The sequence below is a fragment of the Crinia signifera genome, chromosome 3 (assembly GCF_055691185.1).
Source record: "Crinia signifera chromosome 3, ASM5569118v1, whole genome shotgun sequence".
In the NCBI taxonomy this organism is placed as follows: domain Eukaryota; kingdom Metazoa; phylum Chordata; class Amphibia; order Anura; family Myobatrachidae; genus Crinia; species Crinia signifera.
Window position 1 is genome coordinate 261697252 of NC_139219.1, and position 288358 is coordinate 261985609.

Below are 288358 nucleotides of genomic sequence, written 5' to 3' on the forward strand. Positions count from 1 at the left end.
TTTGAAGAGGTGTACATCCCTGAAAAATTTATTTGTATCGACGAGTCCCTTATACATTTTAAAGGAAGGGTTAAATTCCGCCAGTACCTTCCCAATAAGAGGGCAAGGTATGGCATAAAAATGTATAAGCTGTGTGAAAGCACCTCAGGGTACACTCACAGGTTTAGGGTATATGAAGGGAAGGATTCAAGAATTGAACCGCCAGAATGCCCCCCCTCCCTCGTAGGTGTTAGTGGGAAAATTGTCTGGGATTTAGTGCACCCCTTCCTGGATAAAGGTTATCACCTCTATGTGGATAACTTTTACACTAGCATCCCCCTGTTTAAGGCCCTTGGTTCAAGAGGTACAGCAGCTTGCGGTACTGTGCGCAAGAACCAAAGAGGCCTCCCAAAAACGCACATTGCCCAAGTAATGAGAAGGGGTGAAAGCAGGGGAATATGCAACGAAAATATGTTGTTGGTCAAATATAAGGACAAGAGGGATGTCCTTATACTGACAACAATTCACGGAGACAGTACCACCTCCGTCCCTGTACGAGGTACCAGTACCCACACCTCCAAACCTAATTGTATCCTGGATTACAATAGGTACATGGGCGGAGTGGATCTTTCAGATCAGGTACTGAAGCCGTACAGTGCCCTGCGGAAAACAAAAATCTGGTACAAGAAGGTGGCCGTGTATATCATCCAGATGGCACTGTATAACGCTTACGTGCTATTCCGTTCTACCGGCCAGAGGGGGACATTTATGCACTTTCAAGAGGAAGTCATAAAGGGCCTAATATTTGGGAACCAGCAGGCAGAGGGCCCCAGTACTTCTAGTACTGGCCCCCGTATTGTACCAGGGCAGCATTTTCCTGATGAAATCCCCTCCACTGGAAAAAAGGGCAGGACACAAAAAAGGTGCAAAGTTTGCTATAAAAAGGGAATAAGAAAGCAAACTATTTTCCAGTGTGACACTTGCCCCGACAAACCCGGCCTATGTATAAAGGAGTGTTTTAAATTATACCACACATCTATGGAATATTAGGTTCATAATTTCACCGTGCTTCGGGGGTCTTGCTAATGCCACATAGCACCCACCATTCATTCCACCAGAATCTGAGCCGCAAAATCCAAAAATCACTCCTTCCCTTCTGAGTCCTGCCATGCACCCAACTGGTATTTTTTGGTCACATGTGAGGCATTGCCGTACTTGGGAGAAATTGGGGCACAGATTTTGGGGTGCTTTTTCTCCTTCATTCCTTGTGAAATTGAAAAATTTTGAGCCAGAACTGCATTTTTGTGTAAAAAAATGTAATTTTTCATGTTCACTGCCCACTTGTATCAAAATTGGTGAAACCCCTGGGGGTTTGAAATGTACACTATACCCCTAGATGAATTCCCTGAGGGGTGTAGTTTGCAAAATGGGGTCACTTGTGGGGGGGTTCCACTGTATTGGTGCTTTGGGGGTCTTGCTAATGCGACATAGCACCCACCATTATTCCACCAGAATTTGTGCTGCAAAATCCAAATATCACTCCTTCCCTTCTGAGTCCTGCCACTTTTTGGTCACACATGAGGCATTGCCGTACTCGGGAGAAATTGGGGCACAGATTTTGGGGTGCTTTGTCTCCTTCATTCCTTCTGAAAATGAAAAATTTTGAGCCAGAACTGCATTTTTGTGTAAAAAAATGTAATTTTTCATTTTCACTGCCCACTTGTATCAAAATTGGTGAAACCCCTGGGGGTTTGAAATGTACACTCTACCCCTAGATGAATTCCCTGAGGGGTGTACTTCGCAAAATGGGGTGACTTGTGGGGGGGTTCCACTGTATTGGTGCAACATAGCACCCACCATTCATTCCACCAGAATCTGAGCTGCAAAATCCAAAAAATCACTCCTTCCGTTCTGAGTCCTGCCATGCACCCAACTGCTATTTTTTGGTCACATGTCAGGCATTGCCGTACTCGGGAGAAATTGGGGCACAGATTTTGGGGTGCTTTTTCTCCTTCATACCTTCTGAAAATGAAAAATTTTGAGCCAGAACTGCATTTTTGTGTAAAAAAATGTTATTTTTCATGTTCACTGCCCACTTGTATCAAAATTGGTGAAACCCCTGGGGGTTTGAAATGTACACTATACCCCTAGATGAATTCCCTGAGGGGTGTAGTTTGCAAAATGGGGTGACTTGTGGGGGGGTTCCACTGTATTGGTGCTTGGGGGGTCTTGCTAATGCCACATAGCACCCACCAAAATTCCACCAGAATCTGAGCTGCAAAATCCAAAAATCACTCCTTCCCTTCTGAGTCCTGCCATGCACCCAACTGGTATTTTTTGGTCACATGTCAGGCATTGCCGTACTCGGGAGAAATTGGGGCACAGATTTTGGGGTGCTTTTTCTCCTTCATACCTTCTGAAAATGAAAAATTTTGAGCCAGAACTGCATTTTTGTGTAAAAAAATGTTATTTTTCATGTTCACTGCCCACTTGTATCAAAATTGGTGAAACCCCTGGGGGTTTGAAATGTACACTATACCCCTAGATGAATTCCCTGAGGGGTGTAGTTTGCAAAATGGGGTGACTTGTGGGGGGGTTCCACTGTATTGGTGCAACATAGCACCCACCATTCATTCCACCAGAATCTGAGCTGCAAAATCCAAAAAATCACTCCTTCCGTTCTGAGTCCTGCCATGCACCCAACTGGTATTTTTTGGTCACATGTCAGGCATTGCCGTACTCGGGAGAAATTGGGGCACAGATTTTGGGGTGCTTTTTCTCCTTCATACCTTCTGAAAATGAAAAATTTTGAGCCAGAACTGCATTTTTGTGTAAAAAAATGTTATTTTTCATGTTCACTGCCCACTTGTATCAAAATTGGTGAAACCCCTGGGGGTTTGAAATGTACACTATACCCCTAGATGAATTCCCTGAGGGGTGTAGTTTGCAAAATGGGGTGACTTGTGGGGGGGTTCCACTGTATTGGTGCTTGGGGGGTCTTGCTAATGCCACATAGCACCCACCAAAATTCCACCAGAATCTGAGCTGCAAAATCCAAAAATCACTCCTTCCCTTCTGAGTCCTGCCATGCACCCAACTGGTATTTTTTGGTCACATGTCAGGCATTGCCGTACTCGGGAGAAATTGGGGCACAGATTTTGGGGTGCTTTTTCTCCTTCATACCTTCTGAAAATGAAAAATTTTGAGCCAGAACTGCATTTTTGTGTAAAAAAATGTTATTTTTCATGTTCACTGCCCACTTGTATCAAAATTGGTGAAACCCCTGGGGGTTTGAAATGTACACTATACCCCTAGATGAATTCCCTGAGGGGTGTAGTTTGCAAAATGGGGTGACTTGTGGGGGGGTTCCACTGTATTGGTGCTTGGGGGGTCTTGCTAATGCCACATAGCACCCACCAAAATTCCACCAGAATCTGAGCTGCAAAATCCAAAAATCACTCCTTCCCTTCTGAGTCCTGCCATGCACCCAACTGGTATTTTTTGGTCACATGTCAGGCATTGCCGTACTCGGGAGAAATTGGGGCACAGATTTTGGGGTGCTTTTTCTCCTTCATACCTTCTGAAAATGAAAAATTTTGAGCCAGAACTGCATTTTTGTGTAAAAAAATGTAATTTTTCATGTTCACTGCCCACTTGTATCAAAATTGGTGAAACCCCTGGGGGTTTGAAATGTACACTATACCCCTAGATGAATTCCCTGAGGGGTGTAGTTTGCAAAATGGGGTGACTTGTGGGGGGGTTCCACTGTATTGGTGCTTGGGGGGTCTTGCTAATGCGACATAGCACCCACCAAAATTCCACCAGAATCTGAGCTGCAAAATCCACAAAATCACTCCTTCCGTTCTGAGTCCTGCCATGCACCCAACTGGTATTTTATGGTCACATGTCAGGCATTGCCGTACTCGGGAGAAATTGGGGCACAGATTTTGGGGTGCTTTTTCTCCTTCATACCTTCTGAAAATTAAAAATTTTGAGGCAGAACTGCATTTTTGTGTAAAAAAATGTAATTTTTCATTTTCACTGCCCACTTGTATCAAAATTGGTGAAACCCCTGGGGGTTTGAAATGTACACTCTACCCCTAGATGAATTCCCTGAGGGGTGTACTTTGCAAAATGGGGTGACTTGTGGGGGGGTTCCACTGTATTGATGCAACATAGCACCCACCATTCATTCCACCAAAATCTGTGCTGCAAAATCCAAAAATCACTCCTTCCCTTCTGAGTCCTGCCATGCACCCAACTGGTATTTTTTGGTCACATGTGAGGCATTGCCGTACTCGGGAGAAATTGGGGCACAGATTTTGGGGTGCTTTTTCTCCTTCATACCTTCTGAAAATTAAAAATTTTGAGCCAGAACTGCATTTTTGTGTAAAAAAATTTAATTTTTCATTTTCACTGCCCACTTGTATCAAAATTGGTGAAACCCCTGGGGGTTTGAAATGTACACTATACCCCTAGATGAATTCCCTGAGGGGTGTAGTTTGCAAAATGGGGTGACTTGTGGGGGGGTTCCACTGTATTGGTGCTTGGGGGGTCTTGCTAATGCGACATAGCAACCACCAAAATTCCACCAGAATCTGAGCTGCAAAATCCAAAAATCACTCCTTCCCTTCGGAGTCCTGCCATGCACCCAACTGGTATTTTTTGGTCAGATGTGAGGCATTGCCGTACTCGGGAGAAATTGGGGCACATATTTTGGGGTGCTTTTTCTCCTTCATTCCTTGTGAAAATTAAAAATTTTGAGCCAGAACTGCATTTTTGTGTAAAAAATTTAATTTTTCATTTTCAATGCCCAGTTGTACCACAATTGGTGAAACCCCTGGGGGTTTGAAATGTACACTATACCCCTAGATGAATTCCCTGAGGGGTGTAGTTTGCAAAATGGGGTCACTTGTGGGGGGGTTCCTAAATTTTAGCATCTTATGGTGCCTAGAAACCTACATGGTGCCTAAAAAATAATCTCAGAAAAAGGAGTCTCCAAAATCAAGTAGGTGCTCCTTCTATTATGAAGCCTGTGGTTTGGTCAACGTGCACACTAGGGCCACATATAGGATATTTATGAAAACAAAAGAATTGGGGGAATCAATTTTTAGTCACATTTCTCTAGTAAAATGTACTGTGTTCCTTAGAAAAATGTATTAAAATTGCAAATCTGCAAAAAAAAAGAAATTTTGAAATTTCACCTACACTTTGTTTTAATTCCTGTGAAACACCTAAAGGGTTAACAAACTTCCAAAATGCTGTTTTGAATACTGTGAGGGGTGCAGTTTTTGAAATGGCATCATTTATGGGGGTGTCTCACATACAAGTCCCTCAAAGTCACATCAGAACTGAACTGGTCCCTAAAAAAATCAGTGTTTGAAATTTTCTTGAAAATTTGAGAATTTGCTATTCATATTGTAAGCCTCCTAGTGTCCAAAAAAATTAAAAGGAAGTTGAAATAATGATGGAAATATAAAGTAGACATATGGTCTATGTTAGTTATTAACTATTTTGAGTGGTATGATTATTTGTCTCACAAGCAGAAAATTTAACATTTTGCAAATCGCTAAATTTTCCATTTTTTCACGACATTTTGGTATTTTTCACAAAAATACACAGACTGTATCGACCCAAATTTACCACTAATTTGAAGTACAATGTGTCACGAAAAAACAATCTCAAAATCACTGGGATAAGTAAAAGCAAAAAAAAGTTATCCCCACTTAAGTGAGACATGTCAGATTTGAAAAAAATGGCTCTGTCAGGAACGCCAAAACTAGCTCTGTCAGGAAGGGGTTAATCTAAAAAAATCTTCCCAGCAATATCGTGGGTACTTCCGGTATTTGGAGCACACGTCGAGTGTCATTTACGGTTCGTGGAACAGACCCGGTCACGTGACCACCAGTGTCTGGATTGCGAGTAGAAAATAGCGATATTAGTGGATAATGAAGCTTCACTGGAGGAATATACAATACTAGAGTCCTTTAGCATATCTAGGAGTTCCCCCGGGCTAGTTTAATATACAGTATATACAGTATATACAATATATATATGTATATATATATATAATCCCAATATTCCAACACGCGCTATGCTCAGATATATGACACAAAGTAGAAATGTTAGTAATGACTTGACTTATGGCAGCCTTTCCACTGAATTCCCTGAGGGAAGGGAATAAAACAACCAAGATACTACACAATAGTGGAGTGGCGCCTTTCACACAAATGTAAGATAGTCCTGATATAATATCCAATTTTCAGATCCAAAGAAGCAAGAAGGGAATTCTTCCAATATTCATTTATTATTCTTTAGTGGATAAGAGTATAAAACAACGAGTAGATAACATCCCAACGCGTTTCGTCTCACAGATACTTCATCAGGGGAATATGTTGTATCAATCTTCTATAGGTGAATTCTACTGCTTAACTGCGTAACTCCTATTAAAGTATATGATAACGATGGTTTTAAGAGATAATCTCCTTGATCCTGTTTAATTTAAGGATTTCCCATATATATATTGTGGATAATTTTTAGTTAGAAATGCCTAAGTGTCCATTGAAAAAAGGAAATTCTGATGGCCTCCCAGGTTGATCAGAAAATAGTGACCGGATTGTGATAAAATATCTTCCAGAAGAATAGAAATAGAATATGCCCTCCAGAGAGCTTCCTTTTCCTTCTGAAGAGACCAGCAGAAATGGTGGTCTCTTCAGAAGGAAAAGGAAGCTCTCTGGAGGGCATATTCTATTTCTATTCTTCTGGAAGATATTTTATCACAATCCGGTCACTATTTTCTGATCAACCTGGGAGGCCATCAGAATTTCCTTTTTTCAATGGACACTTAGGCATTTCTAACTAAAAATTATCCACAATATATATATGGGAAATCCTTAAATTAAACAGGATCAAGGAGATTATCTCTTAAAACCATCGTTATCATATACTTTAATAGGAGTTACGCAGTTAAGCAGTAGAATTCACCTATAGAAGATTGATACAACATATTCCCCTGATGAAGTATCTGTGAGACGAAACGCGTTGGGATGTTATCTACTCGTTATTTTATACTCTTATCCACTGAAGAATAATAAATGAATATTGGAAGAATTCCCTTCTTGCTTCTTTGGATCTGAAAATTGGATATTATATCAGGACTATCTTACATTTGTGTGAAAGGCGCCACTCCACTATTGTGTAGTATATATATATATATATATATATATATATATATATATATATATATATATATATATATATATATATAGTGAAAATCATCACATATATGGGGATCCAAATGATGTTTCTGATCTTTAATTTGTAAAGCAGGTTACAGCATACCAGATCAATTCCACAGGCAAGCACAGTTACATACAGCAGCATACAGGAAATTGCAGCATGGAACAGACTCTTACAAATGCTCCAGTGGTCCCTGCCATAGCCCACATCTTGGCCTATTGCTTGGGCAGCTAATCCAACATCAAGAGCATTTGCACTCTGCCCTGAAAACACTTATATCAGGAGATCACGGATGCTGCTGATCACACAACCTTGCTTTTGCTACTTATCCAAAACCTGGTCTGGATCCTCCACATTACTCTCATGCAGAGAGATGCTGTCTCTGCCACACTCCTCCCTCCTTAGCTTCAACTACACTGGTGAAGATACAAAATTTTCAGCTGAGCTCCATGCCTCTCCTACCTCTACTTGTGTTATCCTCCCAGGTACACAGCCCTCCACCCCTTTCCAGAGATCCCCCACCTCGTCTTCTTCCTCCTCTAGCTTCACCATAGGGTTGCTTGCAGTATCAGGACCTACAAACCTCCTGAAAAGGGCATCAACATTGAGATGCTATTTCCCCAGATGATGCCTCACCTCAAACTTAAATGGCTGTAAGGCCAAAAACCAATGGGTCACACAAGCAATCTCCTCTTTGTTTGTATGTATCCATTGTAAGGGTGCATGTTCTGTGACCAACAAAAACTCTCGACCAAACAAATGATGTCATAAGGATTCCACTGCCCACTGAATTGCTAAGCACTCTTGCTCTACAGTTGAGTACTTGCACTCTCTGGGACATAATTTACGTCTAAGGTAGAGGATGGGCTTCTCCTCTCCAGGAGCTTGCAAGACAGGCTCTGTACACAAAACCCATCTTACTGTAAATCCTGCCAAGTTGTTTCTACTGGTCTAGACCACATTATCTTGTCTGGGAATTGTTTTTTAAGACAATCGGTTAGTGGCTCTAGGTTGAATGAACCTGCAATAATATCCTACCAGACTGAGAAATGTTCTAAATTGTGACTTACATTTAGGTTTAGAGCCAGTGAGGACTGCTTCTTCTTTACTAGGCTAAGGTATAACCTGTCCTCTTCCCACAATGTACTTCAAATACACCATACCAATGGCACATTTCTCAGGGTTGGTGGTAAACCAGTGGCGCATGCAGGGGGGTTTCTGAGTACCCAGAAACCCCCTCAGGAGTCTAAGGGCCCTAGGCTGAAAGCTGGGGGTCCCCTATTTCCATGGGTACAAGAATTTAAAAATCGGCCCTTGGGAACCGAAGATATCTGACTTCAAAGCAGTGGTCCCAAGCCTGTAAATTGCTCTTCCCAGTCAGATATTTTAGGTTCTGTCTGACTGAGAGTTTTAAACATCCTCTACCACCCTGGAAGTTATGTATCAGGGCCCCTCCATTCAGCCCAATGCCCCCTTCTTTCACCCTATCTCCCACCATCTGTGCAGTAAAGGGGTAATTAGTGGAAATTACTGATCCAGGCCATACATGCTGAGCGGTTGATATAATACCCCCTACCACGTGCGGGACATCAAAACTTCCGCTCATAGCACCCCCCACCCCTACTGTTGGAGGATCGGTAGGGGGCCAAATACATTGCTATGCCCAGGGGTCTACACTGCTGTTGATGCCCCTGTATGTATATATGTGTATGTATATATATATATATATATATATATATATATCTTGGTATTAGCAGTCCGCACACTTCTGAACTCTTTTTCAAAAAGGCAGGTGCACAGTCCATAGAATAAATGGTATATTGAATAATTAGAGGCTGGCACACCATTGCACACCATTGCAATTTCGGCGTGGGGGTGTTGCCGTCGTCAGGAGCATGCTCCTGACGACGGCAACACCCCCACGCCGAAACAGCTGTTGAGCATGGCTGGCTTACAGTGGATTCGATATCTTTGATGTCCCTTCTTTGATGCTTTTGTGATGGCTGATAAGTATTACCTGTATTTTTTTAAAAACTCCACTGCAAGCTAATGGATACCCTTGTTTTCACTACATAAACTATTTTTCTATTTTTGCAATGGTGTGCCAGCCTCTAATTATTCAATATATATATATATATATGTGTGTGCGTGTATGTATACATATATATATATATATATATAATTATTATTATTATTATTTATATACATTTGGTCTACCTATAATACTTTAACTGACCCGGCATATACCGGGTCACCTAAGTGTCCATCTCCGTGCTTTGCTCTGCTCCTCTGGAAACCCCCTTCTGAAAATCCTACGTTTGCCCCTGTAAACCCACGTGCCTGTACAAACTTTAAAATGGCCTCTATCTTTAGTACATTAGGTGTGACTCCCTGTCAGAGCTGAAGATAACAATGTCACAGCTGCATATTCCCTGTGGGACCGCAACAACTTATTCATAGCTCTCTGGAAGGTTCCTGGGGACCATATAAACTAAATGGCAGCACGTTGTACTGAAGTAAGCCCTCTAGGGTAGAGAAGCTGTTTTTGCCTTAGCAGTTTCTTTTAACAGAATCTGCCAATAACTTTTTGTCAAATCAAGTGTAGTAAGATACTGACTATAGGCCAAATTTTCTACCAACTCATCAACCCGGGGTATATGGTAAATAATCAAACTGGGTTTGGGTACTAAGACAATTGGACTATTCCACTCACTAGTTGATATCTCTATAACCCCTAGGTGTAACATCTCTTCCACCTCCTGCTTTACCGTTGCCCGATTGGCTTCGGGTATGCGATATGGCCTTTATTTATTGACCACCCCAGGTGGAGTCAGAGCATCATGTTGGATGATCTGTGTCTTTCCCGGAGTGGCATAAAACACATCTTAGTAGCGCTTCACCATGTTCACCATTTCTTGTTTCTGTCCAGCAGTAAGCATGACTTCAATGGGTACCTGGAATTTTGGAACCCTTTTATCTATCAGAGAGGGCTGACTGGCACTTTCCTTCCAAGGTTTTAACAGGTTTACATGGTAGATTTTTACCTCCCTGCTTCTACCCTTCTGTCGGACCTTGTAATTGACCGATCTCACCACCTCTATGATCTCATTAGGGCCCCACCATTGTGCACACATCTTGCTTTCTGTGGTAGGTACAAGCACTAGCACTTAGTCTCCTGGGTTAAAGGACCGGTTGACTGAGGTTACATCATACCTTAGTTTCTGACATTGTTGGGCCCTTTCCATGTGTTCATTCAAGAGTGGCGTAGTCTTTCTTAGATGGTGGTATAATTGGGACTCAAACTGAAGGACGTTCTTCCCATCCTTCTTTAAAGACATCCAGAATCCCTCTGGGCTGTCTCCCATAGAGGATCTCAAGGGACTAAGCCCTGTATAGAACTGGGGAACCTCTCTTACTTCAAACATCAAATAAGGTAGGAGCAGATCCCAATCTTGTTTTTTTTGTGACACTGCCCTCTTTATCATTTGCTTAAGGGTTTGCTTAAACCTTTCTACCAGGCCATCTGTTTGTTGGTGGTACACTGAGGTGGTAATCCTGTCTACTTTTAAGAACCAGTGTAAATCCTTCATAAGTTTAGAAACAAAAAGGTACCATGATCCATTAAGACCTCTTTCAGTATTCCTAAGCGGGTATACATGGTTATTAGCTCTCTAGCAATGGTGCCAGATTTCACATTATACAGGGTTATAGCCTCCGGGTACCTGGTGGCATAATCAACTACCACCAATATGTATTGGTGCCCTAAAACAGACTTTTCCACTGACCCTATCAGATCCATAGCAATCAGCTCAAAAGTCACAGAAATGATAGGGAGGGACACCTGTGGAGCCCTAAACTCTGGCTGTGGGGCTTTCTTTTGGCTCACTGGGCATTCCTGGCAATACCTCTTACAGAGGCATAGATGCCGGGCCAAAAGAACCTTTACTGTATGCATTGGAGTATTTTCTCCTCCCCCAGATGGATACCTCTTTCGCACAGAAAACAAATTACTGGGTCAAATATTTGTAAAGTACCTGCCAATTTACGGTTCAACGCAGATCCTTTTGGTGTGTGAAAAGGTCAACACGGGTCAAACTACTCAGGTCTTCGACCTTGGTTTTTACATGGGATTTTGACCCAGGTAGATCCTTTCACACAGAAGAAATACATGTGTTGAAAAGAAAATTAGAAAGGGGGGTGGAGCGGTCAGCCAAATGATCAGGCATTCAATTGCCAGGTAAAATCCAGGATCTACAGACATTTTTTATACATTAAAGATATCTCTATATTATATATATATATATATATATATACAGTATATATATATATATACAGATAGAGCCATCCTCATGTAGCCCTTTAAAAGGATTAAGTGAGCCAGACCTGTAACACTTAATCCTATGCTAATCCCCTACTGAATTTTTCTATGTATTGTATTACAGCTGAGAACAATGTATTTCAACCCCCACTGTGGTACCAAGCACTTTTCTCCTTGATAAAGACCCTAGCGAGGGACTGAAACGCATGACCTTTTGCACATCCAGAAAGTGAGGACTTTCCAGAACCGGCCAGCACTTTTATGGGATTACCAGTATCCAGAACTGCTAGTTCCACTCCAAAGCGCTGTTTGAGAACTGTTTGCCATCTCAGTTCTCCACCTGCTCTGGTAATTAGCCCCTCTATTCTGGGCTAATTATTTTATCTGCAATTTATCATACTTGCCTGTATGTCTTTTTTTTTCGTTTGATCTGTGTTCTTATGAAATAGTGTTACACTATGTTTGGTTCATCTCCTTTGTTTTATGAAACCACCATTGTCTATTGAGACCTGAACGTCTTAGGAGAATCACAGACCAACTGGGCACAAGAAAAATCGCCCATTCCCTGTCAGGGATGTATGGTACCTCTTCCATTTAAGCGCTGGTGTATCTTGATACACTTTCTTCACTGAATCAACGGACTATTCTGTATTTTGGAATATTTTTTTATATTTGAATGATGTATCTTGAGGCATCTTGCATTTATTTGTGCATGAAACAAGGTTTTAAAACATGAATCAAAGTTTGTGTACAATCTCAGACACTGAATTTGAATGTCAAGCAATCATCGTCTTGCACATATTTAGTTACATATCATGTCCCCAGAAGTGCCAGTTACAGGCTCTTCTTTGCTGGCGAATCGCCAGAACGTCACCGCTGGCGATCCGCCAGCAGCCCGGCTCGCCGTCTGACTGAGACGCACATGCGTCTCATGCGCACGCGCGTCTCAGTTTCCGTCAGCGGGGCGACGGGAACCCTGTCCGTCTCCGCTTCAGGGAGACGGACAGGGTTAGGGGGGGTGCGGGGAGGCGGTGGGGACCCCAGGTGACCGCCGACAAGCCGGCGGTGACCCGGTGGAAGCGCCGTCGGAAGGGGACGCAAGCGCATCTCGTGCGCGCGTGTCCCCTTTCGCTGTACAGATGGCGGGTGGCAGGGGATGGCGAGACCTGCCCATCTGTATCATGTCCCCAGTTGTGCCAGTTACATATCATGTCCCAAGTAATACCAGTTACAGATATACCCAGTAGGTTTTTAGTAAAAAAAAAAACAATGGTTTTCAGAATAGTTTGGAAAAACTCAATTGGTACTTGTTTAGATATATTAGAAGTTAGTGCTTTCAGATTGAATTAAAACTTGCAGTATTGCAAGAGCTTTATTTGGAGAAAAAAATCTTATTAAATGTATCACCCTGTAGAAAATTTGTTATATGTTTGCATTTTGAAGCATTTAACATTTACTAAATGTTTTTGCAATCGTTAGAGATTCTGTCTTTTTTTTAACACGTTAACACTATTCTCTCACTGTTTTAATATACATTTGATTAACACCTATTACAAAAATAGTAACCTGAAATCACAAAAAAAGTTTATGTCAGGCTTAAAACTGGAAGAACAAAAGTTTAAATAAAATGTTCTTGCTTATGATAAGTTTTCCATCAAAATCTTACTACTACATATATACAAAACAAATACGCAGGTAGGGTAAGTTCAAATCCAAACTATTCTATGACCCCATTGTGGCCCTCCCAGGAGCCAAGCACCATAAACAAATAACCGACTCATGGCTGAAAGATAATATTTTATTAACAGATTTAAGTTTGATATTCTCACATCACCAGCAAACGCTGAAGATACTGAAGTCATCCGTGCTTCAGGAGGTCCATATAAAATTTATACATAGAGCATATGTGTCTCAACACCAACGGAGCTTTTACGTAGAGGACGAAGATGGTTCATGCTTGAAATGCCGCTCCCCAAAAGCCTCGCTTATTCACAACTTTTGGTCCTGCAGGCACATAACGAGATTTTGGAATAAGGTGGTAACGTATATAAGATGTAACTTTCACTTTGAGGCAACCCTTGACCCCCTATCTCTACTGTTTGCCAATTTTAAAGCATGGCCGATACCCTCCCCCACAAGTAGACTTATATCTATTCTCACCCTCTTGGTCACAGTGGCCAAAAAGGCCATTCTTAATTCATGGATAACTTCTCACATACCGACAATGACGGAGGTAGAAACCTTACTCCTTAAATACCTATACTATGACAAATATGATCTCCTGAGAAACTCCTCCCCTACTTCCCATGTAAAGTTCTGTTTGACCTGGGCCCCCTTTATCAACAGTCGCCCTCTAGCTCAGAAAAGAGAAATCTGCAAACTTCTAGAACTACCTGAAGCCGCACTATAACCTCCTCTGTGAGGATAACCCCATGAAGAGTTGGATAAGAGACTAACTAACTACACTCCCCCCTCCCCCCCCCTTTTTCTCCCCTCTGTCTTTCCTACCCTCCCCTCACCCTTATAGAGATTGTTCCAATGTTATGTTCATGTTCCACCAGTTCGAAAAATAAGATGGAAAAAAGTTAGGACAAGGGCATGATATGATATACCTCATTGCCACTCTGGAGTAGCATATTACATATGTAACGCCTAGGCCATGGAGAGAGATATGTGAATACCCCCAACATTGTATGTTCAGCTTTCTTAGACAATTGTGGCCCATTGCGTTAATTTAATGTTAAACTCAGACCTGGTGATAGGCTCATCTGTGATGGCCCCACCATGTTCATATGTGAATCTCTAGATGTTTACTTTGTTGTACTACTCATACCTTGTTCTAAATAAACATAATTAAAAAAAAAAAAAAAAAAATACGCAGGTTTCATGACATGTAATGCACAGCAGTAGGTCTTATATTGCTTACATACAACTTTGGCAGGGCTGTAACTAGGGGGGGGGGCTGGGGGGTCATGCGCCCCAAGCCCTGCATGGGGGGGTGCTGTCAGGTCTGGGCAGCGGGGGTCCGGGGATGGGCAGCAGGAGTCCGGGGACAGGCAGCGGGGGTCCAGGGACAGGCGTAGCGGCAGCTGGAAGCAAGCTACACTATTTGCAGAGCGGGAAGCAGATTTTGAAAAGACTTACCGGACGCTGATTCCCTGAATTCTCTCAGCCAATCAGTGTCCGGCAAGTCTTTTCAAAATCAGCAGCGCTTCCCGCCACCAGGCAAATAGCGCAGCTTACAACAAGTGAAAGCCGCCGCGGCGCTGCCCGTCCCCTGACCCCGCTGCCTGGACTGGAAGCCCCGCTGCCTGGACCAGAACCCCTGCTGCCCGTCCCCAGACCCCGCTGCACATAGATATGTGGGCGCGGGGGGTCACGCAACCTCCAGCGCCAGGGGCAAGGCAGTCATTTTGGGGCGACCAAATGACTGCCTTGCCATGGGCGCCGGAAACCCTAGTTTCGGTCCTGACTTTGGAATGGAGTAACTGCATGTAGTAACATTTACAATGCTTGAAGCTTACAGTATGGAATGTCAGCATATTCCGTCAGAATGTATAAGTGTGTATGTTACAATAAACATGTCGGGGTTAATTTACTAAGATCGAATGGGTACCCATTCGATGTGATATACGGCCGGTACCCAGTGCCCGCAAATTTACAAACAGCCGAATTTGTTTCATTTGCTGTTTTGGGAGTGGGAGCTTCAGCCGAATTTGGCTGTACAAATGAATACGCCATCAAAAGAACTGCTGAATTCAGCTACAAATAGACCTCATTTTCCAGGTGTACTTGGCTGAAGCCTTCACGGATCAGTCAGATCCATGCAGTGCTTCTCTGTGTAAAAATAAGAAAGAAAAAAAAATATTTAACAAAAAAAAACGGCGCAGGGTCCCCCTCCCGGCTATAACCAGCCTCAGGCTCTTAGAGCCGGTCCTGGTTAGAGAAATACAGGAGAACAAAATGGGAGGTCCCCCTGTATTTCTTAAACCAGCACTCAGCCCTGGTTCCCAAAATACGGGGGACAAAAAAGATGTGCCCCCCCCATATTTCTGCAACTAGCACCAGGCTCAAACAGCCAGCAGGCTAATACCTTTTATAAAAGGTCCCCTAGGGTACCCGTAAAAGTAAATCATAAATCACCTCATCACCCCTCCGGCATAGATCATGTCCTCTTTGATCCATGTAGGCAATCCACACGTTAAAAATAAAAAATAAATGGAAAGATTCCAAAATCCAGCAGACAATGAGGGGCTACTTGTTTATACAAGCAGCCTCTCCCTGAGACTGAGGGAATTCGTTGTGACATTAGTCATAGGAAATTTTCTCCGCCAATCAGGAGCAGGTTCACGGTGGGTACACACCTGACTGGCGGCTGCATGGCTCCATAGTTGTGCATTTTATGAATTTTTAACATGGGCGTTTATGGTGGGAACCGGCAAGTGAGGCTGACCACAACTCAATTGGGGTCAATCACAAACTTGACCCCAATTGACTTTGCGGTCAGCCTCCTTTGATGGTTATACTTTATTATGGTGTGTGTTTTATTTAGGTATTGGTTCTGTTGTGGAACTACAAGAACCAACGGGCTCATTAATGCCCTGCATGCTGGGACATGTGCTTTTACAAGTCCCTGCATGTGGTGGAGGCTTGCTAGGACTTGTTGTTCCCCAAAAGAACCCAATACTTAATTATTTTTTTACACTTTACTGGCATCAACCTGGCCCCAACAGCTCAGGGGGGATGGAGACAGCCTCTGGCTTCAGCCCGGGTTGAGGGTGCAGTGAAGGGGGATACCCCTTTATTTTTGGGGTCCACACTCCCCTAGGGTCCCAGCCAGGGCTGACCAGCCAAAGCTTGATGCTTTGGCCGGGCAACCTTGTATAAAATGTGTCCCCCAGCTGTGGCATTAGTCTGCGGGCTGATTGAGCCTGGTGCTGGTTGCTAAAATATGGGAGACCCCTAATCATTTTATCCCTGTATTTTGGGAATCAGGGCTGCGCCAAGAGCCCAGTGCTGGTTTAAGAAATACAGGGGGACCATACACATGTGTTCCCCTGTATTCTGTAACCAGGTCCGGCTCTAAGAGCCCAAGGCTAGTAATAGCCTGGAGGAGGGACAGCACAGCATTTTTAAATATTATTTATTTCTTCTATCTTTTACACGGAAGCATACAGTAGTACGGAGCTGAATAATATGTGCAACGCTTTATGCTAGTCCATATTTGGCTGCCGTTAAACGCGGCAGCCAAATACAAATGACTTCACCATCGAAAAATATGAATTCGGAGAATACGGATGGTTAGTAATTTATCCATATTGTCAGGTCATATTTTGGGGCCGGTCCCGGACGTACGCGATCATACAGGGATTGGCCGTAATCAGGCAATCATAGTCAACTTCCCCCATTTTGTCTGATTGCTGTTATAATTAACAGTTAGTAGTCATAAATTAAACATTCAGATATTGTCCGATGCTGCTATTCTTGACAGCTGCAATCCCTAATAATTGCAAGTATATTAAAGTGGATGGGAATGGGGTGGAACTGAGTTTCACCATCTCTAATAGTGAGGTGGAACTAGTTTAACCTCCGCCTTGGGTAATTCTAGCATAAAAGCATTACAGTTTACAGTGTGTGTGGGGGGGGGGGGGGGGGAGACGACTACCACTAATTCTGACTCTAATGGAGGGAGGGGGTAATTAGGGGACAGAGGGAAATTAGTACCCATACCTCTCCAGGACCACTTTAAGCCCCGACAGCACCTGGTACAAAGACTGTTTGCCAGTATAGCCAAAAAAACTGTTACTGTACCGGCTAAAACGGTACAGTTGGAGTAAGTGAGACTGGTGAAAACACATAGATTGCACTGCTGGAAATGCACACCACAGGGAAAAGAATCATTCTGCCATAAAACTCATCTCTATCAATTACTGTAATGATAACCTTTAGTCCATAGTAATAAAGTTAGCTGTAAACAGCCTAATTCCACTTATATACTTAACATTCTTCACATAGCTTATATGACAAGGTACTCATTCACACATTTGTGGGGGGTATTGGTAAGTACGTTAATATTCTCAGCAACAGCACAGAATAACAATTTACCTCCAGGCTTTTGTCTTAGCGCTTAGAAATTCCCAGGTTTTTGTTTTCGCACTAGGCAGCTTCCATTTGCACTCACTAACTCAGATAAGACTATGCTTTATATAGGAGCAATGTTTATCCTTTCTGTAGTCATGCCAAGACTTGTGGTTTTAATAGAATTGACAATGTTTAAGTGCATAATGCATCCTACGTTGTCCTTACATGTCCTCTTTTGCCTGATTAAGGTAAACCTTCCTAAGTACCGCAGAGCCATCTGTATACATTCCAGACATATTACAGCAAATATTTGAGCATTATTCCATGTGGAAGGGGCTACATTTTTTACATTTAAGTTCATTGTATTTATAATATAAAACTATTGCTCTACATCCAGTGTTTGTTGTGGTCCAGTCTTTTGGTGGCCATTCAATGTGATTCTATTGCACACCTTTTTATACAAATTATAGTATAACAATAATATAAAAATATAAACTCACTATTAAAAGCCTAACTCACTGTTCATCTTATTCTTATAATAGCATTTACTATATGACATATGTGTGAACCCCAAGTACTGTATATTGCAATTGTAGTCATGTTCTTGGCACTGCAGCCAATGCTATTCTTAATTATCTGCATTCATATAAATATTGACATACTGTAGCATAAAACTTTTCCAGGCAATTACAGCTTCCCTCAGGCCTGGGACGCACTGTTCCCTGATGAAAAAGGGTGTGACATGATACTTAAACCTTTCATGGCAGTTATAAATACAGTACAATAGATTTTGAAAACATTACTGTAGAGAGGATCTATGCTACCCCAGGTTTCCCACAACTTGGATTTATCAAGCAGACATTTGGTCAAATAAATTTGTCCTCAAGTTATGAATCTCAAGGCTTTGTACCTCCGAACTTTCAGAAGCTGCCAATCGGGACTTTAACACATCCAAAAGGGGTGTGGCTGCATAAAAGAAGGGATGGCTTGATGGCAGGGGGCATGGCTTCACAGGAAATACTGTCTCACAAACCCCCCATTTTTATCACTCTGGACATGCCCCCAGTACTTCTTTACTATGAATAGACAAAACCGTATGAAATCAGCAGAAAATCACAGTGTCGGGATTATTTGGTGGACAAGGGGTAGACACAGGAGTGGTACTCGGAAGTCTGGGCCAAAAACTAGGAGGCTCATATAACTCATTCAGAATAAGAAAGGTAATTAAATAGTTAAATAGGATTTCTGGGTTGCAAAGCAGAACCAGCTACTACAGGATCACTGGGATGCAAAGCAGTAATAGCTACACAGGATTGCTGGGAAGCAGAGCAGTAGCAGCTACACGGGATTGCACAAACACTTGGCCCTGGCTTTTTTATCTGTAAACTGCGATAGAAAAGTGAGTATAACAAAAATATCATATAAATGGTTTCTGTAATGTGGGTGTGCTTTAAATAGCCATTCCAATGTATAGCATAAAAAAATGCTTTGTCAAAAAGCTACATTAAACACCAATACAAAACCTACCAGCCACATCTAACAAAGCAGGAGCTATTCTAATGCCCTCTGTTCAATTCAGGGTGTGACCATAATACAATAATCAGATTTAAACGGAGACCCCCAAATCTGACCACCTTACTTCAATCATTAAGATCGAAAGGCCAGATATAACCCCCTTTGTTTAAAATAAGACCCCAGATTTAACTGACCTCCATTTCCCTTAACAAAAATTATGCCTTAGACCTGATACACAAACACACACGCACACACACACGCACACACACACACACACTTTGTCTTAGCATCGCTTCCTGCATCCTTCCATACTGATTGAAGGATAGATTCCGCCATTCACCCTTAAGTGTGTGGAGACATCCTACCACTATGATTAGTGGATGGTTGGATCCATCAGCATTTAGTGACAGACATGGGGCTGGCGGCCTGAAGACAGAAAAAAGTAATCTCTATTCATAAAGCAGTGAAATGATCTGTCCCCTGTGATAATAGGGCATTTCATTTCTACATTTGAATCTGAGAAGGACCCTTATTAGTGCACAGATTGCTCTTCCTAATACAGCGCTATGGGGAAGGCAACCTACTGCAATTCACAGAAGAACAGAAAGCTTGGTATAATAAGTCCATTAAGCAAGGATTGCAGGGAAGTGTAGTTAATCTTGAGTTGTTGACAGTCAACTGGATAATAAAAGAGTGGTGCCATTAGTTAATGGGTGCTAAACATACCATTCGATTATGCTGAATTGTCTATTGAATCAGCAAAACCAAAATTGAATAGTAGACAAATTGTTCTTCACAATGTTCAGCATTGCAATTACTGTACATACAGTACTGTTTTCTTCATTACAGCATAAAAGATAATACATAATATACAAAATTCTTCCTTCTTCCATGATATTAGCAACCCTGACTCCTCAGTTGCTTCTGATTTTCCCAGAAATGTACTGCTTATAACTAACACTTTTTGGTAACAAGTATTAGTCAAACTTTATAATCACAGGCATACCAGACATTCAGAGACTAACAATGAACCATACACAGAGGTGCACCCAGATAGAGATGACTCTTATTTGACTCTTCTAGTCCTACAAGCTTTTCAAATATGTTTTGAATAGATTTCTCCAGATAGCACCTACTCCCATACCTGAAACAAATGTCACAATGGATATAGATGGGGACCGGCCTTAAAGGGGTATTTGGAGATTTGGGGACTCTGCTCCGTGAACTGGTAAATATTGTGTGTGTGGGAGACTGAAGAGAACGTGACTACTACTCTGATCAGGGTCAGATCTTAAAAATTAGTGACTGGTTGATAAGTGGCCTCACAGGTGCGTCGGCCTACCGGGAATCTTTCCTGTAAGGTTTATTGCCAATTTTCCCTTGTTGTGCACAGATACAGGGGGATCGAAACTGAGTGCTACAGTAGGTGCCATTGTACGGAGTATGGTATAGGAGAGTCTAAGTAAGAGAAGGAAAGCACAGGAGGGAAGAGGACCCTGTTCATAAGAGCTCACATTCTAAAGGTAAGGGGCAGACAAATAAGGTTCACACAAGTGGGGTAGCTATTGAGCAAGGAACAGAAGCTTATGATAGAGACAGCTGAGTTTGGTTAAGAAGTTGGTCTTGAGAGCCAGTTTGTAGTTTTGTAGAGAGGTGAAAAGCTTGATTCGGAGAGGTAGAGAATTCCAGAGATAGGGAGCAGCACATGCAATATCTTCAGATAAGTAATCAGTTGGTAGGAGAGGTGGCACGCATTTGTGGAGCAAAGAGGATGGGCAGGAATGTAAAGGGAGATAAATGTAAATAAGAGGAATGGTAAAGGGCATTTTATGCTAGTGTGAGGAGCTTGAATTGAATTCTGAAGTGGAAGGGCAGCCAGTGTGGGAATTGTAAGAGTGATTAGCTGCCATATTGGAAGGGTATTTAAACCCAAAAAGGACTGCACCTAAACATCTTTGAAAAGTCTGCACTTTATGCAGTGAATCGCATCAGTGTGACACCCATTTGTATCAGCTAAATACACGACACCCACTCACTGTGACCGGACCAGCCCTGGACCTACCTCATTCGGCTTATGGGAACGACACCCTTCCCAGGAACATTTTTCTCGCCATAATTCTTGATCAGCCTATCTCAGATCAGAATAAAGGATATTGTTTGAAAAGTTTGGAGCGTGCCATCCCACCACAGCTGCAGCATCTATTTTTGAGGTACAGTACAGTACCTTGGACACTAACAGCAAAGCCGTTAATTATGTGAGGGATGTTATACCACCAGGGTATAATGGGAATGGACTCAGGGTGTTAACCACATTATACCACTGATCCAATGTGTGACTATTAAGATAATGTAATATTTTCATTTGAGTACATAATGTTAAGATGGATGGTAGGTTTTTAAGAATAGTGAAGACAGGGGGATAGTGCCTGTTTAGAGGGAGAAAATGAGGAGGTGGACAAGATGAGAACAGGCAGAAGGAAAGAGTTAGCAGAGTAGGCGGGAAAAGATGGAAGTGGGGAGGTGGTGGGGCGGAGGACCAGATGTGGGCCATGACTACCTCTCCAGATACAGGGTAGAAGGAGGTCAGGGTTGGTAAAAAGGAAGGGGAGGAATGGTCAGGGAATGGATGGGGTGGGTTGTTGAGGTTATGCTGTGATGTGTTGTAAATTTTGAATTTAATGTAGGTAGCAAAGTCAATGGCAGAGAGTGAGGAGGGTAGGTGAGATGAGGGTGGGCAGAGGAGGGAGTTGACAGTGGCAAAAGGATGCCAGGGCTTTGAAGACTGGATGGAGATAAGGTACTTGAAATACAATTATTTGGACTACTGGTTTTGGCTTTGGTTAGGTCATTTCTTTCACCAATATGAATTTATTATTTATTTTAAGCTTCTTATATAGAGCAGCAAATTCTGTAACACTTTATAATGGGAAACAGTGATGACACAACAGTAGTTACAGTCAAAGTAGGAAGGCCCTGTTTGCAAGTTCTTGGTGGGGTGTATTAAAGATGTTCGAGCAATGTTGGCCAGGGATCAGGAGGATGAGAAAGTGAGAAAGAGAAAACAAGTGAGGATATTTTTGGACTGTGCAGTGGTGATGTAATTTAATAGGAAAGGTTTATGATGGTTATGTGGGAGGTTCTGGATTTGTGACACCATTAGTGTGAGCCATTAACCAAGTTTATCAAAAGAGTTACTCTAAGGCCAAGCTTGACCAATTATCATCCTTTCTACTTAAACCAGCTATTAGGAAATCCTGAAAAAAAATCTAAGATACAGCGCTACGTTTTTTTTCTGAAAATAATTTATTACAATAAATCTGAATATATATTTAATGAATAAAAATATCACACATTGTACATATGAGAATTCTCATGGAATAAACTTGTATATAAAAAATTAAAAAAGATCATTGATAAAACAAGATGATGGATATGAATATTCCAGCTAGGATTCAATATTGTGGAGGATTAGTTTTGTGTCCAAATGAACACCGGTGGGTATATATTTACCATATAATATTAATATCCTTGTTTGGAGAAGAATTTACAGAGTTCCGGAGATTACCCAGTGTTGGATTCCCAGAATGTCACGCAATGGTTGAATAATGCAGTTCTTAAGGTATGGCAATAACTGGCTTGGTGGCTGCAGAGTATAACTTAATGTAGGGATCCAAAAGTGGCGATGTAAACTGGTCCAGATGGAGTCTGGTAAGAAGTTCCAAGGATTTTTGGCTGGAAGAGGTGTGAGATGGAATACTCTCCAATATCAAGCTGGAACAGGAGCTGGAGTGGATATTGGAGAGTCAGGACTGCTGTTCGTGTTAACCTTATCATGAATTGATTATTACACTACCTTTCCTTTCACTACTACTGAGTTCTGGTTTGTTACTTTGACCACTGTATGGGGAGGTGGGTGCTGTTATATGCTAGACATTACGAACCTTGCACCGCATGCCCCTAAGTGAGTATATTTTTTAGTGTCTGAAACAATGTATCCTCGCCACACTTCGGGCTCGGTGGCTCGCTACGATCGCCACACTATATAAAGTCAACTCCATGCACGCGTGGATAGAAGGGGTATGAAAAGGTCGGAGGACGCGTACCGACGCCCCTCGTAGGCTCGCTGCGCTCGCCACGCTTCGGGTTGACGTTGATTGTGGCGTTAACAATGGGGGGGCATACAATGAAAATTGGGGTCTGGGGGGCATTTAACATTGGGGCCAATGTAAAATCGGGTCTCAAGGACCATTTAACATTGGTTCCAATGTAAAAATTGGGTCGTTCGGGTTTATCGCATCGCATGCGATTTGGTTGCATGCGATGCGATCGACCCGATTTTTGCGACCCGATTGCATACAATTAAAATCGGTGGTGCCATGCTAGAAAACAAGTACCAAAAAATAAGTGAACTGGTGGGTTTAGCTGCCAGCTATGCTAGAATCATAAATAAATATAAATGTGCCCTAAACATCTTATTTCTTGCAAAGCAGAACCACTGATACGGTTCTACTTGGCATAATGTGCACCCAGTTTTATAGGTGGATAAATTGCTGTGATTATGAAACTTTTTTTTTTTAATTATTAGTATATTTACTGACTGTGTTTGTGCATGGGCCACCAATTTAAATGACCTATCAGCTTTATCAGTGATGTGAATGCCACCTATGCTTAATAGCATGGAACTACTTTCTATCATGTGAAAGACTACTAAAATAGTGACAGATAGCAATACTAAATGTGTATCAGTGTTCATAAGTGGAAATGGTGAAACTTCTCACCAAATATTGCTTTCATCTATGAAACTGGACCTAGAACAATAGAGCAATTTTCTCAATTAGACTTGCATTCACAATATAACGTAGAAGCGGAGATATGGCAAGCTAGTATAAACATATTATTTAGCAGAAAAATATCAGGGGGGAGTATAAGAGTTGAAACAAGAGATGGTAGATTTTAAAGGAAGGCTACTACATCTATTCCTTCATTAAGGCCTTTGGGTGTCAACGTATCGAGGGTGTAGATCCAAAAACTCTCTCTCTTGATCAGATCTTGTCCTCGATTACCACCTCTAGGATATGGACCGCAGAGTAGATATGCATGTCCTGGTTACATAGTCAGCATCGGCAAGCAGCAGCGGGTGAGGGGGTTACCTTTTCTTGAGGGGGGGGGCGCCAAAAATTCCCAGCAGGGGGGAGCAATTTTCGTAGCTACGCCACTGATATATATATATATATATATATATACTGTATATATATATATATACTGTATATATATATATATATATACTGTATATATATATATATATATATCCAAACAGATAAGGAGCGCACTCACCAGACTTGAGATAAAACTTCAAACTTTTATTGATCCATTTAAAATTTCCAAGGCACGGTCGACGTTTCGGGTCACCGCATGACCCTTTTTCAAGACTGCATAAGCCTGGATCCCTGAAGCAGTATGACAAACACTGACCCCCCTACCAGCTATTATACCATGATACTCCACCTCCATAGCCCTAGTTAACCAATCACAGCCTACGGGGCAATATACACTCACCTGTTCAAGTTTACATTCAGGTGTTCTCGTGTTATACCTCCTGGCTCCGTTCAGCGTGCGTTTCAAATACACGGAAGTAGCTGTTTAAGCTGTCCTTAAATGACCTTCTGGGCACTCTTGACGTGTGCTCATTATACACGATCATCCCCCATACTGAAGGTACCCAGGTGATCAGTGAAGCGCTTCAAACACGCACGGAAAGAGGTCCACCTACGGAGTTCCTGATCTCACTATTGCAATTAGTACTAGGAGACAACCACTTTATGTATGAGGGGGAACATTATGTACAGGTGGCTGGCACGGCTATGGGGTCCAATGTGGCCCCTAGCTATGCCAACCTGTACATGGACCATTATGAGCGAAACTATATCTTTCCTAAGTACGGTGATTGTTTGATTTATTTTAAGCATTACATTGACGATATTATTATTATTTGGCGTGGAGGTTTAGCCTTATTTAAGGAAATGGTTTTGTGTCTCAATGCCTTACCTTTGCCAGTGAGGTTTACAGCAACAGTTGACTCCAAACAAATTGACTTTCTAGATGTCACAATCTATCGCACAGGGGGACGTCTACAATATACTCTCTTTAGGAAAACAACAGATAGAAACACGTTGCTATGGGCGAGCAGCCATCACCCGTGTCATTTGAAATCCAACTTGCCTGTATCACAATTTTTACGTGTTTTGAAAAACAACTCGGACCCAATCCAAGCCAACAAGCAATTAGAGGAGTGTGCTGAACGTTTTCTATCCAGAGGATATAAGCCACAAGACATCTCAAAATGCCTAGTTAAGGCGAGGGCCACTCACCAGACCATTCCACCATGTACAAAAAGCAAGGTTGAAAATCGTATGGTACTCACCACCCACTGTGACACACAACTTACAGCAACTCAAAAGTCGCTAAAGAAAAATTGGCATCTAATTACGACAGATCCGGCTTTCAGACGACTTAAAAAAAAAACACCGCTGATTAGTGTCACACGGGGAAGAAATCTGAAGGATGAGTTATACCGTACATCAGTAAAGCATGTAGAACAGACAGAAACACAGTGGATACCAAAGAAAAAGGGCTGCATTCGCTGTATTGGATGTACAACCTGTCGTGGGCTTATCATCGGCCCATATTTCTGTCATCCACATAGTGGAAAGAAGATCTTCCTACGCTACAAATTGCACTGCCAACTTGACCACATTGTCTATTTTTTGACCTGCCCATGTGGCTTAATGTATGTCGGAAAGACAATTTGCACTTTGCGTATTAGAATGGGCCAACATAGGTCCTCAATTAAATTGGTTCTGGAGACGGGCCAAACTGACAAGCCAGTGGCAGCCCACTTTCTGGCAGCCAAGCATCAAGTGTCCTGCCTGCGCTATATGATTATAGACTGGATAATGCCATCACCCAGAGGCGGTGACAGAGGGCTGGCTTTATTATGCAAGGAGGCCTTTTGGATCAACCATCTGGACACTGTGGCTCCCAGGGGCCTTAATGAGAAGAATTCCCTGGCCATGTTTCTCTAATATTTTACAACACAAGAGAAGTTCTGTGCATTGGACTCTGAATCCAAGTTGGACACTGGAACCTTACTCCCAGAGTCCACCATGTAGAAGTTCTTCCTATATATCTTCTTGTGACCAGCACACTCATAAAAAGGTTATAGTCTATTCATTTGGACTTTTTTCTTCCTTTTCAAGAATTTTTGAAAGAATCTTTTTCAAAAAAAAAATTTTCAGTTTAATTTTTTCCTTCAAAAAACTAGAGACCTTGTACCTGTATTTTTCTGTAAACTACTGTTCGGTCCATGGGATCGCTGGAGTGTTTAGGCAATTACAGTGGACTACAGTAGGTATAGGATATTATACTGATGTGCGTCTGAGGTGAGATAGTGTCCGCTGATCTTCTAGTTGACATATAGCGCCTATTGTGCTGTCGGCTGGTGGTCAGACGGACTCTGACTCTCCTTTTTATTTTTATTTCTATTTTTATTCTTAATATGTATGAAAATGGTGTGGTAAAAAAATTATGCTGACACTGATCCCCAGACCTGTCTATGCCCCACGGTAATCTAGTACACCGTTTAGCCATAATTTATGGATGCCCAATAGTAACTACTAAACTGTGTAATCTACATAAAAATAGCATCATTCGTATGTTTAATAAAAAGCGCTGCGGTATGCATTTTATTTGCTATAAGTTCATAACTGCTATCAGCGCTGACTAACCAATATCGCTGATACAGGATGGCGCTCACGTGATCACATTAGGACCAATGAGGACTAGCGGGACAGCCGTTGCCTAGCGATGTGGGATACACAAGCAGGCCGGCTTGTGTACGCGTGATCTAGCATTGCCGGATGTGAGTCATTCAGTTGTGGCTAATTATGTTATGGAGCGCACACGCAAGCCGGGTGATGCGCTCCACTGACGTCATCGGAAGACAGCTTAAACAGCTACTTCCGTGTATTTGAAACGCACGCTGAACGGAGCCAGGAGGTATAACACGAGAACACCTGAATGTAAACTTGAACAGGTGAGTGTATATTGCCCTTGGGCTGTGATTGGTTAACTAGGGCTATGGAGGTGGAGTATCATGGGATAATAGCTGGTAGGGGGGTCAGTGTTTGTCATACTGCTTCAGGGATCCAGGCTTATGCAGTCTTGAAAAAGGGTCATGCGGTGACCCGAAACGTCGACCTTGCCTTGGAAATTTTAAATGGATCAATAAAAGTTTGAAGTTTTATCTCAAGTCTGGTGAGTGCGCTCCTTATCTGTTTGGATATATTTGGCCTCTATGGATTGTGGTCTGAGCTATATGGACACCCCAGCTGCTGCTTAGGAAATTTGAGAGTGCTGTTTTCTTCTATCAATATATATATATATATATAAATACTGAAAAGAAAAATATTTCCAGGGATAAATCTACAATATCATTGCCTTTTCCTAAGAATTAGCAGGACCTACCATGCACTTTCCTGCAGTAGGTTATTATTCCAGCATGCATCATTTCACTGTGTGTTCATTGAGACACATAAACGTTACATCACTTTAGAATACAGAGTCACATTTCAACCACCTACTGTATGCAATTTATGTAACAAGCATCACTGTCAAGCTATAGCTATAATAATTCTATCTTTGGTGTTCATTCAGCATCTTGTCTCTACTTGTAAACGTATTAGTGAATTGGAAAACCCCCAGGTTGTTTTGTTGATGGGTTGGAAAAAGACCACTGGGTTCAATAGTTACAAAAACTGTTAAGATCCAGGAAATCCTTGTGTTATAAAGACATTCCGCAATCATGAGCAGGCAGTGTTACATGTAGACAGAGTGTCATTATTCATGTAGCATTCCTTTTCAAAGCCATAGCATGGGAGAAGTAATTTGGGAAAGTCCTAATCAGTCTGCATTAGACTTGTTTATGTATTTCAGAACTGAAGTACTTTTGTTGATTGGACATGGCTCTGAACCATAATGGAATGATGGATGGACCACACGTGGAATTAGATCAAGTAAAGTGGAACAAATCAGTTTAATGAAACAAGACTCAGACACATAATTCTTTCAAATCCTGTTTTCTTGTTGCTAAATTCAATTACTAATCACAGAGAGAGGCCAGTTTTTTATACTGTAGAAAGTCCATTTATATCCAACACATGATGCTTCATCCTATGTGCTTGAAAATCCAGGATTATACTCTAATTAACTAAATAGATCTAAAGATGCCATGGTTTTAGTTAAAAATCTTTATAGAGTAGAATGATTACTATAGTCGCAAAGAAAAAAGGGCAATAAATGCAGTGGGTGGTCCTTGCGTATTCATAGTGTCCTATGATTCTGTGGCTGGGAAACTAGGTCCTGACCTCTGGACATCTGCCATTCCAGAAGACATGTTGGACCTCTACTGATTTTGTAAACAGTAAATGCTTGAGAACCGGCCTTGCTTTTGTGGTGTACAGATTTTGTTCAATAGGTCGACACGCACAAGGTTAATATGGGAAAATGTTGACACACGCAAAGGGTTTTCATGAAAATTGTCAACACGTGAAATTGTCACCATATTTTTTTTTAGGTTTTTGGTTTTTGGAGTGTAAATTTTTATTTTGAAGCACATGAGCCCCCAATTAATGCACTGCGTCCCCTCGCATTACTCGCTTCGCTCATGACAAACGTCAGCATTCCCATTCCTGGGACACATGGTTGGTAAAGTATTAAAAATATGAAAATAAATTGTGAAAAACGTATTATGTTGGCCTTTTTACGACCGAATGCATGTCAACCATTAGTGGTCAACTTATTTACAATAAATACGTATTTACTTGTTTTATATTTCCAATTTATTTTATTCACTTATAATCAAGCACAGAAATATTTAGGGTACTTATATGTGAGTTGGGCGCCCACTATAGTTAGTACACTCATACCCCCACTATCCATGTCAGCGTGGAGTTGATTTTATATAGTGTGGCGAGCGCAGCGCGCCACCGAGCCCAAAGCGCGGCGAGCGTAGCGAGCCCCGGTAGGGGACGCGGAAAACTAAGCAAATAGCTTAGTGGGCGCCCAACTAACATATAAGTACCATATTTAGTATATGTTCACAGTAACTATATCAACATTCATAATCTCAACACTAAAATGTTGAACGGTCATTATGTGAAAAGTCACATGTCTATGGATGCAGGCAGTTAGGGTTAGATGCCAACAGAAGGGTTAGAATTAGGCTGCAGTGGAGGGGATCAAGGGTTAGGCAATAGGGGGAGTGTTAGCGTGAAAGATAGGTATTAGTACTATGTATAGTAAAGAAAATACTGAGACATTGCCAGAAGAACTAATCCTCACCTTTAAGTAGATGCTGAAGCCGCTGCAGAAACTAGGGACCAAAGATGTCAGCAATTCATCATGTTGACATATCCATGCAGGAAGCAATTTATTAAGATCGAATGGGTGCTTATTATGAGATCAAATGGGGGTTATTCAGAGCTGATCGCATGGCTGTGAGTTGGCAGCGCGAGCGAGTATCGAATGACTGCACATGAGTGAGAATCCTGCAACTTTTTTAATTGTTGGCCATACACAAAGATATTGACAGGAAGCCGGCATTTATTTATGTCAACCGGCCATTTTATGGGAGTGGCTTGCCCAGGCATTTGAAGGGAGGGTATGTGACATCAGCTCCAGCCTCATTTCTCATGTTTCTATTGCACTGGCTGAGTAAGTCCTGGGCTAGGCACAGGGGTAATTGAGACCTAATCACACGGCCGTAAATTTGCATAGCGGATGATTATCGTACAGTTCATAGTGCACACGCGCAAGGCCATCTGCGATGATGGTCATGCTACTTTTTTTGATTGGTGGCTTTACGCAAGGTGATTGACAGAAAGTAGATGTCTGTGGGTGGTAACCTGTCATTTTAAGGGAGTGCCAAGAAAAATGCTACAATTTAATTCATTTACAAGGTAATAAGTACTAAAAACAAAGAGAGAGGGGAAGAGGGAGATGGAGAAAGTGAGAGGGAGAGAGCAGTGGCAGTTTTTACCCCCCCCCCCCCCAGGTAAAATCAGCCACTGTTCCCTGCCTAAGTGAAGCCAGATACAGCCTGTGAGACTGCTCTGGCTTCACTGTGACTGGCAGTGACTTCCTAGTGGAAGTCTGACCTGCCAGTCATCCAAGACAGTCCCACTGGGAGGTGTTCCCTCCCTCCAGGATGCCACTACATGGGCTGCTGAGCTGCAGCCCATAAAAACCTTGTTCCGTGCACGAGGATGATACTGCGCATACGTCGGACCCAGGACAGTGAATATGCTTCTGGGGGCTGCTACAAAAGCCCATAGAGGCTGGGGGACAGCGCATGCACAGTACCAAAGAATCTACAGCTACGGGGACCGGGACCGATGGCTGGGACCGGGATTGTCGGCAACAGAGTCGGGGACCATGAGCACAGCGGTGGCAGCAACGGAGGGGAGGCCCTCATCGCAGCAGCCCCCCTCCTCCGCAGAGGTAAGAGCCGCCACTGATCTATAGTATACAGTATATATATATCTAGAGAGAGAGAGAGAGAGATCTCTCTCTCTCTATCTCTGTATATATATATATTCTGCTTATACAGCTTATACAGTTAAAAGAATGAACTTGCTCTGGTCACAAGAGTACAACGTACTGGCGGTCATGACGACTTTCTAGTATTTGGTCTGAAATAATAGGAAGCGGCTGGCACGTGTTATACATTTAAAGAAAATTCACTGTAATAGAGTCTTTCAATTTCACCTGTAAGTGTGGATGAATTATTTATACATTTTATTTTAGATATAATGCTTTGACAGATACATCTATCTTATTGTTCAAGATAACATTTCCCAGAGGCATTAAATACCTCTGAGAAAAATATAAAATTGCATGTCATAAAAATCTGATACTGTTTTTTCAATGACTTAATGCCAAAATGACAAGATTGCAGTAACCAGTCTGCTTGGATAACTCTTGTTCATGTCAGTCTGACCTAACTTCGAAACTTTTACAGCTTCGGAAAATTCCTCCCAGCTTCCACAGAACTCATTTCATGTGCTCAATTTCTGTTCTAGCAGGCTACATTTCCAGAAGCACTGTCTTAAGTAATCTAAAGTTATTATCACTATAGATGGTGCAGGGGATGCAGCTGCTATGGGGCCCGGTGGCTTGGGGTGGGGGCAAAGGCAAACCCCTGTAATCTCTAATATATATATATATATATTTTATATGTATATACTGTATATATATATATATATATATAGCACAGGATGCCAAGCACTGCCTCTGTAAATGTTGCTGTGTGGGTGCCCGCACTGCTGGGTATCGTATAGAGAGTCGTGGTGTGCAGCACTCCAGCCAGAGTCTTCTGAGTATTAAAATAGCTTTATTAGAAACAACAATGTTTAACACCTGATAACAATATCGATTGGATATTGAAACGTTGTTGCTTCTAATAAAGCTATTTTAATACTCAGAAGAGTATATATTATATATATGTGTGTGTATATATATATATATATATAAATGATGAAGAAGGCGGCACTCAGAGACGGTGTCAAAGGTGAAACCTAAATAGGTTTATTTGCAGTGTGGCAACGTTTCGTGGCTGACCCCCTTTCTCAAGCCAAAAGACAGGGGGTCAGCCCCGAAACGTTGCCGTGCTGCAAATAAACCTATTTAGGTTTCACCTTTGACACCGTCTTTGAGTGCCGCCTTCTTCGTCATTTATGTGTATGCTCCCATGCAACTGGGAAGGCACCAGGGCCTTATTGTTTCTATCCAGCAACGGGGAGTGCCGGTCCCGACGGATCCCCTATATATATATATATATATATTTTTTCATTTTTAATTACAGTTGCCAATGCTGGTGCTACCCGCTTAATAATGTCCGGATTGGAGAGGCACACTCCTGCACTGTGTAAGCTGCTGCTGTTTGATCTGCAGCTGCCTGTGCCTGTAGATCAAACTGTCAACCTGGGGGTAGATGTATGAACAGTAAGGGAATAAGGGAGGAGAAGTGAGCTAGAGGAAGTGGCCCATGGCAACCAATCAGCTGCTCTGTATAGTTTTATATTATGCAAATTGTAGATGTTATTTCAGTGTTGATTGGTTGCCATGGGCCACTTCTCCTCTAGTTCATTTCTCCTCCCTTATCACTGCTTCATACAGCTGCCATACTATGACAAAAAAAAGGAAAAAACAGGGGCAGACCTAAATCACACTGCGTGATTTTAGGTCAGGTGCGCCGTGATTCTGAGCTGCTGCTCAGTGACAGGATAGTTAGTCCTGTACTGGATGTGCAAAGGAAAAAAGAAAGAGGTTTGAGCAGCGCTAAATTAAATATGTAGTTAATACGTGTAAATTTATAAAAAATAAAAAAGTCAGATTGGTTAGATCTATCACAAATGTTAATTATTTATTCTAAAAAAAGAGAAACATACAGCCAGAATGTATGGATGTTTTAAAAACACTATTTAAAAAGGAATCAATATTTCTCACCAAACCAAACCATGGGGGTGGATTTGACCAGGAGAGTCCCAAACGTCCAAACGGAGCAACAGTGGTGTCCCCAAACTAGCAATGTGGAGGGAGGACAAGATGTAACTTCCAGGAGTGGCCCAAGATGGCCCAAATCACCAACTCCTACTGCTGGATGGATGGTGTCCTCAACCTCTTCTTTAATTGCAGGAAAATTGTAATCCAAATATGAGGGGGTCCGGATGGTGTTTATTGGGTCTGCAATCCCAGAGTCCTTTTCTGTGGATAATGGTTTGGGAGTGGTGGGAATTTTGGAGTCCTGACCGGTTTCGCTACTCCAGGTAGCTTTATCAAAGGATATCTGGCATGAATGGTGTTCTGGCTTATATACCCTATCACATGGGTCATGTGACCAATTCAATTCAATAGATCAACCAATCATGCAAGCAGCTGTCAGGTAACTAGCCCAAGTGTCAGTGTCCGTGTCAGTGCGTTGTGTGAGGCGAAGACAGGCCGGACCAGACACTACTACCTGAGCACACCCACTGTACAGCCTCACTCACACACATAGCCATGCTGCATATCATTTTAATCAGAAGAAGCTGCTGGTGCCCCTAGGCATTTGCCTAGTTTGCCTATGCCTAGGGCCGGCTCTGGGTCCCATGATACGAAAGCCCCAGGCTGCACCACACTCCCCAGTGGCAGTTAATAGGAGCCACCACCTCTTCATGCTGTGCCCACCCAGCTACCGTACCTTCATCCCGCGGCTGTCTGCGTCAACCACCCCTCGGCTCCCTTACAACAGTGGGGTGATCAGTGCGCTACTAACTGCAGCTGGTACTGAGACTTGTCAGGTCTCGTGGTGAATGAAGAGGAAAAAGAAAAATGTACCAGCGCTGGCTGAAAACTATATAAAAACGATAATAGATAGAGCGGTATCCTTTACAAAATGTATTTGTCAATAAAATATGCTAAAATAGCTGTACCATTGATATATTAGGTATGCTTTTGAGTAAAACAGGGGGTTACAATAAAAGTAACACAATATGACATTCCATAAGCATCACAATTAAAACGGGCATAAGATATATATTACCACACGGATGTCGCAGATGGTAGTCCCATATAGCAGCAGGTAGCCAGGTGGCCAAAAGCAGTCCCAAAACACAGAGTCCAATGGTGGAATTAGGTTCCTCTGGTGGGAAAGATGGTAAACCTGGAGGATGATTGAATTTTCCTGGTCGCTGCCTCGGCTTTTGGCCACCTGGCTACCTGCTGCTATATGGGACTACCATCTGCGACATCCGTGTGGTAATATATATCTTATGCCCGTTTTAATTGTGATGCTTATGGAATGTCATATTGTGTTACTTTTATTGTAACCCCCTGTTTTACTCAAAAGCATACCTAATATATCAATGGTACAGCTATTTTAGCATATTTTATTGACAAATAAATTTTGTAAAGGATACCGCTCTATGGCCCTTATTCTGACCGGTGCGGATATTCCCGAATTCTTACGGTGCGGGCCGCACGCCACGCTGTGCGGCAGCGTGCGGGCATCGTCCGTAGAAACGCCCACGTGTCCTCCGCATTCGGACGGACTCACTCTTTAAGAACAGGGCGTGTGTACGGACGACATACAAACCGTGCGTGTGCGGTGGAAACGTACAGATTCTTGCACGGTCTTCCCGCACAAGCACGGTCTTACCGCGTCAGAACGTACGGGAAGCTGTCCGTACGCCCCGATGCGGAGTATTTACGCACAATCCAACACTTTTGTACTGAGTACACACATCGATCACATGACCCACTTAGGCTATTAGGCAACCTCCTGGAAAAGGGATTGTTAGCAATTTCAATCAATTAAATGCTCATCTATACTAACCCACATTCCTACTTCATTCATGACACACATTAACCCTTACAGCATGTGACCCTAACATACATCTAGATACACTATGTACATTTAGCTTATTTTAAACATTTTAAACAACTTACACATATACTTTAGCATGTTAGGAAAAAACACTGACAACTTTGAACTTTAAATAAAGATTTATTAACAAAAACTAATACCAACAAAGAAAATTAATTTTCTGCATCTATTATGCTATCCATGAGGCACAACATCTGCCGCATCAGGCCTCTTACACGAAGGAGGGCCCCACGGCGACCCTCCTCTGCTTGGGCTGGCTCATCTGTGGAGGAAATTCAAATGTAAAAATGACTAATGATATTCATGCATACATTTAACATAGTCAAACCTACATTTTAAACATGCATTCTGCCAGGTGTGTGTGTGTATATATATATATATATATATATATTTTTTTTATATATATATAGATATATATACGTATATATATATATATATATATATATATATATATATATATATATATATATCTCTATATATAAAAATATATATATATATATATATATATACACACATATCTAACTATATATCTGAGACATACACCTATACATACATGCATACATACTACATGGAAAGCCTGATTTTGGCCCTCTACCCTTTACTCTGTAGAACACCTCACAGTCATACTGCTCCTTCTCAATCCAAACCCACCCATGACTAAGCTCTGAGAAGCATGCCACGCGCTGCACCAATCACAATTCTGCAAACAAAGTTCAGTGTCGGTTATATGATGGAGCCTGGCAGGGTAGTTACACAACTCTCCGGAATGCTCAGTACATTTGTGCAATCAAGCATGGCTTGCCTGCTGATGGTCTGCTCCAGAAATCATTGTCAGAATGCCAGTTAGGGGAAGCTGCAGCACTAACCCACTCCCATGCTCAAAAGCATTACTAAGACCAAATCCACACACAATTATGGTGCAAAACATACATGCAGACCGCAGGGGGTGGTTAGCTAGAGGAGGGCCCAGGGGCACTCACCACTTGTTACTCCAGTCTAAGCCACGCCTGGCCATACTCCATTTATGCCATACTGAATCTAGTTTACACAGATCAATCACCAGTAAACTCTACTCACCTATATGAGGCTACAGATTGTATGCAAGCAGCAGGGACATGTAACCCTTACATGAGCAAGTCATCACTATCTTCCAGGATACAGATTAACTACACAGGTTCAGTGGCACTTAAAATCGACCTGACAGCCATCCGCGCAACCTGTGTCATTAATATGTGTCCAGGATGAAAGGGATGGTTTGGCCACCCTATCTAACCCCAAAGTGTGTCTGTTGCTATCCAGTTTGTTTTATCACTTTATAGTATTGGAAAACACTATTGAATCACCAGTGCTACAAAGCAAATAGAAGATGACTAAAGGAATAATGAATCTTTATGTATACATACCACTTTCCTCCGCCTGCGCCACCTCACAGGCCTCCTCATCCTCCTCTTCAGCTGGTACCAGCTCTGCCTCCACCAGCTCCTCCTCCTGTGCCACCACCTCCTCCTCAACAATCTCCTCCTCCTCTGGCACCACCATCTCCTCCTCCTCTGGCACCACCTCCTCTGGCTCCACAATCTCCTCCTCCTCTGGCACCACCTCCTCGGCCATCTCGCCAGTGCCCTCCTCCTGGGCCTGGGACGCCTCTGCCTGCTCCCGTGCCTGTCTTGCTCTATCACGGGCTGTGTTTGGACAAAGTAAAAAAAGTGGCAATTAGTGGTAATTTGTATTAAGCCTTATCAACCTATAAATGCAAAGGTTATAAGTACAGATAATTGTACAGCCAAACAGCTCCTCAGTGGCCTTTACAAAACACAGCCTGTAACATGGCAGGTATGCTGTGACATTTGGGCCATTTTAAGCATCACAAGCATTAATCCTCCCCAATAACATATTTTATGACCATTACAGGGAGTCAAACTCATATATTGTATGCCATGTTTAACTCATGATCAGGCTGCTGACCTTAGTGGATTAAATAATGTCAAGTAAGCAATCATGTACAAATCCACATTTACTGTTGAAATACTCACATCTAGCAATGCTGGCCCTTATGGATTGAAGCCTCTCTGGCTCCCTGCGCCGGAGGTCGGACCACCGCCGCTCCAGCTGAGCGATGGTCCGCCGCACACGGGTGCGGGCCTATATCCGCCGGCGGGCCACCGCATAGGCAGAGCGTTTCTGCCTATTCGTTATGAAGGGGCCCGCACGCCCCAGCCTGGTCTCCATAACGGAGACCAGTGTCCTCAGCTCGGCTGCAGAAAAGGGTGCTGCTCTGCCATAAGCCGCCATCTTAGCAATGGCACAAATCAAACAATCATGTGCTGTCATTGGTTGATCAGAGTGATATTTGGTATTAACTTTATTGTTCATTTTTACACTAACAGCGTGTATGCGCCCGAACAGACGGCTAACCCATTGCATCGCACACCCATCCTAAACAGTGTAAAATAAGATGGAAACACATTATATCTAATCTATAACATTCACCAAACATGGGTCTAAGCAACAGGTGAAATAGTGTGCATCACTAGACACTTACACCTAACTCCACAAGGTACTAAACAGCTAATTTATAATGAAGGCAGACCTTTTCCCAAAATTAGGCCATGCTGCCATGTGTACACTTACCTTCTACTGGCCCCTACTACAGAGGTGGAATAAAAAGTAGCTAGCATCTAACCTGAATGTGGAGTGCTTTCACATGTGATTTGGATGCTAGCACTGATTACTTGTGGCTAAGTGGTGGACTGGATTGACATATGGAATGGGTAGTGTCAGTTGTACTACATAGCAAACAAGTGCACAGTACAGAAGTACATTCAAATATACATTGCATGTCTGACCTCAGTTGTATTTGGTCATTGGTGTTGGAATCTGCATTTAGCAAATAAATCAGACTTACTGAGTTTGCCAGGTTTTTTGGAAATATTTTTCAACACCAAGGGGCGGGACGTATGCGCCGCACGGTTGACGCTGGCGTACGGGACGCGGCCGTACGGAACGCAGGTTGCAGCTGATTAACGCCAATTACAGAAATAGTATTTAAAGTTGTCCTAGAAAGGCAAACACTTGTTGCAAACATGCCAGGCTCAGAGTCAGAGGAAGACCAGGTGGTGCAGAATCTCTTGGCACGCATGGAGGCCAACACCACCTATGTGCCCCTCAACCCAGAGCACCCAGATGGCCCATCAACATCAGGCCAATCAGCAGCAGGGCCATCCTCAGCATCAGCAGAATCATTGGGAACACAGCAGGTGGCTTCCCAACAGAGTAGCCAGCCCAGCACTGCAGGTACAGCAACCGGTGGCCGTGGCAGTGGCAGTGCCCGTGCCAGTGGCCGTGCCCGTGGCCGCAGTGGTGCAACAGAGGAACCAACCACAAGAAACATGGCATATGAACCGCGGGAGCTTGACATCCTGGTGACCCGGGCACGTGATTTAATTGAGTGCCCAGCGGTGAAGTTGACACACACAAGGAGATGGAAGATCTGGGAGGAGATAACGGCGGAGATTAATGCAGTGGCTCCACAAGTTCGTCAGACTGAGCATGTTAAGAAGAGGCAAGTACATGTGTGTTACATTTGAGTAGGACAAGTCCAGTAATGTTAACATTCAATATTAGATGGAGTTGGTCAATGGGTGTTCACGTTGCTTGGAGGCACAGACATGTTGGCCATGACATAGAATTGATAGTTATTGGAGGGTGACTGTTTTTGTATCTTCTAAGGGTTGGTTTGAAAAATGAATATAATGTAAGTTTGGTGTCAGTAGTCACATGTTGTATTATGTTTCAGATTGCAATGGGTGCTACAGCAAACATGAGTAGTAACATGTATTAATATGTACACTTTGATTGCAGGTGGCACGACTTCAAAGGCAACCTCAAGAAAAAATTGACCCAGCGGTGGGAACACAGCCACACCTCTGGGGCTGGCCCCATGCCATCCAAGCTGGAGCTCACCCCCCTGGAAGAGATGGCCCAGTGCTGTATAGCAGTGGAGGAGATCCGGGGGGTGAGCACTATAGACAGCGAGTCCCCAGCGGAAGTGATTGCTTCTACGCTTGAAGGTAATTATTTGCCAGGCCATAAGTAGATGTTTAACATTTGGTATGGAATGTGTGGTAATTGGTAATTTCTCGCTCAACAGCATCCCCACCGCTTGGTCCAGATTCTCTTGAGGAGGCTGTGGAGTCTGTGCCACCTGGCCCCAGTAGCAGGCCCGTGCAGCAGCCGCCGGGATTGTCCGCGGCTGAATTGTCCATGTGGGGCCGTGTGCTGGATAGTATTGTGCAGCAGGGAGAGTCGGCATTTGAGCGGGTGCGTAGGGCCGAGGAGGTGCTGCAGGGTTTGACCACCAGCCAGCAGAGTATTGGTGAGAGCTTGCAGGCTATGAGTGCCAGCCAGCAAGCTATGAGTACCAGCCATCAATCTATTGCTGCTAGCCTGCAGGTGCTGGCTGATCAAGCCCTGCGGCAAAATGACCTCCTCCTCCGCCATAATGAACTTATGGTGGAGCTAGTTACCAGCAATAGGGCCCTAATGTCACCCGCTTCGGGTGCATTACCAACAGCATCACTCCCTGCTGCCAGAGGGGGAAGAAGATCCACCCCCTCACCAGCATGTGCTCCACATGAGGCACCATCTGACTCTGGCCGTGGACGAGGCCGAAGAGCTGCTGCACGTGGCAAGGAGCCTGCCAGGGGCAAACGTGCCCGCAAATGAACTTGTGTCCCCATTAATCTCCACCGTTATGTCTTCCCAAATCTTCCATTGAGCTGTGTGTGTCAGCATCCTCTGTCCAAATCCGTGCCCAGGGTCAACACTTTTGCCCGCGGTTCAAATGTCATGTTTGGTTCACCTGTTGCCCTGTTTCGGCTACCATTACTGTGTGCTGTACTTGAAGTGTTGGTGCTGTACTTTTGTTGTAAAGCCACCTGATGTGTTCCCAATGATTCTGCTGTGGCTATTTATTCTATATTATGTCTTTTTTGTCCTGGTATGGTACCATTTGTTTTGTGATGTTTTTGAAAAATTTGCCAAAGTTTCTTTAATAAATGTTATTTTGGCCCCACAAATGTCTGTATTAATTGATACATGCAGAAGTGCCATGTGTATTAGTATTATTAATATTAAGTTGTGTTGATTATTTGCAGTGTAAAAGTGTGTGACAAGTGCAGCATGTAATGTTCCCTTTAAGCTGCAATGCTTCCAATTGTAGCAGTGAGAAGCGTGTAATTAACAAGTAATGGGTAAAGTAGGTGATTGTATTGGGTTCAGGTGACATTGGTTAAAGTGCGTCCGTCCTGATTAGGCGTTCCGATTGCCTAGCGCATGACCCAGTGGTGTCCGCAAAGCAAGAGTAACCTTTTGGACACCGCACATTTCTTCCCTTTTTGTTCGCGTGCATTCGGCGTGCTGTCCGAATGCACGCCTACCAAAATATGTGTACTCCCCCGTGTCCGCCCATGTTTCCGCCCAGTTTAGCCCACTTTGAAACTACGCCCATGTGTCATTCCGCATGACGCCCATAACACACCCATATTGCCCGAATGATTGCGGTGCACATTTATGTACGGGATTAGTGAGAACAAGTACGGAGACCATGCGTGGCACATGCCCGTCGCGTTCTCCACGCATGCGCAGACGGCTAAAAAACGCCATCCGAAAGAATTCGGAAAAGTCCGCACCGATCAGAATAAGGGCCAATCTATTATCGTTTTTATATAGTTTTCAGCCAGCGCTGGTACATTTTTCTTTTTCCTCGGCTCCCTTAGCTTGGTGCCGTGGCTGCCTGCCCCGACCACCCCTTGGCTCCACTACCTTGGTGCCACGGCTGCCCGCCCTCTGCAGTATGTTCAAACTACAGGAAACATCTAGCCAATGTGCACAGCTTCATTGCCGACCGTGCAGCACTTTCCTCCTGATATCTGCAGGCACAGACTGCAGGTAAGTTGGCACTTGCCTGAACTGTTATCTTCCTTCACAGGTTATTGAGGACAGACAGGAGCCATTTCCCCCCCTCCCAGATCGTTGCATATTCCTATCACTCCCCCTCAGTAGTGTGCACCCCCATAGCCCCATACTGCCTCCTTATAGTGTGATCCCCTGTCCCTAATACCCCCCCTCTCTTAGTGTACACCCCTATAGCCAGCTCCGAACCTCCCTCCCCATAGTGTGCTCCCTTATTGCCAGCCCTAAACCCCCTCCTCATAGTGTGCGCACCTGTGGCCAGCACCTCTCCTCTCCGTAGTGTGTACACTTACAGCAAGCCCCATAGCCTCCTCCCCATAGAGTGCTGCCCTGTAGCCAGCCACCAACCACCCTCTGCAATATGCAACTCTGTAGTCAAACTAACACATACCTCCCCCCCAACTGCCCACCTTACCCTAAGTCCCCCAGTATGGTGTCTGAACCTAATCCCTCACACTCCTGGCATAAGTTTAACCTGCCCGAATACATGCCAACAGTGATGCCTCTCGCATCCCATCCATCCGTCTATGCCTCTACTCCACCCTGTGGTGTAGTTAAGCTGGCAGATGGGGCGAATAGATGCTGGTCAGAGGGGGGGGGGGGGGTGCTGATCAGAGGGGGCAGATCCTGGGCAGAAAGAGGGGGGACAGATCCTGGGCAGATGTTGGGTAGAGAGATAACGGCAGATGCTGAGCAGAGAGAGAGGGGGCAGAAACTGGACACAGAATATAGAGAAGAACTATAAAACATGCAGGGGAGAGAGAGACAGAAGAGGCAAGGTGCTGGATGCATACTCACAGATAGGGCTATTCTGTTTGTTGGCTGAAAATCCTCAGTACTTATACTCACTCATACTGCTGACACACTCTGCCAACACCCCCCGCACACTCACATACAGTATACATATTTAATATTTACACATTTTATTCTGCCACCTTCACTAAATCCACCCACGGACATGCATGCAAGGCAGTCCTAATGTGCACATTTCACACCACCTATTCCCAGTTTGCAGTTACGTTTAATCTTTGGCCTTCCAATGAATCTCTGTCCTCCATACCGGGATCAGATAGCAAGGGATGTTGTGTAATAACCGCTATTACTGCACTGATCACAAATGAGCTTCTATACAGGTGGTGCCCAACAAGAAAGGGTCATCAGACCACTAGACACTTATCTATTGCAACCCATTGCACTACTACACAGACCTCTAAAACAAAACATCAAAATAGATACCTTTAGTTATTTAATAATAATAATAATAATAATAATAATAATAATAAAAAGCTGAGCACATGGTTTCAGTGAAGAGGTTAACATCCTTTACATTCTCATTTTATGTATTAAAATGCAATCGCTTTGGAGGGGCGTGGCCTGGAAGCTAATGGGAGCAGACGCAACTTTGGTAGCTCCTGAAAGCCACAGCATCAAAAGCCAGCTTTGGCCTCATCTGAAGCCTGGGGAGTCCCTGTCCGGCCGCCTTGTGCCCTCCGGAGGTGAGTGCTCCGTCCTGGGGATCCAGGGATAGGCGCAGCGGCCGTTTGCGAGGCGCGGCCTTCCCTGCAACTGAAGCCGGGGCCTGGAGTAGTTGCCGCGGCCGGCGCCTGAGCTCCGGACACCGGCGCGCGGCGTTTCGCGGCCTGTGGAGCCGCCCTGAGGCCTGAAATAGCGTGCAGCAGCAGACGGTCCCCCGCCCTGACCCCAGGGGAAGCATAGCACCCATCCCCCCTGTGTTACCTGGGCTCCCTGGGACACTCAGGGTCAGTCTCTGGTCCCCCTGCAGTACAAGCGGCGGCCATCTTGCTTTTGTCACACAGCACTCCCTACCTATATCGAGAGTCTGCCCTGCAGCAGCTCTCACAAGTGCCTTACCTGTCAGATATCAGAAAGGCTGCTGTGTCCCTATACTCTCTGGGACTATATTGTATTGTGCACTACAATCATCCACCTCCTCCAGAAGTCTCCTGAATCTTCACTATAAATATTAACTGCATTATTGCCAGAGCCACTTCTATGCATAAGGCGCCCCCTGCTGGCTCCAGGATACACTACAACTCCACATCTATGCCTTGACATGGAGAGGATATGAACTGACCTGGCCTGTGTTCACCTAGATATGTAATTAACAAGGCCTAGCACCTGTCCATCTCACTAGTACCTCCATCGTCTGACAACTCCCGTCTGTTCTGTTTCTCTTTGCCATTTGGCATATCCTGTCTCAAGTATGCCTACTAAACATAGCAAATTACCCAAACCGGTCCCTCAGGTCGAGTTTTTTAGACCCTCCCCAGTAAGATCCAAGAAAGTTGATGAGAAGGGTGAACAAGTATCTAAGAGTAATATTCCTGGCCCCTCACAGCCCTCTGCGTCACCGTTGGTAGTGTCGGCTACAGATACTAATGTTTTGGATGAAATTCAAGCGCTAACTGTGGGAACAATGAAGCTTCTCTTGCTACAATTTAAAAAAGATGTGACCGAGGAGATTAAAGCTACGCTACAGGAGTGTCAGAAATCAATAGATGACCTGGGGGGGCGTACCGACCATATTGAAACCAAAATGGGAGAATTTGTGTCCTCTCACAACAACTTAATCTCCTCCCATGACATACTACAGGCTGAAGTAGATGCCCTGCGAGATAAGGTCTCGGACCTTGAGGACAGATCGAGACGGAACAACATCAAACTGCGGGGAGTTCCGGAGACGATCTCCAATAGTAGTTTGAATGACTTCGCAGTTAACTTATTCCAGAAACTCCTTCCTAACAGAACACCCATGGACCTGCTGATAGACAGGATACATAGAGTTCCCAAAGCCAGAGGGGCCCCAGAAGGTGCTCCACGAGATGTGCTTATGCGGATACACTTTTTCCATGTAAAGGAAGCGATACTTAAAGCTGCCAGACCGTCCGAAGAATCCTCCAGAATATTGGGGGCGCTCCAAGTCTATGGTGACCTTTCTCAGGCTACCCTAGCTAAGAGACGCGCCTTTTACCCCATTACCACTGTCTTACGGAGGGAGAATATCCAATATAGGTGGGGGTTCCCCACAAAGCTATTAATCAATCGAGGAGGTTCCACAGTTGTGCTGTCTTCGCTGGATGAAGGGAATCGCTTTCTCACCAATTTAGACTCTGCAAGTCCTCCAATTGAGTCATCCCCCGGGCGTGGACTCCAGCAGGTCTGGTCTACGTCAGGAACTGATCATTAAGTTTGCGATACTTGCAATGCTACTAATGCTCTCTGTACAGATTGTGTGCAAGTTAGCTGTCAGTTTATAGGAAAAAGGTATATTGTTTAATTATATTGAGGTCTGGAGAGATACCTTTTCACTCAATATTATATTGAAAGTGCCTTATTATAAGACAGGTTGCTAATTTTTTTTTGTTGTTTCTCTTGTTCTGCCTGTTCTATGTCCTGAGAATTTAGACTATCTTTTGATATGTTGGCTGCGGGTTTCGTCTCCTCTGGCATCCTTGGAGGATCAGCCGGATGAGATGACCCCTCTCGCTTAAAGAACGTTGATACAGTCTACCTTGCACTATGTTTATGTCTCAGGCTGGACACAGGTCCAGGTGTTACTGTGTTCTCCACTACCCCCCCTTGCTTCGTGTGTCGCCATGATACGGCGTCCAACTCTGCCCCCGGATGGGGGTCTCCACCCCTCCCACGTTCTTTTCTCCCACCACTCTCTCCCCTTTCACTATTCTGTTGTCTCTCCACTTCATAGTCAGCATTATATATATTGTCTCTCTTGTACATTCCTCTGTCTGGGTCTGATGCTCCGAGCAATTTTCTCAACAGGTGACCATGGTTAATGTTATCTCCATAAAAGCCAAAGGCCTTAACTCCCCTAATAAAAGGAGGCTAGCTCTCAATTATTTCCATAAACATAAAGTTCATATTGCAGCGGTTCAGGAAACCCACTTCATAGACACAGCCCCCCCTTTATTTCATGATAGAAATTACCCGCATTGCTACACTGCTAACGGTCCAGCTAAAAGAGCCGGGGTTGCAATCTTAATCTCACAGCATTGTACATTTTCCCTTTCATCCCAATATTCTGACCCTGAGGGTAGATTCCTGATTTTAACTGGGTCTCTCGAAAATAGAGAGGTGACTATTGTGTCCTGTTACGCCCCAAATACTAGGCAACTTCCGTTTTGCAGGAAGCTATGCTCCAAAATTCAGCAAATGTCCAAAGGTGCCTTGCTGCTCCTGGGAGACTTTAATTTGGTCCCGGACCCCTCCGTAGACAGTACACGTGTCCAGCCCATGTCCTCCAGTAGACCCCACAACCAATCAAAGGGTCTCCGCCAACTTCTGGCGGAATACGACCTCTATGATATATGGCGGGTCAAAAACCCTTCAGGGAGGGACTATACATTCTATTCGCATGTACATGGCACCTACTCTAGAATCGATCTTGCCATATCAGACAAATGGTCTCTAGACTCCTTTAATAAGATAAAGATCCTTCCCAGATCCTGGTCAGACCACTCCCCGGTGTTTATTGATTGGGAAATAACGAGCAGGAAGACTACTCTCGGACCGTGGCGTCTGGGCTCTCGGAGTCTTGTCAAACTAGAGGCGCAGCAGGCTATTCGCATGTCAATAGATTATTATCTACAGGAGAATTCCTCTGAAACCACATCCACATTTAATCACTGGTGTGCTCTTAAGGCGGTCGCCCGAGGCTCAGCAATCCAAATAGCCGCCAAACTTAAAAAAGATTATAAGAAAACCTTAGAGCAGGCGGAACATGAGCTTGCTACCCTTGAAGCTACCCATAAAACCAATCCAGCCGACAAAGCCCTTACTAGTCTGTTAAAGGAGGCTAGAGATAAAGTCACTAGCTTCTATCTAGTGGAGGTCCAACGTAATGTTAGTAAGTTAAACCAAAAGTTTTATCAATTTGGGAACCGAGCAGGTAGATTGTTAGCCAGAAAGCTGAGGGGAAAGAGAGCAAAAGAAAAAATTCACATGATCTATTCGGAGCATGGTTCAAAGATACACGACCCAAAAGAGATAGCGAATGTCTTCTCAGAGTATTACTCTAAACTCTATAACCTAAAAAATGACCCTTCTACTTGCCAACCCCTCCTTGAAAAGATCAAAGGCTTTCTGGGAAAAATTAACCTCCCTACTTTGTCCCCGGAGTCCTGTCTGTCTCTTAACGCACCTTGGTCACTAGAAGAGGTCCAAAAAGCTATTGACGCCCTACCTTCTGACAAAGCCCCTGGGCCAGACGGGTTCCCATCCAACTTTTACAAGACCTTCAAAACCCAACTGTCACCAGTGTTACTCAGAGTATTTAATGAGGCCTCTTTGGTAAAACATTTTCCCCCCGAGATGTTAGAATCCCGTATTATCACTATTCCTAAACCAGGGAAGCCCCAAACAGCAGTCCAAAACTTTAGGCCTATCGCGCTCCTAAACTCCGATTTAAAATTATATGCTAAACTGGTTGCTAACCATTTAAGCCCCTTACTCCCTTCCCTTATTAAGAATTATCAAGTTGGTTTTGTTCTGAACAGACAGGCCCCGGACAATACACGCAGGGCTCTGGGCGTTATAGAGTTTTGTTCAACAAGGAGGGTCCCCCTTTTGGTACTTTCCTTGGACGCCGAGAAGGCCTTCGATAGGCTCCACTGGGGCTTTATGCAAGCTGCCTTAGAAAAATTTGGCTTCAATGGTCGGATACTTGATTCTATCTTAGCTCTGTATTCCTACCCCTCAGCTAGGGTATATGCGAACGGATGTATCTCTTCTGGTTTCCAAATCTCTAATGGTACCCGACCGGGGTTCCCGCTCTCTCCTCTAATCTTTGCTTTGGCGATTGAGCCCCTGGCCGAAAGTATCAGATGTAATGACTCAATTAAAGGTCCAGTAATTGGAAACTCATCCCATAAAGTTAGCCTTTTTGCCGATGATGTTCTACTATGTATTCTAGATCCCGAAACTTCTCTTCCTGCTCTCCACGGGACTCTGCGAGACTATTCTGAAGTCTCATTTTATAAACTTAACACTAGTAAAACAGAAGCCCTGCCCCTGGGTCTCCCCCCTGATATGGTCACTAGACTAAAAGAAATGTACAATTACGCGTGGCAAACCCGCTCATTGAGATATTTGGGAATTAATCTGGCATCGGAAAAACACCTTATTGAATGCAATTATATCCCTCTGCTGAGAGCCTTTGCAGTGCTAACAGGCGACTGGATGATGCACGATGTCTCTTGGCTTGGGAGAGTGGCAGCAGCTAAAATGGTCCTCCTACCGAAGCTGATGTACCTATTTCGCGCTATCCCAAGACCCCCTACCAAAACCCTGTTTAACAAATTTAACCATCTTTTGTCTAAGTATATCTGGAAGGGGGCTAGACCTAGAATCGCAAAGAAAATATTAATACGGTCCAAAGCGGAGGGAGGAGTCGCCTATCCAGACATAGAATCTTACTATACTGCATGTATGCTGAATCAGGCCAGAGATTGGTTTGACCTTCAAGACCCAAAACCGTGGGTGATTATGGAAAATATGTACTCCCACCCTACCCCCATTGCAGACCTGCTATGGCTCCCAATAGCTGAAGCAAGGAAAACCTCATCCCTATGTAAATCCATCAAAGCAACCCTGGATGCCTGGCATAAAATGATGGCATCCTTAGAAAATGTAGCTCTGCCGGCACCATTCTTATCACTGAAGGCTTTGAAATCTTTAATCCCCAATTTGCCATTAGAGGGGTGGGTTAAAAAGGGAATTAGTACAGTGGGGGATCTCTATCTTGAAGATAATATTGTGTCCTTTACTTATCTTCAAAGTAATTTTAACATCCCCAAGCAAGATTTCTTCATATATCTACAGATAAGAAGCTGGCTACAATCACATCTATCCAAATCAACCACAAAAAAACCAGCTTTCCCTGCCTTCCTTAAAATTAGGGCGAGTACATCTTCGCATAGGGGGGGCATATCGTGGTGGTACTTACACTTACTTTCTGTCGATAGTAGACCTAAACTGAACTCCCAATCCATGTGGGAGAGAGACCTGGATAGACCTCTTAGCGAGGAAGACTGGGAGAATATTTTTAGATCCTGCTTCAAGGTCTATCGGTGTATAAATCATTCTGAGATGTTTTTTAAGCTGGTTCACAGGGCATACTTCACCCCGGAGAGGTTGCATAGAATTTGGCCATCATTTCTGTTGGAGAAAATGTGGCAACATAGGGGACATTTTCCACATATTTTGGGAATGCCCACGCCTGCGGCCTCTCTGGGGGGAAGTGTTCCAGATGCTAAGTTTGATTTTAAATCAACCCGTTCTCCCGGACCCAGCTCTCGCGCTGCTCCATGTTTTCCCAATACAACTTTCAGCAGCAGACAGATACGTTGTGGGGCATGTCCTTATAGCCACAAAGGCCGCTATTGCTAAAGTGTGGAAATCTGATATTCTACCGTCCATAGAGTCTATCCGAAGTAAGGTACACAGCCACTTTGTATTCGAGACTACTGATGCTAAATATTCCTCTTCTCCAAACTCGATAGTTATGAAATGGTTTGGCTGGTCTATGTATAATGAAAAGATGGGCCACTCGGCTTACCACAGCAACCCTCCTGACCTGGCTGTACTATGCTCTCAGTAGTGGAGTGTAACTTTGGTATATAACAATTTAGTGTTTTGTGAGGATGCAGACTGTCATATTAATGCAATTTTTTTTTTCCTAGTGCGATGTAACTTGTTGAGACAACTTTTGCTCTATTATTGTTGTATTATTTATGATTCTCTCTTGTCCCCCCTCCCCTCCTTCCCTTCTGTACCCCCATGTTACTTCTATAAAAAAAAATCACAATAAAAACTGAATGTTTAAAAAAAAAAAAAATGCAATCGCTTTGAGGTTTATATTATAGCACAGTTTTACAGTATAGTTTTGCTGGAAGACTTGCACAGGATATTCCCGTTAAGATAAGTTTTTGTGTCCCCACATAACCTAATGATTTTTCTCAAAGAAACTACACAATCAAGTTCAAGGTTATTTCAAGTTGTGAATTCTCACTGCACATAATCCACATTTCCTGGTTGATCTTTTAATCCAAAATGCCAAGTTGAATTCTTTATTCTTCTATTACCCATCTTTTATCTTTTTCCTGAAGACTGTGTTTAATCTCATGGGTCCCTCCTGGCTTTTGTTATGACTCTAGCAGTGCTTAACCTTTGTACCTCCTGAAAAAATGTTAACAATCCTTATATTAAGTCAAGCTAAAAGTATTGCAAAGGGCAAGTTTAGTTTTTAGGCCATCAACTTTGAATATCAACTTATTAGTGCTACAACTAACTACTGAGTTGCTATACGTTCTTAAAAGTTTCTGATAAGTTAACTCGTTTCGTTTGACCACGGACTTATTGGTAATGTTTTCATTTTTAGTAATTAATCTGGAAAGGCTTCTGAATAAATGTCTTATTAATGATTAAGAACTAATGCAGAGAGAGAGCCTTAACCTTTGGACCATTCTGCTGTCTAACAGAGAGTGGGTTAGTCTGAAAAAGAACAAATACATTTTTTTGTATATTGACTGTGACCCAATGAATTAACCTTGTATGTTGCCCTTTATGACATTTGTGCAAGCCTCTACCGCAAAATGTAAAAGACCTGGGGCCAAATGTAATAGGGTGAGAGAATCAGAAAGTCAGAGATTTTGGGAGAGGTTTCCAATTTTTTTCAAGTAAATGGCAAAATCAACCTTTTTTTTAGTGCAAATTAAATTCTTACATTTGGCCAGTGGTGGCATTCTAAGTACCGGTGTGTGTGTTGTACACTACAGGGATGGGCGAATGTTGTATGCAAAAAATCCTCACAGTGGCACCAGGGGTCTTCCGCATGTGTGCTGCAGTTTCCTAACATGAATTCAAAACAGGCATATAGTGTACAGTTACTGGGCTGTGAGGTCCTTATTTAAATGCCGGCCAATAGTACTTGTCCTCCAAGCCTTATTGCAAGCTCACTGTAGTTTTCCTAATGCTAATACATACATATACACAATGGGGGAGACTCTCTAAGCTAAAAATGCGGTAAAAATCCCATTATTGGGTTTTTACCGCATTTTGGGATGCACTAAGCATCCCCCGCCGGGTTACCGCGGCGGGGGACATCGCCAGAAAAATCTGGCGATGCTCCATAGAAGCCTATGGGCTTCTAACGCGACCCCTCGCCACCCTGCACCGACTCACTACCACCCTGCACGGACCCCCGCCTCCCCGCATCACCCCCCTCGCCTGTGTCCGGGCAGCACAGAGCTGTGCTGCCCGGACCTGTGACCTCCTCCTCCCTGCACTGATACTCTTCCGGGTGCAGGGAGGAGGAGAGCCAGCTCCCCCCCCCCCCCCGCAGCAGCAGCTGGGTAAGGGAGAAAGGGGGGAGCCGGCGGGTCCCGATGGGACCCACTGACTCACCGCAAAGGACAGCACTTAATGCAAGAGCTGTCCTTTGCCATAATTATCGCATATGTTAGTGCATATGCGATAATTATGAATGTGATGGGCGACAATAGGGGGCGGAGCTGGGGTGCGGATGTTAGAACATCCCCCCCAATGTGTGGTAATTAAGGAAATATCTAGCTGTTAGAAGCCGCACTGCGGCAAGTCCCGACGTCTGTGCCCCGGAAGTGTCCGGGAGGCCGGGACGTCACAGAGCCTCCGGTTCCAGACTTCCGGGTGTCGTTGCTAGGCAACCTGGATGCTGCCCTCCGCCTCCTCCCCTGCCACAGCAGTTGCCTAGGCGATGGAGGGAAGCCAGGCAGCTGTGGGCAGGTGAGGCACTGAGTCACAGCTGCCGGGCTAATTGTGCTGGGGGTTGGCCGGAGGCCTGATTGGCTGCAGGCTGCTTTTTAGTCTTTCTAGTGAGCCTGGACAAACGCTTGTTATAGAGAGTCCTGTGCAGTTGCTACCCTGCAACTCGGTGTCTGTGTCTGGTCCTGTCAGCGGGAGGTTTCTCCTTGGTTACGAGCTCCCTGCCTGGTGCATTATTGCACACAAGTACAGTACCATTGCTTTCCTTTTCATTCGTTATTGTATTCATACAGTAGTTATGTGTATTTTGTGTTATTCCTACCTTCTTCTGTAGGTTACGCTTTCTTGAGATAGGGGGGTGCTTTCTAGGCCTCAAGCAGAGGCTACCGCCGGTGTGCGGCCTGTACCTTAGTTGTTTACCCTGCATGTGTGCATTGCAGTGTACCCTTGTCTCACTTTACCTATCTTCTAGTTTACCCTGTGTCGGTACTCCTGTGTCGTCTCAGCCCACTTTCCCTTACTACAGTCCTGCCTATTGTCTCACCCTGTCTTAGTACCCTGGTTAGGTGTTAGTGTAGTGTAGTTCCACCTCACCGGTAGGTCCCTCGGTTCATTCGGGGTTAAGCTTACACTGCCGCCTACCAACGTAAGTCCTGGCAGCATACCAGTACTGGTAGACATTTATAGTCTTAAGGGAACAGGGCTGCTATAGGCTAGAAGACTCGCTGGAGTGCTCTGTGGGCTTAGCTCAGGGGGTTCCTGAGTAACTACCCAGAAGACTTCTGGAAGATCTCTACCAGCATCCAGAACCTACTTAGGTCTCCTACAAAGTACCAGGAGTACTCCTAGTTCCTGGCAGCTCTTCCATTCCATCCTCGGTGGGCCCTTCTGGATTCCCGTCTCTTCCACGGTGAGCGTAACATTATAACAGTGCACAAAAAGGAGGATTGTGCCAATATGGATCCTGTTCAGCAGTCTGCAGCCCAAGCCCTGGCCGGAGAGATACACAATTTAGCTCAAAAACATCAAGAGCTTACATTGCGGGTGAATTCTCAGGATGAACGGGTTTTGAGCTCCTTAGCTGCGTCCAGAAATTCAGAGCCCAAATTGAATCTCCCAGACAGATTTTCTGGAGATCGGTCCCAATTCTTTCATTTTCGTGAGGCTTGTAAACTATACTTCAAATTACGGCCTTCCTCTTCTGGCTCTGAGACCCAGCGGGTAGGGATTATTATCTCCCTTCTCCAAAGGGATCCCCAAACCTGGGCATTCGGTCTATCGCCTGGTTCTGAGGCCCTAGCTTCAGTTAATGCATTCTTTACAGCCATGGGTCTCCTATATGATGACCCGGAGCGTACGGCTTCTGCAGAAGCTAATCTTCATTCCCTGAAACAAGGACGAGGTCCGGCCGAAGGTTACTGCACGGAGTTCAGGCGATGGGCAGTGGATTCTGGATGGAATGATCCAGCCCTTCACAGCCAATTTTGTATCAGGCTGTTCGAACAAATTAAGGACAGTTTGGTACAGTACCAAGCTCCCTCTTTCCTTGACGAGCTCATGACACTCACTATTAGGGTGGGCCGTCAGTTCCGGGAACGTCGCAGAGAGAAGGAGTCGGGGGTATGGTCATCCAACCCTTCTGGCGAGACAACTGTGGAGGAAGATGACGAGCCAATGCAACTTGGGACCACTCGCCTCTCAATTTCCGAGAAGAACCAAAGAAGGGCAAAAGGCCTATAACTGTACTGTGGGGCCCAGGGGCATCGTGTTCTCGCATGTCCACACAAGCCAGTAAAGGACAGGGCCTAAGTGATTACAGAGAGGTTCACTTTGGCCTGCCTCAGTTTTCTCCCTTAGATTCCAGCTTGATTCCCGCTAGGGTCGCCTTTGCGGATAAAGATGTCAATGTCACTGCATTTTTAGATTGTGAAGTCGCAGGTAACTTCATGGATTTAGAGATTGCTGATTCTCTAGGAATCAGTCCGGTCCCTTTGGAGAATCCCATTTCGGTTTGCGGACTGGATGGCCATCCATTATCCCAGGGTCTTATCTTAAAGTGTACCCCTTCTCTCCGATTGTCGGTGGGGGCTCTCCACTCGGAAGAGATCTCATTCTTGTTATTACACTGTCCCATGGCTCCTTTTTGGAGTTTGTCCTCTGGCTACCACCCGCAGTCCAATGGCCAGATGGAAAGAATTCATCAAATTTTGGAGCAGTATCTACGGTGCTTTGTTTCCAAGTTTCAGAGTGACTGGGCTGAGCTATTACCATTGGCCGAATTCTCTTATAACAATTTGTGCCATTCGTCCTCTAAGAGGTCTCCATTTCTGTGCAATTTTGGTTTCCATCCCAAGTGCAATGCTTTCAATATGGCTATTGGGAATTCGTCTTCTTTTTCCCTTTTTAGTTCTCAGCTAAGGAAGTCTTGGAGGAAAGTTCAGCAAGCACTTAAACAAGCATAGTTTCGAGCAAGAGGGTCTTTTGACAAACATAGAAGGCCTTGTCACTTTTGGTTTGGACAAAGAGTGTGGTTGTCCACCCTACATAGCTCCGTCAGAGAAGTCTGAAGCTTGGACCTAAATTCATAGGCCCTTTTACAATCCTTGAGCAAGTCAACCCTGTGGCCTTTAGGTTATTATTACCAAGGTCTTTAAGAAATAATAATGTGATTCATTGCTCGCTCTTGAAACCTGTGTTTAGCTCCTCCAAAGTTTGGAAGAACTCAGTCGTCAGGTCTAAACCTGTTTGGGTACAGGGTTGCAAGGAATTTCTAGTGGAAAATATCTTGGACTCAAAGGTCGTTCGGGGGGGAACTCAAATTTCTTGTACATTGGAAGGGTTATGGCGATGAAGAAAGGTCCTGGGTTTCAGAAAAGTCCCTGCATGCTCCTAGGATGAAGACAGTTTTCTTTCAACAATTCCCATGGAAACCTGGTGCTAAGGGTACGGTGTCCCCTCCTCAAGGGGGGGGGGGGGGTACTGTTAAAAGCCGCACTGCGGCAAGTCCTGACGTCTGTGCCCCGGAAGTGTCCGTGTAGCTGGGGGTTGGCCAGAGGCATGATTGGCTGCAGGCTGCTTTTTAGTCTTTCTAGTGAGCCTGGACAAACGCCGGTTATAGAGAGTCCTGTGCAGGGAAGCTACCCTGCAACTCGGTGTCTGTGTCTGGTCCTGTCAGCGGGAGGTTTCTCCTTGGTTACGAACTCCCTGCCTGGTGCATTATTGCACACAAGTACCATTGCTTTCCTTTTCATTAGTTCTGTGTATTTTGTGTTATTCCTACCATATTCTGTAGGTTACGCTTTCATGAGTTAGGGAGGCAGCCTGTACCTTAGTTGTTCAGCAAGCAGGAGGAGGAGTTTGCAGGTTCACACTAAATATAAATGCTAGACCTTTTAATATCATTGCTATATTGCATTTCTGAGGTTCTTAGCATAATGATGGCCATTATTATGGGCTTGTCCACCGCGTCCAGGTAACCTCAATAGGACAAGTCCCTAACACTCTGAGACAGGCCCCCAGGCCAGCCCAGCAGAACCACCCCATGGCATCACATTGGTGTGAAATTAAAGTGATAGTAAAAGGGATAAGGGAAATTATATGTGATAAGACTTACCTAAGTAAGAGGTAATAATAAATGTGAAGGGTGCTACATATATACTAAAAAAACTAAAGGGGGTGATGGAAAGTGTACAATATGATGCCATGGAGCAGCCCAGCAACAGCAGCCCAAAGAGTCCCGTGCCCCAAACACAGTCCCACAGACTAACACTCAATATATATGTATAGTAGGACTTACCCTCATAGTGCCTAGCTGAGTGTGCAGTCTGCAGACTGCACACTCAGCTTGGCACTATGGGCCTTATTCTAGTTCACTCTTAGAAGTAAATTCCTTCTCAAATGGACAAAACCATGTGCACTGCAGATGGGGCAGCTATAACAGGTGGAGATAGAATTAGATTTGGGTGGGGTTTTTCTTCAAAGTGAGATCTATATTGCAGTGTAGAAATAAAGCAGTCAGTTAGTATCCCTGCACCAAAACAAAATAACTCAATAACCCAAATCTAATTCTATCTGCACCTGTTACATCTGCCCCCTGCAGTGCACATGGTTTTGTCCATTTGAGAAGGAATTTGCCTCTAAGAGTGAACTAGAATAAGGCTCTATGAGGGAACCCCCTAAGAGCTTCTTTGGCTTATGCATCTCCATGGAGACGTATTGGCCAATCAAGCTCTCAGCCTCTGCTGCTCTGGGACAGTGCTACAAAGGCTGTTAGCTGTGCCGAAAAAAGCCGTCTCATCTCACTGTCCATGCGGGGTGAGCTGGCTGTGGAGCAGGGAGCCAGCGCTGGATCCTTGATCGGTAAGTATATTGATGTAAAAGTGAGGTGTATGTGTGTAAAATAAAGTTTTACTTTACTCTGTGTGTGTGTGTTTTCTTTTAACATTCTTTTTACAGGTGGACTACAAGTCCCAGCGGGCCCATTAATGCCCCGCATGCTGGGACTTGTGGTTCTCCAAGTCACACAGTGACATGAGGGGGGAGGGGGGGCAGGCGCCCAGCATTCACTAGGTGGGAGTTTGGTGGACTCGCAAGGATGCAAATTTGCAGCCTTGCAAATAATCCAGAATATTTATATGCTGTACTTATTTATTTTGCATCTTCTAGAAGATAATATAGTGTCCGGTTGCCCATAGCAATATTGGTTTTCAGCGGGGCGGGCACTCTGGGACTCGGTATGCTGTGATCTTCAAACAGAATCAGGCCCATAGAGGGAACCAAGTTGAGAGGCTAAATACTAAGAGAAGCACTTGTGCCTCAGAGCAGAGGAGGATTTAGCACTCACGGGGCCCTCCTTTCTCAAACAATCCATAGCACCACTATATTTTTGCTGCTGATTGTGATCTACCAATAAATGCTCAGCTTAGTAAACATTGGCATTGTGTACAAATCTGAATCCGGCTCTTAAAACAGCAATACTGTATCTGTTGTGAGATTAATCTCCTGAAAATCACATTCGGAGACTAGAACTTCAGGACATAAATTAAACAGTTAATTTGTATCAAAATTTTTTTAAGTTTCCCACTAGGTGTCACTAGAGCTTTATTTTTCCCTTTACAGTTTATGAAAACAGAAAATATAATAAACTGAAATGTCATCTTTATTATGTTTTTCATAAAATATAGATATGTCCTCATACACTGTGGCTCCAATGGCGCCATACTGCCCATCTTGATGTTTTGACCACGTCAAGTGTCTTTTTTGCTTAAAATGTACTTCTAAGCCCCATACCTACATAGAGGATATTGGGGCATAAATGCAAGGATGATAAAGAGATAAATGCAAGAGTGATAAAGAGAGATAAACGTCCAGCCAATCAGCTCCTTACTGACTTTTTTTTCAAACACAGCCTGTAACATGGCAGTTAGGAGCTTATTTGCTGGACGTTTATCTCTCTTTATCACCCTTGCATTTATCTCTTGTTAAGACTTAATACATCTGCCCCATTGTCAAAGAGGTCGCTCAGAAAGAGCTTTCTGAGCAATATCTTTCAGAACATTGTGTGGTGCGTACTCTCATTATTGTTAATGATGCATGCTCCCATGCATCATTAATGTTGCCCGTTGTCTGCTGAACATGCAGGTCAATTTGGCTATATACTGTACCCAAAATACCTGCATGCTCAGCAGGTCCCAGTAATGTCACTGAACGATATTATTTATCAATATTTTTCAGTGTGTACTGTACATTCAATATCGGCCACCCACACCCGATATTGTTAACTATATCAGCCAGGGTCACCTAGTGTGTATGGGGCTTTGTTAGCATAAATAGAACAACTGGAAGCAATAAAATGTTTGTGAGCAAATTAGTCTAATTGGCTATACCAAGTGCTATGGTCGCCATCTCTCTCTCTGTTGCTTTCATTGATGCCCACCTCTCTCCCCATTCATCTCTATCTACCACTCTCTCCTTCCCTCCTCCCTGTTTCTCTCTTCCCCCCTCTCTCTCCCTCCTTTCCATCACCCCCTCCTTCCCCCTCTCGCCCTCCTCTCTCCCCTTCTCTCCCTCCTCTCTGTCTCTCCCTCCCTCCTCTCCATCTCTCTCTCCCTCATCTCCATCTCTCTCATCCTATCCATTTCCCTCTCTCCCAATCTATCTCTCACTCTCTCCCCCTCTTTTTCTCTCTTCATCCTTTCTCTCCTCCTTCCCTCTCATCTGTCTCTCCCTACACCTGTCCAACCCCTATCTCTATCTATCCTCCCTCCCTATCTTCCCTCCTTTCCTTCTTCGGTCCCTCCCTACCCTTCCTTCCTTTCTTCCTTCCTTCCTCCCTCCCTATCCTTCCTCGCTCCCTCCCTATCCTTTCTCCTTCCCTCCCTTCCTTCCCATCTTCCTCACTATCTTTACTTCCTCCCTATCTTTCCTCCCTATATTTCCTTACTCCCCCTCTATCCTTTCTCCTGTCAGGTTCTGCGGGCACTGTTTTCCCAACTGTGCCTGAGGTGGCTCAATGGACTGTGGCTGCTAGTGTAGGTTTAATGTAGGGGTGCATACAGTGGATACAGAGACACAGAGGCACAGGCGGGTAGGGAAATTATGAATACCTTGATGAGGGCACCTAATCCAACCCATTGGTGGTATTCACCAGGAAGACCCTCACGGGACTATGGACGTAGCTGCAACCAACGGGCAGGTCGTGGCCCCTCGACAGTGTTTCATGACATCTTTCTTCCTATCCTTTCTCCTGCCCTATCCTTTCTCCCTCCCTCCCTCCACCCCTATACTTCTTTCGTCCCTCCCAACCCCCCTCTGTCGCTGCCTTCCCTGTATCTCTCTCCTACACTTCACTCCCTTCTCTCTGTCTGTTTCCCTCTCTCTCCCCCTCCCTCACTTCCTCTCCCCCTCCATTGTCCCCTGCTTTCACTTTCCTCTTTCCCTCCCTCACTCTCTCCCTCACTCCCTCCCTTCGCTCTCTCCCTCCCCACCCCTTTGTTTTGTATGCCTGTTTCTCACATTTAACCATTTTTACCCAATTTACCCCTTTACCACCTTGACTTCTATCATCATTTCCTTTGATGCCATACCCTTGTTGTGAGACCACACTCACTGTTTTCCACGAGCTCGCACAAACAACTCCTTCCCTTGTTATTGTGCCCCCTGTAATTTTGTTCTGAATACGCCCCTGCCTTTTGCAATGATGATGCCAGTAATTTGATATCGAACTCTTTATAGTGTTCCAGAGGAATGTTGACTATACTGCTTGTGCATAAATGGATGCCAAGCTGCACATGACTACATTGCCAGTAAAGGAGTTTGTATTTTAGAATCTGATAAATTGGAGAGCACCAAATGAGGCTGCAGAGAGCCATGTTACTTAAATAAGTGATAGTTCTTGGTCAATTAGGGTTAAATAATCAATATAGAAACTTCTGGGCTGTTGATGCAGCTAATGAATTGGGCCCAACATACTGTATGTACTTTTTGTTTTTGCCTAGGTGATACTTACTGTAACTCAAGGTAATACTTGGTAATCTCAGGTCTTATAATAGATGGAACTACTGTGACCACATCCTGTACAAATGTATTTCAGCTACAGGACCGCAGCACTTATTGGGCTCAACTATCATTTTAAGACAAAAATAATAATAATAAAAAAAAAATATGCTGTTACCACTTAACACAAAAGCAATAAGGAGAGATGGCAGAGACGCCTCTGTCTAGCCAGACATGCAGACCCTTTCTAATAATTTGCTAATTGCTAATAAAAATACCATACTAATTAATCAAACTTGAAGAAGTTAGCTGAATCTGCAAAGAGAAGAGAAATTTGCAGCCATATTCCAAACACCTCATCTCATGTGTAGTGTTTCATGGGAAACACCACACACAGTAGAGCAAGGGAAAGTGATACACCCACATAAGTAGTAAGGTACAGAGCAAATGAATGCCTTATATAGACATGGAATTGTTGTTTTTGTGCTACATGTTACACAGAATGTTGAAATTCAAGTTTTAAAATGGGAAAGGCGGACAGAATGTGAGACCCAGTGTAAATTTAGCCATATAAAAAAAGACACCCTATGATGTTGGACTGTATACCTGCCAGTGATTGCATGATTCCTTGTCTTTTGCATTGCAACATACACAGTTGTAAGGAGCCAGAACGAAAGGACAAGATCTTCAAGCGTGTTATACTTCTTCCACAATTTGAAAAAGCCACAGCCAGTGGTGAAACGCGTCAGCTGTTTGCCTCACCACTCCAGGATTGGACCAAAAGCCATTGGAAACTGCTCCTTATCCCTTCAATACCACTGCCATTTTGGGGAAATAGCAATTGGATTTTTGCCACTTTGGGGAACCATCCATTGGAATCCACCATCTCCTGCTGGGACACCCACCAGACAGATTTCTCCAGGTGAGCTACAAACATCTACAGCCACCTGTTTGAGTTTCTGTCTCCCTGGGCTAATCCATACAAGATCCATTGTGGCCTTCTAACAAACCATCCAACTTGATATCTCCAGGTGAACTCTATTGCTTACAAGCCACCTGTAAGAGGACAATTACAACTGTATCCTTGAAAAAGCCTGCCTACTATGGGTCTTGATGTGGGCCCAACATCAACAGTGAGGACCTGGGTGAGAATTTGGGTTCCATCTACAAACTTCTATATACCAACTTTACAGATTCCTCCAGCGGCACCATATTGGGACACCGTACAAATAGAGAGGATCTGTGAATCCCTTTCCCCTACACCATCCAAAACACTGATAATAGCAACAATAGCTTTGGTAAACTTACCTGTTGAAATTGGATAAATCCATACAGAGCCATATGATATCTCAGGATCCATCTTCCACCCTGCGAGTGAGATTTTTCGACCTAGTAACTTTCGACCTAGACATTGTCTACCATCTACAGTATATCGTAACCTTTCTTCCTACATAGCTGTCTGCAGATCGGATTAAGATACTCATTTGCACATTAAACATAAAAACATAGAATGTGACAGCGGATAAGAACCACTTGGCCCATTCAGTCTGCCCATTTTTTATTCTTTAGGTATTATCATTGTTAATAAGGATGAGATGAAAACTGAACAAATGTTATGGTGTCCATTGTAACCATACAAGCCTTTTTGAATTTCTGATGTCAGCTTTTCAAAAAATTTTATGATTACAGGTGGAGCGCCTGTCAGCCAGCATGAAGAATCGCCAAATCTCCTAAGCTGGCGCAGGCTGGAGGACAGGAGCTCCACACGCTCACACACATCCCAGTTAGCATGGTGCCACTTCAGGGAGACGGGCAGGGCGAGTGGGGGGGGGGACTACGGGGGAGCAGCGGGGAGCCGGCGGAGGACAGCAGCAGGCTCCGACAGAACGGGGCACATGAGAGTCTTGTGCGCACGCGCCCACTTCTGTCGGATGGCTCACAGTGGCGATTGGAGATTCTATGTCCAGGACCAGCTCTAATGAGAGCTGCTCCACCTGTTGTTTGCAGAATTGGTTACACAAAAAAGCCCACAATGCAGCATTACTTTAAACTATTGCTTTTATTTCCACTGTAACACAAATAAATAAGCACAGAATTATTATAAAATATTTTCAATGCACAAAAGAAAGCAAGATTAGATCTTTAAACAACTTTGTCATTTTACTACTATAGTATCAAAGTACACTTAAATACATAGTACGTAAAAAATTCATGTACAAAAAAGAAAAGGATAAACCCATTGGTGCATTTATGACATATGTAAAAATGGCTCATGGTTGTTTAAGTAGTATTCTCCATTTTTTTCACTAAAATGGTTAATGGACTGTGAAAAAACTCAATGACATTCAGATTTAGGATCAGTAAACAAATTACACTGAACATATATATATATTATAATGTTTATATTTTTCTTAAAAACCCTGTTACAGTATTTAAAAATGCTGTGCCATATTACGCTAAAAACATACTGTATTATATTAGTTTACATTTTTTTTAATTGTAAATAGGCAATAAAGAAAACATACATAGCTAAAATACACAGGTATAAATATCGCTACTTGTATACTTATTTATACAAACAACATTTTTAGTGCAAGGATAACAAGACCAGATGTAACTCGACTGTGCTTTATTAAATTAGTACACAGTACTCTTCACACAGAATGCTACTCTAGAGTTCCATCTATTAGCAGTCAAGAACTGCATACCAAATGTAATGTAAACATAGGTGGGCACATGGATGAGTCCTCTGATGTTCCTAAATGTCTGTGTGTATGTATGTATGTATGTATATATAAAGAGAGCTCATTCTAGCACCCGCCATCTTTGAAAACCCATGCAGTTCCTCTTTCCTGCCTGGGGTGTCGCTGTCTGCTGTGGTGTTTCTTTCTAGCACAGGTCTGGTTTGCATACCAGTGCTGATATTCAGACCACACTGTGCTAGAAGCACTACAGCAGACAGCGACACCCCAGGCAGGGAAGAAGAACTGCATGGGTTTTCAAAAATGGCAAGTGCTAGAATGAACTCTCTCTCTCTCTATATATATACAGTATATTGAATAACTATTTGTACCTTGGTAATACATTTCATAGTACAGTACACTTTATTTTGCTTTTTGTAGGGGGAACCTGTTTTTTTTTTGTTTTTTTTAGTAACTGTTTGATATTACAATTCCAAACTTTGTTTAAATTAATACACATATAGTACACAAGTGACATTAATATATGTATACAGTACACACAGTTAACATACCTAATTAAATCAGGGTTTAATGATGTGATCCCGTATAATTGGTGTTTATTGATGTCATCTCTTCATTAGGAATAATTATGTTTTAAATTAAAAGGATATTAGATGTCCCTTCTGCACTGTCATCTCTCATACTGTAGGAATACTGTCTTAGAACTTGGTTTGGGTTTACACCATGTGACTCGTACAGTAGTACTGTGTGTGGTGTAAAATGTAGACAGAAATGCCACATTGTTTTAGAACCTTAACCAATATAAGTATATTTAAAGACTTTAAGGCAGACATGTTCAAAGTATGACCTTCCAGCTGTTGTGAAACTTCACATCCCAGCATGCCTTGCCATAGTTTTAGTATTCCCTAATAGCAAAACTGTGGCAAGGCATAATGGGACTTGTAGTTTCACAACAGCTGGAGGGCCATAGTTTGGACATGCCTGCTTTAAGGGCTCACTTGAGAAAATGGAAAGTGTATTGCCATAACCACACTATGTTTAGGGACAAGTACCAAAACATTGCTTCTTGCTCATATAATCTGAACTGAGTACGATCAGAATACAGAGCGCTACTTCTAAGGTGACCTCTAATATCCTATTCATTTATACTACATTGATATTATGCCTTTATTATTCCTATTATATTCTCTTATATCTCTGTTGAAATAGTATGGTTAATATACAAATAATAAATTTATTCCACCAGTAGCTGATTAAAAAATCTCATACCATTACTCATAGACATTGTAATACAGTATTGCTTCTTTTTCATGAACTGCATCTTTGTTAAGTGTAAAATCTAATCTACATATTAGCATATTGTCGTTCTAGCTATACATTAAAGTGCTCTTGTTCTATATTTTGGGTTTGTTGATCCGGGTCTTTCCTTTCTAGCATAGACACAAAACAACAGATACAACTATAACCCTTCCCATCATTCTCATTTTACTGTGACACGAGTTTGTATTACTGAAACTAAACACACTCAGCATTATACCAATAACAGTGGTGACCACCCGTCCCCCCATATCATATATCATTACTTACTGTATATCTAAGTGGCTAAGTGCAAGCATTTGGGTCTAATAAGGTGAGAAAAGTGGTTTACATCACAGCAATGTAATCAATACAGAACTTTTGGGTGAATCTATGTTACATAATAAAATAAAAAAATATTTTCACCATGGAAAAAAACATCAATAACCTGTTTAATTACTTTGGTGTATTTATACAAGAACAAGAGAACCAATTATGAGATGTACAGTATAAGAGGGTTACAATATGTTACTACCAGGCAGCAGCAGCAGCAGCGTACTGCACCTCCCCAATAGTCCAATGTCTGCCTACAACATTTGAAATTTAGAAGCAAAACTGTCCCAGTCTCTCATTGGAGAAAGCAGGGAGGGTCTTGGAATTGTTATCCAACCCTGACTTGCAATTACTGTAGCTTACAACATTGACCTATCTCTTATAGGTTTTACATCTCTTTAAGTGCCAGATGTACTAAGCTTGAAAATTGATAAAATGGAGAGTGATAAACCACCAACCAATCAGCTCCTATCTGTCATTTTTTAAACACAGCCTGTGACATGCCAGTTACGAGCTGATTGGGTAGGGGTTTATCACTCTCCATTTCATCACTTTTCAAGCTTAGTACATCTGGCTCTTAGAACTCTTTAAGAACGTGTAAACTGAAATATAATTGAACACTGCAATCTATTTAAATGGAAAAACCATTGCGTTCTATTCATTTTATGGTTATTTTTGCAGCTCTTAAGTTCTGCTCTTTAGTTTATTGCTGTTTGTGGAAAGCTTCAAATGAATGAAAGATGCAGGTTATTAAATATAAATAACAGCCAAACAGTAACATATATCAGGCTGCGGTTCAATTATATCAAGTTTTACGCAACATTTTCAAACTCAAGAACAAATACATTATATACATATAAATATTTATGACCTTTGCTACTAAACAAATCTAGACCATTTATTGTAAAAATAAACACTCTTTACCTTGATAGCCTCTACCCTGCATGTCTCATGCTTATTAAAGTGTAATGTCATATTGGGCATAAGAGATTATTATGAATCAGTATTAATTGGGTCAGTAAATCAAATGATTGAATATGCACAACCCTTCATTTATTTAACATGTAAGCATCATTCAGTGTATGAGGAAAACATGTTTATTTGAAAGTGGCCAGGTAGTAGTTTAAGCTAGCTAATACATCAACTGTCATTGCTGAAACCTTTGAAAAATGAGCTGGGACTTACAGTATAGTGATTTGTGGTTACAGTAGATGTCTTTTAGGACGAGACCAGAGTAACAGCAGATGCACTGCAATTCATGGCAAGGCTCTGGTAACCATAGTACCGCACATACAGTTCATGTCCCCATTGTGCACAAACCATTGTTAAACCCACATTGGTCTAAAATGTGAGGCTAGATAGTGTATGTATTGTACAAGTGATGAAATTGCAATTAGTCATCACACTTGGTTCACCCCTATTGAGTCATTTTTGTATTCTTGATTTTCTTAACATTTAATTTTGTTAAATAAATTGGTTTATGTCTGCATTATCAACATGTTTTGTGTTCATTTTTATGCGTAAAGGGGATTTCATGACAGATACTGATTCTACATCCTGATATGTTTCTGGCCGCCATATAAAACCAAGAGACTGAATGCATGCAATATTCCCAACCCTGCAAGGTCATTTGCATATTTATTTCCAATCATGTTTCGATGGGTTTTGCTTAAAGTTACAGCACAACCACGAATTCCTGTGATCTGCTCAGATCAGACAGTCATACGGTGCAAAAGAAATTTGCCATGCACAATCTAGCTCAACAGAAACACATTACGCCACAAAACATCATCATAATGCTTGGGGGCCACATAATTGGGCATCCAATGATAGTATCATGTTTTCATGTGTTTCTGTTGCCGAGGAATTTATTATGCAATTTGTATATTATAAGTTGCAATGGAGAAAAAGTAGTCTGAATGAAACCCTGTGTGGTAATGTATTTGGTCCTAAATGTTGTTCCATAAACTGATGGTTAGACATCATTACCAATTGTGTACCATTATTGTGTTAGTGATTGTGTTAATGATTTATGAATACAAAACCATACAAAAGATGACTAACTTAATAATTCTACATTTTAATGAGGACTTACTGAAATAAAAGGCCCTTAATCACCCGTTTTCTTGCATAGCCTTAAGTGAGGCACCATCAAGACCTTTGTAGTTCTCAACAATCCTAATAATGCCCTAGTCTCTTTTGTACAGTAGGTATATATACAAATGCAAAAATACACAAAAACAAAATGGCTGCCGGTACTAATTTGACATGTAATGAATAGAAAATGCAGCAACCTTTTTTACATGTTCCTTATGCCTTCATTGGATAAATCCAATAGCTAAACTGTGTGCACTTTTAATTTTGAAGCATAGGAAAAAATTGTCCATTTAGTGTTGTTATGGTAACAAAGGGGTTTACTATATTTCATCCCTGCCTTGAGTACATATTTCCAAGGTGCAGCCCTATTGTCTCAGCTTAGAGAGGCGTGGCCCTTATTATAAGGATTGGTTTTAATGTATCAGGACATGGTTTGAGTGGATCAGGGTAAGTACATCTTGTATGCCCTAACATTTTACATATCTACATTGGAACATGACCAAGCCTCCTCCAAAATACATCAAGGGGTGATTATAGAGGTGTCCATATCTAGCCTCGGATCATGCCAAATATCCCCATTTGGCATACCACAGGCTTTGCATTTGTTTAAAAATGCATCACTAATATGACAAAAGCACAATAGAATTGTAACCTGACCACTGACATTAGCATTTCATCTATCAGTTGCTAATCTGGTGAAAAAGGCAATAGACAGAATTCTGATATGATCAACACGCGCCATGGCATTATGCTTAATCTGTGAATATCTACCAATTTCATTATGACAAAAATACTGATGTAGTGTGCCTGGTACTCTGTGTGCAACATTGTATGTGGCCAGGATGCAATTAAAAGGCAAAATGCAGGAAAACGTATAAAATGCTGCCGATGGTGCAGCATCTATGTCTGGAAATTCGTCTAGCCTCAAATGGTACAACAATGCTAGGTGAATGAAAACACATCTGAAGGCGAATGGTTGACCCTCTCTGAGAGCATTTCTAGAGCTTCGGAAATGCTAGGCCAACCTCATCTCCATAATAATTGTCCATCAGCTACTGCAGGCCATAGAGACACCACCTGCCGTGTAATATGACATCTTTCAGTAGTCTTGCAATGCTCCTCTGGGAATGTTTTGGATGGCCAGGATATCTTTATGGGGCCCCTTGGAAACTGCTGGGCCCTAGTCAGGCGTCTAGTTTGCCTTGTGGAAAATCCGCCTCGGGTACTGACTCAATCTGTGAGACTCTTGGACATTCTGGTAAATTAAACAAGTATGCAAATGTGATGTACAGGTACTGATCTGCCCCAATTCCACATGCTCAGGTATAAGTATGCAGATAAATTTGATTACCTGCAATTCATCCTGGCAGCATATGTACAGATGGAGCGCCTCTCTTCCTTGGCCGGGGATCGCCAGAATGTCCTTGCTGCCGATCGCCGGCGCAGAGGCGCTCCATCTGACTGGGACGCGCTTGCTCACACGCACATGCATCCCAGTTTCAGGAAGGCGCCGCTGCGGGTCCCTGCCCGTCTCCACTTCAGGGAGACGGGCAGGGATAAGGGGACTGCGGGGTGGCGAGGGGCACCGGGGGAGGCAGCTGGGACCCGTAGACAGCTCCGTAGCCACGGGGCGCGCGAGCGTCTCATGCGTGCTTGCCCCTGCACTAGGGCCAGCCCCTGCAAGAATGAGACTGGCTCCATCTGTATTTACTAAGTGTCTAGTTTTAGTAGAAAATTCAGGAACATTAAATATGCAAAAGTAATACAATATAGTTCAGCTTTTCTGTAGGTTAAATACTGGGAGAAATGTTATCTTTCAAGTTCAAACTTGTTGCTACCAGCAGGGTCTACATGTTAACCATTTAAGTACATAAAATGATCTTGCAACATGGTGACATTAAACGTCAATCAGACATTGCATAGTATCAGCCTCAAGGAGCCCACACACGCACCGATCCCGGCGTGCGTTGTGGGCTTAACTAGCACACATAGCATCGCATCGTATGCCTTGTGCATACGATGTGCATGCGATGCAATGCTATGCTAGAAAAGGCTAGTACAAAAAGTATGTGCTGCACATACTTTTTGTACTGTACGATGAGGTGCCGCGGGAGCGCGCACCCCATCATACAGCATCGCACCGCCGGCAACGGTGCGTGTGTGGGCTCCTTCAGACATACTGTACAGCTTGAGTATACACAAAATGCAATATTCCCATGTCCAGACACAAAGGGCTCATTTAGAATTGGACACATTTGCATACCAAACATGAAATGAAAACAAATTATTCATCGATATAAAATCGTATTTTGTAAGAGTGAGTTCATTTGTACAGAAAGCCTGTGCTATGTGCGGCAAGAGATATATATCCACTTACTACAGTTAGCAATGGATTGCAGGGCTGACTGTGCCCTCCGTACACAAAGTTAAAACATTTACTGTAGGTTAACCAAATATGGTCTCTGTCTCACATGCTCTAGTCTTCTGCAAAACATCCCAATTGGCTCCCCAGACACCACAGCATGACCCCATCCAGCCAGTATAAGTGCTCTGAAATTCTGTTCAGGTACTGAACTGTAGCTGTTATAGTTTAATAGCTAAATAGTTCTTAGCAGAGGTTTTTCAACTGGGGCTTCATAGAAAGTCTAGCTGTAGTTACCTGGGCTGAGTTAATTTTTAACAAATAATAATATTGATATTTATATGCCAGTTTTCTCTGAAATGCATCAAAGGGCTTTACATTACGGTTTTAAAAATCAGATACAAGAAAAACTGTGCTGACCTATCATCTGTGTTTCACAGCAGGGTAGACACTTGGGGAGGGTGCAGGTAGGCAGAGGGAGCGGGAGGTCCCTTTGTGATTGGCAGCTGCTAGAAGTATATCTTCCAACAGCCGACCACTCTGTGTTTCTGATTGGTTGCATTGTTTGCAACCAGGTCTGATAATGTACAGCCTGGTGTGGACCACGCCAGGCTAGTGGTTAAAAAAAAAGGGGCATTAATGAAATGTTTTAGTTAACAGTTACGTTTTGGAGATTTATTTTCAAATCATTGTGTTGCAAATCCCAGTGCTTCTGATTGTGATTATGCCTGATATATATTTCTGCTATTAAAAATATTGTCCTTTAAATATAAGAATAAATTTGATCAGAAGTGCTGGGTTTTACAACCTGATGGTTAGTAAATAAACCAGAGTTCAACAATGGCTCCAGTGGCGAAACTTGTGGGTGTTGAGCCCAGGTATAAAAGTATAAATTGGGCCCCCTGCTCCACCGCTTACCAAGTTCGCAATGTGCAACATGGTAGTGGGTGACAGGGAGAGGCAGAGGGTGACATGGAGAGGCAGGAGAAAGCAGAGTGTCACAGGGAAAAACAGTGGGTGACAGGAATAGGGTGACAGGGGCAGCAGTGGGACATTAGTCCTCACGGGCCCTGGTACACCATACCTGCTGCACCATTGGTAGTTGCGTCTCTAAATGGCTTCTACCTATGTTGAGTATGGGGGCTGCCGCTGCCATGCTGCCTGTTCCACCAGAGGAGAGCCCTGCTGCAGTCTCCACTGACTGAGTCCCAGCACCTGCATAATGCGGCTGACAGGTGCAGAGACCGGCGCATGTCCACAAGCTTGACTATGCATGTGTAAGCCCTGGCTTCTATGGGCTGCATCGGCTGCAGCCCATAGAAGCCAGCTTGGGCTGATGATAAGGCAAGGAGTGGTTTCCTATAGGAAGCCAGCTCTCTGCCAAAAGCAGTCCGGACTGGCAGTCCCAGAGGGAGGAAACACCTCTCAATGGGGCTGCCTGTAGAATCTGTGTCTGACAGGTAGGACTTCCAATAGGAAGTCACTGCCATTCACAGTGAAGCCAGAGCAGTCATTGACTTCACAGGCTCACCCCTGCGGTGGCAGATTTTACTGGGAGGCTGCAATCCTGCAGTCCATGGGTAAAATCCACCACTCCCTGGGTCTGTTTTTGAAGGTTGTTAGGGAGAAGGTCTCTCATACTGTCCAGAAAGTCAAACCCACAAAGCTTAACTGCTTCCCATAAATTAATTCAGCCCAGGTAACATAAACTGGAAAATGGATCTAAAACCAGCAGATGAGTGGTATATTCATAGCACAAGAAGTAATAAGGAGACATTACATACGTATATTACTACAGTCAGTGAAGACCAAAATGTACAGCATTTCAGGGACACATGTAGTGTTGTCCTGGCTCTCAGAATATCATGTAATACAAAAGAGCAGGATTTTGTGACATAACCTTTTATGCATCTCATATAACATTGTACAGCTGTGTAGATGTAGAGATTTGTCTAGGATAAGTTTTGGGGTAATACGCATACAAGTTGAATGAGATTTTATTGTAGAACATCAGACTTTATTCTTTTTAATTGGTGACCAGCCAATGCTCCCTGCACAGGTGTTTTGGCCACAAAACCTGTTAAGATTGCTGTAATTCAGTGGTGAGGGATGTGCCTGGGGGGGGGGCAGGACAGCATGCTCACTGGCCAGCTACTTTCTTTGTTTTGCAATTGGTGTGGGGGGAGGCGGCAATGTTCAATAAATTGTGGTGGTGGTGGTGGTGGTGGGGGGGGGGGTAAATAAACCCGAGTTCAGCAATGGCCACAGTGGCCATCTTACAGTATATAATGTATATATGAGTCCTAGTAGCTTACTAAATAGAACTCATACTTGTGGTCCCAAGGGAGAGCCTACCAGTACAGTCCTATTATTGGGAGAGTGGCTATTTACCATACGGATATTCAAAGTGAAAAAATTAAAATGTTATGTAACTGTTACTATAATATACTATTGGCATGTATTGGCAAGTATAGTGTTTATCTTACATATAAAGACACAACATCACATTGGAATAGAAGCGTAAATATAATGTATAACATACTGTACTAGAGAAACCAGATTTCCCCAATGCCATGCGCCCCTATGAAAGAATAATAATACAAATATGTACATTGTCTAGTGCATGAGAACATTATTTGTTTGGACCATAAGTAACTAGTATACTTAAAGCTTCTGTATTTGCGTTATTGTGTCTTTATAATACATTGACTTGTAACCAGAGATTGGCAGAAATATCCACCAGCAAGCACCTGGGCCTTCTGCCTGTATTATTGGACACATCAGGGAAATTTGTTGGGTAATGCCTGCGTTAGTCACAGTGAACTATGGTCTCCTAGTTACCTGTACATTAATGGTGCAGTAGTAATGTATGTGCATGTTTTCTATATGCCTACATCTATTTTATAATATTGGCAAAAAAATTAAATGACAGGGACCAGGACTGCCATCAGAAATTGTGGGGCCCAGGACCGATAGGGCCCCCTTCCCTTTCTCAAACACCTGGAATGCCTGGGGAGACCAGTGTCTGCTGCACTGGCCTCACTACTACATTGCATCAAGGGTAATGTGAACTTTGTTTATGACAAATTATTATTTTTAAACTCTAGTCCTGGTCCCTGCAGTCCCACAATGGTGGCTGTCCTGACATGGACATCATATTGCCTGGATGAACCACGCTACACTGCATAACTTGTTTATAAAGTGTTCTTTTTTGCATTTCTAATACTCCACTTCAACAATATTAACAAATAAAGCATAAAAACAGAAAGGGAGAATTGCATACAATATGCAGAATTATAGGAACTATACGTTACAATAATAAAAACAAAACTCTAAAACTTGGGACTGTTCTTAAAAATTAGGAACAGCTGACAACTACAGTATGCAACAAGGGTTATGCCGAAAAATAAGCATTACACTATATACTGTAGGTGCTTCGTTCGCCCTTTAAGATTACTCACTAACAATCAATGACATTTAAAATATGACGCGCACAGGCAAATAAATATCTCAATCTGTAATCGTCCTGCGTCCCCTTCAGTAAACAATTTTTGAGTAACTCTGGTAGTTAATATAACTGACTTATGGAAAGAAAAATGCATGCCTCAATAAAGGTTCCAAAGAAACAAACGATAAAATATTACAGAAAATAGATATTAAACCAACATTACATTTAGTACATTACAGAAAATATCAAAATTAATTGTAAATTGCAATTTGTTTCTTTTTTTCTATCAATGTATTTGCTTTTTTTAGTCAAACTGAATTATTATTTACATTAAATATTATTGTATACATCCTTTAAAAAAATCTTGATAAATATCTGTGACATGGAGTAGGTAGGTCAGTCTTCTTTGATTTGCAATAGATGAACAGTGGCTGTGAGTACTTGGATGTGCCCTGGGCATGAAACGCAGCCACTCTTGCTACCTGTGCAATTCAAACCTCATGGTCATGGGAATAAATCTTTAGACTATGCCTTGTGTCATATAGCCGTATCCCAGAAGACAGTTTGCTGTTTGGAATAGGGAGGCGGGCTGTACTTCTTCGTGCCATTACTCTTCTTCCAGCTTGGCAGGATAGGCATACTTTCTTGCTTACAAAGTCCCTTTTCCGTTTTCTGACGGGATTTAATCTCTTTGCACAGAGTACGCTTTTTCTCAATCATTTCCATCATTGTGTGGTCACCATAAAGCCACGGCATTGGCGGCATCTGTCAAATAGAGTTACATGAAATATTGTTTAGTGATGACACTCTGTAGCTAAAGTAATAATCATGGGAACAAGATATACAAAATGGTACGTGTTCTTTTTTTTTTTTATTCTATATGTCCTATTATCAGCTGGTATTTTGACACGGAGCAGCTCCCTGGGTAGGTAGGTTAGCAGGTTCCTTAAATCTAGTAGATGTTAGAGCAATTGTGCTGTTTCCATCAGATCAGAAAGAACTGCAGCATAGTCTCTCTTTGATTTGTCTTTCTGTTCTACAGTACTTGTACTTGTTTATGGTTCTTGGCTGCAGTTTAAACTATTGCCACTAGGAGGCACTCAAGTCATGGCAAAAAGCCTAGACAGATAAGGCTCGTGAAAGTAGGCTTCTTGATCTCTAATTGCCCATAGACAAATGCTGACTGGAGAAATACAGAATCAAATGTACATGTAGAGAACTTTAATCTTTTTGGAAGTATAACCATGGGCGTTTATTCATGCATTTGTGTCCTATCTCATCTTTTCAATTTCTATTCATTCTGTCTCTCTGTAAAAGCAAAAAAATAAATCAGGGGTTTGGTGTTGGCAAACCGAATCGGATTCTGAGTTGTGCGCAAAAAAGCCGCAATTGTTCAGCATCAGCTAAATCTGTGCCACTACACTGCCCCACTATCAGCACCACATGCAGCAGCCCGATCCAAACTGCAAGAGATCAGACACAATCTCAGGCACATTTTTCCTGTGTAAAGACGCCTCACTGCCACCCCACTGCCACTCATGATTGATAGAGTTGCATGTAAATCTGAATAAGGCCCTTTTATTGCTTAATAATGAGTCAATAAAGCTTTAAGGCAGGGATGGGGAACCTTCGGCCCTCCAGCTATTGTTGAACTACACATACCAGGATGCCCTGCTACAGTTTTGCTATTTGGCCATAGTAAAACTGTTGCAGGACATGCTGGGATATGTAGTTCAACAACAGCTGGAGGGCCGAAGGTTCCCCATCCCTGCTGTAAGGGAACATATCATGCATATTTTGTTTTGTGTTTTTATGTCTTTACTGTCAACCAAATTCAAAAGTTCTTCTTAAAGGGGCAGTTATGTACACAGAATGGTTTTGTCTTGTAAACTGATGCCGCTTTAAAGAAAAAAAAAACCTCAGAGTTCAGGAAGCATCACGCACGACTGCCAGATTACATCTGCATTACATCCAGCCCATGGGATTGAAGTGCAGAATAGTAGGACCGACACTGATAAAGTACATACCAGTACTTTTTTATTCAGACCCAAGAGTATCAGGATTCCTGGTCCCAGCTAATGGTAACACTGCGTGACACCCACTAGAAACAGTTGTCGCAGGATGAGGTTATTTGTATAATGACCAGCAGAGCTTTTTCCCAACAAGGGTGTATCTGAGAGATTGTTGATTATCCCTGGAGTGGGGAATAATTTTTGTATGAAATGACATTTGTACCGGAGGTGGAGTTATTAATGGTAATCTTTCATTAAGTATATTATAAATTCTGAACGATTATCCTATCTTGCAATGCTCCTCCTACTACTGTTATATTTATATGAAAGCTTGAGACTACAGTACAATTCAAAACACTTGCTAAATGTAAAATATATATAAAAAAACCTCAAACATTCAGATCTAGCAGTATCCTAATGTTTGCATTCTCTGTGTATTGCAGACAAGAAAAAACAATAACTTAATCTGCAAATGATAATGCCTGGTATGCAGTGGTGTATTTATAATGGGTGCAATGTGAGTGGAGCACACGGGCCCTGGGACCAAGGGTGGCCCACACTATGCACACTGCACCCTTTTTGTAATACTTACCCTTCTGGAGTCTTGTGATAAAAACAGGGCTCGCTGAAAAAATTGGCTGCGGCACCACATGTGCAGTAGAGTCTGATCCCTATAGTGCTCAGACTCTACTGCGCTGTGCACTAGTGCGGCACTATGGAGGCAGCTAGGAGGGGGCCTGAACGGAGGAGGCTGCACACGAGCCTCCTCTCTTAAAGCACCTCTGCTAGAATGTATTATCACACCAAGCCTAAAGGTGTGATAATACAGTGTAACCACTCTCAATTGAGTATTTGTTTATCTTAAGGCAACCCGTTCCATACCCCCTTAGTACGCATTTCTCCAATCCTGACACCTGTGCTGCTTTGTCTGCTTTCCTATTCAGTACAAAACAAGTGATGCAGTCACTTACAATAAAGAGTATAAATGCTTCACTGACCACTAGAGCGCTTCTGATATACTCTTCAACAGTCCAGAGGGCTAAAATACATTATTGAGAATGCATTTTAACTGTATAATCCCCAGGAAAATGAGTGAAATATCTTTATTAGGCACAGTTGGCAGCTATCAAGCATGTTTTTTTACTAAAGGTGCCCACACACTAGAAAGATCTGCGATATCTTTTGTCCGCCCTGGACAAAAGATTTCAGGCAAGCGCACATCTTTACCAAAGATTTTTCTTAAGATCCCGTGTGCATTCCTATGGATCTTTTGTTAAATCTTCTGATCTTTTGTGCAGCACGTAAGATCAGAAGATGCAGCTAAAGATCCACGGGAGCGCGCATCGGACCGAAATCGGCCGATTTTCGTCCGATTATCGGTAAACATCGGACGATATATCGGCCGATTTATCGGAAATCGGCCAATCGGCCCAAAAATCGTTCTAGTGTGTGGGCACCTTAAGGGATAATTCCCAGTATACCCTGCTAATCTGCAGAAAAGCATGCTGGGATTTATAGTTTTATATGAATTGAGCCTGGGAGCCAGAGCAGACATCAGCTTCCTGGTTGTGTTCTGCAGCGGAACACAAATCCTGGATGTGCAGAAACCGGTCGCACATTTCAGGAATTGTCCCTGCCAGATGTGCCACAGTGCCATGGATCGGGAATTAGCGACAGATCATATCTTGTTTAAAAACAGATAGTAAAACTGGGATATTTATGCCATTGATTTATTGAAAAATCAGTCTACTACTAGCTGAACTACTTAGTTGTTTATAGTACCATCAGTGACAGCTATACTAATGATTTTGGATACATTGTTTTGGTAAGCTCCAGACCCCCCCAAAAAACCTTACATTGATCTCTATGATGATCTCAGTTTTCTTTCATCTAGTGGAAAGCTTCAGTCATCTCCACTTAAGTTACATTGTTTTAAATAAATTAAAAAAACAATATTTTGGGGCTATTAGCAATTTAGCTTATTCTTAAATACTTGTGTGTTATTTGTGAGTTACAAAATACCATTATTTGGCCCATTGTCCTGTAAATTATGTGTTTTGTGTTTTGACGAATACCTAGCTTCCTGAATGGGAAGTTCACTTGGATCCATGGAGAAAAACATTTATATTCTGCAAAAACCTCTGGAAATATACTGTCTCAGCCTCCTGTGAGCATCTGGGTTTACACTTCCGTCTTCCATCCATACGCACTGCTCTATAAGCTTGCCTGCAATCACCGATAGACTATGCTGCTAAATCAAGTTCTCATCTTCCTCATTAAAATGTCTCCATTATGAAATAAATCCTTATGGTGCATCAAGTTTAAAAAAAAAAAAAACAATGTACCATGGGTAGGCCATATATATGTCTGGCATGGGGATGTACAATGTGTGAGTTTTTGTTAAATGTTAAAACACAACACACAAGTATAGAATGCATCTTGTATTTTAGCAAAAGAGTTCAAGATAATTCCTTAAAGTGGTCCTAGATAGGTGGTGGAACTCATTTCTCTTTGCCACCAAATTCCTCCCACCTCTCCCCCCATTAGGCAGAGACAGTGCCAGTGGCACCCCCTGCAAACTATGATGCTTTTTTGTTAGAATTCCTCACCATTACAGGTGTTGGAACTCAGTTAACCCCTGCTTTTGAGATAAAGTGGAGTATATTGTACATTATTTAGGCTAATCCTTTTTGGATTTTGTACAAGCTCTAATTTTGTACAAGCTCTAAGCCAGCAGAGATCAGGTCTCTTCCTTTACGTTTGAGATGACATATTGTAGGTCCTAACTGCAACCCAATATTTTATCAGAGCTATATGTCTGCTACCCCTCATTGGGAATGCAGAAACCTCAGTGTGGACTTTTTATCTCTATCAATCCTGAAAATTAGAAATTCTCCAATATGTACTAAGTAAGCCAAACTAAAACCAGATAAGGGTCCTTCGGCTATGCCGTTGCTTATTTCACCATTATATTCTCAAGTACTATTTATAAATTGCCTTTCATAACCAAGAGAACTTAAAAAAGGTTCAGCAATGGGAAATATTATATTTTAGAAACATTGACAGTGGAAGACAAAACAACACATTTAATGATTACATTTTACCAACTACTAACTTCCGTAGTTAGTTTGGTAAAGCAACACAACAGTGATACACAAAATCATGCTCTGAAAGGAAAAGATATCAGCACAACACGTGTGATAAAGTATTTTGATGCTGCCTTTATTTGTATTTTTGTTCAAGATGATAATATAGGTATGGATTTCATGCACAAACAGTTACGTATATGTCATCTTTATTGATTTTGGCAATAGAATGGGCTCAGAACAAGCCTCTAGTTGCCAGGAGTTCTGCAATTCCCGGGCAATTGACAGATCTCTGGCAAATAAAAGAGGTAATGGCTACTGTACATTATACATAATACACAATATTTTATTTTTATTTATTTATTAAATGCCATAGGGCAGAATATTGTGTAGCTGCCAGATGTCTATGACAACAATGGCTGTGCAAGTATTTTGTATAGACAGTGACATTGTATTACAAACATGCACCAAGACCAAACTACTGTAATGCAAAAACTGTCACACATATTACAATACAGAAGGGAGAATGTTAAAATGTATGTACAAATCATTGACAATTGCGGTAGACAAGACATTCATCTCTACATAGAAACAAGGTTGCGATATTTATCAAACTCTGGCCAATCGTTTTGACAGTAAAAAATGTGCACAAAGTGTAAAAAAGTAAAGCAAAGTACAAATAGTAAAATGTTACAATAAAATCACAGAATGAGTAAAATCTGGGTAAACATAGAAGATTAAGAACGAGAAACACAAAGCTCCTCCGTGAATAAAGCTTTGGATGACTTTGTAGACTAATGGCAGACACAGAGTGGACCAGACGAGAGGACAAACACAGAGCTGACGGCAACAGATGACAGACAGAGAAGTGGAAAGTATTTGGCATGTTGAACCACATGACGTCATTCACTACTGGGTAACGGTGGTACCTGGCTCTGTTGGTGCTCATTGGCTTGCCTGAGGGGAGTAACTGAAGGAGGAGGCACACCTGAAGTGGAAGCTGATCGACCTAATTTGCAGCTTATTTTCATTTCTGCAAAATAAACCGTCATACAGAAATCAGAATGATGGCTACAAATGCATAAGGCTGTCTCAACAAAAAGCACTTACCATCTACACACAGCTGAATACATTCCTACATGCGATATGTTGTATAAAATATTTTCAACTGCATACAATTTGTAATTCTGGCCTCATATTACAGAATATTGCCTGTATTAACATTTCGGCATATAGAATCAGACATATAGTACAATTTCCATTAGCATACAACTTAGGTTCTATCATTTTCATACTGTTAAAATTGTGGTCTACAATAGAGATTGTGGTTTGTGTATTACTATTTAGTCATTATTTATGTTTTATTTTAAATCAAGTTGAAGCACAGGAGTACCAGTAGTCCAAGCCCAAGCACTTTTATCGCTAGAGCTGCAAGCAGAATGAATATACATGAAGAGCATCTAAGAATATATTTTTGTTTGCCGTCTTCAATATACCTGCATGTACTTTACAGTTAGGGAAAAAAATGTCTTTCCTGTTTTTGTCACATAATTGCACAATATATCTCAAGATCTTTGATGGCTGATTTTTCTTTTAGATTTGCTGATCAATCTCCGGACAGAACCATAGGGGTTATTCAGACCTGGTTTCTGCTCTGCTAAATTGCAGATCCCTGTGATCAGATACAGTATATGCTGCCCAGCCAGAGTGAATCCCGCCCCCGTGCAAGCCTGCAAATTGCTTGTAAAAATTAGCTGGATCGGCGATTAGTTGCAAATCCATTTGCAAGCCGCTCAACCATCGGATGATTTTTTAAAATGTGTGTGCAGTCTTACTTGGTAGCTGTGATAGAAGAGGTCGGATCGGGGCCTTAGCTGACATCACACGACTTCCTCTCAAATGCCTGGGCATTCCTGCATTTTCTCTGACACTCCCAGAAAATAACCGGTTACCACCCCCAAAAATCAGCTGTCATTTAGCTTGCGTATGGCCAGCGATTAAAAATTGTGCAGGATTTTACTGAAGGACGGCCGCACTATGATCTTTTCACATGCCCAGTTTATCAATAAGGGCTGCAAATTCACAGCCATGCGATCAGGTCTGAATAACCCCTTATGTACACTTAATATTGCTACCATAAAATGCATAATGAGATTTATATTTTAAAAGTGGGCAAGGGCAAGTATTTTCCCGATTGCAAACAGGTTGATTTTTGAAGGATACCAAGAAACGGAATAAAAACAACAATAGCTATTAAACGAGGGCGTGTAGTAAATGTGGCATTACACAGATGGCTGACGAACCCATCCAATCATGTTCTGCTTAGGAGCAAACTCATCTGACAAGTTAGCTGACTGTTCAATACAAATTTGAGAAGGAATTTGCCTCTAAGAGTGAACTAGAATAAGGCCCTTAGTGTGTGAAAGTGCTACTGCAGTCACTGCTGGGTATACTGTAATGTGTGAGGCTTATACGGAGATTTATCAATCATTCAAGAGGGATAAAATGGAGAGCAATCAAGCAGCTTTGGTCATTATATAGAGCAGGATAAATTGCAGCTTAAAGCTTATTGGTTGCTAGGGACAACTTCTCCTCTTTATCTCTCTTGAAGGTTTAATACATCTCATCTATAGTGACAGACTAGTGGAGTGTAGGAAGCTACAGTGTGGGCTGTACTGTAAGTACAGACATTGAGTACATACAGTATAGTATAGACATTGTTGGGTGTTCAGTATTTTGGGGCATATTTCCTTATCATCGCATAAAGGGGCAGACTAGATGGGCCAAGTGGTTCTTATCTGCAGTAAAATTCTATGTTTCTATATCACGGCAGTAAGGATTATATTTTGCTGGGATGTTCCAATTTAAATCACCGTGACAGGGGCTCTGATAAAGGCCCATTTCATTGATCAGAAAGGAGTGATCACATATGTTACCACATTACTTCTACCTACTGCATGAGCCCTCTTCTACATGACTTCCTATAGCCCACTGTAGATCCCTCTCTGGCAGGGCAGCTTCATTGCAAGCTCCTTGGAGCAGGGCCCTCTTCCCTCCTGTTCTCACAGCCCTCTTTTTTTACAATTCTTATTCAGTGACCATCTATACTGGCATCCCTTCTCACTTGTTTTCATTCATCTTTACAAACGGCAACCTGCCCCTGGTAGCATGCCAATTGGCATCAGCAGACCAACAGCAGGAGCTACCTTCATGGTTAGCAGTATTGTCAATGTGTGAATATTAGTTGCAGATTATAGTAGGAGTACTGTGGTTGGTACCTTGCAGCCCATTGTGAAGATGAAGCAGTCAATAATTATTCAAACTCAGTGATGCAACTATGACCTTCACATGCTGGAGAAAGGTACGCTGCTGTTTAAAATGAAGTCGGGGAGATATTCTTGCTTTTTATGACAAAATACTTGAATACAAACTTTCTTGTGCATACTAATAAACGTAGGATGAGCAGCTTTCTGCTTGTATAATGAAAATGTAATCAGTTAGAATATTACTATACAGGTGGAGCCCAGATCAAATGTCCAGCTATTACTGTAATAGAAAGAAGTCTCTGAAGTAAATGATTGAGTTCAATGAATGTGGAAAATGCCTTTAATGTGGAGGGTGGTAGTGGAAGAGTTGATGTAATAAGCAAAACCTTTATATAAACAGACAATACCACATATTGATCTTGGTGCAATGTGAAGCTTCAGTGGTCTGCTCTGTGGTCTGTGTTAGTGCCTTAATGTAAATAGCATTGACTATAGTGTAATGTAGAGGATTTACTGTTACAAATATACTGTATTTCTAATGACAATGATGATAGTGTAAGTGTAATGCAGGGATTTAGCTGGGCATGTTGGCAGGCTAGCATAGCGAGTACATGGAACAATATTATCTGTGTGCCGGTACAGATGGTGTAATGGTTAGCATTACAGCCTCACAGCACTGAGGTCATGGGTTCTATTCCCACCATGGCCCTAACTGTGTGGAGTTTGTATATTATCCCTGTACTTGCGTGGGTTTCCTCCGGGTACTCTGGTTTCCTCCCACAATCCAAGAATATACTGGTAGGTTAATTGGCTCCCAACAAATTAACCATAGAATGTCTGTGTGTGCATGTACATGTGGTAGGGAATATAGATTGTGAGCTCCACTGGGGAAGGGACTGATGTGAATGGACAAATATTCTCTGTAAATCCCTGCAGAATATGTATGCGCTATATAAGAAACTGGTAATAAATAATAAATATATATCGGTGTTATTGGAACCATTCTTGTCCAATCTCTGCACCTTTTCAGCAAACATATTACATGTAGTACACCTTTTAAATGAAAATATACATATATTTGAATTTTCATTAAAGGGTTAATTGGGATTATTTGATTCATCTCCCCCTACTGCATGCTAAAGATGCAGATCAATAATTTGGAATTAGCTCTCATTTCTCACAAGGTTCCTCTCATGTGAACAATGTTACAGTGAATGATGAAAGTGCATTTAATGGTTCACTTCACCTTATTAAATCCTTTAACTGATCCATAAAATAGACCAACAAGGCCTAAAATATGAATACATTTACCCACAGACTGTAGTAAGAAAGAGTTTCAAATATAAAGTCAATGATATATATATAAAGAGAATTAAATGTCTGTCCGCCTTGAGAAATAATCCTGCAGATGAACGTGTATTGTGAATTTCTTACCTGAGCTATTGTTTCCTGCCAGCATGGTTGGGCTCACAGAAGATCTTCCAAGTCTACAGGAAACGTGTGTTGTGCCCGATGTTCCATCCCATTCCTGAGACTTGATCGACTCTCTGGAGGATGGTGAAGAATGGTGACCAGGTCTCTCTTTGTTTTCCAACTTTGGTAAAGGTTCCGTACTGTGGCTTCTGACCTTCATTTCATCTGATGGTTCTAAAAACATTAGAACCATTAATGGAACATTTATAAATGGACAAAGTCACATTAATAGCATGGTAATGTGTTAAAGTGGTACAGGAACATGACCTTCACAGATATTATGTTCTAATACAGGGGTATAATAAATCTGTATTTAGAAATCAGGCCTCTAAAGAAGCAAGCCAGATTTAGCTTCTTGTAGCCATGGAGATCTTGTGTTAAATTTATGCTTTGCAATCCTTGAATGGAAAGACACATCCAGACACCTAATCTATTGGTCTGTGCATGTCCTCCTCCAACGCTAATTAATGTTTAATTAATTTACTGTATATTTTTGTTTTTCATTTATTTTAATTATACAGTATATAAATCTCATTCCAAATACAGCGGAGCCTATCCTAGTCTACACTCACAACTACTGTTGTGGTGTATTGCTTCAGATCATTTATACTTACAGGGAGTGGTGGAACAAGAGAAAAAACACAGTTGGGTTGAAAGTTTTTAACACTGTGGCTGTTCACAATGTCCGCATTACACGAGATTGTGTCATTGTGTCATTGTGAAAAAAATGTGTCATATAAAAAATGTCTTTAAATGTACATGATCTGAAGCAATGCATCATACAGTAGCAGCTGTTGCTGTGGGACAAAAGGCTCACACATAGAACACTTGTAACTTACGGTGCCCAAGCACTGTGAGATTTTGGCCTGTTTTCATCTTATATATAGGATGAAAACTGGCCAATTCGGAGGTGTTTGACATCTGAATTGATCCTATGCGCGTTCCTGTGTGGATTGGATTAGATCCAGAGATCATACGTGCAGCGGATAGGATACATTGGAATCGGACTAATCAGCGCCACATCACGGATGCTTTTTTGCACCTGCGATGTAGCGCATCCGATTTCCCATGGACTTCCCCAGCAGCTCCCCGGGAGTCCTGTTACATGCGATAAAATGCAAAGACGGATGTAGCCCTCCCAGGGAGCTGCTGGGGGAGTTCAGGGAAAAACTGGTCCGACATGTGGCTCCAACAAAACAGACTAGTGTGGCGGCCTTTAATCTTAGAAACTTGCACTCATATACTACATAGCCATGTAAGTATTTTGACTATATCAATAACAGCTTGATTTATATAAACATTGAAAGTGTCTGCGCGTATATATATATATATATATATATATATATATATGTGTAGTGGATAGACCGGCACTCTACGTAGTAGGTATTAGGGCGGGTGGGTGCCTTCAGCAACAATTTGAATGTAGGCAAGAAGGAAGAAGCGGCACTCCACAATTATTTGAAAATTTAATAATTGTATTCAAGTCCATACATGTACACAATGAAGGTCAACGTTTCAGGACCCAGTGGTCCTTTTATTCAAGATGGTCATAGGCGTGCGCACGGGGGGTGCCAGGGGTGCACAGGCACCTCCTAATGATTGCAGCACCTCCTAGCAGTCCACAATGAGAGCAGCTTACGCCTGCCCGCAGCCTGGCTCACCCACCCGCAGCCCTGTCAGCAAGCCAATTTCCAATTGACACTGACACTCCCCCCCCCCCCCCCCCCGCACTGTTGGTGACTCACACATAACCGCGGCCTGCGCTGGGAGGAGGAGGGACAGTGTGACCCAGCCCTCCTGCTCCAGCGGCGCTGCGGGGTGTGACGCCCGCAGGTGTGCCACCGAGTGTGACAGGTCATTGGTGGTGCAGGGAGGGGTGCACACACCTATTGACACACTCTCTTCAGTTCTCCTGCTGCCCGCACCGCACTTAGGTGGTGTCAGGGCCCCAGCCGACTCGCCCAGCCCCAGGCTGCAGGGAGCAAGCCAGCCAGCAGCAGTTTAGCGAAAAATTTAAAAGGGACAATCAGACAGTCAAAAGGAGACTGTCATTTATTATTTGGTGTTCGACTGGGTCTGATGTCACTTTGCCCAGCTGGGGGGCCAGCTCCAGCAGGCCTGCCCAGCTCAGGCCATCTTTGCCCCAGCCTGCCACCTGCACAGAACACCGTGCAGCACAACTACAACAGACTGAGAAAGTGCATGGAACCCCTGGCATCTAGCATGAAATCCGTAGCAACGAGCATGTAGGTAAGCAGCACTTATGTGGCATAATATGTAATGGGCAGTATAGTGTGTGGTGTAATGGGCATTATGGCATTTGGCATAACGTGAAATGGGCATTATGGCATGTGGTTTACTATGTAATGGTTGTGTGATGTGTAATGGGCATTATGGTGTGAATTTTCAGCGGGCACAGTCCCTGCTTACCCTAATTTTTTTAAATTGTCAATCTCTGGCATAACGTGTAATGGGCATTATGGCATGTGGTATAATATGTAATGGGTGTGTGACGTGTAATAGGCCTTCTGCGCGCACTGTCCCTATTTTACAAAAAATTGTCAAGACCTAGCATGATGTGGAATGGGCATTATGGTGTGTGGCATTATGCGTAATGAGCATAACTGTGTGCGCTATTATATGTGATGGGCATGTGTGGGGAGTAATGTTTAATTCTGAAGTGCAAATACATTAAATAAGTCACCTTCTATTTAGTTTGCAGTGATGCCCAATAGGCATTAATAGACATGCCCAGTAGGCGGTGATGGACATGCCCCTCCAATGGTGCACCCCTAAGGAAATGGGCTGCGCACACCTATGAAGATGGTACATGGAGAGTAATGGTACAAAAAAGGTTTGACCCTCGAAGATGTATACAAGATTATTTATTGATGGTACAGGGTTTCCGTACGGTTAAATAAGATGTTTCCTAAAGTTTCCAATAAATGCTGGAGATGTAACTCTGCCTTGGGCACCTTTCTACACATATGGAGGGAATGTCGCTCATTACTCCTTCTGGTCTGCTACTTTACATTTTCTAAAGACCTTTTAAAGGGTGATATAACAAAAGATCCTGGTTTCTGGATACATAACATCCAATCGGTTGACACTAAAACCTATAAGAATTCCCTTCTAAGACATCTTAACAACGCCGCAACTGCTGTGACACCAGTCCATTGGAGAGCGACCACACTCCACTCTATTAAAGATAGATTGATCTAGGTACATTTTTATACATATTCAATCGATCCAAATCGACCTTTAATAATTTTCCCCAAAAGGTTTTGGATGTTCTGTTTTGTTTTCTAAATAATACTTTGGTTTAGTATATTTTGAGCATACAGACTTGAATTTAAGTATTTCAAGCACTTTATTAGTTAAATATTACAAGTGTAGAAATAAAAATGAAAATAAAAAGAGATGGCATAGGGAATACTAAATATAGTTGAAGCAGAGGTTTTCTAAAAATACATCAGCCTATCTTTAGCCATCTTAATCAAATTAACAAGTAGGAATACAAACAAGTAAATAGTTTTAAAGAAAACTATCTGACACTGCACAATAACATCAATTTGGGATAATTGGTCCTTAATCTTTATATGAATATAAGCACAACAATGGTCTAGAAAATAAATATTTTAAATTTTGCACTAATATTATTTCATACCTCCCAACTTTGATGGAGGAGCAGTCGGCACAACGCTGATGCTCGCCGGAATTTTCAGGGAGTGGCCTAATTTCGGGGGCATGGCCTATACTCGCGGCTCTCCCGCGAGGCCACGCCCCCATTTTGCCGCTATGGGGGCATGACCCAGAGGCTCTGTAAGCCTCTAGCCATGCCCCCAGCCCCCTGGCTGCGGGAATATACGCTGTGCGCATGCCGATGCTAGGGTGTCCGGCAAACCATAAATTTTGCGCGCTTTCACATTGCCATTGCAATAAGCTGCAGCCCGATTGTGGAAGCGTATGCAACATGCGATCCTATGGAGGATTTCAGGTGCATGTACATGTATGCATATACCCAGGGGCGGATTGGGAATTAAATCCAGCCCAGGGTGTTGGCCTATCAATATGGGGGTGAGGCCTATTTCAACGAGGCCACGCCCAATTTTGCCGATGAGTTAAAAAAAAGCTAAATTCACATTATGCAACGGAATGAGAAGACACAGGGTGAGAGGGGGTAGGTGCAGGGTGAAAAGGGTTGGTAATGAAGGGTGAGAAGGGGGTGACGAGGGGTGAGAGTAGAGTGGCAGGGTGGAAGAGGATGCAGGGAGGGAGGGGGGAGGGAGTGTGAGGGGGGCATGGTGGCACAGGGTAGGAGGGGGAATGCAGAGTGGCAGAGGATGCAGGGAGGGGAGTCAATAAGTGGTGGAGGATAAAGGGAGGGGAGACAGTGATGCCCATTATACTTATGCCACACAATGTGATGCCCATTATACATATGCCACACACCATGATGCTCCATTATACATATGTCGCACACCGTGATGCCCATTATACATTTGCCACACACCATGATGCCATTATACATATGCTGCATACTGTGATGCCCAATATACATCTGCCACACACCGTGATGCTCCATTATACATCTGCCACACACCATGATGACCATTATACATATGCCACACACCGTGATGCTCCATTATACATATGCCACACACCGTGATGCCCATTATACATATGCCGCATACTGCATGCCCAATATACATATGCCGCACACTGTATGCCCTTATACATATGCCGCACACCCTGATGCCATTATATATACCGCACACCGCGATGCCCCTTATACGTATGCCGCACACCGTGATGCCCATTATACATATGCCGCACACCGTGATGCTCCATTATACATATGCCGCACACTGTGATGCCCATTATATGCCACACACCGTGATGCCCATTATACATATGCCACACACCGTGATGCCCATTACAGATATACCGCACACTGAGATGCCCATTACATATTATGGCACATAAGCGCCGCTTACCGACATGCTCATTGCAAGGTTTAATGCTTGTTGCCCAGGAGGTTTACATGCTCCTAGCAATGGGGAAGCAGTCTGACAGCCGGGCAGCCCACCACTTCTGCCCGGCTGTCAGACTGCTTCCCCATGGCTAGAAGCATGTAAACCTCCTTGGCAACAAGCATTAAACCTTGGAATGAGCATGTCGATAAGCGGCGCTCCACTAGACAATGTGTTTACCCAGCGATATTGTGGGACCGAGCAAGGAGTTGGCATCGGCAAAATGCATACACAATTGCTGTTGCCAGCAACGAATCACATTAATCAGCATGGCTCTCACTATCAATGTCGCGAGTATGTGCCCGATGTCTTGGTCCAGATTGGATGACATATCGCCTAGTATGTACCCATTATAAGACCACTATATACTTTTCTCCTGAGAATCCCACTTGTCAGTATTCAAGTTTTAGGTTCCCCATTGCTAAGGGTTAAAGGGCAGGTAGTACAGAGTTATGTGCAGATTGCAGCTAAGTGTCACAGCTGGGGTCAGAAAACATGGAGGCACCAATCTGTAGGTGCATCAGTGAGAAGAGTGTGGGCTGATGTCTGGATTGTACATAAAGAAGGTGTCGTGCTTGTTTGTAAGCAGCTGCAGGTGTCTGGGACGCATCACAGAGCACTGTACATCAGTGTGTTGTGGAACTCACTCAGCAGGACAGATGTTTACAACTCCAGTATTCTGAATGGGGGGGCGGCAGCATGTACGCCTAAGGGGGTGTGGAGATGGCAATGGCATGTATGCTCGGGGGGGGGGGCGTGGTGGCGGCGGCGGCGATGGCATGTACGCTGGGGGGGGGGGCTCGTTTTCCTGTGTTACCAGCGAATCGGACGCTCGGTAACACAGGTGTCAATCACCGCCGGGCGTCAGGGGGCATGAGGGGGTCATCGGTGACGATGACACCTCACCCCACCCTCACCCCACCTGCCCCCAAGGCTGTGATTGGTCCGTGGGACCCACGGACCAATCACAGCCAAGGCGCGACATTTAAACTGACGGTGACTGCGCTGCAGACGCCATTCCGGTCTGGAATAGCGTGCAGAACGGTCACCGTGCCTGCCTGCCGTGAATACCGACCTGATCCTTGCTAATACTTACCTGATCCTTGCAAATACCTTACCTGATCACCTTATCACTGCTTGTAGCGTGCTGGACGCTTCCTGGATCTGACTTCCTGAGACTTCCTGCTGCTGCTGCAGTGTGATAGAGAGATAGAGAGATAGAGAGAGAGATAGAGAGAGAGATAGAGAGAGATAGAGAGATAGTGACAGAGAGAGCTATATTTTGTGTCTGCTACCCCCCCTTTTTGGGGGTGCAGGGGTTTTCTATATATATATAACTGTCAGTGCTGCTGCTGCAGTGTCATACAGTGATAGATAGTGATAGATAGTGATAGATAGTGAGAGGTAGAGAGATAGAGAGATTTGTGTCTGCTACCCCCCCTTTTTGGGGGTGCAGGGGTTTTATTTTATATATATAACTGTCAGTGCTGCTGCTGCAGTGTCATAGAGTGATAGATAGTGATAGATAGTGAGAGATAGAGAGATAGAGAGAGATAGTGACAGAGAGTGATAGAGAGTGTATATTTTGTGTCTGCTACCCCCCCTTTTTGGGGGTGCAGTTTTTTTTTTATACATATAACTGTCAGTGCTGCTGCTGCAGTGTCCTAGAGTGATAGATAGTGAGAGATAGTGAGAGATAGAGAGATAGAGAGAGATAGTGACAGAGAGTGATAGAGAGTGTATATTTTGTGTCTGCTACCCCCCCTTTTGTGCTGATCAGTATATCTGTGCTGATCAGCAACTTTTTGGGGGCGCAGAGGTTTTTTTTTTATATATATACCTGTCAGTTGCTGCCAGTTGCACTGTCAGTTGCACCAAAGGTTGTGCACCTGCTGTCCCTCACTGGTAATCAGTGTCGCATCACTGATCACCTTTTTTTTTTTTTGTGAGTGCTGTGGGGTCTTTTTTTAATTTTTTTTTTACACACACTGATTTTGTGGGTGTCCTGTGGCCACTGTGCGCCGATCAGTGACATACATCACTGATCAGCTTTTTCGGCACAGGGTTGATCAATTTTTTTTTTTTTTTTGATCAGATTCCTGTTGCCTTTGAGCGCTGTTCAGTGACAGACGTTACTGACCAACATCTGTGCTCAATTTTTGGCGCAGGACCTTTTTTTTTTTTTTTTAACCCCTTCAATTTTTTATTTTTAACCCCTTCATATTTTTTTTTTTTATTGGTATAAAGTATTTTTTTTTTTCTGCACCACATACACACTACATACCCCCCGGATTGAAATAAAGTTTGTACCCCCCCCTACACTATACACGTGTTGAAACATTTCACTACCAGTAACACAAAAATAAAAATGGCATCCCAAATGTCCTCCCAAATGTCCTCCCAAATGTCCTCCCAGTCATCCAGGAGAATGTATTCAGTGGAGGAGGCATATGCCATGCTTGCCTCTGACTCTGACACAGGCAGTGATGCAAGCGGGGAATTTGAAGGATTCGTCTTAAGCTCCTCTTCCTCCTCTGGTGATGAGGGACCCCCTCAAAGACGCCCCCGTAGATCAGCTGAGATTCCCCCCCCAATAATTGATCTAGTATGGACCCCACCACCAGACAATTTTGAGCCCCAGGTTCCTGAGTTTTTGGCCATGCCAGGAATCCAATTTGATTCCACAGGTCTCAGAGAAATTGACTTTTTCAAATTATTTTTCTCTGATGATTTTATAAATTTAATGGTGGACCAAACTAATTTATATGCCCAGCAGTTTATTGCTCAAAACCCCACGTCATCATTTGCTAGGTGGACCCCTGTAGATGCAGTAGAGATGATGACGTTTTGGGGTCTGGTGTTTCATATGGGCATAGTAAAAAAGCCAGAAATTAGGCAATATTGGAGTACAGATGTTCTGTACAGTACTCCATTTTACCGTATGGCCATGCCCCGGACTCGATTTGAGACAATTCTTAAATTTATACATTACACCGATAATGCACAGTGCCCACCCAGAGATGATCCCACCTTTGACCGGCTATTCAAAGTCAGGCCGGTCATTGATCATTTCAGTGCCAAATTTGAAGAGGTGTACATCCCTGAAAAATTTATTTGTATCGACGAGTCCCTTATACATTTTAAAGGAAGGGTTAAATTCCGCCAGTACCTTCCCAGTAAGAGGGCAAGGTATGGCATAAAAATGTATAAACTGTGTGAAAGCACCTCAGGGTACACCCACAGGTTTAGGGTTTATGAAGGGAAGGATTCAAGAATTCAACCGCCAGAATGCCCCCCCTCCCTCGTAGGTGTTAGTGGGAAAATTGTCTGGGATTTAGTGCACCCCTTCCTGGATAAAGGTTATCACCTCTATGTGGATAACTTTTACACTAGCATCCCCCTGTTTAAGGCCCTTGGTTCAAGAGGTACAGCAGCTTGCGGTACTGTGCGCAAGAACCAAAGAGGCCTCCCAAAAACGCACATTGCCCAAGTAATGAGAAGGGGTGAAAGCAGGGGAATATGCACCGAAAATATGTTGTTGGTCAAATATAAGGACAAGAGGGATGTCCTTATACTGACAACAATTCACGGAGACAGTACCACCTCCGTCCCTGTACGAGGTACCAGTACCCACACCTCCAAACCTAATTGTATCCTGGATTACAATAGGTACATGGGCGGAGTGGATCTTTCAGATCAGGTACTGAAGCCGTACAGTGCCCTGCGGAAAACAAAAATCTGGTACAAGAAGGTGGCCGTGTATATCATCCAGATGGCACTGTATAACGCTTACGTGCTATTCCGTTCTACCGGCCAGAGGGGGACATTTATGCACTTTCAAGAGGAAGTCATAAAGGGCCTAATATTTGGGAACCAGCAGGCAGAGGGCCCCAGTACTTCTAGTACTGGCCCCCGTATTGTACCAGGGCAGCATTTTCCTGATGAAATCCCCTCCACTGGAAAAAAGGGCAGGACACAAAAAAGGTGCAAAGTTTGCTATAAAAAGGGAATAAGAAAGCAAACTATTTTCCAGTGTGACACTTGCCCCGACAAACCCGGCCTATGTATAAAGGAGTGTTTTAAAATATACCACACATCTATGGAATATTAGGTTCATAATTTCACCGTGCTTCGGGGGTCTTGCTAATGCCACATAGCACCCACCATTCATTCCACCAGAATCTGAGCCGCAAAATCCAAAAATCACTCCTTCCCTTCTGAGTCCTGCCATGCACCCAACTGGTATTTTTTGGTCACATGTGAGGCATTGCCGTACTCGGGAGAAATTGGGGCACAGATTTTGGGGTGCTTTGTCTCCTTCATTCCTTGTGAAAATGAAAAATTTTGAGCCAGAACTGCATTTTTGTGTAAAAAAATGTAATTTTTCATGTTCACTGCCCAGTTTTATCAAAATTGGTGAAACCCCTGGGGGTTTGAAATGTACACTATACCCCTAGATGAATTCCCTGAGGGGTGTAGTTTGCAAAATGGGGTCACTTGTGGGGGGGGTTCCACTGTATTGGTGCTTTGGGGGTCTTGCTAATGCGACATAGCACCCACCATCATTCCACCAGAATTTGTGCTGCAAAATCCAAATATCACTCCTTCCCTTCTGAGTCCTGCCACTTTTTGGTCACACATGAGGCATTGCCGTACTCGGGAGAAATTGGGGCACAGATTTTGGGGTGCTTTGTCTCCTTCATTCCTTCTGAAAATGAAAAATTTTGAGCCAGAACTGCATTTTTGTGTAAAAAAATGTAATTTTTCATTTTCACTGCCCACTTGTATCAAAATTGGTGAAACCCCTGGGGGTTTGAAATGTACACTATACCCCTAGATGAATTCCCTGAGGGGTGTAGTTTGCAAAATGGGGTGACTTGTGGGGGGGTTCCACTGTATTGGTGCAACATAGCACCCACCATTCATTCCACCAGAATCTGTGCTGCAAAATCCAAAAATCACTCCTTCCCTTCTGAGTCCTGCCATGCACCCAACTGGTATTTTTTGGTCACATGTGAGGCATTGCCGTACTCGGGAGAAATTGGGGCACAGATTTTGGGGTGCTTTTTCTCCTTCATACCTTCTGAAAATGAAAAATTTTGAGCCAGAACTGCATTTTTGTGTAAAAAATGTAATTTTTCATGTTCACTGCCCACTTGTATCAAAATTGGTGAAACCCCTGGGGGTTTGAAATGTACACTATACCCCTAGATGAATTCCCTGAGGGGTGTAGTTTGCAAAATGGGGTCACTTGTGGGGGGGTTCCACTGTATTGGTGCTTGGGGGGTCTTGCTAATGCGACATAGCACCCACCAAAATTCCACCAGAATCTGAGCTGCAAAATCCAAAAATCACTCCTTCCCTTTTGAGTCCTGCCATGCACCCAACTGGTATTTTTTGGTCACATGTGAGGCATTGCCGTACTCGGGAGAAATTGGGGCACAGATTTTGGGGTGCTTTTTCTCCTTCATACCTTCTGAAAATGAAAAATTTTGAGCCAGAACTGCATTTTTGTGTAAAAAATTTAATTTTTCATGTTCACTGCCCACTTGTATCAAAATTGGTGAAACCCCTGGGGGTTTGAAATGTACACTATACCCCTAGATGAATTCCCTGAGGGGTGTAGTTTGCAAAATGGGGTGACTTGTGGGGGGGTTCCACTGTATTGGTGCTTGGGGGGTCTTGCTAATGCGACATAGCACCCACCAAAATTCCACCAGAATCTGAGCTGCAAAATCCAAAAATCACTCCTTCCCTTCTGAGTCCTGCCATGCACCCAAATGGTATTTTTTGGTCACATGTGAGGCATTGCCGTACTCGGGAGAAATTGGGGCACAGATTTTGGGGTGCTTTGTCTCCTTCATACCTTCTGAAAATGAAAAATTTTGAGCCAGAACTGCATTTTTGTGTAAAAAAATGTAATTTTTCATTTTCACTGCCCACTTGTATCAAAATTGGTGAAACCCCTGGGGGTTTGAAATGTACACTATACCCCTAGATGAATTCCCTGAGGGGTGTACTTTGCAAAATGGGGTGACTTGTGGGGGGGTTCCACTGTATTGGTGCAACATAGCACCCACCATTCATTCCACCAAAATCTGTGCTGCAAAATCCAAAAATCACTCCTTCCGTTCTGAGTCCTGCCATGCACCCAACTGGTATTTTTTGGTCACATGTGAGGCATTTCCGTACTCGGGAGAAATTGGGGCACAGATTTTGGGGTGCTTTTTCTCCTTCATACCTTCTGAAAATGAAAAATTTTGAGCCAGAACTGCATTTTTGTGTAAAAAAATGTAATTTTTCATTTTCACTGCCCACTTGTATCAAAATTGGTGAAACCCCTGGGGGTTTGAAATGTACACTATACCCCTAGATGAATTCCCTGAGGGGTGTAGTTTTCAAAATGGGGTGACTTGTGGGGGGGTTCCACTGTATTGGTGCTTGGGGGGTCTTGCTAATGCGACATAGCACCCACCAAAATTCCACCAGAATCTGAGCTGCAAAATCCAAAAATCACTCCTTCCGTTCTGAGTCCTGCCATGCACCCAACTGGTATTTTTTGGTCACATGTGAGGCATTGCCGTACTCGGGAGAAATTGGGGCACAGATTTTGGGGTGCTTTTTCTCCTTCATACCTTCTGAAAATGAAAAATTTTGAGCCAGAACTGCATTTTTGTGTAAAAAAATGTAATTTTTCATTTTCACTGCCCACTTGTATCAAAATTGGTGAAACCCCTGGGGGTTTGAAATGTACACTATACCCCTAGATGAATTCCCTGAGGGGTGTAGTTTTCAAAATGGGGTGACTTGTGGGGGGGGTTCCACTGTATTGGTGCTTTGGGGGTCTTGCTAATGCGACATAGCACCCACCAAAATTCCACCAGAATCTGAGCTGCAAAATCCAAAAATCACTCCTTCCCTTCTGAGTCCTGCCATGCACCCAACTGGTATTTTTTGGTCACATGTGAGGCATTGCCGTACTCGGGAGAAATTGGGGCACAGATTTTGGGGTGCTTTGTCTCCTTCATACCTTCTGAAAATGACAAATTTGGAGCCAGAACTGTATTTTTGTGTAAAAAAAATAATTTTTCATTTTCACTGCCCAGTTGTACCACAATTGGTGAAACCCCTGGGGGTTTGAAATGTACACTATACCCCTAGATGAATTCCCTGAGGGGTGTAGTTTGCAAAATGGGGTCACTTGTGGGGGGGTTCCTAACTTTTAGCATCTTATGGTGCCTAGAAACCTACATGGTGCCTAAAAAATAATCTCATAAAAAGGAGGCTCCAAAATCAAGTAGGTGCTCCTTCTATTATGAAGCCTGTGGTTTGGTCACCGTGCACACTAGGGCCACATATAGGATATTTATGAAAACAAAAGAATTGGGGGAATCAATTTTCAGTCACATTTCTCTAGTAAAATGTACTGTGTTCCTTAGAAAAATGTATTAAAATTGCAAATCTGCAAAAAAAAAGAAATTTTGAAATTTCACCTACACTTTGTTTTAATTCCTGTGAAACACCTAAAGGGTTAACAAACTTCCAAAATGCTGTTTTGAATACTGTGAGGGGTGCAGTTTTTGAAATGGCATCATTTATGGGGGTGTCTCACATACAAGTCCCTCAAAGTCACATCAGAACTGAACTGGTCCCTAAAAAAATCAGTGTTTGAAATTTTCTTGAAAATTTGAGAATTTGCTATTCATATTGTAAGCCTCCTAGTGTCCCAAAAAATTAAAAGGAAGTTGAAATAATGATGTCAACATAAAGTAGACATATGGTCTATGTTAGTTATTCACTATTTTGAGTGGTAAGATTATTTGTCTCACAAGCAGAAAATTTAACATTTTGCAAATCGCTAAATTTTCCATTTTTTCACGATATTTTGGTATTTTTCACAAAAAAACACAGACTGTATCGACCCAAATTTACCACTAATTTGAAGTACAATGTGTCACGAAAAAACAATCTCAAAATCACTGGGATAAGTAAAAGCAAAAAAAAGTTATCCCCACTTAAGTGAGACATGTCAGATTTGAAAAAAAGGGCTCTGTCAGGAACGCAAAAACTGGCTCTGTCAGGAAGGGGTTAACTCTTGTGCAGTCCCTCCTCTTCTATCTGCGTAGGCAGGACGCTGAGGACGCCATTACACCCCTCTCGTGACTGAGGGGGAAAGGAGGGGAGAGAAGGAGGAGATGGACGAAGAGAGGAGGAGATAGAGGGGGCGGAGTGTTGAGGGCTGGCAGTGGCACTGGCACAGCACGCTGAGAAGAGAGAAGGAAGGGGAGGCGGCACTGCTGCTTGTTCGTCATTTGATTGACAGCTGACAGGCGCAGGGAGCAATGGGTAGGGGGCGGATCCAGACATGACATGTCATCCAGGCATTCACAACCAGCACTACATGCCTCAGCGCAAGTGTCCATGAGTGTGAGGAAGAGGGGGCAGGTCACAGGAGGAGGACAGCGTGTGCGCAGTGCAGGGAGCTGCTCAGCCTCTCCATACTGCCGCGCGCTGTCAGACAGGCACTGCGGGCGTCGTGCAGGCTGTGTGCACTCGCAGTGCAGGAAACTCCTGTTTATACTGCCGCACGCCCGCTGTCAGACAGGCGCTGCGGGCGGCATGCAGTAGGTAGTGACAGTGAGGGCTGAGGCAGCTTTAGAAAAGATGGGAGGGAGACAGCACCTTTTCAGCATGGCGCCTCCCTGCTTTGCAGGAGCTACTGAGTGCGTAGTGCCGGCCCTGGCCATGTTACAGGCTGTGTTGGAAAAATGTCAGTAAGGAGCTTAAAGCTTAATGCATCTGCCCCATAGGTCCTTATTCAGATATGATCTCAGTGCAAATTTGTTCTGAAAATGGGCAAAACCATGTGCATTGCAGGTGGGGCAGATGCAGTGCCGGATCCACCAAGGGGCGACTAGGGGCAATCACCCCGGGGCCCCCACACTTCAGGTGGGTGGGTGGCAGGCAGCGGGGTCTGAGCAGCGTGTCCCTGGGGTCCGGGCAGCGTGGGGTGGGCAGGCGGTCCATGCGGCAGGACAGTCAGCAGCGGGGTCCCTGCGCCGGATGGGAACTAGTTCCCATCCACCGCAGGGACCCTGCCACTTCCCATCTGCCGCAGCGTCGGAAGCATTGCAGCAGTGCTGGGGGATAGATGTGTGTTCTCCTACTCACCTGCCAGCCCCGCATGTTCTCGCTTCCCTGCTCTTGTCACACTGTCTCCTGGGGACTTACCCTGCTTTCCCCGACTGATCACCCCGTGTCCCAGGTGCCATGAAGAGGCAGCAGCTCTGACTCGGATGGGCAGCGAAAATAACTACTCTGGTGAGGGCTGGAGGGGGGGGGGGCACAATTTTTTGTTGTTGTCCAGGACCTCCACAGACCTTAATCCGACCCTGGGCAGATGTAACATGTGCAGAGAGAGTCAGATTTGTTTGAGTTATTTTGTTTCTGTGCAGGGTAAATACTGGCTACATTATTTTTACACTGTAATTTAGATTTCAGATTCAACACATCCCACCCAAATGTAACTCTCTCTGCACATGTTACATCTGCCCCACCTGCAGTGCACATGGTTTTGCCCATTTTAAGAACAAATTTGTACTGCGATCAGATCTGAATAAGGGCCTTTACCTTCATGTATCTTATAGAAGCAGCATCATTTCTGCATTGAGCTCTTTTTATGCTTGTGCACAAAGGAAACAGAGAAACACATTACAGATATTACAGTCTATAACATGGGCCATGTAGGGAAGCTTTAGTCTGCTCATTTCTAAAGGGATCAAATGAGGTTGCAAAGCGCCAGCATTCAGCTTCTCTCTGTTATTATCAGGATTGTTTGGTTCTAGATGTAATGCCCTCACAGCAGACTGGAGGCACATGTAGGCATGTGGGAACATAGATCCAAACTGAAGACAAACAACTCTAAAACTCGTGTGACCCTGAATTTCTGTCTGAAATGTAAAAATAAGCAGGATGTGATGCAAAGCACCACAGCGGTCCATAAGGGCATCAATCCACGCATTCTGTCAAATCTATTTTTTCCAATCAATTTCTTCGGGGACATTTATGGACCACCCATAATAATCTTTCTTGTTTCTATATTTGTAAGAACTGTAATCTTAGACACTTTCGTTCATACTTGCCTATTTTTGAAAACTTGTTTCAGGGAGATTATAGTTGGTAATAGAATATTACACAGCGCCCATTGAGGAGGTGTGTCATGCTCCACCCAAAGGGTGTGTCTAGTTCCATATATGGAGAGATTGTGAAAAGAGATTGTGAATGTGGTACCTAGAAGCGTGGGTGTGTACTGCTACATCTGAGCGGAATCATGTAAAATGACTTATATACAAATGTAGATGATCCCCAAAGCAGTAAGTAAGAGATACTATACTTGGTAAAGTGATGGGAAACGGTGCTGATGATTCAATGTAAATGTATCTGTCTCTCATTCCTTTTTTTTTTTTTCAAAAAAATGTAACAATGTAATGTGAGCTAGGTGAAATGAGGGAGATTGCTAGACTAATGAGGGAGAGAGGGAGATTGCTGCTATTTCAGGGAGTCTCCTGCAGAATGCAGGAGGGTAGGCAGCTATGGTTTTGTTACACAAACAAATTAGCTTCCCATGTACTATAGGTGGAATTGCAATAGTATGCAAATGTAATCTGAACTCTGGGGTTTATTCAGCAGAGAGGCTGCAGCAACAACTTCCCATATTTCTGCCACATGCTGAGAGCCATCTGAGTGCATCTACAGCCAGAAGCTGCTGCTCTCCTAAGTATCATTCATAATGGATAGTGTGTCCATGACAGGCGCAGCCTGGACAGAGCTGCGCAGTCCTCAACAGCCATTGCCATCTCTCATGTTACAGATGCTGGAGTCTTCTCCAAGCTACAGAACCCCCATCACATCTTCCTCACAACTGCATTTATATGCATATCTAGGGAAAATTTCAAACCAATATACAGCATCAGAAACTGATGTATGAACGCATGTTTCCATGTGGTACCCGGTTTCCACCGCTGCAGAAGCAAAAACTCTGCCACTGTGAGTCTTTGGGGTAGATGGATGAAGCAATGATAAGGGAGGAGAAGTGAGCCGGAGGAGACGAGGACCAATCAGCACTGTAGTGACATCTATAATATGCAGAATATAAAATTATACAGAGAAGCTTATTGGTTGCCATGTGCCACTTCTCTTCTGGCTCACTTCTCCTCTGGTTCACTTCTTCTCACTTATCACTGCTTCATACATCTACCCCTATGCTCTCTGGTAGCCAGCTTACTCGTCCAAAATATCACTGGTAAGATGATGGTGCTGGCTGCGGAGTTGGGTCCCACTTCCTTATAAGGAAAGGTAGAAAGCCGTAGCCATCCCCTGTGCTAACCCTGCCCCCATGTTTAAATGGAACGCGGGATGCAATGACTTTATCTTTCAAATATTTGAGTAAATATGGGTGTCCTCACGCCCACTCTTTAAGCCACACCCCCACCGCCTTCCTGGGGCCAGGTGTAGATATCTGGGCCCTTCCCAGTGAGCACATAAATTCATTTGGCACTTATATATTACTAGCAAGCCGACTTGAAGCAAAAGCTTCCAAAGCTAGTCTGCAACCTTCTGTGTTTGTGCATGTGTGAGAAGGAGATGTAGTTTCACTCAGCAGATGGCAGTGTTTTGGAGACTCCCGAAAACTAGATTTATATATATATATATATAGATAATAATACATAGCAGCATTTTGCAGTGTACAGCAAGCTGTGCTTTATGACAATTGGTAACTGAAATATTGCCTACAGTATGTGTCTGTATGGGATTACAGAAATAAATTACTTTTATAATAAATGTTAATTGTCCCTCTTTGGCCATTTCAATAGCCAGACGCCAGTAAGGTACAGCATAGGTTATTGTATTCGCAGAAAAAACAAATGATGTAAGAGAGCAAAGTGAGAGCAGCCTGCTTTTCATAGTGTGCAATCAGTTGCCGAAGCCGTTGCTAAGTAATATTCTACAGAGCAATCTACAGTTTAAGAGTGTGTTAGAGCAAAACCGTATCAGCACCAGGTTATTTCCTCCCAAAAGCACAGCCACTACGCTTATTAGGAGAACGGACTCCATGAAATTGGAACTTAATTAGTCGAATTTAATTATCTTTTATTGGAATACACATTTAAATACTGTGGATTACTTAGAATATATCCCATTATTCCCACTAATTGTAAATAACACTTCAGCATGAATAAGAACGTATTTCATCTGCCTTTTTTCCCATCACCCTTAGCTTGCAATTTTCCATAGTGCCCGCAATTCGTAGTGACAAAGGATTTTCAGTGACCTTCAACACTGAATATTATTAGTAAAATCTATTTACAGCATGCATCAGTTCATCCAGTTATACGAAGAACACAAACTGCAGTCACATCCGCACTGTCTGATAGTAAAACCATGCAGACAAACTGTAACATCCCATTGCTGTCAAATACTGAAGACTGCCTCTAATTGCAGGTGAATTTATTTCATCCACATTCATATGTGAATAATTTAGATGGAGTACTGTATGTTAGAGGACAATCTGGGCATGTGAGTTCCTGTTACAGCTCTGCACTGCTGTAGAAAACCATCAGCCTTCAGGTAGTTTGCAGGTGTTATTTTTTTCTTTTCTTTAAATCTTAACTGATCTTGGAATAAGGAAATGATTTAATCATTTTGAATTAGCCTATGAAATATGGATGTGTAGATAAGACCTCATGCCCCAATTACCGTTCCTACAAAGCTTAGACACAACCAAAGAACAATCTTTGAAGTACAGTAGTGTTCTAATTCACACAAAGGGTGACATTCTATGGGATGAGATTTTTAGACTTTTGCGAATTTTCTCGCAAAAACGGCCGAAGTCGCATTTTTTGAAATTTTCGCATATTTAATGAGCTCCGAAAAATGTGAAAAAATGCGATTTTTGCCAACAAGTTGGAACACTGGAAATGCGATGGCTGCTTTTCGCAGCACATCGCATCCAGATGTTTTCACATGGAAAAGTATACAAATCGCATATTTAATGGTATGCGATTTGTATAAAGTGTGACTATAATTCGCCCAAAAATCAGACCAGGTTCTGATGGGCGAATTAGCCAGAAACCTGCACAGATCGCAATGTTCTGTGCAGGTTTCTGGCAAAAAAAAAAATAAACAGTTAAAAAAAAAAAAAACGAGCGCAGGGTCCCCCGCCCGAGCATAACCAGCCCCGGGCTCATTGAGCCGGTGCTGGTGACATAAATCAGGGTCCCCGACAAATAGGGGTCCCCTTGATTTCATGAAACCAGCACCAGGCTCAAGGTCCGGCGCTGGTTCCCAAAATACGGGGGACAAAATGACTAGGGGTCCCCCGTATTTTAAGAACCAGCACCGGACCCAACCAGCCAGCGGGGTAATGCCACAGCCGAGGGACACTTATTATATAAGGTCCTGCGGCCAAAGCATTATCCCCGTGGCTGGTCAGCATGGGTAGGGGTCCTGGGGAAGTGGGGACCCCCCCAATGAAGGTTTCCCCCCCCTCCAGGACTTACCAGCCCATGCTGAAAGTCCGGGGCTGTCCCCGATGCCCCTGGGCGGTGGGCATCGGGCTGATGGATTGTGTAAAAAAAAGAAGATAAACTATTGTTTTCTACTGGCGAACTATGAGTCCCAGCAAGCCTCCCCCGCATGCTGGGACTTGGAGAACCACAAGTCCCAGCATGCGGGGCATTAAAGGGCCCGCTGGCACTTGTAGTTCTACAGTACAAAAAATAGTGAAATAAAACACACTGACACCCTGAAAAATAAAAGTTTAATACACACATAACACACACATACTGATACTTACCTACCTTGAGCCCGTAGGTCGGTCCCTGGATCCTGGGTCCGGGCTCCGGGGCTCCAGGGCAGAAGAGTCCGGTTCCGGGGCCTTGGTCCTGGTTCCGGGGCTGGTCCTGGGGTTCCGGGGCTCCAGGGCTGAAGAGTCCGATTCCGGGGCCTTGGTCCTGGTTCCGGGGCTGGTCCTAGGGTTCTGGGGCTGGTCCGGGGTCCAGGATCCGATGAAGTCCACAGGGGTACCTGCGGAATGAAATCCTACTCACCTGGTCCCCGGCGACGACATCGGCATCCTCTCCAGCAGACGCGCTGCTCCCGGCTGCTGTGGTACCCGCTCTCGGACTGAAGAGGCGAAGAGATTTTCATCTTCCGCGCCTCTTCTCAGAATGATTCTACACGAGATAAAACTCAACATCAGACAGACAGACAGACAGACAGACCATTATCTGACACTGGACTAGAGGCACTAAGCTTCAAAAAGTGGAGGGTAATGAACAACCAGCCAATCAGCCTCTGGAATTTTTCAAACTCAACCTGTAACAAGATAGGTAGGAGCTGATTGGCTGATTGTTTATCACTCTCCACTCTATCACTTGCTGCATCTGGGCCACTGTCAGATAACTGGCCTGTCTGTCTGTCTGTGTGATGTGAGTGTATTTACTGTCAGGGCAGCAAATATCACATCTGTCGTTCATGCTAGAGGATTTCTCAGAGCAATTTGATTGCTGCCATACACTACACATCTATCTGCCCTATTAACTGATCATTGGCTGATTGGGCCATGGGCATGACTGCATTTACTGCATTGCCTACTGTATTTCACTTAAAAGTAGGTGAAATGCAAGAAGTCCATGGGACTCTCCAAATACTTGGGAGTTCTATAGATGTTTTAGGATTGTAAGTAAGGAGCAAATTGTATGGGACTAACAGAGTAATTCAATTGCCCCAATAGCTGTCACCGGGCAATTTGTTTCCCCTGCCAGAGAAAGGAAAAACGAAATCCACAATAACTGCTGTTTTTCACACAGCGATTGCAATAAACACATGGATCCAGGATAACTTCCTGGTTCCCTTTGTTTTTATGCAAATACCTCAGCAAAAAAGCAGGGTTTAATTGAGTTACTACCCCCCCCCCTCCCCCTCCCCCCAAAAAATGCTAAACCAGGTATTTACCACAATTTTTTAGAACAATAATGGAATCACAAGTAGCAACAGGTGAATTATCAACCATTCAGCTCCTAACTACTATCTTACAAGCTGGAATTGAAAAATAGACCTAGTTGGTTGGTATATTACAGTATCTCTCCCAACTTCGATACATATACCGCTAAATAACCAAGAAACAGGACACACTGTAACCTATCTGGGAAGGGTTCTGACTTTCCCATTTAAATTTTATCACTTGAATTATTGCAGACTCAAACATTTTAGTAAACTATGAAAGTTGAGCAGCTGTTGTACCTACAGTAGAGTGACATGGGCAAGTTTGGTCAAAATGACACCTTTATAGTTCCATAGCTGCACAAATAATGTGATTGGCAGGACTAGATGGGATTCATGGTACAGTGATCAGCCCCTTCCCCGCGCAATAAATAAGAGTTCCTCAAAGTTGCCAACTGTGAATTAAATACTTATACTACAGGCATTTAAACAAAGACTAGAACGAAAATACTTAATGCACTTTTTTTCTTTATTTCTGAAATGGGATTTAGGCTAATGTCAAACTACCACTTTTTAATGGTGCATACACTATGCCTGTATAGATAAATACTCTAACACACTCTTTGAAAAGCCCTCTGTTAGGGCGAAACGCGTTAGTGGAAGCCCAGCAAGTGTCTCCCTGACTTCCAGCACACCTGACCTGTACCTCTCAGCGCTCACCAAAGCTACACAGGAGAGAGCATCCCAAACTGAGCAGACGCCTACCAGCCGAAGGGAGTAACAGCAAGCGCCAGCGGAGAACTCCAGGGTGAGAGCCGGCAGTCGGCTGCGCCGGTGAGAGAGACGCCAGCCACTGCTTATTTAAACAACAGGCTCGGGCAAGGTGGGTTGAGCAGTGACCAGCCGTAACATCTAGGGTCCAGCTCCCCACTCACCCACACCAACCGGAGGGACACTCCAGCTGTGACTCACTCCAAGTCCATCGAGCGCACAAAAGCGCAGTTGAGAGAAGAGCTAAATTTGCGCATACAGAATCTATCACTCCATCTAATACCCTAAACAGGGTTACCTTGTTTTTGGATTGCTGCTATATATCCTGCTGCTATATATTCAACTAATTGAAAAATATTATCCAGAGACACTAACTGTAATACCCACAGCTACAATACCTGAGGTTATATTTGCATTTGACCATATAAGTTAGCAGGTCGTGGTTGCTGGACTGGGAGCACTTTAAGTCTTAAAGAAATATACACGCATTTAATCCCAATATTTTATCAATTCATTTTTTTTTATTATATATGTATTCAAAGAGTCAATATTTGTTTTATGTATGTTTTTTTCCTAGGTGGCCACCTGGAATATATTGTATATTTTATATATATATATAAAAAATATCTTTATAATAAATGTGATATACCATTGAGCAATTCTAATTTATTTGTGTGAGTGTATTCATCATGGTGCAATAATTAATTGGATAATAGCGCAGTAACTCTAATCTTTTTTGGCTCTGTATAGTTAAATAGTAATGTATCATTAAAATAGGTGAGTAACTAAACACCTCTGGATAATGGTAGCAGTACAATATATCTATCTGGAAGCTGTTTCACTTCTCATTTATTCAATATTTGGGTTGACTTCAAGGTAGATTTAACATGCAGCCACTGTGTGTATCTGCCTCTGCATTGCATTGCCAGAGTGAACACAGCTTGATTGGATGGAAAAAGAGTGTTCTCACCACTGTTAAATAGACTTGCCACTTACCCGGGTGTGGTATAACTGCCCGAGAGTCGGGATTCCGACAGTCAGTATCCCGACTGCCGGTGTCCCAACAGGTGGACGAGTGCAAAGAAGCCCCTTGCAGACTCGGTGGTTCGCTTCGCCTGCCGAAGGTTCTGTTCTCACTCTATGGGGTCGTGGACCCCCAGGAGGGAGAATAACCCCTGTAAATTGGGATCCAAACTGTCGGGCAGTTAAACAGTTGGGATTTTGATGTCGGAGTAATGACCTTCGGAATCCCGACTGTCGGCACCCACTTACCCATAGGGATTGATGATCATTATGGTTATAAAACCACTTGCTGTAGTAATCCTCAAAACAAAATAGTTAAACACCCAGAGTCAACAACATTTAAAATTGCCTAATATATTCTGCATTTAATAAACTTGGGGAATGGAAGCAATAATGCAATATTTGAACATAACACTAATAATTAAATGAGCAAGAAACCACAGAAGTGATTACTTATTAATAAAAGTTACCCATCTCTAGATTTCATTATCCTCAACACTTTCAGTGATGTATTTTGTTTGATGGTTTCTGCCCTGCCATCAGAAAAAGCAATAATGCCAAAAATGAGCACGAGATTGCATCAGACAGTAATATCCTGGAGAACAATGCTACGATCACAAAGCAGGTCACCGTTCATGGCTGATAAAGATCAGTAGCAGCAGGACATGGAAGGAGAACTAATATGAATATACCTGTGTGTATTAACCCTAAATATTTACTTTGTGTATGGTGTTACTAAGTCACTGCAAAGCACTATGTAGATGGGGTGGTGTGCAGCTACGTGACCTATGATGTCACAGTGCTGTTGCTGCATAAGGTCATGGCCCGGGCTGCATCTAAGCTGCCCAGATGTGACCAGTGCTACCTGGTGGTACTGCTGGCAGCTAGCACTGTTGTTGCCACCAGGCCCACCAGTCTTGATTGATCCAGGCCCAGTTGGCACAGAACTGTGCACCATACAGTGCAGTACCCGCATTTGTGGCTGCTTCACTGGGTTGGCCCTCAAGTTGGCACTGGTCACCTAATATATTTTAACTTATATTCAATACAGGCTTTACAATATTGGCTGGTCATAGTGGTGTTGATCATCATTTTTACTCTATGTGATTTACTTCCCTATGTTCACCCTAGTCCCTACTTTATATTTTGCCTTTATTTACTTGGGCAAACTCTCGACTGATCCATTTTTTCCCTCCATATTCTATATCGTTGGACCTTTCCATGTTTTAACATTAAGCACTGTTCTAAGTGTTCTGTAGGGTTTGTGTAGATATCATAAGTTTTTGTCAGCTTTTATGCACATTGCAAAAAGTTGCACTGTAGATACAAGAGTCAGTAACCCTTTATAAAGAGTTCTCTTCTACTCCAGTATTACTCTGTTAATTACTCTGTGGCAGCACCTCTACCTTTATTATTTGCTGATAACAGAACTTACCACTCCAGTAGCTTGCATTTTGTTTTGACAATGAGTATTTACCATTGACCATTCTAATTTTACCTTCTAGTGATTCTATTGGCAGTTCTACTATCTGTCGATCACATTTAGCTTTGACTGATAGATTGCCAAGGGCAATAGCAAATAATGCAAAATAAGTCTGATTTAGCATGAATTACTATTGCCTTTTAGAGTCCATCAGTCAAAGTCGATGATAATCAGCAACTTTGAAAAACTAACAGATAGCAAATCTACCCCATAGTGATTGGTAACTTAGTTTTCTCTCCCAAAACCCCTTCCACCAGTGTGTACATTTTCATTCTCTACAACGACTATACTGAATTATGTGGTCATTCACTTCATCACTGCTACTTTAAATTTAAAGGACACAAAAACAAATTATATTCAAATTTATCTATCTCCTATGTGATCTCTCATCCCTTGTTAGCATGTGTTACTGAATATCTTTTTGGCATTTCAGCTTTTTTTTTTTATTCAGTAATTTTTATTGAAGATTTTATGATTTCACACTAATAACAAATAAACACACATTAAATATATACAATACAACAAAGCAATGCTGTGTCATGAACATTTAAGGAATATGTTTCCCAAAACATATTAAGAAAAAGAACATATTGTCAAGAAACTCAATGTTGGTCTCTTAAAGCATGTACAGTATACAGCTCACAAGCCGCCACACCATAATGAGACGACAGAGTGCAATATGAACAAGTCCAGATGCCATGCACCAATGGCAATGGTAGCATTAAATGACAATACTAGAAACAGGTAGCAGGTGAGACATTCCCGATCCCAGTGTCATAGATTTTGTTAGGTTTGCAAGATGCAGGGCACCAGATAATAGATCAGATAATAGATCTGTCAAGTATTCCCAGGCGAGCGATAAAAGCAGGATTCTAGCAAACTAGACCATATTTTATGGTATTTACCCTCCGCTTTACGAGAGATATACGTGAATTTCTCATTTTTAACTACCTCGTTAACCAGATTGATCCATGCAGACTTAGTGGGAACCTCCCGAGCCATCCAGAGACGGGCTACCCAGACTTTAGCCAGAGCACATAAATTAATTATATAATCTAAGAAATCATCTTCAAAGGGGGCCAGTAAACACACCTGAGGGGTAAAAGCCTGTGCAGGAACTCCCGTAGAAGCTATTAATGTTATATTTCATCCCAAAATGCAGCAACAAGACAGGACCACAATAGGTGCCAGAAGGTGCCAGCCGCAGAACCACATTTTATGAACCGAGAATCATTTCTACCTCCCATTCTCAAAAGTTACAAAGGAGTAATATACACCCTGTGCAAAATAAACAGCGTACTTTGTTGGTAACGTACTGTAGTCCTAGATACACGAGGACCTGCAAGGGCTACTTCCCCAACCTCCTGCGACATAGAGCCAATATCTATTTCCCACTTATATACCACATCCATTAAGATTTGGTATATAAGTGTCGTGAATCGAGTTGAGTAGCGATGAATACAGCACGGATATGGAGTGTTTAGTGCTGAGAGATAGCATAATCTTTTTAAGAGGTGTGTCCTGTAGGCAAGGAGGGGCATTACGGAATTAAGCTGAACATGCATGCCTCAGCTGCAAATATCTAAAAAAAATATGTTAGGCATATGAAAATCTATGCGTAACTGCTGGAATGACTTCCTTCCTGCTACAACTGTCCTATAGTGAACACTTCCCACTTACCCCATATTTCACGGAGTTGCATGCCACGCAGCTCTTTAAAACCTTTAGTGCCATCCAGAGGCTAGTCTGGGTTCCATCCCACCTTGGGAAAATAAGCAGCAGCCCATTTCCAAACCAGTATGGTTTGTTGCACTATTGGAATTTTAATTAAAGACACGTTGCCACTGAGCAGTAGATCCAAAGATAAGAAGTCTGGTAATGATCAGAGCTGGCAGGGAGGTAGCAGAGCACACATTAATCGATTCCACCAGGTGAGCCAGCTGTGCTGCCAAGTAGTACAGTCGAAACAAAGGAAGACCTAGGCCTCCAGAGGTTCGCCACCACTTAAGAGTGCACTATTGAATTATTGCCCTCTTATTAGCCCAGATAATGGAAGACAGTAAGCCATCAATACATTAAAAATTCGGTACTTGTGTATTATCACGGCACCCATGATGTTCATCTTAGTACATCGCATGCATCGCATGCGATACAACCGCATTTGTTGCATGCGATGCATGCGATGCGATCCGATTTTTCATTGTACAAGCACCCTGATGGGTGCTTTCAATGTTAAATGCACCCCACTATCAACGCCAACCCGAAGCGTGACTAGCGCAGCAAGCCCGCTAGGGGCGGCGTTACATATCCTCCGACCTTTTCATACCCCCACTATCCACATTGGCTTGGAGTTGATTTTAGAGAGGACGCAGAATACGAGCCCAAAGCGTGCGGGGCCGCGGATGACTTCACAAGTATTCCGTGGCCCCTCGCGGGGCTCTCTGCGCTCGCCACGCTTCGGGCTCGTATTCCCCGGCCCATCGCGGGGCTTGCTGCGCTCGCCACGCTTCGGGCTCGGTGGCTCGCTGCGCTCGCCACACTATATTACATCAACTCCACGCCGACGTGGATAGTGGGAGTATGAAAAGGTCAGAGGATGCGTTCATAGTGGGGGCCGCGTTGACAATGGGGGGGCATTTAACATTCTGGGGGCTTTTAACATTGTATGCACCCATCAGGGTGCTTGTACAATTAAAAATGGCATGCGATCGCATCACATGCCATTTGCTGGCATGCGATGCGATATTTAATTGTACAGTTTTCCGTTTTGACGCGAAAATCGCATGCCATCACATACCTTATTTAGTGATATGCGATGCGATGGGCACCGTGATAATACACAAGTACCAAAAATTCTTTGTGGAACATAAATTAGGGAATGTTGTAGAACATAAAGTAGTTTGTGTTGGTTGAGCAATGATTTTGATCAATCTAACCCTGCCGGTAAATATAAGTGGAAGTTTCCCCATATATTAATCCAGGAATTTAAATAATCCAGTTGAGGTATTTCAATGAGTCAACCCATCGAAATGGAAGTGGTAGAAGAGGAATGGAAGGAGGCTGACCACTATAGGAAAAAATACATGACTTGTCCCAATTAATTAACAACCCTCAGTATCTACCAATTGTATTAATAATATCTAGTAGTGTACATACGGATGTTGTCACCTTTCATTTTCTATTCTACTCTTTTCCTCCGTTTCATGCATCTCTCGTCTTTTTTTTTTTTTTTTTTTACTCTTTATTTAGATAAATAGAGCCAGGTTAACATTGTGCATATTAGAGAAAGAATAGCTATATACAAATAGCTCATACTGTTTATTTAGATACAACAATAGTACGGTCTAGTAAAATAAAGGGAGGAAAGGGTGCGGAGGGTCAGATCATGAATAAAAGTAATAAAAAGATTATGATGTTTCATAAATACTGGAAAGTTCGGTAGCAGCGTTGTATAGTATTCATGGATATATACTATATACGGGTATAGCTGAGGACATCATGCGAGGGGACATACAGATGGTAATTCAACAGCAACAACAGAGATGACCTGACATAAGGAGGATCCGAGGGCGGGACATCAAAAGGGAATCGACAGCTCTTGTACGGGCTATAAGACTCAGTTAGAGGTAGGATGGTTTGCTAATATCCAGGGACTCCAGATTAGGTTGAATTTATGGGGGCAGTCATGGAGATAATAGCTAATCTTTCCCATATTTGCTATATATCCAATATAGGGGTTTATTCTAGTTCATTCTTTCTGACAAAATCCTTCTTAGATGGACAAAACCATGTGCACTGCAGGGGGGCAGATGTAACATGTGCAGATAGAATTAGATTTGGGTGAGTTATTTTGTTTCTGTGCAGGGAAAATACTGAGTGCTATATTTTACACTGCAATATAGATCTCACTTTGAAGAAAAACCCCACCCAAATCTAATTCTCTCTGCACAAGTTACATCTGCCCCACCCGCAGTGCACATGGTTTTGTCCATCTAAGAAGGATTTTGTCAGAAAGAATGAACTAGAATAAACCCCATAGTTATTTAGTGTCTCTTCTTTTTTTTGACCATGTCCCAGTAGAGATTTATATTATGTATCTTGCAACCTTTTCTTAATAATAAATTACTTATTATAGACAGCAGATCACAATTTAAGAGACATGCACATTCATACTTGAAAGTGAGAGTTAAAAAAAATATGTAAAAAGCTATTTTTCTGGGCACTAGTAGAGGAGAACATCTCCTACGAAAGATATGTACATGTCACCAGAGGAACAGTGAATAAATTTCACTCAACATGGAATAAATGGGGCAATTAGTCCAGGGGAAGAGTAAGGGATGGAGATAGATAAAAACGATTTAAGTAGATTGAAAAGTGGGTTGTTAACCTAAGGGTGGGTGGTAGGGATGGAAGGAGGGAGGGGGGAGGATAACAGGTGGAAATGTGCAATTGCTGTGGGATAAATATACGTTAGGCTCGGCACTGCATTATGACCCCCGCACGTACTAAAATAGATAGGGGCAAGGGAAGTAGAAATATTTAAACCATAAGCACTTAAGAATTTTTACACACTTAATTTTGACCTTCGACACTTATCGGATAGGAAAATTGAAAAGAGGGATGAGAACCCTCCATACATACTCATATAATTGAGACACGATATATACACACATAGAAAATAGACACTATAGATCACGAGAGGAGATCCGGAGGAACACGGGAAATATAACAATAACTCAATAACAATCCTTAAACATTGGTCCTTAAACTTGGTAGTAAATATAGAAGAAGAGAACATAAGAATGCAGACGGGATATAGTGCTGCAGCGCCGAACTACGGGGAAAAAAAAAAGCTATTTTTCTAAAATGAGCTTTTTAAGTAAATTTTAAGATCATTTAAGGTCTCTGAAAATACCTATATCATTAAATGTCATCAAGTAGTGGAAGTTATATTTCACATTGGATGTTGCTATGGACAAACAATCATATCCTGTCTATTATCTTCTTGAAGGTGTTGAATAAATAAGTAGATTCTGATTGGTTGCCCATAGCAACACCCAATGTGAAATAGAACTACAATTTTAGTAAATTTCTCTGCATATTACACATACTGTTTCACTTACTCTCTGAAGGTTCTTTAGAACGTCTTCCACTGGAGGGCTTCCTCAGCAGACTCCTTCCTGAGGTAAAAAGGTTTGATAATTCTTCCAGGGGACTTGTCGGTGTTCTAGAACGTGAGTTGCTTTGCAATGTACAGTAAGTATTGGTAGATGCATTGATTGACTTCCCTTCTTGTATCATGTTTCTAGAATGAGGCACTGATGGAGAACTTCTTGATAAACTTCCTGAATTCACAGAATCATAGGGTGGAGGTCTTTTGAGGCTTAGAGGAGTCAGAGACCTACCAATGCTCACAGGAGAGGGAGAAGCAGAATGACTTTTAGGGTAACCATGTGGAGACTGCGTTCTGTATGTGTTTGAAGGATGAGGTGGTGAAGATGAATGACCAGATGAAGTAGTTCCATGGGACATAATGGTTTGGTCTTTTTCTGCTTTCTGATGTCCTGTGATGGCCGTTGGAACTGGAGATGGTGAAGAAGCAGCTTGTTGCTTGATGTAAGCCACATTTTCCAATACAGGAAGCTTTGCCACTTCAAGGGGAGTTAGAGGAGATTCATCTGAATTTGGTGAACATTGTGCTGGTGCTGGTGGAAACACCAATAAAGGAGGCCTTTGAGAAAGTAGATTTGGAAATGGAGGGGGAATGTCACAAACCTGGCCCTTGGGTGTTGATGGCACTGAGGACTTGGTGAATTCTAAGTCAGGCACTGTGGGAGTAGCACACTGAGAAGAGCAACTAACATGATCTAAGTCATAGAGATATCTGGAATCTTGTCCTACATCATCAAATATAGGGTATTTCATTTCTTCATACACTGCTTCACATTGGTCTTCTTCATCCCTTTTAAAGTCCCTTAAGATATTTCCAACCATTTCTATATAAACAGGTTCATCCTCTCTATTTAGACTGCTAATGTGAGATGAAGATGCTTCTCTAAATAAAGTACTCTTCATTGAACCATGCTTTTTAATGTATGTCTCATCAAATGATGTGCTAAGAGTAGTGGTTGGGTTTCGCTTGGGTTTTGGTGGAGGAATCTTCTTCGTATATTCATCGCTGTGGGGTCTTTGCTTTGCTGCCACTGAGAAGCCAAAGAAAAAAAGTTTAAAGACAAAAGTAATTCCCTCAATGTATTCATCTATGTGGACATAGCAGCGTATATCACATTTATTATTGTATTCCTGTATTTAAATTGACATAACGGGTGACATTTAATAGAATGCGATTTTTAGTCATTTTCAAATTCGCACATTATCACACTTTTCAAAAACACATTTTTTGCCGTGAATTTGCATATTTAATTAGGTGCATATTCCTGGCTCTTAAAATACGTGGGACCCCTATTCATTTTGTCCCCCGTATTTTGGGAACCAGACACGGCCCTGGAGCCTGGGGCTGGTTTTAAAAAGTCAGAAGAGCTCTACGTATTTTTTTCCCTGATTTTTTAAAAGCAGCCGCAGCTCTTTGAGCCTAGTGCTGTTACGGCCGTGAAGGGGGGGGGGTGTTTAATTTATTTATTTATTTTTCTATTTTTCTATTTTTTTAACACACTGCAGCCTGCACGGATCTGACTGATCCATGCAGACTAATCCATGCAGACTGCCTATACGAATTTGTATTAGTGGCCGTATATACGGCCGCTAATAGGGATCAATACAACATCGGGGATTACAAAGCAGTCGTATTTGACTGCTTTGTAAATTCCCCTCCGGAATACGAATCTGCATACGACTGTTTCAGCCATATGCATTCGTATTCATTCGTATTAGGAATACGAATACGAAATATCTTATTTGTATTCTTAGTAAATTTCCCCCATAGTGTGCTGCAATATGTATCCCAACTACTTCCTGTATTTTGCTATAAGCCTCATGATGACTTTGCAGCCTTGCAGTCCTTCATGCCATTCTGCTGCTGTATGCTCCATAGAGAGCACTTTTGGCACCACAGATGTGATGTCATGTGTAAGGGTCTCAGTAAGTGGTGGGCAGTTGGATCCTGAATGCCCTGGTCTCCCTGTTATTCCAAAACTGGTTAAAGTACTACACTAAGTAAGAAATGGGAAACAATGATAAGCTTGGAACAAATTCTGCCCAACTGATGTATTTATGACCTATGCACAAATCCAAGCTTGGTTGAATGGAGATCTTCCTCATTTTAGCATGCTCCTTACACATACACCTTTTTCAAGATATTTTTATCTTCAACTCATAAATACATTTACACCACTTACTTTTCGTTTCCTAAGTAAAATAACATTTTCCAACACCAAAATAACTAATACCAGCTTCTACTGAGATATTGCTGTTCCTTTTCTAGGGAGTCATTTAACCACCTACCTATAATTCTTGATTGAGCTGTTTTCGCTTGATTTACACAAATGCTTCAGTTGCTCTGAATCATTCATTAAGTGTTTTGTGAGTTTAGTTCCCATGCCTGCTGCTATAAGTTTGTTCTACACATATTTGTCATACACCGCTACATTGTATGCAACAGATAACAATGGGCCTGATTCTTGATGAAACTCTCAACTTACAGAGTCTCAGAGTGCCCCAACCCCCGCCGCCATATCTCCTTGCAACCATTATGAAAGCACACCTCCTCGCATGTGCCCGCATATATAAGTCAGTGGAGACTGACCTATATTTGCTGGTTTTGGGATGAAGAGAGGGAGAACGGCGGGCGTCATGTGACGTCAGCCGCCCTCCCCCAGCACACAGCGTCGTGGACGCATTTACATGGGAATGCCCAGCATTTGCATGGGTACATCCATGAAACGTCATTCCCTTGTCAAAGCGCCGCCACCACCCGCATCCTCCCCCATCCCGCCCACCCCCTGTGTGAGTGCCACGCAGACAGTGCAGGTTGGCAAAGGCACCGCACAGAAGCCCTGTACAAGCGTATATGAGAATATGCGCATGTGCAGGGCACAAACATCGGTCCCCCATGCAAACACACGGGGGATGGATCAAATAAGAATCAGGGCTAAAGTGTCATGCCATGAGAGTCTACAAGGTATTAATTGACAAATTATACCCCAACACCTCTAGTGTTAATAGATAATGTCAGGCCATTATAACCAAGAGTTATAGGTATAATTTACCTAGCAACATAAACAATTTTTTTTAACTATAATAAACTCTCATTATAGACTTACACAAATGCAGTGGGACAAAAGTAAATTCTTGCAAAAGTAGGCATGAATGTGCATGTATTACTAGGAGGCATGGTCATGACATAAGGTGGCATGCCAGGAGTCACTGGAACCTGTAAACTGGGAATGCAAGCGAGCTCAGGGAGGACAGAAACCTCCCGTTGGGCAGAAGGGCAAACCGTAACGCAGGTGTCCTAAGGCGAGCTCAGGGATGACAGAAACCTCCCGTGGAGCAGAAGGGCAAAAGCTTGGCTCGAGGGATGACTTTCAATAGAACTGCACAAACAGCACCCATGGCTATGTGTGACATGTAGCCGGACCTGCTAGAGGTTCCTGATGGCTGATCGTCTGTGGTACGAGTAGGGTCAGATTGACAATGGGACAGATGGAGCTGCAGATGGAGCTGCAGATCCAGGCATCCACATACAAATAAGCCCATCATCATGACAGCATGATGATCACCAGGATGACACGAGCCGGCCACATGGTTGTCCATAAATTATAAGTATTAAAATTGCATTCCTATTTCCATGTTTATGCAATGCTTGTTATTATGGAGACATTGGGGCTAATAGTATATGGGTTCTACATGCCTACATGCACTGGTCTTACCTACACTTCTCATAATAGGCCTTTGAACATTTCCAGTTCCAGGTCCATTCGGCCTTAATCTGGCCCTGGAAACCTGGTTGCTTAAAGTATCTGCAGGCTGTCTGACTGGAGGTGCAGTGATAAGAATATTTAGTGTGATAACCACTGCAATGCCTTGGATTTGAGAACTGAGAATTAGCAATTTATCTGTAAATTGAATTAGGTCACTACTGCTAAAACTGTGATTGGTAAATCAGAAGTGAGCTGAACAAGGTACAGTCTCATGGTAGTGCCCAGAAACTGGCATGGCAGGATCTCCTAGGGGTACTTCTGCAAATAACAGGGCACAGTGATGGCAGCAACAGACTCCACAGGTATAAGAGCAGGAGAGCATGTATGTATGTATGACCTTTGAAAAAAACACACAAGTAATCACCAGCTGGTCTGTGATCACCGCTGCAGTCTGCACAAAACATAAGCAAGGCTGAGTGATCTCTGAGAACAATGGAGGCTATGAGGCTGAAGTGAGACACAAGTCAGGTAACTAGAAAAATATTACAATAAGTTAGATATATGACAGTGAGGTTGTGGAAGACAGTTTCATGTCACAGGTCCTACACCATAGCAAGACTGAGCACTGCAGACACAAGGAAGTTATACTGCATCTGCAAGGTCTCTCCAAGGCAAAGATTTCCAGGCATACTGGGTTTCAAGATGAGCTGTTTAAGCTCTTTTGAAGAAACACAAATAAATAGGTGAAAAGTGTGCAGCAAAGGAAACTTAGTACTTTAGTTTAGAAAAAAAAAAACTTTAAAATTGGAAAATGTTTGATTTACCTATTCCGCCCTGCTTAGATCATGATGTTCCCCAGGTAGCAACGTCTCACCGAAGCTGGATAAGCAGCGGTACTACCCCCCCCCCCTGGGTCAGTAGCGCTATCAAACCCCCCCCCCCCCCCCCTCCCCAGGTCATTAGCACTGCTACCAGCCCACCCCGAGTGCGGTCACTAGCACTGGCACCCCCCCCCCCTTCCTCCCCAGGTCACTAGCACTGGCACAACCCCCCCCCCCCCCCCCCAGGCTGCTACAAAACTTTTCCCAGGCTGGATTTATTTACCAATCCACCCCTGGATGGAGCCGGTCGGTGCTGCAAATATGTTTCATGAGCTGAGGATGTGATTGGATGTATTCCCAAGAAAATCTCTATTTTGTTATCCCTATTATCCTCATATGTTGTGTTTATTTTTCTGTATTTAATTTATGTTTTGTATTTAACTGTAAGTGGGATTAATTTCATATGATTATCCATCTCTAAATATAAACAGTTATTATGGTTACATAAAGGATAATTAATAATACCCAGTGTTGATGAACTTGGTCACTATGAGATTGCCCTTACGCTTGGTCTCCAATAGAGGTTAATATGGTGACAGATTGTTGACATGCTACTTCCGGCACCTAGGAACTCCCATTGCCTCTGCTGCAAGTCTGATGTCATTGTCGGGACACCAATGCCATGTGTGTGGGTGGTTGGCGAGGAGGCTCTGGTTGCGCACGGATTCATGGCGGACACAATACAGGTGAGACCCACCACCTATGGCCATATACTGTATATTAGTCTAGGTTAATTTGTTAAGTGATGACCTATGAGGAAGATATTAACACTGACACGACCCGCCAGAGCAATAATGGAATAACCATTCGGTGCTGTCTTCCGCCTGCTGTATTCTACTGACATGATGAGTATATGCTTTGTCGGTGAACCTCGATTAAAATATTTTCTTTTGCATTTGAAATTGCTGAGAGTGCTTATGTATATATAAGCGCTATTTCTAAATTGCTGTTGTTTCAAGGGACTATTTTGAATGCTTATTTAAAAGATGAGTGTGAGAAATGCTGCACAAGTGGGAACAGTAACAAGTGTGGGAGATAATGGAATACATTATACATTGTGTTCTTATTTTGAGAACATCTTTTCTAAGACTCAGTATGATATTTTCCATAAAAGTTATTTGTAATGAAATATCATTTGGTGCTTTATTTTTAGATGCCAGCATGCTGTCGTTCTAATGCACAAATCGGTTTTATTAGGTTCGACAAAATTTTCCCTGCAACAACGGCAGACTCTAAGATTCAATGTTTGGAATCATCATCAACATCATTCTTTAGTTATAATGCAACACTAAACTCTACAGCACCAGAGAGTTTTATATACAAATCATGGCAAAAGCAAATAGTACGTAACAGACTAAGGGGTTTATTTTGCCTTGGATGAAGACAAAATGGATGGGCAACAAAAAGTCCCAACCAACCAGCTCCTAACTATCATTTTTCAAACTCTGGTGCAGATGTTAAGCCCGGTGAAGTGATAGAGGGGTTATAAAGTGGAAGGTGCAAACGCACAAGCTAGGCAGGTCCTAGCTGCCATTTTCAAGCCTTTCCTGTAACTTGACAGTTAAAAGCTTATTGGCTGGTGCGTTATCACCTTCCACTTTATCAACACTTTGTTTAGCTTAATATATCTGCCCCACAGTCTGTAACATGGCAGTTAGAAGCTATTTGGCTGGTACTTTATCAATGTCTACTTTATCTCCCTCAAAGACTTAGCAAATAGACCCCTATAAGAAAGAAAGGTGCAGATGTGAGACAGATGGATTTAGGGAGGCCTGCAAGGGTTGGTGTAGCCTACAGGTGTGTAGGGAAATTCGTGGTGGGCCCCTTTGCATGTGGTTCTCTCTTCTAGGGGTCATGTCCCTTAGGGCGGGATGTTTTAATATACATCGCCGCCCGGCCTCTGCGATACTAGCGCATATGTATTAACATATGCGGCTAGCATCGCACTGCGGTGACGGAGGCTTCCTGCGTTAACTGTAATGTGGTGTGCGAGGGGTCTCCATCACCTCCCTGGGCGCCTCCTCCTCCCCTCACACCGGGACAGCTAAGCAGGCTGTCCCCGGCACCTCCTCCCCCCCTGCAGCCAGAAGGACATCCGGCTGCGTTGCTAGGGGGAGGAGGGGTTTACCTTCCGGGTCCAGGAGGACCTGTAGGAAGGTAAGCCAGAGGGAGGGGGGAGGAGCGATGGAGGCTGCAGGTTTGCGGCAGGCGGCTATAGAAACCAATAGGCTTCTATAGGGTACCCAAAGGTGGTGATACCCTGCTATGTGGTGACGCGCCGGCCGGGTATTCATACATTAGAGAATGCGGTAAAACCCCGGAAAATTTAATTTAAACCTGCCAGCACTATGCAGTAAGTCCCAGTAAGGCCTCTTATGAGCTGAAGAGCGTCTGTGTGCATATCCTCTTCCACCAACATGCCTGAGACATGCCCAAAGATGGACCATCCACTGTACGTGCTTGCTCTAAGACACCTTTTCTGGCACCGCTCAAAAATGCCCATAACATTTTTAACTATTTGTCCTCCGGGCATCTCATTCTCAATTCCATCTCTGCGCACATGCTACAGTATCTAGATGATCACACATGCACATGTATGCATCCATAGAAGTAAAATCAATCCACTGCATCCAACAAAAGCAGTGTGTGCAACTTAGGATAAAGCCCTATATTGCCAGCATATATGTTACTGGTATAACATACTAAGAGTAAAGAAGTAAGGCTGTGCATATTATTTACTCAAGGATTGTTCTTGAGGTTTGAACAAAATCATCTTGGTTGCAAAGATGGTGTACAACTACATCATCCCAAGGAAGGCCAATTATTGGTCTCCCATTTATGGTGCTATCTGTTGATAACATTGACAGTAGGGAACAACTGACAGTCATAAGTGCAGTGGCTAAAGTTGGGAGTCTGTGGTCAGCAGACCAAAAGTATATGGATGCTGGACATCACAGGTCATATCAGGGGCAGAGCTAAAAAAAACATTGTTGTGAACTCTGACTTCTATGAAAGAGATATATGCCAATGGTAGCAGAAACATCAACGTTTGGACCTTCAGTGGCAAACTATTATTGGTTGGAGGCCAGCCGAACAACATTCTTCTTTATGTGGTGACTTAAAGTTACCAATACATTGGGCTGATACAGAACTCTAACACAAGTACTAGCGCATACTGAAAATAGTTGGCAATCAAGTAAATGATATTGTCAATTCTAACCTTGTATGTATTCATATTTGCCTTTGGCCAGTGGTGGATTTCCCACTAGGAACGTGGGGCACAAGCTTAGAGGTTCTACTACATGCTCCCTTGCATGATAGCCCTTCTAGGGTACTTGATTGATAAGGCCAGGTGATTTTTTCTCTGTTTTTGTAATTGCAACCTAATTTTTTTTATTGTGCAATGGGCATAGGAGAGGGAAGATACAGCAAATTGTGGTGTAGGATGTAAGGTTGGGGCAGCTTTGGGCTATCTGGAGTCATCAGAACCAGCCCGACATGAAGGGGGCAACAATGTGATGGGAGACCAGTAATAGTATGCCTAGGGGTGGCCTGATACCTATCACTTGTGGTAATACAACATACTGTACATCGCAAATAATAAACATGTTTCCACATATTTAAAGTACTTAATAGGGAAACATTGGTAAAAAGAAATAAACCACCATGAGAGTGATAAACAATTCCTGCATTTCTGATTTATCAACAAAAGTTAATACCAAACACTAAATGAATGTTGCAATAATCTTCTAACCAGCACAAAAGCCTCTTACAGTACCACTGATTAACACCAGAATCAGTAGAACAGTTGCATAACTCAGTTTTGTGGTTTCTATAAATCTATTACTGTATCCTAAAACATGCATTATGGAAAAGTATTTAATTCATACAGATGTTACTAATAAATGCCAGAGAGGTGACCTGATTATTCACTGATTATTATGTGCAATTACAATCATTGGGCAATATGTATACAAATGTTATTTACATGAGTTTATACAATGCCACTAGAGAATATTAGAAATAACTGTTTGTAATGTAGTATTTCTTTCTCTTGCTTTGAAGGCATGTGGTGAATGTTTGGTCTGGTGTTCTTTCAATTATTGGTAGAATACATTGATTTGTTATGTACATGACAGATTGTATTTCAGAACATAGATCTTGGCAGCTATAAGGAATAAGGGATTTATAACCCTTTTACACCGCCGCAAAAAAACGAGTCAGACCCGTGTCAGCAGCGGTGTAAATGGGTAACCCCGTGTCCCTTTACATGGGACTTCATCCGACCCAGCTCTCAGCACACACAGCCTCCGCTGCTGTCTGCTGTACTCTGCAGACAGCAGCGGCGGCAGCGGAGGAGGTGAATGGATGCTTGTGTGCAGCATCCATTCACCTACCGGATGACGGCTAGGGAGGTGCACGGGGGCTGGGGGCAGTCCAGCAGATTACCTTGGTGCTGGGCTGCCCCCAGTACAGCGATCGATGGTATAGGCAGGGATGACCATGGTCCCGGTGCTTGGAGATGATGTCATCTCCAAGCGCCACCTCCGTCTACACTGCGGGTAGCCCCGTAGTGTAAATGGGGTAAATCCCGGATCCGACCCGGCTTGGATCCTTGTTCCAAATGGGTATTATTTACTAAGCTAGGAGATCTATTTCAGATGCTATCGTCAATCAATCAGATTCTATTATCTTCTAGAAGATGCTAAATAAGAAGTAATTTCTGATTGGTTGCTATGGGCAACATGACTTCTTCAAATAGAACTCCCATTTTAGTAAATCAATTCCTAAGTAGAGTACTGTCATCTAGGGGAGCTTATAAAATAATTTGAATTAATTCATTAATGAATTAAAACAAAAAATGTCGACCTTTATTTTTGAACGCTATAAGAAAAATGACAACTGCATTTTCTTCTTGGCAATTCCTGTCCCTAAGCACTTTTTCACATATAGCTGATAATTTTATAGCCCCCTTAAATAATTATTTAACTAGTCATATAACCTGTGGATATGTTTCTGTAAGCAAATACCTCATTATGGTAATGTGAACATTACACCTCTATCAGGTGCAAACAAACTGAGCAAAGATTATTACATACAGTAGAACATTGTCATGTGGTTAATATGGAACCTCACGGGTAACTGAATCGGCCCCAACGTTGCTGGTGTTGTAGCACCGTTATCCAGCATTGCCAGGTTTCATTATATTTAATATCATTTTCAAACTACTGTAGCTATTAAACATTTCAACTTTATGTCTGCTGTATGGCGAAAGTGCCTTTAAACTAGAATCACCTGTTAGAATGACTACTAAAAAGATGTTTCACTAAATACATATTACTCTGGTAATCAACCGTATCACGTGGAACAACTTACCATCTGTCCTGTCGGTGAACTTTGGACTCTTGCCTAGTGTTCCAGAGTTAACAGTCTCAGAAGAAATGCTTAGCTTTGTGTTTGGGTCTCGTTTTGGCTTTGGTGGAGGTTGTTTCCGAGAACCGGTGCTGTCATCATCAGCGCCACCAACAGAATGCAGTGACTGTGAACGCACTGAAAATCCACTAGAACATGGATGTGGTAGCCGATCTTGCGGTGCAGGCATGGTCATAAATCCCATGCGGAAATGTTTACTGACGTAACTCCCTTCACTTCCTCGTACGACCTCCCCGCCAATGCTGTAGAGAGGAATACAAAGAGATTATTCTTTATTAGATGCTTACAATGCTTTCAAACTCACTTTTAATCTAATGGGAAGATTTATACCCCTTTCACACAGAAAATGAAATACCCGGGTGAAGCAGTTCCACCCGGGAATTTCATTAAATACACGGGTCCTTTTTCTGTGTGAAAGGGCACACCCGTATCGTAAATCCCGTGTCTCCGACCCGGGAAATGACCAGGGTCGAGGACACGGGATTTATGACCCGTGTTGACCCTTTCACACAGAAGAAATACCCGTGTTATTCAGCAAATTACCAGGTAGAAATTTTCAACCCGGTAATTTTGTTCTTCTGTGTGAAGGGGGGTCAGGCTGCTCCCGGCAAATTGACACGGCATTTGAAATGCCGTGTATTTGCCGGGATTTTCAGACTTTTCTGTCTGAAAGGGGTATTATACTTCTTTCACACAGCGGCGGCTGAATAACCCGGCAATTACCTGCATTTGAAGCGTCGGGTTATTTGGCTGCTCGCTGTCAGACCCCATGCACACAGGAGAGCAAAGCTCTGGGTCCAAAATTTAGACTCAGAGATTTGCTCTATTACACAGGTTTTTTGTCTGTGTGAAAGGGTCAACCGTATCTTAAACTCCGGGTCTCTGTCCCTGGTCATTTGCAGGGTCGGAGACTTGGAATTGATGGATTGACTCTTTCACGCAGAAAAATTACCCATGTATTTTGTGAAAGTCCCAGATCAAACTGCATCACCCGGGAATTTAATTTTATGTGTGAAAGGGGTATTATTAAAGCATGGAGAGAGATAGAGCCAAGTGAGATAAAGAACCAATCAACCTTTAATTGCCAGGTTACACACCACTATGTTGTGTTAGAAAAAAAAAAGTTTAAAAAATGTCGAATATATTTTTTCCTGGATCGCCAGTCTCCGTACATGTCCTGACAGTCAGCAGATTATTTTGCCATTATGGCTTTTACCTGCTGTTGGATCATATAGTTGACACCGATAAATGAAAGGTTTAAGCAAAATGTTTACACAGAAATACAATTTTAAACTTATCTAACATCAAAAATGAATGTAATACTATCTAACATTTAATAATCCTCCCCGATACATAGTTGGGTGCCTGGATTACTCGTTGCTGCTGTCAGTAGCCTGCAGTAGAGATGAAGAAATAGTTTTTTTTCTTTGATGTGGAGGAAAATATTATGAGCTAGAAGTGGAAATTATGACTGCAAGTCCTAGTACTCCGCACAACACGGCTCCGTTTGCTGCTTCAATAGAATTATTTGGATTGCTTTAACAGGTCTATTTTTTTCCAAATTCTAATATACAGATTTCCCTCAATTTATATAATTCACACAATTGATACATTCATTTCCCTGATCAGTAATAACCTTATTTTCTGGACTGGAAGACTTGCCCAACGATTGACAGCTTTGATAAATGGGGCGTGGTGTTTCTATAATGGATGCACACGGGCCCCTGGGTTTAGAGTGCCCACACTACACAAAGTACACCCTTGTTTTATTACTTGCCATTCAGGAGACCCATGTCGGAGTTGCAGTAAAACAAAAAAAAAAAATCACTGGCAAAATGGCTGCTGTGCATACAGTAGGGATTTTATCTCTGGGTCCCATGTTTCTGGAGAATTGTAGGCTACTGCTCCATGAAGAGGATGGTGCCCACCTGCTGTCTGCGCACTCTGTTAACGTGTCCCTGCTACAGGGTTTTATACCTTACTTTACTACTACACTTGAATTGCTTTTTTCCACACACTACTCTGAGGATGGATCTCAGATTCTTGTTCGATTTAGCCCCGTTCCATTGCTAACTCAGATCCTCCATGGTCCCTTCTCTCCAAGTAATTACTATTATGAGGGTGGATTAAAAAGATTTTTAGTGGGAGGTAAATTCCTTTAGACATTTTTCAGGATACATTCTACATGGTTCCAGTTGGTAGATCTACAGTGCCTAGGAGGACAGTCAATAGGTCTACCCCAAAAGGTCGGCATGCAATAAGTCAACAGGGTCAAAAGGGCAACAGGGTGTAAGGTAAACACGTGGCAAGGTCTACATGAGGTTTTCATATTTTTTATAAAACCAGCTTGTTTTTACTTCACCATACATGTCGGCATAGAGGGAAAATATAATAGTATCCCGAGCATAGCGAATCATCAAGCCTGAAGTATGGCGACCATACGCTTTGTACTAATTAGGGGTCTATGTAAACAGTTGCCGACATGGACACCCCAAAAAAATATGAAAAAATCATGTTGACTTTTTCTTGTGTCTAGATTTTACATGTTGACCTTTTGACCCTGTCAAGCTTTTGCATGGTTTACCTTTTGGGGTAGACCTATTGACTATTTGACACTGTCTAATAATCCACACCCAAATCTCCAGTGCCTGATTCAGAAGTGGGTGATACTGTATGCTCAACTGAGTGATGTATTATATACTGCACATTTGTCAGAGTCACTCTGCACACACGCAGCAACTGATTGCCGATGGCGGATGCAGTGAGCATTGGACAGTGACTTACAGTGTGCTTTTATCGGAGGTAAAAGGGGTGGCTTGTCAATGTGGGTATGTTGCAAAAAAAGATTTCTGGGCATCTTAGTTCCGATGGTCATTCTCAGAAGCCATGGGGCTGCTCAGAAGTTCAATGGTGCAACTGATGTGTGACCGATGTTGCAGACTGTGCACCTTCTGTATACAGTACAAGCTGCCTATTAAAAATGCCACCGGTAGCTGCCTCTGTACCAATTACAGCCACTGCTGAATCTCCTCTGCCACCCATAACATTTTGCTGCCTAAGGTATTTTTTTGGCTTCACCTTATGAAAGAAAGGACCCTGCATCTAGATAGTGTATTGTGTGCTGACGCTGTTATTACATTTTGGTACTGTATTAAAGCTACACTGTGACATTTCACTATGTACAGTATATGATTCTGACCTTTGGGTAATGTGCTAGTTGGAATTGCTGAATACACATAAAAAATAATTGAAATAAAAATCATGACGTTTTTGTTCCAGGTTCAATAAGAAGTTAATAAAGGACATTTTTTTAATCAAAATACAAAAAGTGAAATTTCCGCTACTACTTATCTGTGCATTAATGGGCCAGGGATGTAACCACTGTCACCCTCTTCACCCATACAGCTGATAATAACATTATAGTATGTTTCTACACAGGGCCGTAACTAGGTGTGGCCAAGTGCAGAGTCTCTGTGGCAGCATTGTTACCCAGCCCATGCTTCTAGTTTGCAGAATGCTTGGAACGGTACCCTGCAGCTAGTATTATTATTATTATTATTATAATTTTATTTATAAGGCGCCACAAGTGTTTCGCAGCGCCGTACAAAGGAACAATACAGGGAGACAAAAACTTGGCATAACATTGAATAAATAACAAAAATACAGTACAAATAAAGAGCACCACAGTTCAATACACATTACAGCTTAAATGTAAGTAGTGAGGACCCAATCAACATACAACTAGAGGCTTGAGGCCAATGATGGAGATGAGTATGAAGATGGTCACTGAGTGTTGGAGTAAAGGAGAGCTGTGAGTGGAGTGTGAAGAGAAGTGGGCTTTGACAACAGGAGGGAAGAGGGCCCTACTCGGAGGAGCTTACAATCTAGTAGGAAGGGGAGACAGACAGATTACAAGAGGTGCAAGCGAGGGGGTGGTGGTTAGATAGCAGGATGTAAACAGGAAACAGGCAAGGGGTCGGAGAACCAGCTGGTTTATGCAGTGGAAGGGTACGCTTTGATGAATAGGTGAGTTTTCAGTGCCCGTTTGAAGCTTTGCAAGGTCGGGGAGAGTCTAATGGGGCGAGGGAGTGCGTTCCACTGAAGGGGTGCAGCACGGGCAAAGTCCTGTACTCTAGCATGGGAAGCAGTGATCAGGGTGGAGGAGAGACGACAGTCGTCAGCTGACCGTAGAGGGCGGGAGGGTGTATGAATGGAGATGAGGTTAGAGATATATGGAGCAATGGAATTAGAGATGGCCCTGTATGTGAGTGTGAGGTGTTTGAAGAGGATTCTGTAGGGGAATGGAAGCCAGTGCAGATTTTGTTGAAGGGGAGTAGCAGAGTTAGAGCGGCGGGAGAGGAAGATAAGCCTGGCTGCAGCATTAAGGACAGATTGGAGAGGAGCTAGTTGGGATTGAGCGAGGCCAGTGAGAAGAGCATTACAGTAGTCAAGCCGTGAGATGACTAATGAGTGGATGATCAGCTTAGTTGCACTCTGTGAGAGAAAGGGCCTGATGCGAGCAATGTTGCGTAACTGGAACCGGCAAGAATGGGCCAGGGCTTGGATGTGGGGTGCAAAGGAGAGGGAGGAGTCAAGTGTGACACCCAGGCAGCGGAGTTGGGGAACAGGGGAGATGATGGTGTTGTTAACAGTGATAGAGATATTAGTAGGGGGCATAGCTCTGGGTGGGGGAAAGATAATAAGTTCGGTTTTGTCCATATTCAGCTTCAGAAATCGCTCAGACATCCAGGTAGAGATGGCAGCGAGGCAGTTGGAAACTTGAGAGAAAACAGTGGGGGACAGATCAGGAGAGGAGAGGTAGATTTGGGTGTCATCTGCATAGAGGTGATATTGGAAGCCAAAGGAGTTAATGAGTGCACCCAGAGAGGAGGTGTACAGAGAGAACAGAATGGGGCCAAGGACGGAACCCTGAGGGACCCCGACAGGAAGGATAGAAGGTGGTGAGGTAGAGCCAGAGGCAGAGACTGAGAAGGAACGGTTGAAGAGGTAAGAGGAAAACCAGTTGAAGACTGTGCCAGAGAGGCCAATGTTTTGGAGTGTGTGGAGGAGGAGAGGGTGATCCACAGTGTCAAAGGCAGCAGATAGGTCCAAAAGGATAAGCAGGGAGAAGTGACCCTTGGATTTGGCTGACAGCAGGTCATTGGTGACTTTCACTAGGGCAGTCTCAGTGGAGTGAAGTGGGCGAAAGCCAGATTGAAGGGGATCTAGGATGGAGTGGTCAGACAGGTAGCTTGTGAGACGCCTGTAAACCAGCCGTTCTAGTATTTTAGAGGCAAATGGGAGAAGAGAGATAGGGCGGTAGCTTGTGGGAGATAAAGGGTCCAGGTTAGGTTTTTTAAGAATAGGCGAGACCAGAGCGTGTTTGAAGGGTGAGGGAAAGATGCCAGTAGAAAGAGATAGGTTGAAGAGGTGAGCAAGGTGGGAGCAGCCAGTGGGGGAGAGGGAACTGAGGAGACGGGAGGGGAGAGGGTCCAAGGGACAGGTAGAGGGGGGAGAGGATGAGATGAGTGAGCGGACTTCCTCAGCTGTAGTAGGGCAGAAGGATGACAGAGTGGGGTAGTTGGTAGGGGAGGATGATTGGGGTGGGTGGGCTGCAGAGGGGGTATGGAAGGAGATATCATGTCGGATTACCTCAATTTTAGAGAGGAAGAAGGAGGCAAAGTCAGTGGCAGTGAGGGATGAAGGGAGGAGGGGTGGTGCAGGGCGAAGTAGAGTGTTGAAAGTATCAAAGAGACGTCGGGGATTGGAGGAATGGGAAGAGATGAGAGATTTGAAGAAAGATTGTTTGGTATAGGAGAGAGCAGCGCTGTAGGAGGAGAGAATAAACTTGAAATGGAGGAAGTCTTCCAGAGAGTGAGATTTTCTCCAGAGGCGTTCAGCAGAGCGTGCACATTTTTGCAAGAATCTAGTTATTTTGTTGTGCCAGGGTTGTGGTTTAGAGCGAAGGGGAACAGTGTGGAGGGGGGCTACAGAGTCGAGAGCAGAGGTGAGAGAAGAATAATAGAAAGAGGCAGCCTGGTTGGGGCAAGTCATGGTTGAGAGAGGAGAGAGGAAAGTCTCCAGGGAAGACAGGACAGTGGGGTCAAGAGATCCGAGGTTACGTCTGGTGACTGTGGGTCTGGGCAATGAGGGGAGAGGGGAGGATGAGAGGGTGAAAGAGAGCAGATTGTGGTCAGAGAGTGGGAAGGAAGAATTAGAGAAATCAGAGAGATTACAATGGTGGGTGAAGACTAGGTCAAGGGAGTGTCCGAGATTATGAGTGGGGGTGGAGGTCCATTGAGAAAGTCCAAAGGAGGTGGTAAGGTCAAGAAGGTTAGAGGAGGCAGCATTATTGATGTCAATAGGAATGTTAAAGTCACCGAGGATGATAGAGGGGAGGTCAGAGGCAAGAAAGTGTGGAAGCCACGCAGCAAAGTTATCAAGGAAAGGGGAGCAGGGGCCAGGGGGGCGGTAGATTACAGCCACAAGGAGGTGAATGGGGTAGAAGAGGCGGATAGTGTGTACCTCAAAGGTGGAGAATGTGAGGGAGGGCTCAGGTGGGATGGCGCGGAAGGTGCAGTTGGGGGAGAGGAGGATGCCCACTCCTCCACCCTGGCGGCCATCCGGTCTGACCGAGTGTGTGAAGGAGAGGCCTCCATAAGAGAGGGCAGCAGGGGAGGTAGTGTCAGATGCGGACAGCCAGGTTTCAGTGATGGCAAGAGGGTTAAAAAAGTGGGAGATAAAGAGGTCGTGGATAATTGGGAGCTTGTTGCAGACTGATCTAGCATTCCAGAGAGCACAGGAGAAAGGAAGGGAGGGGACAGGTGAGATAGTAATTAGGTTGTGTGGGTTGTGGGTGCGTGTGAAAGGTGTGGAAGTTGAGAGGGGGCGAGACCTGGCAGCAAGGACTGGTATGGGACTGGATCTAGGAGCCATATTTCTGTGTAAAGTTGGTCAGAGTAGTGATAGAGTGAGATTGGAGTGGCCTAGAATGAGCAGTAATAAGGTGGAGTACTGGAAGTGTGGAGAGCCTACAGGAAGTATAGTTAATGTATAAGTGAGACAGAGGCAGTGCGTGACAGCATTTAGTTCAGCATGGAGATCAGTGTCCAGGTTGTGCAGACTGTAGGTGATGATGAGGCAGGTAACTCACTGCAGTATGTTGATTGCTGGGGTTGCAGATGGAGGACGAAGTGTTCTTTGTTCTCCTGTTTCCCTCAGCTGAGGCATCTCCTGTATATCTCCTATGTTATATTACTATAGTCTGCATACTTGACACTAGAATACTTCACAGCTAGAAGACTACACAGCCAGAAGGCCTAACAGCCTAGCATATAGTGAATAAATAGCAGCACAGGTCCTAGTGATCCCCACCCCCTAACTCCACCCACACCTAATTGATTTATCAAGGTGTGATCAAAGACAGACCACTGCCCCCGCTAATACACAGACATTTCTTGTTTACTATATATTCCAAAGGGAATAATAAAGACAAAGGTTTGTGGAATTGTCAATACCTAACAGAATTTAGTAGTCATAGGGAGCAAAAAGTGGAGAGAGATACAATTTGCAGCAGATTAAAGCCCATACCTAACAGAATTTAGTAGTCATAGGGAGCAAAAAGTGGAGAGAGATACAATTTGCAGCAGATTAAAGCCCATACCTAACAGAATTTAGTAGCCATAGGGAGCAAAAAGTGGAGAGATACAATTTGCAGCAGATTAAAGCCCATACCTAAACAGAATTTAGTAGCCATAGGGAGCAAAAAGTGGAGAGATACAATTTGCAGCAGATTAAAGCCCATACCTAACAGAATTTAGTAGCCATAGGGAGCAAAAAGTGGAGAGATACAATTTGCAGCAGATTAAAGCCCATACCTAACAGAATTTAGTAGCCATAGGGAGCAAAAAGTGGAGAGATACAATTTGCAGCAGATTAAAGCCCATACCTAACAGAATTTAGTAGTCATAGGGAGCAAAAAGTGGAGAGATACAATTTGCAGCAGATTAAAGCCCATACCTGGGAAGAGAGAGAGAGAAGAAGGGGGTCACATCAGCTGAGGCATCTCCTGTATATCTCCTATGTTATATTACTATAGTCTGCATACTTGACACTAGAATACTTCACAGCTAGAAGACTACACAGCCAGAAGGCCTAACAGCCTAGCATATAGAGTAGCCCCTATAGATACAGGGTGATGTCACACCCAAAGGAGGCGGGGCTTTTTGAAGATTGGTACATCTGGCCCATTATGTTACGAATAGGTTGAATGTAAACTGAATGTAAAACTGTCAACATTTTGAAAATAATTAGTAGCTAAGCAGCTCTTCCAACACACTCAGATGAGTTTAAAGTTTTACTTCTGTTATCAATGTTGCTATTCCAACTTGCCAGATGAATTGCAGTGCAACCCTTGGGGGCCATTGCGGGATACCTGCCAAACTGATATTCCTGTTCCAGTGTAGAAAGTATAATGGCACTGGACCAGTAGGTGGAGCAGTAATAAAAACCTTTAAGTCTAATAGAGGGTACACACGGTGAGATATGCATTATTTTTGTATTCAATTTTGCTTATAGAAGCAAACGATGCCATGCGATGAGATTGCCTGGGGGCATAAGAGCAGTGAATAAATTAACTAAAAAATTGCATCGCATCGCATGCGATTTTGCGGGAGGTGCGATGCGATTGCCTGGGGACATAAAAGCAGTGAATAAATTAACTTAACAAAAAATCGAATTGCATCTCATTGGTGGCATGCGATGCGATGCAATTTTTTTACGCAGAATAGCCCTCTACGCAATTAAAATAGTGGGCGCCGTGCTAGGAAACAAGTACCTAAATAAGAAGTGTAATCTGACTGAGTTGTTGTTTTGGGGGATGGTGGCAGTGCAAATTACATGCTCTGTGGAAGCAATATTATAATATCCAATCAATCTATTTTTTTTATAACAATAGGAATGGATTGTTATATATCGGGGGGGGGGGGGGGGGAGGGGGGGGAGTGGACCCTTAGTGTGAATGATTTCTACTTTCTCATTACACCTTTCTATACCCTTAATTATATTGCAATGCCTGTTGCCAAGTTCTCTATCATGTATCACATTGCTGGTAAGTGTATTAAATTGTGTCACTCTTCAAATGAGTCCCTGACACTGGTGACTGCTAAGCAGCCTTGCCTCCTAATCTGCTGTATTTACATGCAACCCAGTCTGTCACCAGCACAGATTTATATGCACTTTTACAAATAAAGAAAACCACAATCAGATAGTTTTAAATAATTGTAGTTGCTGATCCCACTTTATTACGCTTGACAGGAAAAAATTGTGCATGTATAATAGGCTGCATCTATTAAGTGGCATAAAATTCATTTAGCAGATTGTTAAAAGGAAAAGTTAATTATTGCATATGGTAATGTAATTTAAATATAAGTTTTGCCATCAAAATGTCTCATGAAATGTGATGCTGTATTATATCACGTCTGCCTAGGAAGATGGTATTTTACTCTAGAATATTCAATTGTAGTTGTTCAATCCAAAAATATGTAACTACATCATGCATTAATATGAACACATTGTGAAATAATATTTATTTATTACTAGTAAGCCCGCTTGAAGACAATGCTTCGAAAGCTATTTTGCTACCTTGTGCACATGTGAGAGAGAAAGGGATGTAGTTTCACTAGCTGCCAACAGATGGCAGTGTTTCTGAGCCACAGAGACACTAGACATATACGGTATATAGATGATTATTTATTAAACGTTTCTTCTATAGAACAGAGTACTTTACCATTTGGAAGCAGTGAAAAAAAGAAACTGAATAGTTACAGACAATCAAAACAGTAGGAAGGCCCTACTCGCGGGCTTACAATCTAAAGGGAAATAGGCATTGATACACAAGGATACAGTATCTTGTGCATTAATTAGTAGGCCTTATTTACTGGTGAATAACAATATGAGGGGCAGAGGTGAAACTACCATTGATGCAGCCGGTGCAGGTCTATATAATTATAAAGTGGGGGGTACATCAACAGATACTTGTAACATTTTTGCATGGTTAAGCTAGGGTTAATCTCAGATTTTTAGAATACAGGACGCTGCAGCCTTCACACATTCATAGTTATATTTCTATGCAAATTTGGTACTATAGGTGTACAAACATAGCGGCACTTACAGTATTTTATGTTGCCTACTGTGCACACAGTATCTGATGCCATACGCCCTATAATCACCCATTTGCAATATGGTGAATTATTTTTTGTCTTCAAACACCAGGGTCCTTAATATAGAATATAGCAATAAAATAATAAAAAGTATTCAAAATATAAAAGTATGTGCATGTATTACTGTATGTACAGTATGTCCACCGCCTGGGGTAATTCTCTCTGCTGCGCATAGGTGCTGATTTATGTTTTTGCTGGTGGGTGCTCAAGCCAAAAATATAGGGAAGTGGCTTCATGGGAAAGGGGCGTGGCCACAAAATAATACTGATTTATATTACGCAGCACAGTTGTCTCCAATATTCAAATTATGGTAACAGTGCCAAATACATAAATGCCCACACAGTGCAGGTACATAAATGCCCCCACAGTGCCAAATACATAAATGCCCCCACAGTGCCAAATACATAAATGCCCCCACAGTGCCAAATACATAAATGCCCCCACAGTGCCAAATACATAAATGCCCATACAGTACCTGTGCCAGTGACGAGGGAGGGGGAGTACAGTGGGAGACGGGCGAGTGGACCGCTGCTGAGTGGGTGCTCATCAATTTCCGTGGGTGCTCGGGCCCTCAAGCACCCACAGAATCAGCACCTATGCTGCTGCTCTCTCAAAATTCCCATTTCTGCAACTAAATCCTTCTCATTTGGACATAAAGCAACTCAGACACTGCCGTCATCTCACAGCAACAGTTACAGTAAGTTTTATTAGCAGCGCTTCGTACATTTCCTGGGGCAATAAGTTAAGATACCTGTGGCCATTCCCTAAAATAGGCCTGTTTTTACCTATGCCCTTCTGTCAGACCTACAACACTCAGCAGGACCCCTTACTTAATTGCTCATATTATATAATATACAGTTAATATATACGCTACAAATAATGGATAAGAATGCAGCGAGCGCTACTAAAGACAAGAGATTCTGTATCACAATTGTGAGTGGGCAAGAACATTAACAAGTGAAGACACGATGACAAAATATTGTGAAAGCCTGCAAACAAAGTGACTCAGAAGTGGCAGTGTAAGGCATGCTCTGCCGCAGTATGCGTATGGATAGGTAGTAATTAAATGTTTTGTACAATTAGTATTTTCAAAGATCAGAATCTGTAGAAGGCACATATAGGTTTGTATTGCTCTGTATTTAACATCCCCTGAGCGATATCCATTATTATATGATTATTAACCTGATAATATATCATTTATTTCAACAATGCCATTATTAGTCAAGAGACCTTACACATTAAAAATACTTCAACTATTTTTACCGTGAGTGAACTGCTGTGTAGTTGACAATGGAGTAGTCAAAATGGGACTATTCACACTAGAGAAGAGTCCTTTAAGGGGGAACATGCTCAACATGTACAAATATATCAGGGGCCAATATAAGGAACTGTCAAACTCCCTTTTTTCTGCAAGATAGGAACCTAGGACACGAGGGCACGAGTTTAGATTAGAAGAAAAAAGATTTTGTTCATCTAGAAGAAAAAGTTTCTTTACAGTCAGAGCAGTCAAACTTTGGAACTCTCTTTCTTGAGAGCTGGTGTCGGCAGACACAATAAATACGTTCAAAATAAGGTTGGATAAGCACTTATTGGTTAAAAACAACCTTGGGTACAACTAAGAAACATAATCTGTCTTTAAAAATATCAGAACATATTATACAATCAGGGATAGCTATTATAAACCTAGGTTGAACTAGATGGGTGTCTAGTCTTTATTCAGCCTCACCTACTATGTAACTATGGGCCTTATTCTATCTAGTTCATTCTTTCTGACAAAATCCTTCTTAGATGGACAAAACCATGTGCACTGCAGGGGGGCAGATGTAACATGTGCAGAGAGAACTAGATTTGGGTGAGTTATTTTGTTTCTGTGCAGGGTTAATACTGGCTGCTTTATTCTTACACTGCAATATAGATCTCACTTTAAAGTAAAACCCCACCCACATCTAATTCTCTCTGCACAAGTTACATCTGCCCCACCTGCAGTGCACATGGTTTTGTCCATCTAAGAAGGATTTTGTCAGAAAGGCCCTATGTAAGTACTATGTAACAATTTTGATATTTGATTATTGCAGCATAACAATGATGTAAAGTATCCAGTAATGTGATTTTGCAAATAGTCACAAAAAGAAAACATCTCAATACATATAACATTTGCATTATACGTCACAAATGGGGTTATTCAATTAAGTCATTTTTTTGGCTAGCCAAAAAAAAGGACTTTAGTATACTCGCCCATATTTTAGTCTTTTTCTTGCCAATGCCGATCCACTTTTGTGGGGGGGGGGGGGGGGGGGGTCAAATTAGCAAAAAAAATTGCATTTTTGCTGTGAATTCGCTGTGGAGGAGGGAGGCAGCGCTGGACTCTGGTTCTGTAAGTATATTAGTATAAAAGTGAGGTGTGTGTGTGTAATAAAGTTGTACTTTTCTCTGTGTGTATTTTTTATTTTAACATTCTTTTTACAGGTGGACTACAAGTCCCAGCGTTCCCATTAATGCCTTGCATGCTGGGACTTGTGGTTCACCAATTCCCAGCATGCCGGGTAGGGCTGCTGGCACTTTTAGTTCACCTGTATAAAGCAATGTTATGTATGAATGAGTTAACCCTATCAGGCCAGCGTCCAAATCCCACGGATGCCGGGGTCAGCCCTGGGCTTCAGCCCTGGATGGGTGAAGCCTTGGGGGGGGGACCCACTCCCCCAGGTACCCTGTCCAAGGCTGAGCAGCCACAGTGCTCATGGTACGGCCAGGGGACCTTATGTAAAAAGTGTCCCCTGGCCGTGGCATGACACTGCGGGCTGTTGGAGCCCGGTTCTGGTTTCAAAATACGGAAGACCCCTACGCTTTTTGTCCCCCGTATTTTTGGAACCAGGTCCGGCTCAATGAGCCCGGGGCTGGTTATGCTCAGGAGGGGGGACCCCATGCCATTTTTTTTATTTTATTACTACAAGACCCAGAATGCGGGGCATTAACCCAATGAGTGCCAGCATAACTGAGAGAGATGCTCAACATATCCACTAAAAATGCCAGCGTCGCTCACAATATTTAAATAGTCTTTAATTAATTAACTTGACTGTATTTGTATTTATTTATATTAAAAGAGCAGTCACTGTTAGCAACACTGGCATTTTTAGCGGATATTTTGAGGATCTCTCACAGCATGGACACCAAATAAGTGTATCGCGTCCCCTTGCATGGCTCACTGCGCTCACCATGCTTCAGGCATACTATTATATTCTCACTCCATGCCCACTTGGACAGTAAAGTATGAACCAAGTTAGTCTAAACCCAAGTGAAAAACTTGTGTCGACTTTTTAGTGTTGACCATGTCGACCTTAAGCTTGTGTCAACCTTCTGTCAATGCAGACCTATATATTGACCATTTACACGTGTTGACTTAGTCACTTACAACCATTAGCGGTCAACCGAGTGACAGCCGGCCCTAGACATTGTCGAAACAATGGACCGCATACCGAGCATATTCTGTACTAGTCAGCCCGCTCAAAGCAAATGCTTCGAAAGCTAGTCTGCTACCTTATGATTGCCTCTGTGTTTGTGCATGTGTAAGAGAGAAAGAGATGTAGTTTCACTCGCTGCCAACAGATGGCAGTGTTTCAGAGACACTAGACATATATAGATGATGGCCACTTCACGTACAGCTCTATATGAGGCCCAGATAGCCTACTGTACATACATTACTGGAATAATATAGAAAGGCAATAGCTGATCCAGCTATGTGTACGTACCCTGTACTTGTCACTGTCATTGGACATCTTTTATTAACATAAGGCAATGGAAAACGTCTAGCCTGTATAAGCCACAAGCATCACCACATCTATCTTCCCCAATCATGCCTGAAAACCGTATATTTAACACATATTTTACTGTAAAAATGAAGTTGCAAAACCAAACATACATTTGCATCTGAAGACTGACATCTACTGTGAAATGTGCAATCAGCATATGTTCAGAATTTAGCATGTATAATACACAAAACTGCATTTCCATAAACTCAAAGCACATTACATTAGGCAACAAGTGTCAGTCAAGACGATGACATCTTCCAAGTCTGAAGAATTATGATGCAATTGGTAAAGTCACTTTTGCAGAGGCTGGTGGTCCATTTATACTGACACAGTGACTGACATTTTTCCCTACATGAAATATTCACACATCAACAAATTGGACCTGCAGAAATAAATGGATAAAAACGACATACACTATATTGATTAAGTACAGTACACTGACAAAACAAATCAAGGTATTGGAGGAACAAAAAAAATAAGTGAGAATTTAAAGTGACCAAGCACTGTAATTGCAGAACCAGCTGTCAGTGCTATACCAAGGAACTTCAGCACCCTGGGTATTCCCCCTCCCTACTCCTACCGCAGCAATGTCATAATGCGCTCCAAGTAGGAGGCCATGAGCAGGAAGCTAGGTGCCAAGTATGTCCTTAGCACCTCTCCTGCCAGTCAGGCATCTCTGAACACAGATGATGTAGTTTCATCAACCATGCCACCCCTTGGCCTTGTGCTCTATGCTTTGGTCAATGTCGCATTGTCCTCTGTATGGTTTTGTAGTTACAGTCTGTAGTCACCAGGTGTTAAAGTGAGTTCCACCACCTCTAATGGTAGGGGGAACAAAGTTCCACCTCTACCACAGCCTTGAGCAGTAATTGTAAAAGCTCCTTCTTCTGGCACGGCATATGTGATGTCATGCCATCTCCACCGCTGAAGTGAAGAAGTGCCACTAAGATGAGCAGGTTTTGTGTTTGCTGAAGACAGGTGAGAGGGGGCTGAAGGGAATCAGAGGTGGAAAAGCTGCTGGAGAGACACAGGGCATGGAGATGCTGAGAGACATGGGCAGTGCTGCTGGAGGGATAGAGCCAGACATGTATAAGCAGCACTACTGTGGACAGTATGTGTATTAGTCCACTACTGAGAGTGATTTAATATGAATCAATGGTACTACATGCGGTGTAATGTGTGTATGATTGTGCTACTGTGTGTTTAATTAGAGTTATTATTGTGTAAACACAGCCCTTCCAGGCCGGTCCATTGTCCCTTTATGGGAGGTATGGCGCAAATTCCCAGGCACTGGTTTAGGGTCTGCCTCATGAGGGGGCGGTGTTAGAGGAAAGGAGTACCACCACCTATCCAGGACCACTCTAAGCCCTGGTAGGCACCCATTATTTTGCTCCTATGGTCTCACCCCATTCACTAGCCACAACTTTACTCAAAGCATTCTACCGACATGTCTGACCTGTCACAGAGCAGTCTATTTACTTGTGCAATTTGTGTGATGTTTCATATACACTGACAAAAAGAGCAAATTAAACCCACTGAAAGATGAATTGAATTGTACTATGGATTCAATTACATTTGTTAGTGCATGCTTGAGTCTCTTCTGGATTAAGCAATCTTCACGTAGCTGGTTACATTTAACAGTGGCAGAAAACTATGCACCTTTTCACACAAAGGTTTTGTTTCGTTTTTTTCCCCGTGGATCAGTCGGTTACACAAGCAATGGTTTTATGTTGTGTATAGTGTTACGGCCGTATAGTTTTCAATCTGAATGCAGAAACTTGGATGGATCCCAAATGTATCATTGTTATCATCGTTAGTGAGAACAAAAGCATAACTGTGTTTATTGAGTCCACCATAGAGAGATTAATTAGGTACATTTAACTCACTTTACTTTTAATTTGGTGCCCACTTCTTGCCTTGCCTAGTTGCATTTCCATTTTTGTAAATCTCTTTTTGTATCACAATATAGTTCTAGCCTCGATTAAAGAAAAAATTACTTTAATATCAATATCCATTTCAGCACAGCAGCACTTGTCAAACTGAAAATTGTATACTGATACAAGGTCAATGGACAACTAAATTCTGTGGCTTGTGAAGTCATGCATATTGTCATGTATGTCACTATCGTGACATGTGTGTCAGTCATAGCACAGCTGCTGGCACAGTAACACGGCAACCGTGTGATATTCACCTGATCTTAAAGCTAGCATGTATTTCTCTGCTTCAACAACAGTCAATTTGCAGAAAAAAAATCTGATTTTGTTGCGTATGGACTAAACTGTGAAAAGGCCCCATTACCCAATAGTTAACATTCAAATTTCCTGGGTTTAAACTAACACTACTTATCCGAGAAGAATCATAGGGAAAGGTATTAATGATCGAAGTTGTCATCTGTGGTTTTTGGTAACACAAGTGTTCCTGCTGGAACAAAGTCTCCATAACAGTTAAAAAATGTAAAGAAATTAAGCAAAACCATAACTACTCTATTTTGGTGCTGTGCCAGAAAAATAATTGATACCCCCTCTCACCCATATCTGAAATAGGGATAGCCATTGGCACATGTAAAAATGGTGATGCTTGGCAGTAAAGGGATGTGGCCACATAATAGTACTAATTCATATCGCACCACACAGTAGTGTCCATTGTTCCCATTACACCGCACAGTAGTGTACATTATTCACATTACACCACACAGTAGTATCCATTATTCACAAGAGGCCTCTTACATAAGTTTTGCTACACAGCAGATTCCCTTATACACATTAAACCACACTGTAAAGACACTTATACACATTACACCACAGTAAAGCTCTTCTCCTCATACCACCCTATTCATCCTCCTCATCATCATCATCATCATCATCATCATCATCATTCATCCACAACTTTTATACATTGCAGTGGGGGCTACTTGGTAGTCAGTGTCAGAGGTGCATAGAGATCGGCCATCGCAGGGAGAGACAACTGGTTCTTCTGGCATCTGGATTCTTTGTGGGCGCACTGGCCACACCGTCTAAGTTATGGCTGTGGAACTGTGGTGCCATAGTAGTTTTCAGTGAATTATTATTCAGCAATGTATTTGTATACAGTTTAAAAGGAATATTTCAAATCAAATGGTATAAGTTTCCAGGTCAGTAAATTTAGTTAATGGAAAAAATAACTGAGGCCAACAGTATACGTATAACCGCTGAATGCCTTTTGGACACAAAAGTGCTAAATATATAATAATGTGAAAATGGAACCAGTAAGCTTAGCTAACAAATATGATTCTTAATAATATACATTTTATGAAATTAATTTAATATTAGTTTCATTATCATATAACATAAGAAAATAGAGTCTTGACTATAAGTAATTGAAAACTAATTTTAAGTACTGTACTGTGATGCATTCTGGTGTATACTGTAGTTGTATGCATGTTGGTAAATCTATTTAAAAATGAATTTACTGCTTTTCAAAGCCCAACATGATCAGTACCCAAGGTCTTACTTGCTTACTTTTGTGAATGCCTCTCTGGGAGAAACCCAGAGAGGAGACACAAATGACGGTGAGGAGTGGAGTGAGGGGGAGGCTGATGTCACCTAGCACCTCCCCCTTTTCATAAAAAGTCTGTGATTTTCTTCAATTTAGCCCCGCCCCCTCACAGAAATCCACAAATTCTGGCATTTGTCTTGGCATAGAGGGATGTGCAGGACCTTTGGGGCGCATCGGGGAGACTTGCCGACCTTCTTGGGGGGCCTGGAGGGGACCTGATTTTCTGGAGCTTCCCGGCAATCGTTGGGTAGGCAAGTATGCCCAAAGTACTTGAAGCAGCTTCAGATTCATTACTACTCCTCTTGATTATTGTGATCTGTTTAGACAGTATTAGCAGCATCATGAATTTCCCTTGATTTAACCAGAGGTCAAGCTTTTAGCTTTGCATCTCTGACTCTATTGAACACGCTGCCCTGCACAGATCGAGATACCCACCGTCTAGAATCCTTCAAAAACAGACTGGAGAGAGGAAACATACCTACTAACTCAGTATTTCACTAATATCTGCTTGGTTCCTAAAAAATGTAAATCCAAATGCTTAGTTCCTATGCATTGGATCATCTGCATGAGAAACTCTCAGGTTACTTGGGATGTCCTCTGAAATCTTGCAGCCAGTGAATTGACACACTCTGAAAGCAGGTCCACCCATTTTCTAGAACATTTCCTGTCATCACCCACAAACGCCAGCAGCATGTGAATCATGATGTGGCTTTTGGGTCACTGTGATCAATATCGTAGGACCAGATCTGTACATGCGCATGCAGTGCAGCTCCGGTACATGTGCTGGCCTAAAACATTCAATATTTATGCAAATATCGAATTTAAGGAACACGCTATAAAGGCATGTATACACCCTCAGAGTTGTACACTCCTATCAGCCGCAGGGAGATATGCCTGAAATACTGAAGACTCTGCATCGCCCTTTATTAAGTCGGTTATTAAGACCTGATTGCAGCTCTGAAACTTCACAAGGCAGCCAATTTTCGCTCGGCTGCGTATACATATCATAGCGTGCATGTGCCAGGCCAAACGGCAAAAAAAATCAACGTCTTTTCTGTTTGCAAGCCGTTCACAAGTAGATTGACAGGAAGCTGGTGTTTGGGGGTGTAACCATCCCTTTTCTGGGAGTGTCAGAGTAAACGGAGGTGTGACCCGGTGTTATCATGGAGGGTGTGTGATGTCAGCTCTGGCCTCAATCAGCCTGTTTCTATCTCACAGGTTGAATAGGTCCTGAGTTACTGTACGCACAGACCGGGAAGACCATTTGACGATGAGTCACTTGTGAATGCGTTTGCAGTTAAACGCTGATCGATGTGATTTTCCCAAGCCATTTGCAGCCTTGCACAGAGCCAGGTTTTCACTCTGGCGGGATGGGGGCTATCTGATTGCAGGGCTCTGCTATTTCATCTTGCTGCAATCAGGCCTGAATGACCCCTTAAGTATGCTCAGTTCTGCAGCATGTGTAGTATGCAAACACGCAATTTACATGAGCACCTTCAACTCTGGCTTCTGTTTGTATAGCTGAAACTCTGCATTGTTAAATACTCTCCATACTGTATTCTATAGACCTTACAGTATAAAACATACATGCAGTAGGAACAGTTTAATTGTGTTTTATATTGTCATTTGTCCTAAGGCAGCTTGCAAAGTCCTTGTCTGCATGTTTTATTTCAGATCACACAGTAGAACTAAGCTCGGCTATTTTAAGAAATCACATATTAACAGTGTCAATGTTTGTAGACATCAGGACAAGAACATTCTCTGTGATTTCCAGCTCCTAGCTATATTTCTGGACCTTCTGAAAGATACTCACTAGATCATATAAATCAGGGGCCTTTAACGAAATTGGGCCAATGAAAAAAGCCCAAAGATGAATGCGGCAGAGGTCACAGAAAAGTCACCCGTTATATACATGGATGCGGATTTGCATTTCTTGTCAACAACAGAATACACCGTTATCACTCAGAATAACAAGACCATCATTCTTTAAAGCATTTCACAATGACACCCACCACATCTGCATCTTACATTGGTCTCTTTTCATTGCAATGATTTGTTAACTCTTTAATATACTGGGCCATATGTAAGAATATCTGAATTGTTTGTTTTTTGGATGCAGCAATCATATACAGGCAAGACCAGGTTTGTATTGTAAATAATTGTAAAAATAACATCCTGGATCAACTGTCATTCTTCAAGCTCTGATTGGGCCCCCTCCTTCCTGGCATCTGCAGGGCTCCAGGAACATGGCGCCTAAACCGCTTTCCTGAGGACTAATCTATAATTAGGCAATAGCGGCCATTTTTCCATTGACTTTTTGCTGCTGCACAGCCAGTGCTAGACCAACAGAGAGGTTAGTGTTATAACATGGGTGCAGGGTGTGCGGTGTGGGTGCCCCCTAGACTTAGTGGCTCGTGCACCTCACACCCATTATAGATACGCCAGTGCTCAAACCCTATTACATATTCCCCCCTTTAATTAACATACTTTACTACTTTGATTTCTATGTAACTGTTGGACCTGATGGGGGTTACCTGATGCTGCTGTGTGATTTTGCAATCAGATAGCCGCTGCCCAGACAGAGTTAATTCCTGCCCTGTTAAGTCTGTGCATTGCTTGGCAATACCCATACACCATTCACCATCAGATTATTTTCCCTTTCTGTGAGATCTGTGGGTAACTCTGACACTACCACAACTCTGGGATAGAAACAGGCTGATCGAGGCAGGAAATACTGTCACAAACCCACCCTGAAAATGCTTGGAATTGCCTGTGATTTTCCTTACACTCCCATAAAACAGCCAGTTACCACCTACAAATGGTGACTTCCTGTCAATCAACTTGCGAACGTCTTGCAAATAGATTAATTGCTGATTTTTGTTGCCTTACACATGCACCCTATGATTCATTTGCATGCGCTGTCTTTCGATAATTGGTCGCCGTGCAATTTCACACAGCAATGATCCTAATAACCCCTATGTGTGTACAGGAGTTGATATTGCAGAGTGATATAGGAAAGGAACACACCAGCGGATGATTCAAACTATGAACAGCCCAGTTATTCAGTCAGGGGTATTGGCTTATTGATAGATGCAGTAGCAGGTTCCACCGTACTCACTGTTACATGTACACAAGCGATGGAGCAGAGCTTAAACAGAGTGGGGTTTCATAAAATTCACCAGACAGCGAGGGGCAAATTAACTAAGATCGGAGTTCTATGGAAGATGGGATATTGCCCATAGCAACCAATCAGATTCTATCTATTATAATCTAGAAGGTGCTAAATAAATAAGAAATAGAATCTGTTTGGCTGCTATGGGCAACATCCCATCTTCAATAGAACTTCCATATTAGTAAATAGATCCCAAAATGTATACTAATAGTGCAAACAGGCAGCGATGCAGGATCACTGGAAAACATTGTGACTTGCAAGTTATTGTCGGGCTCTATGGAGCTAAGCTGGAGATAGTAGATTCCTGTCTTCAATCATATCACACTCAGGGGCAGATTTATTAAGCTCGGTGAAGTGATAATGTGGCTGGTACTTTATCACCGGCCAATCAGCTCCTACCTGTGAAGTTAGAGGCTTGGTTTGAAAAATGACTGGTAGTAACTGATGGGCCGGTGATAAAGATCAGGCACTTTATCACTTCACCGAGCTTAATAAATCTCCCCCCCCCAGTGGCGTAACTATGGAGGGTACAGTGCACATGGTTTTGCCCATTTTGAGAACAAATTTGAACTGCGATTAGATCTGAATAAGGGCCTAAGTCCAAACCGTTTTGGTCTGACACAAGGTGGCCAGCTGTGACATGTTCTCCAGGATATATTAGAGGCCTTCATGTACGCTGTAGATTGGATTTTATTCCCATTTGGTGCAGTATCAATATATTTATGGAGGTTTCTACACTAACTGACTATATTCATAAGGAAATAATTGTGGACATATGGACGGGCTAGTGACCATGTCTAATGTGCCACTTATTTGTGCCACGTATGTGCCCCTGCTGCAGTGTTTTACAGCTGCCTTCTGAGAACAGAATGTATACATATTATTTATTTCACAATGCAAATTGTTGGTAATCCATGCTACCTAAAAGTCTTATTATTATTATTATTACTGTATATAGTCTGTGCCCACTTGGTGCCCTATGATAAATCACATAACCAACCTAATTCGAAAAAAAAAAAAATTAAAAAACATGCGTACAGAAAATGTTGAATCTTAATATATGATAAAAATGTTTTTAAAATATTGGTATTCAGTAAAGTCATCTGTCAAACCTTCAAAATAAAAAGGAGTCAGAGTCTCATCCTCTACTGCAAAGCATACTGTACCAGCGGGATGCCCTCATCACAAAACAGTGAGAATGTTTTCAATGTTGAAAAGGTCAGGCATGTTATTGACTAATTAGTGAAACCTATTAAATTTGCCTTTCAAATCACATATAAAAGTAAAAAAGTAAACTATTTTCTTTTTCCCATAAAGTTTGAATTCCCCAGACTATCAAACTGGGTGCAGGTCTCATCCATTTAAAACTTTGAGATTGTAACATTTTATATTCTCCAATCATTTCATTGGATGGTTCGAACACCTACTGTTCTCAACTGACTAAACTATGGACCGTACTCTCAGGAGCAAAGTGAGGTGTCATTTATCTATACATAAAGTACATTGGGGCAGATGTATTAAGCCTGGAGAAGAGATAAACTGGAGATAAAGTGGAGATAACATGGAAGAGATAACGCACCAGCCAATCAGCTGTGTTTGAAATATGACAGTTGGGATCTGATTGGCTGGTGCGTTATCTCCTTCCACTTTATCTCCAGTTTATCTCTTCACCAGGCTTAATACATCTGCCCCACTAAGAGAAGAAATACTGCAATATGAAGCTAATGCATGGGGGGGGGGGGAGTAAGTTTATGGCTTTTTCAGACATTATGACACCTGTATTAATAAGACAAAGGGCTTTATTGATGGAGTGGTGGCTTTTGTAATCTGCCTCATTCCGGCAGGTTGGAGGTGAAATTTAAAGACTGGAGCACTTTACACTGACTTTACACTGACCTGCCAGGAAGCAGCAACTTCTGCTTCATAAATAAAAACAACAATAAGTAAGATCTGGCCTGCGGATGCCAAAATCAATATTACTGCTATATTTGCATTTATGTATAAGGCATAGCTCCCTACCATCCTGCATTCTTCTGAAATAGCAGCAATCTCCCTCTCTCCCTCATTAGTCTAACAATCTCCCTCATTTCACCTATCCCACATTACACTGTTTCATTTTTGGGGAAAAATGGAATGAGAGACAGATACATTTACATTGAAGAATCAGCACTGTTTCCCAGAACTTTAACAAGTATAGTATCTCTTACTATCTGCTTTGGGGCTCATCTACATTTGGATATAAGTCATTTTAAAAGATTCCTCTCAGATGTAGCAGTACACACCCACGATTCTAGATGCCTCTTTGGCAATCTCTTTTCACAATCTCTCCATATATGGAACTAGACACGCCCTTTGGGTGGAGCATTGGGGTGCTGCGCAAAATTCTATTACCAACCATAATCTCCCTGCAACTCGTTTTCAAAAGTAGGCAAGTATGGTATAAGGGCTGTTTTTAGGGCAGGGAAGCAAATTAATTTGGCCAACAAATCTCAGAGGATTGGATGTCCTTTTATACCAGTATAACATTCAGATCTAAATATATCTATTTCCACTTTGTTGCACAGTTATTTTATTATTTGTGCCTGACAATAGCTGAACACCAAGGGAGTCCAGCTTCTTTCCTTGTCCTGTGCCCTACTGCTTCTAACCGCAGTCTTCTAAGAACAAAAAGAGTGGATGTCTGAGTCTTTTATTGTCTACCTCGCACTTGACATACAGTACTAAAGCCAACCCGAGGATGTGTTGATGCAGTTCAGTGTATACCGCTGCACATGCCAAGTTAAATGTAAATTTGCTTAACGCACAGCTTCAAAATAATTGTAAATGGGCCATAATATGATTCACAACGTGATTCATGGAGTAACGTGTGGTGGGGGAAAGAATATGTTCTAAATCTTATTACCAACTGCAGTGTGTAATACATTGTATTATATGCATTATGACAATAGAGTATTGGACAACTCACAGGATATATCATCAGTCACGGGGCACATAAGGGCATGCATGCATTTTGTATTGCATAATGTGATCTGCTTTTAGAAGGAAATAACTAAACCCATCTCATGTGTATCAAGTACTCAGAAGAAATTTGGCAGACCTCCAGATTCATCTTGGGGAAAATTAGCCTCTCAAGGCTGCTTATAAATAAGCAGTTAGTGCTGCTGTCATTCTGTCAGCGCCTAGCAACATGAAATTCATAGGTCTTCTCTGAGTCTGGATCACAAGGACATTTGTCCGGCATAGATAAAATGCATTTAAAATCAAGTGTATCACTAATTCACATCATGATATGTCATGCCATACATGTCAGCCATAACAATATTATAATGTATGCCTGCACAAATAAGTCAGTACAACCTCTGCTTGTATGGCAGATGTAGCTGTGCATGTGGCCTTTATTTTTAAATGAAGCTTCTCTGAATTTTTTATAGTGAGTTTCAGATTAAAAAATGGTGAATGGTAACACTATGGCTTTGTGATTTGTTGGTCATGTACTCATTATGGCAATTGGGTGTATATTTACTAAAGTGTGTGTATTCAGAAGTGGAGCTGTTGCATATACAGTAGCAGTGAATTCCAAACTGTGTTCTGTGGCACCCTGGTGTGCCTTGAGATACCGGGTGACTCGGGTTGGTTGTCCAGGACCAATTCAAATTATTTATGGTCAACGTAATAGCCAAAAACAGAACTGGTGCCTTCCAATCATAACATATATGGACAAACAGAAGCAAATCTTTTCACCACATAATTAAACTTAAGTATGACATATAAAACCAATTTACTGAATTACATTTTTTTTTTAATTCTGAATAAGAAACTATTGGACTAGGGGTGCCGTAAAAAAATTCTGATATTCTAGGGAATCGGGATTCAAAAAAGTTTAAGAACCACTTTGCAAGGTAACAATCCAAAACTTGTTGCGCCGGAGGAGCGGAAGTGTCTGAAAAAGGGGTGGAGCCTCAGGTGTAGGGGGCAGAGCATCAGATAGAGCTGCAAAGCCTCACTTCAGACCTCTGCTATCTTCATTTGGGGGGGGGGGGGGGGTGGCCACGCTTCTGAGCAGCTGTACAGCCCCCAGGTCCAATTCCATCACTGGCTGCTTTGCAGAATAGCGGTGATCACAGGTTTCCCCAGATTTCAACCCATACCTCGTGGGACAGGGTCCACATAGTGGGACTGTCACATTGCAATCCGGACATTTGGGATCACAGTGATACAGCAACCAATCAGATTCTACTTATGTATCTAGCACCTTCTAGTAGATAATCTAGAACAGCTCCACTTCTAAAAACCCAAACTTTAGTAAATATACCCCTAATACTCTACAACTGCTAGGCTCGGGCTTGGTGAATTGGGAAAATACCTTCCCCCTAGCCGAACCAGCCAAATACTAAATGTTATGCTATGGCACATGTTTGTACCCCACGCAGGATAAGCTCTGTTGTGCGTATGTTAATACAGAGAATGATGTACTGTATATTTGTAAGAGCATAGACTGAGAAGTAGGGGGAAGTTAGAAATAGTAAGGGAAGCCAGGAGCTCACGCGAGGTGGGCCTGTGTGCTTTGAATGCCAGTCTGACCCTGGGTAGTGCCAATCAAAGCCATATTACAATAACATGAATTAAGGGGTGGTGTGTAGAATAGTGTGATCAATAAATTATATATAAAACATGTGGTTAGAATAGACAATACAGACAGACTGTGTGGCATGGAAAGAGTTAAGTGGAAAGGATGATCTAGGATGGTCCAGGATGAGTTTGAAAAATGACAGGAACAGGTTGATTGGTACTTTAGTTCCATCCACTTTATCTCTTAGTACATAGACCAGTAAGCTGTAAAATTGTAATAAATAAAAACAGACCTGAATGAGCATTCGAGCAGATACATTATGGTGTCATTATATACAGTATGATAGGACAAGCACTGAAATTAAGTTTGGCAGATTCCAAGTATGTATGTCTATTGAGAGAAAATAATGGAATAAAGAGTAACTAATTGCAGACTGGTTTTAGATTAATCACACTTTATCGTGTGTACAGTAGTATGGTTTGTATCCAAGTTGTCATTAGATGCCTTTGTAGCAGGACATTATGAAGAAACACAGATAATTATGAGCCTCTATCACATCTCATTGATAAGTGCAGAAACAGATGTAGGAATGGAACAGATTAATATGATTTTCAAAATATAGCAATGGAAAAAAATGTACCGTACTGTAGTGTGCAGCGTAGCATTACTAAGGGTTACATTGAGAATCAGTGTCCCCTTGTTGCCCAGCCAGGCACTCTCTTACCTGTGCCGCACGCAGAGTCACATTTTTTTAACCACTACTCCACCTGTCAGTCAGGGCCACCTCTATCTATGCTGTAAGTCTGCTCCTCCTCTTTGTCAGTGCCTGCGGCCATCTCTGCCTATCTGTGATGTACACCACGCCAGAAATTTCCTTAAAAATCCAGTCATTGTGGTGTGTGGCATATTGTATAATGGGCATTACACCTTGAACCAAGGCCACACACCCTTTTTTGCAATGAGCACATTCTTTTTATATATCTATTGGAGGGGCACATTTTTAAGGGGGGAGGGGGGGGGGGCAGAAAACTTTTTGGCTTGGGGTGGCAAAATTTATAGTTACACCACTGAAATATCCACTTCATCAAATCAGGATGACATGTCAGTAACAGGCAGGGGGGTAGTCCATACAAAGCAGGACTGTCTCTCTGGAATCAGAATGATTACTAGGTGTAGTTGTAGTGGCAGGAGCGTGTCTACAATGTGCGAAACAGAGGCGTGAAATTTTCCAAAAACACAAAATGATAGAAATTTGTTTAAAAAAAATGTAAGTTCCTTAATACACAATGGGATTTTACACTGCGGATGGGGCAGATGTAACATGTGCAGAGATCTGGGAGGGGCATGACCAAATTCAAATCTAAATTGCAGTGTTAAATGGGGCAGTACGGATGGTGTAATGGTTAGCTGAGGTCATGTGTTCGATTCTCACTATGGCTCTAACTGTGCAGAGTTTATATATTCTAACCCTACTTGCGTGGGTTTCCTCCGGGCACTCCGGTTTCCTCCCACAATCCAAAAATATACTGGTAGGCTAATTGGCTCCCAACAAAATTAACCCTAGAATGTCTGTGTGTAGATATTGTCTGTCTGTTTATAGAACTCCACTTGGGCAGGGACTGATGTGAATGTTCAACTATACTCTGTAAAGTGCTGCGGAATATGTGTGCGCTGTATAAGAAACGGTTAATAAATACATTCAAAATCAGACAGTATTTACTCTACACCTCTTGTATTACAAAATGGTTTGTCTAGGTGAAAAGTTACTTGCTGTTTTTGCTTTGATTCCAAATCAGAATTGGCCCAAATGTTATTTATTTGGTGGCTGGCATAATAATCTTTAAAATGACATTATTATTTTAAAACCGCAAAAATGCTTGTATAAGAGATGAAACAGGGTTGCCATTTCTGTTGCTGTGTCAGCACACAGTAGCTTGGAAGGATTAGCCCTACAGTAGCATCATCTGCACCTAGATTAGTTATTCCCTTCAGGACTAGATAAAAGTAATAATGCTCTTTAGAACGCCCACCACTGCTCCAAATGTGTTCTTCAAATGAACACCGCTCTAGTTTTAGCTTTCTTTGATATACAGTAGCTTCTTTTCTGTTATATAAGTCATCACTCACAGTAGATGGTACAAATAATGCCTAGATTCAGTCGAAGGATAATTTTTTTTTATTATTAGGAAATTAAAGACACAAATATTTATTTATTTATACAGTATAAGGGGGATATCCTATCCCCCAATAACGGCATTTATCAGCGATTATGCTTCATTCAAATACGGAACATGGGACCTAACTGAGATTTTGTTGCAGAACAAATTTGTTCTCAACATGGGTAAAACCATGTGCACTGAAGGTGGGGCAGATGTAACATGTGCAGAGAGAAACTGAAATCTAAATTGCAATGTAAAAATAAAGCAGCCAGTATTTAACCTGGACAGAAACAATATAATTCACCCAAATCTAACACTCTCTGCACTTTACATCTACCCCACCTGCAGTGCAGCATGATTTTTTGAATTTTGAGAACAAATTTGTGGTGCGATCGGGGCTGAATTTAGGCCCATGGTGTGACACTCTAGATATTCATAAATATTGTAATAAATATGTAAAATTATGTATTTATTGAAGATGCCTCACAGAGGGAACATACAGGGATTCAATCCCCTCACAGAGGGAGAGTTAAGTAATATATAAGAAACCCCTCCTGGAGGGAAGGTGGGTTAAGCCAAACTGTCTTGATGGTTAAACTTCACAGCCACAAGGCTGAAGACTGTACCAATCTCCTAAAGGGAGAGGGGAGGCTGATAAGTGACAGTTAATCTGAAGGGGGCTCACAGGCAGAGTGCAGAGCCCCACAAGTCCAGGATGAGAGGGGGTTAAACAGCAGAGCTGCATGTGACAGTTGGAGCAGTTGCTGAGGAGAGAGACACAGAGCTGGGGTGCACGCTGTGATGAGAGCTGCGGAGGCACTATGGGCCAGATTCTCTAAGCTTCAAAAGTGATAAAATGGAGAGTTATAAACAGCCTGCCAATCAGCTCCTGTCTGACATTTTTCAAACACAGTCTGTGACATGGCAGGTAGGAGCTGATTGGCTGGCTGTTTATCACTCTCCATTTTATCACTTTTGGAGCTTAGAGAATCTGGCCCTAAATGTGGCAAGAGTAACCAAAAGGTGAATCCCAGTGACGTAGCATGGGTGCTCGGTGTTCACGGTGTTCCTCCCCATCAGGAAGCAGAGCCAGGAATCCCATAGAGATGCATCAGATTTGGGCTGTATCAGAGGCCTGACCTAGCTGAAGGAGGCTGATTGAGAGAAAAAGTTGAATCCACTCTTAAGGTGCCCATACACTGGTCAGATTTATCTGACCATAAATCTGACCTTGTTTTTCCCTGATTCTCTCCTACCTCTCCACTGGCAGGCTTCATCCAATTTTGTTCTTGATGTCACATATTTCACATTCGATTTACGTGTGATTTGATTGCATGCAATTTGATCGCATGCAAGAGAGGCAGCATAGGAGGTGAGAGGCAATAAGATAAAGGGGACAACTGGTGGGGCAGAGAATGAGAGAAGTACATGCACAGTGAAAAAGAAGTGTATGGGGGACAGCATGCAACATGAGAGATAACCGGAAGAGTGGACAGATGTACCAATATAACTTTGACTCTATGTTTTGCAATCAAATCAATAAGCCGGGTCCGGAAGACTTGCACGGTAGTCAGGTGGGGAAGGCAAACCTCCTTGGAGTCTCCCAGCCAATCAGCGGTCTTCACTTTGAACCAGTGGTCTTTAATCAAGGTGCCCCACTGCCCATTCCACCGTACACCCCCGATGCCATCTGATGTCGGATCGACCTAACACATCGTGGGTGCTAAATAGCACCCGCGATGTGCCACTGATGGGTCAGATTCTGACTAATCTGATGTCCCGCCAGTTAAATCCGATGGCATGTCAGGGACAGCTGATTTGGTGTGATTTAACGGACCAAATCGGCTCAGTGTATGGGCACCTTTAAACCATTTGAGAAATTACCTGCAAAGTCAAAATCTGAGCTAATACTTAATAGAGTGTCTGTCTGAGTCCGGGCAGTCGGGAACCCCATACCACACCCCTATTCACGTGGACATTTCCTGGGAATAGTAAACTGTGGAAAGCGAAGCGACCCACCATGTGGCAAGGAGCCTACATAACCATATTTGTTTGCATTTGGGACTGTGCTATATAAATACATCTTCAATTTAGTTGGTAGTACATCTTCCAGTGTTTAAAAGTATACTTTCATTACCCCTATCGGGATTCCCTCCTTCGGGATGCTGGCGTCAGTATTCTGAGCGCCGTTTATCTGTATGCGTGCCATAAACACGTCACTTTCATCTACTCTTTCAAGCATGGCTTTCATATTTACAGTTAATTGAAACAATTGGAAGATTTTCATGTCGATGTCAAACTCATAACGTCACAATAAAAAGAAACTTAAGGAGAAAATAGAAGAAAATATTAAAGATCAATATATCTAGGCAAAGTCAGATTCATAAGGAAGAATAATAAATAAAACATCAATCATGAGAAGATATAGATTTCCAATCAAGAACGCTCATATAGGTAAAGCATTTACATTTAACAAAGTTCAGAAAGGAAAAGCATTGACATGATCGTCTCCGATTGGTAAAACATTTCCAATCAACAAGGCTCTAATATGTAAACATTTCCAGTCAACATGGATTAGCTAGGTGTAGAATTTCCAGGCAAAAAGTAGAGTAACAAAAAGCTGGCGTGCGTGTGACGTGCGTGTGATGTGTGTGTGTGTGTGTCACAACTCTGGCCAGTGCACAGCTACACATATCCTCAAAGTGTTGCTAATCTGCATACTAGAGCAGTTGTATTACTTAGTTAACGCATTTTAGAGCAGCAAAATGTGATTAGGGCTCTGAATCAGCCCCATAGCGTTATATATAGTTATTGGTACTGATGACCACTACGCCATAAGACGCTGCAAATGCAAATCCTGTTGCTTAGGAAGTGTAGAGAAATTGTGTGTGTAACATAACATGCAATATATCCCCTACTGTACATTACTGTGGGTATAAAAAGTCACGCCCAGAGGTCTGTGACCTGTATAATAGCTGTACATGGTCACATCTCCTCAGTAACTGCTAATATCTGTATCAATTATAGAAGGGTGTGCATTATCCCAAACAGTGTGGCTGATCAGCGGCGGAACTACCGCCGGTGCAGGCGGTGCAGTGCACCGGGGCCCAAGGGGTTATAGGGGCCCGGTGCCGCCGTCTGCCCGGCATGACAAAGTTCGTTTTTTCTTTATACTGTGCAGCGCCGTGCGCCAGGTGCATGTGGGGCAGACATGGATGTGGATGCAGAGGCAGAGGCAGCAGTCCCCTGCACCTCTGCATCCATTATACGGTGACCATCCTCCTTCTGCATCCATAGCAACAGGCAGCCAATCGCAAGGCTGCCTGTTGCTGCTCTCAGTCCTGGAGCCAGACAGGAAGTGAATTCCTATAACCGTAGCAAAACACACACACCCCGCAGCCTATAACCATAGCAATACACACACCCTGCAGCCTGTAACTCTAATCTTACACACAAACACACACACACACACACACACACATACACACTGCAGCCCGTCTTTGGTGCACACTGTTTCCATTTTGTGTGTGTGTGTTGGGGGGGGACATATTCATACCCTCCAACATTTGAGGAGTACAAATCGGTACAACGGCAGAAAAGGGGCGTGGTCACGAGTAAAGGGGGCGTGGCCACGACCCATAAACTTAAAAAAAAAAAAAAAACACTGCATCTGTATGAGGTGAGTAGGCTGCCCAGTGCCTACCTGTGTCCATCAGGCTGAGAGCAGTCAGCGGCAGTTGGTGTGCAGGGGCTGAGAGTGTATTCATGCAGGTGGCTGGGACGAAGCACACACACGTAGGGGGAGAGAGGTGGTAGAGGGAGAGAAATGCTGCTGCTTACTGGACACACGGCACATAGGAGGAGGGTGGGGGTGGCTCTGTCATTAACAGTCAGAGAGAGGGTGAGCTTCTCTTCAAAGTGTCTCCTGCGCTGCACTATCCTGTCATATACTGTGTGTGATAGGCTCAGCGCAGCCAGCAGCAGCGACGGGGCACAGCAGCAGAGTCAGCACTCGGCAGGGCAGGCACAAACTGTCTCGCGTCGTGATAGGGTGTGTGACATGGCACCCTAAGCCCTCTGGGAGTTGTAGTTTGGTCAGCCACTCCCCCTCCCCGAAGAGCAGCCGGCTGTGAAAAAATGAAACTACAAACATATGCATGCCAGTTTGCCGGAAGCCAGAGGAGGAGCCAGTTATCAAAAAAACGGTACATTCGGTACACTTTGATTTAGCCGGTACGGACCGTTAAAAAACGGTACTGTACCGGCTAAATCGGTACAGTTGGAGGGTATGCATATTTCTGCACCTGGGCCCACTACTCGCTAGTTCCGCCTCTGTGGCTGATGTACTGTATCAATCCAAATTTAGCGATTACAGCTACATTTTAAATTTTTAGAGTACTCTTGAACCCAACCACTACAGGTACAGTATTCATGACGACAAGAGGTTAACACAGACCAAAATAAGGCTATGTGGTTACATTGTACAGTATGCTCTTTGTCTTTGCGAGAATTGGCATTCACATATCCAGATTCTTTGCCAAAATATCTCTCCTTCAAAGATTCTTGAATTTTTAATGTGATTTTTAAGCATTATCCTTAAAATTTACTTATCACGCAGCAATAAAGCTGGTCAATGGGTCACGTAATTTAATTCATTAGCAGTGGTATAATATACTGATTTATAATTCATTGGCATCAACGGGGAACATGGCTTGTTTCCAGTAAGCACTAAGCAAGTACCAAGCCTACCAATGCCCTTGACATTCCCTAGATTACAGCCGTCTGTGTCAGATCTACTTTAGTAGCTGGATTATAATATTTCCAGGTACAGTGCCAGATGTTAAAGATTTGTCCCTCCCTGGAATGTCATCGGACATGTCCCCATTTTGCCGAATTAACGGACTGCACTATAAAAACTCCTAATCTGCATGTGAGATGTGACAATTGCTTTACATACTTAACACTCTAGTTTTCCATTTTATCAAATACAGTAAATATGATGTATGGTTACACACACAGCCTGCTTATATGGACCTTTCATCAGTAGATAAGGTCAAAAAGACATGGGTGAGGAACATGATTCCAATCACTTTGGTACAGTATCCCATGCAACCTATGTGCATACACAACCTATGTGCATAAGCAATCAGCAAGGGATCTGGACAACGGGTCTACAGCAAAAAGATAGACAACCATTAGGTCGACAAACAAGAAGGTCGACAAGCAAAAAGGATGACAAACAAAAAGGTCGACATGCAAAAAGGTCAACATCAAAAAAGGTCGACACTAGCATTAGGTCGACAGTTTTTAGGTCGACAGTGAAAAGGTTAAAATGGGGTTTTCACAGTTTTTTAAGCCAACACGTGCCGACAGGCGGTATTTCATGCTCTACCATCCACTAGGGCATGGTGGGAGAATAAAATAGTGTGCCGAGCGTAGCGGTGCACTTCAAACTGTGAAAAACCTCATGTCGACCTTTTGACTGTCAACCGTTTTTGAATTTCGACATTTTTGCATGTCAACCTTTTTAATGTCAACCCTTTTGCATGTCAACCATCTCTGGTCGTTGATGAAAAGGAGAAACTGAGCAATATATCACTCGCTGATATATCGCCTGGCAATATATCGCCCCTTGTGTACGCACCTTAAGAGTGAACCAGAATAAGGCCCAATTAGCTGCAAACTATGTGGTGCCACTTTCCACCATGAGTCACCCTGTGACTTTATACTATTCAATTATACATTTTCAATAAATAAACATAGGTATCAATGTAAAAATTGCAACTTTTTGCTCCTATCAAAAAGTGGATAACTATGAAAAAGCTCTCGATTTTTCTTTATTAGATAAACTTTTTTTGTTTGTTAATGGAATGATTGGAGGCCTTGCTGCATAAGGAGAGGTTTATTAAAATATTGTTTTTAAAACATGGTAAAGCGACATACAGTACTGTACATAGCCTTTGCCACTCACACAAGGAACAGATTTGGATGTGTTTTAGGAATACGCTATCCAGCAATTTCCCTCGACCAATGAATAGATTGTGGATGATTTATGTATTTGGTGCAGTAGATGGATGGAGGGACAGTGGAGGCTTAAATCAAGTATATAATTATAAGCTGTTTAATTGACTGAATAAGGGCCCTCCATCACATGATAAAAAATGGGATGTGGGATAAGTTCCTGTTCCTAAGTATATCACAGCTCTGAGTGCTGTTTATTGTGGATCGTACGGGTGGATGGCACCCGAAACATAAATAGGGATAAGTGCCAGTTTTGGGGGCCCCTGGAGAACCTATTAGCACCCCATAATCACTAAATATTTGTTCACTTGTGTATTAACATAAATAGAAAAACATTGGTATGTATAAAAAATATATTTGCTCTGTTTGCCATTTTCCAGGCTGAGCTCCTGAAAAATTTCTGGGCATGCCACTCTAAAGAAAGAGTGCACCAGTTAACCACTGGTGCACCACCAGTCCCCTGTCACTGAAAGGTTGCCGATCCTCCCCATCACCGCCCCCATTGCTGTTCCTCTCTGCCGCCGCTCCACCCAAACACACAAATGCCAGAACACATGAGCGCCCCCAAGCCCCCCAATCAGCCCCAAACTTCTCCAAGCGTCCGCAAACAGCTGAAGCTGGCAGCAGCAGCCCCATGGGAACAGGGGCTGCTGTAGAAGGCAGCGGCTACCCCTTCTGTGGTGAATATATCTGATCCTGCCCTGGTAGGTTTGTCCTGCCCAAGGAAAACCCACTACTCAAGGGGTAAAATAGAACATATCTTCTCTAATTTATGTAAAACACCAATCATGCACAAGCAATTGGCTACAAAAGTACACACCTCTCCTCCCATAATGCAAGTATTCCTGTTACAGCATCACTGTCCATGAACTGATGTGTCCTTGGCAGCTAAACACTAGGTACAAACCTAGCTCATAGAACTCACTCACATATTGTCTTACCATTGTTTTTAGCAGTGTTTCTATAGTTCTATTGTAAAATAGGTATTACAGCATGTGCTGCTACAGCATGCATCTCCTACCTTATCTATAAAAAGTATATAACTCCTCACCTCTATGAGGTAAAGTACCACTTCTGACCACTAGAGCCTACACGACTGTCACAGATTCATTTTGACGGGTTTTAGCTAATATTGTATAGAATTATAATATACTGTACCGCTGTTTAGTGCATTCAAAGTCAGTAAATATACGATCATTCAATATACTGCTATTCGCAATCTGCTCAGGTTGGTCTGGTTTATGCAGATTTTGTTGTTCTCTTCAAGCGTACTATAAATTTAATAAAGCTAATGAGTTTATGTTAGCGATTTTATAGTCATCATGATAACTATAAAACACAAGCAAGCTGCTGAAATTACCAGCACTGTGCTAAATCTGATGTGCACGGAACCAGCAAAAGGTAAAAGAGATACAGGAAGATTTATTAAAAGATTAATTCAGCAAATGGCTTCACAAAATCCTTGTCTTCTCGCCAAGAGACTTATTTCCTGTTCTTACGCTGCAATATTTAATGCTCACTTTGTGCGTGCTGTCCGTAGACTCTCCTATGGGTATTGCTGCCTGAACTCTGTGTGCCAAACCCCTTTAGATGCTTAACAGCATGCCTCCGGAAGCTTTGCTGTCAGTGGAGTGCTGAAAGGTCTACTGACACCGCTCTGGGTGATTTGGCTGAAGTAACAGAGCAGTGACAGCCTGGCTCACCATCCTCTACTTGGTAGAGCATAGTGAGGCTCCATCTGAATCCAGATGAAGAGATGGCTTATACCTATTGGTGTTGTTAAATACAATTGTCATGCATTTGAATGGGTATAAGACTAGATACCATTTTTTTCTTATATAGTGCAGCAGATTCCGTTGCGCTTTACAATGTAGACAGTGATAAAACAAACTGGGTAACAACAGACAGATTTGGAGGTAGGAGAGCCCTGCTGCAAGCTTACAATCTATAGGGATATAGGAGGGAAACACAAGGACAGGGACCATTAATAGCATAGCAGTCCCACCAAGTTGCAAGTCCAGAGGGGAAGCTATATAATACATAAGTGCCTCAGAGGGTTATGCGTGTGGTACATAAATATGATAGGCTTGCCTGAAGAGGTGAGTTTTCAGGGAACACTTGAAAGTTTGGAGGCTAGTGGAGAGTATTATTGTGCTTGGAAGGGCGTTCCATAGGGTGGGAGCAGCCCGATGAAAGTCCTGTAATAGTGAATGGGAGCTAGTGATCCATGCAGAAGAGAGATGCAGATCTTGTGCAGAGCGGAGAGAGCGAGATGGGAGATAATTTGTGATAAGTAAAGAGATATAAGCTGGTGCAGTATGGTTAATAGCTTTATATGTGAGTAGAAGTGTTTTATATTGAATCCGGTTAGATATAGGCAACCAATGGAGGGAATGTAATACTGAATTATAGCGGTACTGCATGGTATCATCATCATCATCATCAGTATCATCACCACTACTGACTCTGCAGAACTATACAGTCAGCAATACATGAAAAATAAATGTTACATCAAATGCATATAGTAGCAAGAGATCAAGTAACTTCAATAGCATGAGGGTTCCAGATGGCTGGCAGACAATGTCTAGTCAGACAGCCAATAGTTGGACACCAAAAGTTAGACATGCATTAGTTAGACATTGACAAAAGTTAGACATGCATAAGTTAGACATTGACAAAAGTTAGACTTGCATTAGATAGACATGAGACATTAGACCAGCAATTGTATCAGAAGACACAGATAACTGAGCTGCCTTAAAGTGGGGCCAAGTAAGCAAATGAGAAAAGGTGAATTTTAAGGGAGCACTTGACAGATTAGATGTTGTAGACAGTCAGGTTGGGGGCACCAGAAGTTCCTAAGGTGGAGGAGGCAGTGCAGGCAAGAGTGTACATTATAGGGGCAGGAGACAAAGGTCAACTGCAGAATGCAGTGGGTGAGAAGAATGATATTCCTTGACAATATAGAAGGGTGGGGCTCTCTCAAAGAATTGATAGTTAAGGATAAGCAATTTGGATTGTTTCCTTTGAGAGATTGTCGATCCAGTGGAAGGCACTATAAAATAGGACTTTGGAATAACAAAAAAAAGCAAATGTTTGCAGGCAAATTTGTAATTTCGCTAAGGTGACAGTCAGACTTTTTGACAGAATGCCAACTTATAATTATGATGATACAGCATTTATTCCTGTAGGTCATTTACTGTTAAGTGAAAAGGACATTTCCAGCATGTTGGACTTAAGTGTACCACTGAGGAAAATCAATATCTACTTAGAAGTTGGCATCTTATAAACTTTAGTCATCTAAGGGGTGTCCGGTGCATACACCATATGATTCATACATTCATTTATAAAACAATTATATAAAGACTCAAATTGGCATGATAAAATTTGTTAAATATGGATTAAGAACATATTAACAATATTTAAATATGTGTAAATAAACTAAAGTGGCAAAAGAAAGGAGGGCTATAATCATCCCATTCCAACAATGCACTAAACAACTGCCAACGAGCAATGATGACTGATATCACCAAGGGTGAACACCTCTCAACAGCTGCCAACAATAGGTATCCAATTACCTCTCTAAACATGACTACCCACCATGAAGGATGATGACGCAGCCCCCGTCATGGTTAACCAGTGACCAGATAAGTCAAAAATGTTGAAAGCATCCAAAATCATAAAATTAATCAAATTAATCAAATCTGTACACAAAGCGCCACCAAAACCACAAAAAAATGGGGAGGGGCGGAAGGCAGGAACAGCCCACAAAGCCTCACACATAACTACACACCCCTAATCATCACTGGACAAACTAACCACATGGTGTCTTGAAAGACAACCACCAGACTTGAGGTTTAACCCACTCTCATATAATCACTCTATTTCTCTTTTAACATTCTTGAAACTTACACAATTTATAATACTTCATTAGTAGCAAGATGATTGCAATCCTATCCTTACAGTGGTGCTAGTAATATACTGTATACATAATGTATATATTACTGGCTTAAAAATATCATTGGTGCCCAGTGGTGCCAGTAATATACAGTATACATTGCTGGCATGTGCCAGAAATGTATATATTACTGGCTTATACATATCATTGGTGGGCAATGGTGCCAGTAATATAGACATTGCTGGCTTGTGCCAGCAATGTCTATATTACTGACTTAAAAAATAAAAAACATTGGTGGCCAGTGTAAGCTCCGTGCGGATCCCCCAAGCACAGCTGGAGGGGTGAGAAGGGCTGGAGAGGCGGGGCAAACAGATTGCAGTGTAATAGAGTCAGGCAGACGGATGCACTGGGAGGACGGCTGGCTGCAACGGTGAGTACGACAGGAGGGGACGGGGGAGCGGGCGGTCAAAGTCAGCCAGGCTGAAAGTTTCTCAATAATCACTCTTTTTCTCTTTTCACATTCTTGTACCTTTCTTGTAATTTATAATACAGGTACTTCATTAGTAGCAAGATTATTGCAATCCTAACCTATAAATAAATAAATATATATATATATATATATATATATATAGGTGTGGGACCTCACTGGACCTGGTCAGGGATTCCAATAAGGTGGGCGGCACTCCAACGTAGTATTTCAAATAAAGTCCTTTATTAAGATGGTGCCATATGCCAACGTTTCGAGGCGCTAAGCCTCTTTTTCAGGGCGTGCAAAATGTATCAGGAGATAAAGTGCTGTGCACAGCACTTTATCTCCTGATACATTTTGCACGCCCTGAAAAAGAGGCTTAGCGCCTCGAAACGTTGGCATATGGCACCATCTTAATAAAGGACTTTATTTGAAATACTACGTTGGAGTGCCGCCCACCTTATTGGAATCCCTGACCAGGTCCAGTGAGGTCCCACACCTGCATCTAATCCAGGGAAGGCACCACGGAAATTTACCCTATTCAGCAGCAGTGCCGAGCTACCCCAAAACCTATATATATATATATATATATATATATATATATATATCCACTGTAATTCCACATGTGCCAGCAATGTATATATTACTGGCTTATACATATCATTAGTGCCCAGTGGTGCCAGTAATATATACATTGCTGGCCTGTGCAAGCAATGTTTATATTACTGGCTTATACATATCATTGGTGGGCAGTGGTGCCAGTAATATAGACATTGCTGACTTAAAAAAATCAAAAAAACATTGGTGGCCAGTGAATGCTCTGTGCATATGCCCCAGCTTGGCTAAAGGGGTGGGGTGAGAAGGGCTGGAGAGGCGGGGCAAGCATGCTGCATTGTGATGGAGCTGGGCAGACGGATTGGCTGGGACGGCTGCGCTGGGAGGATGGCTGGCCGCGGCGGTGAGTATGAAAGGCGGGGGCAGGGGAGCGGGCTGTCACAGTCAGCCAGGCTGAAATTCTCTTATCTTTCAGCCCCGCTGCTTTACACACCTAGCGATGATGGCTCAAATATGACATGCTGGTAAAACCAGCAGATGGCCCACTTTGCTATCGATGATGCGGGAGCACGAATCATCGCTAGTCGGGCATCGCTGGCCTGTACACACTTGTAGACTTTCAGCTGAAAATTGGCAAGTGTGTATGGGCCTTAATTGTATCTTTTAGATTGTGTATTATATTATGTCTAATGATACAGTACATAGAAGAATGAATAAACAGGTGTGTCTCTTTTATCTCTAACATTATGCATAAGCAAGACCAGGTTTCCAACAGTAACATTGCCTTTACAGAAAGCCCATTTACTTTGCTTTTAACAGATTTCAGCATATTTAGCATGTAATTATTTTAATATGTTCAGTACATTTGTTTTTTTATTCAATGGCTAAGTATCATTTAATATGCAATAAAAGAATAAAAACACTTTTTGTCTTTTAAATAGCAGAATGCTTGATTTGGTTTCTCCGCCAGAGAATTGCCATACCATACTCTCCCATACGGTACCATCATCTACAGGCAAGAAGTAACATGGTTGCTAGAGGCAAGTTTCGCCATATCAATAATTTATTTCCATTTCACATCTGCAGCAACAGAAATTAATGACTATAATTTTCTATTCACTCCAGTAACATGCTGCAGTGATATCTTATTCATTATTAATACTACGGTAGAGCGGTTATACCAGTGATTTGGCCAAACAAAGGGCTTAATTCAGAGTTGTACTCTACGCCAATTTCAATTGTGATGTTCTAAGCTACAGTATAGAACTGCTAATGTTAGAAAGTAAAGCTGCCGCCCAGAAATGAAACAAGACACCCACGGAAACTATTGCACCGTATTCACAATTGTGTACACATTCACAGTAAAAACAAACTAAAGGACAACCCTATGGATATGCAGACTAGATGAGGCAGTCGGGATGCAAGTACCATATTTCTCTGCTTCAGATACATGCCCTGAAAATGGTCATGATATGCCTTTGGCTTTGCTGCCATTCCCCATTACCACCCCCAAGCGGTCCCTTCCTGCCAACCACTCTACAATGAAATCCTCATTGGGAGTGGAATCACAAATGCACCTATACACATGTGCTGTCTGCCGATAATCGCTCATCGGTATAGCAACTCTGAAAAAGGTTCAGTAGATCTATTTAACCGTAAGCATGACTTTAACTTCAAACAGCACTAGATACTATATATACATACTAGGTGATTCATCGCGCCCTACGGGCGCTCTTCACACCGTCGTAAGGGGCTGCGCCCCCTTAATTTGTGAACGTTTGTATATGAGAAATATGGTTAGAATTGTATGAAAGATGCCCTGTATTGCAACTTAGGTGTCCGCGAATAGCGGGAGGGGGGGTCGCGGAGGGTGCCGCGAATTGCAGGAGGGGAGGTCGCGGGGGGTGCCGCGAATTGCAGGAGGGGGGGTTGTGGGGGGGTAGATGCTGCGAATCGTGGGAGGGGAGGGATTGCAGAGAATTGCGGGAGGGGGGTCGCGGGGTGGGTTGTCGCAAATCGCGAAAGGGGGGTTACGGGGGCGGGGGTTGCGGCGAATCATGGTAGGGGGGGGTCGCGGGGGGTGTGCCGTGAATCACGGGAGGGGGGGTGACGGGGTGGGGTGCCAAGAATCGCGGGGGGGGTGTGTGTGTGCCGTGAATCGCGGGAGTGGGGGTTGCGGGGGGGGGTGGGTGGGGGGGGTGTGACGCAAATCGCCACAAGAAAAAATCAACACAGAAAGGTCAACACATGTAAATGTTGACATAAGTGTGGCACTTCATTGGTGTCCATGTCGACACATGAGAATGAATATGAAAACATTCAAAAAATGAAAAAAAAAACCTTCAAAAACTCATGTCAACCTTTTTCATTGTCGACCATAGCCATGTCAGTGTTTTCCATGTGCAATTTAATTCTGGAGCTGCCGCGAATCGCGGGGGGGTGCCGCGAATTGCGGGAGGGGGGGTCGCGGGGGTGGGTGCCGCGAATCGCGGGAGGGGGGGTTATGGGGCGGGGGTTGCGGCGAATCATGGGAGGGGGGGTCGCGGGGGTGTGCCGTGAATCACGGGAGGGGGGGTCACGGGGTGGGGTGCCGAGAATCGCGGGGGAGGTGTGTGTGTGCCGTGAATCGCGGGAGTGGGGGTTGTGGGGGGGGGTGGGGGGGGGGGGGTGACGCAAATCGCCACAAGAAAAAATCAACACAGAAAGGTCGCGGGGTGGTGGTTATGCCGCGAATTGCGGGAGGGGTCGTGGGGGGGTTCTTTTTGCAGCGAATCGCGGGAGGGGGGGTCGCGGGGGTGTTTTTGCTGCGAATCGCGGTAGGGGGGGTCGCGGGGGAGCGGGTGTTTTTGCCGCGAATCGCGGGAGGGGGGGGGGCGCGGGGGGGAGGTTTTGCTGCAAATCGCGGGAGGGGGGCGCTCACCTGGTGGCTGTGGAGTAGCAGTGCTGGGCAACATGGGAAGGCAGTGGGTGTCTGGCACTGTCTGTGGGCTCACTGGGCTGGTTCTCTGTCACATACCTCCCAACATGACCCTCTCCAGGAGGGACACAATGCTCTGTTTCTAGACTTCCCCTTAATGTATGATTGCCATCACCTGTTTTAAACAGGTTAATTTATCAGAAAGGTGTTCAGCACAGATGAAGGCAATCACACATTAAGAGGAAAGTCCAGGAACAGAGCGTTATAGACACAGACACCCACTTTGAGTGACAGATGTAGCCAAATATATAGGAGATTTGTATAAAGATAGGTTATTTAAGTAAACTATAGTTTAAACCTTTGAGTGCCAACATTTAAAAAAAAATCTGCATTAAATGCCAGCATCGCTCACATTTGTTATATAAATTCAAATAAAATATTTTGTGTAAAAAAGATATTTCCTGCATACAGTAAACATTCCAGGTCATTATGATAAATAAAAATGTTTGCTTGCCAATTTTCACACCTATTTGGCCAAATTCACTTGGCACTCCACCATAAAAAAAAGCAAACGTTTTTGTCCTAATAAAAATATAATGTTACATACCTTTAACTGAGATATTTCTAAGGATTGTAATGCCCGATAATATACAACAAGCTGAATAAATCTTTCTAAACTGGTCACATTCAATAGCACCAGTAATGGCCCGAGGACATTCTAAGCTTTATAGCTTAATGGCCTAGAAAATGTGACCACGAATTTATCCGCCCCAGTAAAAAAGAAGAATAAAAAGGATTACAAATAAGTAAATGTTTCATTGCAGAAAGCTAGATTTGCTACAGCTGCATACCTCCCATTATTTCCAAAATGCTGAGGCTTTTATTGTATATCTCTGCTAAACTATGCATGTAAATGCTAAATATGTAATGTACATGTGTAACAATAACAATACAGGAAAAAAAGGAATGATTTATATGATTAAAAATGTACATGTGCTTGTATAATTATTTAGCCTTACATTTCAGCTTAATCTAGGATACAGTGTTACTGTATCTGTAAAGTATTTCCTGACTACTCCAGAAAGTTGAAGCTCCTCAAATTCATTTAGGACAGAATTCTAATAGGCAATGTTGGACTGGGGCATGAAGGGAACTCCAGGGAATGCAGTGGTTGGGGCCCAAGCTTATGGGGTGGATCAGCCGGGATGAGGTCAGCAGGTCAACACTAATAAGGTCGACAGTCAATAGGTTGACCACTATCGAAAGGTCATATGTCAACACATGAAGAGCGTCGATATTACTTGCGATAACATGGTCAAAAGAATGACGCCAGCAAAAAGATTGACAAGAAAATGTTGGCAAGAAAAAGATTGACATGCGTTTTTTATGTTTAAAAAAAAAACATGTTAATTCACACTTTTCCATCCAACTGGACATAGAGCTAGATTATAATATGCTCAGCACTGTGGCTGAAGCATGGCAAGCAAAATCAGCCATGCAAGGGGACACGGTACACTTATATGGTGTCCCTATCCACCTATGTCGAAATAGACACCAATCAAACCTGAAGAATTCACGTCAACCTTTTTTATGTTGACCTCTTCCATGATGACTTGTTGCTTGTGTCAACTATAGGTATGTAGAACCTTTTCATGTGTCAACCTTTAGACTGTCGACCAATAGTAGTCGACATATTGACTGTCAACTTTATTAGTGTCAACCCTATGACCCATACCCAGAACAGTCATCAGAAAGGAACTAGAAAGAAACATAGAAACATGGCTGTTTTAAAAAGGAGGGTACAAGACTATGTCAGAATCACTTTGATTGGCGGGAGAGCCAGTGGCGGAACTGCCGGAGGCAATGGAGTCGCCTGCCGCCGGGCGCCCGGCCCGAAGGGGGCATTTCTCCATTGTCCATGGAGTCCGGCTTCTGTGTGTTACTGCTAGCTGGTGGGTAAAATTGTGGGTCAGAGCGGAGCTTCATCACCTTTCAGTGTGGCTCCCGCTCCGTAACCCAGACTATTGGGGCTCTAGTGACAGGCAGCAGGTCGTGGGTGTGACGTGTCATATATCTGCGACCTTATTAGAGGGGCAGAGTGCTTAGCATTATTGCATGAAGCACTGCGTGTACTGACACCATCTCCCGACGCCGCGGCCGCAGAGCTCTCTGGATTTTCAGTTTCACTTTCAACCTCCACTGTCTGCCGTCAGCACCTCCCAGTCCCGGAGCCTATCATTCCCCCGAGTATATCTAGTTGACTGTGCCTGTCTATACAGCAGCCTGCGGATGCGGGTGTTCAGAGGAGGAGACAGAGACAAGCAGGAGGCAGGGACAGTTGTGATTCACACAGTCCCGATTCATTGAGAAGCAGTCTATAACCAGCGGATCACTCTCACCAGGTCCTATGGATGCAGGGAGCCTGTGTCCCAGGTAGGAGACTTGTGGTAAACTGTTAGTTGGCATAATCCCAGTTTTCCAGCCCCAGTGTTCAATGTAGCTAACCTGTACCTAGATTCCCCCACTAATGAGCACCCTGGTACTGGATGCAGTGTGGCTTGGTGTGGTGCATCCTGGTGCTGGATGTGGTGAACCCTGGCGCTGGGTAAGACTGGCGCTGGTGAGTCCTGGCGCTAGGTACATTGTGTTCAGGAGCTTGTGCATCGGTCAGAGGAGCTGGATGCTGGTTGCCCTGGGTGCGGTAGACCTTGGCACTAGGTATAGTGTGGTCTGGCACTGGGTGCAGTGAATCCTGGCACTAGGTACATTGCGCCCAGGAGCTGGTTGCGGTGAATCCTGGCGCTCGGTGCAGTTTGCCCAGGAGCTGGGTGCAGTGCACCCTGGTGCTGGGTGTGGTGGTTCCTGGTGCTAGGTGCTGTAGATTCTGTAGATCATGTATCAAACTCGATTAGTAAAGTATTAGTTTGTCGCAGGACCACCATTGCACCATGTGTATGCCCATCTGTGACCCCGTGCATATGCCCCTCTGTCTCCCCATGTGTGTGTGCTATTGTCCCTCTCTGACCATGTGCATGTTCTTCTGTCACTACATCTGTATGTCCTTTTGTCACCCATATATATATATATATATATATGCACCACTGTACCCTATGTATGCCTTACTACTATCATCTCGTTTATATGTGCAACTGTCACTCTTTGTGACACAAAAGGAGGTGTGGCTCACAGGGACAGCATATCTGTGAGACCGCATTTTCTTGAAAGGCACTTGCTACTACTGCTAACCTGACCCCCGATCAAATAAATATTGGGTGCTTTTAAGTGACAGAGGTGTGTTTAAATGAAAGAGGTGTATTTTTTAGGTGTGACAGATGTATATGTATTTTTTTATGTGACAAATGTGACAGATCTGTATTTTTTTTTAAAGTGACAGTGCATTTTAAATGAGAGGAGTTTATTGTCACAAGGTACCAAAATGTCTTAATTACAGCTTTGTGAATCAGGACTGCTATAGGTGAGGCATCAGCAGGTTTAGCTAGCTGCTGCTGTGATTTTTACCACTGGATGAAGGATCAAAGGCGGAACTAGCACCTGTGCTAGGGCATATAATTCATTAGGGAAGCCTCTGTAGATGCCCATAGGCTACTCCAACATTTCAGTTTATTAAAGCCTTGACCAGGGTATATACTGTATATAAAAAATTGGGGGGGGGGGACCAACATTTTCATGCCTCCGGGAGCCTATGACAAACTTACGCCACTGGGGAGAGCTAATCCTGGTGTAGTTTCCATAGACACAAACCTAGCATCCAAGTTCAGCCATGATCCTGTTCAACCAAATTACTGCTTCCTAGTTGAGGGCATGGGGTCCAATAACCTTCCTCCCAGCAAAACAATTTGTTCGATTAGTGGTATACCTGTATAATTCTTTATCGGTGCATCACACCGTGACAATTCTTTCTTTCCTTATACATGCCTCAATCCACACTAGGCCAAGTTGTCTTTACAGATCTCAATAGTTTATCCTCCCAAAAACCCACTTTCTTATCTACAGTATCCTATTCACTTCACTACACTAAGATGTAACAGTAGATTGTTAAAGTTGCTTTAGGTTGCCGACCCTCCCGCATTTAGCCAGAGTGTCCCGCTTTTTGATCCTTTCTCCCGGTCTCCCGGGAATATATTGGAACGTCCCGGGTTTTAGCCTGCTTGGAAAAAAAAACAGTGACTGCGCATGCGCAAGTCACAAAGTGCAGGGGCTAACAGTGACCTCCCGGCTGTCCTATTAAATGCCGGCCGGGGTTCTGTGGGAGTCCGACATGGTCACCGTCATAGCCCTGGCAGTGGCAGCGCAGGATGGGGCAGCTGCGGGTGTGGGAGCAGCAGAGGGAGCGGCATGAGCAGTAGAGTAGGTGGCACGAGCAGCAGAGGGCAGCGCCGCAGATGAGATGGTAAGCTAGCGGCTGCTTCGGTGCTTCCCTCCTGCTTCTCTCCCTCTGCTCCCAGCTGTTTTCTTTGATAGGGTTAATAGGGCTCAGGCTGTCTTCCCTCCCATGATTCCCTCCCAGGCATGTGAGGCTTACTGCCCATGCATGTTCAGTGGCCATTTTTAGGTAGGGTTCCAGAGGAATTTTTGCAATTTTAGGCTACAGCAGCTACAGTCTCACCATCTTCATGGCCTTACCTGCCGGGCACAAACTCCAGAACACTTTGCATTCTGGAGCTTGGTAAATCTGGCTTCTTCCCAGCCCTCAGAGAAACCTATCAAAGCCATGGTTGCTGTTGAAAATGGAGGGACCACAGCGGATATCAGAGACAAAATGATGAAAAAATCTGCAATTTGGTTGTATAAACAAAACAATAGTCGTATTGTACAATATTTTGTGGGTTCAACACTTTAAAAATTGCCTTTAAATAGTGAAAGTCCTAGAAAGTGGTATTTAATTAATATTGAACAACATTTTGACATGTTTAGCAGCAGGTTCAACTCCAACCAGATCCTCTCTATGGCCCTTATTCTGGTTCACTCGCAAAGGCAAATTCCTTCTCCAATGGACAAAACCATGTGCACTGCAGGTGGGGCAGATGTAACATGTGCAGAGAGAGTTACATTTGGGTGGGTTATTTTGTTTCTGTGCAGTGTAAATACTGGCTGCTTTAATTTTACACTGCAATATACTGTAGATCTCACTTTGAAGTAAAACCCCACCCAAATCTAATTCTCTCTGCACAAGTTTGTCAATTTGAGAAGGAATTTGCCTTTGCAAGTGAACCAGAAAAAGGGCCGATGTGGCTGTGTTTATTTTGCCATTATTCCACTGATATTCTACCACTCTCCAAAGACATACTGTACTGCTAGGTTATTTGCAATTTTAACTAAATTAATTAAATGAACAACTAAATATTCAAAATAAAGCTCAACATAATATGAAAGCGCGATGTACATAACTATTTGTAAAGTTTTATACTAATACAAATATTATATAATTATATAACAATATATAATAATGGCTTAAATGCTAATTAGTTCTGAGATCAATAATTTAAAAAAAATGTATAATAAATGCATGATACATAATATTTTATTTATTACCAGTTTCTTATATAGCGCATATAAATTACGCAGCGCTAATATCCTGATAAAGTACCCAATGATGCCGATCCATAAGGATTTCATCAGTACAAGTACATGTAACATAATTATACCATCATTGAAACCCTTGTTAAATTTCTTTAGCTGTTAAAATACTTTGAATATTGCCATCAAATAGATGTTTCATGATATTACGGCCACTTTAACATTAAATTAAGTTAATCATCTAAGCTAAGATGTTCAAGCTATAAACTCTGTTACTTAAATATATAATATATCCTACCAAAAGAGGAGCTGGCTTACTGAAGACACATATTTAAAAAAAATATATTTCAAATCACATTGCAGAAAATAATTACCTTACCCACATTTTTATGTGTTTAACTTTGATACCATGGCTTCCATATTTAACCATTAGCACTTCACAACGAAGAGCACATTGACATATATAGAAAGATGTTCAGGTTCTAGCTTCATTCAATTACAAACACTTTAAAAAGCAGGAAAATTAATTAACTATACCAAGATGTTCAGGTCATAAACTTAATTCAATTATGAGGTATGAGTACTTCAAACTGAAAGCAAGGTAATCAACTATATCAAAATGTTCATGTAATATACTCCCTTGCTTACTCCCTTGGTCAATAAATCTATTTGCGCTACTTGATGCTTTATCTTTCCTTGACAGCATCATCCAATTGTTCAACACATCCTATTATTACAATATATTAATGAAAAGCACTAAAGTCAATAAATCTACTTAAAACTTCAGGTTACAATGTTAAAATCTTTACTCTATTGAGTTTCACCTTGTACCAATAATCTTTTGTTATTAGACCCTCATTTTTTTCTGTAAACTACTGCATGCCATCTTATGTTGTGTCATCAATATGAAATGCTAAGTACATATTGAAATTATCAGAATTAAAATTCCTGATCTTACTTTTATGTTCAGTAATTCAGTATTATGTTGTTTTTTGGCTTCACACCCTACATGGAAACACCTACATACAGTACAGAGTTGTTAATTCCCCTTTCACATCTCGTTCCCAGGGTCCAACCCAGCTCCAAACCAGGTTCGGTGCTTTCACATTAAGGGGGATATTCAATCCGGTTAGAAAACTGTTGAGCTGGCCAGACAGCCGTGACCCGGTCCTGTTCTCGGCCTGCTCAACGACAGCTCGGCAGGCAGGATTCAATGTCCCGCCTGCTGAGTGCCAAAAAGGGAGCGTGGCCACGAGATGCAGCCGTAAATCATTGAGCTACGCCCGGGAGCTCGACGATGCCTGGCCGTTCTCGGCAGAATGGGCCGGGCTGCTTGAATGTCAGGCCCATTCTGCTAAGATCCCTGTTCAATGCTTTAGGGGAAGACAGCATGGAATAGGGCCCTGCCGCTATTTCCCTGGTCAGAAATAGCGGTGGGAGATTAAATACCTCCCTAAACCTGGGTTATAAGCTTTTGTGCTTTCACACCACACCTTGACCCAGGTCAACCATCAACAACCAGGTCCAAAGTGCAGTGTGAAATGGGTATAAGACAACAACACTGCCTAGGTACAGAAGAGATCTCTACCAAATTCAGGAGGTTTTGCCATGCTCCTTCCTTCCTGCACAGGAGACATTGTTTTTACTAGCCGTGTCTTTGCTACTAAAATCAAGGCCCTTTTAAAGATCAGGCATACATTCAAATCAGAAGCTCCGGGTCTTACAATCTGACACCTAAACAAATCCCAGGGTCTCCTTTATAATGGGATTTTCTGTGTGCTAGATTATTCTGCTTCCTAGAACTAATCCAAATACACACTATTCTTTGAGTCTATATTCCTTTAGGATTTGAACAAATATGCGCCACCAGCAACACAGTCTGGCTATGAAATAATAATATGCTTATTATATATAATTAGTGCTTTATATTACATAATACATATGGCAAGTGACATTGATGTCTTTTTCAAATTACAAGAACACTTTAAGGTGTTACATAGCTCTCCACTAATTAAACAAAATATTTAAACTTACTGTATTTAATCTTTTAATTAAAGTACATTGAAGAAATGCAATGTAAATATGGGATTAAACAAAGCTGCAATACACTCTTTCTAAAGTAACCTATGACTTTCCAAAAACAATCTATTCAATATTACTGTATTTCAAATGCGATCATTGAGCCTTTCCAGCAGGAAATACAGCATGTGAGAGAACATAACTAAATCTGTTGTGTCAAAATGAATGTGGCTGATTAAGTACTGGCTCTGAGATTCTAAAATATAAGGATGTTAAGATTATTTTTGCACTGCCACAATCTACTGCCAGGAAGGAAGATGAGAACAATTGAACAATTCTCTAATTCTGGAGTTAGCGCTCCAAATAAATCATATCCCCAATAGCAACATAATGACTCTGTAATGACTTCAATAAATTCATTGGAATTATGTGAAACCTCCCTGTGGATGTGTTATATTTGTATAGCTGTGTCTTTTCTGGTTGATGGAAGGAGGAGAAAGTGGTTGATTGACATTTAAGAATTGGGATCAATAACACATACTGGTTTATTAATAATTCTGTATGTCAGTGATTATGACTATGGTGAGTGATTGTTCACCATGGTGAGTGACTTTTCTAATGGTCTATGTAATAGAGTAGTATTTCAGTCTTCACAATGGTAAATAAGCTTCCTACAGGTAGAAGAGTTCCCTATTAGTATTCCTTCCAGTCTCTTTTATATAGTGGTATGAAGCCCTAAAACACAATGGTTAAGTCACAACTACATAGTCATTTAAATCTCATGAATTCAAAACTATTATTCAGGCATCGACATTCCCAAAATTTCAAATATAATTAGTCTTAGCATTACCTGTCCTTTCACAACTCATCCCTCGACTTTTTGAGGTGACACTTAGAAGTAATTTTTCTTACATTCATTGCTGATTGTCAAGCAGCGTCACCAATACAGTGTGCACAGAGGCTTTGTGCATTGGCCTGGTGTGTGGAAAGAGTGCTCTTCAGGTGCATACACACTGTACAATTTCTAATCGCTGGAGAATAGCCACAGCAGCCATTTTCCCAGTGACTTCTGCTGGTGTCTGGCCGATGGAGAGGTGTGTAAAATGAGTGCAGGGTGTGTGGTTCCCCTGAGACCCAGGGTCTCATGTGTACTGCACTCCTTGCACCCATTATAGATACAACAGTGATCTTGAGGGATGCGGTCACTAGGCCTACAAGCATTAGGTTGACAGTCATTAACCCTTTGAGTGCCGAAATCTCTGTGAGAGATGCCCAAAATATTGTTAAAAATGGCCACATCCCTGTGAGAAATGTGCAAAATATCCACTAAAAATGCCAGCGTCGCTCACATTTGCTATATGAATTCAAATAACAATGTTGTGTAAAAAAGATGATATTTCCTATATGAGGTAAAGGTACTTGTTTCCTAGAACGGCCACAATCGTGAGTGATCGTGGCTCTTAATTAAGGGACACGATCCTCACGATGTGGCCGATTTTTTACAATTTTTTCACTTTGATTGACAGAAATCGGGTCAATCGGTCGGTCGCGACCAATTAAAATCGGCCGCGATGCGACCGACCGATTGACCCGATTTTTCCATAGACTTCAATGTTAAAAAATCTTTTAACATTGAAATCGGTCGGTCTTGTGCCATTATAATGGCACAAGATGAGATGGACTTGATTAAGTCCATCTCACATAGTGAAAAATGATAAAAAAGGTGAAATGGGCCAATATGACCCATTTCACATTTTTTATGTGCCCGCCATGACCCCACGATAGACGTGAACCCGAAGCGTGGCGAGCGCAGCGAGCCCGCGAGGGGCGGCGGTGCGCGTCCTCCGACCTTTTCATTCCCCTACTATCCACTAGGGCGTGGAGTGAGAATATAATAGTGTGGCGAGCGCAGCGAGCCACCGAGCCCGAAGCGTGGCGAGCGCAGCGAGCCCCGCGAGGGGACGCGTATACCTGTAAAGTTAGACGCGTCCCCTCGCGGGGCTCGCTGCGCTCGCCACGCTTCGGGCTCGGTGGCTCGCTGCGCTCGCCACACTATTATATTCTCACTCCACGCCCTAGTGGATAGTAGGGGAATGAAAAGGTCGGAGGACGCGCACCGCCGCCCCTCGCGGGCTCGCTGCGCTCGCCACGCTTCGGGTTCACGTCTATCGTGGGGTCTAGCACACTTATTAACATTTGGGGGGGCAATTGAAACAAATCTGGTGAAAAAAAAAAAAAAATCGGGTGAAAAATCGGTCGATCGGATCGGTCGCATCGTATGCGACCAAATCGCATGCGATGCGATCGATCCGATTTTTTATCTTACGACCACAACGATCTAAATCGTTGTGGCCGTTCTAGGAAACAAGTACCGAAATCTCCAGTTTTTTTAAAGCGGCAATCATGTACACTGCAAAGCCAGATTGATTTTGCAGTGTAAATGATTGCTGATTTCTTCCCAAATCTCTCACTTTTGGAGTCCAAATATAATAAATTAGAAATGCATAGAGTAGATATATTTTTACATTTAAAATGATTACTTTATGAATCTCGCGTTATGTATTTGAAATATGGTTCTACAAATGAACAGGTATTAAATGTGTTAATAAAGCCTTTAAGATCAAGGTAGGAAAACACACAAAAGACTGTAATCACATAAGAATGGTTAGTGATATACAATATTTTCCTCTAACAGTGCATTTAAAAATCTATATCTATTGCAGGTCAGGAGAAGTTAATCAGTTTTCATGAAACAGATAAGAGAATTGTAGCTTTGGTGAAGTCAGCATGATTGCCACTTGTGTTAAATTATGTATGTGTTGTCTCTAGAAAGATAACTGTTCAATGCATGCAGTGCAGTGTCATGTTTTACTCTGCATTCAAAAGAGGTCATTACCCAAAGTGCTAAAACATTCAATCATTCCGTCCAGCAGATTTAGATCCCCACACTGTAAGTAACCTGGGCTGAGGCAGGCCAAAACGGAATCACTGGCTCTATAAAGCTTACTGTCAACTGGTGATTGGTTCATACAAATACTCTATTAAATGCAGTGTGACATGTTGCTTATGGAAATGGAATTTATCTTTCTAGGGTTTTAGGTTCCGGTCTATTTAGTACACCGTGCAGATCGCAATGCCGGTTCAGCACTTTCACATTAAGCCTGGGTCACACATTAAACAGAGGGTGACCTATGTTAAGCATTCTTATAACCAGGGTCAAATTGCAGCGTCAGTCAAACCGGGATATAAGATTGGTGCTTTCACACCGCACCTCGGGTCGACATGTCAGCAACACAGCAATTGCACGGATCTGAGGTCTGCGGAAGCAGGTGTTATATTTACTGACAGAGCAAATCACCTGTGTATATTTAAAGAAATGCAGAAAACATGACCTGTTGGTGGTACTTTGGATTGCAGTTTAGCACCACTGCTTTATTATTATTATTGTTATTATAATTTTATTTATAAGGCGCCACAAGTGTTTCGCAGCGCCGTACAAAGGAACAATACAGGGAGACAAAGCTTGGCATAACATTGAATAAATAACAAAAATACAGTACAAATAAAGAGCGCCACAGTTCAATACACATTAGAGCTTGGATATAAGTAGTGAGGACTCAATCAACATACAACTAGAGGCTTGATGCCAATGATGGAGACGAGTATGCGGACAAAGATGGTCACTGAGTGTTTGAGTATAAGAGAGCTGTGAGTGACATGTGAAGAGAAGTGGGCTTTGACAACAGGAGGGAAGAGGGCCCTACTCGGAGGAGTTTACAATCTAGTATGGGGGGAGACAGACAGATTACAAGAGGTGCAAGCGAGTGGATGGTGGTTAGAAAGCAGGATGTAAACAGGCAAGGGGTCGGAGAACCATCTGGTTTATACAGTGGAAGGGTAGGCTTTGATGAATAGGTGAATTTTCAGTGCCTGTTTGAAGCTTTGCAAAGTCGGGGAGAGTCTAATGGAGTGAGGGAGTGCGTTCCACTGAAGGGGTGCAGCACGGACAAAGTCCTGTACTCTAGCCTGGGAAGCAGTGATCAGGGTGGAGGAGAGACGACAGTCGTCAGCCGACCGTAGAGGGCGGGAGGGTGTATGAATGGATATGAGGTTAGAGATATATGGAGCAATGGAATTAGAGATGGCCCTGTATGTGAGTGTGAGATGGTTGAAGAGGATTCTGTAGGGGAATGGAAGCCAGTGCAGATTTTGTTGAAGGGGAGTGGCAGAATTAGAGCGTCGGGAGAGGAAGATAAGCCTGGCTGCAGCATTGAGGACAGATTGGAGAGGAGCCAGTTGGGATTGAGCGAGGCCGGTGAGGAGAACATTGCAGTAGTCGAGCCGTGAGATGACCAATGAGTGGATGATCAGCTTAGTTGCACTCTGTGAGAGAAAGGGCCCGATGAAAGCTTTAGGAGAACGAGCTACTGTATGTAGTTATCGGTTGGTTGGTAACCTAACAGATTGTTAGCATGAATTATGCTTACTATCATACTTTCATCAGACATACTTTTTATGTCTCAATGGCCCTATATCTACCTATTGTACATTGTAACTTTGGAAGTATGAAAACTGTGCACAATGTTAGTAACAAATCAAAATCAATGTGCTCATATGCAAACCATGTTTGGTGCTAATGCATTTATTTGATTTATGTTTTGCATACAGAGAAAACACTGGCTGCCTTTTGCATAACGTGCACATATAGTGGGCAGCTTTGCTTTATACTGAAATTTAGAACTAAGCTAGAACATACTCATTCCCAACTGTACAGGCCGATGCACTAGTCCAATATGGGCCGATTTGACCTGATTCTAATGGATCGGGCCAAGAAATCATTACAATTCAGATGTATTTGACATTCGATCCGATGCGCGGTCCTGTGCACTTCAGATAGGATCCGGAGGTTGGACCTGCAAGCAGGTCCGACCTCTGAGTCAGACCCCCCTCCTGGCAGCGGGAATGGGGTTGCATGCAATACTTTGCATGTGAATGGACCGCTTGCAATGTATTGCATGGGATCCTGGTGTATAGGAAGGTCCCGAGCAGCTCAAGGGGGGTCAGATGGCTATACACTGCTGCGATACACCCCAGTAGTTTATTGCCAGCTTAAATCTGCCTACTCATTTTGAAGTTGCATACCCACAGTGCAACATGCATTTACCAAATTTGGAACTGGAATATTAGGAATTAAAACACCTTTCCAAACTTCATCTGAAGTATTGTTGGAATCTGACTCATTTATAAGTACTGTATTTGCTGGCGTATACTTTTTTCCCCTGAAAAACATGCCTCCAAGTGGGAGGGTCGTCTTATACGCCGGGTGCACTTATAGAACAAACTCTATATTTTGAGTGGAAATGTTTGGGGTCATCTTATATGCCCAGTCGTCTTATACGCCAGCAAATACGGTATATTGTATCGATTGTTATCAGTATCCCAGTATTTCAACCATCACAAATGAAATACGACAGATCCCAGTAAGTATTTTACCCTAACCCACTTCTCTAACAGCTAAATGCTAACTCCCAGAGACAATGGTGACTCCTGCCTCCGGGCTTCAAGCCCTAAAGGGGCACCTGCTGGTTAACAATGGGTTTCAAGTATGACCGCAGCTCTTCCAGTGGAGAAGTGCAGCACACCTGTAGTTAATAGGCTCTGTTTCAGGAGCCCTGCTAACACCTGCAGTAGGGGAAAGGGCGGTTTCTGCCTGTTACCACTCAGCCTGCACTGCAGCAAGAAACGGTGCACCTACAATTTCTGGATTGTGAGATGGAACCCATCGGTGAATGCTGATTTATGCTGCAGATGGCTGCACCTTGTGAGTCTAACCCTGACCCACCGGCCATTGTCACAACTTTTTTAAGGAGGGGGGGCACCAAATTTAGGCTTGCCTCCGAGCGACTGGAAAGAACATACGCCTCTGCCCTAATCGTAACCCCCCCAGCCTAATCCTAACCATTCCCCCCACCAGCCTAACCATTACCCTACCCCTGGTGCCTAACTCAAACCCCAACCCCAGTACTTACCTTCCATCAGGATTCTGACTGCCAAGTTCTTGCTGTTGGTATTCTGAATGCTGGGAATCTGACCACATTTCAGCAGAAAATAAACAGCACATAGCTGAAAGCCTTTCTGGAACACAGGGCTATATATTTGCCCTCTCTGTTTTTAAAGGATAGCTGGGAAATTCAGAAGATTCAGAAGATCTCTGTTCCTGATTCACTAGACTGGATTTACCGTTTACAGGTTGTACTGGTTTTCCAGCAGAGCACTGCTCATAAGGCAGGTCACACAAATCTTGTTTTTTTTTCCTGTTTTTGGTCAAATGGATAACAAAATGGTAAAGCCTAGTGCAGCAACTACAGGAATAAATCTACACGGTCCTGCTTGGCTTCTGTGCACCTTATACAAATGTTAATTCATGCGCTCTTTAATATTATTGTGTTTTGAACAAAGCATTTTACAAAATGGATTTACCCTTTACGGTATGTGGCTTTGTTGGAATTAATTTGATTTTATTGTGAATGAATTTCTGTGCATTAGTACATCACTGCAAAGTAATAATGTATAGAGCAGAGATTAGTAGAACCATTTCAATGGAAAAAAAAGCTTTATCTGCATTTAATATTTTATGTGAGGGTAGAGCAGTGTCCTAATGGCTGCTGGAGGCTACCGGTTGTGACTTGTGGAACCCCGTCAGTGCACAGAACAGGTTAGTAGTGCACTCCAATCATTACATATACACTAATGTGGGGTACATGTGATGAAATGTAAAATTGTCACCAAAAAAACATGAACAACTCATGTTGACCTTTCCATGTAGTGACCATTTCCATGTCAACAAAGCCCCTTGCGGGCTCGCTACGCTCGCCATGCTGCGGGCACGGTGGCTCGCTACCCAAGCCACCTATTCTATTCTCCCTCTATGGGGGTCGTGGACCCCCACGAGGGAAAATAACTGTCTGTGTTTTGACAGTCGGGATCCCGACGTCGGGTGAATGCCTGTCGGGATCCCGACTGTCGGGACCCCGTCCGGCACCCAATGTAAATTACCCATTGCATTTAACAAAGTTGGAGTAGAGCTTCTGAAAAGGCTCGGTCACAGCAAAAGGCCACATGCAAAGTGATAGCTATCACTACTACTGCTCATGCATGGCCATTGGCTTTTGAATGCGTCATTGAGGGCAAAAGGGAAGGGATTTGAAGATGGCGCTCCGTGGGTCAAGCAACTAAATACTTCGCATATCAGAGCTTTGTGAATTTGACAAGCTAGGAGCTTGGAAATGGAGAGATATCTTCTGTGGTCCCTTTTTGGTACAGTCAAGGGATACAAGGTTTTCCTAAAATATCACTTTGCCAAATATACCTCATAATAACACTATGTATATTTGCTGCCCTTAGCAGATGAGGTGGAGCTGGCACAACATACAACAAAACACAGCTGGGAAAATACATTTATATTTGCTCCAATGAGTGAAGGAAGCGTGTGAAGAGCAGGATTTTATTAAACATGACCTGTCTACATTTACTGTACAGATAAAGCTTTGATGGTTTGGTTAAAAAAAAAATGAACATGAACATGTTTAGATATGACTGGTTCGTTCGGCCTGCCTAGTGAGCGCTACAGAATCCCGTAATACAATGGTACTATTGTTTTCAGGATTTCCATTTCAATATAGATATGGAAATGACCTGACAAGAGAATGCATCATGACATCCTCTCAATAAGTACTGTAATCAATACAGAGCTCTTACCAGCCAAAGCTGACCATGGCACAGTAAATCTGCACTGTAGGACAAGGCATGTTTCCCAGTTTAAAAGAGTATTACTGATAGGATGATTGTGGTGACAGTTACTACTGCAATCCTTGCATAATCTGCCTAGTGCAGCAATGTCTGGAATCAAGACATAATCATTTATAAAGGACACTGAAACATAAATAGCTTTTTTGATTGTTGCAACTGTACTCTGTTCCTTCAGATTTGCAATCTTAAGGGGTCCACATGGGAAGATGCTGCTGAACGATCTGAGCAATGTAGATCACTCAGATCGCACAGAAAGATCGCTCAGCACTCAGTGCTGCACAGCGATGGCTCTCTAGGCTTAATACATCTGCCCCAATAAGAGTTGTTGCTTTAAGATGATGTCATCTCCAAGCACTGGCTTTGAAACCATTGGCGTTGATGTCACCAACTTACCAATAAACCAGGTTGGACCGCCAGTCTGACAGGGGTCTCAGAAGTGTCACACCAGGGACAGACCTGTGGGTACAACCAACCCAACATAGCGATCTGAAAGGGGTATAACAGTTATAAATATATTCAGATTTAGGGATTGAATTATAAAAGATGGAACTACTGGGGACATACTATGGTGCCCTGCAGGTGCCTAGATTTAGGTGTTTTGTGTCTAATGTTACCATCACCCTAGAGCACAACAGAATACATAGCATTTTGATAACTTAAATACTGCTTTTGTGACAGTTATACAGTGATATTTAAATGTGTATAATTTTAACGTATGAAATATTGTACTGTACATTAATAATGCTTTCCAAGTGCTGCACATTTCACTATGTGCCCGAAAAAGCCAGGGTAACATATGGAGCTGTTTGACACATAGCCTTTACCGTCACAGAACTACCATACATAAATCAACTCAGCTTTATAAACAGACTCCCATTTTATTTTCAAGGGCTTATTTATCATAACTGTTCTAAAGAAATATGCTCGTCAAATCAGTTGTCAGCTTTATAAATAGTACACTGACTGTATAACATCTTGCGTGTCTCGCCGGACTTGAATAGATTACATGAAATATTCTATCCATAACTGTAAATGATCATTTACATATATGAATAAATGGAAACAAAAATGTAAAATGAAAGATCAAAGTTATAATCTGAATTCACGGTCACCAATTCAACCGGGTTTGAGTCACAAAGTAAAACACCAATGAAAATTGTGAGTGACAGTGAATATAATAATGACATCAGTATGATTTGACTTTTTACCGATTGGATTGCCATAAAGGCATCTCAGCAACCTCAGCAACAGTTGATTTATTACTCTGCTTTACTGGAATTCATGCATTAGTCCCTGGACTAAGCATAATTGTTTATATACAATTCGGTATCAATTACTTTACAGTATGTCTGTTGACTTCAACATGCTTTCCTCTTTACATCTGATTTATTAATACTCCTTTTATGCTGCCCAAATAAAGTGAGTTATTACCGGGACAACCCATGTCATGTCTCTGTGTAAAAGTGTCAACCTGGGTTGAAAGCCCTGGCAATCCACCTTGGCTAGCAACCAGGGTTAGACATGGTAAAGAGCCGGGAAGGGCTGCAGTGTAAACGGTCCGATTGGGTCATGTTTCAAAGCTGCTGATTGGCTGTGTATGCAGAAGTACACATGAAGGGAGCGACTTTTAGTAACATACTGGGCAGACCTGTGTTCGGAGAAGACAGAGCCGACCCAGGAACAACCCAGGTTTGGAGGTGAAGTTTAAAAGGGGTTCCACCCAGGTCCCATCCAGCTTCTTCCCATCTGGGATTTTGATGTAAAAGGGGTATTAGTAAACTATAATGCCAAACTTTATTACAATTCTAAATAAGAGCTGGGTGGCACCTTTTGGATTGGGTGTACATTACAGTATGTGTATCTACAGTATAATAGTTTGTTAAACTCTGAAGTTCATGTTTAAAGTTTTTTGTTGGGAGCAGAGTTTTTCTGGAGGCCGATCCTGATTGGCTGGGGGGGAGGACTAACCTGCGGTTCAGGGGAGGAGCCAGGAATGTAAACAAAACATTATCCGTTTGTCTCAGTTAATGGGTACACGTTGCCTTGCTTTGATATTTTTACCTGCTGGGATGCCTACATGGACCGAAGCGGACACGATCTTCACCGGAGGCCTCGTCGCCTCAGTAAGTATAATTTGCATTCACAAGTTTACTATAGAAGAGGACTGGCCTACGGTGGAAGCCCCTAGGAACATAAAGTGTGATTGATTGTGGTGTGAATTAAAGTTCTACTTCAGTGTAGGCTCAAAGTGACTTATAGTTCCACAACATTCCACTGTAGTTTTATTTATTATTTTACACTTAAATCAGCCTAGTGTCCACCGCCCTAGGGCATCGGGTGGACCGATTCATTAAGGGTATCCCCACTCCCCCAGAGTCCCAGCCTGGGCTGATCAGTCAAGGGGATAATGCTTTGGCTGGGGGAACTAGTGTAAATAGTTTCCCTGGCTGTGGCATTACCCTGCTGGGTGCTTGGGCCCGGAGCTCGTAATATGGGGGCCTATATATATATTGTCCCCCATATTTTGGGAACCAGGACCTGCCATTGAGCCTGGTACTGGTTTTAGAAATAAAGGGTAACCTCACATTGTTTGGCACCTTAATTTCTAAAACCAGAACTGGTTCTTTGAGCCTTGGGCTGGTTCTTCTATAGCTGTGGAGAAGCCTGCACGGCTCTGACTGATCCATGCAGGGTTCCCACTAATATGAATTGAATACATGGTCTGTTTGCCATTCATATTTATTAGTGATTCGTATTCACTAATATGAAACATTAGTACATTTGCTGGTACCATTGAAATGAATGCGGCCTCACGTCCGTATTTTATCGATGATGTATGCATTCATATTTTTTTAGATTGCCTAAAAATATGAATGCTAAAAATATGAATTGTAAGGATTCGTACATTCGGAAATTTGCCAATGCGTTAAATATGTACATACTGTATATCACATTGAATGGGTATGAATACGACCATTCCTACCCATTCGATCTTAGTAAATTTACCCCTTATATTTGGGTGGGTTACTTTCTTTCTGTGCAGGGTAAATACTGGCCGCTTTATTTTTGCACTGCAATATAAATATCAGTTTGAAATACAAACACCACCCAAATCTAACTCTCTCTGCAAGTTACATCTGCCCCACCTGCAGTGCACATGGTTTTGCAAACCAACCTGAATCAGGCCCAATGTACAGTATTAACAGAATCAAGTATTATAATCAAAAATTAGAAGGATAAAACAATGGGGGTTACTCTGGTTCACTCCTTCTTGCAAATTCCTTCTTAGATGACAAAACCATGTGCACTGCAGGGGGGCAGATGTAAAATGTGCAGAGAGAATTAGATTTGGGTGAGTTATTTTGTTTCTGTGCAGGGAAAATACTGGCTGCTTTATTCTTACACTGCAATATAGATCTCACTTTGAAGTAAAACCCCACCCAAATCTAACTCTCTCTGCACAAGTAACATCTGCCCCACCTGCAGTGCCCATGGTTTTGTCCATCTAAGAAGGATTTTGCCAGAAGGAGTGAACCAGAATAACCCCTCAATATTCTGTACAGACGTAGCCCCCCTATTGTTGCCACAATGCATGCATAAGCATGAATCAGCACTGACTGCCTCTGTATATCTAGAATCAGGTAATTGTGATATTTTGTTGCTGTTGTTAAGGAAGACATACATATATTTACTGAGTATCTAGATTTTAGACAGAATTTCAAATTAAATCCCAACAAAAAACTATGAACAAATTAACAAACTATTATTATTGCTGGTGAGTAACATACAATAGGATGCGGGAGAACTACCCACTCTTCCCAGGCTGCAGGAGACTACCCCATGACAGATCGCTCGGCACACATCGCTGGTACATGGCTGTACAGCTCGGAGGCTCAGTCACCCCGTGGGTAAGGGGAATTAAAACAGTCGTTTTTTGTATTTTAAATTTCTTGAGTACAAAGCGCTGTCCAGTTGTTGACACTAGAACTACAATTGTCTTTTGCAAAACTGATTCGCCAACAGCAGCTGGTGAGCAGAGACAGTCAGTCTCCGGCAGTCTAAAAAGAAACTGCAACACATGACAAAATGAGTTATTAATTAAGCTGATGGGTGAAGCATGAAAATGCCCTCAAGGGATCGGTTAAGTTATTTGTCTATTTCTGACATCTTAGAGGAAAGCACTATGTGAAAGTAAATAATAAATATACAGTAGTAGTTCATATTCAGGTTAAGACAAGGGGTCTGATTCAAAGATGGACACAGATCATATGCAGTGGCTGGATGGGAATATGCCAAAGCCACCAGACACGTCTGCTGTAAATTGCCACCATCTGGCAGCTTCTCTCTGCTGCTGCAGCGCCCAAAGGAGCAGCCTTAGATCACCTGCCACAACATCGGACATCTGAGCAACCCTCGGGTTACTCAGGATACAGGTGTCAATGATTGCAGTACCCTGTAAATCTGTGACTGAGGATGCAGACCTTGGCCTACGCATGCCTTCAAAATGGGACTGACCCTCTACGTTTTAACTCCCCTGTTCTCTGACTCCAAAGACCTGCAGACTGTGAATCACTTGGTGGCATCCTGGGAACAGAGTGAGATCTACACAGCACAGAGTGGCACCTGCATACACACAGATCTAACACCATTGGAGATACTGTATACATATACAGTACATGGGGTTTGCAGACATCTCTAAATTAGACCTTAATTATATGTATGAATGTGTAGCTATTCAGTACTATCCCTAACAGAAATCATATCTCTGATTCCAAGTGATATGGACTGCTGAAAAAGAGGACTACTCAGGTGTATAGTCCTAAATTGTCATAGGTTTCAAGAGGCAGGCTGAGAGTGCAGGGGAACTGCATAGTTTGCAATGGGAGTCTCTTCAGGACATAAGGTAGTTACCATGTTCTGCTGGTGAGACAAGTGCTGTGAGCAGCCACCTGTGTTCACGTGCTGAGTGACTAGTGGGATCAAAGACTACATTTGTTCATGTCCTCTTTGTAGCTGAAGAGGAGGCTGTGACTGGCACCCGGTGTGAGTGTATAAGCTGCTGGGACTGCACAGCGGCAGAGAGTTGGAGTGAGAGTGATACTATGCAAATACGTCAGCTCCTGTGTGAAGTAACTAATGCCTTTGGAACAATTGGGATAATTCAGGTTGGATCGCTTATGGGGTTATTCAGTAAGGAAATCAAAAGCAAACTCTTTCTCTATTGGGCAAAACCATGTGCACTGCAGGTCGGGCAAATCTAATAGGTATGTGCAGAGAGAGCTACATTTGGGTGAGTTATTATATTTCTGTGCAGGGTAAATGCTGTCTCCTTTTTTTTTACACTGCAATTTAGATTGAATTACATTAAACGTCGGTATTAGACAGCAACTGCATGCATAGGAACACTTGTTTGCCATTTCACCCACAGAAACATTAGTCTAGAAACAGTGGTGGCTCTTACCTCTGTGGAGGAGGATGGCTGCCACAATGCCGCGCCCCCCCTCCCCTCCGCAGCTGCCGCTGATGCACAGAACCTGTTTTTATTGGCTACCCCACAGCAGCTCATAGAGGCATCCCAGAGGGAGGGAACACCTCCCAATGGGACTGCCTTGGTTGACTGGCAGGTCAGACTTCCAATTGGAAGTCACTGTCAGTCACAGTGAAGCCAATGCAATCTCACAGATTGCATCTGGTTTCACACAGTGGCAGATTTTACCTAGGGGGGGGGGGTTGCAGCCCATAGGTAAAAACAGCCACTGTCTACAACTTACTTGCAGGTTTTCCACCAACCAGGTAAGATTGCAAATCATTTACAAACAATCCATAGAGTAAAACCTAATATTGTTTAGTATCTGTGATAATGGTTATTTATTTCTAGTACAGTGGGAAATGATTTTAGTTTTTGAGGTGCCCCATTCCCCTGTAGTTCCACTACATCTCAGTGAATGTATGGACTGAAGTCTCATGAGTATAGATTAGCCCCCAAAATGGCAGCAGGGCCATAACTAGAAGTGTGCAAGTGGCACTATCGCACAGAACGCTGAGCACTTGGGGCAGAACTGTTAACCCATGGCCCTTGCCTCTGTTTAACATGCTGCAGTGCTGCTCAGGGCCTCCTGTGGATGCTACAGATAGGCACACTGTAGCATGTAGCCTCCTCTGGATGATCCAGGCAGTGCTGCACTTCCAGATGCTGGCCCTGCCACCCTGTTTGCATGCCGCAGAATTATAATTATTATTATTTTATTTACAGGGAGACAGAACTTGGCATAACATTGAATAAATAACAAAAATAGAGTACAAATAAAGAGCGCCACAGTTCAATACACATTACAGCTTAAGTAGTGAGGACTCAATTAACATACAACTAGAGGCTTGAGGCCAATGATGGAGATGAATTTGCAGACGAAGATGGTCACTGAGTGTTGGAGTAAAGGAGAGCTGTGAGTGACATGTGAAGAGAAGTGGGCTTTGACAACAGGAGGGAACAGGGCCCTACTCGGAGGAGGTTGCAATCTAGTAGGAAGGGGAGACAGATTACAAGAGATTACCTAGCCTGCTTTGCTTGCACCCAGTGCATACTGCTGAATGACAGTATCCACTGGGTGTAGGCAAAGCAGGCTAGGTTTCTTTTTTTTATTTCTTGTAAATATTTCATAAAAGGCTTTTATCTTAATGAAGTCTCTTTCCTAAAGTATTTCCATAGGTTTGATACAAGAAAATATGGTACAATAGAAAGCTGTCATAGGTTCTCCCCTCCTGTCCTGCCTTTTCACACTGCATATCTGACCTTTTCATTATTGATTACTGCACTCTGACCTTTGAACTAACCTCTAACCTTTGTTCTTTCTTCCAAACTTGGCAATCTGTTCCCACTAACAATGAAACTTGGTTCCGCTCTAAAACAAAGCTTAATGGTCTGATGCAAGCGGTCCACCTTCTACATGACTCTGCTTATGTACAGTATCCCTTTCAAGTCTGCTTTACACACAAATCTTTCATACATAATTACCATTTATTCTCATTCTTTTAGCACACATGGCATTCCTCGGAGTTATACACAAATCATCAGGTTTGCATGCATCTCTGAATTAGGACCATTGTTAATGTTACTAACGGGCATTGAAACCACACAGAGGTGACAGTATCGCATAACCAGAAACTAGTTTTGGGCTATTTCATGACTAAAACAAACTGACAAATATTATGGCATTTAGACTGGGCAGTTGTGTGGAAACAATGGGGTCATTCAGACCTGATTGCACAGCTGCAAATTCTCAGGGAATGCACGAGGCCATCCTGCGATTTTTATCACCGGCCATAAGCAAGTTGATGAAGAGGACATATAGATTGTAAGCTTGCAGCAGGGCCCTCCTACCTCCAAGTCTGTCTGTTGTTACCCAGTTTGTTCTATCACTGTCTACAATAAAGCACAACGGAAGCTACTGCGCTATATAAGAAACTGTAAATAAATAAATGAGAGGGCCTTTTGTGGGTGGTAACTGCAATTTTCCAGGGAGCGTCAGGGAAAATGCAGACATGCCCAGGCGTTTTAAGGGAAGTCATGTGACATCAACTCTCGCTCCGATCTGCCTGTTTGTATCGCAGCCGCCGAGTAATTCCTGGGCCACACACAGATTGTGCACACACTGGGAAATTATTTGCTGGTGAGCGACTTGCATATGAGTTTGTCGCTAAACTCACGGCTGCAAATGAAGTTACACACTGCAAAATAAAGAAATAGCCCAATTCACACACTAGTGGATTCTGCCTAAAATCTACACTGGAAAAGTGCAGGTGCATTTTTTCTATTTAATTGTTTATCTTCTTTATTCTTTTAATGACATGCAATTCTCAAATTATAACATTGCAACATCTGTCAACAAAGGAGTCTGATACAACGAGGCAACATTGCATTTTTGTGGCCATTTGCACAAAACCATAGCAACTAATCAGACACTTGTTTTCATTGTCTAACGTGCTCTAGACAAGTAGAAGAGAGTTGATGACTGTTATTGTTTAGCACAAATGCTTTCTTAAAAGTCGTTTTTAGAAAATGTACATTAATATGATTTTTTTCTTCAGACAGCAACAAGCTGCTAACTGTATGGAAGAGTATTGTGCAAATTGTTATAAAGAAATCTATTGTAATTATCAGTCAGAACTAATTGACACATATTAGTAAACCAAATGTTTAGATAGATGTTTAAACTGTCCAACAAGAGGTTTCGTCATTGCAGATCACCATAGGTATGGTTATCATGGGACAGTGATAACTATCATTATATATTGCTGTGTATCACATGGATTATATTGGGGCTACTTCTCTTTTGACGCATTATAATGAAGTAAATTAGCCATCTCCATAGAGGTCTATGATAACTTACACAATATGGATTATTGTAGGAAAAATACAGTGCTCACCCATTCTCCACAGTTAACCTTTCTCTTCTGGTTCCACAGTATAGGTTCATCATGTCAACACCTACAATGTCGACACCACTGAATGTTGACATAGTCTGAATGTTGATAGTGACAGAATGTCAATGTAGTCATAGGGGAAGATTCAATCCCCTTGGTCTGCCATTCAGGCAGGATAACCACAGTTGATGACAGTCCTGCTCACAGCTTCCTGAGGTGGTGATCAGAACTGTGTAAAAATTGCATCTTTTGGGCACTCAAATATTTTTTTGGAGCGTCGTGGACAGCTAAACTTGGAAATTCTGATTGTGTTCAGCAAATTAAATCACAGGGCACCCAAACAATTGCATACCGCCTCATCTAACGTGACAGGGGGTAGGGACAATGGGCCCCCATTAAACAACCCCTGTTTTTTCCCGATTTTAAGGTTATGGTACAGTTTGGGATAGGGTTAGCACGTCTGTGGAAAACAACATGGTTGGCTGTCAACGTTCTGGCATTTATGTCAGTACCGACAGTGACCGATCAACTTTACTATCCATGCTGAAATTCACACTGATTTCAAACGAGGTTTGGCTTCATTCTGCATCATAAATAGACCTCTTATAAGGCCTATACACAGGGAGATGAGCGTTCTGAGCGATTCCCTATCACTCAGCACACAGTGCTGCACAGCACTGTGCTGCTGAGCGATCTCCAGGAGAACACTGGCCCTGACATCGGTGATTATACATTTATCCAGTATGCTGGATATTAATCGCTAGGGCGATAGCGTCGCGCAGGTTTGCATATCGCTATGCCTCTACACACAGAGCGATGTAGGGGCATTTTCTAACAGATCTAGTGATATCACTTAGAAAATGCTAATTTATCTCTTCCAAACTCAGTGATAAATAGATGGAGTGTGAGACTTTTTAGTTTAAAGCTACAGCAAATCCCCAGATATGTGTCCTTGCACCTGACAGAAAATGCGCTGTTACTATTCCCATTTACTATTACCATTACCTGCACTGAATTCATTATTTGCTCTTGAATTGATGTCATCAGTTTAGTTAACCTTCAGTGGTTTATTACAGTAAGTACAAAGCTTAATAGAAAATCATTATGTATGGTATAGAAGGGATAATGTCAGAGAGTTTGCTACAGTATTCTTAATTATAAATCTGCACCAAAGTAATCTTATCTCCAGAGCTTAAAATGGTCCTGGAGAGGTGGGGGGACTCATTTCCCTCTGCCATCCAACTACCCACTCCCCTCCCCCATTGGCCAGAGCCAGGGCCAGTGGCAGGGTCTTTAGCACCTCCCTGCAAACTATAATGCTTTCATGTTAGAATTACTGTGCAGGGACAAGGAAGAGTTTGAACTAGCTCCATCTTACCATGACAGGTAATGGAACTCAGTCCCCCCGCCCCCCCCCCCCCCCTCCCACACACACACACACACACACTTACTTTATCCCCCGCTTGTCTCTATAATAAATCTCCATCAATTTATGGCAAACTTTAGCAGTAAATATAAATATACACACCTGACAGGGGTGGGGGGGAATCACACTTCACGTTTCCTCAAACAAATAACAAGCGTTCACACGGAAAAAGCTAAGTAATTGTTCAGTTTTTCAAAGCAGTATTAGAGAAGTGAGTGAATGTTTTCAGCATCTTTCAGAGGCAACCTTTCTGTCTGCCGTATTCTCTTGTAAGCAGTCAGGCAGCACTGTCAAACAACGCTCCACCTCCGGAGCATCTGGCTGTTTACTACAAATAATGAGCAAGCGCAAGGCTTTCAACTTGGCATTTCATTTGTAGTAAGGGGGAGGGGGAGTAATCTGCAACAACATGAAATATGAAAGAGGGGAAATGGACAAAAGACAGATTGGCGCGATGACAGCACTCTAAAACAGCATTTAGGTCTTACAAAACAAAAAGATAAAAAAATATTTGCTCCCCAGTTCATTTAATAAAGCGTCCTGCCCATCTGACATTTATCCAGGCCTGTATTACATAAGCAACGCCGTAATATTGCATAATGAACAGCTTGTTATCACCCTGAGCAAAGACTGGGATGTATATCACAGCTAAATATGGCACAGCAACAATAATACAGCCAAGGGAGATAACTAGAACTACAGTATATAGATATCAGATAATGGGCCAGATTCTCTTATCTTCAAAAGTGATAAAATGGAGAGTGATAACCCACCAGCCAATCAGCTACTGCCTGTCATGTCACAGACTGTGTTTGAAAAATGTCAGACAGGAGCTGATTGGCTGGCTGGCTCTCACTCTCCATTTTATCACTTTTGAAGCTTAGAGAATCTGGCCCAATGTACCCCTCATTCAGGACCAGAATGAGGTATCAGTGAGCCCCATGCCAAAATTTGGATAGGGGCCATATGACCTGGGGAACTTGTGGCCCAGATGCAAAAATATAATTTGGGTTCCCTCCTCCACTCCAACCCAAGCTCACAATATGCCACACAGCAGTTTGGTGGCAGAAGTGGGCCCCTTAGTCATCAAGGGCCCCAGTGCAATGCACCTGCTGCACCAATGGTAGTTCCGCTTTGCATGTGACGTTGCTCTAGAACATGCATTCCCAACCACGGTCCTCAAGGCACACCAACAGTGCAGGTTTTGTAGATATCCAGGCTTGAGCACAGGTGACTTAATTAGTATCGAGGGATTCTGATTAAACCATCTGTGCTGAAGCCTGGATATCACTAAAACCTGCACTGTTGGTGTGCCATGAGGACCGTGGTTAGGAATGCCTGCTCTAGAAGTATTGCCAGACCTTTCATTTGTGTCTCTCAGTTGAAACTATAATACAAGTACCATTGTCTTTACATACTTTTATAAAATGTTTATTTAAAATAATTTTCAAATTTAGAGATCGGCAAGGAAAAAAAAAACAATAAAACCCCCATGGGTCACTAAGAGGGAATAGAAACCCTGCTAATGATACGAAGGGGAACAGAGATATAATTTATCCTGGATATTACTGAAAGAACAAAGTCATAAGAAGAGAAGTTTCCTCTCAGTACTCCTATGAGGGATGTCCTTGGTATAATTCAATATTCAATAAATGCAAAACAAGGTTGAAAGGAAAGTCAGTTAGCATTTAGGGAGGGTTTGTCATGCAACAATTGTTCGCTTATTGCAAAGAGCAGCATCAGGATATTTCTCTCACTGTGAGCCTTAGGACATGGAGCAGGCTTACCGACAATGCACAAACCAATGGCTTTACAGCAGAGGGAGTTTTTTGGCCAGCCATTAATAGGTCGACGCCAAAAGGTCAACATGCAAAAGGTCGACATTAGAAAAAGGTCAAGGCAAGCAAAAAGTGAACATGCAAAAGGTAGGACTTCCGGTTCCGGCGGGCATGTGAGAAGCCGCAAGGAGACACAGCTCCGTGGAGTGGTGAATCGGGCGGCACCCCAGCACCACCGCCGAGCGGTCTCACCCTAGGGGAAGCTCCCCCACAGCCGCCGGACCACCGCCCGCTGCATGGAGAGATTCCTCTCTCCAATGCCAGGACGCCAACAGACACGCTGCACGAGTCAGCAAAAATCCAAGATGGCGGCCGCAAGCGCAAAGCCTCCCAAAGCAGGGAGAACGGACCCAGCCAGCCCACAGACGCCAGCACAGCACCTACAGATATCGGAGCCCTGCACCCATAGCCCCTCCATCGCTGGACTGCCTCAGGAGGAGAGGGGAGACACAGCAACCCGGGCTGCTGATCCAGCTACATACCAGGACATGGTAAGAGCGATCAAAGACACTATCACTCCCCTGTTTCAGCAGCAGGCAGACACATTTAAAGCCTCTATTGAGGAGCTTAAGGGACATTTAACACAAGTCACTCAGCGTGTCTCCCAGAATGAATCACAGATTGGGGCTATGTTCCATGAGGTGCAGGAGCTGAAAACACATAATACAGCCCTCCAGAAAACCTGCCACATGATGTCTAACAAAATTGACGACCTGGAAAATAGGTCTAGGAGGAATAACTTAAGGCTGGTGGGGTTACCTGAATCAGTGAGAGGACAGGCGCTGCACCATTTTATAAGAAACACCTTGCCCGAACTATTAGATGTAACCGCCGATTGTAATGACATGGTAGTGGAAAGAGCCCACCGTCTGGGCCCAGAGAAGGAGGGAACAAATACCAGGCCCAGAGTGGTCATATTCAGAACACTCAATTACCTCCATAAGGAGCTACTCTGGGCGGCATCACGCAAGATTAAAGGCCTAATGTGGGACACCCATAAGCTGCATTTGTTCCAAGATTATTCAGCGGAAGTCACTAGGGCCAGGAGAGAATTCTCAGTAATATGCTCCCAGTTGATCAAAGAAAACAAGAAATTTGCACTGATATACCCGGCCAGATTACGCCTGTTTGAAGATGGGTCGACTAAAGATTTCTCTACACCGGGGGATGCCCAGGCATACTTGGATGCAGGAGCAAACCGCAACCCTTCGAGGGAATACTAATAAGGGGACTTAACCGTGGGAATCCATAACTCATAATAATACAAGATCCAGATAAAAGGACTCATAACTGTCTGATAGGTATACCCCCCACTCATAATATACCTCTACATGGGGTAGGACTGCTTCATCTAACCGCAAGACACACCAGTTGGTGGGGAAGTCAAAGTATGTGACTTTGGGATCATGGGGGGGTGGCAGGACCCAAGCAAAACTTTTCTTGCTCCCAGAGGGAAAATTGAACTGGTGGAACACTTGGAAAAGGTTTATTGTATGAGTCCTGTCGATATATACTATAAGTATAGGAGTTGAAAGACTTTAGATTAAACAATGGGGTGCCAGCCCGCCTTGCTACTCCGGGAGGATCAGCGCGAGAGAGATGTGCCCTGAGAGGGGCCTTTACCTCCGGAGGTCAAGTATTAGGCAAATTGTTGCCGAGGAGAAAGACTTTCTCCAGTTTGGTTGTTCATGTTATGACCCGGATCTCATAGAGGTCTCGGTTTGTTTACTGTTTACTGTTAATTTTGTTTGTGGGAAGGGGAGGGGGAGGGGGGAGGTACAGGAGGGTAGATTTACAGGTCCTGGGGCAATGCTACTGATAAAAGTTAGAAATGTTATAGGATGTCAGTCTTAAGATTGTGCTCATGGAACGTGGGTGGAGTGAACTCTCCTATAAAACGTAAAAAAATTCTTATTTACCTTAAAAAACAGAAGGCAGATATTGCCCTGTTACAGGAGACTCACCTCACTGACACGGAACATGCAAAACTTGGGTCAATGGGATATGTTGTGGCAGCTTCAGCATCTTTTGGGTCAAAGGCCAGAGGTGTAGCGGTCCTTGTGAAGGCTTCCCTGAATGCTAAAATCACCCCAATTTACACAGACACGGAAGGCAGGATGCTCATTCTTAAAATACAGGTGCACAATAAGGAGTATACTGTATGTAACATTTATGCCCCCAATTCCTCCTCTAGACAATTTTTCCGTAAACTTTTGTCTAAGCTGTACCCCTATTCGGAGACCCCTTTGATAATAGGAGGAGACTTTAACATGGTAGCTAATCAGATACTGGATCGCTCGGCATGCCCTAGAAGAATACCCTCTCCACCCAAAATAGATATTAAATACATCACTGATCAATTACATCTGGTGGACTGTTGGAGATTACTATACCCGACAGATAAAGACTACACGTGTTTATCAGCTGCACATGGTACCATGTCCCGTATTGATTACGTGCTTACTGCTTCCTCCATTCTGTCTCACATTTTAGATGCCGGCATAGAGCCAGTCTGCATATCGGATCACTCGCTGATATGGTGTGACATAGCCACGTCGGTAGATACTGGGACTCACAGCCAATGGCGCTTCCCGGCATATTTGTCTTCCTCTATTAGGTTTCGCAATATGTTGGAGGCAAAATGGGAGGAGTTTTATCATAACAACAATGGTCAGGAGTTGGACCCATTAGTGCTGTGGCAGGCTGCGAAAGCAGTACTCAGGGGGGAAATTATGTCATTTGTAGGTAAACATCGCAGAGATAGGGCCGCCCTGGTCCTAAAAGCCCAGGAAGAACTGACAACCTCCTTTGCCCAATTTAAAAGAACCCATTCAAATATAGACAAACAGAAATATATACAAGCTAGATCCCATTTTGATTCGATACTAGCGGCTGAAGCCACTAAAAATATATCCAACTCCAACTTTCAGTTCTATAACAATGGCAATAAAACGGGGAAGTACCTGGCCAACCTCCTTAGGGGAACCAGACCATCAGCAGTAGTCACCTCCCTCAGGTCCCCCGAAAATAAACTGACGCACAAAGGCAGTGAAATTTTGGAAATATTTAACAAATTTTATGCTAAACTGTATAGTCAAGACAATATAGATCAGGCCAAAAAAGAGGGATTCTGGGGTTCAGTTGACATACCTGAGATCTCGGACTTACATAGGGAACACATTAGCGCCCCCATCACTGAAGAAGAGGTCAAGCAGGCCATAGGCATGCTAAAACCCTTAAAAGCGCCGGGTCCAGACGGGTTTTCGGGGGAATTCTATAAGATATTAGGGCCAAAGGTGGGGGAAACGTTAACTACAGTGTTCAATGCTATCATTTCTGGTGAGCGGGTGCCATTATATTTTAATTCGGCAGTGGTTAAAGTCCTGCCTAAACCGGGTAGAGACATGGAAGACCCAGGATCATACAGACCGATATCACTACTCAATGTAGACTACAAACTATTGACCAAAATCATGGCGGAAAGGCTAAAATATATCTTGCCAACGGTGATTGACCCGGACCAAACGGGATTTATATGCGGCAGACATTCTGCAATAAATGTCCGCAAGGTATTAGCAGTGATTCAGGGTGTAAAGGGAGGGGAGATCCCAGGTGATCAGGCGATTATATCTATGGATGCTGAAAAAGCGTTTGATATGGTCACCTGGGATCATTTATTTGAAACACTTCAACGTTTTAAGTTTCCATCAACATTTGTAGATCTTCTTAAAAATTTGTACTGGCACCCGCGCACCCAGATAGCTTGCAACGGATACCTTTCTGCCCCTTTTGAAATACAAAGGGGGACCAGACAGGGATGCCCCCTGTCACCCCTCCTGTTTGCGCTTGCACTGGAGCCATTGGCTATTGCATTAAGAAAATGTCAAGGATACAAGGGAATAAGAGTAGGGGATACAGAGGCAAAGATTTGCCTTTTTGCTGATGATATGCTCTTGTTTGCTTCTGACCTAGAAACATCCATGCCAGCGATAATAAAGGTAATCAAATCCTTCGGATCATTTGCGGGATATACAGTAAATGTGAGTAAGTCCGAGATCTTATGGATAGGGAAACGGGGATCGCTTCAGGTGATGCCCCCGACCCTCAGTCAATTCAGGGTCACTACAGAATCGATTAAATACCTAGGAATTCAGATTCCGGGAGACCTGTCCAAATTATATCAGTTGAATTTTACCCCTATTGTTGACAAAATTATAAATATACTAGACAACTGGAACAATATACCCTTATCTATGATGGGTAGAGCGGCTGCACTACAATCCATAATTTTCCCCAAAATCTCTTACTGTATCCAGATGCTGCCTATAAAACTAACAGGGAAAGATATGGTCAGACTAAATAAAAGTTTCTTTCAGTTCCTGTGGCAGGGAAAGAAGCCACGTATGGCAAGACATAAGACATTTATCAGAAAGTCCGAGGGGGGGTTGGGGATCCCCAATATTGCTGCATTCACCCAGTCAGTATTTCTACGCTACATCCTAGACTGGCTGTTGAACAGCCAGTTATATACACACAGGGCTTTGGAGGGAGAACTGGTAGCCCCACATGCTCTAGCGGCATTGCTACATATGCCAAAGAACTTACTTCCTTCAGGGGCCCTGAATAATATAATGTTTGCTGACACCTTTAGAGTCTGGGTTGATATCAACAAGAAATTAAAACGAAAACACACGGTCACAAAATTTGCCCCACTGATGGGCAACCCAGCCTTCCCTGCTGGAACTGCTTCCGCAGGTTATCGCAGATGGGCAGAAAAAGGAATAATATCTATCAAAGACGTATTTGACCCTGGGGGAAAAGTAATGTCCTTTCAAGACCTTAAAGATAAATACACGATACCCAACAGCGACATGTTTATGTTTTTCCAAGTGCGCCATTATGCGCAATCGCTACCACCCCCCATGTTAAATCCAGAATTACCAGATATTCTACACTCGATATTTGTACTCAGCACAACAGGACCGTTCAGATTAAAATATATATATAGTGATCTTTTGCCGGCATTGCCGGATAATATTTGGACTGAGGCAGTCAAAGCATGGCAAAAAGACATACCGAGTATTGTAGAAGCTAAGACCTTTATGAAACCGATGGAAAAGACCCTTAAAATACTTAAATCTGCCCAATTGCAAGAGGTTCACATCAAGACCCTACATAGGGCCTATATATCCCAGGCACAGAGGAAACACTTTGTGCCAGGAGAATCGGGAAGGTGTTTGAAATGCAAGGGCATGGAGGCGGACTTCTTTCATAGTATGTGGGATTGTGGACGCATCAGGAAATTTTGGGATAAGGTGATGGGATTCATAAATGGAATATGCCATTTACACTTGACCAAGGATCCTCTGGCAATGCTATGCGCAGATTTTAAAAACTGGAACCTGCAGGGCAGGAAAACCGAACTTAGGCCATTTCTCACTATGGTGGTAACGGTAGCCCGGAAAACGATACTAAGAAGTTGGACGGTGCCCTCCCCACCATTTTTGCATTCAGTAAAGCAAAGTTTACTAGACATCCTTCACCTAGACAGGCGATCCACAATCCCACATATAGAGCAGGGAGTCAAAGGTTTTATGCGCAAATGGGGGGTGTACATAGATTCACTGGATGAGGAAACCCAACAACGTATTTATTCTTTATATGAAGGCACAACATGGTATTTAACTAGATCTCTTAGTAGGGATTGAATTGCACTCAGGACCTGATGTGGGCGGGTGGGTAGGGGGGGGGGGGGGAGGAGGGGAAGGGGTAGGGGAGGAGGGAAGGGAGGTTAAGTTGGGGAAACTAGTTAAGGGTATGTTGTTCTATATATATTCGTATGTCACGATATGTTTTGTGAGACGAATACAGAAGACACCGAACAACATAGCTTGTTAAAACGTCATGTTTTATTTATGTTCATTATGCTCGTATGGGAAGAGACAGTATACTTTGAATATATGATGTACATGTGCAAAGCGAGATCTCTACTGTTAACAGACTGTTATTTACCTGTACTCCGACAAAACCAAATAAAAATTGTTTTGGAAAAAAAAAAACATGCAAAAGGTTGACACATGAAAAGTTCAACATTAGCTTTTTACGTTTTGTGTCAATGTTGCCACCCGTGGACCTGAACCCCCATGGTACACAGTTGTGCTCGGTACACTTTACCATGCAGAACTAATGTCGACCTTTTCCTGTGTTAACCTTTTTTTTAATGTCAACCTTCTGCTTGTGTCAACCGTTTGTCAATGTCACAGCATAGATCAAAATTCAAATAGTGGACAAACACCAAATGCCAGTGAGTCCGTTTGAAATGGCAGTTGGTGTCAGCTGATGGGACTCCCCTATTTGAATTTTGAACTGTGCTGTAGCTCACCCTCTGGAGTCGCCACTGGTCAGGTCCCTTGCTATGTTGCGCCACGTGCAGGAAAGGGGGATATTTGTCCACCTCATCAGCTGCCCTGGCTACCAACCAACCCAGGCTCAGTAATTAGTACTCTCCCAGTGCCCCTAACGGTAGTAACAAGGGCGTAACTACCATAGGTGCAGGGGGTGCAGCTGCTATGGGGCCCAGAGCTGAAGGGGGCCCATTGTTGTAGTTGTCTAATAAGTAATATGTTTTACATACATTTAGCACCATTAGTTGCTAAATAGGGGGTCCTTACAAACTTTTGCTATGAGGCCTACAAATATCTAGGTACGCCTCTGGGTAGTAACAAAATGTAAAGAATGATATCTCAGGGGAACCTACTCCTAGTCTGTACCTGACAGAGCCCCTTAAAATATCATGCAACTGTTAGTTTTTTCCACTTGTCATCTGATAAATGAAACCGCTCTGGTGAACACAGAGGGGCATATTTAAAAAAAAAATCTAATAAATTGTATGATACAGAATATGCAAAAATTAAGCATCTCCTGTACAGGGGATGGTAGCAGATATCAAATATATCCCCAGTGTTTGATTGGTTTTAATTGGGGCTTGCTAAAAAATGTAACTTTACTACACATTCCAAAACTTGGCCCCAATAGCTAACACCACCATTTTTTCCTGGTCCTGTCTGCTAGCACATGTGTGGTCTGATGACTGTGACCTTTACACACTGCATGGACACATTGCAGGTACTGTATGTTCTCCTACCTAAAACCCTCTCCCAGAATGCTTTTTGATACAGAAAACTTAATTTATTTTTGCTGTGATATGTGGCATTAAGAAATTCCAATTATTAGGACTAAGTATTCTTGCTGGAAGATATTCCAGGCACCTGAAAACTATGTTAGCCGTGTAGTTCTAGAGAGAAAAGGAACCATATACCACTGCAATCCATCTGAGCAATCTGAGATCTCTGAAGTATTGCTACCATGGTTTCTGGTCAATGGGGAGCATGCCATGGTGTCTGTGCACATATAAAAGGACTTATACCCTTACACACAGACACAAGTGCATGGCATTAGCAACAAAGCAATTAGCAACATACAAGCAAAAATAGTCCTCTGTATACTTAACTTTATATAGTTTTAAACTGGGCAATGACAAAGCCAATTTTGCCTACATATAATAAAAAGCATACAAGTATCATTCGAGTCTATAAAAATTCAAAAGTGGGAACCCTAAACCAAGTTACATAAAGATTTAAAAAGTAAATGTGGACTAAGTTTATTGGTTAGTTATCCACACAATTACTATGGCCTAAATATATTTTGGTTCACGAATAGTTAAAAATATACATATATTATTTTCTAATTTTCTGTAGGATATTTTCTTACTGATCTACAGTTAAAACGTAGGTATATAAATATATATATATATATGTATACATATATATATATATATATATATATATACAGTATGTAATCAGTAGCAGCTCTTTTCATAAATTGAATTTGAATCTGGCTATGGATGCTATTTTAGACAGTCCAACATAATGGGACTAAAGGTCCATTCACACTGGGTGACTATGCCCAGCGTGTATGGGCAGTGATGATCGCTTTCATCGCTTGGAGAAAGCAGCTCACTTTCCCCCTGCACGGCGCCGATGGTGGGGGGGGGGGGGCGGCTTTGCATAGGGCAGAGCTATGCAAAGCCGTCCTCAAAGCCGTTCCTCTGCAGATGAACGGCTTTCCCGCCGATGATGCAGGAGGTCGTAGCAGCGCTCACCTATCATTGCCGGGGCATACACACTGGGCGGCTTTGAGCTGAAAGCCGCTCAAACATGCTGTTTTGAGCAACTTTCAGTTTAAAGTCTTCCAGTGTATATGGGACTTAACAGTCGTTGGCCCCTGCTCTGGTCCATTCGCAGCCAGCCTTGGTTCGCACAGGGACCGACGTTTGGCGTATTCGCAGGTGCATTTCTGCACATGTGCATACGCCAGGTGCGCGCACCCAAGACTCATGTCCATGGGAACGCCCACCATTTCATGGGCATTCCCAACAGATGTCAGCTTCCTGCCCTTTCCCTCCCGAATGTGCATGCATATATAAGTGACCTGAAAGTCACTCTATATATGCGTGCACGCACCACATCTTTTCATGGTCGGCGTCTATCGAAAGATGTGGGAGGTTCCCCTTGGCATGCGAATGGATGTTTATGTAAAACATCCACTCTCAACCCATGTGAGGTTACGTGGCTTGCGAGGAGGGGGCGGGCATACCACCATTCGCAGGGTGGGTTCTGGTTGACTTGGAAGGATGCATATTCGAATCCAAGCAAATCAACCAGAATAACCCCCATTGTTCATTAACCTGTATGGGTCATTGCTACAGGCTGGATACACAGGTTTTAGTTCTGATAACTAAAGCTGGATAACAGGGATGTTTCAAGAGAGGAGTAGGCCCATATGCAGCCTCTGCTGGCCATGCCCCCTCGTCTCTGCTGGTAGTAGCAGGGTCTGAGCGCTCTAGCTTCTTCAAAAAAATGGGGATTGGGCCATTTCTTGGTCAATTTCCACACTAGCAGCAGTGTGGAGTCTGAGCACTAGAGCACTCAGGCTCCATTCGGCATGCGCAGATGGCTGAGCTGCTGCTTCTGCGCTGCACTCTGGAGGGGATTTAAAAAATGGCTGCATCCCTTATAAATACGCCACTGCTGTGTCCAAACTTTCTGGTTGGAAGTGAAATCTGCTAATTGGGAGCAAATCACAATTGACCATTTGTTTGCAAACACTGTAAAACACATTCAAACAAACTGGTTAAATACATTTTATTGAAGCAATTTATTTGAACAACCGTTTTGGCTGTTTTTTTTTTACTTTAAGAAGGAAATGGCTGTTTGGTATTTGCATACTGCACATTATCAGATTTTCGCTCCAACCATAAAGATTGGAGAGATAATCTAATAGCGTGTATCCAGCTTAAGTCAGGGTAAAGGGAAGGACGGGTGTACAGAAATAATATTTTACACTTTCATTTTTTATGTGTTGTTTCATTCTGAACCACAACTGACAGCAAGTAGGTTTTTAAGCCTACACAACAGAAATATGCAAACGAATGAAGTCACATTTACCGCTTAATAACGTCCTCTTGCTTCCGACGTTTTTCATTTTTTTCTTTCAAGTAAGCCAGATTCGTTTCATTTCTCAAACGATCATTTTCTCGAGCAATGTCTGATGCGTTTTGTATCACCAAGCCATCGTAGGCCTTAAGCCCCATATCTTCAATATATTGCAGAAATGTGCCCAGAGTATCGTCCTCCTGATTTGTACTCATGATCTTGCAGGAGATACTCTAAGAGCAGGTACGCGGCCCTGTAGGTTAAGCAAACATTATGTCAGTAATCAGACTGGTAAAACCTGAAAGCATTCTATGTGCAATATATTAAATCTATGTGATATTTGCAGAGGTAGGTCTACATCATTCGAGCCTGTAGTAACAACATTGTATAATATTTACATGCTCTATTGCTTTACATAGAGGATTCTCTAGATCTATAAGTTCTCTCACACATAAGGGCGCAGAGTGAGTACTTGTGCAAGCCCCTGCAGTACCCCGACAGATTCTCACTCTGTGGCCTTATGTGTGAGAGGACTCATAGATCTAGAGCTGGGGTAGCCAACCCTAGTCCTCGAGAGCTACCAACAGTGCATGTTTTGCAGGTCTCCTCACAGAATCACAAGTGAGCTAATTAGCTCCATCTGTGGATCTTTTAAAATGTGTCAGTGATTAATGAGTGCAGCTGTGCAGCAGTTAGGTTGTCTGGAAAATGTGAACTGTTGGTAGCTCTCAAGGGCTAGGGTTGGCTACCACTGATCTAGAGAATGTTTGAGAGACTCAGAATCCTTCCCGCATAAGTTGAGACCTCAGATGTATTGAGAGACTGCCTCTCTGATGGGCTACCGGTAGCTCTGATTGGCTTAAAAGCCGGTGCAGTATTTTAATTGGCCACCAGCGTCCTGGGTTAACTAAGCCTGTGCTCCGGGACCTGCTTTGTTCAGCGCACTGAGCGCAGCGCAGCGGAGGCAGTCTGGGGGGTTGCGGTGGGCAAAATAGCCTCCCAGGCCCATCCTGAGGCCGGGGCCCAGGACAGCTGTACCCACAGCACCCTTCTATTGGCGGGCCTGCGACTTACACTGTAAGCTACTTCAGCTATGGTTATACTAAAAAACAGCATACCTCCCAATTTATGAATAATGGGTAGCGGCACACTCGGGTGCGCCAAAGGCGCACGCCTAAAATTTGGGGGCGTGGCCTGGTAAAAAGGGGGACCCAATTTTGTGACTGTAGGGGCATGGCCAGGTGCTCTGTGTGCTGCTGACCATGCCCTCAGCCCCTCTGCCTTCCATGGGGGACACTGCCGGCCCTGGGAGGGACACGGGAACGTCCCAAAAAATGGTAAGTTCTCGCAAAAATCAGGAGAGTTTTCAGTGTTACATGTTTCACTACATAATAAAACTGATAGCTTCCTCAATACTGACAAATTGAAGATACTGAAATATCTTTTATAAATTCTATTGCATTTTAATTAGTTAAACATTAGCATATTTCTTCACATAACTCATAACTATATACATACTTGGAATAAATATACTAGCAATGCAAATCTTATTTCACTGCAAATATTAACTACTGCAACAGCAGGAAGTATAGGTACATGGATTAGAACAATGCACAATGTGAGGTGAAGTAAATGCACAATGTGTCACATGTCCACTGTCAGTTCTGCTCAGTAATAAGGCATAACATTTTCTTAAAACAACTGAATATCACAGATTGCCAACGTTCATACTGGCAACTCATATTGTACTGTGTAGTCATTTACGGTGTGTTTATATACACTCAGTGATACACCACCCCCACACTTACTTCATTTAGCAAAATACCAACCAGATTTTAATCCTTGCAGTATAGTTTTTTAAGTGGGTACAACATATGGTACACAAGCAATGTCAGATATAAATGTGTTCAATAAGCTGTTATACCCATTATATTGGGAGCAGCCTTTCAAGCATTACTTTAATAATTATCTGGATAAGTTAAATAGGTGTTGTAAATCTTTTATAGGGTATGGTTAAAACCGGACCCAGACAAGACCCAGGACCGCCAGACCGGACATCGAAATCTGCAGTCCGGAGCTTGTAGTGTCCGGTCCGGGGGGTGTCCCTTCCTGGAGGTGTCCTGTCCGGGGGGCTTCATGTGACAGCTGTCACCAGATAGAGAAGGAGGGGGATAATAAAGCCTGCCTCTATGGTCCGGGCATGTAGTAAAAAACGGAGCGGTCCGGACCACATGGGGAGACTGTAATCACTCACTGGTGATAGCTCTCACAGGCATCCCCCCCAGACAAGACACCCCCAGGACGGGACACCCCCCGGAACGGACACTACAAGCTCCGGACTGCAGATTTTGATATCCGGTCCGGCGTTCTGGGCTCTTGTCCAGTCTGGTTTTTACATACTCCCTATTTTATATGACAAGTCATATAGGAAATATGATTTTATTTTTTATGTTTACAAATATTTGCTTTATTGGCCCTTATTTGACCCCTTGATAGCTGGGAATTTTTTTTACAGGATTCACCAACTGTAACACAAAAAGATGCACACAAAGATGATCAGCGCTACTAGGTTACGTCATCACACGGCGCGACTGAAAGGGATGTTTGACACATAAGGAGGATAGATGCTAGTGAGCACCTCTCTAGTTGTCCAGCAGTTACAAGTGGTAGCAGTCAGCAATGAAATAACAACACATGTATGTACATAATACATATATCTGATGAAACGAATGCAGTGAGATACCATGACCAATGAGTGAAGGACATTTTCATTGCCATCACATATAAGGTAACAGATAGTTGTTCCTGCTATTCCTCTATCTACCTTCTTACATGATTAGATCATACTGGTGTTGTAGCAATGCCCTCTGGCTGAGTAGGTGACTACAGTACATAAGACATGGACGAATGCTCATGAATTGGTAGTGCCTATTTATTGAGAAAAACTACACATTTGTAAAAAAAAAAAAATGAGGAAAACGATATAAAGAGGTTCAGAAATGTCTAAGCTTAAGGAAACTATACAAAACCAAGCAATCGATGATGGAATATGCAACATTGGCTAATAATGATAATTATAAAATAAAATACATTTTATAACGCATCCGAGCAAATCAACCAGAATGACCTCCATAGGCCCTTATTCTGGTTGACTTGCAAGGATGCAAATTCACACCCATGCATGTCCACCAGAACCCGCCCTGCGATTGGAAGGCCTCCCACACCCCATGTGCACACCATGCACGGCGTGCGAATGGATGTTTTACATAAACATCGATTCGCAGTCTGGGGGGAAACTCCCACATCTTTTGATGTTCACCGACCATCGAAAGATGTGGTGCGTGCACGCATATATAAAGTGACTCTCAGGTGTGTAAATATTTATTTATTTGTGAATTCTTTCAGTGAGACCCTTAGGTGCCACCCTGTTCTTATTGGATGTGTTTGTAACTAATTTACCCCGGAGGGCAAGTAATATTTGATGTGGTGGATGTCAGCTGACAGATATATTATTATTATTATTATTATTTTATTTATAAGGCGCCACAAGTGTTTCGCAGCGGCATACAAAGGAACAGTACAGGGAGACAAAACTTGGCATAACATTGAATAAATAACAAAAGTACAAGAGTACAAGTATATATATACACACACACACACACACACGTATATAATGGGTTTTCTTTACAGCTGGGGAATTCACTAATACTATAAAATGTACTGGAATTGTTAAACCAATGTTTGCCAATCAACAAAAAAGCTCTGATGACCTTAATGAAGTGGAACACCAAGCTTAAAGAAATTTAAAACATGGCAAAACAATTACTTTAATGCCTCCTGATAATGGTGATGCATTAATGCTTAATGACCGTCCTGTGGTATAGAAGCAAAATCGTTACTCTTCTTGATGACAAATCTTGTTATTGTAAATTAAGTCATAATTTAATTAAGTTTTGATCTGTTATACAGTATTTGATCGTACAAGCCTGCAGGCTGGCAGGATCAGGGAGCTGGAGGCTATTTTTTAAATATTCAGCATCCTCTGACTTCAGTTTTAGAAATTCATAAAAATTGGTACTGATCTTTCCATTCTTCCAATTATTTTAGTGATAACTTCAATGACTGGACCATTAGTAGAGTTGTTACATTTTATTTGTAGAATATGTTCATTATGTCATCATGCTATTTTACAGATACCATGGTTTTCTTGGAAAATAGGAAAAATATACAAGCTAATTCTCAAAATGTGTTCATTACTATGATCACTGCTTTATTGTACACCAATGTAACTATTAACATTTTTTTTTTATTTAGTGGGATAATTACATTATTTATGAATGTATTATTATTATTATTATTATTATTATTATTATCATCATCATCCCTGTGTTATTTATTAAGACATTGCTTTCTAAAACCATAATGGATCATATGATTTCAAATTTGAGAATACTTTTTAAATGCAGACTACAGGTGTCATAGGCAAATGCGGGGGGGGGGGGGGGGTTCTGGGTTGCCCTCATCTTGGCAAGTAGCTCAATTAATGACAACATTAGCAATGGTATATAATTTGATTACTAGAGCTGCGGCCGAATCATGCAATTTAAGGGACAGAGCAGAGTTGCTTCACATGCCCAATGGTAACAGCTTCTTCAGCCAAATTTGCTGTTCTGTAAATAGTCAGTCAGTACACTGGACCAGAGAGTATCTACCAGGATGTAGAGATTGGAGCCTTACCATGAGGTGGGAGAATGTGAGCTTAGAACGTGCACTACTGGTTCTGTAATCTTTGTGTATTTATTATGGTATGTTACACCTTTTCCTGACCACTTCATATAAATATTGCTGATAAGTCCTATTCTATAGACCATCTATAATGTTAGATATTAATACTGTATCCAATATTAATTATTACAGTATCCAGTGGATAAAAAGACCAATGTTTACATTAATGTCCAGGGTCAAAACTAGGTTTCTCTACCACTCCCCCAGACTCTTACTCCAATATTAACAGACTGGTAAACTGTAGATTGCATTTGGCAGCCCCCCCCCCCTCTAGAAACCCTGATTTGTCACTGGGTGTTGACATGGATAATCCTGTTGTGTAATCTTTTATCAATGTACTGTATGCATTGTTTGTATTGAAGAAAAAATTAGATTTTCAAATGTTTTAATCATTAAATAGTGGCACCTGGCATTGGCGCTTCAGCAATATTATATTTGCGGTATGGAATGAAACAGAAAGGTACTGTACCTTCTGTCATCTACTGTAGCTTACAGAAGTGTATCACCATTGAGTGAGACACACTTTAGATCCATATTGTGGTGCACATATTTTGAGACCTGCCACTGAATTACAGACTGCACTTCATCATAACAGCACTGATAATAATCTTCTGTTGGATACAATGGCTTTCACCCACAACATCTATTAAGTAGTTTACCAATTAGTCAATACCATCATACTCTAAGCATTTGCAGGGAACCTCAAGAATGCTCATATCAAATTGAATTAATGACTAAAAGGTCGGAAGCGCATGGCTGTCCCTCTTATATTTTAATCTGATGTGATATTTAAAGCTCAGAGAATCATATTTTTTAAAGAAACACACTAGCTCGATCTACTGCTGTGTACACACGGTGCAATTTTCACTATTAATTTTGACTATATAGTCATAATTGCATAGCACCATGCTATGCAGCATTAGATCCTGATGCTTGACCCCATGGCATTGAAATAGAATGTAGAAATAGACTGTGCATCTTGGAACGAGGGCCATTCTGCTCAATGCAGCATGGCTCCCGCTCCCCCAGCAGCGCCATCCCTACCTCCCTGCCAGACGATGCCAGGTCCCAGCGGCCGCCGACATCAAATCAATATGGGGGCCACCGGATTGGCCCATGTGGACAAACCTTAAAAGTCTGATTAAGTGAATTTTTCCTGTAATGAAGTCAGCTGCTCACAAAAGGTAAAAATCTTATCACTCATTGGGCATTGCTCTAAAGAAAAACTATACTGTATGTACAATATATTCATTAAGGGATCAAGTGTATTTTGAAAATTGATTCACGTTGACTCTGCTTTCACACATCAGGTTCAATATTTGTAACTATCTGATAAAAATGGTTTTATAAATTATCGATTTTTGTAATAGCCTCAAATTTCATTATCCATATTTGAGTATTTTTTTTTTTTTTATCAAAAAGCCTTTGAAATCTAACACAGATTATTGTTTATCCCTTAAATCGTCTTCTGGTCAATTGAGCTTTGTGCCCCAATACTATAGATTTAAAAAGAGAAAATCTAAGCCCTGATAACACATTTTTTAGACACAGAACAAGAATTGGTTGCTATTGGCAACACCCCATCTTCAATAGAACTTCCATTTTAGTAAATATACCCCACTATGTTTTGTTATGTCCTGCATTCTGCAGCCTTATGGATTTTAATGATATCCTTATATTATTATGTGTAGTGGCTATATTGTTGTTTGTGTTGCATGGTGGTTTTAAATCTTAATAGCTCTTTTCTGTTTGTTGGTTTACAGTATGTTTGATTTTACTTTGTTTTTGTAAGTTGACCAGTTAATTTGTTTTCTTTTTTTTTTGTCATACAAATAAATATATATATATATTTTTTTTTAAATGATCACTCTTAATTGTCTGTTGCATACTGTACAAAGTAGTTCATACAGTAGCATTGCCAATTTACAGTACAATTACATTTATGTTTAATTTTTGGAAGGAATCAATTTCATGGAGTCAAATACAATTCATCTTTGTACAATCTTCAAATTCTTACTACAATTGGCAATAATTTACACCTACCACTCACTATTTTACAAAAAGGTTGCTTATAGTTTTCCAATCTTATGTCTTTTCTATTAGTTTTTAATAATTCTTCCATCTTCAAACAACTTTAAAATAGACTAGAATATATGCATAAAAGTGATATTATAAATGTAAATACAATTCAGAAAACTTTTTGCTTTTTTATAGCAGTGTATTTCACAATAAAGTTTATACACAGTGATTTGACAAGGTTTGACAAAATAAATAGTCATTGTCATTTCCAAGACAGTCTTGTGCCGCTATACTGATGTTTGGAAGGTGTTATTGTCTTATGACAAGGACAAACTGACAGAATGATCTTCACAGCCAAGACTTGAATGCAAAAGCTGAGTGTGGACAAACCTAATTCCTTAAACAGCCCTTGTAGTCGCGCTATTCCATGATGTTGCTCGGTAGCGCAGAGCATCGTTGCATGCGACTTTTTTACAGTGCATTTATTCGCCAAACATTGTTAATAGGATGCAAATTAAAATGATATGCAACATTTCTATATTTAGTGTGTGACTGCGGCTTCCGTGACTACATTACAGTAAAACACTGTAATGTAGCATTGTGTATGCAGATACACCCATAGTCACAAACAGAATATAGGCATGCTGCATATCATTTTAATCGGTAGAAGCTGCTTGTGTGTCTTAATCCATTTTGCAACTAAAAAACATTGTAACAAAAAAGTCACATGCAAAGAAGCTCAGTGCTACCAAGTCACACAGAGCTCACATGACTTGTAGAAAACGAAGGATAGATGTATGTGGACACATCTGTATATATTTCTCCACGGTGTCCATACATTACACATACAATGTTTCTTAGGGATTGATCCTATTAGGTGTGAATCATTTGCACTTACGAATCATCACAGCACCGGGCACACTTCACACGGGGAATAAAATCACTTAAAAGTGCTCGTACCTCCATAGGGAGGAGCTAGATAGACTGGCTTAATTTGGGTGCCATTTTCATCATTTAAACAGCACCCGAACAGCAACTCGCACCCTTTGCACTAATAGGATAGTAAGTGTCAATATTGGCTGAGCTAGATTACAGTACAGGCAGTTAGTCATTATTTATTATATTTCATAGGTCATGAATTTAATTAAATCTACTGTCTAAGTTGTTACACTGGTGCTGCTTTGCAGGCATTGTTGACATAGTATATACAGTAAATGGCTTTGTTGACATAATAATAATATAAGCAAGCCTTTTTTGTCATTTTCCTAAAAGTAAAAAAAGAATTGTTCTTTTTAATTGTACAACCTAGGTGTGAGTTCATTGATATGGATAATAAGCAGTCAAAAAGAATAGCAAGATCAGCAACCAAATTACAAATACTGCAGTTGCTACCACCAGTCATCATGTCATTGCCATCTAATAAAGTTGAAGCCCAAAAGCATAATACAATGCTAACTGGAAAATCAGTACTGGAAAAAAACACCCACTAAGGCTGTAGAACACACTGTGTGTCAGAACTGTCACACATCCCTGAGGAAAGTCTAGAGTTGCCCATTTTAGTTATGTGTGAGGCTGACATTTTTCCCACTGTAATTATAAAAATAATCTTTTTCACCTCCTTCCACCATTTCTGTACCATCTGCAGTACAAGAAAGAAGTGATGGAGATGTATTAGAAATTGAGGGTGCTTGTGTTAAAGTAAAACAGGATGAGTTGGATAATGAAGGTGCCCTTGAAAGTTATTGTGATGTCTGGGCATGAAACCAAAAATGCTTTTGGGTGTATGATTATTTTTATAAAAATCTTGACAACGTTTGAAAAAGGCATCTGCTCCATTTGTGAGGCCAAAGTTAGTAGAGTTAGAGAGGGTGACTATCTATGAACCTCATACATAGTAAAGCATTTGCAGAGTGTCCATGAAATATATTTTACAAGATTAAAATGTAATTAGCACCATCATCTATTCCATCATTAGTGATGGGAGGCACAGTAGTGCTTCCAAAAAATTGGTTTGTGGTGGCCTAAATAAACCAAGCATTTCAGCCACAAAAGTGGCAGTCCTTGTCACTGAAGTGCTTGGTTTGTTAAACTGTGCAAAGTCAGTTCCATTGTTGACCTCTTTTGTTTTCATAATGGCCTATATTTTTAGACAGTCTTTGCATTATTAATTTGCAAAACATTTTTAAACAGATATACATGCCATGTGTTTGTGCTGCTGCTTTGTTGCTTAGTTTAGCTAGTTATCCTTTATCCAATATTGGTACAGAAATTTAGGAATTGGTAGGTAGACAAAATTGGCTGGAAATGACTGGAAATTAATGTTTTTGAGGATAATAATACTGTACAAAACCAAAATTATGTTATTTGAACAGTTTATTTATCAATCTTTGAAAAAAACTAAAAATACAAAACACGAGAAAGCAGATTTGGCAAAACTGAAACACAAAGTTAGTACAGATCCAAAACAAAACACGGGGTCAGAGCACATCTCTAATTTTTACATTTCACCCAACTACAGTACTGAAATGGGAGCCCAACTGAGTCCAAAATACATGTACATATGTGATAAGGCTACTGTATATACAGTATCTATATTATTTTTGATTCAGGAAAAGCCTTAACTTAAATATGCCAGCATTTTTCTAAAGAAAACCAAGGTATTTGATCATAAAACTACCCAAATGTATAATAAATCTAGATGAAACAATTCCTAGATGAGAACGCTCATCCCAATTAGTTGTGGAGCACAGGTGCAGTCCATAGAATCACTGTAATAATTAAACAAAACACTCTCATGGGACTTACAAACTGAACAAAAACATGTATTGTAAAGGGTCAAAATGTCGGTCTCTAAGTGAGACATTCCCCATGCTAGAATAAAGACAGAAGAGAGGGATAGGAAATAAGATTTGACCCGTGGGACTTTGGCACGTTTTGTAAAAAAATGAATCGGCTGCTGTGTGTGTAGTCTGTTTTACTTAGTACTTTTGCTCCAGTGCACCAGATGTTACTTGGAACCATCAATGAAATATTTAGAAACCTACATTTTAAGGGTAATGACCTCAATGGGGCATTAGAGACAACTGATCCTCTACTGAACTACTGAAGGTTCGCCAGTATTGTAATACATTAACATGGAGGTGAGCAGAAAAATGCTGTTCTTTTTCTAAAATCTAGACTCACAATGGCGTGTGGTTAACATTATATATATAGAGAGAACATTATACAGGTTTTCTTTCTTGTGTGTATACTACATGTGGATATTAAGGGGGAAATTTACTAAAGGAAATTTGTAAAAAATAGGTGTATTTGTATCCAGAAATACACTTATTTTTGACATTTACTATCCCAAAAATACGGCAATTCGTATTCGTATTGATAGCACATCAATACAACTACGAAATGCCGTATTTTCGGGATAGTAAATGTCAAAAATAAGTGTATTTCTGGATACAAATACACCTATTTTTTTTTACAAATTTCCTTTAGTAAATTTCCCCCTAACTGTATTGTGTCTATATATAACCTCATGTCTTATAAACTCAAGATAATCATATACAGTATGAGGGCAAAAGATACCCCATAGCTGCCGGTGATATAATATTTACAGTCTAACAGAAATGAGGTTGGAGTTCACAAGATGCAAGTGCTGTGAATGATACATTTCAAGGTGGTTTAAAGGGGGCTGGGATACAAGCCAGTGGATCTGTGGAAAAAAAGTATTGCTTGCGACTGTAATAAACAGGATGGGTTTTTCCCTACTCTTTGCCTGCACTACAGTACAGACAGATTGTAGCAAAGTATAATGTACTTATGCATATTATGGCCCTCAGCACTTGCAGACCTATAGTAAGACACCTCTCTGGTGTCTTAGATCTGCGGTGCCCCTGTATGGGAAGCGGCCAGTCAGCTGGCAAGGCCGCATTAGCATGGGAATGCCCATTGTTTTCATTGGGACGCCCTTGAAACGCTGGGCATTCCCATGTTAGTTAGTTATGGGATCGGATATAAATGTTGCCTTGGTAAATCATACTGCATTACTGACGTTGTTTCTATTTGTGAAGGAGCATGTATTCGCAGACACTGGCTCTGAATGGATGTTTAACATAAACATCCATTCGCAGGCTGCGGGGGAACACCCACATCATTCGATGGTCGGTAACCATCGAATGATGGTGAAGGTGCACACATATATAAGTGACTCTCAAGTCACTTACATATGCGTGGACGCTCGGTAGGAAGTGGGTGGACAGATGACATCCGGTGATGTCAGCTGGCCACCCCCCCCTGCACCCGCGTCATCGGGCATACAAAGAAATTGGTCATTTTGGGCCTATTACACACAGTTAGGTCGACATGCATTGGATCGACCACTGAAGGTCGCCATGGCTTAGATCGACACTTGAAATAGGCCGACATGGCTAAGGCCGACAGGGTCGGAAGGTTAGCACAAGCATTAGGTTGATAATGGCAAGGTAGACAGTCAGAAGGTCACGATTTACTCATTATTTTATTATTGTTTCCTGCATTATCCTTCTATCTATGGGGATTGTTCTGGTTCATTCTCTGCGAGAGAACCAGATCTCGCCTTGCGAATGGTGGTACGCTGGCCCACCATGTGCAAGGGGTGTATGTTCGCACTAGCTGCGAATTGATGTTTTACCTAAACATCCATTCGCATGCTACTGGGACCCTCCCACATGTTTCGATGGTCGCCGACCATCGTAAGATGTGGAAGGTGCACACAAATGGAAGGTTTCTCTCTGAGCAACCTCACATATGTGTGTACGCACAGGGGGAAGTGGGCGGGCAGCTGACATCCAGTGATATCAGCTGCCCGCCCCCTGTATCTCCGTCACAGCCTCATTCCAATATGCTAATGGGCCGTCCCACTCCCTGCCCAGCGGCCGCAAGGATCGGTGCATGCACCCGCCGAACATTTTGTTCACCATGGTCGCATGCACCAAGCGCATGCACATGCGCAAAGCCAAAACATTGGCCGGATGCGAACGCACGCAGTATTATGAACAGACCTGAATAAGACCTGACTTGAATACTGTATGTACGCATAGGTGTGCGCACATTGAGTCTTATGGGTGCACAAGCACCCCCTAATGCAGTGCCCACCCTTATGAATGCCTCACTACCAGCAACACCTTTTACCTTTTTAGAACTGTATTCCATTGAAAGAAGCGCCCATCAATCAAATATGTGTGTTTTGCATTGTTACTTGTACCAGACCATTGTCATATCACTACATATCATCCATATATGTTTTTTACTTTATTTGCATGTATTATTATACTGAGAGACGTTTTATATTGTAGCGAGTACCAATAGGTGATGGTAGACACGCCTGATTGGTGCTGTTAGACACACCCAATGGGTGGTGTTATACATGCCCAATATGTGGTGCTAGGCACACCCCTTTGACGGTGCATATAATATAATGTGCTGCGCACGCCTATGTATGTACGTGATCTGTGATGTGAGACTCAGATTGATTCAGCCAGACCGTACAGATGCTCTCTTTAAAGTGAATCACACTTTAATCATTAAGTGCAGGTCAACATGAGTTTTTGATGTTCTTTTTGAGCCGACATGTGCCAACAGACGGTATTTCATGCCCTACTGCCCACTAGGGCATGCAGAGAGAATAGAATAGATGTGGCGGAATGAGCCATGTCAGGGGATGCGGTACACTTTGGCTGTGTCCATGTTGACCATGTCGACATTTGGGACAAAAAAATTGTATGTCGACCTTTTGACTGTTGATCTAGCCCAGGGGTGGCCGGACTTTTGTAGCCTGGGATCTACTTTTTGTACTCTTACTTACCGGTGAACTACCGGCATCAATATGTTGAGAAATCTTTCAATTTATATAGCACACATGCGGGCACCCCTGGCTGATAGGGGACACATGGGGGTACGAATGGAATTATACTGCACACATTTGGGAACCCCTGGAATTATACAGCACACAGTTTAGCAACCCTGGAATTATACAGCACACATTTGGGCACCCCTGGAATTATACAGCACACATTTGGGCACCCCTGGACTTATACAGCACACATTTGAGCAACCCTGGAATTATACAGCACACATTTGGGCACCCCTGGACTGATAGGGACACATGGGGGCACCCCTGGAATTATACAGCACAAATTTGGGCACCCCTGGAGTTATACAGCACACATTGGGGTACCAATGGAATTATGCAGCACACATTTGGGCACCCCTGGCTGATATAGGACACATGGGGGTACTAATGAAATTATACGGCACACATTTGGGCACCCCTGGAATTATACAGCACATATTTGGGAACCCCTGGAATTATGCAGCACACATTTGGGCACCCCATGACTGATAGGAGACACATGGGGGAACCAATGGAATTATACCGCACATATTTGGGCACCCCTGGAATTATGCAGCACACATTTGGGCACCCCATGACTGATAGGGGACACATGGGGGAACCAATGGAATTATACCGCACATATTTGGGCACCCCTGGAATTATGCAGCACACATTTGGGCACCCCATGACTGATAGGGGACACATGGGGGTACTAATGGAATTATGCAGCACACATTTGGGCACCCCTGGAATTATGCAGCACACATTTGGGCACCCCTGGAATTATATAGCACACATTTGGGCGCCCCTGGCTGATAGGGGACACATGGGGGTACGAATGGAATTATACTGCACACATTTGGGCACCCCTGGAATTATACAGCACACATTTGAGCAACCCTGGAATTATACAGCACACATTTGGGCACCCCTGGACTGATAGGGACACATGGGGGCACCCCTGGAATTATACAGCACAAATTTGGGCACCCCTGGAGTTATACAGCACACATTGGGGTACCAATGGAAATATGCAGCACACATTTGGGCACCCCTGGCTGATATAGGACACATGGGGGTACCAATGAAATTATACGGCACACATTTGGGCACCACTGGACTGATAGGGGACACATGGGGGTACCAATGGAATTATACAGCACACATTTGGGCACCCCTGGCTTATATGGGACACATGGGGGTACCAATGGAATTATGCAGCACACATTTGGGCACCCCTGGCTGATATAGGACACATGGGGGTACCAATGAAATGATACGGCATACATTTGGGCACCCCTGGAATTATACAGCACATATTTGGGCACCCCTGGAATTATGCAGCACATATTTGGGCACCCCATGACTGATAGGGGACACATGGGGGAACCAATGGAATTATACCGCACATATTTGGACACCCCTGGAATTATGCAGCACACATTTGGGCACCCCATGACTGATAGGGGACACATGGGGGTACCAATGGAATTATGCAGCACACATTTGGGCACCCCTGGCTGATATGGGACACATGGGGGGTACAAATGGAATTATGCAGCACACATTTGGGCACCCCTGTAATTATATAGCACACATTTGGGCGCCCCTGGCTGATAGGGGACACATGGGGGCCACTTCACCCCAAATAACAGCAGAATAACCATTTTTAAAAATATGGGGGCCATAAAACAATGACCAAGAGTCCCTGTTCTCCCCTTCTCCAACATCCCACCCTACCCTACCCCATGCTACCATAAATGAACAAGGCACCTTAGAGAAAATCCTTGGCTTGTTTGCGGTCCTCAGGCTTTAGAACCCCCCCTCATTAACATGAAACAACATTCAATTTGCTGGGTTTGCATTTCAATTATTTATTCACATTGTCGAACACCCTTATGTTTATGCCATAATAAACTTTATGGCACAAACATAAGGGTGTTAGACAATGTGAATAAATAACTGAAAACTTTATCCCATGCGATGAAGCAGCCCCTGCATGTGGTGACACCCTCCCTCCCCCCTCCCCTACAGCACAGGTCAGAGCTTAATTATTAGGAGCTAAATCATTACAGAGCACAGGAGCTCTTAGTAACTTACTAGCACACACGCAGCAGTGTCCTCACACTGCAGACGCTGGAACCACTCTGCCCGCTCTGCAGCTCCCGCCTTCTTCAGCATTCTCAGTCCTGCACTGTGCCAATGCGCCGATGCGCGGTGACGTCACCCGTGCACCCGTGCAGTGCACTACTGGGAACGCTGAAGCCCTGAGAGGCTTCTGTCCCAGACTATCAGCAGACTATTTCAACGGGGACTGTTACTACAACTATAACTACAACTACCGATCGCGATCTACCTGTGGAAGGCCTGCGATCGACCGGTCGGGATCGACCTTCTGGCCACCTGTGATCTAGCCTATTTCATGTGTGGACCTAAGCTATGTTGACCTTCAGGGGTCGACTCAATGCATGTCAACCTAATATTGGATGACCCTATGGTGGGGGGGGGGGGAGTAAGGGGGGATGTGTCTGCAGGGGGGGGGAGGGGGTCTGTGGTTGGGGGTCTGTGGGGCCCCCCACGATTTTGTTGTCCAGGGCCCCCGCAGACATTAATCCGCCCCTGCTGTAGGTGCTGATTGGCTGGCATTTTATCACTCTCCATTTTATCACTTTTCAAACTGAGTACATCTGTCCCTGAGTGTGTTGCTATGCTTATCTTGTTATAATACTGGAGTGCTGACATCAGAACGTAAGGAGAAAGCACAGATGCTGCTTGTTAGAGAGAGCACAGAGAGACATGTTCTATCCTAACATGATAGAGCATGCACGCCATCCCTTGTGGCACCAGTTCTAAGTGGTTAGTTACTGATTTCACAGTCAAAGAAAATATGCAAATCCATGCAAAGTCTACATAATGCAGAGTATATGAGAGGACTAGCTAAAATGAGATTCTTAAATGCTTCATAAACAGTATAAACCAGGTTCACTGTGCTATATAATATGTAACAACGGAGCAGATAGATAATCAACTTCAGACTTACGTTAAGTGTGTTCACGTACTTCATTAGTGGTAAAGATCAAAGTTTATGAGAATGCTGGGTAGTACTTGTGGTCTGTGCTACAATACATTTATTGAAACAGGATCTGAATCATTAATCAATGATGTTTTAAATCTCAGCGTTCTAGGATTACATTGACAACAAATATGAAGTGACTTCCGTTTTCTCCCAGTAACCTAATAATCATTAACCTGTTTTGTGTACACATTGGACATATAGGCCCTTATTCAGATCTGATCGCAGTCCAAATTTGTTTTAAAAATGGGCAAAACCATGTGTAATTCAGGTGGGGCAGATGTAACATGTGCATAGATAATTAAATTTGTGCAAGTTATTTTGTTTCTGTGCAGGGTAAATACTGGCTGCATTATTTTTATACTGCAATTTAGATTTCAGTTTTAACACACCCCTCCCAAATTTACCTCTCTCTGCACATGTTACATCTGCCTCACCTGCAGTGCACATGGTTTTGCCCATTTTAAGAACAAATTTGTACTTTGATCAGATCTGAATAAGGGCCATAGTGCTCCCTTTTGACAGATATTTATATTTAAATGGAAATTAAAGATTTGACTATGAGAAAGTTCAGGTCTATTATTAAAAAACATTATGGATGTTCTCTAAAATACTGTATGTATATGTGTCCCCTTGTCTAATGTAATAAAGGAATACTGGTATTAGCTCAATGGAGGTTTATGGCAATAAGGGATCGGGCAATGTATTTCTGTTGCGGTATGAATGGTGTAATGGTTAGCATTACTGCATCACAGTGCTGAGGTCATGGCTTTCATTTCCACCATGGCCTTAACTGTGCAGAGTTTGTATATTCTCCCCGTACTTGCCTAGGTTTCCTCTGGGTACTCCAGGATTCTATCACAATCCAAAAATTGGATAGTAGGATAATTGGCTCCCAACTAATTAACCCTAGAATGTGTGTGTGTGCATGTACATTTGGTAGGGAATATAGATTGTAAGCTCCACTGGGGCAGGCCCAGATGTGAATGTTCAAATATTTTCTGTAAAGCGCTGCGGAATATGTGTGCGCTATATAAGAAACTATTAATAAATAAATAAATAAATAAATAAACCCTGTTGGTAGTGGTAGTTTCTAGTTTTTAGCTTTCGCAGCTATATACACCACACACACACACACACACACACACACACATACACCCTGCAACCCACTTTAGCTCTCATGTACAGCATCACTACTTTATTTAGGTTAAATTGTGTTGATGTTGAAGTATAATGTAACATACAGAATATACTGTATGCAATGTGTTTAATCATTAATTTTACTGTATGTGGTCTTAAAATGTAAATATATGTTACACATGGCAGTAGCACAGACCAGTGACCAGAACAGTGGGAGTATATTCTGTCAATAATGACAACGGATGACATTCATTTGTGTCAACATGAGAATACTGACATGGTTGTAATGCTAACATTGAAAATGGCAATGTGAGCGTAATGTTAACATAAGCCAGGTAACATTCAGCATGTGGACAACTTCTGTAAAGTTGACATGGTTCAAAGGTCAACACTGTCTTTTTCGTGTTATTCTATCCCTATCCCTAAGCTTAAACCCAACCCTATTTTGGCATTATGGCAAGTGTCGACATTAATTATGTTACCATGACAACGTTATCAATGTTGACTTTTTGCTGTCAATGTTGTTAAGGAAGACATTATGATCAATGACTTTCTGACTACATACCATCAGACAGAACCATAACAGGGCTTTTCTTAGCCATACATGCACCAGGGGCGGATTGGGATTTAAAACCAGCCCGGGAAATGTTTTCAAGCAGCCCTAAAGGGGGGCCGGGGGGTTGCTGCGCGCCGTAGGCGCGCCCGATTTTTAGGTGGGCGTGTCCTATCAATATGGGGGTGTGGTCTATTCCCATGAGGCCACGCCCCATTTTTTGCCGCTGTGGGGGCATGGCTAGTGGCTCTCTGAGCTGCTGGCTATGTCCCCAGCCCCTCAGGCTGCAGAATAGGCGCATGCGTACAGGGTCTATTCTGCAGCCTGTGGGGCTGGGGAGATAGAGACAGGGGGGGTAACAGGGAGTCTCCCAACTGGGCCACCTCCCTTGAACACATTATGTACCATAACAAGAGGGCCTTTTTTTCTATCGAAAAACCTGGGGGCTTTTGTGCATGCCCATTTGCAGCAGCTTCTCTTCCCATGTGTGTTTTTGGAGTCCAGGAGACTGCCCCTGCACATTGCTGCCTGCTTGACACTACCACAAGTCAATAGTCAGGACTAATCCAGTTAAATAGAAATAAGTTTTGGAATAATGTCTAATGGACATTACTGTGCTTTGTGTATAAGGACATTACTAATGTAGTGAGGTGTGAGGCTTAATGTGTGAGCGTCATTATTGTGTAGACTTATGTGTATACGGCCCTTACTAATGTGCTGGAGACGGAGAGATGGAACTTGTGCTAGCGCTACATGGTAGCAGCCAAAATTTAATAGTCCCCCTGCAATAACTGCATCCAGCCGAATCTAGTCAGTCAAGCCCGCCCCCCAAAAAAACGGATGACGACGGAAGCGCGGCCACTACTCACCACCGCCACGTTTCCGTCGTCATCCAGCGGCCGCAGCTGCTCACACAGTGCAGCATAGCCCAAAACAAATATGGCCACCATATGTGCATTTAATATATGCGGCAGCCAAATTTGTTTTGGGCAATGCTGCCGTTTGTGACCAGGCTGGGCATGCGGCCGCTTCTAACCAAGGTAAGCGGCCCAGCCAGAGTGAAATCTGGTCCAGCCCACCGTGAAACGGCCAGGTTTCCCGGTGGGCCAATCCGCCTCTGGACTACGTGTGTGTTTGTGTATAGATAGGTTTAGGCTAGGTGTGTGTGTATAGATAGGGTTAGGCTAGGTGTGTGTGTGTGTATGGATAGGGTTAGGCTAGGTGTGTGTGTGTGTATGGATAGGGTTAGGCTAGGTGTGTGTGTGTGTGTGTATGGATAGGGTTAGGCTAGGTGTGTGTGTGTGTATGGATAGGGTTAGGCTAGGTGTGTGTGTGTATGGATAGGGTTAGGCTAGGTGTGTGTGTGTATGGATAGGGTTAGGCTAGGTGTGTGTGTATAGATAGGGTTAGGCTAGGTGTGTGTGTATAGATAGGGTTAGGCTAGGTGTGTGTGTATAGATAGGGTTAGGCTAGGTGTGTGTGTGTGTGTGTGTGTGTATAGATAGGGTTACGCTAGGTGTGTGTGTATAAATAGGGTTAGGCTAGGTGTGTGTGTGTGTATGGATAGGGTTAGGCTAGGTGTGTGTGTATGGATAGGGTTAGGCTAGGTGTGTGTGTGTATGGATAGGGTTAGGCTAGGTGTGTGTGTATAGATAGGGTTAGGCTAGGTGTGTGTGTATAGATAGGGTTAGGCTAGGTGTGTGTGTATCGATAGGGTTAGGCTAGGTGTGTGTGTATCGATAGGGTTAGGCTAGGTGTGTGTGTATCGATAGGGTTACGCTAGGTGTGTGTGTATCGATAGGGTTACGCTAGGTGTGTGTGTATCGATAGGGTTACGCTAGGTGTGTGTGTATCGATAGGGTTACGCTAGGTGTGTGTGTATCGATAGGGTTACGCTAGGTGTGTGTGTATCGATAGGGTAACGCTAGGTGTGTGTGTATCGATAGGGTTACGCTAGGTGTGTGTGTATCGATAGGGTTACGCTAGGTGTGTGTGTATATAGTAGATAGAGTTACGCTATCTACTATATGGATAAGGTTCGGCTTCATGGTGGTGTGTACTAGCTACTAACCTGGCCTTCCTGTGGATGAAAAGAGCCTTCTTTTTAGGGAGATGCACTGGACCGGATTTATCTCATGTCATCACACTTTCGCTCTGGATACCTTCAGACGTACACACTCTGATACTGTAGGGCAAATAAGCGGTCATTACCTCGTGCACAGTGCTTGCCACCAGTATGTAGCTGGGCTGGTAGGTTCTGCCGCTTGGGAAGTACAGTGTACACTGACAGTAGTAGCATCATACCCTCACCACCAACCCCCCCCCAATAAGTCAGTCACACAGCATATGAGAGGCTGGGTAGATGGCACAGGCAGTGGGTGCAATGGGCACAGAGCCCCTGGTGAGAGCTGTGCAGAGCAGTAAGAGGGGAAGTTTGGTACTTACTGTCTCCCAGGCCCATCTGCTGGGCACACAAGCACCAGACACTGGGCAGCAGTGAGTAGAAGTTGCAGAGCACATTGCCCTGCATATGGTGCATTCTCACAGTGCAGAGCACCCCCGCATCTCCTGGTACTCACTGGGCTCCCCGCTCTGCGGCATGCAGTGATGATCAGAGTGGGGCGCTGCTAGGGCCCCATGACAGCAACTGTCATGGGGATATCCTGCACTGAGGGGGTGGAGACCGTGATGTGCTGCAGCAACACCCACTCATAGGAGGCACCGTCACACACAGGGCCGGTACTAGGGTGCTTGGCTCCCTCCAGCAAACTATACATTTTACGCCCTCCTACAAACAACATTGGCACAACCCTGTACCTCCCCTTGCACACACTGTACTACCGCCGCTTCCCTGCACCCCCTATGCCACAAACTACATGATTGCTACCCTGCACCCCACACACACACACACTACAAAACCATTGCTACCCGGCACTACTACTACCAGTACCCTGCACCCCTTTGCCACACACATTACACTACCGTCGCTACCTTGCAACCCCCCGCACTCACTACTTTACTGCTGTGACCCTGCATCACACTCACTACACTACCGCTGTTACCCTACACACACTGCGCTACCGCTGCTACATTGCACCCCACTCCACGCACAAACTACACTACCACAGCGACCCTACCTTATACGCATGTCACTACCACCAGTACACTGCTACCCTACTTTACACACACTACACTACCACCGCTACTCTGCACCCCACTCCGTGCACACACTAAACCACCTCCGCTACCCTACCATATACGCACCCCACTCCTCGCACTACAGCTGCTACCCTACTTTATACACAACACTACCACCACTACACTGCACCCCACTTCCCGCACACACTACACTATAGTCGCTACCCTATCTTACACACAATATGCTACCACCGCTACACTGCACCCCACTTTCCTCACACACTAAACTACAGCCGCTAACACCGCACCCCACCCCCCCCTGCCCAGCCCACATTACAATGCCCCCCTTTCCAGTACACATTACATTGTCGACCTCCAAGTACACATTTTACATGGCATCCCCCCAGCACAATTACAATGCCCTCCCCAGCACACATTAACACCCCTCCCAGCACACATCACATACCTGACTCTGTGCTGGTGTGGCTGGTTGTAGGGCTGGCTCCTCTCTCCATGCCTTTGGGCTCCTCCAGTGAGTGCACATGTGCACCATGCTCAGTAGTGGAGCATCGAGAGGAGTCACTTCCATCCGGGCTGCTGCTATAGGGGAGGGGGTAGCAGAGGGGAGATAGTTGTGGTGCAGACTGCAGAGCAGAGACTGCTCTCTATACTCACAGGGGAGGGGAGGGGGAGGGGGAGGGGGGGCGCGCGCGATGCTATCGCTGACCGACAAAAGCAGGAGTGGGGAGAGGCAGAAGGGACATAAAACATCCCATGCTGCCAGCACCGCTGTCAGGCACAGGCAGTGGCTGCTGGCAGTAATGGTATAGACCAGCAGGGAATCGGGATGCAGGGCAGTACCTCCCTGCTTTGCTACCGCCCGGCACCCTCTCACACATCCGCTCGGAGCTGGGACAGGAGCAGTGTACGGGGAACAGTGGGCGGAGCCGTGAGCCGTCACTCACGAGCTCCGCAAAGGAGCATGGGAGGAGCTGCACGCCCACGCATGCGCAGCAGCTCTCCCGCCGCCATCTTGGGCTAGGGCAAACACACAGCCGCGGCCGCTAACCGCTGAGACTGCGGTCCGCAGCCAGCCAGAGGGGAGAGTGGCCGGCCCAATTCTAATGTTTTATGGTGCGGCCCACCGGGAAGTGGCCCGGTTTCCCGGTGGGCCAATCCGCCCCTGACATGCACTGTGCTAGAATGGCGGTGGCCCGTTTCACTCTATAGCTGATGGTACATGATTAGAAAGTTTGTAACCATCGATTGTCCCAGCTAAAACATCCATCGAAGGCAACCATAAATGTATGAGGCGCTGAGAGCCATCCCTAGAGTAAAGCAAAAAAGAGCAAGTACAGATGTGACAATGCTCATCTTTGCCACTGAGCATCTTATTCTTGGCAAAGATGGCATGGCATGTGTACGAGCATCTATGATGGGTGTGCATATGCCTGGGCATGGCCATAACAATGAATGGGTGGTGTACCAAGTCACACCTGGGAGTGTGTGCGATATAATATATCCATGCTGCCGGTAAGAGGAGCGTGGCTACAGCTGTATCTGTATACGTACACAAACTATGTATTTATTTTCACATGCAGAGTTGCCGACATTCTGGCTATCCCTCCATGATAAGGCAGCCAGCTCAGCACAGCAGGGGTTGGTGCAGGTGGACATGAAGCAGCATAGGGAGCATGGTGGGGTGTGACCAACTTGACACAGCACTATAGGTGTGACATTCACGGGCACATCATCGTAGCCACTCCTCTGCTATACAATGCTGAGATTACAGGCATTGCACAGCGGGGGGCATCATCTGCCACCTGGATTGCCTACTTCACTTTGTAAATTGGTGGCTGGGTGGCATATAGTGGCAGAATCCTGGAGACTTGCCCTGATTTGACAAGTTCCCAACCATTCAGTGAGAGTAGTATGCACGCAACTATTAAGCAGCTTTATTATTACACTGAAATTTATATTTATATTTGAGTTTGGATACTCCCCTCTCACATCTAAATCTCTCTGCACATTACATCTGCCAAACCTGCAGAGCAGCATGGTTTTAGTAAGGAGTAAAAATACTTGTTTTCAACTTAAAATCTGCTGCAGCAACTGTGCTGAAAACATACTCAGTGTCCTGAATTATTGAAGAAAATTATACTTCATATAATTATGACAGATCCTTAGAACTTGACTACTTGTCACCTATAAGTAATAATCAAATAACATATGTAAATCTAATCTGGCAATCTTTTCCTTTTCAGGTGTGACTGGCACTGCAACATATGGGGACAACCAAATTATTGTTCTTTATCAACATGAGTTGATTTGATCAGTTACAGTAGAATAGCAAAGATTCCAGATAAATTCAAGCATGAAATACTGTAATTGACATAACTGCCAGTGATTGTGTCATTTTTAAAGCCTATGTGTACTTCTATGTTTAAAATCCCAATGGTATGTACTGGAGTTAGGGTTCGGTTTAAGCAGTGGTATATTATGAAAAAAGGAGGCCCATCTTCAGTCTCTGTATGGACCCAAATTAGCTCCATAGTCATTAGGTTGACATCATATTGGCGACACACAATAGGGGAACAGGTACAAAAAGTCAGCATGGTCATTCAGTTGACAGGTAAAAAGTTGACTGTATCTAAAGTTGAGCTGTAAAAAAAGTTGACACATGGTTGATACATTTTTTTTGTTGCACTTTTTTTTACCTTCTTCATACTTTAAAATCCACATGGACTATCAAGTGTAGCGAGCAAAGTGATACACTTATTGGGGTGTCACAGTGTAAAAATAAATAAAAAAATAAAATTAAAAAAGTGTCAACCAGTTTCATGCTGAATTTTTTGTCCTCTTGACCTTTTGTACCTGTTGTCCATACACCCATTTGACCTTTAACAGATTAACTTAATGATCATATCGGCCTTTTGATCCTTTCAGCCATGTTAATGTCATATGGGGTTGACATATGGCCGTTCAAACTAATATGGGTCCATTGATCCATACCTGGTTTGGGGTATGGTTAAAACACTCACTGGGTTTTGAACACCGGGATGCCATTGTCGGCAATCTGGCTTTTCAGATCCTCATTCCTGGGATACTAATGCACTTAAATCAGAGCTTTACTGGAGATTTCTTACCAAAACTCTCACTTTCTGAATCTCTCATCCTATTAAATTTCACCCTTTGTGTGATGATTAATGATGTTTTTCCCTATAGAGTGTAATCTTGCGAGCAGGGCCCTCCTACCTCTGCTACCTTTGTTGGTTTGTTACTACCCAATTTGTTTTATCACTAATTACAATTGTAAAGCACAATGGAATATACTACACTATATAAGAAACTGTAAATAAACCAGGGTTGCCGCTTGCGCTACAAGTTTTGGGGGCGGGGCTTAACGGTGATGTCATTAAGCCCCGCCCCCATTACGGCAAATAGCCGAAATAACTGATATCCATGGAGGGGGTGGGGCTAAAATGACACAATTGTGCCGTTTTAGCTCCGCCCCCTCCCCTGAGACCCACGGATTGCGGCATATAAATGCCGCGATCGGGGGGGCTCAGTGGGGGTCCCCCTGATTCCGGGAGGGTTGCCCACCCTTCCGGGGGCCGGGAGGAAGGACCCGATTTTCAGGAGACTCCCGCAAATTCCGGGAGGGTCGGCAACCCTGAAATAAACAGATAAATGTTTCAGACCTAGAAAGTTATACCTGTATATTGCTGCTCTGAAGCTGAGAAATAAAGACTAAATGGCAATGAGTTTGTGTCAAAAAATCTAAAACAATACAGTCTCACACTAGATGAATTAACAAGTTCCATAATTGGGGGAGATGCTACTTTCACCTCTTATGCATTTCTTCATAAGTGCTTGATGTACTTTTTTCATTATTAAACATCATGTAACCGGACAGTTTTCAACATGATCTCTTGTGCACATCTTTTGTGGATAGTCAGTTGGAGCTAATTTTCCTAATATTTCCATAACACCTGCTCTATACACAGTACAGACTATAACATTGAAACTTGACTGCCATTCCCTACTTTATGATACTGCATGTTGTAAAGTTTTAGTTTAATTTAGACATACAGTATTATAGCCAGTTTAATGCACAGTACATGTTTTGCTCTTAATGAGGTCATGCATTTACTATTGTATCTGTGGAACAGGATTTCCAACAGTCGAGACTCTAGTCTAGATGATAAGCGGATGTGCAAAAGTCAGACCAGCAGCAGTGACAAAACAAGATTCCATCTGTGTGTCCAAGATATATATAAATATATATAGTAATGGAAGAATGTGTCACTCCAGGGGCTTCACCAAAAAGAAGTTTATTGGCGCATGTCAAGACATGCGCCAATAAACTTATTTTTGGTGAAGCCCCTGGAGTGACACATTCTTCCATTACTATATTGGAGTACGCTGTGACCCCCATGTGAGCACCCGGGCAAGCATACCTCAGCCATTACCTGTTGGCATTGGAGTGCCAGACCTCCCCTGCATCTATATATATATATATATATATATATATGTCTAGTACCTGTTTGTGTGTCTCCGAAACACTGCCATCTGTTGGCAGCATGTGAAACTGCATCTCTTTGTCTCTCACACATGCACAAACACAGAGGCAATCACAAGGAAGCAGACTAGTTTTCGAAGCATATGCTGCAACCGGGTTACTAGTATTTATATAAGCTAACAGGGCTGCGAAATAGGCAAGCTTGGTGACTTCCCTACTTTGTGTTCTGACACAGAAATTGTATGATGTAAGAAATCTTCAATGTCAGCTCACTTTTCCAACCATTTACTGCATAAGCTACTGTAAATGTTCAAAAAGCATCTTATGCAAAAGTCAAAATAAATTATTACAAAATACACACATATAGAAACAACTGTTAACACTTTATCTAGTTGACTACACTATACTGTAGTTTATGTATGTAGCACCTAAAACTACACATGCCCTGTGTAACTGCAGCACACACACGCAATAAGCACAGGCAATGTGACTTGTGTTGTGTTTATGCCTTTTGCTGACACATAAACACGAGCAGTTCCATGCCAGGCATAATCCCTTGCAAATACCATGATTTCCTGCACAGTACTGCACATTTGCTAGAAGTGCAACATGAAGTAATCCCTTGCAAATACCATGATTTCCTGCACAGTACTGAACAGTACTGCACATTTGCCAGAAGTGCAACATGAATAAATGAAACAAGAAAACAATTCACCCATGACCTAATGTACAGTATCTTTATGATCACAGCCATACTAAGCATTATAAACCTTATTTATGAAAATAAGAATCTACTGCACAAGTTGCATCGTTCACTTCAATACTGTTTTTTTTTTCTTCTTCCAGAAATTCCAAACTGATCCATAGTGGGCTAAAATGATCACATATGTTCCCTTCATCCATTATTCATTATATCCTAAAGCAAAACAACTTACCAGCTGGCAAAAGGTAGTGTGAGGGAAGAGGATATGTCTCTATAGAAAAGGTGAATGAAAAACTGCTATTCTCAAACAAGCACAGAAAAGTGATATAACATGACTGTAACATAAAGTGTTTATAAGAACAAATGCAAAGGGCAAAATGACAAAGACATTTAAGTACTAAATACATTTAGACTTCTAATATCAAGAAAATTGTTATGTATCTCCATAAAAGTGATGTACTGTGGTATATAGATAGGTAAAGTGTATCTTCAGGGACAGATATTATACTTTTATAAACATAATTAGTATACATACCGAAAACAACAATGGTCTAGTCGAGCAGTATAATAACCAAATGTGACTTTTTATCACCAGAAGCCCTTCCTCAGGGCTGGTCTCAGTGCAATCTGAAAGGATATTTCAGCACCATACAGCAGACTTTAATGTGTACTGTCTTCAGCTAAAGTGCATTTTACCATGAAGTAGTCCACAGTGTCCAATTCTGCATCCTTAGATGATGGTATCCTATTAACCTTCTCAATAAAGGCTTTGGCCTTTAAAGTTGGCTACAGTGTTGGTGGAGAGCTTGACATACAATGAAATGTTTCCTCTTTAAATTCGGATGCAACCCTATGAGCGCATAGATAATGGGTGGGTGCCAATATTATCCTGGACTGTGGTCCAGGAGAGAAGAGCCTTGATACTGCCTCTCCACTTTACTACACAGAAGATTACAGCACCATCCAATGCAGTCATACTCAGCCGTCCGGGGTGCCTCATTGGAATAAACTCCGAGGAGGCAAAAATAGATAGAAAATAGGAAACAAAATCGCAATCTATTGGCAATGGCTTATTCCTCAGTAAATGATGCGTCTCATTCCTGGCTCATGGTGTCCTCCCTCCCCTGTGAAAGCCGGCAGACTTGCACTCCCTCTCCCTCTCAGGCTGCTGCTGCTCTCTGTTGATGCTTTTGTAGTGCAGATGAATCAGGGATAGTGGAACAAAGAAAGTGCCTACCTTCTCCCCAAATAAACTGTGGTCAGTCTCTTCTTTAGCTTTGCAATCCGTCCTCTTCCACCACAGGGAGCAGTGAGCATTCCAGCACCTTGGACAGCTCCTGCTAGTCAGGCCCATTGGAAACGTCTGTGGATAGAGCAGATGCAGAGAGAAGCCGGAGAACACAGCAGCATCATTTCGGTTTCTTCCACAGGGTCCTCAGTAAGGCATCCTCAAATCAGATGATGTCACTCTCCAGCCGAAGTCACAGTCCAGATAATCAGGAGTAACGTTAAAAATAAAACAGACAGTCTGTGAGCTCATTCCTCCCTAGTTCTGTGTTAAAGCAGAATGCACAGGCAAGAACAAAGGCTGCAGAGCGAACTGACACTTAGCCCATGTTGCCTCTACAGAAAGCAAGCAAGTGATGAGCTAGGAGGGTCATGTCTGGGAATCAGAGTGGCACACGCTGCTCCTGGCATAGCTTTTGCACTCTCTTCCTCATGGTGCGGCAGCAAAATGCATGCATACAATTCAGGCTGACGTGTATCAGGTTGCTGCTGCTGCTGCTGGGGTAGAAGGAGGAGGAGCTCAGTAACCTCGTCCAAACAACCCCCCACCACCTGCTTCCACTGCATAAATACAGAAGGGCCCTGTAATAAAGCTGCAGAGACTGTCCCATGTGTCTGGACACTTTTGTCTGAGGAAGACATAAATATTCTCAGTGTACTATAGACATGGATTTCAAAGTTTCAAGTGACACAGTTCAATCACTTAGCCCACAGGCCACCTTTGTTGTATTTCTAAAGCTATACACAATTGCTTTATAGACTGAATTGTAATATAAAGGGCATTAGGTCTCAGTGCGAGATGTAAAACATTAGCTCAGTCACTAAACTTAGTTCTAATACAGTATATTGAGCATTGATACCGAAACATGTGAGTGTTTTACTGATTACAAAGCAATGCAGAAATAAAATAAATGTGCACATGCAATTGTCACGTGAGCCAGTGATTGTACTAAAATATTATCATGTTTAAATTACACTAAGGACTTAATGCCTAAAAAAATAAAAGCTGCCAGTAAGAGCTTTAATACGGATGTATTTTCCGCACTCATATAATTAGTTATTTTTTTATATTTTATTTGTTGATTTATATTATCTACACTTCAGCAGGCTCCTAATACAAAATATAATAAACCTACATCACGGGCCTGGGGTCTCACATGGGGAAAAAAATAAGTAGTATTTGTGTAAAAAACACACACAAAATAACAGGATCTAAAGTAGCTTGGCAAACGTTGTAATGCATTTCTATAGATCTAGTGGTTTCAGGGGCCTTTTGCTGTAGTTGTATACCACTTACCTGGATTTCCCATGCAAATAATTGGGTCTGATCGTTGCCAAGCACAAGTTTGGCGACATTACATTTACAGGGGTATGGGTAAAAACCGGAACAGGACAATACCCCTGGACCGCCGGACTGGACACCAAAATCTGCAGTACTGAGATTGTAGTGGCCGGTCTGGGGGGTGTCCTGTCCGGGGGTGTCCTGTCCGGGGGGGCTGCCTGTGACACCTGTCACCAGGGAGAGGAGGAAGGGGAGAATAAAGCCTCCCTGTATTGTCTGGGCAAGTAGTAAAAACCGGACTGGCCAGACCACACGGGGAGGCTGTAATCTCCCCTTCTCCATGTCCCTGATTATAGCTATCACAGGGACCGCCCCGGACAAGACACCCCCTGGACGGGACACCCCCCCCCCGGACCGGACACCACAAGCTCTGGACTGCAGATTTTGATGTACGGTCCGGCGGTCTGGTGTTTAGTCCGGGTCCGGTTTTTACATAGTCCCCATTTACAGTGAGAAGTGTGTTTAGTGATGCTATAGTAGTATTTGGGGGGGGCACTGCAATGTGAATCATTTACCATAAGCGGTGCCTCCCACTAACAAGTGTAGGGGATGAAGCACCAGGGGTTATCAATTAAGCTTCTAGAAGACATTGCCACTTTTATCCAGAACAGCTCTCCCCTGGTGCACCTGCTTGCCTCGTGAATATTCTTTACTATGGGGGGAGGTTTAGTGTTGGCGGTGGGTGGGTGGCGGTGAGGGTTGTGGTATAGCACATCGACAGGGTTTAGATCGACCAGGGTATAGCCGACCACCCTTAGTCGACCTGGCTTAGTTAGACACATAAAGATAATCGGTGGCCACTAGAGCGGCAGTAATGCTAGTTAGACACTGGCGGCAGACTCAAGGTCGACAGGATTTTTTGGGGGGATTTTTTGGCTGTTCCACTTGGATCATTCTGTACTACCCAAGTGGACATAGAGTTAGAATTGAATAGCACCATCCCGATGTACTGTGGCGGCAAAGTTCTTAAGGTGGAACCATTACTTTATGTACAATGTTCGACAACGTAAGCTTGGCAGCCTGAAGCAAAGTATTCTTCACACGCCACAAGCATTAGAACATACATGCCAGTTGTATAACCTTCATTATACAGTATGCACAGGGGCAGTATGAATGGTGAGTCCCCGAGTGCCCATAGACATGTGTTTACCAGCATTACAAGGGGCATCTGGAAACTTTAATCAGGCCATGTTACTGTGGAACAACATAAACATGAGGTCCTATGCAGTGCCATAATCTGAACTGGAGCACTGTAATGTGACATCATTTGAGCTGGGGACACTATGTCATAAAATTAATTGGTAATACTATGTGGCATAATGTCTACTGGCATCCCAACAATGTTACATAATGTGAACTAGGGCACTACTATGGTTCATAAAACAAGCTAGGGCACAACTATGGGGCAATACATTAATTAGGTCAATGCTATGGTTCCGAAAATGAACACAGAGTTCCAGTGGAGAAGCAGCAGGAAAGAAGCTGCCACCCTCTGCGAGGAGCAGGAAACATGTAGCAGCCTGGACATTAACCATCCCAGCCGGCCAGTGAAGGATAATCTCCCTCACACTACTAGCATCCCCCCCCCTCCCGGCACAGGTTAGCGGCGGTAGCCGCCAAGAGTAATCCCCCCTGGGGCAGGTTAGCAGCAGCCACGGACAGCACCCCCCCCCCAGAACTGGATAACCACCAGCACTTTCCTCACTCCAAAAACGTGGTGGGCCTGCGGCTCTTACATGCCTTGCGTATAGCACTGTATAAAAGTAATGGCATGCAGGTCTCACAAAAGGCATTATCCTGGAGTAGGGCTAACTTTCAGTGTTTTGTCATGGAAATGAATTACCCCCACTCAATGCTGCACTCAAAACAGCTAAAATGAAATCATTTCTGTTGATTTAGTATTATTAACCTTAATAACAATAATTCCCAGTAATATCCAGTCAATTTTGACCACCTTGCAGCTCACACTAATGTTCACCAATATTGTTGAAAGGTTACCTGGCTTAACTAAACACCATACATCAGTTATTCCTGTTAATGTGTTGCAAACTAGTATGAAAGGAATAACCAATATTTAAACAAAAAAGACTGTTACCGATTCCCCCAAAAATACAGCCTATAAAGAAAGGCATAATAATGGCTTATTTTTATCTCAGACAAGAACTGCTGCCCCTGGTGGCTGACTTACATTAACACAAAAAACATCCTCATCATCAACATTCTCCTCATCATCATCATCAATATCCTCATTAGAGTCAGATATACATATAGCCCCCTCACCCTGATGCACTTCTATTGTAGCATACAGTAGGAGCTCATCTCATCTATCTTCCTTAGGCCATGGCTCAGGATGGCTAGCCATGGCTATCCTATTGTTCTCAACTGCAATACAATACATAGAACAATAGAGTAGGGGATTAGCAGAGTAATCCAATTACTAACGTAATCCAATTATAGAGATAGATGGCAGTGGCTCCATCTGTACTTAATTCCTATGTCACCATCTTTGCTTCTACTGCCCATCCACACATAGAGACTGCAGATATGGTGTAAGGATGCTTCTCTACAAGTGTCAGATATATTAGTCTCACAAATAGCTAACGTGGCTACCTCTAGACTCTCCTCAGGAATTTGTGAACACACACACTGGGCCTTATTCTAGTTCACTCTTAGAGGCAAATTCCTTCTCAGATGGACAAAACCATGTGCACTGCAGGGGGGGGGGGGGGCAGATGTAACGGGTGCAGATATAATCAGATTTGGGTGAGTTATTTTGTTTCTGTGCAGGGAAAATACTGGCTGCTTTATTTTTACACTGCAATATAGATCTCACTTTGAAGAAAAACCCCACCCAAATCTAACTCTCTCTGCACATGTTACATCTGCCCCACCTGCAGTGCACATGGTTTTGTCCATCTGATAAGGAATTTGTCTCTAACAGTGAACTAGAATAAGGCCCACAGTCTGTTATTTAGTCTTCAAGTTCTTTTTATAGGGCAATTATTTATTTGTCTTACATGTGACAGTTTCACTACCTGTCAGTGCATGGAAGGGAAAGTTTCCTTCAATCAAGTAGTTAGTTTGTTAGTTAGTTAGTTGACTACAAGAATAAGTAACAACGTGACCAATATGAGAAATGGTAAGTTTGCTGGTTCTGGCTATGCCGGGGGGGGGGGGGGGATATTGAAGGTGCTGTTGGGAGGAAGGAGCACTGGGGGTGGTCTATTAAAATACTGTGGGGTGTTGCTGAGAGGTTGGGTGATGTGTGGGTATAATGTGGGACAGGCAATAAATGTGCTGATAGGAAAGAGTGATGTGTGGGTTTAATGTGCGATGGGCATTGAAGGTGCTGGGAGGAAGTTATAATGTGTGGGTGTATAATGTGGGATTGACATTGAAGGTGTTGAGAGGAAGCGGTAATGTGTGGGTATAATGGAGTATGAGCATATACGTGTGTGCTATATACTGTAAATAACTGTTAATAAATAAATAATGGGGACAGGCATTCCAGATTCTCAGAGGGAGATGGCATGCAGTACAGTAGGCATTACAGGTTCTTGGGGGGAGGGAAGAAGACTATGAGGTGGAGATTAAAGGTGTTTTGGTGGGAGTGCTGTGGTGTGTGCATGAGTGCTGTGAGGTGGACATTGGAGGGGCTGGGGTAGTGCTGTGAGATGATTATTGAAGTGGTGAAAGTGCAATGAATGCTTTGAGGTGGAAAAAATAAGGGGCCAGTGGGAGAGCTTGGCGATGGACATTGGATGAGCTGAGGGGTGCCTTTAGGTGGACAGTGAAGGGCCAGAAGGGTGATTTGAGGTGGACAAGGAAGGGGCCAGGGGGGGGATTTGAGGTGGACAGTGAAGGGGCCAGGGGGTGATTTGAGGTGGACAGTGAATGTGGTCATTGGGAGGGCTGTGAGATGGACATTGAAGGTGTTCAGGGGTGTCTTGAGCTGGACAGTGAAGGAGAAGTGGAGTGCTGTAAATTTACCTTGAAGGGGGGAAGTGATGTGAGGAGGCAGTGAGTTCTCTGAGTTGACAGTGAGTGCTGTGGCGGGTCAGTGATTTAGCTGTGGAGGGTGAATGAGTAATGATGTGTAATGATGATGCTGTGATGCGCTCAATGTTTTATGGAAAGAACTGGCAGTGAGAGAGAGTAATGGACAGTGTAATGAGAACCAGCCATTGAGGGGCAATCAATGGTATATGCAGGTAGGTCTCAATGGGGGTTATTCTAGTTCATTCTTTCTGACAAAATCCTTCTTAGATGGACAAAACCATGTGCACTGCAGGTGGGGCAGATGTAACTTGTGCAGAGAGAATTAGATTTGGGTGGGATTTTTCTTCAAAGTGAGATCTATATTGCAGTGTAAAATAAACAGTCAGTATTTTCCCTGCACAGAAACAAAAAAACTCACCCAAATCTAATTCTCTCTGCACATGTTACATCTGCCCCCCTGCAGTGCACATGGTTTTGTCCATCTAAGAAGGATTTTGTCAGAAAGAATGAACTAGAATAAACCCCAATGAGACAGCATGGAGATATTGTATACAGGAGGGCTGGCAGAAAAGCCAGTGGTCACTTGATTGCACTTGCCCTCCAAATTAAAAGTGGGCAACTTCTGCATGTATATCATATGCAATACTTGGTGTGCATCAGCTGTATACGTGTGAACACTTCCCTTACTATTTTTTTTTTTTAGGTTGCCCTCAAAGATCGGCGCTAATTAAATTGTTTAATTGTTTAATTATCACTGCATCAACTTGTACCAACTTGTATCGAATATTGGAACGTGTGAGTAACAGACTTTATCAGTGGAGATAACCAATTTACCATTTGTTACAACTATTAACGGAACTTTGGGCTACCTGTCTATCTTGTTCAGGACACTCTTAAAATACATAGAGTGGAAGATATTTATCCAATCTTTGGGTCATACATATTTACAAATCAAGACCTAGAAATTGTCTTAAATAAGGCAAATCAATTGATTCATGGTCTAGTCCTTTTTTTTTCTTTTTTTATCATTTTTTATTTTTAATGTATATGATATGCTCATAATTTATCTATTTTTAATACAGTGCCCACTAAATATTGAATGTATAGTATTCTTATACTTATTGTGAGACAAATATAAAATCATATTTTATTATTAAAAACTGTTTATTATTATAATTGTTTCTTGTACTAATTCAGACCTTCATGCACCTGAATAAATTAGTGCAGCTTTGGTAATAAAAACTTCCCTTACTATACCTGGCTTACATCAGACCACTCTATGCCTTCCCCCATTTTGCGTTTCCATTCTTCAGGACATTACAAGTATCACATGCTTGCATATGAGCATGTTCTATCTGTGGTCATGCATAAACCAAAATCACCCAGTTCATACACTCTGCATAAGCCGCCAGTTCTTTGTTAAAGTGAATGTACACAGATTCGGTATGGAATCCCGGCGGTCGGAATCCCGGCGTTCAAAATCCCGACGCTGGAATCCCGACCGCCGAAATCCCGACCGCCGAAATCCTGACAAGGGTGGGGGACGTGGATCGCCCCCCCCCCCCTTGCGGGCAAGCTGCGCTCGCCACGCAGTGGGTGCGGTGCCTCGCTACGCTCGGCACGCTAATTTATTCTCCCTCTATGGGTGTCGTGGACACCCATGGAGGGAGAAAGTTTCGGGATTTCGGCGGTCGGGATTTCGGCGGTTGGCATTCCAGCGTCGGGATTTTGAACGGCCGGGATTCCGACCGCCGGTAAATTGACTGCATCCCATGTACACTATATGGTGACTTAATGCAACAATTCTAAAACACAATACATATCCAAGACATATAAATAAGATTAGATAAGTACAGTATAAGAGATGAAACCTAGCCAACTTAATGGCAAAATAGATTTGTGAATCTTAAAATGATAGACCAGAAATAATATTGGTAAACTTCCAATAAGCAATAACATCTACAGTATAAGAATGTAGTGTATAAAAGCCAATTCACAGTCCATGGCTTAAGGCCTAATAGCTGAATTATTTCAGCTTTCCGCAAAGAAAAATGATCAACAAGCACACTATTTGGATCAGAATTCAAATTGTTTTTGATCATTAGCAGTAAAAATAATAATATTTGTGTAGAAATGTTGCCTTCAGTGTATTACGCTCTACTTCCTAGGACTCAAAATGTGTCCCTCATTGCTTGCTGGTTCATGGCTAGGCTATGATTGCCATCTGTTATATTGAGTTATTTAATCAAACACATATCATTGACAGCATGGCATTCCAAAGAGTTTTTTTGGAGCCTGTTTTGCATGACTGGCTAACAAGCAAGGCTGCTACAAATATCTGTATACATGGAATGTTTTGGGAAATGTACAATTTGATTTTACAAGTTTACAGTTTCCAAAGTACAATAAGACATTGTAGTAAGTCTCATTGTTATGATAAAATTTATTTAATTGAACTCTAAGCTCATTTTCACATTCTTCCTAAAACGATGAGTAAAATGCGTAAATGCTGTGCTACAGAATCAGGCAAAATCTTTTTTTCTCTCTCTATATAGAATTGAAACACATGGCTCACATATTCTAGTTATTATTTTGGTTCACTCTGTGAATGTGCAGAGAGAGTTAGATTTGGGTGAGTTATTTTGTTTCTGTGCAGGGTAAATACTGACTGCTTTATTTTTACACTGCAATATAGATCTCACTTTGAAGTAACATCTGCCCCACGTGCAGTGCACATGGTTTTGTCCATCTAAGAAGGATTTTGTCAGAAAGAGTGAACTAGAATAAGGCCCATAATATCACACATAGGGGATGAATCAGGTTTACTGATTTAAAATCCGATTTCGGTCTGGGGACCCACTTTGCGTGTCTGTGCATGCATATCAGTGAAAATATGCATGTGAAGACCCGCTGTTTTGACCGCCTTCGGCGAGCTGTGGCATTGGAGTGCCCAGAAAAACAGTGGGTGCGCCCAGAAAAACGTTAAACATCCCCATGTGAACACAGGCCTGTCGAAGCCTGCTAGTGTAAGCCGCTGATGTCACATGACATCAGCGTCCACTCTGATTTTGGATATATCCGAGGCAAATAAAAGTCTGTTTTTCTCCTGTACGGCAGCATGCGAATGGAAGTGTAAATGGAATATTTTGCGCTACATAAGAAACTGTAAATAAATAAATAATAAATAAATCCATTCGCATAAAACCATGGGCAATCAGTCAGCGGAGGGGGCATGCATTTGCTCTCCCAGCGGGCAGAGTTTACCCACTCGCTAGGTAGCAAATGTATGCTGCTTAGCGAGCGGACCTGAATCAGGCCCATAGAGCCAGATATACTAAGCCTTGAATAGTGATAAAGTGGAGAGCGATAAAATACCAACCAATCAGCTCTTTACTGTTATTTTAAAACACAGTCTTTAACATGGCAGTTGCAGCTAACTGGCTGGTGCAATATCTTCACCCCATCCCTTTGCAAGTCATGGTAAATCTGGCACACTGTCACCATTCTTTGTAATAGAACCATCTTTTTGATACTTTGTTTAAAAATAAATTACACATAAAATAAAGTTCTGTGTGGAGTTCATTAGGTACTTATAAAGTATATAGTTTTTATGGCCTTAGTATAGAATTCCCCATTTAATATCCCCATATAAAGGACAGGGTGACTGAATAACAAATAGCTTTCAAGTTAAGGTCATGAATGTTGTATAGATATTAGTGACAGAAAGGGTAGAGGAAGGAGACAGGCACAGTCAGGAGATCCTGGACCTCAAAGAGAAGGAAAGCTATAACAGAAAGTAACTGACAAGTGCTGACAACAGCACCCCCTACTGTGCAGCAATGGGTGGTGGCACATTCTGCACCATCCTACTGTAGTTAAAGCCCTGCATATCAGGCAGACAGACATTTTATCTGACAGCCTCACACCCAGCAGATATCATGGGCATACACTGTGAGATGTTTCACAGTGTATAGCACCCGATATGTTGGTTCCTACCCTGGGGAGGAGACATTTCGCCATTACTCACCATTGAAGGAGCAGGGAAAATGACATCAGTCCATACACTGCCCAATGCAGCCAACTTCAATATATTGCACAAGACGGACATGCTGAGCGATTCAGGATGTCCGGTTAAACAATATTGTTGGATCATCTGTGTACATACACTGTACAATTATCTGGCCAATCCACTGATATTGGGTAAATCGGTCCCCTTGTATTTGTAGTTTTCTGATACAATGCATTTGGATTGTGGGTGCAGGAGTATGCAGGTACCCAATTTCCATGACTCCCATGTGCATCGGGAAACCACTGTATAAGGACATATCTGTAGGTGGAAATATGTGATTTGTCCTATTTTAGTAATTTTCACCACAATTTATTATTTTAAATGTCAACACCAAGAATATGTTCAATTACCAATATTTGTCAGTAATAATACAAATAATAATGTCATCGGTGTTCTTTAACATAACCATCTTCTCACAAATATAAAAGTAGAAAGTTGTAACATGGGTGGAAAATTATAGGATGGTGCTAAGGAGTTGTCACACCAAAGATGGGATTGTTTCAAAGATGTCCTAGAATGCTGTCTCAGCTCAGCTGTTGGACCCAGTAAGTTCAACTGTCATTGCAGCTGCCATCTCTGTTCCTTAGTGGGTGACCTCTGCTGTCTTCTTGTTGGTTGCAGCTGCCACCACAACTTTAGGGAATATGGAGAACAAGGGTCTTAGCTCTGTGTGCTGCAGTAAGCATGATGTTTTACGGATAGGCATACAACTACTTCAAGCTGATGCATGGCCACAAGTGTGCCATCCAGAACCAGAACAGAAGGAGGTTTGGTTATTATAAATGGTGGAGAACTGACACAGTTGCCATGCTTGCGATATAATACAGTAGGTCAGTGATAATGCCTTGCAAATAGGATATGTTGGTATTATTGTCCAATATAATATAACATGTAAGAAAAAAAATGCCCTAATAGGTCAAAACAATTATGCACAGTATACAGTATTGATGCGGGATGCAGTTACCATCCCGGCGGTCGGGATCCCGGCGTTCAGAATCCCGACGCCGGAATCCCGACTGCCGAAATGCCGACACTTTCTCTCTCCGTGGGTGTCCACGACACCCCTGGAGGGAGAATAAATTAGTGTGCTGAGCGTAGCGAGGCACCGGCCCCGCTGCGTGGCGAGCGCAGCGAGCCCGCAAGGGGGGGCGATCCACGTCCCCCCCTTGTCGGCATTTCGGCTGTCGGGATTCCGGCGTCGGGATTCTGAACGCCGGGATCCCGACCTCCGGGATTCAATACTGAATCCATTAATGCCTATTAGAATATAAAATTCCAGTAAAAATGCTCAGTATAATGTAATTTGGTGGTAATAATAGGGGACTTTAAGATGCAATATGCTGGTGCCTAATACATCATGTGAGCAATAATGGTCAATATTATAAAAAAAAGATTTTTAGAAGGGGGTTTCCAAATGTAATCCAAAATATCGGTAACAGCCCTGAAAATTGGTATTTTTATACACTGGATACTGTATGAAATACAGTATTAATATTTATCAGTATAGATGGCTGTTTCAAATATTTAAATAATATAAGTGGTCAGGTTAAGGTTAAACATATAATACAGGTTGAGTATCCCGTATCCAAAATGCTCGGGACCAGGAGAATTTTGGATAACGGATTATTCCGTATTTCGGAATATTTTAATATTTCAATTATGTATTTTGAAGTATCTTGCATGTATGCTGTATAAACACATAAAATACACACAAAAATATTTTATTACCATATAAAATACACACAAATATATTTTATTTGTTCAAAAAACAAGGTTTCAAAACATGAAACAAAATTTGTGTACTATCTCAGATATTGAATTTGAATGCCAAGCAATCATTTTCTTGCACATATATAGTGCCAGTTACATATCATGTCACCAGTAGTGCTGTTACATATGTCCCCAGTGAGTTTTTAGCAACAAAAATATTATTTTTTTCACTTTCTGGAATGTATGGTTTTCGGAATAATTCGGATAACGGATACTCGGATACGGGATACTCAACCTGTAAATAAATACACAAACATAATAGAAGCAGTACTGCACTTTCCAAGCTCACAGTCTCCCACTTCATGGTAAGGCTCCTGTCTCTTCCTCCTGGCAGCTACTCACTGGTCTATTGTGGTTTGAGGGCTCAGATCCACACATACAGTAAATGTGGTAGCAGAAGCTGGTACACTAGGCAGGTGCAGTAGGTCTGCTATTGTCCATTACCCTGCATGATGATTGACAGACTTGCCAAGAGGAGGGGGGTTTCAGGGCAACCAGAAACCCCCCCCCCCCCCCCCTGCTTTTGCCTATGATAACCCAGTGCACAGGTTTACTGTAGCTTGTAAATTTTGGCACCAGGTATTTCCAACCTCTATCCTTTCCAATATGAGATACAAATGTCTGTTTGTTTGTTTGTTTCTTTCTGCTTACTCACTACACACAATACATACAGCACCCACTCCATGCACAGATCCAGGTGTTCATCACTATTTTGCAGTATGCTTGTAGGAGAGGAAATGCACAAACACAAGATTTGCAAATGCTTGATTTAGGAACAAATTAAAGAACTACTGCCACAGTGATATATTTAATAGGGTATGAGCTGCTAGAGGAGCAGGATTTAGAGCAAGAATGCCCATGTCTTTAAAATGGCAATCATTTACAAGGAAAAAGCAGAGGTTGAAAGGGACAGGCAGGTGGTGGTGTGTGTGTGGGGGGGGGGGGGGGCGGGCATGGTGGTGACAGGAAGAGGGTGACAGGGGCAGCAGTGGATCTCTTAGTCCTCATGGGCCCGGTGCACTGCACCTGCTGCACTAATGGTAGTTAAGACTCTGGCCAGACCAATCTGCCACAATTTCATAGCTCCCCACAGTGTCCAAAACTTCTGCAATACAGAGAAGTTATACAATTATTTTCAGTACCCAGTATGGGTTTTGCCATAACTCCCAACTGTCCCAATAACAGTGGGACAGTGCCGCGGGCGGAGGGGGAGCAGTTGGGAGGAGCTGGAGATCACACTGCTCTGCTGTGTTTGCCAAAGAGATGCTGTGCGTCTGCACACGGCATCTCTTCTGGGTATGGAGAGATTATAAGTAGGGGGCCTCGTAGGGGGCCTCGGGCTGTCCAGATGCTAGGGGAGCGCTGGGAGCACTTGCTGCGGAAAATGATGAAAATGGGGGTATGGTGCTAGGCCATGCCCCTCTAGCCAAAGCCCACACCCACCCTCCCAGTAGCTCCTGCCTTTGGCGCGGCAGGTCCCAACTATAGCCTTTCAAATGATGTCTCTAGTTACATAAACTGCAGCACCAGGAAACCACTGTTGTTGTTTATGGGTGATGAGGTGATAAATAACAGTTACTGATTTAAAAAAAGTGAACACTGTACTTCATGTTCAAGACAATAGAGCACATGGGTGAACAATGCAGTATTAATTGCTTTACTCCATTAATGTATCACCTTCTGGAGCTAATCACAATTACTGTAACTTAGATTAGAGAGCTCTTTCTGCAGGCGGCCTAATGTAATATATCTGGCTTGGACCAGGAGGATGCAATGAATGAACAAATGAATGAATCCCATTATCTGTTATTAGAGAACTGTAGGATGCTTAGGTGCCTTTCATATACTGTACATACATATAGTTGGTAAGAACATAAAGCAGGCAGACAATATTAGTTCATATTGAGTTTACTCTGGCTATACCACAGAATTGATGCACTTTTTGTTATTTATTCTTTACCCATGCTTTCTGGATTGAGACTTGTATGCACAATGGGTTTTAACGATGAGACTTCCCCAATCCCAAACATGTTAGAGTAGCTTTTATACAGCTTTGAATCACCTAATGCAGAATGAATTAATTGAGATACCATTGGGGTGCGAGAGAAATGTGAATAACTTTTATAATGCCAGTAATCTACTGCACTGGTCAAAGTAAAAAAAAAAAATCGTAGTAAAGGTGCATACACACACTGGGTGATTTTGCTGACTGATGATGGTGAAAATCCCTGGGCTGAGAAACGCTCAGTGCACACACACACTGAACGTTTTCGCCCATTTTAGCGATTTTCCCGGGGGTGGATGACTTTCCATAGCAGGACGCTATGGAAAGCCATCCACTCCATCTCTCATCTGCTGGTAATACCAGCAGATGAGTGGCCGGACTAGCCATGTTTCGGAAGCTCGCATCAGCACTCAGCGCATTCTTGCCTATCTGACCCTCTCCATGAGGGAGAAAATGTTCCGCTCCTGGACTTCCCTAGGATTACCATCACCTGTGGTGAAACACCTTTCTTATCAATCACCTAATGTAGCTCACCACAGGTGCTGGTAATCATACATTACCAGGGAAGTCCAGGGACAGAGCATTTTCTCCCTGAAGGAGAGGGTCAGGTAGGCAAGTATGTCTCACCACTCATCGCTGCACCGTACACACTGGGTGGCTTTGGAGCTGAAAGCAGCTCAAAAGACAAAAATGAGCAGCTTTCTGCTCAAAATCACCTAGTGTGTATGGGCCTTTAATATGTATTTATCAGACCCTTCTTCATATATTTATGACCAGCGGTGGTGATGCCAGCAGAATACCGATGATAGCATCCCAAAGGAGAGAATCCCCATAGGGGATCGGTAAGCATGCATATCTTTCCCATGCCAACCCTTAATGCTCTCACTCCCCCCCCCCCCGCAGCTTAACTCCAACCCTTTCTTACTAGTGCATTAAACTATCTCTTGTACCCCCTGTCTCTCCCCATCCCACACCATAACACCCCCTACTAAGTGCCTAACCCATTGTTCTCGTAGCCTAACCCTAACCACCCTCCCCTAACCCCCTCCTGCAGCCTAACACTAAGTCCTGTTGTAGTTCCTAAACCTAGCCCCCCTACTCCTGGCCCAATGACAATCCTCCTACATTTGGGATGCTGGCAGAAGGGATTCTTATGTCAGCAATAATAACCGTAATTGTCCCCCCCCCCCCCTCTGCCCCCATGCCCCCTGAATACTATGCAACTTCTTATTGTTTCCTCTGAAAAAAATTGAATAGTCCTGCCCTACTGTATCATTCATGGCTATTTGTTCAATGTGGAATTGGTGCTTTGCTCTGCCCCCCTATTGTGCAATGCAGAAGATCATTTCTGTAACCCTACCAAAAACAAAATAATATACCTTACTCTGGACCTTTTTGTTTACTTTAGAAAGCTAGGGGTGAATGGTTCTCCCAGTGACAGTGCAAAGAAACAGTTCACTGGGGCTACAGTACATGTATTTGAGCCAAATTAAAAGGAGAATATGTCCCAATAGCCCTTTGCCATTCAGGCCTACTTTATTACCATGTACTCCTTAGCTACAAAAGGGACCTTATCAGGTGTCGCACACGTTGACGTGTTCACCTATTTGAATTGGGGATAAAACTTAATATTATTTATTTATTTATTTATTTACAGTTTCTTATATAGCGCAGCAGATTCCATTGCGCTTTACAATAGTAGACAGTGATAAGACAAACTGGGTAACAACAGACAGACTTGGAGGTAGGAGGGCCCTGCTGCAAGCTTACAATCTATAGGGATATAGGGGGGAAACATAAGGACAGGCACCAGTAATAGCATAGCAAATAATATTATAGTAATATTGGGTATTTAACTTGGAATTTAACTTAGTATTGGGTATTTAACGTGAATACATTAACTGTGACGATCAATGGGAAAAAGGGCAAAACCCTTGCCCCTTCAGGTCTTAATAAAAACTTTGTAGTTGTTTATAGCTGTTACCTTCATTTATTGTTTATGTTATCTCAATACATTGTTTTATATTTTTGGATTTCATTATGGCCGCTTGAAAATTGCATCCTGTATTCACAAATATCAACAATCCACCACAAAATGACAACCAGAAACTTAATTCCAATTAATATGAAGAGGCCAGAAGTAGAGTTCGTAAGCCGTGAACTGGAATGCAAAATGCGTCCGCGAATGGTACGCAAAATGCGCATGTGACCACACGAAATTATGCAAACTGGAAGTGGGACACAATTTGCAGCCGCAACTTATTGGATGGGAATCAGGCAGCAATTTCTAAACAACAAAGATGTGGTGGAGTCGCTGGACTGGCCTCCATATGAACATTGGGACAATGTATATATCATGTATATATCATGACATTAGAAATCCATGTCTGGAGTTAGGCTTGTCACTGTATATAGGACAAAGGGGTTTAAATAGTGGTCTGGGGAACCAGAAATTTTTGCTTGAAAAAGATGCTGATGTATTGAAACATGTTGGGGTTAATGGACAAGGAGACTTGAGTCAGTGGACTATATGGAGGTTCCAGAGAGGCCTGTTGATTATTCTATACTTATGCTGTCATCCATTTGGTGAGGGTCCATCTTTGTTCATATTTTAACACTTGCTCCTGATTACATTTTATTACTCTATCCTTTTTTTTTTTTTTGGTTTATGTGGTCACCATTAATATGGAGAAATTGACTGGCCTACTGAGACTGTGAGAGACATCCAATCCTGTGGTTAACAAAACAGTTATCTGCACCCCATGCTCATTTAGGGCCTTATTCTAGTTCACTCTTAGAGGCAAATTCCTTCTTAGCTGGACAAAACCATGTGCACTGCAGGTGGGGCAGATGTAAGATTTGCAGAGAGAATTAGATTTGGGCGGGGTTTTTCTTCAAAGTGAGATTTATATTGCAGTGTAAAAATAAAGCAGTCAGTATATTCCCTGCACAGAAACAAAAAAACTCACCAAATCTAATTCTATCTGCACCTGTTACATCTGCTCCCCTGCAGTGCACATGGTTTTGTCCAGCTAAGAAGGAATTTGCCTCTAAGAGTGAACTAGAATAAGGCCCTTAGTCTGTTTAATATAATTAGACTAATTAATACGGTATGGGTTAACATCCTATGATTCCATTTATGCTCTGAAAGAATTTGGCATTATTACACTATTGTATGTTTCTCTGTTTTCTTTTTATGGTGGTCCCACAAATAAGGAAAATTGAGCATCTTGCTAGCGCCTGATGATCCTCTGATTCTTCTTTTGGTACTGTACACCAATCCTACCATCTTTTCATTGAATACATTACTAGTGAAGATGAGCCCTGTGGTACTGAAGAGTTCATTGCCAAAACTGGGAGGCGTGGCCACATTCCCTCTAGAAAACAATAATAGAACATGTTTGGGGCAGCATTTATCCTCCTTATCAGCTGGCCTGGGTCTCCCCTCCAAAAGACCCAGGATGGGTAATTTGCAACTGCTTTCACCCCATCTCTGCACCCCTTGATGGTCATGCCTGCGGCAAAACATCGACCTCAGTATTTGGTCATAAGTATGGTCATTTTTAGTGTAGCTTTTAAATTCACTCCAAAATGTGTCCAACATCAGCCCCTTAGTGTCCATAAGTCTATTAAATGATTCTATATTATGTATGTACTGCATAGCTTATGAATACTATGGTGGTACCTTAATTTGCTTGCAATACTGTATATATAGGCCAACATGAATAATTTACATAAACACAAACCATAAAAGAGAGAAAGAATTCCCCAGCACACCACTCCGAGCTAGTAAAATATGCCATTGTATTTGTACATAAATTTCAGTAGTCTGTTACACATATTTTAAAATATATGACAAGCCACATGTCACTCCTAATACAGTGGCCTTATATTATTTAACATAATCATCTGTTTTTAAACTGAGAATTCTTTTTTTTCCGTGAGATACCCCAAAATATTTGTATTCACAGTAAAGCCATACGTCCTGTTACTTGTATGGGGAGAGGTGCTCATGTGCTACCTAAGCAGACTTAATAGCTAAATGCTACTTTCTTATAATAAACATATATGAAAATGAATGGTAGTATACTGTGCGACATGGTAACCAATAAGGAGATATAATTGCAGCCCTTATTGTTCTTGACAGTTCACTAAAATATGACGTAGTTCTCAAACATTGTCTTTTTACACTCTCTTTCCAAAAGGGCAGCTGCTTATCACCCACAGGCCTGCTTTTCAATACCAGCCTCAAATGATATCTATAGAATAGAGTCCTGCACCAGAGGATATACTGTAGGGCGCTATTCTCATAGGGGGATATTCAATCTGGGATCGCGGCTGTCGATCCCCGCCGACAGCCGTGATCCGGGTCCGTTTGCGGTCAGATCGCATGCAAAACGTCAGACGGGATTCGATGTCCCGCTTGCCGATGGGCGCAAAGGTGGCGTGGCCGCAAAAACGGCCGTAGATTGTCAATCTGCGGCCCAGATAACGACAATCCTTGGCAGTTATTGGCAGAACGGGCCCGACATCTCCCTATTAACTCTATGGCTAAAGCTATACCGAATTTAAATTTGAACACTTGGAAGAATAAAGGGGTTAACACAGTATCGGACCAGTTTTGCAATAAACAACTAATGACTTTTTCGCAAATTAAAGGAAAGTACGGGATCCTTAATCTCGAATTCCATAAATATTTGCAAATAAGACATTGGTTGACATTCAGTCTAGAGAGAATGAGGCACTACCAAGAGAGATTGTGGCCCAAATAACTGGAGCACGAAAGAAAGCGGGAATTTCCTTCTGGTATAAGGCCCTAACTCAAGGAAAAGAGGAAATGAAAACTAGTTGGCAAACTAGTTGGGAACAAGACTTAAACTTTTCCCTTAAAGTAAAGCAGTGGGATCAATTATTCGGAATGATACACCAAATGTCCAAAACTTCTATCCACACGGAAAGGTATCTTAAGATATTTTATCACACATATTACACACCAGCTAAGATACACAAAATCTTCAGGGAGCAAACGGATGTGTTTTGGAGATACTCTATGGAAAGCGGAGATCTCATACATATCTTCTGGTCCTGCAAGAAATTAGAGGGATTTTGGAGAGATATGGAAAATTTCTTATTTGAGCTTATGGGAACGAGACTGTGCCTAACTGCTTCAATGGTTCTCTTGCACATCGGGGTATCCAGTTTTGCACAGGCAAAGAAGTACCTGCTGAATCAAATCCTCAGTGCTATTATAACAACTATAGCTCAGCTCATCCCTACAGATGGTAATAAATAAAATAAAGTTTAATTTTAAGATGGAAACATTGAACAGTCCAGGAAACTCCAAAATACGCAAACTATGGAGAGAGTGGGAGAACTTCCAGATACTAGCATAATTATTGGGGAAGAACATAGATAGATACTAAGAGAAACCTAGAGAGGAGTCCAGATTTAATTGCCCTAACCTCCCCTTTCCCCTTGCCTGTCCCCCCCCCCCCTGTTGTATTGTTGACTGAAGATGGTATCAACCCAGTAAACTTGACTGTCGAGAATTGTAAGTTGTTTTGATATGTATGTATGTAAGTTTTGTATTGTCTAAAAATGTCAACAGGCAAATGTGTAACCCTATTGTCTGTACTGACGTTTAAAAAAAAAAAACTGAAATAAAAATGATTAAAAGAGAACGGGCCCGACAGTTTCTGAAGTCGGGCCCGTTCTGCCGTGATCCCGCATCAATGCTGTCGCTAATGACAGCATTGAATAGGGAGCTGCTGCTATTTCCCATGTCGGAAATAGCGGCAGCAGATTGCATACCCCCCATACTCGCTCTCTCTCTCTCTTTCTAAATATTTTCAATGTGTTGGCATCCAATGCATTATGGGGTATATTTGCTAACACTACTGGAAGTTTATTTATGAAGAGTCAGGTTTTAAAAGTCATAATTTCGATTATTAAAGGGAAATGCTTTATCTAGCAGGACATGGCTCGTAGAAGAATTGTCCTTTTAAATAACATGCCGAACCACAATCCTAAGTGATGACTTTTACAACCTGACTTGATAAATAATATGCATGTATTATTGCACAGTGGTCAGAGCCACCTCTTATAAATCCTTATTTTTTATTAATAAATGTAGTAAACTAAAGCCAAGTAAACATAATTCAGCTCAGTTAGGAGACAGCCTCTCACGTTTACTCTTGTTGGTTTCAATTTTACAAACTAGTGAAGCAAACCGAGAAACCCTACTATGCTGAAGTACTGTAACAGCTCAGATCCATGAGGAACAGTAAGATCTGTTAATGTGATTTCCTGATCCATGTTACACAGAAACAGACTGTGTCATTGCACAGCATTACGTTAAACTGTACAAACCTTGTACAAAAAAATGTATTTTATTTATTTATTTACAGTTTCTTATATAGCGCAGCAGATTCCGTTGCGCTTTACAATTGTAGACAGTGATAGAACAAACTGGGTAACAACAGATAGACTTGGAGGTAAGAAGGCCCTGCTGCAAGCTTATAATCTATAGGGACATAAGAGGGAAACACAAGGACAGGCACCAGTAATACTGTAGCATATCAGTCCCACCACGTTGTAAGTCCAGAATTGAAGCTATGTAATGCATACTGTACATACAGTACATTATTTCTAAGTTTAATCTAATGTCAGGGCTTTCGTTTCTCAAAGCAGTAGAATGCGGTGATGGTGAGTCCTCCCCTCTGCACAAAAGTTTGCTCAAGGTTAGTCCCGACCCTCACCTCCGGAACCATGTCTGTGACAGAGGAGTGGTTACTACTGTGTGCCTCAGCCAATGAGCTCACCCCCCCCCCATTCCAATACACAATTCCATTGTCATCCAACCCACCACCCTCGTCTTCCAAAACACAATTACGCTCAAGGTGACCCCCCCCCACCACCTCCGAGTCATAACCAAATAGGCCTGCTGATGGTGAGGCCCCTCCTTTAGTCTAAGACATAAGCTATAATAGGATGTATATGAAGTTTTCTCGGTAGTGAACTCTGATTGAATGGTGTGCAACAGTCTAAGTTCCATAGGCAATTGGTCAAGAGACTTGCTATTTGTGTGCACATTTTTATTTATTCTGCTTTTGCTCTAATATTACATGTAATATGGCACTAAACTGTGTGACACCTGGACAATAATAATGCCCACAGTCAGCTTTTATTTTTTGGTATCTTATCTGTATTTATTACAGTACACACAGGTCAGCCTATACAGCCTGTCCATTAATGTCACTACCATAGATGCAGTGTGACATCATAGTTCACTTTGCCGTACGATGTTCCCTCCCACCTAAGGTCATCCAATGACTCACGTTGCCGCTGCAGAGTAGGTAGCTGTGAAGACTGGGACTTGAGTCAGGCTGTAAGATTCTGAGAGGATGGGTAGCACTCATCCAGCAGGTGATTACTTGCACTGCAGTGGGGTGTGATTGGACTGAGCCTGCAGAGCTACAGTAGGTATGTTTTGTTGAGTCACACTTTTGGGCTATGGACCCTCAAGTTGCATCACTTAAATTCATGCTAATATATTACACAATGGTGATAGAGGCCTCATATTATTGAAGAAAGAGGCAAAATTGATTCATATTTTGGATACCATGTCCCCACGGGGGCTCAATGAGAATAATCGTCTTAATATATTTTTGTGATTAGGCCACAGCAAGCCATCACAGACTGGGTTCGGCTCTCACAAGACCTTGTCAATAGGTAATTAATCTTACCATCAGTAACTGTTTATTACTGACTCCACCCACTGTGCGCTGGGCAGGTAAGCTGTTGCCACCACTAGGTCCTACCTCAGGCCCTGCATCCCCTTTACTGCTATGTATGCAACGACAATCTGCTTACACAACTACTGATTGGTGTCAGCTAGTTCCCCACTGGCCACTGATTATTGAACAGGCCCGACGTGGTAGCTTACCAAGGGTGGAGAGTGGGCTCCTTGCTCAAACAAGGACAGGCAGAGAACGGGACTACTTGTGTCATACTCTTGTTAGTTGCAAGATATAAACCAGCTTGTCTTGAAGGCAGGATGTTTATTTTCTCAAAATGTCTTAAAAGAGACCCTACCTTTTTTTAGCATTGCTCAAATGGTACCTGTTTACAGCAGTTTCCACACTGAAAGGTGTGACAAAAGATGTGCACCCATAGGAGCATGGAAGGCCTTATTTTTATCCCAATCCAACACTTCATCCCACTGGGGTTAGTCCTATAAACTGTTCCATGTCAATGCATTTTAAAATCAAAATCATGTATATATTTCTATTAAGTGTATTTTAAATATCCTGTATACTGGGCCTCCAGCAACAGAGGCCAGCAACAATTGTTAACATCCACTGATATAATTGTTCATTTGTAAATCAAAATTGTTCCTAAAAAAATGTGACTGACTTTGAAAACTCCTGGATAAAGCCATCACCAGTAAAACATACGACATCCAAGCCGAAATCAGGATTCCTGTGGTGCGCACTCAGGATCCCCCTTCCACACCTACTGTAGGAGAGAATGTTCAAATGAGCAGCAAACTGGCTGGCCACTCCTGTCCTGTCATTTTCAAAGGCAGTGGACCAAACTGAATTCTATTTAGGTTCATGGAAACCTGAGTGTTTTGTATCCGTAGCTGCTTTTAGGTATTTTGTTTCAGATGCCTGTGGGGCAAATTGGAGAATTGGGAACATTACTGCAGGTAATTGGACACCCCAATCATAGTGATTACAGTGGAAGGAGGCATATGTTCCTCATACTTTAATGAATCATGATAAATATATCTATAGAGTATCTATTATGGTCTTATTATTATGTTTGTAAAAATGTGTTGTCTTTCATCAAAAGAGGCCAATATACTGTATTTTTACATGTACATAACAAAAACAATACAGGAGGGCCCCCACACATATATGACTGGTTGTTATACGGCGAAACGTGAAAACCTACAAAAAACCTGAACATTGTATTTTAAGTTTTAAATGCAGATACCATACTTACTACTAAAGAAAATACAGAACACATTGTTTATCTTAATAAAAGTGTATATTTCTTTCAAGAAGAATGAATGTGAGAAAGGCAAAGTCTGACTTTCTTCCACCAGGCTGTAAAACTGGCAAATTATCCCAACATGGGTCAAAACCAATGATCATAGAGCACATATCAAAGAGTTGTATTAGAGGAATACTGACATGAGGGGCCTCCTGTAAATTAGAATAGAAATGTGACTGATTTGAATAGCATGAGGTGCTCCCTCCCCACGCGATTCACAGTGCACTACATTGAATCGACCCCTTTGTCGAGTATTCATATATCAGTATATAACAGCACACTAAGATCAACATAGTTTTCCAGAGACGAGACCCTTGCACTAAACGAGCACTATCAATACAAAGCAGGGTTGCCGACTTTCTAAAAATCCTCTCCGGGAGAAGCCCGGAGAGGAATTTAGCATTACGCGTTTTGGGGGCGGGGCTTAACTGTGACGTCATTAAGCCCCGCCCCCATTACATCAAATCGTTGAAATAACAGTTATCCATGGAGGGGGCGGGGCTAAAACGTCACGATTGTGCCGTTTTAGCTCCGCCCCCTCCCCTGAGACCCGCGGATTGCGGCATATAAATGCCGCGATCGGGGGGCTCAGTGGGGGTCCCCCTGATTCCGGGAGGGTTGCCCACCCTTCCGGGGGCCGGGAGGAAGGACCCGATTTTCGGGAGACTCCCGCAAATTCCGGGAGGGTCGGCAACCCTGATACAAAGAAGGGATTTTTCTCTTTAAACAACAGGCCGCCTTAACAGTTTTCATCAACGGTCAATAGTACCTAAAATTAAACAAAACAATGAGGGTTTATTTATTAAAGGTCAATTCTTATATGTTTCAAAGAAATACAAATTGTTCTACAGCAATGTTGTATTTCAGGGGCTAAACACACATTTACTGACATTTAAAGGTTGGTATCAATAATTGTCTGTTAGCAAATGTGTGTTTTATCCCCTGAAATACTACTGTACATCGATTTAGATAATTTTTTTAATCATTGTGAAATCGATAACATTTGACCTTTGGTAAATATACACCTATTTTGCAGAGATGGGGGAGGAGGTCCCTGTCTCCCTGTCCCTTTAAACAAACAATAAACCAACAGTAGTGGTGCAGTGTGTTGGGCTACTATATCAGTCCAACACACTGTGGGGGTTATTCAGATCCCAAAGGATCTGCAACACCATGCACAAAGTACCGATATCGGAAATTTTGCATGTGCAGGGCCCATTCCCGCTCATGCAAATGGGTCCTATGACATTGGGCAGTGATTCGAATCAGACAGTCATTGACAGTCTGATGCTGTTTTTGGGGCAGCTTACAGCCTTAATGTCTCAAAATCGAAGGGGGTCCTGGCTTTTGCGACGGGCGGCTGGCACATAACCATGGGTACAGAAAGCCACCCGATGGTTAGGGAAGGTTCCAATGCATCTAGATGTAATAGATGCCTCCTGCTGCCGACAGCTATCCATGAAAACAGCAATGATAGCAACTCCAACCACATCTGAATTAGCCTTTGTTTCAATTAGCTTCTGTTTCAGTTAAGCACCACCGATGATGAAGTCAACAATGGCAAAATGCATTGGGAGTTTAAATTTTTTTTCCCCAATACTGTACAGATACATTTGGTATGAGTTAATTCACTGACTAATATGGTACAAAAGTATCAACATTGCAGCATGCAGCTACTTGGTGCATATATATATACTAGTAAGCCTGCTCGCAGCTAATGCTTTTAAAGCTAGACGTATTTTCACTTGCTGCCAATAGATGGCAGTGTTTCAAAGCCACACAGACACTAGACATATATATATATATATATATATATATATATATATATATATATATATATAGTAACAGACAGTACGGCGGCACTCGAACAATAAAAGACTCTCAGAAACAATGCATAGATGCCAACGTTTCAATGAGGTTTACTCATTTTCATCAGGGCAAAGCTTTTGCCCTGATGAAAATGAGTAAACCTCATTGAAACGTTGGCATCTATGCATTGTTTCTGAGAGTCTTTTATTGTTCGAGTGCCGCCGTACTGTCTGTTACTATTGGCGGGGCATCCTGCTCCTTCATTGACGGAAGGCAACGGACCAAGTTATCTTTCTAATAGCGAGTGCCAGAACCCACCCAGTCTATATATATATATATATATATACATATAGCAATCCAATGCTGCCGGCACTCAAAGTGACTCAGTGTCAATTGCTCCAGGTGCCCGAGATGCAAATATACAACAGTCCAAGAAATCCCACCGTGGAGTCTTGGTAAATGCAAAATCAAATGTATTGAAAATACAGGTACATGGGGGACGTTTCGGGGTATCAGCCCCGTCCTCAGTCCCAAACCTACAGCAATAAAGTGCGATACAAACAGACAATAAATACTCACCTGGTCCTGGAGTCTCCACAGACGCACCGCCAGCGTGCCTCCGTCCGCCGGAAGTGATCCGCAATCAACTTCCTGGCTGCGGCACAAGTCTCAGGTTGCCAAGCCGCGGTTGTTAGTGGCCAGGTACAAAAAAATAAAAAACAGACAAAGCTCACCAACTGGATCCAGCTCCCGATCACCGCACACCATGGGACCCCTAGTTGATGTCTGAAGTCCCGGACCCAATATTCCCTGCAGCACGTCATCTGATGGTGTCGTGCCACCCCGAGTCATGGTTACCAAAGGACCAGTCGACATCTCAGAGTGTCGACATGGTGATGATGTCAGGGCTTCTTGACCCAGAGTAGGTAGCATGACTAAAATAATAAACAAAAAATTAGAATAAAATAACATATAAGAGCAATATAGCAATCAGGACTAACTCAAGTACAGAATGGCAGAGAAACAGGACAAATGATGCAACCACAAGAATGAAAATATACATGTGTAACCTCAGCCCAAAGAGTTCCAATTAATTTTGCATTTACCAAGACTCCGCGAGTGCCGTTCATTCCCACCACGGTGGGATTTCTTGGACTGTTTTATATATATATAAGTCACTGTGATAGGCAGCACACCTCAATATACGGTACTTGCTCCGGTGCCTTCCAAAACACCCCTCTATAGAAGGTGACTGTACAACAACGGGAAGCGGCGGCACTCGGATGTAATAAATGACACCAACGCAGGCAAACTTGTCAAACATTTTCGATGTATTTTACATCGTCATCAGGACAACCAAATAACAGTGAAAACATACCTTATATCTACCCTCCACCAAGTGTGCAGACACCCACAGTCTGCCGCGCTGAAGCTGATGCGCCCATCAGTGACGTCATCACGCCCCGCCGGTTGCCGTGGTAGCCTGAAAAACCAAATAACATAAACAAAGTTTCAATGCGTGGCGATTTCAGACAAACAGATAACAGTTAATAAGTGGCGATTCGCACGCTGACATACTAATCAGAATAACATCAAAGAACAGCGAAAAAGCTTCAAACCTGCTGGTAAATGTAAACGGGACCAACTTGGTCCCAAACTATGCGGAAATGCGCAACCATACACTGTGAGATCCTACAGAAAACAATGCAATCCTGCTGTTTCATTGAGACAGGGTAGATATAAGGTAGATATAAGGTATGTTTTCACTGTTATTTGGTTGTCCTGATGACTATGTAAAATACATCGAAAACGTTTGACAAGTTTGCCTGCGTTGGTGTCATTCATTACATCCGAGTGCCGCCGCTTCCCGTTGTTTTATATATATATATATATATATATATATATATATATATATATATATAACCTCCGATACAACAGGCGTCACTCCGGGTCTTGGGTGAAAACAACGTGATATTTATTTTATCCTTCTAACGGTCAACGCCGTTTCGGGCAGTCGCCCTTCGTCAGGACCAGAAGTAAAAAATACAACAGTGCAACATTGTATTTTTTACTTCTGGTCCTGACGAAGGGCGACTGCCCGAAACGGCGTTGACCGTTAGAAGGATAAAATAAATATCACGTTGTTTTCACCCAAGACCCGGAGTGACGCCTGTTGTATCGGAGGTTGTATCAGTGGCATCAAGGCCACTTGGGAAGGCACCCGGGCGCATTTAGCTGGTTCAGCGAGGAGTGCCGGACACCCCACATGTTCTATATATATATATATATATATATATAGTCCAAAGAGCAAACGCACCCGCTAACTTGTAATGATAACCTGTGCCAGGTAATGATAATATAGAGGTATGGTCCTGTAAGCAACAAGACCACCGGCACCAGGAATGAGGAAGTCCAAAACAGGAGTACTTTAGTGCATATTTATCGCAAACATCTTCAAGCTCATATGAATCAAAGCATTTAAACAACACCCATAGGCATCAGAGATACATAATCAAATTCTCACGTCTCCTCGATGGCCGTTTCGGTGCATAGGCACCTTCTTCAAGAGGGGTTGACAAGATACTGAGCAAAAGATCAGTGCTATATAGGGCATAAAGGTACACTCACCTGCTGCCACCTGGATCAATCACGAGCGCAGAGCGTCTCCGCTCCATGTCACACCCGCACACCACCGCAGTCAGTATCCAGCAGCGCCGCGTACCGGAAGTACAGACGGCGTTGTGGAACTAAAGTTACAGCGCATGTTGCAGGCGGACTCCAGAGAGGTTCCCCGGTCCACGGATATGATCCACGAAGCCAGCTGTTGCCATGGTGACCAATCGCAGTGGCACTTACAAGAACAAATGCCTGTGAAAACTGGTATATAACCAGTAAAAAAAATCACATTTAAATCAAAACATACAAGCAAACAAACATTGAAACATACAAAAAAGGGAAAAGATTAGTATGCCCAGAATAGACCAAATACACGTCTCCCATGTCCAGGGCAATTTGCCTCAACTGGACTGCTTGAGAGAGGTCTTGGTATACAAAAACATGTAAATACATATTATATTCTATTCTAAACATAAGAGGAAAGCCTGGAGCGGTGCAAAATATAATTTGTATGGCAATATATTAATTAATGCATAAATGGAGAAAACGAAAATTCTTCATTTAAGCCCATAGGACGCATACAGTTAAGTTCATATATCCAGTAGCATTCCTTCTTCATAAGCAATGAATGCCTGTCGCCACCTCGCCTCAAAGGGGGCACATGTTCCAGTGGCATAAAGGCAAAATCTTTGATTGAGTGTCCACTGTTGACAAAATGCCTGGCCACCGGTGGTGTATTAGTGTCCATCTTTGTATACGCTTTGTTGATGGACGATCTGTGTGCCCCTATTCTCTCTTTGAGCATCCGCATAGTTTTGCCCACGTATAGTTTGTTACATGGGCACTTAATTACATAAACCACGTATCTGGTCTCACAGTCCATAGTATGTTTAAGACCGTATCTCTTGCCTGTAGTGGGGTGTATAAATGCACTTGCTTTGATCATATGTCGACAGTTGACACAACCGGAGCATTTTTGTGAGCCGACAGGCCAGGAAAGCCAATTTTTTGATTGGTCCACTTTGGGACTAATGTCAGAAAATGTAAGCTGCTGCTTGAGATTTTGGCTTCTTTTGAAGCAGAACAGAGGAGGACACTGACAAATTTTTCCCATAACTGGATCGGTGCGTAGGATATGCCAGTGTTGTATCATGGATTCCTTTATAGATTTAGACGCCACCGAGAAGGTTGTCCTTTTCTTCCCTCACCTTGGGGGATAGCAACTCTGACCTCTGTAGGACCAAACATTTGGCTTTGGCCTCTTCGACCTCCTTGCGGTCATACTGTCGTTCGATAAACTGTTTGCACATATCATCAAGTACCCCTTCCAGGGATGAAACATCAGACGTGATTCGTACTGCTCTCAGGAGTTGAGAATAAGGCAAGCCACGTTTGAGCGGCTGGGGGTGGAAGCTTGTGGCAAGCAACAAAGTATTTTTATCGGTAGGCTTTTTGAATAAGGAAGTCATGAATGTCCCATCTTTGATCGTAATAAGAACATCAAGAAAGTTGATGCTCACAGGGCTGCTATTGGAAGTAAATCTTATATTACCAGGAATGGAATTTAAGAATAGTACAAATTCAATGAGCAGAGCATCAGTGCCAGTCCATACAAAGAACAGGTCATCAATGTACCTTACGTAACAATTGATGTACCTGGAAAAAGTGGGATTAGAAAGAATGTGTTGCTTTTCGTACTGAAACATAAATAAATTGGCATACGATGGGGCCATGTTTGACCCCATCGCAGTACCCCGGCGCTGCAAAAAAAACCCGTTATTAAACAAAAAATAATTTTTGTTCAAAACTAGTTCAAGCAAAAGCAACAAAAAATCAACTGAAGGGCCTTTATGTAATGGACTGGCACTGATGCCCTCCCGCACCGCTCCAAGCCCCTCGTCATGTGCCCCTGATGTAAATCCTGCTCCCTTCCGCGTCAAAAGTGATTTTGATCCCCCCTCCCCTAATGCATCCATTGACACATTTATGCGATTGGTCAAACAAGATGTTCTGCCTATCATCAAAAAACCTGTTAGATATTACTCCAACTTATCCCAGGTTGAACAACAGGCCATTAAATCCCTGCGGGATAATTCCAGCATTATCATCCGCCCCGCCGACAAAGGTGGGTGGGTGGTAGTGCTGGATAGGGAATATTACATTAAGGAAATTGAAGGACAATTGAGTGACTCCAGCTGTTATTCCAAACTTACATACGATCCAACTCAAAAATACAAAAGTGAGTTTGACTCTGTGATCAAAATGGGTCTCAGCAATGATTAGATAGATGAGTCTACCATGGAATTCCTGGTGCAAGAATTCCCTATTATCCCTTTGTTATACTGTTTGCCAAAAGTACACAAGTCGTTGGTCTCCCCTCCTGGGAGACCAATTATCTCTTCCATCGGGTCCATTAGCCAGCCGGTTTCCCAGTACATCGATTATTTCTTGCAACCGGTGGTACAGGATAGCCCCTACTTCTTAAGGGATACTACTGATTTTTTAAATAAACTCAGTAAATTTGGTCAACCAGTCGATGGGTGTTTGCTGGTGACACTAGATGTCACCAGCATATACACCAATATTGCACATGACGAGGGGCTTGGAGCGGTGCGGGAGTGCATCAGTGCCAGTCCATTATATAAAGGTCCTCCAGTTGATTTTTTGTTGCTTTTGCTTGAACTAGTTTTGAACAAAAATTATTTTTTGTTTAATAACGGGTTTTTTTTGCAGCGCCGGGGTACTGCGATGGGGTCAAACATGGCACCATCGTATGCCAATTTATTTATGTTTCAGTACGAAAAGCAACACATTCTTTCTAATCCCACTTTTTCCAGGTACATCAATTGTTACGTAAGGTACATTGATGACCTGTTCTTTGTATGGACTGGCACTGATGTCTTAAACATACTATGGACTGTGAGACCAGATACGTGGTTTATGTAATTAAGTGCCCATGTAACAAACTATACGTGGGCAAAACTATGCGGATGCTCAAGGAGAGAATAGGGGCACACAGATCGTCCATCAACAAAGCGTATACAAAGATGGACACTAATACACCACCGGTGGCCAGGCATTTTGTCAACAGTGGACACTCAATCAAAGATTTTGCCTTTATGCCACTGGAACATGTGCCCCCTTTGAGGCGAGGCGGCGACAGGCAATCATTGCTTATGAAGAAGGAATGCTACTGGATATATGAACTTAACTGTATGCGTCCTATGAGCTTAAATGAAGAATTTTTGTTTTCTCCATTTATGCATTAATTAATATATTGGAAGACCAAAAAAGAAGAATAGGTACAGCGCTGTACTGAATATAAGAAATATTTAATAAAAATTATTCGCAATAAAATACAATATTACATTTAATAATACACACAAGACACACACACATAGAACATGCAATCTCCTTGATTAAGGTTAGAACTGGTTAGTAATCATTAGGTTTGCAATTGCATATATTATATGCTCCAACTTTGAGCCAGTTAGTAGATTTTAGTATAGTTGAGAGTTCAAGTCCCCACACATGTGCACATTAAATGTGGTTATACTTAATTGTAATCCAGGGGTATTGTGGCTTGTGACATCAGCGATGAAATTCTCCGACCCTTCTCACTTAGGTCATATCCGAGATGTTTTTCAATCTGCTGGGTACAATAGCAGCCTGGTGGTCCCCTCAACGTGTTTCTCCGCCTAAAACGATCAGCGGCTTCCTCAGGAGAAGTGTATGCAGCGTTACAGTACTTCCGCCTTTTATGCCGGTAATCTCTGTACTGCGCATGCGCCCGCGTCATGCGGGTCAAGCCTCACTTTGAAATGCGCTCTTTGTTATACACGCGCTCGTATCCTGCGCTTCAGGACTCATTTCCGGATGCTGTCCATGTTTACATATGGTCGTGACCACGTTGTGCGTGTCACGCCTCCGCCTCAAGCTGCGTTTGTTCTCATGCAGCTGAGCATGAGATTTCCTGTTTGTGTGCCAAGCCTCATTCTGAGGACTTATAGCGGAGATATAATTAAGCAATCAGCTTATGTAACTACTCATTCGTTTGGCAAAAAATAGTGTTTACTTTTTCAAGATGTTTGACTCATATTAGTAGATGGTTATGGGCATTTGTTTTTAGTCCATATAAACGAGTCATAACCAGTTCATTTGTATACCAGTTCTATATTGTTAATTATGACATGGACAACAATTAACACATACATACATTTAATAAAAATTACATAGTATTTAAAAGGTATATATAGTTTTTACTTTTTCTTATTTGATAGAGCGAGATATTCAAAATAATGATAATTTCATATAACCTCAAAATCATATCATTGATTCGATAGTACATATCTTAATTTATTGTTGTTATCTTTATTGTACTATATATCATATTTATAAATATTTCAAAATTCATTTACATACATATAAATCGATTGCTTTAACTTCTTAATCTATTGAAGGATTTTTGGAGTTCTGGTTTGAATGGATATTATGCAACAAATCTATAATGCTACAAAATTAATTCTTATATACATACAGATAACTATATAGAAAAGGAGAAATCTCTATGTCATTGTTGTTTTATGTGGATTTCTTTCATAAATTTCTCATCCACTAATGAACACACATTATTTCCATCATATTATTATATTATTATGAGGAATTTTTTGGGATCAGAATGGTTCTTAAAAAAATCTTCAAATAATATTCAATAGCATCATTATAATTTGGATTTTGTTTTAATCATGAGAATAATTGTTACGGGACATATAGCATATATAGGAGGAATTAAAATAGATATAATGTCGAAATTATATACATATAATTACCAAATATTATAATTAATTATATCTAAAGCCTCCCTTACCCTCCCTTATAAACCTCCCCCCTCCCAACCTAGTATTACCTCTTCAAAGGCAATACATCCCCCTCCCTACTTAACCTCCCCCTCCCCCCTCTAATAATTAGTGTAAACCCCCCAAAAAGAAAAAGCAGGTGTTAGAAGACAGCAGGGACTAATATTTTAGATATTATTTAGCTCGATAGTATCGTTTAAACCCTTTGGTACCATGGTTCCTAGGCGGAATATCCAATAGGCTTCTCTACTACAAAGTCTATTGAATCTATCGCCACCCCTTATTGTATTTTTGACTAATTCAATAGCTTTGACTTCAATATTTTTTAGAGATAATCCTTGACAAGATGATATATGTTTTGACAGGGGATGGCTTCTGCTTCCCCCCAGGATATTCCGCCTATGTTCCAGGTAACGGACATGAAGGCATCTGATTGTGCGGCCCACATATTGTAAGCCGCACCCACATTGTATAATATAAATAACGTAGGAGGTTTTACAATTCAGGAAATCTTTTATCTGAAAAACCTCCTTGTTTGAGAAGGATTCAAATTCCAGAATTTTTTTCTGTTTTGCCCCTATACATGTTAGACATTTTGGGTTTCCACATTTGTGGTAACCAGGAGGTTTTTCAGGTAACCAATTTGTTGGGTTCGGTATATGAGAGGATTGACGTTTAGGGTTGAAATGGCTATGGACCAGCTGGTTTTTGATATTATAACCTTTTCTGAAGATTACCCCCCCATTGGGTTCCACTAATTCTTGTAGGAATTCATCTCCCATCAAAAGTTTGGTGTTCTTTTTGATTATGTTTTTAATTTCATGTGAACATTCGTTAAATTGAGTTATAAAACAAGTGCTTCTATCCTTGTTTTTTATTAATTCTCTTTTTTCTTTTTTCTTTTCTAGTAGACTTTTCCTATCAATCTTATTTACTTCATCAACTGCTCTTTGAATGACGTTATGGGGGTATTTTTGTTCTTGTTCTGATAGTTTAAATGATAATAATTTTGGTCTTAAATTCACGAGCACCCACAGTTTATCACAAATTAATTTTTTGGATGTGGCACTTACTGTAAAAACCAGAAAATTGGAAACTGAGACTTTCCAGAAACCTGTGGATCAGAACAAATATTTAAATTATGAGAGCGCACATAATAAGGTCTGGAAAGACAATATTCCTAAAGGCCAACTGATTAGGACTAAAATAAATTGTTCATCAGATGAGGCATATCAGAGACAAGCAAAAATGATGATATCATCATTTGAAGAACAAAAATACCCCCATAACGTCATTCAAAGAGCAGTTGATGAAGTAAATAAGATTGATAGGAAAAGTCTACTAGAAAATAAAAAAGAAAAAAGAGAATTAATAAAAAACAAGGATAGAAGCACTTGTTTTATAACTCAATTTAACGAATGTTCACATGAAATTAAAAACATAATCAAAAAGAACACCAAACTTTTGATGGGAGATGAATTCCTACAAGAATTAGTGGAACCCAATGGGGGGGTAATCTTCAGAAAAGGTTATAATATCAAAAACCAGCTGGTCCATAGCCATTTCAACCCTAAACGTCAATCCTCTCATATACCGAACCCAACAAATTGGTTACCTGAAAAACCTCCTGGTTACCACAAATGTGGAAACCCAAAATGTCTAACATGTATAGGGGCAAAACAGAAAAAAATTCTGGAATTTGAATCCTTCTCAAACAAGGAGGTTTTTCAGATAAAAGATATTCTGAATTGTAAAACCTCCTACGTTATTTATATTATACAATGTGGGTGCGGCTTACAATATGTGGGCCGCACAATCAGATGCCTTCATGTCCGTTACCTGGAACATAGGCGGAATATCCTGGGGGGAAGCAGAAGCCATCCCCTGTCAAAACATATATCATCTTGTCAAGGATTATCTCTAAAAAATATTGAAGTCAAAGCTATTGAATTAGTCAAAAATACAATAAGGGGTGGCGATAGATTCAATAGACTTTGTAGTAGAGAAGCCTATTGGATATTCCGCCTAGGAACAATGGTACCAAAGGGTTTAAACGATACTATCGAGCTAAATAATATCTAAAATATTAGTCCCTGCTGTCTTCTAACACCTGCTTTTTCTTTTTGGGGGGTTTACACTAATTATTAGAGGGGGGAGGGGGAGGTTAAGTAGGGAGGGGGATGTATTGCCTTTGAAGAGGTAATACTAGGTTGGGAGGGGGGAGGTTTATAAGGGAGGGTAAGGGAGGCTTTAGATATAATTAATTATAATATTTGGTAATTATATGTATATAATTTCGACATTATATCTATTTTAATTCCTCCTATATATGCTATATGTCCCGTAACAATTATTCTCATGATTAAAACAAAATCCAAATTATAATGATGCTATTGAATATTATTTGAAGATTTTTTTAAGAACCATTCTGATCCCAAAAAATTCCTCATAATAATATAATAATATGATGGAAATAATGTGTGTTCATTAGTGGATGAGAAATTTATGAAAGAAATCCACATAAAACAACAATGACAGAGATTTCTTCTTTTCTATATAGTTATCTGTATGTATATAATAATTAATTTTGTAGCATTATAGATTTGTTGCATAAGATCCATTCAAACCAGAACTCCAAAAATCCTTCAATAGATTAAGAAGTTAAAGCAATTGATTTATATGTATGTAAATGAATTTTGAAATATTTATAAATATGATATATAGTACAAAAAAGATAACAACAATAAATTAAGATATGTACTATCGAATCAATGATATGATTTTGAGGTTTTATGAAATTATCATTATTTTGAATATCTCGCTCTATCAAATAAGAAAAAGTAAAAACTATATATACCTTTTAAATACTATGTAATTTTTATTAAATGTATGTATGTGTTAATTGTTGTCTATGTCATAATTACCAATATAGAACTGGTATACAAATGAACTGGTTATGACTCGTTTATATGGACTAAAAACAAATGCCCATAACCATCTACTAATATGAGTCAAACATCTTGAAAAAGTAAACACTATTTTTTGCCAAACGAATGAGTAGTTACATAAGCTGATTGCTTAATTATATCTCCGCTATAAGTCCTCAGAATGAGGCTTGGCACACAAACAGGAAATCTCATGCTCAGCTGCATGAGAACAAACGCAGCTTGAGGCGGAGGCGTGACACGCACAACGTGGTCACGACCATATGTAAACATGGACAGCATCCGGAAATGAATCCTGAAGCGCAGGATACGAGCGCGTGTATAACAAAGAGCGCATTTCAAAGTGAGGCTTGACCCGCATGACGCGGGCGCATGCGCAGTACAGAGATTACCGGCATAAAAGGCGGAAGTACTGTAACGCTGCATACACTTCTCCTGAGGAAGCCGCTGATCGTTTTAGGCGGAGAAACGCGTTGAGGGGACCACCAGGCTGCTATTGTACCCAGCAGATTGAAAAACATCTCGGATATGACCTAAGTGAGAAGGGTCGGAGAATTTCATCGCTGATGTCACAAGCCACAATACCCCTGGATTACAATTAAGTATAACCACATTTAATGTGCACATGTGTGGGGACTTGAACTCTCAACTATACTAAAATCTACAAACTGGCTCAAAGTTGGAGCATATAATATATGCAATTGCAAACCTAATGATTACTAACCAGTTCTAACCTTAATCAAGGAGATTGCATGTTCTATGTGTGTGTGTCTTGTGTGTATTATTAAATGTAATATTGTATTTTATTGCGAATAATTTTTATTAAATATTTCTTATATTCAGTACAGCGCTGTACCTATTCTTCTTTTTTGGTCTTCTACTATTATTAGGGGTTTATGGTAATCCCCCTATTGGTTACAGCAGCAGCACTGAATAACAATCAGCGCTCAGTATCATCCTGTGGAATTAATATATTGCCATACAAATTATATTTTGCACCGCTCCAGGCTTTCCTCTTATGTTTAGAATAGAATGTAATATGTATTTACATGTTTTTGTATACCAAGACCTCTCTCAAGCAGTCCAGTTGAGGCAAATTACCCTGGACATGGGAGACGTGTATTTGGTCTATTCTGGGCATACTAATCTTTTCCCTTTTTTGTATGTTTCAATGTTTGTTTGCTTGTATGTATTGATTTAAATGTGATTTTTTTACTGGATATATACCAGTTTTCACAGGCATTTGTTCTTGTAAGTGCCGATGCGATTGGTCACCATGGCAACAGCTGGCTTCGTGGATCATATCCGTGGACTGGGGAACCTCTCTGGAGTCCGCCTGCAACATGCGCTGTAACTTTAGTTCCACAACGCCGTCTGTACTTCCGGTACGCGGCGCTGCTGGATACTGACTGCGGCGGTGTGCGGGTGTGACATGGAGCGGAGACGCTCGACGCTCGTGATTGATCCAGGTGGCAGCAGGTGAGTGTACCTTTATGCCCTATATAGCACTGATCTTTTGCTCAGTATCTTGTCAACCCCTCTTGAAGAAGGTGCCTATGCACCGAAACGGCCGTCGAGGAGACGTGAGAATTTGATTATGTATCTCTGATGCCTATGGGTGTTGTTTAAATGCTTTGATTCATATGAGCTTGAAGATGTTTGCATTAAATATGCACTAAAGTACTCCTGTTTTGGACTTCCTCATTCCTGGTGCCGGTGGTCTTGTTGCTTACAGGACCATACCTCTATATATATATATATATATATATAGTCCAGAGATCCAGAGTACTATAAACAAGTACAAACGGAGCAAAGAGCGGCACTCAACGGATTTAAGCAAAGGGAAGAAATTTATTTACAGGAAGACATCATGCAGGCATCATCGACGTTTCAAGGCTTATCGCCTTTTCATCAGGATGCAGCCAAAGTGCAGATAGTGCGGGTGTGTAAAGTGAGACAGAGCTTACAGCTCTCTTACCTGTATATGTAGCTAAACGCTGTGTAGCTGAGACGCGCTGCCCCGGCGTCTTGCGGCTGTGGCTTCCGGGTCCCGTAGTACAGCCCACCTCCAGCGTGCAGCCGTTACCTAGGTTACCATAGGAAGCACTTTCTCCGTGTCTGCCGGGTGCGCGTCACTGCTGTAATACAAGAAGACCAACAAAGGAAAAAGTTAATTGTTGGAAGGTGAATGCACACTCAAATAACGCTGAAAAATGCGTGTGGCTACTGAAGTGATAAATATGGTACATAAATGAATAAAATGTGGGAAGAAAAAAACGTATAAAGGAATGAACTGTTTTTCAATTTAAAACGATTGCAGATACGCAATCTACTGACTAAGCACTATGTGGACTCATCAGCATCACTCATCAGTATCACATACATATATTGTTTGTATAAGCCCACTATGAGGTAAAGTTTTTGTGGGCTATTGTTGCAATACACACATAAGGTACACAATAACAGTATACATCAAAGGATTAAAGGGAAATATATACTCTGACTGCTGTTCAAGCAAAAGCATTCCAGGCTATCATTTCGTTTAGTCCGCTAGGGGCCAATGCATTAAGCCTGAAAATCCATTGGGATTCTCGTTGCGATAGTATTTTTTGCCTGTCACCCCCTCTCGGCAGCGGGGGTACATGGTCAATGATTTTACACTTCAGATCTGATAATTTGTGGCCACTGGATTTAAAATGTCTCGCCACAGGTTGGTTAATGTTCTTGCCTAATAGGCATGCAGAGATAGCTGAGCGATGTAGTGCCATGCGGGCTCTCAGGTTGACGATGGTCTGTCCCACGTAGTATTTGCCACAGGGGCATACTATAATATATATAATAAATGGGGTCTTGCAGTGCACTACATGTCTGATTTTGAAAGTCTGGCCCGTCTGGGGATGTTGGAAAGTCGACCCTGCTTCCGTATGGCTACAAGTGGTACAGGATGGGCATCTGTAGCAGCCCGGTTTCTTAGTCTGAAGATTGAATAGTGCGGGGGCTGGTTTCTGTGTTATATTGGTCTTAACCAGCATATCCCGCAAATTTCTGCCCCTCTTGTAGCTAGGCATAATAGATTTTTTCTTGAAGCATGGGAGTTGTTTGTCGACTGTAACCAAAGGCCAGACTGCTTTTAGGGCTCTCGGTAATACTCTAGTGGCTGGTCCATATGTAGTCACAAATGGTATTTTGTCTGAAGTAGCCTTGGATGTTTTGCTCGTCAGCAGATCTGAGCGGGTCATTTGGAGCACTTGACTTTTCTGTTTCTTCAACTCGGCATATTTGTACCCCCTGGCTGTGAACTTAGAGATCATGTTATCCAACTCTTGGTTCAAGCTGGTATGGTCACTGTGGATGCGGGCTGCCCTCAGCATCTGCGATTTTGGCAGACTCCGTTTTAAAGCAGGAGGATGGTTACTGCTGTTGATTAGAAAGGTATTACGATCTGTGTCCTTGTGGTACACAGAAGTTACCAATTGATGGTTTATTTTTTCGATCGTGACATCCAGATAGTTCACTCTCTGATTGTCCATAGTGAATGTAAATTTAATGGGGTGATCGTATGAATTGATGTTGTTAATTATGTCCGTAAGCTCTTCATTGGTACCGGTCCATATCAATAGCAGATCATCAATGTACCGTGTGTACAAGATGATCCTTTGGCTGATAGCTGTGTCTGTAAAAAAGAAGTCGCGTTCTTGCTCGAACATATAAACATTCGCCAATGAAGGAGAAACGTTCGATCCCATAGAGCAGCCTGACAGTTGGAGGTAATAGGCCCCATTATGGATAAAATAGTTTCTTGTTAATGTCAATTTTAAAAGTTCCAGGAATAGGGGTATGTCTAATGCCGAAAAGTTGACTCTGTGCAAAAATGCTCTCATAGTAGAAAGTGCTTGTGCATGCGGTATGACCGTATAAAGATTTTTTACATCCAAAGTGCATAGTGTGATTTGCTGGGGTAGATCTTGTAATTCATTAATTTTTAGTAATAGTTGGGTGGTATCCTTGAGGAAGGTATTTTGCGTCATTATGAATGGTTGTATCAGACAATCCAGGAATTGAGATATGGGTTGAAAGAGAGATCCCCGGGCAGATATGATAGGTCTGCCCGGGGGTTGCACCGGGTCTTTATGAATTTTTGGAATGGTGTAGATAACCGGACTAATGGGATGATCCTGTGTCAGTGTTTTGAACACTTTCTTGCTGATGTGGCCCTGTTGTTGTGCTTGTATGAGCACTACATCAAGTTCTTTCTTGAAGGTATTGGTAGGATCTGACGGTAATTTCCTGTAGGTACCGGTATCTGCCAAGATTGAATCCAGATGTTTGATGTAAATTTCTGTATCTTGTAGCACTATAGCCCCAAGAACGCGACTTCTTTTTTACAGACACAGCTATCAGCCAAAGGATCATCTTGTACACACGGTACATTGATGATCTGCTATTGATATGGACCGGTACCAATGAAGAGCTTACGGACATAATTAACAACATCAATTCATACGATCACCCCATTAAATTTACATTCACTATGGACAATCAGAGAGTGAACTATCTGGATGTCACGATCGAAAAAATAAACCATCAATTGGTAACTTCTGTGTACCACAAGGACACAGATCGTAATACCTTTCTAATCAACAGCAGTAACCATCCTCCTGCTTTAAAACGGAGTCTGCCAAAATCGCAGATGCTGAGGGCAGCCCGCATCCACAGTGACCATACCAGCTTGAACCAAGAGTTGGATAACATGATCTCTAAGTTCACAGCCAGGGGGTACAAATATGCCGAGTTGAAGAAACAGAAAAGTCAAGTGCTCCAAATGACCCGCTCAGATCTGCTGACGAGCAAAACATCCAAGGCTACTTCAGACAAAATACCATTTGTGACTACATATGGACCAGCCACTAGAGTATTACCGAGAGCCCTAAAAGCGGTCTGGCCTTTGGTTACAGTCGACAAACAACTCCCATGCTTCAAGAAAAAATCTATTATGCCTAGCTACAAGAGGGGCAGAAATTTGCGGGATATGCTGGTTAAGACCAATATAACACAGAAACCAGCCCCCGCACTATTCAATCTTCAGACTAAGAAACCGGGCTGCTACAGATGCCCATCCTGTACCACTTGTAGCCATACGGAAGCAGGGTCGACTTTCCAACATCCCCAGACGGGCCAGACTTTCAAAATCAGACATGTAGTGCACTGCAAGACCCCATTTATTATATATATTATAGTATGCCCCTGTGGCAAATACTACGTGGGACAGACCATCGTCAACCTGAGAGCCCGCATGGCACTACATCGCTCAGCTATCTCTGCATGCCTATTAGGCAAGAACATTAACCAACCTGTGGCGAGACATTTTAAATCCAGTGGCCACAAATTATCAGATCTGAAGTGTAAAATCATTGACCATGTACCCCCGCTGCCGAGAGGGGGTGACAGGCAAAAAATACTATCGCAACGAGAATCCCAATGGATTTTCAGGCTTAATGCATTGGCCCCTAGCGGACTAAACGAAATGATAGCCTGGAATGCTTTTGCTTGAACAGCAGTCAGAGTATATATTTCCCTTTAATCCTTTGATGTATACTGTTATTGTGTACCTTATGTGTGTATTGCAACAATAGCCCACAAAAACTTTACCTCATAGTGGGCTTATACAAACAATATATGTATGTGATACTGATGAGTGATGCTGATGAGTCCACATAGTGCTTAGTCAGTAGATTGCGTATCTGCAATCGTTTTAAATTGAAAAACAGTTCATTCCTTTATACGTTTTTTTCTTCCCACATTTTATTCATTTATGTACCATATTTATCACTTCAGTAGCCACACGCATTTTTCAGCGTTATTTGAGTGTGCATTCACCTTCCAACAATTAACTTTTTCCTTTGTTGGTCTTCTTGTATTACAGCAGTGACGCGCACCCGGCAGACACGGAGAAAGTGCTTCCTATGGTAACCTAGGTAACGGCTGCACGCTGGAGGTGGGCTGTACTACGGGACCCGGAAGCCACAGCCGCAAGACGCCGGGGCAGCGCGTCTCAGCTACACAGCGTTTAGCTACATATACAGGTAAGAGAGCTGTAAGCTCTGTCTCACTTTACACACCCGCACTATCTGCACTTTGGCTGCATCCTGATGAAAAGGCGATAAGCCTTGAAACGTCGATGATGCCTGCATGATGTCTTCCTGTAAATAAATTTCTTCCCTTTGCTTAAATCCGTTGAGTGCCGCTCTTTGCTCCGTTTGTACTTGTTTATAGTACTCTGGATCTCTGGACTATGTGTTTTTGATTGAGGGCACCACGGTGGATGATTTACTTGTCTGGAGTGCCGAACAAAACCAGCTACTATATATATATATATATATATATATATATATATATATATAGATGATTGATATTTGTATTGTAACAGGCTCCTTACATTATAATATTGTTTGAATATTTTATTTTCATTTTATATGTCAATATACTGTCAGGTACATTTAAGATGAGATGGAAACATTACTTTTAAGTTATAAACTAAAGGTGCATACACATAATAAGATATGCATGAAACCTTATAATTAACGTTATTATGATGTACATCACCTAGTGTGTACTCACTATATCGTTGATGCGCCCGCAGGAGGTTGACCTCCTTTCCATTGACTGAACATGCACTCAAATGTTTCCTATATTGTCAACAACTGCATGTTCAGAGGGCACCGGGTGTCATTACTGAATGATATCATTAACAATATTGTTCAGTTTGTATGTACTATATTGTTTACCCAGGAGCTCCGGCAATATTGCTTGTGGAGCGTATCGTATAGTGCAGGGGTGGCAACCCGTGGCTCTTGAGCCTCATGTGGCTCTTTTCTTCATGAGATGTGGCTCTCACCCATGACACTGCTGCATGACTCCTCTGACTATGCACTACTTGTGCTCAATGAGATGTCATGACATGTTGCGGGAAGAGCATGCTGTACCCAGCGTCAGGAAGTGGGAACAGGGATCGTGAAGGGGTGAGAGGCTGGACACCAGCAAGGTGGAAAGGTAATCATTTATTTTTTTATACTGGGACGATTAAGGAAATTGTGCATTTTCAATGGGCTTGTCTCATCCTCAGCCAAACCAAAAACTGAGGTTTGACACAAGGTCATACTCCTACAAATGTCAATCCAAAGGCGTGAACACAAAAATGAGACATGATCTTGTGGGAGCTAGGCCATGCCTATTTTCTGCAAGGCTCTTTGTCTTACCATAACATATTTTTGGCCTCTTTGTCTCTGGTTTGTTGGCCACCCCTGGTATAGTGTGTACCAGCTTAAGAAGCACCAACCACACTGGGTCTATTAAAGTGCCCTCTTGACCAATTGAAGGAGGTACTTACTGTATTATCTTCTCTCTCCAGCCATTTATTGTATTGTGTATACATTGTGTAGTAAGGAACGTAGCTCACAGTCAGGCCCCAGCTCCTGGCGTATTCCTGGCTCATCCACTCCTGTTACTTGCCTAGGTAAGGAGTCACATTTGCTCGCTATGCATAGTACAGTATTTCTTTCAGACGCTCTTTATCAATATGTTTGCTTTAAACTTTGATGAAGGCCAAACTGAAGATTGAAATGGAACAAGTAAAGAGGAAATGTGTCTTCACTATAGCCAAATGGCTGTTAGATTAGTACATTACATAATGTTTTACACATTTGTAGCCATAAGCCAGTGAAACAAATTGCACCACTCCTGAGTTTGAGGTCTCTGCAGACTGCGGTGTTTTCCTGCCTGCTGAGTGGCCATAATGTACATGAGACAGGCATGTCTGGGCACAGATGATTTTGCATGATCCACAATAATACATTATGAATGCATCTTCAGGACAATTACTTTCCCATGTCCTTAATCAACCTGCGTATGAAGAAAGCTCCTCTGATAGGTTAATAATGTGTGTGTAGTTTTTTTTTTTTTTTTTAAAGCATTAGCATCTGATAAAAGAAGATACAATCTGCAGCCCATCATTCCCTATTCAATATATTATTTTAATGTATTTATTGAGTTTGAATGTTTTAAAAATGTAAATGGATTTGCTTCTGAAGCCAGCTTTAAAATGAGATTCCCTGGCTGCTCTCCAAGTCTTTAATCATATTTCTAATGGAAATGTCATGGTGTAGCTTCAGCTGAGAAGCAGACCACATGACCTGAAGCTTAAAGCTATTTTTATAGAGCATTCCGCTTTTGTGTTGAGAGCAGCAAATAAAATATACAGTACAATCACAATTACTACTGTGGTACTGTAAAAGAAAGGGAAATGTGAAGCAAGTTATATCTACAAATCCCAGTCACTCATTACCTCTGGCTGCTAGTGCTGTAGACGTAGTGTATACTGTATACAGGTGCCCGTACTGTAGCTCTTCCCAATACTCTGCTAATGGCACTGCTGGAGCAAGCCTCGTGTCTCTCTGGCAGATACCCATGGCAGGATGGGTGTATCTGCGTTGAACGTACTGTAGATACTAGTCAGCAGGAATTATGGAGAAGGAGGAGGATACACTTTTCTGCAGTACTGTAGCTTGAGTTCTGTAAATCCCGGTCATGAATGGTGCTGCATTAAGTAGCGCACGCAGGGGGGGTTTATGAGTACCCAGAACCCCCCCCAGAAGTCTAAGGGCCCTAGGCTGAAAGCTGAGGGTCCCCTCTTTCCATGGGTACAAGAATTTTAAAAATCGGCCCTTGGGAACCGGAGATATATGACTTCAAAGCAGTGGTCCCCATCCAAGCCTGTTAATTGCTCTTCCCAGTCAGATATTTCAGGTTCTGTCTGACATAGAGTTTTTCTGATATTCCAAAAGCTGGGACTCTGCTTCTTTGATGGACACTAGTAGCTTGTCTCTACTGTTCCCAGAACCAGAGATATCAGCCTTCAAGCAGTTGGTTACTGCTCCAGCTCCACACACCTGGTATGTAGTTTTATATGCTTATTGGCAGATTGCTCTGCCTCCTGAACTCTGATCCCCTAGTCCCCAGTACCATTTGGTAGGTGGGATTCTCTAGTTTTTAATTCCATTACAATCTATGAAATCTATTTCTGGGAACTGGAGATATCTGCAGTCAAGCAAGCTGTCCTCCCACCAGAAAATTATGAATAATAAGCCCACTCCACTATACACCCCTCCTCTGCATATTAAACATCCTCTACCACCCTGGAAGTTATGTATCAGGGCCCCTTCATTCAGCCCAATGCCCTCATCTCCCACCCCATCTCCCACCATCTGTTCAGTAAAGGGGTAATTAGTGGAAATTACTGATCCAGGCCCTACATGCTGAGCAGTTGATATAATACCCCCTACCACCTGTGGGACATCAAAGCTTCCCCCACCCCTACCGCTGGAGGATCGGTAGGGGCCCCAATACATTGCTATGCCCAGGGGCCTACACTGCTGTTGATGCCCCTGTATGTATATATATATATATATATATGTATGTATATATATATATTTGTTTTTATTATTTATATACATTTGGTCTATCTATAATACTTTAACTGACCCGGCATATACTGGGTCACCTAAGTGTCCATTTCCGTGCTTTGCTCCGCCTCTCTGGAAACCCCCTTCTGAAAATCCTGCGTTTGACACTGGCATTACCATACATTGTACCTGCTGGGAGCAACCAAACAAGACAACAGACCCATTTTGCAGTATTGGTAACAGAGAATTATCCTTGTCCTAGGATCACAAATATACATATTGATTTTCCTAGATATTATGCAAAGTGTGTTTCATGAATAAGGTTTCCAATGGTGTCATAAAGACAAAAACTAAAGAGTGGGACAGAAAGAAACAGATTTACACGGTGTCAAGGGCAGGGCCTTATACATTGTTTTAATATGATTGTCAGGTACACAGGGACGAGGACACATCAGGGACGAGGACACATGAATAAATATGCAGTGCAGAATATGAGACACATTTGCATGTGATTGTGCTGGATGTGAACATAAAAGTGGTGGAACGAACCATCCCTGCAGTGGATACTGCCATTCAAGAACCTTGGGGAGGATGTGTGTGTGTGTGTGTGTGTGTGTGTGTGTGTGTGTGTGTGTGTGTGGAGGGGGAGCTATGCTCCCAAGACCCCCACCTCAGAAACACTTTTAAGATATTTGTGATTGGCTGCTTGTTGTCCACTCCAACTGATTATTTTATTGGATAGTGTCAAATTTTTAAATCCCCTGCAGGTGCATCACCGTAGTCTATGACATAAAAGCCGAAGGGACAGGCCCTCAAAAGAGGAGTGTGGCTCCCCCCACCGAAACTTGCCAACTCCTATACTGTGACTGAAATCAACAGTGCAACATGTATCTCCTTTTACGATGGAGTATCCAGCATATTGGTGTCATCCTTTAGCGCAGGGTTGGGCAATAAGCGTTCCTCCACCCCTGTATTAGAGGGTGACACCTGGGTGTAGCCCGCACCTCCCCTAGTTATGCTTCTGCCTTTCTGCACCATCTCTGATGACCTCTCACACCTGGCACCTGAAGACAACCCATTTTCTTGCTTCAAGGAAACATGTCACTGTGCTTGATGCAGGAATACTATAATTTATAGATACATACATCTCTTGACATATGTGTGGCTCAACATAGAAACATAAAAATGATTTTTTGCACCAGAATCTAGATATATATGTTAATTCTGTCACATAATGATACTATTTTTAGGTTTAGAATGCATAGTAATATTTTTAGTATAAACAATATAAGAGATGGTTAGAAAAAATACACATATTAATCCTGAAGCCAGCTGTCTGCTGCCTGTGGCCTTTGATCTCTGCCTTTGCAGAACATGACATGATTGGATTTTAAACCTGCTGCACTTTTTCCGTTTCTGGCTAAGCCTTATAATAATTAATTTGCAATGTTTTGCCTCATTTAAGCCAGTCAGACAAATGAGGTTGTTGTGTTGTACAGTTTTTTCTTAACTGTGCTATTTTGGTTCCACACTCTAAATAATTAATCTAAGCTGAAAATTGAAAATGACATTTACTACTATTTAAAGAGATACACCATGAGTAGTTTTACATCCTATTCTCTAAATTTGCTAAATTAAAGTTGGGCTAAGCTTATTATAAGGCAATGTGAGAAAAGCTTTATTATTGAGATTTTAGGGAGTTATAAATATAGAATATTATTTAACGTTCAAGCAAGTTGAAAGGCAAAATGTTAATTATTTATACATTGCTGAAAGATTAGGTAATGATTATATTTACAAAAAAATATGTTTTTTAAGTGCACACTACAGTATTCTATACAAATAATTAGAGCCGAAGGTTTAACAGTCATGGGCTCAACACAAAGGAGTGTACAACAAATATTTGGTGCACTGCGCACATTATAGGGTGACATGAGGTCTGCAGTATGTTTGTACAGCCTGTTCCCCATTTTAAATAACACAAAATAAGTGGTGCTTCTACAAATCTAAACAATTAAAATAAAGCAATTGCTAAAACCTAAATAATAATGAAGTGATTGACTGGATCAGATTGAAATGTTGCTAATTTATTATAGGCAGTAGCACATAGATTTCCTTGAGTGTTTAAAACTGATAGGTAAAATAAGCAAATAAAGAATAAAAATTGGGACAATGGATATAGTCGGCGAAAAAGCTTGTTCCTATATGCTCATCAGACAGATAGTTCCAAGGGGGCGTCTAGGATGGAGTCCTCCACTTTGATATACTGTACGTCACCATTTTGAATCCGGACTTGGATAGAGTTTGTCGCTAGAAGAATGTTGATATTGACTCGATATAGAGCAGGCCGTGTCATCACGATTGTGCACGTGGAATGCGTCCAATGGTTGGTAGTAGATAGATGCAGCCCAGGATCCAAGCAAGGGTTATGAGCAATGGTGGGTAAATGGTGGTCTGGTGAGCGGGTTTAAGCTAGATCAATCGTTTGGATCCTTGTAAGTCCCAATAATTCTCCTGGTACCTCTGACACATTTCGCTGAACACAGGCAACTTTTTCAAAGAAAGGCTTTTTTTAGCAATTGCTTTATTTTAATTGTTTAGATTTGTAAAAGTTAACAGATAATCGGTCACTGAAAATCAGTGGCCAAATCGGGCGCTAATATATTGTTAAGAAATAATAATAAATCTGTAAATTAAGATTTTATATAGATAATAAGCTGCAGCTATTCTATATGCTCAAGTGTCTGAGCATATATTTTGTACTGGGTCCGAAACCGGACTTCACAAAAAAAGACCAAATGTAGCCACAAAAGTGGGAATTGCTGCACATATATAGTGCAGCAATTCCCACTTTTGTGGCTAGATTTGTAAAATTGTCACTTATTTTGTGTTATTTTGTATTTGTTTTGGGGAACTGACCTTCCCACAAGTGACTGCTTGACAGACACCCCCATCCATGCGCTGGAAATAATCCTCTACTCAGTAGGGATTTAACCATTTTTCTTCTATCCCCATTTTAAATACAATACAGGGTTGCTATAAAAGTAATTTATGCTTTCAACATTTTTTCTAAACCAAAGTATTATTGACATTGTCCAAATCTTACAGTTCGTTCCAAACACACTGGAACATGTCCTGGTAATTTCTGCTGTGATGTAACATTGCAGATCATTTACACCTACAGGAAAAGAGGACAGAGAATAACAATCACAACTCAGATGAAAGTTTCTATGACTGCATAAATTAAAACACAGACACCATACACATTAAAACTTTAATAACAAACACGCACACAACATACATACATACATGCATACATACATACATACATACATACATTTAAACCTACCGTGACTCGTAAGTCCCTTCTCCATGTAGACCGTGTAGAAAACAATTTCCTCATGTTCACAATTTTTTTAAAGGTTTTGGTCATTTAGATATCATATTTATTGTATTTATTATAACCTAAAATGTTATAATACATTGCAGTCTTCCCAGCATGTACAATGTTTCAATTTTTGCACTAATTTTTATGTAGTGATAATTGATAGACAATAAAAGCATTCAGTTCTAGCACAAAGCATGTGGGATACACTTTCATTGAATTATAGCAACAAGCAGTAAGCAATTGTTCTAGGCTTCAGTAGAGGACCACAAGCCACAGCACTTGGTACTTTAGTTATGGGGTTATATTATAGTGTAATGCTGGAGCGCTGTCCAGATTCTTTTATGTAACATTATTATTCCTAATAAGGCAATGGTAAAGTAAATATGGGGGTTACAAGATGTTGGATTCTTTCAAATAGATCATCTGAATAGCCATTATGCTGGGTTAATCAAGGAAGTTTGTAAGTTGCATAGGCAGAACCTACTCTTTGTCAGTTATACTAAATAATTATGAAAACTGATTTAACATAAACTGAAAAATATCAATACAGTGCAAGGGGCGTAACTACCATAGGTGCAGGGGTAGCAGCTGCTATGGGGCCCAGAGCCGATGGGGGTCCATCCTCCCTTTGTAAGATACTGTACTGTACTTGTGTTACAGCCATTTTTTACAATTGGATGGTATACAAGGGGCCCTTTCAAACTTTTGCTATGGGGCCTACAAATATCTGCTACAGTGCATAGATACAGTCTCATTTTTAGCCCATATCTCGGAATTGCAAGACTGACCCTAGACTACAATGTTTGTTTATACCAGTTAATAGAGTAAAAGGGACTATGCAATAAAATACTGATATTGACAAGTAAGTGTATGTCTCTCTGATAATTCATTTTGAACACAGTGCTTTGACAGCAGTATAAAATAAACTCAGCATTTCATGCCATTATGTTAACCATTTTACAGTGGCTGTCTGCTGGCAAACAGTAAATCAGCTGAAGGTTAAATGGCAGCAGTGATGTAATCAGAATGACGCCAGTGTTCTGTCCTCACCACCTGCAATACTTATGTGACCATGAGGACATCTAAAATATAATGGTGAAACATATTGCACATATGGTACTATCTCGGCTGAGATAACTAATACATTGTATGTAATGTACAGTAGGATGTAGAGTGACATGGGGCTGGTATGAGAGCACACTAGGGACTGGTGAGGAAGGCCATGTGTGCTTTTGGTAACTAATTTCATAATGTTAATTGATTTACCATAATGAAGAGATAATTATCTGCTTTGAATGGAGCTTTGTGACAATATTAGGGACAAAGTCATTTAAAGTTTTGTGCTTTGCACATCTTGTTGCTCTGATGGATTACAGGTTCCTTTAGTCACGCACGTGTCAAAACTGAGGCTATATGGTCAATGCAGGAGATGAAGAAGGATAAGAAAAGTTTTTATTTAGGGAAATGCACTTCAGCAAGAGGGCTGGGTCCCACACTCCTGATTCTCATGTATTGTTTAAATGTGTTAACAGCGATTACAGTAAATGATTTAAAAATGAAACTAGATAAATTCTTGGCCATAAAGGGAATCATAATTATGACTCAGTCTAGTTAAATAGTTTAACCTCAATGGACTGACATTTTTTCAAGCTAAATGACTGATGCTACTATTGTATGTTACTAAGGTTAAACTGTAAATTATACATGCCGATTTTTCTGCTCCTCCTCCACGCCAGCGGGAGATGGGCCAGTCGAGGGCATGGTAAAACAATCCTGTCATAGGGACTCCACATTTTAAATTGGGCCACTATTATCTGAGGATACGGATGGTGGGTGATAAATTGGCCCCTTATTCTCCCTAGGAGGCATTGATGGGAGAGCTGTAGCCTTCACAGATCTTGTGCACTAGAGTCCATCCCCAATTGTCAATTTGGTAGGTTTTGAAACAGCCAGTCCCTGGTTGACCAATATGTGCCTCATAACATACCTTCCGACCTCAGGAGGCAGCATTGTGGGAACCAGCGTCCAAAAAGGGATCAGGGCCTTAGGGGACTTTTTATGTAGGAGCATGGCCTTGCTGTACCGCAAACACTTTTGTCATTTTTGGGGGCCTGTCCAGCATTTCAAAAGCAGCTGGGCAGCCCCACAGTGCCCCCCCCCTCCTGTACTGTCACATGCAGTGATTTCCTGTTACAGGTGGGACACTGTGGCCCATGGGTGGAGCAGTGGGACAGTGTCCATATAATGGAACTGTCACGCTGTAATCTGGACAGTTGGGTGGTATGCTCTTACTGCTTCAGCCCTGACCATCAATAATCTCTGTAAGGCATAAAATGGCACCATCCATTTACCTACAGTATGTTAAGTGCAGAGCCAAAGCTTTTCAGCACAGAGCTGGTAGCAAATGTTGATGCCACAGAGGCACTACCGCTGCACTATAGTAGGGATCGCACACTAATGCACACTGGTAAATGCTGTCTAGTGCTGGCATTGATTACTGATGGGCTTTTGTCTATTTTTAGTGCACATATGCAGCATAAGGAAAAATCTTTTTGGTCCAAACCAGGAGAAGGAAGGAGGATCAGTTAAGAATAAATGTGTTCCAAGCAACCTCTGGCGGGTCTGTGTACTGAAACCTGTCCATGTATGTGTTCTGTGTGTAGTCTCACCTGCCACATAATTAGGCTATTAGCACTCTGCCTTGTGTGTCAGGCTGTTCAGCTGCAGTGACTATCCTCATCAAGGGGGCTTGTCCATTCTAGCTGTTCTGATTGGATATTGTGTCATATGGTACACATTCTGACCTAGGAATCCTGACTCTGATCTAATCCTAACTAGCATGTGTTACCCTGAGCTTGCTGTTGCTGTGCAAGAGCCTGTTCCTGTATACTGCTGTAATACTCCTTCATATTCCTGTATACAGCTGTACCTGCGCAAGTCCAGTTTGATAATCCTTGCTCTGTCTGTACCTACTCATACTGACCTTCTGTTTATGTACATAAGACATAAACAGAAGCTCATACTGAGCTTCTGTTTATGTCTTATGTACATTATTATTAGTAGTATTATTAATAACAGTTTCTTATATAGCGCATACATATTCTGCAGCGCTTTACAGAGAATATTTGAACATTCACATCAGTCCCTGCCCCAGTGGAGCTTACAAGCTATATTCCCTAACACATGTACAGTACACGCACACAGACATTCTAGGGTTAATTTGTGGGGAGCCCATTAGCCTACCAGTATATTTTTGGATTGTGGGAGGAAACCGGAGTACCCGGAGGAAACCCATGCAAGTACTAGGGGAATATACAAACTCTGCACAGTTAGAGTTATGGTGGGAATCGAACCCATGACCTCAGTGCTGTGAGGCAGTAATGCTAACCATTACACATCCATGCTGCCCATACTGCTGTCTTATTGTGTTCTTTTTGTACTTGCTCTTATTGAACTCATGTTTGGATATACCTGTGCTTACGTGTCAGAACATCTGCAACCACAATTTGGTACCTATTTGTTTGTGTCGCTTTTAGCGGCTACTCTGCTTCTGGAGCCTGTTCATTACTGGCACAGTATCGCTACTAGTAATGACTTACGTATACCAACCCTGCAGTCTGGTACAGCAAGTCCATGTGTGAGTACATAACCTGTATTGTGTGCAATCTCCAGTACTGTGGGCTAGTGTGTAGCATCTGCTGCAGTTGTCCTATACAGGTTGCACATGGAAGTGCACTAATGTTCAGTTTGTCTCATTTGGCTCGTTCGTCCTCTTGTGTCCCTGTCTGACTCCAGTTCTGTGCTTACCTTTCACAGTCTCCAATAGCAACCTTGTTGTTGGACCTAATCCACCGTGACCAAAGAAAGGTGGCTGTTGTTGGCAATGGTTTAGTAAGCAGGAGGCTAGAAGACCACTGTGCAAGTGCAACAGCGCCACCTAGTACCACTATGGTGTCGCCTGTAGCAAAATGGTGAAGGATAGTTATGAATGCCAGCAGATAACTCAGTTAACAGTGCCACAATGACTGCATGTTTCTTCATACACTGTGTCATCAGTGGTGCCATTCCCAAGCGACATGGTTACACAGTGCACTCAAAATGTACGTCTTAGTCGCACAAATGAAACAACTGGAAGTGACAAAACTACTTTGTATTTGTTCATCGGTATGAAAATGAGTCTGATTTTGTGCACAAGGTGCTACAATGCTTAGTTGTGCCTTTGTCTCATGCCAGTTTCCGTTGTGCTTCATCACTGACTTTGTAAGACGGCACAATTTATTTCTGTGCAGTAAAAGTTCCAGCCGGGCATCTCTAGCACACTTTGGGTGTGATTCTGGTTTACTCGAAGATCGCAGCTTACCAAGTGCCAGAGAGCCCACCCCGTCTGGGCCTACTTAGTCGCTGCGTTGAGTGCACTGGTGCTGAAAACAAGGGGCCCGATTCAGCCCTGATAGCAGTGTGACAAATTTGAAGCCCTGATGTTTACCAGAGGGCCGTGCATGCATGAGCCCTCCATACGGCTAGCGATGGCCTGTTCGCATAGCTACAAAGCCATTCACAGCTGTGCACAGGGTCTGCCTTTGACTCAGTTGGGGAGGGGGTTACCTGATCGCAATGCGGTCTGAATCGACCCCAAGATGTCACAACAAACAAAAAAAATATATATAATAACCATCCATTTTTTTACATTGCATACACATGAAAAAATTTGAAATCAAAGATAGATAGATAGTCATACTATTGTACATCAGGGTTGCCTACCCAGACAGCCTTCCGTGGAACCCTGTGTGGTTGAGCAAATGACGTGATTCGTGTCTTTGTAGCCCCGCCCCCCACTGTGCAATGCCTGAAATACCGACACGAGGACACAATTGTATTGGCCACGCCCCCACACTGACCATCCGCTGGCTGTCCCGCCCCCATCCCGTCCGGTCAGTGGCTCTGCCCCTTTGCCTCACTGAACTGGCTGGCCTCTCCCAGAGAGGGCAGCCAGGAAGTAGGAAACCCTGTTGTACATGCTGCATTCTGTCAGAGATTAGAACAAGAAAGATATACAGTATGAATATCACTTCATTCTAGGACAGTGCTGTGAGTGGCAGTTTGCAAATTACAATTGATTCACAATTCTGCTCTGTATAGCATAGTTGATGTAGCACCTACTGTATGCAAGCAAGAAAAGCAGTTCATCCTCGAGTCACTTGACAAGCAAATAACTTTCGAACTGCATCTATCAAAACAGAGAGTGCCATCTATTACAATATATTTTTAAATGAGCATAAAATTTGCATTATAAAATGTTCTGATGTCTCAGTGTTCACACACTTAATTATGAAATCATCTTAATGAATTAAACACAGGTATCTTCTAAAATAGGATTATAGTTATTGTGAATTGTTATTTAAGGTTATGTATCTTTTTTTTATGAAGAAAGATCTTTGAGCAGAAGGTGTTCGCAGAAACTAATCAGACTTCAGAGCCAGAAATGGTATAAGAATTTCCCCTGTGTAGACAAGAATCCCGGGCAGAGTGTTATTTGGAAAAGCCTCCTTGTCACTGTTATGTTTTCATGGTAAATTGAGTTAATAGGATAAATCAGTGGAGCATTCTGAGATTAAAATCACAGTAGCTGTGTCCTTATGTTCAGCAGTTGAAGTAATTGGCTAGTTCATCCCTGTATAATATCCCTTTTCCACTGACAAGAAAATCCCAGGTTATTGAACCCAGGATTTCTGTCAGTGAAAACAGCTCAACCCAGATGACCTAGGAGTCCAATCTGGATACCTTACAGGGATGACCCCATGAACGACCTGGAGCGCGGTGCAGTGAAAATGGGTAAACTGGGTCGATGTGACCTAAGACCCATTTGCTGCATAGGGAAAGCCTGCCGGTGACAAGTGAAGTTACCAACCCGGCAAAAAACTGGGTCCTGCTGCCACTCTGAAACGGGGCTCAGCCGGGTCACATTCTGGGTTGGAGCCATGCAACTTGGGATTTTGATGTAAAATCGAAGGGTTAACATATTAAAGATGTATTAAACCAACATAATAAAGATTTTATTCTTATGTCTGTTTCACATGCACTTTAGTGCCACTATGCAGGTTCAGGAGGGTGGCTTCCAGTCCCCCTCATCCTAAAATGCAGTAATAGTTAAAAACTTTTGAATGAGAAATACGTACAGTAGAAAAGGAAAGTAGTGGTACTACTGAAATAAGGAGAGGTAATGAGTACAGGGGAAGCAGCATGTAATGCACCATTGTAAATGACTGCGGAATGTCACATAACATGTGTCCTGATTCAGAGCGGTTATTTAATTCATAGTGGATTTGCAAAATGAGTCAGTCACCACCTACTGCTGGTGTCTCACATCTGCTGCTCACACACATATGCAGAAACATTGCAAATAGCATGTACAAATTACTCAGACAACCCATAGGCAAATGCAGGGGGGGGGGTTTCTGGTTGCACAGAAACCCCTCTCCTCTTGGCAAGTGCATTAAATTATGACATCAATAGAGCTGCCACCACATCAGTGTAAGGGACAGAGCAGAGCTGTTGCACATGCCCTGTGGGAGCAGCTTCTTCTACCAAGTTTGCTGTGTATGTGTAGATCTGAGCCCTCAAACATCGCAATAGAACAGAGAGTAGCTGCCAGGAGAAAGAAACAGGAGCCTTAACATGAGGTGGGAGAATGTGAGCTTAGAAAGTGCAGTACTGGTTCTACTATGTTTCTGTATTTATTATGATATGTTTAACCTTTTCTTGACCACTTATCTTATTTAAATGTTTGAAACAGCCTATACTACAGACCATCTGTACTATGAAATATTAATATTGTATTCCATACAGTATCCAGTGTATAAAAAGACCAATTTTCAAGGCTGTTCCCACTCACCCAGACTCCCGTACTTACTCCAATGTGCTGCAGAGTGGGAGACTTTGGATTACATTTGGAAACCCCCTCTAAAAATCCTGCGTTTGCCACTGCAACCCTATGCTGTTTCAGACTGTTCGGCAGATTTATTAAGCCTGGGGAAGTGCTAAAATGGTGATAACGCACGAGCCAGTCAGCCGCTATCTGTCATTTTATCACCGTCCACATTATCACCTCACCAGGTTTAATGAATCTGCCACTGAGTGGCTCTGCTTGTTATCTACAAATTCACAGAGGATGACTAGGCAACACAGGAAAAACATTGCTGATGCCTGAGATTTTCTAGCGACCCCCCTCTACTTCCCCCAAATGATGATTACTTGTGAATCACTTTTCAAATAAATGCTCTGTGCATAGGTAAATGCTATACATTAACTGTGTCTGCCCAGTACAACGATGGCACACACACACAGAAGCAAAACATTGGTACAGTGCATCCAATGTGGACATTGCAAGTCAGGTCTATAGTTGTCTACTGTACAATTGTCACACAGTACTTGGCAGGTTTGTAGACTTAAACATGGGCACCATTATATAGGAAAGGGGAGTGCTTTGCGATGACAGTTACATATGAGTGTGCTGTAAGCATGCATGCCCCCATTCAAGGGGTGTGACATTGTTACAGGAGGTGTGGCCTCATAGGATATATTTTGTCCTTGCAAGCCCCGCCGCTACTATAGTCATTTTGAAGCGTAGCCAAGTTACTGTGCACTTGCTTTATGGACACAAATACATGTTTTTAGGAGTGGCCCGAGAACTGCACTGGTTGGACACAGCCAGTCCCACTTGCTGATTTATCACAGATGGCAGCTCTGGGCAGATACTGTTATACGGTACTTACTGGGTGAAAAAAAAAGTTGAAAACCCAATAACAAACATGTAGCCATTGTCCACTCTCTACACTGTTCAGTGTGTTTTCTGGCATCTGTTGCCACCACCAGCACCTACACACCCTTCCTTTTATATGGTGGACATGTTATGTTCTGCCTTCCAGTCTGACATGTTTGAAAGTTCCACTGCACTGACATTTAAAATAGAAACAGTGTAGCGCAACTTATTGGCTAAATCACAGTGCTGAGCAGCAGGGGAATATTACCAGGTGGACTGAATGAGAAATTAAGTGTGGGGAGAACACCGCCCATGCTCTTGTATGTCCCTGCAGACACCTGGGGTTTGTGTGAACACACACACACACCCCAGGTGCACACTTTTTCACCTAATTCAGACAGTGACTTCACAGCCCCAGCGATTATAAAGTGAGTGCGCATGCACACAGATCATAGTGCACATTGCAGCATTGGCGATGTAATGCTGGACATACGCAGAATGATTGACAGGTGGCCAGCATTTGGGGTGGACAGCCGAACGTTTTCAGGGAGTGTCTGAAAAAAAAAAACGCTGGCAGAGCCCAGTGTTTAATGGGAGGACTTTTGACGTCAACGCTGGCCATATTTCATTACAGCGCAGAGTAAGTCACAGGCTACTCAGCACATGAGGAGGGAAATCCATTAGATTGGGAGTGGATGTGAATGGATATTCACATATTTGCATGGCTACAATGCCATTTGCAGCTGTGAACATGGGCGGGATTTCATTCTAGTAGGGTGGCGACTAACTGCTGGACTCAAAAGATTAGCAGCCCAGCAATCAGGTATGAATAACCCCCAATATCTGTCTTATATGGAGCAGTCCATTAATAAGCGTACATAATCAGTGACTGGCGGTCATTAGCCATGCCTCCCAACTTTAGTCTTTTTCAAATCAGGACCTGCCACGCCAAATGTGCGGCTGGTCCGAAAAGGTGGCATAGCTAAGGGGAGTGGGCATGGAATCGGGAAGAGTGGGTGTGGTCTAGCACCGTGACCCCCATTTTCATAATTTTTGGGGTTGTGCCAAGCGCTTCCCAAGCAGATGGACAGCCCCCGGCTACCTCCCTGCTCCCTACATGTGCATGGCGTTTCTTCGGCAATCACCAGCCGCACCACCCCCCGCGCACCTGTGGGACATTGCCACCCACAGGGCGGACAGCGAGACAGTCTCCAATTAGTGGGGCTGTTCCACTGTAATCGGCACAGTTAGGAGGTATGCCTTGGCTGAACACAAGGAACAGTGAAGAGAGGAGCAGGAGCTGCCCCCCTCTTTCCCTGGATCCGGCTATGCAACTCTCATTCAGGTACACACACTAATCACCCAATCCATCTGTCTTGAAGTGATTTTAATAACACTGAGTCCAGCATTGCTATCTACATATTAGAATGGGCACTATTACGGTCCTTGATAAATCAATGTCATTGGGGGTATTCAATTAGCCGCAGGGTTTAGGTCCATAGCAACATTTTGAAGGGCACCCATCTGTCACAATCCTGCCAGAACTCAGTGTGTTTGTCCTGTCTTACCTGCCTGTCAGTCTTGTTTCTCAGCCTGCTGCAGCAAGATCTGAGTATTTGCTTGTAAGAGCACCTGGGTGATTCTGATTCAGCCATTAACTCTGTGGTTACCACTTGAAAGATACAAGTTCCCTGTTGGCCTCATCCAGAGACTGTTCCAGGTGTGGCCATTCCCAATCACCCGGATGGCCAATCAGTGCTGCTCTGAGGGGTTATCCTCCCAGCCCTGCATAGACACTTTGCTTTTGCATTGTTGTCAATAACTTGGAAGGAAGCTTCAGCTTGTGTTCCTGCTTAAGCTCTGTGGTATTCCAGTTACCCAGCATTTGTATCCTGCTTCCAAGCATTCCTACACCTGTGAGCTTCCAAGACCCTGCACCAGCATTCCTACACCTGTGTGCTTCCAAGACCCTGCTCAAGCATTCCTACACCTGTGTGCTTCCAAGACCCTGCTCAAGCATTCCTACACCTGTGAGCTTCCAAGACCCTGCACCAGTATTCCTACACCTGTGTGCTTCCAAGACCCTGCTCAAGCATTCCTACACCTGTGAGCTTCCAAGACCCTGCACCAGCATTCCTACACCTGTGTGCTTCCAAGACCCTGCTCCAGCATTCCTACACCTGTGTGCTTCCAAGACCCTGCTCCAGCATTCCTACACCTGTGTGCTTCCAAGACCCTGCACCAGTGTTCCTACACCTGTGTGCCTTCAAGACCCTGCACCAGTGTTCACCTGTTCCTGCATTACAAGTACCTGCACCAGTGTTACCCTGTACCTGTATCCAGTACCTGCTTCCTGTCCCAGCACCTGTGTTCCCGAGTCGCCAGCACCTGTGTTCCCGAGTCGCCAGCACCTGTGTTCCCGAGTCGCCAGCACCTGTGTTCCCGAGTCGCCTGCACCTGTGTTCCCGAGTCGCCTGCACCTGTGCTTCCAGTTACCTGCACCTGTGCTTCCAAGTTATCTGCACCTGTGTTCATCTGTGCCAGTGTTCATCCGTACCTGTGCTTCCAGTTACCTGCACCTGTGCTTCCAAGTTATCTGCACCTGTGTTCATCTGTGCCAGTGTTCATCCGTACCTGTGCTTCCGAGTTACCTGCACCTGTGCTTCTGAGTTACCTGTGCTTCCGAGTTACCTGCACCTGTGCTTCCGAGTTACCTGCACCTGTGCTTCCGAGTTACCTGCACCTGTGTTCATCTGCACCAGTGTTCATCCGTTCCCGCATTTCGAGTTACCTGCACCTGTGCTTCCGAGTTACCTGCACCTGTGCTTCCGAGTTTCCTGCACCTGTGCTTCCGAGTTTCCTGCACCTGTGCTTCCGAGTTTCCTGCACCTGTGCTTCCAAATTACCTGCACCTGTGACCACTTGCACCCGCACGCTCCAGCATCTGCACCTGTGTCCACCTGTCTCTGCGTGCCTCAGTACCTGCACCCGCAACCACCTTCACCACTGCCTACAGTGCTTCCGGCACCTGCTCTCCAGTGGTCCAACTCCGTGCTTCCGGCACCTGCTCTCCAGTGGTCCAACTCCGTGCTTCCGGCACCTGCACTCCAGTGGCCCTACTCTGTGCTTTCCAGCTCCTGTGCTCCCGTGCCTCTACTACGTGCCTCCAAGTAACTTATCAGTTCCCAGATTTCCAAAGACTTTTACAGACTTTCAAATGTCCCCTGTACCAGTTCATTATATGCAATAAACATTACCCATTTGTATCCACTTGCCTCCGTCCTGTTTCCATTGGGTTGTCAGCTAGCCACCAAGGTCACTCCCGGGTCCCAAATCCCCAGTCGTGACAGTATGCAAAAGCCCCTGGACTTGGCTAGTGACTTTAAAGTGGCTATGCAAAATCTGACAGCAATACCAATGGGAACCTACCACCACTCACTTATCCATCTGCAAGAACTTTTGGCAAAAATTTTTCCCATAATAACTACGTTACTCAGTTACACTCCTGAGGTTGTGAAGCCCATCAGCTACAGCTCCAAAGTGAAAGGAGTCTCAGTGACAGTGCCTGTGAAATCTGAAAGGCCTCCCAACCTTCAGAGCGAAATTTCTGTCCAGGGCAAGCGGAGGTCCCAGCTTTCAGAATCTGAACGCCAAAGACGCAGGTCTCTCCATTTATGTTTCTACTGTGGTAATCCAGACCACTTCATTGAGAATTGTTCACTCCGCAAGCCCAAGAACAAAGTGATTCTGACCACATCCAGTCTCCAGCCCCAAGTGGGGGTCCGCAGTCTCCAGCCCCAAGTGGGGGTCCGCAGTCTCCAGCCCCAAGTGGGGGTCCGCAGTCTCCAGCCCCAAGTGGGGGTCCGCAGTCTCCAGCCCCAAGTGGGGGTCCGCAGTCTCCAGCCCCAAGTGGGGGTCCGCAGTCTCCAGCCCCAAGTGGGGGTCCGCAGTCTCCAGCCCCAAGTGGGGGTCCGCAGTCTCCAGCCCCAAGTGGGGGTCCGCAGTCTCCAGCCCCAAGTGGGGGTCCGCAGTCTTGTGTCCACTCCGGTTCCAGCCGGTTCAAGTACCTCCATTGATGATCCGGTTCCAGACGTCAGTCAGGAGGCTAATTCGGTTTCAGCCGATTCCGACACCTCTGGACCTCATCCGGTCCCATCCGTCAGTCCAGAGTCCACTCCGGTCCCAGCCGGTTCAAGTACCTCCAATGATGATCCGGTTCCAGCCGTCAGTCAGGAGGCTCATTCGGTTCCAGCCGATTCTGACACCTCTGGTTCTCATCCGGTCTTAACCGTCAGTCCAGAGTCCATGCCGGTCCCAGCCGGTTCAAGTATATTCAGGGATCATCCGTTGCCATCCATCAATCCTGAGTCCATGCCGGTCCCAGCCGGTTTAAGCATCTTCAATGATCATCCGGCCCCATCCGTCAATCCAGAGTCCCTGCCGGTCCTAGCTGGTTCAAGTACAATCGGATGTCCTCCGGTTCCAGCTGGTCCAAGTTTGTCTACTTCCACGTCTGTACTATCCTTCAGCCCAGAGACTCTATACTTTAACACAGATTTAGCTCAGTCCTCCAAGATGGAACTCTCCGAACAAGATCAAGCTCTTCTTGACCAATATATCAAAAATTTTCGGGCTGCCAGAAAACAGGCTGGTTCACAGTCGTCACCGAAGACTCAGTCCATAGATATGGAACTAAATTATATGGCTCTGTCTCCTTCCAAAGATTCCTTCGAGTTTTCTGCTGAATATCCCACATCTTCAAGGTCTGTACCCATGAGCTTAAGAGTTGGCTGTGTTTCTCTGTCTCATCCTCAAGTGGAACCTTCTACGGTACCTTGCCCCAACAAGTCTTCAGAAACCTCCAGTCAGAGCAAGGCAGTCTTAACTCTAGACATGGATTCTGATTCCGAGTATGATGAGGATTATGACTCTACCCCTTTCCTTGAAAATCCTGTTTCATCTTGCCCTGTCTTACCTCTGAGAAAAATTCAGTTAGATGCTAAAGATGGCTATCCGAAAGCCCCTGGATATCGAACAAGATTTAATTTGAGTCTTAGTGGTGCCTTAGCCTCAAGGGCCCGATCTTCTCGTCTCTCAGTTCCAGTCAAAAATACTTCAGTTATCCCTGATGAATTTGATTCTACGTCTTTCTCCAGTGGTCCTCTTCGTCCAAGTCAAGTGTTCCTTCCGGACGGAAGTCATCCTCATTATCGTGTCCAATGGAACGGGAATTCCGTTTACGTCGACGATGGATGGTCCACCTGTTCTGATGATGAGGCAGAATTGTGACTTTTCTTCAAAGTTCCTGAAGTGTCCGGTGGCCACCCGTAAAGGGGGGGTACTGTCACAATCCTGCCAGAACTCAGTGTGTTTGTCCTGTCTTACCTGCCTGTCAGTCTTGTTTCTCAGCCTGCTGCAGCAAGATCTGAGTATTTGCTTGTAAGAGCACCTGGGTGATTCTGATTCAGCCATTAACTCTGTGGTTACCACTTGAAAGATACAAGTTCCCTGTTGGCCTCATCCAGAGACTGTTCCAGGTGTGGCCATTCCCAATCACCCGGATGGCCAATCAGTGCTGCTCTGAGGGGTTATCCTCCCAGCCCTGCATAGACACTTTGCTTTTGCATTGTTGTCAATAACTTGGAAGGAAGCTTCAGCTTGTGTTCCTGCTTAAGCTCTGTGGTATTCCAGTTACCCAGCATTTGTATCCTGCTTCCAAGCATTCCTACACCTGTGAGCTTCCAAGACCCTGCACCAGCATTCCTACACCTGTGTGCTTCCAAGACCCTGCTCAAGCATTCCTACACCTGTGTGCTTCCAAGACCCTGCTCAAGCATTCCTACACCTGTGAGCTTCCAAGACCCTGCACCAGTATTCCTACACCTGTGTGCTTCCAAGACCCTGCTCAAGCATTCCTACACCTGTGAGCTTCCAAGACCCTGCACCAGCATTCCTACACCTGTGTGCTTCCAAGACCCTGCTCCAGCATTCCTACACCTGTGTGCTTCCAAGACCCTGCTCCAGCATTCCTACACCTGTGTGCTTCCAAGACCCTGCACCAGTGTTCCTACACCTGTGTGCCTTCAAGACCCTGCACCAGTGTTCACCTGTTCCTGCATTACAAGTACCTGCACCAGTGTTACCCTGTACCTGTATCCAGTACCTGCTTCCTGTCCCAGCACCTGTGTTCCCGAGTCGCCAGCACCTGTGTTCCCGAGTCGCCAGCACCTGTGTTCCCGAGTCGCCAGCACCTGTGTTCCCGAGTCGCCTGCACCTGTGTTCCCGAGTCGCCTGCACCTGTGCTTCCAGTTACCTGCACCTGTGCTTCCAAGTTATCTGCACCTGTGTTCATCTGTGCCAGTGTTCATCCGTACCTGTGCTTCCAGTTACCTGCACCTGTGCTTCCAAGTTATCTGCACCTGTGTTCATCTGTGCCAGTGTTCATCCGTACCTGTGCTTCCGAGTTACCTGCACCTGTGCTTCTGAGTTACCTGTGCTTCCGAGTTACCTGCACCTGTGCTTCCGAGTTACCTGCACCTGTGCTTCCGAGTTACCTGCACCTGTGTTCATCTGCACCAGTGTTCATCCGTTCCCGCATTTCGAGTTACCTGCACCTGTGCTTCCGAGTTACCTGCACCTGTGCTTCCGAGTTTCCTGCACCTGTGCTTCCGAGTTTCCTGCACCTGTGCTTCCGAGTTTCCTGCACCTGTGCTTCCAAATTACCTGCACCTGTGACCACTTGCACCCGCACGCTCCAGCATCTGCACCTGTGTCCACCTGTCTCTGCGTGCCTCAGTACCTGCACCCGCAACCACCTTCACCACTGCCTACAGTGCTTCCGGCACCTGCTCTCCAGTGGTCCAACTCCGTGCTTCCGGCACCTGCTCTCCAGTGGTCCAACTCCGTGCTTCCGGCACCTGCACTCCAGTGGCCCTACTCTGTGCTTTCCAGCTCCTGTGCTCCCGTGCCTCTACTACGTGCCTCCAAGTAACTTATCAGTTCCCAGATTTCCAAAGACTTTTACAGACTTTCAAATGTCCCCTGTACCAGTTCATTATATGCAATAAACATTACCCATTTGTATCCACTTGCCTCCGTCCTGTTTCCATTGGGTTGTCAGCTAGCCACCAAGGTCACTCCCGGGTCCCAAATCCCCAGTCGTGACACCATCTCCAATGCTTTAAGAGAGACAGAGCTCTCCTTATTGGTGGTTCATTTTATGTCACATAGTAATGTCCTAGTTATTGCTATTACCAATAGTAGTGCCCTAGTTAATACTGCCCTATAGCAGTGGTGCGCCAGATGCACCGCCCTCAGTATGCCACTGAATGCACATAACACGTCCTGCATCCAATCAATCCACTTACCTTAACATTTTACCATTGCTTTAGTCACACAAATTGCATCACATTTCTTAAGAAGTGTTAGACAAACACAGGGGGTGGGGGAATTTACCAGGTGTCCGGAAACCCCTCCTCTTGACAAGTGGCCCATATTATGACAACAACAACAATGGTATGATATGATTACGCCACATCATGCATCATGCATCAAGGGACAGAGCAGAGCTACTGCACTTGCTCAGTGGTAGTGTCTTCCACCAAGTTTGGTATGTTGGTGACCCGTGGTGGCTGGAATTTGAAGAAAAGCGACGCCATCAGGGACGGCGCCACCACTAGGCAGACTCAGGCATTTAAAGAAGAAGAAGAAGTGGCGCTGGTCTTGATGAAATAATCGTACAAATATTTAATAACAATTAAAACAACATGTCATAAATCAATTACATACAACAATAAAAAGGGGTGGGTCAATAACTGGACCGGAGGCTGAATGGAATGGACCCAAGAAATGGTGGCAGTGGGTAGTAGCTGGAATAATAAGGGTTGCCCAATAGTTACCACTGATGGTGATAGTAATCCAGTCCCGAAAGCTGAATATCAAATGGTCCTCAAGTAGGTGCGACTGTGGGGCCACATATGGTTGGAAACCCAATGGGTGTTGTAGGGCTGCAAACTGTTTAGGCCACAGTGTCTCTCGTCGCTCAGAGGCTCCAATGATGGGGATAGGATCAGATGGCAGGTGTCCTCAGGGTTGGAAAATTTTAAGACCAACTGGTCAATGATCTCAGTCTGTTGTGACCAACCGTGATTCCTGCTTGGAGATATGTCCGCGTGGTGTCGACAATGATGAACCGCAGATGCGGGGTGGTATATGGGCAATTGTCTCCCAGAATTTGGAAATGGGCACCCAGTACACTGGAGGGTCCGATGGGTAGGGTCCAAATGTGTTTCAGCTGATCCTGGTCCAGGCTAGAGGCTAAAGCGTTTCGCTGCTTGTGGCAGTGCAGCTTTATCAAAGACTCAGGCATTTGCCTAAGGCGCCGGCCACTGGAGGGCGGTACTGAGCTGCAGCAGCACTCACGCCCGAGGAGAGCAGAAAGTGAAACTAAAGCAGCTGTTAAGTACCAGAACAGGTGAGCTTACAACATTACACCCGCCCCCGCCCTGCCCCCCCTGCCGATAATCCCCCCCCCCCCCGTGGAGCCCGCTCGTTGAAGTAATCGGCGGGTGCTGCCGCCAAACCCCCATGCTGGTCAGCAGCTCTCTGCTGGAACATGTGAATTTACACCTGCCTGGCCCGCCCGTTGATGCTATCGGCGGGTGTTCCCCGCATTCCCCCCACCCTTACTGGTAAGCGCCGCGGCTATCTGCGGGTGAGCTTACACCCGCCTGTCCGACGTGACGAGAAGTGCCGACTTCAGCAGCCTCTGAAGAAAGCCGGGGGGTGGGAGTCCCACTCCCTGGCTATGTTGAGGTTAGAGGGGGCGGCGGAGAGAAGTGTGTCCCGGTTGGCGATGGGCAGGTGGGCGGGTGCTTGAAGATTTGCCTAGGGTGCTGGGACAGTTCACACCGGCCCTGGACGCCATGACGGGGTACGTCATGCCGCCACTCTTGCAGGACCTGACCCCGAAACTCTGGTGACTCGCGCAAGTGTAGTTACATTTTTCACAGGGTACAGGTCCTCAAGTGTAGGAGGCCTGCGGCCATGTTTCCTAACTTTCCTGGCTTTATGAATATGGCTTAGGAAACATGGCCGCCGGCAACCTGCACCAGTGCAATACAAATTCAGCCCACCTGGCCATCGGCCCTTCTGGCATTTGCCAGAAGGGCCAGATGGCCAGTCCGGCCCTGATAGTGTGGATCTGAATTCTCAGTGCACTAGACCAGAGAGTAGTTACCAGGAAGAACAGACAGGAGCCTTACCATGAGGTGGGAGAATGTGTGCTTAGAAAGCACAGTACTGGTTCTATTATGATTGTGTATTTATTTATTTATTATGCTATGTTAACTTTCCTGACCACTTATTTATGGAATTTAAATGTTTGACACAGCCTAAGGGTCAGTCTGATCACTCGCATTCCTGCTTGGAAACTCCTGCGTTTGCCATGGTAAGTCACTGGAAAACTGGCACAAGTTTGATATTTATCAGAGATTATGCACATTAACAGTAGAGTTTGGAACAGGGTCTTCTGACATTTTATTGATGGAGGCAGGCTCTCTTCTCTGGTAAATGCCCCTAAAGTAAAGTAATTGCTTTTGGTGAAATGATATTCAATATGCCCACATATTTTGCACTTACATCTATAAAAGGCAATTTTCCTGTCAGTATATATTTTTTTTTTTTGCAAGTTACTTGTTTTTTCAATATAGCACAGAATGAACAGAAAACCTCTTCGACAAAACATAAAATGTGCTCTAATAAGAAATAGTTTTTTAGTGTCATTTTGGTTTATTTGGTTGTTAAACAAAGTACTGTTCACAATTAGTAGTGCATGCTATTCCGGAGATAGGTCTATACATCATATATTACATCTACCCCAGATGATTGTAAACTT

At 42.9% G+C, this 288358-nt stretch overlaps 1 protein-coding gene and 1 long non-coding RNA gene across 4 annotated transcripts; one reads left to right on the forward strand and one right to left on the reverse strand.

Annotated features, from left to right (window-relative positions):
- Positions 1–68628: 68628 nt before the first annotated feature.
- Positions 68629–223880, reverse strand: NYAP2 (neuronal tyrosine-phosphorylated phosphoinositide-3-kinase adaptor 2). 2 transcript variants are annotated; one of them, XM_083177975.1, is made up of 8 exons: positions 217342–217772; positions 215809–215922; positions 196314–196554; positions 118382–118680; positions 108369–109448; positions 79894–80106; positions 76123–76226; positions 68629–70860 (listed from the first exon to the last, which is right to left on the reverse strand). In XM_083177975.1, exons 3-8 carry the CDS (start codon positions 196514–196516, stop codon positions 70633–70635), a joined length of 2127 nt encoding a protein of 708 aa, XP_083034101.1. In that variant the 5' UTR covers positions 196517–196554; positions 215809–215922; positions 217342–217772; the 3' UTR covers positions 68629–70632. The 2 variants fall into 2 exon arrangements, with proteins under 2 accessions (XP_083034101.1, XP_083034100.1); XM_083177974.1 differs by lacking the exons at positions 215809–215922; positions 217342–217772 and adding an exon at positions 222636–223880.
- Positions 217943–222477, forward strand: LOC146064463 (uncharacterized). 2 transcript variants are annotated; one of them, XR_014471812.1, is made up of 3 exons: positions 217943–218180; positions 219140–219332; positions 222244–222477. It is a non-coding gene; the product is annotated as an uncharacterized LOC146064463 (long non-coding RNA). The 2 variants fall into 2 exon arrangements; XR_014471813.1 differs by having other exon boundaries at positions 217943–218111.
- Positions 223881–288358: the final 64478 nt, after the last annotated feature.

Coding starts and splice junctions, on each gene's coding strand:
- NYAP2 (XM_083177974.1), bottom strand. CDS start 196,516: ATGAGTACAAATCAGGAGGACGATACTCTGGGCACATTTCTGCAATAT. Junction 118,681..196,313: donor CAAGAGGACGTTATTAAGCG/GTAAATGTGACT, acceptor TCCTCTCTACAG/CATTGGCGGGGAGGTCGTAC. Junction 80,107..108,368: donor TTCTAAAGAACCTTCAGAGA/GTAAGTGAAACA, acceptor TAATGTTTTTAG/AACCATCAGATGAAATGAAG.